At 41.6% G+C, this 248,175-nt stretch overlaps 6 protein-coding genes and 1 pseudogene across 8 annotated transcripts; 4 read left to right on the plus strand and 3 right to left on the minus strand.

Annotated features, from left to right (window-relative positions):
• Positions 1-22,369: 22,369 nt before the first annotated feature.
• LOC129852990 (butyrophilin subfamily 1 member A1-like) lies at positions 22,370-33,247 on the plus strand. The gene is made up of 3 exons (XM_055918598.1): positions 22,370-22,489; positions 29,649-29,675; positions 31,822-33,247. Exons 2-3 carry the CDS (start codon positions 29,654-29,656, stop codon positions 32,193-32,195), a joined length of 396 nt encoding a protein of 131 aa, XP_055774573.1. The 5' UTR covers positions 22,370-22,489; positions 29,649-29,653; the 3' UTR covers positions 32,196-33,247.
• Positions 33,248-34,795: 1,548 nt separating this feature from the next.
• Positions 34,796-38,504, plus strand: LOC129852742 (trichohyalin-like). Its single transcript, XM_055918403.1, has 6 exons — positions 34,796-35,584; positions 35,647-35,680; positions 35,866-35,934; positions 36,061-36,135; positions 36,705-36,782; positions 36,988-38,504. Exons 1-6 carry the CDS (start codon positions 34,796-34,798, stop codon positions 38,244-38,246), a joined length of 2,304 nt encoding a protein of 767 aa, XP_055774378.1. The 3' UTR covers positions 38,247-38,504.
• Positions 38,505-60,042: 21,538 nt separating this feature from the next.
• LOC129852992 (trichohyalin-like) lies at positions 60,043-99,078 on the minus strand. Of its 2 annotated transcripts, XM_055918602.1 has the most exons (7): positions 66,361-66,571; positions 64,907-64,981; positions 63,787-64,632; positions 63,533-63,601; positions 63,332-63,406; positions 62,884-62,961; positions 60,043-62,566 (listed from the first exon to the last, which is right to left on the minus strand). In XM_055918602.1, exons 3-7 carry the CDS (start codon positions 64,622-64,624, stop codon positions 61,287-61,289), a joined length of 2,340 nt encoding a protein of 779 aa, XP_055774577.1. In that variant the 5' UTR covers positions 64,625-64,632; positions 64,907-64,981; positions 66,361-66,571; the 3' UTR covers positions 60,043-61,286. The 2 variants fall into 2 exon arrangements, with proteins under 2 accessions (XP_055774577.1, XP_055774576.1); XM_055918601.1 differs by lacking the exons at positions 64,907-64,981; positions 66,361-66,571 and adding an exon at positions 98,490-99,078.
• LOC129852993 (myosin-11-like) lies at positions 94,138-143,301 on the minus strand. Its single transcript, XM_055918603.1, has 6 exons — positions 142,428-143,301; positions 97,472-98,215; positions 97,218-97,286; positions 97,017-97,091; positions 96,367-96,444; positions 94,138-95,769 (listed from the first exon to the last, which is right to left on the minus strand). Exons 1-6 carry the CDS (start codon positions 142,645-142,647, stop codon positions 94,829-94,831), a joined length of 2,127 nt encoding a protein of 708 aa, XP_055774578.1. The 5' UTR covers positions 142,648-143,301; the 3' UTR covers positions 94,138-94,828.
• LOC129852994 (trichohyalin-like) lies at positions 125,989-185,700 on the minus strand. Of its 2 annotated transcripts, XM_055918604.1 has the most exons (7): positions 130,194-130,389; positions 129,616-129,690; positions 128,652-129,341; positions 128,398-128,466; positions 128,200-128,271; positions 127,885-127,962; positions 125,989-127,623 (listed from the first exon to the last, which is right to left on the minus strand). In XM_055918604.1, the coding sequence occupies exons 3-7, from the start codon at positions 129,331-129,333 to the stop codon at positions 126,683-126,685; spliced, it is 1,842 nt and encodes a 613-aa protein (XP_055774579.1). In that variant the 5' UTR covers positions 129,334-129,341; positions 129,616-129,690; positions 130,194-130,389; the 3' UTR covers positions 125,989-126,682. The 2 variants fall into 2 exon arrangements, with proteins under 2 accessions (XP_055774579.1, XP_055774580.1); XM_055918605.1 differs by lacking the exons at positions 129,616-129,690; positions 130,194-130,389 and adding an exon at positions 185,581-185,700.
• On the plus strand, positions 157,899-163,087 carry LOC129852996 (C-X-C motif chemokine 13-like; annotated as a pseudogene).
• A 37,371-nt stretch (positions 185,701-223,071) lies between the features above and the next one.
• Positions 223,072-232,300, plus strand: LOC129852995 (C-X-C motif chemokine 13-like). Its single transcript, XM_055918606.1, has 4 exons — positions 223,072-223,251; positions 223,930-224,065; positions 230,551-230,631; positions 230,742-232,300. The coding sequence occupies exons 1-4, from the start codon at positions 223,188-223,190 to the stop codon at positions 230,794-230,796; spliced, it is 336 nt and encodes a 111-aa protein (XP_055774581.1). The 5' UTR covers positions 223,072-223,187; the 3' UTR covers positions 230,797-232,300.
• The last annotated feature ends 15,875 nt before the right edge of the window (positions 232,301-248,175 follow it).

Genomic DNA, 248,175 nt, shown 5'->3' on the forward strand with positions numbered 1-248,175 from the left:
GCCACCAGGATAGGCTCTATTACCTGGAACAGTACACCTCTGGTCAGCAGTCACCAGGATAGGCTCTATTACCTGGAACAGTACACCTCTGGTCAGCAGTCACCAGGATAGGCTCTATTACCTGGAACAGTACACCTCTGGTCAGCAGTCACCAGGATAGGCTCTGTTACCTGGAACAGTACACCTCTGGTCAGCAGTCACCAGGATAGGCTCTATTACCTGGAACAGTACACCTCTGGTCAGCAGCCACCAGGATAGGCTCTATTACCTGGAACAGTACACCTCTGGTCAGCAGTCACCAGGATAGGCTCTATTACCTGGAACAGTACACCTCTGGACAGCAGCCACCAGGATAGGCTCTATTACCTGGAACAGTACACCTCTGGTCAGCAGTCACCAGGATAGGCTCTATTACCTGGAACAGTACACCTTTGGTCAGCCCAAGGATCTGGTCCGTAGTTGTCTGCATATGGAAGCCAGAAGAGGCAACGCGGAGGCTAAGAGGTTGTTAAAGGAACACTTTGTCAATGAAATCAAAGTCACCACTGCATACATCAAACCGGATGATGGAAAGGGACTGGTGGCTATGCACTCTATCTTCGAGGTTGCTGTAACGCTATGCAAGACCTACAGAACATGGAAGAGCTAAATCTTCCCTCACATGCCAAAATATTGCAGGATCTGTTGTATGGAGATATTCAACATCCCCTGTCCAACAAAAGGCTTTTAAAATAAATAAAAAAACAGCAGCAGACTCTAAACAGCAGCTCAAGGCCGAGAGTAGGGGAAGCAGCTTTGCCACTGCAGTAGATGAAGTGTCAGATTGCGACTGTGAAAAACCTCTAAAAGAACAAACATTCAAAGTAAAGAGACCAGACGCCTGCCCTTCTGATGCTCCCAGTAGTAAAGAGACCAGACACCTGCCCTTCTGATGCTCCCAGTAGTAAAGAGACCAGACACCTGCCCTTCTGATGCTTCCAGTAGTAAATAGACCAGACACCTGCCCTTCTGATGCTCCCGCCCTTCTGATGCTCCCAGTATCATGTGTATTTTGTGTTGTTGAACATTTATTGGTCGACTGCCAACAGGTGAAGGTACAGCCACACAAATCCAAGGTTGAGTTTCTAAGATCAAGAGGTCTTTGTTTTGGCCTCTCTGTTGAGAGGAATGCAAAGAATGAAAAGAAAGATGACCTGTCAGAGCTGTCAAAGAAAGCACCCCACTATCCTGCACATTGAAGGAAGAGAGAGAAGTAGACCTCTGAAGGAGGATATGAGTGGTGTAGCAGTAAAGTGGGAGGAGACTGTCAGCAGTGCTCTTGTTTCACTGGAAACTGGTGAAGATACCGAGGTCGGTACAGATGGTGCAATTGTGCCAATTCAAGTAAAGCTAGTAAATAGAAGCCAGTCTGTGTTAATCTATGTGTTTCTTCATTCTTGAGAAGGTACCACAAGAACAGCTCCTCAGAGAGAAAGGCAAGGTATGGTACATACCACACCATGGCGTTCACCATAAGAACAGCTCTTCAGAGAGAAAGGCAAGGTACGGTACATACCACACCATGGCGTTCACCATAAGAACAGCTCCTCAGAGAGAAAGGCAAGGTATGGTACATACCACACCATGGCGTTCACCATAAGAACAGCTCCTCAGAGAGAAAGGCAAGGTATGGTACATACCACACCATGGCGTTCACCATAAGAACAAAGGAACAACACGAGTGGTGTTGGACTGTTCATCATATAAAGGCACATCTCTCAACAGGGAACTCCTTCAAGGCCCTGACCTGGCAAACACGCTCTTAGGAGTCTTGCTAAGATTTCTGCAAGAGCACATTGCCATGATGTCCGACATCGAAGGAATGTTCCATCAAGTACATGTCCATGAAGATGACTTAGACTTCCTGTGATTCCTACGGTGGCCAGAATGACGGTATCTTTTGGGTGCTATATCCTCTCCAAGTTATGCAAACTTTGCGCTGTGAAAGATTGCAGAAGACAACTGTGAGAAGTACGATGAAGATGTGAATCAAACAGTCAAGTCAAACTTCTATGTTGATGACTGCCTCAAATCAGTGGCCACAGAAGAACAAGCCACAGCTCTCACAGAAAACCCTCAGATGTGTGCTCTCCGGGTGGGTTCAAGTTGATCAAGTGAGTCAGCAACAGTCGCGCTGTGCTGGCTTCTATCCCTGATGAACACACAGCCAAGCAGATAAAACAACTGGACCTGGACAGAGAAAAGCTGCCTGTTGAAAAAGCACTTGGAATCCGATGGAACATTTGAAAGTGATGCGGTTACCTTCCGAGTCACTATCAAGAACAGACCCCTTACAAGAAGAGGTATTCTCTCAACTGTCAGCTCTGTTTATGATCCATTAGGTTTCCTCGCCCCATTCATATTAAAGGCAAAGCAAATTCTTCAAGAACTCTGCAGGCTAAAGTGTGGAAGGGCCGAAGTCATCCCCAAAGAACACTCTGTTTCATGGAATAAATGGCTCTGAGCTGGACCAGCTGTCCAGATTCCAGATTGACAGGTGTATGATGCCTGAGAACTTTGGTCAAGTCAAGACCGGACAGGTGCATCACTTCGGTGATGCAGGTGAACAAGGTTATGGCACGGCAAGGGTACCTTAGGTTCACAAACAGTATGGAAAAGGTCCACATCCCAATCATACTGGGGAAATCAAGAGTGACTCCACATCAAGCAGATGACGATCCCCAGACTGGAACTTGATGCAGCAACATTGGAGGTGCGAGTGGACAGGATGTTAAGGTTGGAGCTCCAGACTGAACTTGAGGAGTCAACTTTCTGGAAAGACAGCCAGTCTGTGCTAAAATACATCCGCAACGATACCAAGAGATTCCATACCTTTGTGGCTAATAGGGTTTCTGTGATCCGTGACCTGTCGAAAGCAAAACAGTGGAGGTATTTGAACTCCCAACACAGCCCAGCCGACGACGCCTCGATGGTTACATGCTGAAACTTTCCTGAACTCAAAGAGATGGCTCAAAGGTCCAGAATTCCTGAAGAAAGCAGAAACGCAATGGCGGAAAGACCCCGAGGAGCTTGGCTTCATCCCTCCGGATGATCCAGAGTTGAGAAAGGACATCATCGTTAACAGTACAAGTGTGGATGAAAAGAGTCCGACCAGCAAACTGAGTACTATTCAACATGGAACAGCTTGAAGAAAGCAGTTGCCTGGATGCTGAAACTGAAGAGACTTCTTCTACAGTTAACCTTTCCAGCCCAGGGGTTCCGCTAGCGGAACACCCACAACATTCCGTTGAAAAGGCAGCGCGCGAAATTCAAAAATATTATTTGGAAATATGTAACTTTCACACATTAACAAGTCCAATACAGCAAATGAAATATAAACATCTTGTTAATCTCCCCATCGTGTCCGATTTTTAAAATGTTTTACAGCGAAAACACAACATATATTTATGTTAGATCACCACCAAATCCAAAAAACATACAGCCATTTTTCCCAGCCAAAGATAGTCACACAAAAGCAGAAATAGAGATAAAATTAATCACTAAACTTTGATAATCTTCAACAGATGACACTCATAGGACATCATGTTACACAATACATTTGTTTTGTTCAATAATGTGCATATTTATATCCACAAATCTCGGTTTACATTGGCACCATGTTCAGAAATGCCTCCAAAATATCCGGTGTAATTATAGAGAGCCAAGTCAAATAACAGAAATACTCATCATAAACTTTGATGAAAGATACATGTTTTACATATAATTTAAGATACACTGGTTCTTAATGTAACCGCTGTGTCAGATTTAACAAAAACGTGTAATAATCTGAGACGTCGCTCAGAAATACACAACATTTCTCCGCCATGTTGGAGTCAACAGAAATATGAAATGACATCATAAATATCCCCTTACCTTTGATGATCTTTCATCAGAATGCAGTGCCAGGAATCCTAGTTCCACAATAAATCGTTGTTTTGTTCGATAATGTCCATTTGGTTTTGACCAATTAGCTACTTTTGCTAGCACTTTTAGTTCACATGTCCAAACTCTGGCGCCGGTCCAGGCGAACTCGGACGAAAACTTCAAAAAGCTATATTCCAGTCGATTAAACTGGTCAAATTAAGTAGAGAATCAATCTTCAGGATGTTGTCATCATATATATCCAATAACGTTCCAACCGGAGCATTTCTTCATGTCTGTATACATAATGGAACATATGGCCATTTCATGACTAGCGCGCGTGACCAGGAACTAGCATTCTGCCAGACCACTGACTCAAATAGCTGCCATCCGGCCCCACATCACACTAGAGGCTTCATTCCACGTTCTACATACTGTTGACATCTAGTGGAAGGCGTAGAAAGTGGAAACAGATCCATATATTACAGGGAATTGAATAGGCGATTACTTTAACATCGACCCTTCTCAGAATTCTCACTTCCTGTTTGGAAGTTTGCCTGCCATATGAGTTCTGTTATACTCACAGACATAATTCAAACAGTTTTAGAAACTTCAGAGTGTTATTAGCATCTGGGACAGAGTAGGAGGCAGTTCACTATGGGCACGCGATTCATCCAAAGTGAAAATGCTGCCCCCTATCCCAAACATGTTTTAAGCCAGAAAAGCCAGTTCTCACAAACTGATCCCGGATCAGATCAGAGATAAACAAACTCACTGAAGGAACAAATTGGCAAGTTCAAACTGACGTTTGGAAAAGCGTGAGTGTGGGAGGAAGGTTAAGCAAAGCTGCTATGTTTACAGAACTAAATAATCTTATGATCCTGCCCAAAGACTCCCACATCTCCAGACTGATCTTACTCCACATCCATGAGCAGGTTGGCTCCTCTGGGAGAGGTCACATGCTTTCCAGACTTCACCAGTGATATTGGATACCCTGTGCCAACCTCTTAGCAAGGAAGATCCTTAAGAGCTGTGTCTTCTGCAGGCGATGCAAGCTAGAGAACAGAAGATGGTCGACCTTCCACAAGATCGGGTGTCACCTGATTTGCTGCCTTTCACCCATGTGGGCATAGATTACTTCGGCCCCATAGAGGTGAAGCGAGGCCACGTTCATGTGAAGCGGTATGGTGTGATCTTTACTTGCCTTGTGAGTTGAGCTGTCCATCTAGAATTTGCTAGTTATCTAGATACTGATTCCTGCCTCAATGCCCTGCGCAGGTTCATCTGTTGAAGGGGCCCAGTAACAAGTGTCAGAACAGACAATGGCACCAACTTTGTTGGAACACACAGAGCGCTAGAAGAAGCTCTGAAAGAGCTGGAACACAAGATTCAAAATGAATTACTGAAGGAAGGAGTGACATGATCATTCATGGGGGGGTATGGTGTGGGAGAGGTTGATCCGACTGGTGGAAAAATATCCTCTATTCAGTCCCTAAAGAGCAAGTACTGGATGATGAGGCTTTGCAGAAGTCGAGGTGATCATGAACAACAGACCAATCACTGTAACTGTAACAAATGACCATAATGATCTAGAATCCCTGACTGCTAACCATCTGCTTCATCTGAAAACAAAGCCAGTCCTGCCACCAGGACTATTCCAGAGAGGAGATCTATACTCATGAAGGAGATGGAAGCAAGTACAATATATCACTGACCTCATCTGGAAGAGATGGATACAGGAGTATATTCCACATGCAGGAGAGGAAGAAGTGGAACAAAAACTAAGAGAAACCTCAGTACTGGTGACCGTGTGGTCATCGTCGATGACACCGCCCCAAGGAACTCTTGGCTAATGGGGCATGTGGTGGAGGCTTTTCCAGGGGTCAAAGGTCTTGTCCGGAGCGTCATGGTTAAAGACCAAGATCAACATCTTACAGGGACCTATCAATAAACTATGTCTGCTCCTGGAGGCAGCTGAGTGAGACGCACGCACGCACGCACGCACTCGCACACACACACACACACACACACACACACAGTGATCCATCTTTGAGTCAAGTGCACCTCTGATTCTTGGATGACAAACTCTTGACATTTTTGGATGTTGAACACTTGAACTCTGAGACTGAGATCAATGGACTCTTGTCCTATATGGGACCTTGTATATTTGTATATACACTACCGTTTAAAAGTTTGGGGTCACTTAGAAATGTCCTCAACCGGCAGCTTTATTTTTATGGCTGCAAGCCCTAAGTCGGGATCAATATGACAACAGCCAGTCCAAGTGCAGGGCGCCAAATTCAAAAACCATAAATCTTATAATTAAAATTCCTCAAACATACATGTGTCTTCTATAATTTTAAAGGTAATCATGTTGTTAATCCCACCAAAGTGTCCGATTTCAAATAGGCTTTTCAGCGAAAGCACTACAAACGATTATGTTAGTGTAACGGATGTGAAATGGCTAGCTAGTTAGCGGGTACGCGCTAGTAGCATTTCAATCAGTTACGTCACTTGCTCTGAGACATTAAGTAGGGTTGCCCCTTGCTCTGCAAGGGCCGCGGCTTTTGTGGAGCGATGGGTAACGCTGCTTCGTGGGTGACCGTTGTCGATGTGTGCAGAGGGTCCCTGGTTCGCGCCCGTGTCGGGGCGAGGGGATGGTTTAAAAGTTATACTGTTACATTAGGTCACCACAAAACTAAAAATAATCATAGCATTTTCCCCAGCTAATGATAGCATCACAAAAACCAGAATAGAGATAAAATGATTCACTAACCTTCGATTATTTTCATCAGATGACACTCATAGGACTTCATGTTACACAAAACATGCGTGTTTTGTTTGATTCAATTCATATTTATATAAAAAAATCTGAGTTTACATTGAGGCTACAAGAATCACTAAATGCAAAAACATCAAGTCACTTTGCATAGCCCGTCGTGTCAACATGAATACTCATCATAAATATAGATGATAATACAAGTTATACACATTGAGTTATAGATATACCTCTCCTTAATGCAACCGCAATGTCAGATTTTTAAAAAACTTTAAGGAAAAATAACTGCACGCTATAATCTGAGACGGCGCTCAAATTAGCATGTCACAGCTGCACAGATAGCGTCACTATAAACAACAAAATATATTATAAATATTTCATTACCTTTGTTGGTTTCGATCAGAAGGCTTAGCAGAAACTCCAGGTCCACAATAAATGTTTGTTTTGTTCGAAAAAATCTGTTATTTATGTCCAATTGTTAGCGCGTTTGGTAAACATATCCAAATGCTAATTCTGGTCAGCTTCATATCGGACAAAAACTTCAAAATGTGATATTACCAGTCGAAGAAACATTTCAAACTAAGTACTGAATCAATCATTAGGATGTTTTTAACATATAGCTTCAATAAAGTTCCAACCGGAGTATTCCTTCGTGTCTGCGTGAGCCATGGAACGCAAGTGACTTGCATGAAGAAAATGCATGATCAGGAAATGGGTGCTTGATGGACACCTGACTGATTCTGCTCTCATTCTCTCCCAGAACACCATAGAAGTCTCACTGGAATTTCTATTTATTGCTGACATCTAGTGGAACCCCTAGGCAGTGCAACCCCTGCCATACGTCCTTTGGAATTCTTTTGGGACTCTGTTGAATACAGACAATCTCAGATTTCTGACTTCCGGTTTGATTTCAACTCAGGATTTTGCCTGCCAATATGAGTTCTGTTAATCTCAGAGAAATAATTCAAACAGTTTTAGAAACTTTGGAGTGTTTTCTATCCAATATTAATAATACTATGCAAATATTAGGAACTATGACTAAGGAGCAGGCCGTTTGAAATGGGCACCTTTCATCCAAGCTACTCAATACTGCCCCTGCAGCCATAAGAAGTTTCATTTAACGCAATACCTTTTTTTTGTTCCCAAAACTAGAATATGTTATGAACAGAGTGGACAAAGTTTTGTAGACTTTACCCTTTGCAAAGGTTTTTTCAAAATCACGCTGATTAGAAGGAGTGCAAAGGAGAATTGAGTTAATACACATGCGCACTTCACAACGTAGGCTTTTCCTAACGGAAACATGCCGATAGATGCTAGAACGCGCCAACGTCTGCTGTTTGGATGCTGTTTGACTAGAGAGCAACTGGGGATGCAGCACGAAGGAATCCCTCAGCAGATGCCATAATGGAGGTCTGATCCTATTTGGAGGAGCCCCTCCAACGATCTGCAGATCCTCTGAGCTGGTGGAAGAACAAGGTCTCTGTCTAACCACGGCTTACTAAAGTCATGACAGGGAGACTCTGCATAGTGGCCACATCTGTTCCCTCCGAGAAGGTCTTCTCGAAAACAGGACAAATAATTACTGAGAGAAGAAACCGCATCAGCCCCTCGAAAGTGAGGTAGCTTGCATTTCTGAATGCAAATCTCTCATAAAAGCAAAATATGGTCAGCATTACTGTGTGCTGCTGGTTATAACATTGTAGTAAAGAAGAGAGAGAAAAGAGGGACCAGTTTAATGTTTTAAGTGGGATACTGGTTATAACATGGCAATAAGGAAGAGAGAGAAAAGAGGGACCAGTTTAATGTTTAAGTGGGATGCTGGTTATAACATGGCAATAAAGAAGAGAGAGAAAAGAGGGACCAGTTTAATGTTTTAAGTGGGATGCTGGTTATAACATGGCAATAAAGAAGAGAGAGAAAAGAGGGACTAGTTTAATGTTTTAAGTGGGATGCTGGTTATAACATGGCAATAAAGAAGAGAGAGAAAAGAGGGACCAGTTTAATGTTTTAAGTGGGATGCTGGTTATAACATGGCAATAAAGAAGAGAGAGAAAAGAGGGACCAGTTTAATGTTTTTAGTGGGATGCTGGTTATAACATGGCAATAAAGAAGAGAGAGAAAAGAGGGACCAGTTTAATGTTTTAGTGGGATGCTGGTTATAACATGGTAATAAAGAAGAGAGAGAAAAGAGGGACCAGTTTAATGTTTTAGTGGGATGCTGGTTATAACATGGTAATAAAGAAGAGAGAGAAAAGAGGGACCAGTTTAATGTTTTAGTGGGATGCTGGTTATAACATGGCAATAAAGAAGAGAGAGAAAAGAGGGACCAGTTTAATGTTAAAAGTGGGATGCTGGTTATAACATGGCAATAAAGAAGAGAGAGAAAAGTAGGACCAGTTTAATGTTTAAGTGGGATGCTGGTTATAACATGGTAATAAAGAAGAGAGAGAAAAGAGGGACCAGTTTAATGTTTTAGTGGGATGCTGGTTATAACATGGTAATAAAGAAGAGAGAGAAAAGAGGGACCAGTTTAATGTTTTAGTGGGATGCTGGTTATAACATGGTAATAAAGAAGAGAGAGAAAAGAGGGACCAGTTTAATGTTTTAGTGGGATGCTGGTTTTAACATGGTAATAAAGAAGAGAGAGAAAAGAGGGACCAGTTTAATGTTTTAGTGGGATGCTGGTTATAACATGGTAATAAAGAAGAGAGAGAAAAGAGGGACCAGTTTAATGTTTTAATGGGATGCTGCAGTTTTGCACATTGTTATTTATTTCTCTTTGATATGGTGCAATATTCTATTGTTATGTTGTTCAGATTGTATTCGTTTTGAATTGTTACATTTATATGCACTTTGTTTATATACATTAAAAAGTTATACTTTAAATGCACATGTTTAATAGCATTCTTTATCATAAAAATCCAATGCATTTTTAAATACATTGTGGTTAAGGTAGAGAATGATTTCATTTAATAATTTAATTAGAATTGTTTTCACACCAATCATAGTCAAACTATTGCAAACTGTTTGACTTGAAAAAATACAAAACATATTTTTATTAAAGAGCAGTTTGGGAGCCAAAAAGAGCCGGACTGCCCACAACAACAGCCCCCTAAGTCATATGTCTGACTTTCTGATTTGTAAATTCACCACAGTTCCCAACATTGACCAGCAGGTGGCAATGATACTCTCTTCTCAGACAGTCAATGACCACCAGTCAGCTACATTTATTTTGTTAGGAGGAGATGGAAAAGCATTGAGACTATTTGTCATGGAAGCAATTTCACTCATTTACTCATGTGAATGGGTCCAAAGAGATAAGAGAAGCTAATATTGATAGGCACTGTTAAATCTTTACAGCTCAGGATAATATGACTATAATTAAAGAACATCACTACCATCTGCTGGCTGGATCGGTCTTCTGATTTGAACCCTATTCTACACACTGCTAACCTTATGTCTAACCTTAAACCTAAATTAAGATCAGAAATATATATTTTTGTTTTCATGACATTTTACGATAGGCCTGTAGACAATTTAGACGTTATGACTGGGTTTTCTAATAACCAGAGAGGCTGGGGGGAGGAGTTTACTCCAAGTGCCTGTGTAAAGGTGAAAGTGAAAGTTGTGTCTCAGTATAGACCTGAGGTGTAGATTGTTCTGTAAAAACGTGTAGATAAGCACATATTGTGACTATTATAATGGTTGTGGATTTAAATCAACTATTTTGAATGTGAAGTGGAGGACGTGAAGCCCAGTAAAGGTAAGAGAAGATGTCAGTATATTTCACTTTCCAAACTAGACACAACGGCCTTGTCATTGTTTCGACGCCTGTTCAGCAATCTGGTGCTCATGAATGTGCTGCGTCAAAGGACACTTTGATAATGAATAAAGTTGACTTCATAGCTTTTATTGGTAAGGTTATCAATCCGACTCGGGTTTGTGGAAAGCAGAAATGCCAGGTTGAAGGTTATTGTGCCGTTACAGATGTTACTGTTGAAGTGGCACATTTTCTCATCGATTAAACTATTTATCGCAATACCGTTTTTTTGTTCCCAAAACTAGAATATGTTATGAACAGAGTGGACAAAGTTTTGTAGACTTTACCCTTTGCAAAGGTTTTTCAAAAACGCGCTGATTAGAAGGAGTGCACAGGAGAATTGAGTTAATACACATGCGCACTTCACAACGTAGGCTTTCCCTAACGGAAACATGCAGATAGATGCTAGAACGCGCCAACGTCTGCTGTTTGGATGCTGTTTGACGAGAGAGCATCTGGGGATGCAGCACGAAGGAATCCCTCAGCAGACGCCATAATGGAGGTCCGATTCTATTTGGAGGAGCCCCTCCTCCAACGATCTGCAGATCCTCTGAGTTGGTGGAAGAACAAGGTCTCTGTCTACCCACGGCTTACTAAAGTCATGACAGGGAGACACTGCATAGTGGCCACATCCCTTCCCTCTGAGAGGGTCTTCTCGAAAACAGAACAAATAATTACTGGGAGAAGAAACCGCATCAGCCACTCGAAAGTGAGGCAGCTTGCATTTATGAATGCAAATCTCTCATAAAAGTTAAATATAGTCAGCATTACTGTGTGCTGCTGGTTATAACATGGTAATAAAAAAGAGAGAGAAAAGAGGGACCAGTTTAATGTTTTAGTGGGATGCTGGTTATAACATGGTAATAAAGAAGAGAGAGAAAAGAGGGACCAGTTTAATGTTTTAAGTGGGATGCTGGTTATAACATGGTAATAAAGAAGAGAGAGAAAAGAGGGACCAGTTTAATGTTTTAAGTGGGATGCTGGTTATAACATGTCAATAAGGAAGAGAGAGAAAAGAGGGACCAGTTTAATGTTTTAGTGGGATGCTGGTTATAACATGGTAATAAAGAAGAGAGAGAAAAGAGGGACCAGTTTAATGTTTTAGTGGGATGCTGGTTATAACATGGTAATAAAGGAGAGAGAGAAAAGAGGGACCAGTTTAATGTTTTAGTGGGATGCTGGTTATAACATGGTAATAAAGAAGAGAGAGAAAAGAGGGACCAGTTTAATGTTTTAAGTGGGATGCTGGTTATAACATGGTAATAAAGGAGAGAGAGAAAAGAGGGACCAGTTTAATGTTTTAGTGGGATGCTGGTTATAACATGGTAATAAAGAAGAGAGAGAAAAGAGGGACCAGTTTAATGTTTTAGTGTGATGCTGGTTATAACATGGTAATAAAGAAGAGAGAGAAAAGAGGGACCAGTTTAATGTTTTAGTGGGATGCTGCAGTTTTGCACATTGTTATTTATTTCTCTTTGATATGGTGCAATATTCTATTATTATGTTGTTCAGATTGTATTCGTTTTGAATTGTTACATTTATATGCACGTTGTTTATATACATTAAAAAGTTATACTTTAAATGCACATGTTTAATAGCATTCTTTATCATAAAAATCCAATGCATTTTTAAATACATTGTGGTTAAGGTAGAGAATGATTTCATTTAATAATTTAATTAGAATTGATTTCATACCAATCATAGTCAAACTATTGCAAACTGTTTGACTTGAAAAAATACAAAACATATTTTTATTAAAGAGCAGTTTGGGAGCCAAAAAGAGCCGGACTGCCCACAACAACAGCCCCCTAAATCACGTCTGACTTTCTGATTTGTAAATTCACCGCAGTTCCCAACATTGACCAGCAGGTGGCAATGATACTCTCTTCTCAGACAGTAAATGACCACCAGTCAGCTACATTTATTTTGTTAGGAGGGGATGGAAAAGCAATGAGACTATTTGTCATGGAAGCAATTTCACTCATTTACTCATGTGAATGGGTCCAAAGAGATAAGAGAAGCTAATATTGATAGGCACTGTTAAATCTTTACAGCTCAGGATAATATGACTATAATTAAAGAACATCACTACCATCTGCTGGCTGGATCGGTCTTCTGATTTGAACCCTATTCTACACACTGCTAACCTTATGTCTAACCTTAAACCTAAATTAAGATCAGAAATATATATTTTTGTTTTCATGACATTTTACGATAGGCCTGTAGACAATTTAGACGTTATGACTGGGTTTTCTAATAACCAGAGAGGCTGGGGGGAGGAGTTTACTCCAAGTGCCTGTGTAAAGGTGAAAGTGAAAGTTGTGTCTCAGTATAGACCTGAGGTGTAGATTGTTCTGTAAAAACGTGTAGATAAGCACATATTGTGACTATTATAATGGTTATGGATTTAAATCAACTATTTTGAATGTGAAGTGGAGGACGTGAAGCCCAGTAAAGGTAAGAGAAGATGTCAGTATATTTCACTTTCCAAACTAGACACAACGGCCTTGTCATTGTTTCGACGCCTGTTCAGCAATCTGGTGCTCATGAATGTGCTGCGTCAAAGGACACTTTGATAATGAATAAAGTTGACTTCATAGCTTTTATTGGTAAGGTTATCAATCCGACTCGGGTTTGTGGAAAGCAGAAATGCCAGGTTGAAGGTTATTGTGCCGTTACAGATGTTACTGTTGAAGTGGCACATTTTCTCATCGATTAAACTATTTATCGCAATACCGTTTTTTTGTTCCCAAAACTAGAATATGTTATGAACAGAGTGGACAAAGTTTTGTAGACTTTACCCTTTGCAAAGGTTTTTCAAAAACGCGCTGATTAGAAGGAGTGCACAGGAGAATTGAGTTAATACACATGCGCACTTCACAACGTAGGCTTTTCCTAACGGAAACATGCAGATAGATACTAGAACGAGCCAACGTCTGCTGTTTGGATGCTGTTTGACGAGAGAGCATCTGGGGATGCAGCACGAAGGAATCCCTCAGCAGATGCCATAATGGAGGTCCGATCCTATTTGGAGGATCCCCTCCTCCAACGATCTGCAGATCCTCTGAGTTGGTGGAAGAACAAGGTCTCTGTCTACCCACCGCTTACTAAAGTCATGACAGGGAGACACTGCATAGTGGCCACATCCCTTCCCTCTGAGAGGGTCTTCTCGAAAACAGAACAAATAATTACTGGGAGAAGAAACCGCATCAGCCACTCGAAAGTGAGGCAGCTTGCATTTATGAATGCAAATCTCTAATACAAGTTAAATATAGTCAGCATTACTGTGTGCTGCTGGTTATAACATGGTAATAAAAAAGAGAGAGAAAAGAGGGACCAGTTTAATGTTTTAAGTGGGATGCTGGTTATAACATGGCAATAAAGAAGAGAGAGAAAAGAGGGACCAGTTTAAAGTTTTAAGTGTGATGCTGGTTATAACATGGTAATAAAGAAGAGAGAGAAAAGAGGGACCAGTTTAATGTTTTAAGGGGGATGCTGGTTATAACATGGTAATAAAGAAGAGAGAGAAAAGAGGGACCAGTTTAATGTTTTAAGTGGGATGCTGGTTATAACATGGTAATAAAGAAGAGAGAGAAAAGAGGGACCAGTTTAATGTTTTAGTGGGATGCTGGTTATAACATGACAATAAAGAAGAGAGAGAAAAGAGGGACCAGTTTAATGTTTTAGTGGGATGCTGGTTATAACATGGTAATAAAGAAGAGAGAGAAAAGAGGGACCAGTTTAATGTTTTAAGTGGGATGCTGGTTATAACATGGTAATAAAGAAGAGAGAGAAAAGAGGGACCAGTTTAATGTTTTAAGTGGGATGCTGGTTATAACATGGCAATAAAGAAGAGAGAGAAAAGAGGGACCAGTTTAAAGTTTTAAGTGTGATGCTGGTTATAACATGGTAATAAAGAAGAGAGAGAAAAGAGGGACCAGTTTAATGTTTTAAGGGGGATGCTGGTTATAACATGGTAATAAAGAAGAGAGAGAAAAGAGGGACCAGTTTAATGTTTTAAGTGGGATGCTGGTTATAACATGGTAATAAAGAAGAGAGAGAAAAGAGGGACCAGTTTAATGTTTTAAGTGGGATGCTGGTTATAACATGGTAATAAAGAAGAGAGAGAAAAGAGGGACCAGTTTAATGTTTTAGTGGGATGCTGGTTATAACATGACAATAAAGAAGAGAGAGAAAAGAGGGACCAGTTTAATGTTTTAGTGGGATGCTGGTTATAACATGGTAATAAAGAAGAGAGAGAAAAGAGGGACCAGTTTAATGTTTTAAGTGGGATGCTGGTTATAACATGGTAATAAAGAAGAGAGAGAAAAGAGGGACCAGTTTAATGTTTTAAGTGGGATGCTGGTTATAACATGGCAATAAAGAAGAGAGAGAAAAGAGGGACCAGTTTAAAGTTTTAAGTGTGATGCTGGTTATAACATGGTAATAAAGAAGAGAGAGAAAAGAGGGACCAGTTTAATGTTTTAAGGGGGATGCTGGTTATAACATGGTAATAAAGAAGAGAGAGAAAAGAGGGACCAGTTTAATGTTTTAAGTGGGATGCTGGTTATAACATGGTAATAAAGAAGAGAGAGAAAAGAGGGACCAGTTTAATGTTTTAGTGGGAAGCTGGTTATAACATGGTAATAAAGAAGAGAGAGAAAAGAGGGACCAGTTTAATGTTAAGTGGGATGCTGGTTATAACATGGTAATAAAGAAGAGAGAGAAAAGAGGGACCAGTTTAATGTTTTAAGTGGGATGCTGGTTATAACATGTCAATAAGGAAGAGAGAGAAAAGAGGGACCAGTTTAATGTTTTAGTGGGATGCTGGTTATAACATGGTAATAAAGAAGAGAGAGAAAAGAGGGACCAGTTTAATGTTTTAAGTGGGATGCTGGTTATAACATGGTAATAAAGGAGAGAGAGAAAAGAGGGACCAGTTTAATGTTTTAATGGGATGCTGCAGTTTTGCACATTGTTATTTATTTCTCTTTGATATGGTGCAATATTCTATTATTATGTTGTTCAGATTGTATTCGTTTTGAATTGTTACATTTATATGCACTTTGTTTATATACATTAAAAAGTTATACTTTAAATGCACATGTTTAATAGCATTCTTTATCATAAAAATCCAATGCATTTTTAAATACATTGTGGTTAAGGTAGAGAATGATTTCATTTAATAATTTAATTAGAATTGATTTCATACCAATCATAGTCAAACTATTGCAAACTGTTTGACTTGAAAAAATACAAAACATATTTTTATTAAAGAGCAGTTTGGGAGCCAAAAAGAGCCGGACTGCCCACAACAACAGCCCCCTAAATCACGTCTGACTTTCTGATTTGTAAATTCACCGCAGTTCCCAACATTGACCAGCAGGTGGCAATGATACTCTCTTCTCAGACAGTAAATGACCACCAGTCAGCTACATTCATTTTGTTAGGAGGGGATGGAAAAGCAATGAGACTATTTGTCATGGAAGCAATTTCACTCATTTACTCATGTGAATGGGTCCAAAGAGATAAGAGAAGCTAATATTGATAGGCACTGTTAAATCTTTACAGCTCAGGATAATATGACTATAATTAAAGAACATCACTACCATCTGCTGGCTGGATCGGTCTTCTGATTTGAACCCTATTCTACACACTGCTAACCTTATGTCTAACCTTAAACCTAAATTAAGATCAGAAATGTACATTTTTGTTTTCATGACATTTTACGATAGGCCTATAGACAATTTAGACTTTTTGACTGAGTTTTCTAATAACCAGAGAGACTGAAGGGAGGAGTTTACTCCAAGTGCCTCTGCAAAGGTGAAGGTGAAAGTTGTGTCTCAGTTTAGGCCTGAGGTGTAGATAGTTCTGTAAAAACGTGTAGAAATGCACATATAGTGACTATTAGAGTGGTTATGGATTTAAATAAACTATTTTAAATGTGAAGTGGAGGACGTGAAGACCAGTAAAGGTAAGAGGAGATGTCAGTATATTTCACTTTCCAAACTAGACACAACAGTCCTGTTTTAAAACAATGAGGACTGGAGAAAGAGGAAGTGATGTTTGTATCTGTGTGATTGAGCAACAGAGAGAATTTGATGAATGGTAATGATATAAATATGAATGTTTTCTCTTTTTATTGCAGTTAAAATGGCAGAGTCCAGAGTTCATAGTAAGTCACCATGCTATAATTAATGATGAACTTTTCTTTCATGTATCTGGGAGACCAGAACTAAACTAACTATTGAAAATGAAATGTGTTTGTGGTTTTATTTGTCTCTATGTGTAAATGTGTGTCTGGATGAAATGTGTTTGTAACATGAGGAGTGGCAGGTAGACTAGTGGTCAGAGCGTTGGGCCAGTAACCGAAAGGTTGCTAGATTGAATCTCCGAGCTGACAAGGTAAAAATCTGTCGTTCTGAACAAGCCAGTTAACTCACTGTTCCTAGACTGTCATTGTAAATAAGAATTTGTTCTGAACTGACTTGCCTCATAAATAAAATATGTATCCAGAGCAATTAGGATTAAGTGCCTTGCTCAAGGGCATATCAACAAATGTTTTCCTAGTTTCCTCAGGGATTCAAACCAGCGACGTTTCGGTTACTGGCCCAATGCTCTTAAGTGTTAGGCTACCTGCCAAACATGTCTGACTAATGGGAAAATACACTGCCTCTAATTTTATAATTTATTTTAGATATTCCTGTATCTGTACATGATAGTATACATTTGAGGGTATTGTTATGTGGGTGTTAGGGTTAAGGCATGGGGGTAACAGGGCTGGGGTGTGTGGGTCATTGAGTTTAGGTGTGTGGGTAAGTGGACTGAGGTATATAGATATTGAGGGTATTGTCATGTGGGTGTTGGGGTTAGGGCATGTGTAACGGATGTGAAATGGCTAGCTAGTTAGCGGGTACGCGCTAGTAGCATTTCAATCAGTTACGTCACTTGCTCTGAGACTTAAGTAGTGTTGCCCCTTGCTTTGCAAGGGCCGCGGCTTTTGTGGAGCGATGGGTAACGACCGTGCTTCGTGGGCAACCGTTGTTGATGTGTGCAGAGGGTCCCTGGTTCGCGCCCGTGTCCGGGCGAGGGGACGCCGTAAAGTTATACTGTTACATTGATGCTGTTGACCCGGATCACTGGTTGCTGCGGAAAAGGAGGAGGTTGAAAGGGGGGTGAGTGTAACGGATGTGAAATGGCTAGCTAGTTAGCGGGTACGCGCTAGTAGCATTTCAATCAGTTACGTCACTTGCTCTGAGACTTAAGTAGTGTTGCCCCTTGCTTTGCAAGGGCCGTGGCTTTTGTGGAGCAATGGGTAACGCTGCTTCGTGGGTGACTGTTGTCGATGTGTGCAGAGGGTCCCTGGTTCGCGCCCGTGTCGGGGCGAGGGGACGGTTTAAAGTTATACTGTTACACATGGGGGTAACAGGGCTGGGGTGTGTGGGTCATTGAGTTTAGGTGTGTGGGTAAGTGGACTGAGGTATATAGATATTGAGGTTGAGGAATAGGGATAAATATCTGTTCATGTTATTATAGGCAGAACACTCTGTCACAACTGTGACCAAGAATAAAACATACTTTTAAATAAATAAATAATCAAAATGGAAGACATGTTAGGCTTACTAGTGGCATAAGATTAGCATAGTGGCATGTCTGGGAAAGATGTGGGAACAAATGGGATAATATCATTCTAGATTGTAGCATCACATTCTTCTATGACATATATACTTTCCTTCAAATGAATATGTCTGTCTGGGATTGTGGGGGTTGTATTTTAGAATTGACATGGTCCTGTTTGTTGTATGTCTATTGTATTTTTTAATTCAGCTGTGTTTATAAATGTACTGAGAGGATTTGTGTTCCTGACACAGATGATGTCATTAAACATGAAATGTACTCTCTTTCTGAACAGATCAGTTTAAACTCACCTCAGAAGACTATGTGTTTTCTGATGTTGGTGAAGAGGTCACCCTTCCCTGTCACCTCTCACCTGATAACAGTGCTGTTGCATCGACGATCAGGTGGTTTAAAGAGACAGAGTGTATTTACCTGTATCAGAATGGCCAGGTGACAGAGAGGAGTGGCTATGAGGGCAGACTGAGTCTGATCACCCAGGAGCTGGAGAGAGGCAACGTGTCTCTGAGGCTGACAGACTTCAGGAGGCCAGATAGAGTAGTCTACATATGTCAGGTCATCCATGGAGAACAGAAGATGGAGGCTGCAGTGAGTTTATGGGAGAGAGAAGGTAAGTGTTCTAGAACTCCAGTAATGTTTCTAAACACCTAAACAACAACAATAACAACCAGTCTCTTTCCCTGTACAGAACACTTGTACTTTCTCATGTAGGTAGGAGTTCATAGTAGGAGTTACAGATGAATAGACTAGATTCATTCTGAATATCAACTAGTTACAATGCATATTACCATCACTGTGAGCTTTGAGCTGGTCCTAAAGCATTAGAACCATTCCAACATTACTGTCACGTTCCTTGATTGTCATTAGTAATGAATGTGATGAACACTCATACCCCTCTGATGTATATCACATCACTATGGGATTTGAGAGGATAATGTGACAGATGGTGATTTGAAGGTAATGATAATAACTAATCTATTCTGTTTTACATGATCATTATTCATGACTCTCCATCTTGGATAATGGATGATCAGTACGGGGTGAGTAATTACTCTTTTGTCTCTTTTCTTTACTGAAAACCAGTAACACAAGACAAAGAACAGACCAGAGTGTTAATCTGATACTATAAAAACTACAGGCCTTGTGAACAGCAGTGTGTCTTCTTCAAGGCTACAAATTAAATCAGTTTCTTTACATTTATCAATACTCTCCCCAAATGTTCTCAAGGTAAGTTGGATTAAGATGTATAGATATTCTTCAAATTATCCAGAATTTTCATATCATAGATCTCCCACAATATATCTGTCATAGAGGTCAACATTTCACATAGTCCTCCAACAATATACAGTTGAAGTCAGAAGTTTACATACACTTATGTTGGAGTCATTAAAACTTGTTTGTCAACCACTCTACAAATGTCTTGTTAACAAACTATATTTTTGGCAAGTCGGTTAGGACATCTACTTTGTGCATGATTCAAGTAATGTTTCCAACAATTGTTTAAAGACAGATTATTTCACTTGTAATTCATTGTATCACATTTCCAGTGGGTCAGAAGTTAACATACACTAAGTTGACTGTGCCTTTAAATAGCTTGGAAAATTCAAGAAACGGATGTCATGGCTTTAGAAGCTTCTGATAGGCTAATGGATATAATTTGAGTCAATTGGAGGTGTACCTGTGGATGGATTTCAAGGCCTACTGTCAAACTCAGTGCCTCTTTGCTTGACATCATGGGAAAATGAAAAGAAATCAGCCAAGACCTCAGAAAAAAAATTGTAGACCTCCACAAGTCTGGTTCATCCTTGGGAGCAATTTCTAAACTCCTGAAGGTACCACGTTCATCTGTACAAACAATAGTACGCAAGTATAAACACCATGGGACCACGCAGCCGTCATACCACTCAGGAAGGAGACGCTTTCTGTCTCCTAGAGATGAACGTACTTTGGTCTGAAAAGTGCAAATCAATCCCAGAGCAACAGCAAAGGACCTTGTGAAGATGCTGGAGGAAAGAGGTACAAAAGTATCTATATCCACAGTAAAACGAGTCCTATATCGACATAACCTGAAAGGCCACTTAGCAAGGAAGAAGCCAGTGCTCCAAAACCGCCATAAAAAAACAGACTACGGTTTGCAACTGCACATGGGGACAAAGATTGTACTTTTTGGAGAAATATCCTCTGGTCTGATTAAACAAAAATAGAACTGTTTAGCCTTGATGACCATCGTTATGTTTGGAGGAAAAAGGGGGAGGCTTGCAAGCCGAAGAACATCAACCCCAAACGTGAAGCATTGGGGGTGGCAGCATCATATTGTGGGGGTGCTTTGCTGCTGGAGGGACTGGTGCACTCACAAAATAGATGGCATCATGAGGTAGGTAAATTATGTGGATATATTGAACATCTCAAGACATCAGTCAGGAAGTTAAAGCTTGGTCGCAAACGGGTCTTCCAAATGGACAATGACCCCAAGCATACTTCCAAAGTTGTGGCAAAATGGCTTAAGGACAACAAAGTCAAGGTATTGGAGTGGCCATCAAAAAGCCCTGACCTCAATCCTACAGAATATGTGTGGGCAGAACTGAAAGGGTGTGCGAGCAAGGAGGCCTACAAACCTGACTCAGTTACACCAGCTCTGTCAGCAGGAATGGGCCAAAATTCACCCAACTTATTGTGGGAAGCTTGTGGAAGGCTACCCGAAATGTTTGACCCAACTTAAACAATTTAAAGGCAATGCACACAAATACTAATTGTGTGTATGTAAACTTCTGACACACTGACATCATAACTGACCTAAAACAGGGCATTTTTTACCAGGATTAAATGTCAGGGATTGTGAAAAACTGAGTTTAAATGTATTTGGCTAAGGTGAATGAAAATTTCCGACTTCAACTGTATCTGCCATAGAGGTCAACATTACACTCCAAAATGAAAATAGAATCAGCTTGAATTTATCTTGATGTCTTATTATGAAGCATTCAGTCATTCTCAGACTGCTCACATAGTAGTGCTGCTTACATCCCTTTCCCTAGATGTACATTAGTAATGAATGTGATGAACAGTCATTCCAATATGATGTATGGTATTTCATTAAATTATGACATGAGACAGAAATTCAATGAACAATATTAACTAATGTATTCTGTTTTACATGATCATTATTCATGACTCTCCATCTTGGATAATGGATGATCAGAAGAGGGTGAGTAATTACTTATTTGTCTGTTTTGTTTATTGACAATCAATAACACAAGACAAAGAACAGACCAGAGTGTTAATCTGATACTATAAAAACTACAGGCCTTGTGAACAGCAGTGTGTCTTCTTCAAGGCTACAAATTAAATCAGTTTCTTTACATTTATCAATTCTCTCCCCAAATGTTCTCAAGGTAAGTTGGATTAAGATGTATAGATGTTCTTCAAATTATCCAGAATTTTCACATCATAAACCTCCCACAATATATATGCCATATAGCTCAACATTTCACACACCAACATTTAAATAGAATCAGCTTGAATTTAGCTTGATGTCTTATTATGAAGCATTCAGTCATTCTCAGACTGCTCACATAGTAGTGCTGCTTACATCCCTTTCCCTAGATGTACATTAGTAATGAATGTGATGAACAGTCATTCCAATATGATGTATGGTATTTCATTAAATTGTGTAATGAGACAGAAATTCAATGAACAATAATAACTAATGTATTCTGTTTTACATGATCATTATTCATGACTCTCCATCTTGGATAATGGATGATCAGGAGCAAGACTGGGTGAGTAATTACTTATTTGTCTGTTTTGTTTATTGACAACCAATAACACAAGACAAAGAACAGACCAGTGTTAATCTGATACTATAAAAACTATAGGCCTTGTGAACAGCAGTGTGTCTTCTTCAAGGCTACAAATTAAATCAGTTTCTTTACATTTATCAATACTCTCCCCAAATGTTCTCAAGGTAGGTTGGATTATGATGTCAGATGTTCTTCAGATTCTACTGAATGTATATTCCATAGAACCCTGCCTCCTGACACAATATCCTGTATCTGCCATAGAGCCCAATGCTGGTTATCACTAACAATGAACATAATCATTTGATCAGAGATAGGACAATAACAAAACAACATTATTTATGAAGTTAACCAGATCTCATTGGTGCCCACAGTTCCTACATGAGGGAGGCTTGCGTGACAGGAGAAATCTGATTGGTCCTGTTTGCTCTGTATATAGTGATGTAGTCCACCACACAGAACTCACCTCTCTGTTTTACACCATAGCCTCAGGATCAGAGTACTTACAACATGAGACCCAGGAGGACAAGCTGAAGAGGGAGGCATCAGCTGGTGAGCTTGGTAAGTTTGAGAGAGTCTGGAGGAGAGAGGATTGAATCAGGGAACATGAGTGATGTCATTCAGTTTTTCAGACTAATTCATTTGTAATGTATCAAATAGTCAATAGACCAGTTGATGATTGGTTCAGCTCAGATAACTGTTGACTGGAGGAAATAATTACTAATAATTGTACCACCTCCATCAAATGATAATGTCTTTATAGGCATACTATTGAATGAATAAATAAATTACTTATTCAAACAATGCTAGAACGCGCCAATAGGATCTCACTAGCTCGTGCCTGGCCATGCCCACCTCCTTCCTTGTTCCGCCCACTATGACTCATTTGTTCACATTGGAAACGACACGCCGTGTTCTAAGGAACGCCGTTTGGGTCTTTGCGTGTCAAAAAGATACACTTCAATAAGCTTCTTGACCAATCAGGACCTGAGTATGACACCACGTCACACATAATAATTTAACACGTTCAAATAATGTTATTTGACGTGTATATTTTTGACACGCAACGACTCAAACGGCCTTCCATAGTGCACCTCAATACATGTCAGACATGCTTTTTGTCACACCCTGGCCTTAGTTATCTTTGTTTTCTACTGAGATATGGAAACATTATTTCAATCTAATGAAAAACATCCTAATCTAAAACAGGGAAACGGTCCATGATCTTTAAATCAGTAAAATAACCTTCAATAAGTCTATGTTAAATCACAAGATAGATTCACACCTAGCTTACTTACAAAACAAGCACTGTGGACCGCACTGTGTCCTCATGTACTGCAGGGATAAGGGGAAAATGTACCTCTCCTGTTCAGCTGCTGGATGTTAGACTCAGCGATCAGACAAACACTCATAGTTATCAGCCTGCTTCTCCCGGGTTGACGCCTTTAGATTCCAGCATTATTCCGTCTCCTGAACGACTGAAATCTGACATGTGTAAACGTTATAAAAGTTACAATAATGACACTCAGCCTAATCGACGGCGTCCAGACTCTCACACCCCACGGTAGCTGCTGCTATCGTTAGCTAGCTAACGTTAGTTTGTTCAGTCCAGTCCAACGACGCTTCATGTTCCAGCGATATTTTAAGAAAAGTCAACATCATAACACAACATAATAGCAATAGAAAGGCCTGATTTACTGGAACGGACAAACTGTAAAGTAACAAATGATAACATAGCTAGCTAGATAGACTAATAATAGACAGGTCTAGTTTACTGGAACGGACAAACTGTAAAATAACAAACGATAACATAGCTAGTTAGACAGACTAATAATAGACAGGTCTAGTTTACTGGAACGGACAAACTGTAAAGTAACAAATGATAACATAGCTAGCTAGACAGACTAATAATATACAGGCCTAGTTTACTGGAACGGACAAACTGTAAAATAACACACGATAACATAGCTAGCTAGATAGATTAATAACAGAAAGGCCTAGTTTACTGGAACAGACAAACTGTAAAATAACAAACGATAACATAGCTACCTAGATAGATAATAATAGACAGGCTGTTAGGGTTGCGTCAATTCAATCTGGTATAAGGACAAGTATGACAATGAGTCACTAATTGTATGCTATGTACTTTTTATTAACTAAGTAATAAATGGCAAATGCAATTTCCGTATATACGGGTTCAATGTTTCATCACGCAGGATAAGACAGAGAACTGATTTGTTCCTGACAAAGATAGTATATTATACTCATGACAGAGATAGTTCCCACTTCCGAGCCGGCCTGTCAGAGTAGAGACTGGGCATGGTTTAGACTTACCCAGCCTATCGTTGATGTTGGCGCCTTAAGCCAGTCCTGGCCCCTTAGCGCATGTGATGTCCCGACGCTGTTGCTGTGTAGATTACGCTCCTTCACCCCAAAGACTGAGGTCAGACAGCTCTGTAATATTGTCTGAGCTATTCGCACCTGTATACAATGGCCACTGTTCTCGCTCAAGGCTAACCACAGCTTCCCAGCACACTTATCTGGGGCTAACTGTTACTTTCAGCACACACACACACAGACACCCAGTCTCCCAGGCCAACAGTTGCTAATATTCAATCACATGTGTTATAGTATTGGGTTATAGTGCATAATTCAGAATTGGGTTATAGTGCATAATTCAGAACCTCACAGTAGCCACACTTTGTTGCACAATTATAACACACACACACTTCACACTGCTGTTCATATCTTATGCCCTTGTACATTGTTGCGTACACAACACATTCTTTCAGGCTGTGGCCCCATGGTTAGGCTGTGAGAACCTGTTACTCTTGAGAACAAAGACAAATTGTCAGGCCTACATGAGTCAGTAGCCTAAACTTTAATTAATGTAAAATCCATCTAGTTTATAGTTATTTTAGCACGCTAAGCCTAACAAAACCCCACAAGGCCTAGTTTACTGGAACGGACATACTGTAAAATAACACACGATAACATAGCTAGCTAGAAAGACTAATAATAGACAGGCCTAGTTTACTGGAACGGACATACTGTAAAATAACACACGATAACATAGCTAGCTAGATAGATAATAATAGACAGGCCTAGTTTACTGGAACGGACATACTGTAAAATAACACACGATAACATAGCTAGCTAGATAGACTAATAATAGAAAGGGGAGCGTTACGTGTTAAAGTTACTAGGTAGTTGTACCGTTTAATGTTGACTTTTGCCAGGTATTACCTAACCTACCAGAATGAATCTGACCTTTGACCCACCTGATCCTCCTGGGCTGGTTGTAAAGGTGGTTGCACTTGGCTGGTAAAACTTAAAAAGAGGTCTCATGTTTTTAAGGTTCGACATGATTTAGTCGTTTGTTGGTGATGATGAATGAGATGTTTTTCATATAGCTGTTTTCACATGCACCTTATTTGTGATCGGCCAACATTTGCATATAGTTTACATAGTGTTATTTGACGTGTATCTTTTTGACACGCAAAGACCCAAAAGGCGTTTCATAGTGCACCTCAATACATGTCAGACATGCTTTTAAGTTATGTACCCAGTATGTCCCTCAGGGCCTCTGGCACTGGCCTTTTAACTATCCTGAAGTCTAGGACCAAGAGGCATGGAGAGGCAGCCTTTAGTTATTATGCCCCCAGCCTCTGGAATAGCCTGCCAGAGAACCTGAGGAGGTCTGAAACTGTGGACATATTTAAAAGGGATCTTAAAACACACCTTTTCAGCTTTACTTTTCCTTAACGTGCTTTTTTAGTCTTTTAGTTTAAAATTGTTATTCTTTTGTTTTTGTTTAAATATTTCAGTTTTTATTTTCAGGCAATTGATATGTTATTAACTTAAGGTATGAAATAAGGTATAAGGTATGAAATTAAGTATAAAATAATTGAAATGTTAATGACATCTCCATGGGTCCACCTTGGTGGGTCAAAGGTCATACCTGTTTGCATTTTGGGGAATTTTGATGAGACAGAATGGGCAGCATTGGGATGTCCATAGGCTGTCCAACAAATCATTACTATTTCTCTCTATAGCTGGAACAGGGAGCTGGCTGGATGAAGTGGCGACCCCTGGTGGCCCTCATTGGGCCATCTCCCCTCTTCTCCTTGGGGCAGGGAGCTGGCTGAATGTAGTGGCGACCCCTGGGTTGCCCCAGCCAGTGCAGGGAGCTGGCTGAATGTAGTGGCTCCCCCTGGGTTGCCCCAGCCCGTGCAGAGAGCTGGCTGGATGTACTGTGCCCCCTGGTGGCCGTTGGCGGAAGTAGGCACCCCTCTCCGGGGGTCGGGCCCCCCTCCCTGGGTCAGCCTCAGCTCTCTCCGGCCCCTCCCCCCATATCCCTGGGGAAGTGAGCTGGCTGGATTGGCCCCCGTGCCCAGGGGCCGGTCCACCCAGTCTCTGGAGCGAGACTCTAGACAGAGTCTGAGTAGAGCATTAATATCCCCTGTAAAGGCACACTGGACAGGTGTAATGAAGGCATGTAAAAATGACCATAACAAGCATTCTAATCACCTGTAAATGCACACTGAACAGGTGTAACGGGGAATATACACGGCTGTGACTATAACCGAAGATAATTCTCTTGGGAGGTAATACGGTCGGCATTTCATTGTGAGGTATTTATTCTAAGTCGGGTGAACAAAAGGACTTGAGTTCCATTATGATATCACAATCACACCATGTGTAGTTAATCATGAAACATACACCCCGCCCTTCTTCTTCCCGGCTGTATGTAATAACACACTAAAATGTCTAGGCTAACAATGTAAGAAATAACACTGCAAAGTTGCCTCGGGGCTAGAAGCACTGCTGCCCTCTCTATCGGTGCCATTTTATATATTGACTTCGTCCGTCCTTGCTCGCTCATTAACGTCTTAATCGAAATTATGGATTGCCTCTTATCCGCTTGTCGTCCCATTATGCCATAGTTTGTACATCTCCATTGTCAGTAGAAACCACATTTGTTTAAGCAAGTCAGCCATATCAGCTATGTTTTTTAAAAGGCAGTAAATGAGGCTGAATGAACTGTTTCACTGAATGGGGCTCAATGAGAAATAGTTCATGACAAATCACCAGTAACCTTCTCAGACGACATGGTAATATTGTCTAGATAGAGAACTGTCACGGTCGTTGTAAGGAGGAGACCAAGGCGCAGCGTGGTAAGCGTACATTCTTCTTTATTGAAAGAACGAACACTGAACAAACAAACAAAATAAACGAACCGTGAAGCTAAAATGGCTAGTGCAGACAGGCAACTAAACATAGAATAAGAACCCACAAACTACCTAAATGGCTACCTAAATATGGTCCCCAATCAGAGACAACGATAAACAGCTGCCACTGATTGGGAACCATACCAGGCCACCATAGACATACATATACCTAGACTTACAAAAACCCCATGACATATAAACACCTAGACATACAAAAACTAAACAAACCACCCTCGTCACACCCTGACCTAACCAAAATAATTCAGACAATTAACTTAAAAACAAACCGTTGAAATCAAATGCAACTTTAAATATCTACTTGTAAAACATAAGATCTAGCATCACTTGTATATTTTGTACTCAAAATAAAAAACATGACAAAATAAATTGAATTCAGTTGCAGAAAAAGCCTCCTATTCTAGTGAATTGCTGCTATACTCCACATCTACAGCTGGGTCAGAACATACTGGTTTGGGTTTGAGGATGAACAGGGTAAACACTGTTGCCAGGGGCTACCACATGACACAGCATTGTGCAGAATGTCACAGTAGAAACTTGTTGAAAATTGTCATACTGAGACTAAATTTAAAGATAATTGACCAAAAAAAGTATATGGTTTCCGGTGTCTTTTTTGAAAATTAAAGTCTTGATTAACTTAAGGTGCTGACATGGATACTGTCTGTAAGTGCCCAGATTGTAATGGTTTTAACCCAAACTCAGCCTTTACCCCCAGCCCTGTCCCCTGCACACCCTAACCCAAACTCAGTCTTTACCCCCAGCCCTGTCCCCTGCACACCCTAACCCAAACTCAGCCCTTACCCCCAGCCCTGTCCCCTGCACACCCTAACCCAAACTCAGTCTATACCCCCAGCCCTGTCCCCTGTCCCCTGCATACCCTAAACCAAACTCAGTCTTTACCCCCAGCCCTGTCCCCTGCACACCCTAACCCAAACTCAGCCCTTACCCCCAGCCCTGTCCCCTGCACAGCCTAACCCAAACTCAGTCTATACCCCCAGCCCTGTCCCCTGTCCCCTGCACACCCTAACCCAAACTGAGCCCTTACCCCCAGCCCTGTCCCCTACACACCCTAACCCAAACTCAGCCTTTACCCCCAGCCCTGTCCCCTGCACACCCTAACCCAAACTCAGCCTTTACCCCAGCCCTGTCCCCAGCACACCCTAACCCAAACTCAGTATTTACCCCCAGCCCTGTCCCCTGTCCCCTGCACACCCTAACCCAAACTCAGTCTTTACCCCCAGCCCTGTCCCCTGCACACCCTAACCCAAACTCAGTATTTACCCCCAGCCCTGTCCCCTGTCCCCTGCACACCTAACCCAAACACAGTCTTTACCCCCAGCCCTGTCCCCTACACACCCTAACCCAAACTCAGCCTTTACTCCCAGTCCCATATATGGTATGTCTGACTTTCTGATTTGTAAATTCACTGCAGTTTCCAACATGTACCAGCAGGCGGCAATGATACTCTCTTCTCAGACAGTAAATGACCACCAGTCAGCTACATTTATTTTGTTAGGAGGGGATGGAAAAGCATTGAGACTATTTGTCATGGAAGCAATTTCACTCATTTACTCATGTGAATGGGTCCAAAGAGATAAGAGAAGCTAATATTGATATGCACTGTTAAATCTTTACAGCTCAGGATAATATGACTATAATTAAAGAACATCACTACAATCTGCTGGCTGGATCGGTCTTCTGAATTGAATTGAAACAGTTTTTAGAACTTTAGAGATGATTAACTAAAATATGATGATAGAAGACAGCACCATGCTGTATGATAGCATAAACCCTCTAATGTTGCTCACTAGTTAACAAAGTCACAAACCCTGACCATTTTTACATTTTACCAGACGCTCTGTAGTGAGTCATTCATTTTCATACTTTTTTAGTAATCGAAACCACAACTCTGGCATTGCAAGCACTATGCTCTACCAACTGAGCTACATTCTTAAAATCAGATTTAACCCTAAACCACACTTCTAACCTTATGCCTAACCTTAAACTTAAATTAAGATCAGAAATGTACATTTTTGTTTTCATGACATTTTACGATAGGCCTATAGACAATTTAGACTTTGTGACTGGGTTTTCTAATAACCAGAGAGGCTGGGGGGAGGAGATTACTCCAAGTACCTGTGTAAAGGTGAAGGTGAAAGTTGTGTCTCAGTTTAGGCCTGAGGTGTAGATTGTTCTGTAAAAACGTGTAGATATGCACATATAGTTACTATTTGAGTGGTTATGGATTTAAATCAACTATTTTGAATGTGAAGTGGAGGATGTGAAGTCCAGTAAAGGTAAGAGGAGATGTCAGTATATTTCACTTTCCAAACTAGACACAAAAGTCCTGTTTTAAAACAATGAGGACTGGAGAAAGAGGAAGTGATGTTTGTATCTGTGTGATTGAGCAAAAGAGAGAATTTGATGAATGGTAATGATGTAAATATGAATGTTTTCTCTTTTTATTGCAGTTAAAATGGCAGAGTCCAACGTTGATAGTAAGTCACCATGCTATAATTAATGATGAACATTTCTTTCATGTATTTGGGAGAACAGAACTGAACCAACTATTGAAAATGAAATGTGTTTGTGGTTTTATTTGTCTTTATGTGTAAATGTGTGTCTGGATGAAATGTGTTTGTAAAATGAGGAGTTGTAGCTGAGTTTGTGTCTGTGAGAAACAGCTCTACTGCTCCACAGTGACCTCTCCCTCCAAACATCTCTTTATTATAGAACCCATTTAATCCAGCCGGACACAATACGGAAGAAAATAAACCTTTTGTACTTTGCTGGATCTAGAGAAGTTAAAGTTGTACATATCAACAAGTAAGTTGGGCTCCTGAGTGGCGCAACGGTTTAAGGCACTGCATCTCAAGAAGTGTCTCTACAGACTCTGGTTCAATTCCAGGCTGTATCACAACCGCCCATGATTGGGAGTCCCGTAGGGCAGAGCACAATTGGTCCAGCATCGTCTGGGGTTGGCTGTCATTCTAAATTAGAAGTTGTTCTTAACTGACTTGCCTCGTTAAATAAATAAAATATGTATCCAGAGCAATTAGGATTAAGTGCCTTGCTCAAGGGCATATCAACAAATGTTTTCCTAGTTTCCTCAGGGATTCAAACCAGCGACGTTTCGGTTACTGGCCCAATGCTCTTAAGCGCTAGGCTACCTGCCAAACATGTCTGACTAATAGGAAAATACAGTGCCTCTAATTTATTCTATATATTTAGTCATAGCAGATCCCTTTTCTTTCTTCAGTAGATTTAAGTTGAGTTCGGTTCAGGATTTACTTGTTCTAAATGATGTTACAGATGATGTTACCATTCTCCATTACCTTTACTGATGTTTAAATCAGAGATTTTTACTGTAAAACATCATATGTTGTTATTTCAGGGGGAATTGGCCGTGTATAGACCCATAAAGTGAATTAGTATAATAATTGAAGTGATATTTAATGTTATTAGGTTTGTTTAGTGTCTCTTGCACAATGGTAGACCTTGTTAGTATGAATGTTGAGGCTTGGACACTGGGGTAGACCTGGTTAGTATGAATGTTGAGGCTTGGACACTGGGGTAGACCTGGTTAGTATGAATGTTGAGGCTTGGACACTGGGGTAGACCTGGTTAGTATGAATGTTGAGGCTTGGACACTGGGGTAGACCTGTTTTATATGAGTATGCCCATGGATTTCCCTGGTTTATAATGGGGTGTAGGGATACACAAGGTTCATACAGGTAATGGGGCTGGATGGACGTCTATTGTCCAATCAAATCCTTTCTGGCAACAACGTTTGTGGTAGAAACAAGAGATTGGGGCTGGATCACATGTGTTATACCAGTGTAATATTAGTTTATCTATGAAATGATTAGTGTATACAGGTCAGAGGTCACAGGACTAAAACATGCTGATAACAGGGTTGGGGTGTGCAGTGAATAGCTGGATATAGGTTACTGTTGGTGACTTGAGGAATACAGGCCTAAGGAAAGTGGGTAACAGGGCTGAGATATGAAAGTAACAGGGATGAGGTGTATTGGCAAATAAACTGGGGTCTTGAGTAACACACAGGTCATTTAGGGCCAGGATATGCCTGTATCTGTACTTGATTGTATAGATTTGAGGGTATTGGCATGTGGGTGTTAGGGTTAGGGCATGGGGGTAACAGGGCTGGGGTGTGTGGGTCATTGAGTTTAGGTGTGTGGGTAAGTGGACTGAGGTATATAGATATTGAGGTTGAGGAATAGGGGTAAATATCTGTTTATGTTATTATAAACAGAGCACTCTGTCACAATTGTGACCAAGAATAAAACATACTTTTAAATAAATAAATAATCAAAATGGATGACATGTTAGGCTTACTAGTGGCATAAGATTAGCATAGTGGCATGTCTGGGAAAGATGTGGGAACAAATGGGATAATATCATTCTAGATTGTAGCATCACATTCTTCTATGACATATATACTTTCCTTCAAATGAATCTGTCTGTCTGGGATTGTGGGGGTTGTATTTAGAATTGACATGGTCCTGGTTGTTGTATGTCGATTTTAGTTTTTAATTCAGCTGTGTTTATACATGTACTGAGAGGATTTGTGTTCCTGACACAGATGATGTCATTAAACATGAAATGTTCTCTCTTTCTGAACAGCTCAGTTTAAACTCACCTCAGAAGACAAGTGGTGGGCTGATGTTGGTGAAGAGGTCACCCTCCCCTGTCACCTCTCACCTGACACCAGTGCTGTTGCCATGACGATCAGGTGGTTTAAAGAGACAGAGTGTATTTACCTGTATCAGAATGGCCAGGTGACAGAGAGGAGTGGCTATGAGGGCAGAGTGAGTCTGATCACCCAGGAGCTGGAGAGAGGCAACGTGTCTCTGAGGTTGAGAGACTTCAGGGAGTCAGATACAGGAGACTACATATGTCAGGTCATCCATGGAGAACAGAAGGAGGAGGCTGGAGTGTTTTTATGGGTCAGAGAAGGTAAGTGTTCTAGAACTCCAGTAATGTTTCTAAACACATAAACAACAACAATAACAACCAGTCTCTTTCCCTGTACAGAACACTTGTACTTTCTCATGTAGGTAGGAGTTCATAGTAGGAGTTACAGATGAATAGACTAGATTCATTCTGAATATCAACTAGTTACAATGCATATTACCATCACTCTGAGCTTTGAGCTGGTCCTAAAGCATTAGAACCATTCCAACATTACTGTCACGTCCCTTGATTGTCATTAGTAATGAATGTGATGAACACTCATACCCCTCTGATGTATATCACATCACTATGGGATTTGAGAGGATCATGTGACAGATGGTGATTTGAAGGTAATGATAATAACTATTACATTCTGTTTTACATGATCATTATTCATGACTCTCCATCTTGGATAATGGATGATAAGCATTTGTTGAGTAATTACTGATGTCTTTTTCTCAATGAGATAAATAACATCTCAATAAGTCTTAAATCATCACGGTATACATCACTCTAAAACTAATGAAATACCGTATGCAAAATAGTTGTAGCAGTTAGTCAATCGGTCAGTCAGACCTTCCAATCCGCCAACAGATCTCCAGCAGAGAACAACTGAGATGTTTAGTCTAAAGGAAGCAGTGAGTGGATCCGATCCTGGTTAAACTTGCGACTAGGCTACAAAGCACACTTTTAAATACAACAAAACAAACGGAGTAAAGACGATTCAGAACTGAGGGTTGAACACATCCTCATTTGCGTCTCCATAACAACCCCACTTTTGAGCAGCTGATGCTATTTAATATGTAATTAAAGGGGAAGCGCCCTATTGGAAGGAGAATCACTGAGACGGTTCAGACAAATTCAGGGCGTCAAAAGACATTCTCAGACTGCTCACATAGTAGTGCTGCTTACATCCCTTTCCCTAGATGTACATTAGTAAGGAATGTGATGGACAGTCATATCAATATGATGTATGGTATTTCATTAAATTATGTAATGAGACAGAAATTCAATGAACAATAATAACTAATGTATTCTGTTTTACATGATCATTATTCATGACTCTCCTTCTTGGATAATGGATGATCAGCAAGAAGTGAGTAATTACTTATTTGTCTGTTTTGTTTATTGACAACCAATAATACAAGACAAAGAACAGACCAGAGTGTTAATCTGATACTATAAAAACTACAGGCCTTGTGAACAGCAGTCTGTCTTCCTCAAGGCTACAAATTAAATCAGTTTCTTTACATTTATCAAAACTCTCCCCAAATGTTGTCAAGGTAGGTTGGATTAAGATGTATAGATGTTCATTAAATTATCAAGAATTTTCACATCATAGATCTCACACAAAATATCTACCATAGAGGTCAACATTTTAGTGAGATTGAATGTAACTGTAATAACTCATACATTTTGTTATCCATTATCAATATTCATTCCTCTCCATCTTGGATAATGGATGATCAGGATCATTACCATAAACCTCCCACAATATATCTGCCATATAGCTCAACATTTCACACACCAAAATTAAAATAGAATCAGCTTGAATTTATCTTGATGTCTTATTATGAAGCATTCAGTCATTCTCAGACTGCTCACATAGTAGTGCTGCTTACATCCCTTTCCCTAGATGTACATTAGTAATGAATGTGATGAACAGTCATTCCAATATGATGTGTGGTATTTCTTTAAATTATGTAATGAGACAGAAATTCAATGAACAATAATAACTAATGCATTCTGTTTTACATGATCAATATTCATAACCCTCCATCTTGGATAATGGATGATCAGAAAATGGTGGGTAATTACTTATTTGTCTGTTTTATTTATTGACAACCAATAACACAAGACAAAGAACAGACCAGAGTGTTAATCTGATACTATAAAAACTACAGGCCTTGTGAACAGCAGTGTGTCTTCTTCAAGGCTACAAATTAAATCAGTTTCTTTACATTTATCAATACCCTCCCCAAATGTTCTCAAGTTAGGTTGGATTATGATGTCACATGTTCTTCAGATTCTACTGAATGTACATTCCATAGAACCCTGCCTCCTGACACAATATCCTGTATCTGCCATAGAGCCCAATGCTGGTTATCACTAACAATGAACATAATCATTTGATCAGAGATAGGACAATAACAAAACAACATTATTTATGAAGTTAACCAGATCTCATTGGTGCCCACAGTCCCTACATGAGGGAGCCTTGAGTGACAGGAGAAATCTGATTGGTCTGTTTGTTCTGTATATAGTGATTTAGTCTACCACACAGAACTCACCTCTCTGTTTTACACCATAGGATCAGGTTTGTGGTATTTACAAAATGAGACCCATGGGGACCAGCTGAAGAGGGAGAAATCAGCTGGTGAGCTTGGTAAGTATGAGAGAGTCTGGAGGAGAGAGGATTGAATCAGGGAACATGAGTGATGTCATTCAGTTTTTCAGACTAATTCATTTGTAATGTATCAAATAGTCAATAGACCAGTTGATGATTGGTTCAGCTCAGATAACTGTTGACTGGAGGAAATAATTACTAATAATTGTACCACCTCCATCAAATGATAATGTCTTAAAAGAGACATTAGGACAGATGATGAAACAACTAGAGGATAAATACACACAACTGGATGATATGACCCAGGAAGTGAGAGAGAAAGAGAGACTCCTGGAGGAGAAGAACCAGATAATGGGACAGAGGGAGAAACTATTAGAAGAGAAAGAAAACCAACTGGAAGAGAAAGACAAGCAACTAAAGGATAGAGACATTCAACTAGAGGCACTGAGAAAGAACCTGCAGGACAAGAACAGCCAAGTAGAGAACTTCAGAGTCCTACTGCAGGAAAAAGACCTTCAACTAGAGGACAGCAACCACAGACTGGAAGAGAAGGACAGACTACTGCGAGAGAGAGACAAACTACTGGAAGAGAAAGATAAACAGCTGGAAGAGAGAGACAAACTACTGGAGGGAAAAGAAAATGAGCTAAAAGAGAGGAAGCAGGAACTAGAAGAGAAAGATAACCTACTAGACGAGAGAGACATTCAACTAGAGGCACTGAGAAAGAACCTGCAGGACAAGAACAGCCAAGTAGAGAACTTCAGAGTCCTGCTGCAGGAAAAAGACCTTCAACTAGAGGACAGCAACCACAGACTGGGAGAGAAACCCAGACTACTGGAAGAGAAGGACAGACTACTGGAAGAGAGAGACAAACTACTGGAAGAGAAAGAGAACCAACTAAAGGAAAGAGAACTTCAACTAGAGGACAGAAAATATAGACTGGGAGAGCAGGACAGACTACTGGAAGAGAAAGACAAACTACTGGAAGAGAAAGACAAACTACTGGAAGAGAGAGACAAACAACTGGAAGAGAGAGACAAACTACTGGAGGGAAAAGAAAATGAACTAAAAGAGAGGAGACAGGAAGTAGAAGAGAAAGATAACCTACTAGAGGAGAGAGAGAAGCAGTTAAAGGAAAGAGACAACAGCTGGAGGATGTCAACAATGAAAATGCTGAACTGGGTAAGATTATTCACACCATTAATACATTTAGTCTTCTGTACTTTCCTCAATTCTCAGGTTATTGTCGACTCTCCACTGAGTTGTGAATATTGTTGTCCATCACTTCATACTTTCCCTCTGCATCATATTTCTGTCTAAAGTCTTTAACACAGAATTCAGATCCTAGTCCTCCTTTGTTATTTCAGCTCAACAGATATGTGATGTGAAGACTGAGGTAGAGAGACTGAGAAGAGAGATCTCAGCCCAGATGACTGGTGAGTGAGATATGTGATACTTAACATTTCAATAGAAACCCAGAACTCCCCTTCAGTAGGTCTATGTGCCTTCATGTGTCACTGAGGTAAATGTTCCCATTCTAAATGGTTGTTCTATTATTTTAGAACCTGGAGAGACGTCAGATACAGGTTCCATACTCCCAGTCAGGAGGAGACAGAGCAAGGATGATCCTCCAGACAGTGAGTTATCACTATTGTCCTGTTGTCTCCTACTGTTTCTAGTCTATAGTGGACCATCCTTCACTTAGTGAGTTATCACTATTGTCCTGTTGTCTCCTACTGTTTCTAGTCTATAGTGGACCATCCTTCACTTAGTGATTTATCACTATTGTCCTGTTGTCTCCTACTGTTTCTAGTCTATAGTGGACCATCCTTCACTTAGTGAGTTATCAATATTGTCCTGTTGTCTCCTACTGTTTCTAGTCTATAGTGGACCATCCTTCACTTAGTGAGTTATCAATATTGTCCTGTTGTCTCCTACTGTTTCTAGTCTATAGTGGACCATCCTTCACTTAGTGAGTTATCAATATTGTCCTGTTGTCTCCTACTGTTTCTAGTCTATAGTGGACCATCCTTCACTTAGTGATTTATACATGTTGTCTCAAACTGTCATTAATCTTGATATTCTCTATTTTCTCCAATAATCTATATTTCACTCTGATGTGTAATGTATTTGTAGTTTGTTTATACTATGTTTTAAATGTGTCTCTGAGTCAGTATGTTGACCAGTTCTCTATGTTGTGTTACAGTGGGAGGAGAGACCACAGATACAGACCCCACACTTCCACTGAGGAGGAGAAACAGCATGGAGTTAAATCCTCCATTTAGTGAGTTATGGATGTAGATTATATTATATTTGACTCTGTTGTACATCCTCCAGATAGTGAGTTATGGATGTAGATTATATTATATTTGACTCTGTTGTACATCCTCCAGATAGTGAGTTATGGATGTAGATTATATTATATTTGACTCTGTTGTACATCCTCCAGAGAGTCAGTGTGTTGATCAGTGCTGTGTGTTGTGTTGCAGTGGGAGGAGAGAGCAGCAGTCCAGACTCCCCAGTGTCTCCCAGTGTGTCTGAGCTGAGACTAGTGCTGCTGGGGAGGACTGGGGCTGGGAGGAGTGCAGCAGGAAACACCATCCTGGGCAGAGAGGAGTTTGGGGCCCAGACCAGCCCCTCTGCAGTGACCCAGAGGAGTAAGAGGAGAGAGGGGGACGTGTGTGGGAGACGGCTGGTGCTGGTGGACACTCCAGACTGGTTCTGTCCTGGACTCTCTCTGGAGGAGATGAGACAGGATGTGGGGATATGTGTCCGTCTGTCTGCCCCGGGACCCCACGCCTTCCTCCTGGTCATACCAGTGGAGCCCTCTAAGGGGGAGGAGAGAGGGGTGCTGGAGAGAATAGAGGAGATGTTTGGGGAGGGTTGTTGGGAACACACTGTGATTCTATTCACCCATGATGATGTCCTGAAAGAGCAGAGCATTGAGGAGTTTCTCCAAGCAGGAAGTCAGGACCTCCAGCAGCTTGTAGAGAAAAGTGGGAGCAGGTACCACGTCCTCAACATTAAGGACAGGGCCCATGGCACTCAGGTATCAGAGCTGCTGGATCAGGTAGAGGAGATGGTGGCAGGAAACAGAGAGAGATTCTACAGCAGTCAGACCTACCAGGAGGCAGAGGACCAGGTTAGAGAGATGGAGGGAAAGATCCAGAGAGAGAGAGGAGAGAGGAAACAGAGGGAGGAGAGAGACTTGAGAGAGAGGCTGGAGAAGGAGCTGCAGGATTCTCTGAAGGAGAAAGATGGAGAGATCCAGAAGCTCAAGAGAGATATCAGAATTCTCAGAGAACGAATAACAGAACTGGAGAGACAGGTGAAAGAAGAGAGGGATGAGGAGAAGAAAATAGAACTGGAGAGGGAGCTGAAGAGGGAGTCTGATAGGAAGGTGGAGATGGAGAGAAAGATGGAGAGATTGAAAGAGGAGAGAGAGAATGAGAGGAGGGAGATGGAGGAGAGACACAGACAGGAGATAGAGGACATGATGGAGAACTATGAAGGAGAGGCCAAAGTTGATGCAGAGAGAAACCTGATGAAGATAGTCCTACCTGAGTTACAGAGGAACATCATGATCTCACAGACAAAGATGCAGAGGGAGTTCAGCAGACAGATGGAGGAGAAGAATAGACAGATGAAGGAGAAGAATAGACTTATAGAGGAGAAGGATAGAGTGATTGTGGAAAGGGATGGAGACATAGAGGGACTGATAGATAGACTGTGGGAGATGTGCAAATGAGTTACTGTAACTAGCCTGAAGAAGTGCTGGGATACATGGAGAGGTAGAAGAAGGGAGAAGAAGAAGACAGGGAGAACTGATGGAGATCTGAGGAATGTTTGGGCAGATGTAACCTAGTTCACCATTTCACTGAATTAGCCTGACAACGAGGTTAGAGATGAGATGACTTGTTCATGGAGGGATTGGAGAAGTTAGAGATAATCACATGATATTTATCTGACAATGTAAGACCAACGTGATAGTCTGTCTTGTGATGAGTGTCATTGGTGGGAAAACAGGTCAGAATACTGTCTGATCCTGTCTAGAACAACGTGATAGTCTGTCCTGTGATGAGTGTCATGGTGGGAAAACAGGTCAGAATACTGTCTGATCCTGTCTAGAACAACGTGATAGTCTGTCCTGTGAGGAGTGTCATGGTGGGAAAACAGGTCAGAATACTGTCTGATCCTGTCTAGAACAACGTGATAGTCTGTCCTGTGATGAGTGTCATGGTGGGAAAACAGGTCAGAATACTGTCTGATCCTGTCTAGAACAACGTGATAGTCTGTCCTGTGATGAGTGTCATGGTGGGAAAACAGGTCAGAATACTGTCTGATCCTGTCTAGAACAACGTGATAGTCTGTCCTGTGATGAGTGTCATGGTGGGAAAACAGGTCAGAAGACTGGCTGATCCTGTCTAGAACAATGTGATAGTCTGTCTTGTGATGAGTGTCATTGGTGGGAAAACAGGTCAGAATACTGTCTGATCCTGTCTAGAACAACGTGATAGTCTGTCCTGTGATGAGTGTCATGGTGGGAAAACAGGTCAGAATACTGTCTGATCCTGTCTAGAACAACGTGATAGTCTGTCCTGTGAGGAGTGTCATGGTGGGAAAACAGGTCAGAATACTGTCTGATCCTGTCTAGGTCAAATTTTGTCCTTCTGCCCCTGAGCAAGGCAGTTAACCCACTGTTCCCCGGGCGCCGAAGACGTGGATGTCAATTATGGCAGCCCCCCCGCACTACTGTATATAGCCTCACGACTGTATATAGCCTCTCTACTGTATATAGCCTCTCTACTGTATATAGCCTCACGACTGTATATAGCCTCTCTACTGTATATAGCCTCGCAACTGTTATAGCCTCTCTACTGTTTATAGCCTCTCTACTGTATATAGCCTCGCTACTGTTATAGCCTCTCTACTGTATATAGCCTCTCTACTGTATATAGCCTCGCTACTGTTATAGCCTCTCTGCTGTTATAGCCTCACTACTGTTATAGCCTCTCTACTGTATATAGCCTCACTACTGATTATAGCCTCTCTACTCTATATAGCCTCACTACTGTATATAGCCTCACTACTGATTATAGCCTCTCTACTGTATATAGCCTCACTACTGTATATAGCCTCTCTACTGTATATAGCCTCACTACTGTATATAGCCTCACTACTGTATATAGCCTCTCTACTGTATATAGCCTCTCTACTGTATATAGCCTCACTACTGTATATAGCCTCACTACTGTATATAGCCTCTCTACTGTTATTTTCACTGTCTTTTTTACTGTTGTTTTTAATTTATTTACTTACCTATTGTTCACCAAATACCATTTCTTAACTTAGAAATTGCACTGTTGGTTAGAGCCTGTAAGTAAGCATTTCACTGTAAGGTCTGTTGTATTCGGCGCACGTGACAAATAAACTTTGATTTGATATATTCCCATTTCATGTCAACATTCTCTGATTTCTGAACCCCCAACCATCGTTGTGGTTCTATTTGAAAGTTGAAATGTCAATATTATTTACATTTTAGTACAATTATCAGACAAAACATGATACCCACCCTATATTCAAGACATCATTTATTTATTTATTTTTTATTGAAAAAAATCGGGAAATTATCAAATAGTTTGACAACCTTGTTTGTACGCTTGATATCAATCTCAACAATTTATATTTTCCAGTGAGGATGACATGAATGAGTCATGGTATGGTGGGGCAGGTAAAAGGGGTCAACTTTGAGCACTTTTCTCTAATGTTTTGGCGTTCAGCTCCAAAAAGTCCCTTTCTGAGCACTTCTACATTACAATGGGAAAGTATGTTTGGACTGTTCCATTCAAATCTAAAGGGGGGAGTTAAAAAGTGATTCAATTCAAATGGATTTGTCCTAAATCATGTTCTCTGGTGTTGAAATTTGAATGATTTTATTAACTCCTGTATAGACAGGAGTAGACTAATTACAGAATCTTTGCTCATTTAATTCAATTTACTCCTAGCCTATGGTGAGGGGAATTAACTTGTTTTTCATAGGTGAGTCTTTATAAAAGTTAGAATTATGGGAGTGTACATGAACAGTTAAGTTTGTTGAAAAGAAGGGATATCTATATTCTAAACCTATTTCTGAAACGCTCCTTCTAACCATATTGAATTCTAAAACGTTTTTTGAACCTTTATTTAACTAGGCAAGTCAGTTAAGAACAAATGATTATTTACAATGACGACCTACCCCGGCCAAACCTGAACGACGCTGGGTCAATTGTGCGCGGCCTTATGGGACTCCCGATCACAGCCGGATGTGATACAGCCTGGATAGACAGGAGTAGAGGACCACAAGGTAACGAGCATTAATTAGCATTAGGATGGTTGTCACATGGAATGTGGGATTGGTTGTTACTACCACCTCCATTATAACCACATTATTCAGGGACGTTGCCACTGCCAGTACACACTAAATCCACAGCTCTTTTGTTGCTATAAAGACCTTCCCAGGAAATACAAACACCTCTGTCTGACATATCAAAATGTAGTGTGGAGAGTTTGTCCATTGGAAAGACGTCTCCTTGACCACAGAATAGAATGTTGATTCCAGTTCAACATAGAAACCATGTAGAACTGTAGAATGTCGGCATTCTAAACACATCTGTGAGACAATTAGCCAATTAGAAAACAATGTTTAAAGTGCATCTTCCTGATCATGTACTGTATATGTAAGGGGCTAAATACAGTTGTATTCCAGCCACTAGGGGGCACTCTGGTGAAGCCCATGGGAAATAAAGAAATATATAGTTTAACGGAACTGGGATAAGGGAGAAAAATGAACAAAAAGTGCTGTAAACTGCTGTTACATGTGCTGACATGATTAAAGGTCAAGTAAACAGTACCTTTCGTGTTGTAGTTTATATTATAAGCTCATAGAAAGAGTAACATATACTGTACATCCGTTGGACAGAGGTCTCTGTGCTGTCTGGGTGTGTTGCCTCTCTCTCACACACACTGAGTAAAACATTAGGAACACCTCCCTCAGAACAGCCTCAATTCGTTGGGACATGGTCTCTACAAGGTGTTGAAAGCATTCCACAGGGATGCTGGGTGATGTTGACTCCAGTGCTTCCCACAAGTTGTGTCAAGTTGGCTGGATGTCCTTTGGTTGGTGGAACATTCTTGATACATACAGGAAACTGTTGAGCGTCATGGCGGAAGCCATGTTGAGCAGAGAGAAATGTAGGAGCAGGTATTACGTCCTCAACATTAAGGACAGGGCCCATGGCACTCAGGTATCAGAGCTGCTGGATCAGGTAGAGGAGATGGTGGCAGGAAACAGAGAGAGATTCTACAGCAGTCAGACCTACCAGGAGGCAGAGTCCCAGGTAAGAGAGATGGAGGGAAAGATCCAGAGAGAGAGAGGAGAGAGGAAACAGAGAGGGAGGAGCGAGACTTGAGAGAGAGGCTTGAGAAGGAGTTGCAGGACTCTCTGATAAAGATAGAGGGAGTGATCCAGGAACATGAGGGAGATATCAGAACACTCAGTGAAAGAACCAGTGAACTGGAGAGACAGGTGAAAGAAGAGAGGGATGAGGAGAAGAAAATAGAGCTGGAGAGGGAGCTGAAGAGGGAGTCTGATAGGAGGGAGGAGATGGAGAGAAAGATGGAGAGATTTAGAGAGAAGACAGAGAATGAGAGGAGGGAGATGGAGGAGAGACACAGACAGGAGATAGAGGAGATGATGGAGACTGCGAAGGAGAGGCCAGAGTTGACGCAGAGAGAAACCTGATGAAGATAGTCCTACCTGAGTTACAGAGGAACATCATGAACTCACAGACAAAGATGCAGAGGGAGCTCAGCAGACAGATGGAGGAGAAGAATAGACAGATGAAGGAGAAGAATGACTTATAGAGTAGAAGGATGGAGAAATGGAGAGACCAAAACAGAACTTGAAAGAGGTCAGTGAAGCTCACTCAGTGTTGCAGAAGAGACTGGAACGAGAGGGGAGAGGTCAGAGGGCACTGATAGGGTTGTTGGGCTGGGTCAGGAGAAACTCATCAAGTTGGCTTCTCCACAATTTGATATGATTCACCATCACCGTCTATGTGCAGAACCAGACCAGGTCTACTGTCCACTGTACCGTAGTGAGTGACAGAGAGAATACAGTAGACGGCACACGTCAAACGTGTGATTTATGACCCTATTTTATGGGTCACGTGTGTATGCCCATATATGGACATCCTGCAGGACATCCTGCCTTCCGTTCTCACGCTCTCTAGGGAGTGCCCAAATATGTACGTTCTGTCAGGAAGTTCTCACGCTATCGAGTGAGTGTTTATTCAACCAGATAGTGCATCTGTTCATTTGAAGTAAAGCTGTCATGATGATTGATATGTAGTGACCTCGTTGAACTGGGGACTGTGTTTGAACATTTGAAAGAGTATGGCATCCCCTGTTGTAGTGAACTTAGGGCTGTTGTATATGACAACAGTAATGCCCGGGGGTATTGGACAGCCGCACTATAAGTAAGCACTACAATCGACCTCGATAAACCCCAGAACGCTAAAGAAATGAAACATGGATTTTGTACTCAGTGACACACCCGTGAGGACCGTAACAACGGAAGCAGGACCTCGGTTAACCGTAGCAACGGAAGCAGGACCCCGGTTAAAACATCGAGAAAGGGACGAGTATAAAGCATTAATATACGATGCGCCAAAAAATACTTTTCTAAATATGTGTAGATCCCAAATACCGCCAGCAACTGTGTTGAAAGATCAAGTGTTGATGTCTAATGGACAGCAATGGGGTTCTCCGTTTGATTACCCGGCCTGTAGAGTGAAACTCTATTCCGTAGTCGAAGGAGAAGAATATACCGACCAGACTTTAGGAGTGGACTACGGGGTTGAAGACTGGACGTTGTTTCGCAAGGTGGTGTGTCCCGAACTGAGCCTTATCACCAAGGGGTATAGCTTGTTCACGGGGTACGAGACCCGTTGGGAAGGTGCCCCCAGACTCCTCAGGAAGAATATTTCACAGGGTGAAAATACAAAGAAAGAATGGACTTCCATGTGGAGTTCTATATCAGCAACGGTAACAGACGTGATGGTAACCTGACTGGGGATTTTAGGTTGGGCTTGCTTATTCCTTTTAAAATTTGGGATATAATGGAATTGAATAGAGTTATTGGACTCTCTTTTTGTACAGAGCCAACAGCTAAGGAAGTGCATAATATATATGAATCCTAAGGATTATGATTCAAAGGAACCCCAAGAAGGTTCATCCTCAGAAGGTTCATCCTCAGAAGGTTCATCCTCAGAAGGTTCATCCTCAGAAGGGTCATCCTCAGAAGGGTCATCCTCAGAAGGTTCATCCTCAGAAGGTTCATCCTCAGAAGGGTCATCCTCAGAAGGGTCATCCTCAGAAGGGTCATCCTCAGAAGGTTCATCCTCAGAAGGGTCATCCTCAGAAGGGTCAGCCCCTGAAGGGTCATCCTCAGAAGGGTCAGCCCCTGAAGGGTCATCCTCAGAAGGGTCAGCCCCTGAAGGGTCAGCCTCAGAAGGGTCAGCCTCAGAAGGGTCAGCCCCTGAAGGGTCATCCTCAGAAGGTTCATCCTCAGAAGGGTCAGCCCCTGAAGGGTCATCCTCAGAAGGTTCATCCTCAGAAGGGTCATCCTCAGAAGGTTCATCCTCAGAAGGTTCATCCTCAGAAGGTTCATCCTCAGAAGGTTCATCCTCAGAAGGGTCAGCCCCTGAAGGGTCATCCTCAGAAGGGTCAGCCCCTGAAGGGTCATCCTCAGAAGGTTCATCCTCAGAAGGTTCATCCTCAGAAGGGTCATCCTCAGAAGGTTCATCCTCAGAAGGGTCATCCTCAGAAGGTTCATCCTCAGAAGGGTCATCCTCAGAAGGTTCATCCTCAGAAGGGTCAGCCCCTGAAGGGTCATCCTCAGAAGGTTCATCCTCAGAAGGGTCAGCCCCTGAAGTACGCGGCTGTTACGATAACCACGCCCCTATACCATAGGAATGGTTCAACAATAAAAGGGGTGACCATAAAGCCTCCAGTTCTTTATTTCAGCATATACCATGGATATTAATATAGCATATCAGGACTCCGATACATCATGGGTACCAGACCCTAAGGACTCTATGCCTCATAGCCCTCCTTTCTACGCCCCCCCAGGCAAGCCCCCGACACCCCCTACATGTACACAGCCTGAGGATGTGTTTAATGGGGTGGTCAGTACTATTTTTGTGGACACCATCAAGGCCGCTGTAGCCGCACTTTTAGATGTGGTGACTGGAGAGTATATAAGAGATAAATGCATCGGTTGTGAGATCAATCACCCCAGCCAGCGACGACATCCGTGTTTATACAACCCACCCCAGTACTACTTCTTCAACCATTTTGAGGAGCTGGTGAAAAGCCATCGATGGTCAGAGCCATGGAGGCTATGGGTCTTGTGCCATCTATTCCCAGAGTTTACGGTGTAACGGAGGCTTTCCTACATGAACTGAAGGAGGTGATCTACATCCACGAGAAACTCAAAGAAATCCGACACACACTGGTGGACGACAACAAATACAAGGAAGCTTTGGTGGCTGATGTGGTGACTTTCTGGCTCAATAAACCCCAAGAGAACAAGAAACAATATATATTTTTTATTTAGATGTAAATCAATGGGTAACTATATGCATACGATGTTAGAGAGAATAAATACATTTTATCTTTTGAGAGAATTTACAAATGTTATCCAGCAAATGATTGAAAATAAAGTGAACAATGTATCGCTCTACACAACCCACAATACAGGGTTTAATGCAGAGTTCTACACAACCCCCAATACAGGGTTAATGCAGAGTTCTACACAGCCCACAATACAGGGTTAATGCAGAGTTCTACACAACCCCCAATACAGGGGTTAATGCAGAGTTCTACACAACCCCCAATACAGGGTTAATGCAGAGTTCTATACAACCCCCAATACAGGGTTAATGCAGAGTTCTACACAACCCCCAATACAGGGGTTAATGCAGAGTTCTACACAACCCCCAATACAGGGGTTAATGCAGAGTTCTACACAACCCCCAATACAGGGTTAATGCAGAGTTCTACACAACCCCCAATACAGGGTTAATGCAGAGTTCTATACAACCCCCAATACAGGGTTAATGCAGAGTTCTATACAACCCCCAATACAGGGGTTAATGCAGAGTTCTACACAACCCACAATACAGGGGTTAATGCAGAGTTCTACACAACCCCCAATACAGGGTTAATGCAGAGTTCTACACAACCCCCAATACAGGGTTAATGCAGAGTTCTACACAACCCCCAATACAGGGGTTAATGCAGAGTTCTACACAACCCCCAATACAGGGGTTAATGCAGAGTTCTACACAACCCACAATACAGGGGTTAATGCAGAGTTCTACACAACCCCCAATACAGGGTTAATGCAGAGTTCTACACAACTCCCAATACAGGGGGTTAATGCAGAGCGTGTGCTAAATATGGAGCAAATCATGAGTCATGTAAGACATATGGGCGAGACTGTACAATGGACACAACTGGTATCCCGTCTTGTGGATGATTCTGAAAAACTAGAAACATCCTTGTCTAAGATTTTAGTTTATTTGTTTGAAACACCGTTTAATTGTAACATGTATCATATTTGTTGTTTATATATTTATATAACGGATGTATGTGTCTTAAAAATTCAGCGATATAAGCCTGTAAATGTAAACTAAGTATAAAAGGTGTTGAATGCATGGGTCATTGAGAAAACGGGGACTAATATCCTGCTACGTATCCTGAAGTGTATGGATACGTAATACTTCATGTTTGCAAAAATAAAAGGCTAAATGAAAATGAAATGTTCTCGTTATACGAAAGGGGCTCATTATTGTTATTGTACATCAGAGAGGCAAGAAGGATGGCGGCGCATTTGTTGAAAAACATGTATTATTCCCCCTATACCCCCTCTACTATACCCCCTCTACTATACCCCCTCTAACCCAGGGTCTTTAATAATACCCCCTCTAACCCAGGGTCTTTAACTATACCCCCTCTAACCCAGGGTCTTATGGGGGAAGGAGAGGTTCCAGAGAGCTATAGCTGAAGAAACAGGTAGCAGGTTAGGCGCTGCTCAAGTGAATGAGTGGTTATCAGAGCAGGATGCTTACACTTACACACAATTTCCACAAAATACATTTTTTTTCTACTCGTCCCTTGTCCCAGTTTCAGGCGGATCTATGTGACATGCAGGCCCTTGCAGATAAAAATGATGGAAATCGATACATGCTAACGGTTATAGATATTTTCTCTAAAATATAATTTGTAAGGGTCTTAAAAAATAAGAGCGGGGCAGAGGTGACCCGGGCCTTTGACTCTATCTTGAAGGACGGAGGAGCCCCCAAGAAAGTGCAGATGGACGGCGGTAAAAATAATTTTTTAATAATACTTTTCAGAAACTCATGAAGAAGCACAATTTCATACATTTTGCTACAGGTTCGGATTTGAAAGTTTCAGTTGATGAACTTTACGGCTCACAACAGCCAGAGATATGTGGATATAGTTCAAGATTTAGTAAAGGGTTACAACTACAGCTACCATAAGAGTATACGGATGAAGCCCTACAAGGTGTCTTCTGAAAACTATTTTCAAATCTTTAAAAATCTGTATGGTTTGTTCCCCCTTCGCCGTAAGAATAAAATAGATTTTAAATACATAGTGGGGGACTTGGTACGTACATCCAAGTTGAGGGGTGTTTTCGACAAAAAATATGAGCAAGGTTACAGCGATGAGTTGTTCACAGTTACAGAGTGTCTGCCAAGTATATCCCCTGTCTACAAGTTAAAAGATTATGATGGGGAGCTTATAGAGGGATCTTTTTGTGAGAAGGAGCTACAGAAAGTAAAGATTATGACGGGGAGCTTATAGAGGGATCTTTTAGGAGAAGGAGCTACAGAAGGTACAGATTATGATGGGGAGTTTATAGAGGGATCCTTTATGAGAAGGAGCTACAGAAGGTACAGCTGGGTAAAGACAAAGTCTTTCACGTGGAGGAGATTCTGGATAAAAAGAGAGAAAAGGGTAAACCATGGGTGTTGGTCCTTTGGAAAAACTGGCCCCAAAAGTTCAACAGTTGGGTATTAGAGGATGAGGTGGAGGCAGTGAGGGTTAACTTAATCCCTCATGTATGATAAAAACACCATCATTAGAGTGTACACAGGAGTGCATCATGGAGCACAATGGATTCTACCTGACTCTCCCCAGTAATGCATCTGCACATATATATATATATATATATGAATAACCAAAGTTCGAATTATACAACCAATTTTCCAAAGCCTGTAGAGTTATCAGAGGCCTGGGAAGTATGTCTCAGCGAGATTACATACCCCCATAGTTGGTATAATATTTTTTATAGCAAAAGGATATCGGAACCCCCAAAAGTTATAAAACTTAAAAAAGGGTTCTATAGAACTGTAGAAAGGATCGTCTCAGAGTTGAATGAACTCCTAACCCTGAACAATATGGAAATATTCCTTATCTACAAACCTATTCATAGACGTGTACAAATCTCAGGGGCTGCAGATAGGGGTATAAAGACCAGCGGTAATTTAGCCTACATGTTGGGGATGAGTTCCAATAAATGGACGTATGTGAAAGATAAATGATTCCCATTCCCTGCGGATATACATGCAGAGTTTTACAACATATTTGTGTATACCGACATCATATCCTATCAAAGGGTAGGAGACAGTTTTGTGCCCCTCCTGAGAACAGTTCATAAAGAGGGAAAGGATGGTGATGTAGTCACTGTTACCTATGACAAGCCACACTATGTATCTGTAAACAAGAAATATATTGAAAACATTCTGGTTGAGCTTAAAACGGATCAGAACGAAAACATCGAATTTACTTATGGTAAAACGATTGTAAAACTCCACTTTAGACCCTCCAAAACCTCTCTACATATCTAATATATTATTAGTATTATATATTCTTTTTATAAACATAATACAAATAAATTAAAATGGTTATGGTACACAACCACCAGCTCGACCCTAACCGATATGTCTCATACTATGTTGATCAAGTGGGTAATGGATTACCCGGCTATCATGGATCCCCTACCATGTATGGTTCAGGGATAGGAGGTATATTTCATAACCTCTTTAGGATAGTTTTACCGTTTATGAAGAGAGGCCTCAGCGTAGCCAAACCACATTTAAAATCAGCGAGGTTGTAGCCAATGTTTTGACCAGACGGGCTTCATCAGATCCCGAGCATCAAGAAGGCTCGGGTCTTATGCTGTTGTCTCGAAGACCAAAAAAGAGACCTCCGGGTATAAGGCGCAGGCCGGCCCTTAAGATGTTAAGGATCGTTGAGCAAAAACATGAATACCCAAGAGCTAGAAGGTCTCCTGAGCCGCTTGATTGGAAAACAATCTTGTGGAGTATGGTCTTGTGATGAACTACCTATTGAGAAATGGAAGGAGCGAACGGCCATGTTTTTTTGTCAATACCCATCCTAAACACATGCCGAGTGAACATTGGCTAGCTGTGACATTAGAAGATGAAGAAGGAGGAAGAAAAATCTCAACTATTTTTGATTCCTACGGCTTTCCCCCTGGATTTTCACATTTCCCCCCATCTATTAAACAGTTTTTATCCAAAAATCGATCAAAGATCTACTACAGCATCAAACAAGTGCAAGATAATCTTTCCACTACATGTGGTCAACACTGTGTATTCTACCTGTGGTCAACACTGTGTATTCTACATGTGGTCAACACTGTGTATTCTACCTGTGGTCAACACTGTGTATTCTACCTGTGGTCAACACTGTGTATTCTACCTGTGGTCAACACTGTGTATTCTACCTGTGGTCAACACTGTGTATTCTACCTGTGGTCAACACTGTGTATTCTACCTGTGGTCAACACTGTGTATTCTACCTGTGGTCAACACTGTGTATTCTACATGTGGTCAACACTGTATTCTACCTGTGGTCAACACTGTGTATTCTACCTGTGGTCAACACTGTGTATTCTACCTGTGGTCAACACTGTGTATTCTACCTGTGGTCAACACTGTGTATTCTACCTGTGGTCAACACTGTGTATTCTACATGTGGTCAACACTGTATTCTACCTGTGGTCAACACTGTGTATTCTACCTGTGGTCAACACTGTGTATTCTACCTGTGGTCAACACTGTGTATTCTACCTGTGGTCAACACTGTGTATTCTACCTGTGGTCAACACTGTGTATTCTACCTGTGCCAAAGAGTCCATGGAGTTTCTATTGAAGATGTTATGTCTCTTTATAATAATGATTTAAAAAGTGATGATAGCACCGTAGATTGTTTTGTCAGAAAATATTAAAAGCGTTCAAGTAAGTGTTCTTTAAGACCCTGTAATCAAGGCGTATGCTCAGGTCAAATGTTGAAAGAATGTCACAAATGTTACATTGTTTCATTTTTTCAAATAAAATGTATTGAATTGAATCAAAAGTCATTCAGACGTCTAACCACCCTGAGAGATCAGGATTATGAAAAGGTCTGGAGACGTTCAGGGGTGAGTTATCATCAACCCTTTCAAAGGGGGGAGGGGTTGCTAGAACATCTTTAGGGATGCTGTAGCTCGTTGAAGGGTTTTGTTTTAATGTTTGAATCTGTTGACGAAGCTTATAGTTTGGTACACCCGAGAGTGGAATGTTGAGGATTGCCAGGGCCTTAAGAAACTGACGACACCCAGGAGGTCTTATGTCATCCGCAACCTTTGTGGGATGCCGTGGTACTTTTAAGCAAGTCCATCATATGAGAACCCCTGACAACGTCCCCCTGAACGATAAACTCTCCTGACAACGTCCCACTGAAAGATAAACTCTCCTGACAACGTCCCCCTGAACGATAAACTCTCCTGACAACGTCCCCCTGAAAGATAAACTCTCCTGACAACGTCCCCCTGAAGGATAAACTCTCCTGACAACGTCCCCCCTGAACGATAAACTCTCCTGACAACGTCCCCCTGAACGATAAACTCTCCTGACAACGTCCCCCTGAACGATAAACTCTCCTGACAACGTCCCCCTGAACGATAAACTCTCCTGACAACGTCCCCCTGAACGATAAACTCTCCTGACAACGTCCCCCTGAACGATAAACTCTCCTGACAACGTCCCCCTGAACGATAAACTCTCCTGACAACGTCCCCCTGAACGATAAACTCTCCTGACAACGTCCCCCTGAACGATAAACTCTCCTTTCTCATTCCAAGTAGCAGCCCCCTTTGAGTCTTTTATCTGGTTCATAATGTATCTAACATTTTTCCTGTTACGTGCCGGAACATGTGTCAACATGTCATGCATAACATTATCTTCAACATGCATGTGATCTTCAACCAGTAAGATCCCCGGTCCAGGCATTGCAGGGCCATGGCTCTCGCTATGCGAGCCATCTTTTAAGGGGTTCGGTAGAGAAAGCGATAAATGGTTGGTCTCTCTCACCTCGTTTTACCAAGGCCAAATACCTTTGCAAGAGCCATTATATTTTAAGGGTTAAGACACACGGGTGTCACGATCGTCTTGAGGTGAAAGAGTGGACCAAGGCGCAGCGTGATAGAAATACATCTTCTTTTTATTTATAAGACGAAAAACGAACACTATACAAACTACTACAAAAACAACAAACAATCGTGAAGCTATAACAAACAATAAGTGCAGACACTGGCAACTTACACATAGACAATTACCCACAAAACCCAATGCCTATAGCTGCCTTAAATATGGCTCTCAATCAGAGACAATGAACCACAGCTGCCTCTAATTGAGAACCAATCTAGGCAGCCATAGACATACAAACACCTAGACAAGCCACTGACCCATTTAACATACAAAACCCCTAGACAATCCAAAAACACATACATTCCCCATGTCACACCCTGACCTAACAAAAGTAATAAAGAAAACAAAGATAACTAAGGCCAGGGCGTGACAACGGGGGCTTGTAACCTAAGTCAGTAACCAAAGGGCAAGGTGGTCTATGACAAGAGATTGCTTTTAGTGACTGAGGCATTACGTAGATGAAACCCCTTTTTATCCCAATTCACTATTCCGGTCGTTTATGAACCCCTCTACCAAGCGTGTGATTGATTCCAAGTTTACTTTCATAGTTTTGAGTCACGCCTTTGATACGGTTGTGTTCTCTATCGCCCGCTCTGCTGATCATGCCCTATCTGAACTACAGTCTGCTGATCATGTCCTATCTGAACTACAGTCTGCTGATCATGTCCTATCTGAACTACAGTCTGCTGATCATGTCCTATCTGAACTACAGTCTGCTGATCATGTCCTATCTGAACTACAGTCTGCTGATCATGTCCTATCTGAACTACAGTATGCTGATCATGTCCTATCTGAACTACAGTATGCTGATCATGCTCTATCTGAACTACAGTCTGCTGATCATGTCCTATCTGAACTACAGTATGCTGATCATGCTCTATCTGAACTACAGTCTGCTGATCATGTCCTATCTGAACTACAGTATGCTGATCATGTCCTATCTGAACTACAGTCTGCTGATCATGCTCTATCTGAACTACAGTATGCTGATCATGCTCTATCTGAACTACAGTCTGCTGATCATGTCCTATCTGAACTACAGTATGCTGATCATGTCCTATCTGAACTACAGTCTGCTGATCATGCTCTATCTGAACTACAGTATGCTGATCATGTCCTATCTGAACTACAGTCTGCTGATCATGTCCTATCTGAACTACAGTCTGCTGATCATGTCCTATCTGAACTACAGTCTGCTGATCATGTCCTATCTGAACTACAGTATGCTGATCATGTCCTATCTGAACTACAGTCTGCTGATCATGCTCTATCTGAACTACAGTCTGCTGATCATGTCCTATCTGAACTACAGTATGCTGATCATGTCCTATCTGAACTACAGTATGCTTTCATTATTTTGTAGAAAACCTTTATTGACCTAAAATGTTTATTGAATACGTGTAAAACTAAGTATATTTTGTTTTCTAGAGTGTACAATAATAATTCTAATGATTGAAGTTGTATCCGCAGACGTTAATCTGACTTAAAAAACAGATGAATTAGTTCATTAAGATGATGAATATTAGAAAGGGGCTTCTTCTATAGAAGGTCAGGCCTTTGGCTTAATAGTATCAAGCAGTAATTCCACATCCGTTTGCGTTGCTTGGTAGTGTATTGGCAAGGTATGAGACAAGATAAATAATACAATTTAAGTAAAGTATAAAATAAACAGTATTATCCTAAATTGAGAGATGAATTAAAAAAAAAAGTGTTATCACATCAACATCAAAATGTTTCAGAATGTGAAACGATTGTCGTCTGGAGGAGAAGAAGAGGACCAAGGTGCAGCGTGGTAAGTGTTCATAGAACACCAGACATAGAATGCCCACCCAAACTCACGCCCTGACCAACCAAAATAGAGACATAAAAAGGATCTCTAAGGTCAGGGCGTGACAGAATGTACCTGTTTTCAGTATAAAATGACATGTACACAGATTATATTACAACTAGGAAACTCAACAGTGTGTTAGTACGAGAAACATTAATTAGATAGTTGGTTTATGTTTGTGAAACCTTGAAATGTACACATTGAGAAGTGATTTTGTAATACCGGTTTTGAATGGGTAATTGTATCAGATATATATCCTTGTACGTTTGAATTAGCGCTCATTTAAAATGTATTCATCACTGCCTGGTAAACACATTCCTGTAAGTTGGCGCTACTGTACGTGGTTATATGGAGCTGCTGTACAGATCTGAGCACATGACAAGACGTTAACATTTCTGGATATGTCTCACCTGTAACATAATAATAATAAAGATCATGATAATAATAATGTTATATTATTTTTTATAATAATACAAATCTGTCAATCAACCCAATGTATTTCTAAAAACCCTTTTTGCATCTTCAATAGTTATAACAGCTAATAGTTATAACAGCTAATAGTTATAACAGCTAATAGTTATAACAGCTAATAGTTATAACAGCTAATAGTTATAACAGCTAATAGTTATAACAGCTAATAGTTATAACAGCTAATAGTTACAACAGCTAATGATGACCCAAAGAAATTATTCCCGGTAGCAGCTGGCAATCCTATAGACATTTTGAATAATATTACAATATATTTATACAAAATATATACATTTTATCTTAAAAAATACAAAACAATTGACATAAAGACATGTTGGAAAATTTGGTGTCCTCCAGTTTTAGAATATCTTGACGGAATATTACCTCAGAATTGGCTGTATCAAGCTGTTTGGCCGCCTCATACATCAACAAAATGTCTACCTCATTAAAGCGTTGAAATGATCAGCTTTCAATGTTTTACTATGTATGTCCTGGGTGCCGAATTCCTCCTCGACCACGTCCTCTCAACGTATTGGGCCTTCTGTGTTGTTACACGTCTGGCAGGAGTCTGAAAGAATAATATATGCAAAATAGGGTATTAATAATAAAATATATATTTTATAAAAATCTCAAATATATTTCAGATATATCAATATATTAACAATATATAGTTAAATTACCTCTGTTTTTTTGTCTCCGGCTGTTCTGAGGAATCCTAGATAACGTGGGTCCTTTTTCCTCTGGATTTGTAGATTCTGCATTGTTTGTATAGCTATCGTTGGAGTCTGAAAAAAACAAACATTATTTGACATTGTTTTAACATATTCTATCAAAAAATGTATAACTAATACAAAAAAATGTATAATGGGGTCACACCGTATCCATAGAGAGCATGTTCTTGAATCCAATCGTTTTCAGACCAGGCGCCCTTCTCGGGCCTTGCTGATTCTGTGCGATGCACTTGTGCCAAAGTAGTGCGAATCGTCTTAGGGGCTAGATTATGTAGCGATTGGCTGGAGGTTCCTGGGGGTGTGTATCTGTGTGTTAAAGCTGCTCTTCTTGTGTTGTAGTGATTGGCTGGAGGTTCCTGGGGGTGTGTATCTGTGTGTTAAAGCTGCTCTTGTGTTGTAGTGATTGGCTGGAGGTTCCTGGGGGTGTGTATCTGTGTGTTAAAGCTGCTCTTCTTGTGTTGTAGTGATTGGCTGGAGGTTCCTGGGGGTGTGTATCTGCATGTTAAAGCTGCTCTTCTTGTGTTGTAGCGATTGGCTGGAGGTTCCTGGGGGTGTGTATCTGTGTGTTAAAGCTGCTCTTCTTGTGTTGTAGTGATTGGCTGGAGGTTCCTGGGGGTGTGTATCTGTGTGTTAAAGCTGCTCTTCTTGTGTTGTAGTGATTGGCTGGAGGTTCCTGGGGGTGTGTATCTGTGTGTTAAAGCTGCTCTTGTGTTGTAGTGATTGGCTGGAGGTTCCTGGGGGTGTGTATCTGCATGTTAAAGCTGCTCTTCTTGTGTTGTTTGGAGATATGATATAACCGTTTGTACAGAACGGCAGAATATCGTCTGTTTCTGTCACGATCTTTCAAGATCGAACCCAGAAGCAGACCAGGACAAGGAGCGTAGGAAGAAGGTGAGTATTTATTTACAATAAAATGTGAAAAGGTAGATCTATCCAGATGGCGTAGCGGGCAGCGGTGGTGAATAGATGAGAAGAAATAGGTGAGTCCAATGTAGTAGTAGAATCCTCTGTCAACCAGGGAGGGAATGGAGTGAATGATCCAGGTGAGTAACTGAAGGCAAAACAAACGGAGGTAAGTTCAAGGCAAACAATACATAAATGAAAACAACAAAACAAATTCTATCCAACTGGAGTCTGGTACTCAGGCACAACATACTGTTCATGGCTAACGATCCGGCAGGGAATGGAAGTCAGGTCAGAGCTTTTGAAGGGTAGAGATGATGATCAGGACAGGTGTGCAGATTACTGATGGGAAACAGGTGCGGGTGAACATCAATCTCCCAATGAGCTAATTCGCCCGGCAACCAGACAGGGTGCGTTCCAGGACACCTGAAACACACTCCAGGACAGACACACAGGCAAACCCAGACTCAGGAAGCGGGATTCGTGACAGTTTCATTACCCTCGTTCAGAGGTAGAGTCCATAATGCTTCAGGTATTCTTGTTGGGGGGCTGTCCGCTGTAAACACAAGGTTAGCTTTTTAAAATAATGTACACGCTTTTTGTTTAATGTATAAAAGATTATTACGCATTTTTATTTTGGGATTTAGGTCGAAAATAGCTTGATGGTGACGGGCTGCTTAAAGAACTGGGCGCTGCTGGTACCTCTGTTTCCTCATCTAATGTTGAATGATCCAAATCATTTATTCCCGGTAGCAGTTGTATATCCTATAGATGTTAAATACTATAAAAATATATATTTATACGAAATATATACATTTTAACTTATGAAAATACATAAAATTTACATAAAAAACATAGCTGAAAATTCGATTTCCACCCCTTTTAGAATACCTGTAAAAACCCATATGTAACAATGGTTTAATATTAGAGAGTTCCAAACGGTGCAGTAATTTCGTAATATCAAACAATTCCCACAAAACTACCTAACGCACACAAAATCTAATATATTATTTCCAAATCCTCACCTTCAAAACTCTCCATGTGTATAGGCTTCAGGAAAGACTTGAAAATACTTTTCAGATGAGCAACTGGGACCTGACTGAGACAATGGAATGAATTTACAGACCTGGGGGATTGTTTGTTGTTTGACTGGTTTTGTTGGAGACAGCCTGTGTGCAACTGACCCGATAGTGTTGATATTGTTTAGAAAATAACATTGTTTTTAAACCTTAGAGGTTGTCTAGACCGATTCTATGCTGGTTGGGGGGATTGACTTTTGAGCCCCCACATCCTCGGGAATTATCCCCCATGCTGTTTCCCGAGGATGTGGGGGTCAAAAGTCAATCCCCCCAACCAGCATAGAATCGGTCTAGACACCCTGTGTGCAAATGACCCCTAATTTTGAATTGTTTCAAGCACAATGGTCGAGACACACACACACACACACACATAGACACACACCTCCCGAAAACCCTATTGTTTTGAAACACACACGCCTGCACACACATACACACACACGCCCGCACACACACACACACACACACACACACACACACACACACACACACACACACACACACACACACACACACACACACACACACACACAGACACACACACAGAAGCCTTTCTCTGAGACACAAACACTGAGAAAAAAACTGATTCCATTTGTTAAAGGTGAGATACAATTTTAAAACCGTTTATTTAATTCTAAATCTTTAGTACAGACCTTTTAAACATGCTATAACAGTTTGACTATTCCTCTCTTACAGATAAAGGTGAGGCTATCTGGTCAACCCAGACACCGTCTCTAATTCGCCAACATCCAGACAGTGTCTCTTCCTCGCAAGATGTCCAGCTCCATCCTGGTTCCATATGTTTTCATTCCCTGGATAGATCAAACATCTTGCCTTTAGGCCCTGGGTCTGTCTTAAGGATAGATGCGCCCAGCGGCGTAATTGTTCACAATGTTGGAAAATATTGTCCAGCTGTTTCATCATGGCCAGGAATATATGATAATCGCCCCACTTAAAGCTAATGACAGGCACAAAATAGTTCACATCCTTGCAGGCTTTGGAAAATACATACGAACTAACTGATTTTGTAGCATTTGAACTATCGTATTGGGCACATGCTAAAATTGTCCCTTTGGAGTCGGGACTGTACGTCACTGAGGAGATTATTATGGCTTTCAAATCACACCACCCCTTCCAACCCCCACACCACGTCTTCCAACGCCACCACACCACGTCTTCCAACGCCACCACACCACGTCTTCCAACGCCCACACACCACCCCTTCCAACCCCCACACCACCTCTTCCAACCCCCACACCACGTCTTCCAACGCCACCACACCACGTCTTCCAACGCCCACACACCACCCCTTCCAACCCCCACACCACCTCTTCCAACCCCCACACCACGTCTTCCAACGCCACCACACCACGTCTTCCAACGCCACCACACCACGTCTTCCAACGCCACCACACCACGTCTTCCAACGCCCACACACCACCTCTACCAACGCGTAGCCGGGCAGGGTTGTACCACTCAGGGAGTGTTCGATCTAACAGAGCGCTAGCCGTATCTTAAGCCCTTCTCTCATACGCAGAGCAGGAGAAAAACTCCCGGCTTTTGTTTGATAAAGGGGGCTGTGGCCGCTGTCTGTGAAAAACTTCACAGTTGAATCCTCCGGTTGGAAAATGTAACCCATATGTCCCTCACTCGTATCCAACACTCCATTAAAACAATCAGGGGCATCACGCAGAATGTCTTCCATGTTTTTGTCATTGTGTTCTTGACACGAGGCACAAAGTACACCTACAATTAGCCTAGGAGACAAGTTTCATTTGTTTTTTAATGTTTTGTCGAGGTTGCTTGTAGTGTTCAGCTCTTATTTATAATGCGGCTGCCCCTAATAATCCCGGACATTCCTGTTTCATAGACAACAGCCCTATAACAGGTCACTATAACAGGGGGTGCCATACTCTTTGAAATGTTCAAACACATCCCCTAGTTCAACGAGGTCCCTACACATCAATCAGAAGCACAGGATGCCCATATATGGGCACTCCCTAGAGCACGTGACCCATGACATAGGGTCATAAATCACACGTTTGACGTGTGCCATCTACTGTATTCTCTCTATCACCCAGCATCCCTGTGGAATGCGTTCAACACCTTGTAGAGTCCATGTCCCAACGAATTGAGGCTGTTCTGAGGGAGGTGTTCCTAATGTTTTACTCAGTGTGTGTGAGAGAGAGGCAACACACCCAGACAGCACAGAGACCTCTGTCCAACGGATGTACAGTATATGTTACCCTTTCTATGAGCTTATAATATAAACTACAACACGAACGGTACTGTTTACTTGACCTTTATATATGTTACCCTTTCTATGAGCTTATGATATAAACTACAACACGAAAGGTACTGTTTACTTGACCTTTATATATGTTACCCTTTCTATGAGCTTATGATATAAACTACAACACGAACGGTACTGTTTACTTGACCTTTATATATGTTACCCTTTCTATGAGCTTATAATATAAACTACAACATGAAAGGTACTGTTTACTTGACCTTTAATCATGTCAGCACATGTAACAGCAGTTTACAGCACTTTTTGTTCATTTTTCTCCCTTATCCCAGTTCAGTTAAACTATATATTTCTTTATTTCCCATGGGCTTCACCAGAGTGCCCCCTAGTGGCTGGAATACAACTGTATTTAGCCCCTTACATATACAGTACATGATCAGGAAGATGCACTTTTAACATTGTTTTCTAATTGGCTAATTGTCTCACAGATGTGTTTAGAATGCCGACATTCTACAGTTCTACATCGTTTCTATGTTGAACTGGAATCAACATTCTATTCTGTGGTCAAGGAGACGTCTTTCCAATGGGCAAACTCTCTCCACACTACATTTTGATATGTCAGACAGAGGTGTTTGTATTTCCTGGGAAGGGAGGTCTTTATAGCAACAAAAGAGCTGTGGATTTAGTGTGTACTGGCAGTGGCAACGTCCCTGAATAATGTGGTTATAATGAAGGTGGTAGTAACAACCAACCCCACATTCCATGTGACAACCATCCTAATGCTAATTAATGCTCGTTACCTTGTGGTCCTCTACTCCTGTCTATCCAGGCTGTTTCACATCCGGCTGTGATCGGGAGTCCCATAAGGACGCGCACCATTGACCCAGCGTCGTCCAGGTTTGGCCGGGGTAGGCCGTCATTGTAAATAATCATTTGTTCTTAACTGACTTGCCTAGTTAAATAAAGGTTAAAAAACGTTTTATAATTCAATATGGTTAGAAGGAGCATTTCAGAAATAGGTTTAGAATATAGATATCCCTTCTTTTCAACAAACATAACTGTTCATGTACACTCCCATAATTCTAACTTTTATAAAGACTCATCTATGAAAAACAAGTTAATTCCCCTCACCATAGGCTAGGAGTAAATTGAATTAAATGAGCAAAGATTCTGTAATTAGTCTACTCCTGTCTATACAGAAGTTAATAAAATCATTCAAATTACAACACCAGAGAATATGATTTAGGACAAATCCATTTGAATTGAATCACTTTTTAACTCCCCCCTTTTGATTTGAATGGAACAGTCCAAACATACTTTCCCATTGTAATGTAGAAGTGCTCAGAAAGGGACTTTTTGGAGCTGAAAGCCAAAACATTAGAGAAAAGTACTCAAAGTTGACCCCTTTTACCTGCCCCACCATACCATGACTCATTCATGTCATCCTCACTGGAAAACATAAATGGTTGAGAATGATATCAAGCGTACAAACAAGGTTGTCAAACTATTTGAGAATTTCCCGATTTAATTGTTTTTGTTTTTTTAAAGAAATTATGTCTTGAATATAGGGTGGGTATCATGTTTTGTCTGATAATTGTACTAAAATGTGAATAATATTGACATTTCAACTTTCAAATGGAACCACAGCGATGGTTGGGGGTTCAGAAATCAGAGAATGTTGATTTGAAATGGGAATATATCAAATCAAAGTTTATTTGTCACGAGAGGATATATACAGTAGAGAGGCTATATACAGTAGAGAGGTTATATACAGTAGAGAGGCTATATACAGTAGTGAGGCTATATACAGTAGTGAGGCTATATACAGTAGAGAGGCTATAATCAGTAGAGAGGCTATATACAGTAGAGAGGCTATAACAGAAGAGAGGCTATATACAGTAGAGAGGCTATATACAGTAGAGAGGCTATATACAGTAGTGAGGCTATATACAGTAGAGAGGATATATACAGTAGTGAGGCTATATACAGTAGTGCGGGGGGGCTGCCATAATTGACATCCACGTCTTCGGCGCCCGGGGAACAGTGGGTTAACTGCCTTGCTCAAGGGCAGAAGGACAGAATTTGACCTAGACAGGATCAGACAGTATTCTGACCTGTTTTCCCACCATGACACTCATCACAGGACAGACTATCACGTTGTTCTAGACAGGATCAGACAGTATTCTGACCTGTTTTCCCACCATGACACTCATCACAGGACAGACTATCACGTTGTTCTAGACAGGATCAGACAGTATTCTGACCTGTTTTCCCACCATGACACTCCTCACAGGACAGACTATCACGTTGTTCTAGACAGGATCAGACAGTATTCTGACCTGTTTTCCCACCATGACACTCATCACAGGACAGACTATCACGTTGTTCTAGACAGGATCAGACAGTATTCTGACCTGTTTTCCCACCATGACACTCATCACAGCACAGACTATCACGTTGTTCTAGACAGGATCAGACAGTATTCTGACCTGTTTTCCCACCATGACACTCATCACAGGACAGACTATCACGTTGTTCTAGACAGGATCAGACAGTATTCTGACCTGTTTTCCCACCATGACACTCATCACAGGACAGACTATCACGTTGTTCTAGACAGGATCAGACAGTATTCTGACCTGTTTTCCCACCATGACACTCATCACAGGACAATCACGTTGTTCTTACATTGTCAGATAAATATCATGTGATTATCTCTAACTTCTCCAATCCCTCCATGAACAAGTCATCTCATCTCTAACCTCGTTGTCAGGCTAATTCAGTGAAATGGTGAACTAGGTTACATCTGCCCAAACATTCCTCAGATCTCCATTAGTTCTCCCTGTCTTCTTCTTCTCCCTTCTTCTACCTCTCCATGTATCCCAGCACTTCTTCAGGCTAGTTACAATAACTCATTTGCACATCTCCCACAGTCTATCTATCAGTCCCTGTATCTCTCCATCCCTTTCCACAATCGCTCTATCCTTCTCCTCCATCTGTCTATTCTTCTCCTTCATCTGTCTATTCTTCTCCTCCATCTGTCTATTCTTCTCCTCCATCTGTCTGCTGAACTCCCTCTGCATCTTTGTCTGTGAGATCATGATGTTCCTCTGTAACTCAGGTAGGACTATCTTCATCAGGTTTCTCTCTGCTTCAACTCTGGCCTCTCCTTCATAGTTCTCCATCATCTCCTCTATCTCCTGTCTGTGTCTCTCCTCCATCTCCCTCCTCTCATTCTCTGTCTCCTCTTTCAATCTCTCCATCTTTCTCTCCATCTCCACCTTCTTATCAGACTCCTTCTTCAGCTCCCTCTCCAGTTCTATTTTCTTCTCCTCATCCCTCTCTTCTTTCACCTGTCTCTCCAGTTCTGTTATTCGTTCTCTGAGAATTCTGATATCTCTCTTGAGGTTCTGGATTTCTCCATCTTTCTCCTTCAGAGAATCCTGAAACTCCTTCTGAAGCCTCTCTCTCAAGTCTCTCTCCTCTCTCTGTTTCCTCTCTCCTCTCTCTCTCTGGATCTTTCCCTCCATTTCTCTAACCTGGGTCTCTGCCTCCTGGTAGGTCTGACTGCTGTAGAATCTCTCTCTGTTTCCTGCCACCATCTCCTCTACCTGATCCAGCAGCTCTGATACCTGAGTACCATGGGCCTTGTCCTTAATGTTGAGGACGTGGTACCTGCTCCCACTTTTCTCTACAAGCTGCTGGAGGTCCTGACTTCCTGCTTGGAGAAACTCCTCAATGCTCTGCTCTTTCAGGACATCATCATGAGTGAAGAGAATCACAGTGTGTTCCCAACAACCCTCCCCAAACATCTCCTCTATTCTCTCCAGCACCCCTCTCTCCTCCCCCTTAGAGGGCTCCACTGGTATGACCAGGAGGAAGGCGTGGGGTCCCGGGGCAGACAGACGGACACAGAGCCCCACATCCTGTCTCATCTCCTCCAGAGAGAGTCCAGGACAGAACCAGTCTGGAGTATCCACCAGCACCAGCCGTCTCCCACACACGTCCCCCTCTCTCCTCTTACTCCCCTGGGTCACTGCAGAGGGGCTGGCCTGGGCCCCAAATTCCTCTCTGCCCAGGATGGTGTTTCCTGCTGCACTCCTCCCAGCCCCGGTCCTCCCCAGCAGCACCAGTCTCAGCTCAGACACACTGGGAGACACTGGGGAGTCTGGACTGCTGCTCTCTCCTCCCACTGCAACACAACAGACAGCACTGATCAACACACTGACTATCTGGAGGATGTACAACAGAGTCAAATATAATATAATCTACATCCATAACTCACTATCTGGAGGATGTACAACAGAGTCCAATATAATATAATCTACATCCATAACTCACTATCTGGAGGATGTACAACAGAGTCAAATATAATATAATCTACATCCATAACTCACTATCTGGAGGATGTACAACAGAGTCAAATATAATATAATCTACATCCATAATTCACTATCTGGAGGATGTACAACAGAGTCAAATATAATATAATCTACATCCATAACTCACTATCTGGAGGAATTAACTCCATGCTGTTTGTCCTCCTCTGTGGAAGTGTGGGGTCTGTATCTGAGGTCTCTCCTCCCACTGTAACACAACATAGAGAACTGGTCAACATACTGACTCATCAGAGACACATTTAAAACAAAGTATAAACAAACTACAAATACATTACGCATCATAGTGAAATATAGATTATTGGAGAAATAGAGAATATCAAGATTGATGACAGTTTGAGACAACATGTATAACTCACTAAGTGAAGGATGGTCCACTATAAACTAGAAACAGTAGGAGACAACAGGACAATATTGATAACTCACTAAGTGAAGGATCGTCCACTATAGACTAGAAACAGTAGGAGACAACAGGACAATATTGATAACTCACTAAGTGAAGGATGGTCCACCTTAGACTAGAAACAGTAGGAGACAACAGGACAATATTGATAACTCACTGAATGGAGGAAGCTCCTTGCTGTGTCTCCTCCTGACTGGGAGTTTGTAACCTGTATCTGACGTCTCTCCAGGTTCTAAAATAATAGAACAACCATTTAGAATGGGAACATTTACCTCAGTGACACATGAAGGCACATAGACCTACTGAAGGGGAGTTCTGGGTTTCTATTGAAATGTTAAGTATCACATATCTCACTCACCAGTCATCTGGGCTGAGATCTCTCTTCTCAGTCTCTCTACCTCAGTCTTCACATCACATATCTGTTGAGCTGAAATAACAAAGGAGGACTAGGATCTGAATTCTGTGTTAAAGACTTTAGACAGAAATATGATGCAGAGGGAAAGTATGAAGTGATGGACAACAATATTCACAACTCAGTGGAGAGTCGACAATAACCTGAGAATTGAGGAAAGTACAGAAGACTAAATGTATTAATGGTGTGAATAATCTTACCCAGTTCAGCATTTTCATTGTTGACATCCTCCACCTGTTTGTCTCTTTCCTTTAACTGCTTCTCTCTCTCCTCTAGTAGGTTGTCTTTCTCTTCTACTTCCTGCCTCCTGTCTTTTAGTTCATTTTCTTTTCCCTCCAGTTGTTTGTCTTTCTCTTCCAGTAGTTTGTCTCTCTCTTCCAGTAGTCTGTCCTTCTCTTCCAGTCTATAGTTGCTGTCCTCTAGTTGAAGGTCTCTTTCCTTTAGTTGGTTCTCTTTCTCTTCCAGTAGTTTCTCTTTCTCTTCCAGTAGTCTGTCCTTCTCTCCCAGTCTATAGTTTCTGTCCTCTAGTTGAAGGTCTTTATCCTTAATTTTTTTGTCTTTGTCTCCTAGTTCAATCTGCTTCTCCTTTATTTCACTATCTTTTCCCTTCAGTAGTCTGTCTCTCTCTTCCAGCTGTTTATCTCTCTCTTCCAGTAGTCTGTCTCTCTCTTCCAGTAGTCTGTCTTTCTCTTCCAGTAGTCTGTCCTTCTCTCCCAGTCTGTGGTTGCTGTTCTCTAGTTGAAGGTCTTTTTCCTGCAGTAGGACTCTGAAGTTCTCTACTTGGCTGTTCTTGTCCTGCAGGTTATTTCTCAGTGCCTCTAGTTGAATGTCTCTTTCCTTTAGTTGCTTGTCTTTCTCTTCCAGTTGGTTTTCTTTCTCTTGTAATAGTTTCTCCGTCTGTCCCATTATCTGGTTCTTCTCCTCCAGGAGTCTCTCTTTCTCTCTCACTTCCTGGGTCATATCATCCAGTTGTGTGTCTTTCTCCTCTAGTTGGTTCATCATCTCCTGTCTTAATATCTCTTTTAATTCTTTTTCCATCTTCAACTCTGAGAGAGAGTAATTAACATATTTAATTGGTTGTTTGAATAAGTCATTTATTAATTCATTCAATAGTATGCCTATAAAGACATTATCATTTGATGGAGGTGGTACAATTATTAGTAATTATTTCCTCCAGTCAACAGTTATCTGAGCTGAACCAATCATCAACTGGTCTATTGACTATTTGATACATTACAAATGAATTAGTCTGAAAAACTGAATGACATCACTCATGATCCCCGATTCAATCCTCTCTCCTCCAGACTCTCTCATACTTACCAAGCTCACCAGCTGATTCCGCTCTCTTTAGCTTCTCCTTCTGGGTCTCATGTTGTAAATACCCTAATCCTGATCCTATGGTGTAAAACAGAGAGGTGAGTTCTGTGTAGTAGACTACACTATATACAGAACAAACAGGACCAATCAGATTCCTCCTGTCACTTAAGCCCCCCTCATGTAGGGACCGTGGGCGCCAATGAGATCTGGTTAACTTCATAAATAATGTTGTTTAGTTGTTGTCCTATCTCTGATCAAATGATTATGTTCATTGTTAGTGATAACCAGCATTGGGCTCTATGGCAGATACAGGATATTGTGTCAGGAGGCAGGGTTCTATGGAATATACATTCAGTAGAATCTGAAGAACATCTGACATCATAATCCAACCTACCTTGAGAACATTTGGGGAGAGAATTGATAAATGTAAAGAAACTGATTTAATTTGTAGCCTTGAAGAAGACACACTGCTGTTCACAAGGCCAGTAGTTTTTATAGTATCAGATTAACACTCTGGTCTGTTCTTTGTCTTGTGTTATTGGTTGTCAATAAACAAAACAGACAAATAAGTAATTACTCACCCAGGAAATGTTCTGATCATCCATTATCCAAGATGGAGAGTCATGAATAATGATCATGTAAAACAGAATACATTAGTTATTATTGTTCATTGAACTTCTGTCTCATTACATAATTTAATGAAATACCATACATCATATTGGAATGACTGTTCATCACATTCATTACTAATGTACATCTAGGGAAAGGGATGTAAGCAGTGCTACTATTGGAACAGTCTAAACATCACAGAATGATTCATACTAGGACATCAAACTGAATTCATGTCACGTTTGTTGAAAGATGGATTGGAACAAGGTGCAGCGTGGTAGGCGTACATCATCAATTTATTAAATCAACACCAAAAACAAGAAAGAATAAACGACACGTAAAGTTTTGTAGCGCTAACACAGCAACTAACCAAAAACAAGAACCATACCCGGCCAACAAAGAAATAGAAAAACTAGAATGCCCACCCAAATCATACCCTGACCGAACCAAATAGAGAAATAAAAAGGCTCTCTAAGGTCAGGGCATGACAATTCAAGCTGATTCCATGTTCATTTTAGAGTGTGAAATGTTGAGCTCTATGGAAGAAATATTGTGGGAGGGCTATGTGAAATGTTGACCTCTATAGCAGATATATTGTGGGAGATCTATGATATGAAAATTCTGGATAATTTGAAGAACATCTGACATCTTAGTCCAACCTACCTTGAGAACATTTGGGGAGAGTATTGATAAATGTAAAGAAACTGATTTAATTTGTAGTCTTGAAGAAGACACACTGCTGTTCACAAGGCCTGTAGTTTTTATAGTATCAGATTAACACTCTGGTCTGTTCTTTGTATTGTGTTATTGGTTGTCAATAAACAAAACAGACATAAGTAATTACTCACCTAATGCTGATCATCCATTATCCAAGATGGAGAGTCATGAATAATGATCATGTAAAACAGAATGCATTAGTTATTATTGTTCATTGAATTTCTGTCTCATTACATAATTTAATGAAATACCATACATCATATTGTAATGACTGTTAATCACATTCATTACTAATGTACATCTAGGGAAAGGGATGTAAGCAGCACTACTATGTGAGCAGTCTGAGAATGACTGAATGATTCATAATAAGACATCAAGATAAATTCAAGCTGATTCTATTTTAATTTTGGTGTGTGAAATGTTGAGCTATATAGCAGATATATTGTGGGAGGTTTATGGTAATGCTCCTGATCATCCATTATCCAAGATGGAGAGTAATGAATATTGATAATGTATAACAAAATGTATGAGTTATTACAGTTACATTCAATCCAATTTCAGTCACATTACTCAATCAAATACCATACATCATATTGATATGACTGTTCATCACATTCATTACTAATGTACATCTAGGGAAAGGGATGTAAGCAGTGCTACTATTGGAACAGTCTAAACATCACAGAATGATTCATACTAGGACATCAAACTGAATTCATGTCACGTTCGTTGAAAGATGGATTGGACCAAGGTGCAGCGTGGTAGGCGTACATCATCAATTTATTAAATCAACACCAAAAACAAGAAAGAATAAACGACACGTAAAGTTTTGTAGCGCTAACACAGCAACTAACCAAAAACAAGAACCATACCCGGCCAACAAAGAAATAGAAAAACTAGAATGCCCACCCAAATCATACCCTGACCTAACCAAATAGAGAAATAAAAAGGCTCTCTAAGGTCAGGGCGTGACAATTCAAGCTGATTCCATGTTCATTTTGGAGTGTGATATGTTGAGCTCTATGTAAAAAAATATTGTGGGAGAACTATGTGAAATATTGACCTCTATAGCAGATATATTCTGGGAGGACTTTGATATGAAAATTCTGTATAATTGGAAGAACATCTATACATCTTAATCCAACCTACCTTGAGAACATTTGGGGAGAGTATTGATAAATGTAAAGAAACTGATTTAATTTGTAGCCTTGAAGAAGACACACTGCTGTTCACAAGGCCTGTAGTTTTTATAGTATCAGATTAACACTCTGGTCTGTTCTTTGTCTTGTGTTATTGGTTGTCAATAAACAAAACAGACAAATAAGAAATTACTCACCCCGTACTGATCATCCATTATCGAAGATGGAGAGTCATGAATAATGATCATGTAAAACAGAATACATTAGTTATTATCATTACCTTCATATCACCATCTGTCACATTATCCTCTCATATACCATAGTGATGTGATATACATCAGAGGGGTATGAGTGTTCATCACATTCATTACTAATGACAATCAAGGGACGTGACAGTAATGTTGGAATGGTTCTAATGCTTTAGGACCAGCTCAAAGCTCAGAGTGATGGTAATATGCATTGTAACTAGTTGATATTCAGAATGAATCTAGTCTATTCATCTGTAACTCCTACTATGGACTCCTACCTACATGAGAAAGTACAAGTGTTCTGTACAGGGAAAGAGACTGGTTGTTATTGTTGTTGTTTAGGTGTTTAGAAACATTACTGGAGTTCTAGAACACTTACCTTCTCTCTCCCATAAACCCACTGCAGCCTCCTCCTTCTGTTCTCCATGGATGACCTGACATACGTAGACTCCTCTATCTGACCTCCTGAAGTCTCTCAGCCTCAGAGACACGTTGCCTCTCTCCAGCTCCTGGGTGATCAGACTCAGTCTGCCCTCATAGTCACTCCTCTCTGTCACCTGGCCATTCTGATACAGGTAAATACACTTTGTCCTTTTAAACCACCTGATCGTCATGGCAACAGCACTGGTGTCAGGTGAGAGGTGACAGGGTAGGGTGACCTCTTCACCAACATCAGACCACACATTGTCTTCTGAGGTGAGTTTAAACTGATCTGTTCAGAAAGAGAGAACATTTCATGTTTAATGACATCATCTGTGTCAGGAACACAAATCCTCTCAGTACATTGATAAACACAGCTGAATTAAAAACTACAATAGACATACAACAACCAGGACCATGTCAATTCTAAAATACAACCCCCACAATCCCAGACAGACATATTCATTTGAAGGAAAGTATATATGTCATAGAAGAATGTGATGCTACAATCTAGAATGATATTATCCCATTTGTTCCCACATCTTTCCCAGACATGCCACTATGCTAATCTTATGTCACTAGTAAGCCTAACATGTCATCCATTTTGATTATTTATTTATTTAAAAGTATGTTTTATTATTGGTCACAATTGTGACAGAGTGCTCTGTTTATAATAACATAAACAGATATGTATCCCTATTCCTCAACCTCAATATCTATATACCTCAGTCCACTTACCCACACACCTAAACTCAATGACCCACACACCCCAGCCCTGTTACCCCCATGCCCTAACCCTAACACCCACATGACAATACCCTCAATATATACAATCAAGTACAGATACAGGCATATCCTGGCCCTAAATGACCTGTGTGTTACTCAAGACCCCAGTTCCTTTGCCAATACACCTCATCCCTGTTACTTTCCTATCTCAGCCCTGTTACCCACTTTCCTTAGGCCTGTATTCCCCAAGTCACCAACAGTAACCTATATCCAGCTATTCACTGCACACCCCAACCCTGTTATCAGCATGTTTTAGTCCTGTGACCTCTGACCTGTATACACTAATCATTTCATAGATAAACTAATATTACAGTGGTATAACACATGTGATCCAGCCCCAATCTCTTGTTTCTACCACAAACGTTGTTGCCAGAAAGGATTTGATTGGGCAATAGACGTCCATCCAGCCCCATTACCTGTATGAACCTTGTGTATCCCTACACCCCATTATAAACCAGGGAAATCCATGGGCATACTCATATAAAACAGGTCTACTCCAGTGTCCAAGCCTCAACATTCATACTAACCAGGTCTACCCCAGTGTCCAAGCCTCAACATTCATACTAACCAGGTCTACCCCAGTGTCCAAGCCTCAACATTCATACTAACCAGGTCTACCCTAGTGTCCAAGCCTCAACATTCATACTAACCAGGTCTACCCCAGTGCACAAGCCTCAACATTCATACTAACCAGGTCTACCCCAGTGTCCAATCCTCAACATTCATACTAACCAGGTCTACCCCAGTGTCCAAGCCTCAACATTCATACAAACCAGGTCTACCCCAGTGTCCAAGCCTCAACATTCATACTAACCAGGTCTACCCCAGTGTCCAAGCATCAACATTCATACTAACCAGGTCTACCCCAGTGTCCAAGCCTCAACATTCATACTAACCAGGTCTACCCCAGTGTCCAAGCCTCAACATTCATACTAACCAGGTCTACCCCAGTGTCCAAGCCTCAACATTCATACTAACCAGGTCTACCCCAGTGTCTAAGCCTCAACATTCATACTAACCAGGTCTACCCCAGTGTCCAAGCCTCAACATTCATACTAACCAGGTCTACCCCAGTGTCCAAGCCTCAACATTCATACTAACCAGGTCTACCCCAGTGTCCAAGCCTCAACATTCATACTAACCAGGTCTACCCCAGTGTCCAAGCCTCAACATTCATACTAACCAGGTCTACCATTGTGCAAGAGACACTAAACAAACCTAATAACATTAAATATCACTTCAATTATTATACTAATTCACTTTATGGGTCTATACATGGCCAATTCCCCCTGAAATAACAAACTGTGATGTTTTACAGTAAAAATCTCTGATTTAAACATCAGTAAAGGTTAATTGATAATGGTTAAATCATCTGTAACATCAGAACAAGTAAATCCTGAACTGAACTCAACTTAAATCTACTGAAGAAAGAAAAGGATCTGCTATGACTAAATATATAGAATAAATTAGAGGCTCTGTATTTTCCCATTAGTCAGACATGTTTGGCAGGTAGCCTAGCACTTAAGAGCATTGGGCAAGTAACAGAAACGTCGCTGGTTTGAATCCCTGAGGAAACTAGGAAAACATTTGTTGATATGCCCTTGAGCAAGGCACTTAATCCTAATTGCTCTTGATAAATATTTGATTTAATTAACCTTTATTAATTTATCTAGGCAAGTGAATTAAGAACAAATTCTTATTTACAATGACAGCCTGGATGACACAAACCAACTGCGCTCTGCCATTATGGGACTTCCAATCATGGCAGGTTGTGATACAGCCTGGATTTGAACCAGAGTCTGTACAGACACCTAACACACTGAGATTCAGTGCCTTAGACCGTTGCGCCACTCAGGAGCCCGAATTATTTGTTGATATCTACAACTTTAACTTCTCCAGAGCCAGTAAAGTACAAAAGGTTTATTTTCTTCCGTATTGTGTCCGACTGGATTAAATGGGTTCTATAATAAAATAGATGTTTGGAGGGAGAGGTCACTGTGGAGCAGTAGAGCTGTTTCTCACAGACACAAACTCAGCTACAACTCCTCATGTTACAAACACATTTCATCCAGACACACATTTACACATGAAGACAAATAAAATCACAAACACATTTCATTTTCAATAGTTAGTTTAGTTCTGGTCTCCCAGATACATGAAAGAAAAGTTAATCATTAATTATAGCATGGTGACTTACTATGAACTCTGGACTCTGCCATTTTAACTGCAATAAAAAGAGAAAACATTCATATTTACATCATTACCATTCATCAAATTCTCTCTTTTGCTCAATCACACAGATACAAACATCACTTCCTCTTTCTCCAGTCCTCATTATTTTAAAACAGGACTGTTGTGTCTAGTTTGGAAAGTTAAATATACTGAGATCTCCTCTTACCTTTACTGGTCTTCACGTCTTCCACTTCACATTCAAAATAGTTGATTTAAATCCACAACCATTCTAATAGTCACTATATGTGCATATCTACACGTTTTTACAGAACTATCTACACCTCAGGTCTATACTGAGACACAACTTTCACCTTCACCTTTGCACAGGCACTTGGAGTAAACTCCTCCCCCCAGCCTCTCTGGTTATTAGAAAACCCAGTCACAAAGTCCAAATTGTCTACAGGCCTATCGTAAAATGTCATGAAAACAGAAATATACATTTCTGATCTTAGTTTAATGTTAGGCATAAGGTTAGCAGTGTGGTTTAGGGTTAAAATCAGAATGTAAGAATGTAGCTCAGTTGGTAGAGCATAGTGCTTGCAATGCCAGAGTTGTGGTTTCAATTACTAAAAAAGTATGAAAATGAATGGACTCACTACAGAGCGTCTGGTAAAATGTAGAAATGGGCAGGGTTTGTGACTTTGTTAACTAGTGACCAACATTAGAGGGTTTATGCTATCATACAGCATGGTGCTGTCTTCTATCATCATATCTTAGTTAATCATCTCTAAAGTTCTAAAAACTGTTTCAATTCAAATCAGAAGACCGATCCAGCCAGCAGATGGTAGTGATGTTCTTTAATTATAGTCATATTATCCTGAGCTGTAAAGATTTAACAGTGCCTATCAATATTAGCTTCTCTTATCTCTTTGGACCCATTCACATGAGTAAATGAGTGAAATTGCTTCCATGACAAATAGTCTCAATGCTTTTCCATCCCCTCCTAACAAAATAAATGTAGCTGACTGGTGGTCATTTACTGTCTGAGAAGAGAGTATCATTGAAGATAAAGTACAGTAATGGCTGAGTTTGGGTTAGGGTGCGTAGGGGACAGGGCTGGGGGTAAAGACTGAGTTTGGGTTAGGGTGTGTAGGGGACAGGGCTGGGGGTAAAGACTGAGTTTAGGTTAGGGTATACAGGGGACAGGGCTGGGGGTAAAGACTGAGTTTGGGTTAGGGTGTGCAGGGGACAGGGGACAGGGCTGGGGGTAAAGGCTGAGTTTGGGTTAGGGTGTGCAGGGGACAGGGCTGGGGGTAAAGACTGAGTTAGGGCTAGGGTGTGTAGGGGACAGGGATGGGGGTAAAGGCTGAGTTTGGGCTAGGGTGTGTAGGGGACAGGGATGGGGGTAAAGGCTGAGTTTGGGTTAGGGTGTGCAGGGGACAGGGGACAGGGGACAGGGCTGGGGGTAAAGGCTGAGTTTGGGTTAGGGTGTGCAGGGGACAGGGCTGGGGGTAAAAGCTGAGTTTGGGTTAGGGTGTGCAGGGGACAGGGCTGGGGGTAAAGGCTGAGTTTGGGTTAGGGTGTATAGGGGACAGGGGACAGGGCTGTGGGTAAAGGCTGAGTTTGGGTTAGGGTGTGCAGGGGACAGGGCTGGGGGTAAAGGCTGAGTTTATGGGAGGCTGAGTTAAGGCGTCTGCATGCTTCCCAGCCAAAACAATCTGAAGAGTTCTTCCATATTTATGACGATTGTAGTGGCTTCCTTTCCTCTTGACCAGAACCACTCCCCAAGCCTGAAGCGGGGTTGTTTCAGACACATACAGTCCACATTTGAAGTTCCCACTCCCGAGTCTAGCTTGGACTCCCCCTCCCCCACTCCCGAGTCTAGCTTGGACTCCCCCTTCCCCAAAGGCCCAACTTCCTGCCTTTATCCTGTCACTAACACACCGACCACAGTACAATGAACGGTCAAGAGGGGAAGCTAAAAACTAAGGTACACTTATAACAAAGGAATATATCTCAATCAGGTCAATATAAATCATCAAGGTACCTGATATTTCATCATATACATTCATATTTCATATATTTACACGTACATGGAGCTCTGTATGTTCTGTCTTTTATACAAATATGTCCACATCGGCTCTAACATACAGGCCCCTAATTGTTAACTGCACTGAATAAATAACATTTACTTAATAGTCCAAAAATAGAGACAATTCACAAAACATTCTATACCAGAGCACTATTACGGTTCATAGCTACACCAGCGTTCAAAAGTTTGGGGTCACATAGAAATGTCCTTGTTTTTGAAAGAAAAGCCTTTTTTTTGTCCATTCAAATAACATAAAATTGATCAGAAATACAGTGTAGACATTGTTAATGTTGTAAATGACTATTGTAGCTGGAAATGGCTGATTTTTTAAAATTGAATATCTACATAGGCGTACAGAGACCCATTATCAGCAACCATCATTCCTGTGTTCCAATCGTACATTGTGTTAGCTAATCGAAGTTTATCATTTTAAAAATGCTAATTGATCATTAGAAAACCCTTTTGCAATTGTGTTAGCACAGCTGAAAAATGTTGCTCTGATTAAAGAAGCAGTAAAACTGGCCTTCTTTAGACTAGTTGAGCATCAGCATTTGTGGGTTCGATTACAGGCTCAAAATGGCCAGAAACAAAGTACTTTCTTCTGAAACTCGTCAGTCTGGATCTGAGAAATGAAGGCTATTCCATGTGAGAAATTGCAAAGAAACTGAAGATCTCGTACAACGCTGTGTACTTCACAGAATAGCGCAAACTGTCTCTAACCAGAATAGAAAGAGTGGGAGGCTCCGGTGCACAACTGAGCAAGAGGACAAGTACATCAGAGTGTCTAGTTTGAGAAACAAATGCCTCACAAGTCCTCAACTGGCAGCTTCACCCCGTGATGCTGGCCTTCTAGGCAGAGTTGCAAAGAAAAAGCCATATCGCTGTCCAGTATTTGTGTTCTTTTGCCCATCTTAATCTTTTCTTTTTATTGGCCAGTCTGAGATATGGATTTTTCTTTGCAACTCTACCTAGAAGGCCAGCATCCCGGAGTCGGCTCTTCACTGTTGACGTTGAGACTGGTGTTTTGCGGGTACTATTAACTTCTTATGGCTGCAGGGACAGTATTGAGTAGCTTGGATGAAAGGTGCCCATTTCAAACGGCCTGTTCCTTAGTCATAGTTCCAAATATTTGCATATTATTATTAATATTGGATAGAAAACACTCCAAAGTTTCTAAAACTGTTTGAATTATTTCTCTGAGATTAACAGAACTCATATTGGCAGGCAAAATCCTGAGTTGAAATCAAACCGGAAGTCAGAAATCTGAGATTGTCTGTATTCAACAGAGTCCCAAAAGAATTCCAAATGACCTATGGCAGGGGTTGCACTGCCTAGGGGTTCCACTAGATGTCAGCAATAAATAGAAATTCCAGTGAGACTTCTATGGTGTTCTGGGAGAGAATGAGAGCAGAATCAGTCAGGTGTCCATCAAGCACCCATTTCCTGATCATGCATTTTCTTCATGCAAGTCACTTGCGTTCCATGGCTCACGCAGACAAGAACACGAAGGAATACTCCGGTTGGATCTTTATTGAAGCTATATGTTAAAAACATCCTAATGATTGATTCAGTACTTAGTTTGAAATGTTTCTTCGACCGGTAATATCACATTTTGAAGTTTTTGTCCGATATGAAGCTGACCAGAATTAGCATTTGGATATGTTTACCAAACGCGCTAACAATTGGACATTTTTAGAACAAAACAAACATTTATTGTGGACCTGGAGTTTCTGCTAAGCCTTCTGATTGAAACCAACAAAGGTAATGAAATATTTATAATATATTTTGTTGTTTATAGTGACGCTATCTGTGCAGCTGTGACATGCTAATTTGAGCGCCGTCTCAGATTATAGCGTGCAGTTATTTTTCCTTAAAGTTTTTTAAAAATCTGACATTGCGGTTGCATTAAGGAGAGGTATATCTACAACTCAATGTGTATAACTTGTATTATCATCTATATTTATGATGAGTATTCATGTTGAAACGACGGGCTATGCAAAGTGACTTGATGTTTTTGCATTTAGTGATTCTTGTAGCCTCAATGTAAACTCAGATTTTTTTAAATGAATATGAATTGAATCAAACAAAACACGCATGTATTGTGTAACATGAAGTCCTATGAGTGTCATCTGATGAAAATAATCGAAGGTTAGTGAATCATTTTATCTCTATTCTGGTTTTTGTGATGCTATCATTAGCTGGGAAAAATGCTATGATTATTTTTAGTTTTGTGGTGACCTAACATAATCGTTTGTAGTGCTTTCGCTGAAAAGCCTATTTGAAATCGGACAGTTTGGTGGGATTAACAACATGATTACCTTTAAAATGATATAAGACACATGTATGTTTGAGGAATTTTAATTATGAGATTTATGGTTTTTGAATTTGGCGTCCTGCACTTGGACTGGCTGTTGTCATATTGATCCCGACTTAGGGCTTGCAGCCATAAAAATAAAGCTGCCGGTTGAGGACATTTCTAAGTGACCCCAAACTTTTAAACGGTAGTGTATATACAAATATACAAGGTCCCATATAGGACAAGAGTCCATTGATCTCAGTCTCAGAGTTCAAGTGTTCAACATCCAAAAATGTCAAGAGTTTGTCATCCAAGAATCAGAGGTGCACTTGACTCAAAGATGGATCACTGTGTGTGTGTGTGTGTGTGCGAGTGCGTGCGTGCGTGCGTCTCACTCAGCTGCCTCCAGGAGCAGACATAGTTTATTGATAGGTCCCTGTAAGATGTTGATCTTGGTCTTTAACCATGACGCTCCGGACAAGACCTTTGACCCCTGGAAAAGCCTCCACCACATGTCCCATTAGCCAAGAGTTCCTTGGGGCGGTGTCATCGACGATGACCACAAGGTCACCAGTACTGAGGTTTCTCTTAGTTTTTGTTCCACTTCTTCCTCTCCTACATGTGGAATATACGCCTGTATCCATCTCTTCCAGATGAGGTCAGTGATATATTGTACTTGCTTCCATCTCCTTCATGAGTATAGATCTCCTCTCTGGAATAGTCCTGGTGGCAGGACTGGCTTTGTTTTCAGATGAAGCAGATGGTTAGCAGTCAGGGATTCTAGATCATGATGGTCATTTGTTACAGTTGTGATTGGTCTGTTGTTCATGATCACCTCGACTTCTGCAAAGCCTCATCATCCAGTACTTGCTCTTTAGGGACTGAATAGAGGATATTTTTCCAACAGTCGGATCAACCTCTCCCACACCATACCCCCCCATGAATGATCATGTCACTCCTTCCTTCAGTAATTCCTTTTGAATCTTGTGTTCCAGCTCTTTCAGAGCTTCTTCTAGCTCTCTGTGTGTTCCAACAAAGTTGGTGCCATTGTCTGTTCTGACACTTGTTACTGGGCCCCTTCAACAGATGAACCTGTGCAGGGCATTGATGCAGGAATCAGTATCCAGATAACTAGCAATTTCTAGATGGACAGCTCAACTCACAAGGCAAGTAAAGATCACACCATACCGCTTCACATGAACGTGGCCTCGCTTCACCTCTATGGGGCCGAAGTAATCTATGCCCACATGGGTGAAAGGCAGCAAATCAGGTGACACCCGATCTTGTGGAAGGTCGACCATCTTCTGTTCTCTAGCTTGCATCGCCTGCAGAAGACACATCTCTTAAGGATCTTCCTTGCTAAGAGGTTGGCACAGGGTATCCAATATCTCTGGTGAAGTCTGGAAAGCATGTGACCTCTCCCAGAGGAGCCAACCTGCTCATGGATGTGGAGTAAGATCAGTCTGGAGATGTGGGAGTCTTTGGGCAGGATCATAAGATTCTTTAGTTCCGTAGGCATAGCAGCTTTGCTTAACCTTCCTCCCACTCTCACGCTTTTCCAAACGTCAGTTTGAACTTGTCAATTTGTTCCTTCAGTGAGTTTATTTATCTCTGATCCTGGATCAGTTTGTGAGAACTGGCTTTTCTGGCTTAACTGTAGAAGAAGCCTCATCAGTTTCAGCATCCAGGCAACTGCTTTCTTCAAACTGTTCCATGTTGAATAGTACTCAGTTTGCCGGCAGACTCTTTTCATCCACACTTGTACTGTTCACGATGATGTCCTTTCTCAACTCTGGATCATCCGGAGGGATGAAGCCAAGCTCCTCAGGGTCTTTCCGCCATTGTGTTTCTGCTTTCTTCAGGAATTCTGGTCCTTTGAGCCATCTCTTTGAGTTCAGGAAAGTTTCAGAATGTAACCCTCGAGGCATCGTCGACCGGATTGTGTTTGGAGTTCAAATACCTCCACTGTGTTGCTTTCGACAGGTCACGAATCACAGCAACCCTATTAGCCACAAAGTTATGGAATCTCTTGGTATCGTTGAGGATGTAATTTAGCACAGACGGGCTGTCTGTCCAGAAAGTTGCCTCAAGTTCCATCTGGAGCTCCAACCTTAACATCCTGTCCACTTGCACCTCCAATGTTGCTGCATCAAGTTCCAGTCTGGGGATTGTCATCTGCTTGAGTGGAGTCACTCTTGATTTCCCCAGTATGAATGGGATGTGGACCTTTTCCATACCTGTTTTGAACCTAAGGTAACTTGCCGTGCCATAACCTTGTTCACTTGCGTCAACTAAGTGATGCAGCTGTGCGGTCTTGACTTGACCAAAGTTCTCAGGCATCATACACCTGTCAATTTAGAATCTGGACAGCTGGTCCAGCTCAGAGCCATTTCTTCCATGAAATAGAGTGTTCTTTGGGGATGACTTCGTCCCTTCCACACTTTAGCTTGCAGAGTTCTTGAAGAATTTGCTTTGCCTTTAACATGAATGGGGAGAGGAAACCTAATGGATCATGAACAGAGCTGACAGTTGAGAGAATACCTCTTCTTGTAAGGGGTCTGTTCTTGATAGTGACTCAGAAGGTAAACGCATCACTTTCAAATGTTCAAATCGGACTCCAAGTGCTCTTTCAACAGGCAGCTTCTCTCTGTCCTGGTCCAGTTGTTTTATCTGCTTGGCTGTGTGTTCATCAGGGATAGAAACCAGCACAGTGCGGCTGTTGCTGACCCACTTGATCAACTTGAACCCACCCGGAGAGCACACATCTGAGTGTTATTTGTGAGAGCTGTGGCTTGTTCTTCTGTGGCCACTGATTTGATGCAGTCATCAACATAGAAGTTTGACTTGACTGTTTGATTCACCTCTTTGTCGTACTTCACACAGTTGTCTTCTGCCGTCTTTCGCAGTGCAAAGTTTGCGCAACTTGGAGAGGATATAGCACCCAAAAGATGTACCGTCATTCTGGCCTCCATAGGAATCGCAGGAAGTCTAAGTCATCTTCATGGACACGTACTTGATGGAACATTCCTTCGATGTCAGACATCATGGCAATGTGCTCTTGCAGAAATCTTAGCAAGACTCCTAAGAGCGTGTTTGCCAGGTCAGGGCCTTGAAGGAGTAACACTGTTGAGAGATGTACCTTTATATGATGAGCAGTCCAACACCCCTCGTGTTGTTCCATTGTTCTTATGGTGAACACCATGGTGTGGTATGTACCGTACCTTGCCTTTCTCTCTGAGGAGCTGTTCTTATGGTGAACACCATGGTGTGGTATGTACCATACCTTGCCTTTCTCTCTGAGGAGCTGTTCTTATGGTGAACACCATGGTGTGGTATGTACCATACCTTACCTTTCTCTCTGAGGAGCTGTTCTTATGGTGAACGCCATGGTGTGGTATGTACCATACCTTGCCTTTCTCTCTGAGGAGCTGTTCTTATGGTGAACGCCATGGTGTGGTATGTACCATACCTTGCCTTTCTCTCTGAGGAGCTGTTCTTGTGGTACCTTCTCAGCCTAACCTTTTGTTATTACCTCTTCCATTAAGCCTTTGTACTCTGCAGATTAACCTTCGTCCTTCTTGAACTTCCTGATAATATTTAGAGCCCACTGCTCTGCCATGTCACGGTTGTTTGGCAGGACTACATCTTTGTTGTGAAAGGGCAACGGTAAGTAGTAGTGACCTGTCTTTGAGGGTTACGGAGCTTGACACCATCTCCATAAACTTACAATCCTCAGCTGACATCTCACTTTTCTCTTCATACTCTCTCTCAGGGAAGTCACGGTTGTACTGATTTACAAGAAGAACACCCAGGTCGGCCATTGAGATACGATTGGCCATCACCTTAGGATGCCCAGATTCTTCTGCCATGGTACAAGTGTTAAGAGGACCGTTCATCACCCGTCCAAAGTGTGTTTTCACTGCATACGGTCCGTTGCCTTGGCTATTTATGATTTGCCAGGGTTCCATTGCCTTTGGAGCATTTATGCCAATCAGGAGTTCAACATCGGCATCAATCTCCTTCAACTGAACCCCTTTCAGGTATAGCCACCTTTTGAGATCTTTCTGAGTGGCAATGTTCTCTCGTCACAGGGATCTTATTCTGGGTGTAGACCTTTGAAAATGAAAGAAATGTCTCTTTCCATGTTGCCATTCTCTAATCCAGATATCTCAAAGCTCCTGGTAGGACTCTCCTGCTCCATTGTGTGTAGCAGAATATCAGTCTCACTGGCTTTAGCTTTCAGCTGCATCATGAGTCTCTCTGTACAAAATGTTGCTGAACTACCAGAATCAAGAAACACATAGCTTAACACAGACTGGCTTCTATTTACTAGCTTTACTTGAACTGGCACAAGTGCACCATCTGCACAGACCTCGGTATCTTCACCAGCTTCCAGTGACACAAGAGCACTGCTGACAGTCTCCTCCCACTTTACTGCTACACCCCTCATATCCTCCTTCAGAGGTCTACTTCTCTTTCTTCCTTCAATGTGCAGGATAGTGGGGTGCTTTCTTTGAAAGCTCTGACAGGTCAACTTTCTTTTACATTCTTTGCTTAAGTGTTCTCTCATCAAACAGCCAAAACAAACACCTCTTGATCTTAGAAACTCAACCTTGGATTTGTGTGGCTGTACCTTCACCTGTTGGTAGTCGACCAATAAATGCCCAACAGCACAAATACACAAGATCCTGGGAGCATCAGAAGGGCGGGAGCATCAGAAGGGCAGGTGTCTGGTCTCTTTACTACTGGGATCATCAGAAGGGCAGGTGTCTGGTCTCTTTACTACTGGGAGCATCAGAAGGGCAGGTGTCTGGTCTCTTTACTACTGGGAGCATCAGAAGGGCAGGTGTCTGGTTTCTTTACTACTGGGAGCATCAGAAGGGCAGGTGTCTGGTCTCTTTACTACTGGGAGCATCAGAAGGGCAGGTGTCTGGTCTCTTTACTACTGGGAGCATCAAAAGGGCAGGTGTCTGGTCTCTTTACTACTGGGAGCATCAGAAGGGCAGGTGTCTGGTCTCTTTACTACTGGGAGCATCAGAAGGGCAGGTGTCTGGTCTCTTTACTACTGGGAGCATCAGAAGGGCAGGTGTCTGGTCTCTTTACTACTGGGAGCATCAGAAGGGCAGGTGTCTGGTCTCTTTACTACTGGGAGCATCAGAAGGGCAGGTGTCTGGTCTCTTTACTACTGGGAGCATCAGAAGGGCAGGTGTCTGGTCTCTTTACTACTGGGAGCATCAGAAGGGCAGGTGACTGGTCTCTTTACTACTGGGAGCATCAGAAGGGCAGGTGTCTGGTCTCTTTACTACTGGGAGCATCAGAAGGGCAGGTGTCTGGTCTCTTTACTACTGGGAGCATCAGAAGGGCAGGTGTCTGGTCTCTTTACTACTGGGAGCATCAGAAGGGTAGGTGCCTGGTCTCTTTACTTTGAATGTTTGTCTTTTAAAGGTTTTTCAGAGTCGCAATCTGACACTACATCTACTGCAGTGTCAAAGCTGCTTCCCCTACTCTCGGCCTTGAGCTGCTGTTTAGAGTCTGCTGCTGTTTTTTTTTTTTTAAACCTTTTGTTGGACAGGGGATGTTGAATATCTCCATAAAACAGACCCTGCAATATTTTGGCCTGTTTTTCCATGAACGTCACCAGGTCACTGAACTGGGCTCTCAGGTGTCTTTTGTAGGGAAGTTTTGACATGATCAACTTTATGTTGGAGGGAAGATTAAGCTCTTCCATGTTCTGTAGGTCTTGCATAGCGTTACAGCAACCTCTAAGATAGAGTGCATAGCGTTACAGCAACCTCTAAGATAGAGTGCATAGCGTTACAGCAACCTCTAAGATAGAGTGCATAACCACCCAGTCCCTTTCCATCATCTGGTTTGATGTTTGTCCAGTTCCTTTTTCCATGTAAGCAGTGGTGACTTTGATTTCATTGCCAAAGTGTTCCTTTAACAACCTCTTAGCCTCTGCGTTGCCTCTTCTGGCTTCCATATGTAGACAACTACAGACCAGATCCTTGGGCTGACCAGAGGTGTACTGTTCCAGGTGATAGAGCCTATCCTGGTGACTGCTGACCAGAGGTGTACTGTTCCAGGTAATATAGCCTATCCTGGTGACTGCTGACCAGAGGTGTACTGTTCCAGGTAATAGAGCCTATCCTGGTGACTGCTGACCAGAGGTGTACTGTTCCAGGTAATAGAGCCTATCCTGGTGGCTGCTGGTCTTCTCTTCTATGCCATGCTCAAATGCACGCATGAATGACCTGAAGTTTAGAGGATCACCGTCAAACATAGATATCTCCATAACAGGGAGTACGGCCTGTTTGTGCTGTAGTACAAGGAGGTCAGTAATTTCATTCTGCCTTTGCATAACAGTAGAGAGGTTATCATGGCTGGTATTGTGGCTGATAGCCTCAGTGTTGATTCTGTGTTGATTGCTAGACCTTGCTGTTGACTGCTGAGGGGTGTGGTTTATGACTGTTTTCTGAATAGGTTTTCATGGCTTTGTTGTCAGTTGTTGTAAAACCCTTTGTAGTGGGGTCTTTGGAACTGCACCTAATGCAGCAAACTCAACAGGTGATGGTTCACATTCCTCATAGACCTCAGGTTCCTAGTTCTCAAAACAGGACTTCATTCCATCTTGTTGGTTTAGTAAGTGGGCTGCCACGGCATGGGATTGAGAAGTTGACTCAACACTCTCCAGGACCTTCAGTCTGGCATTATATGCTGCTATGTCCGTTTCCAGTTCCATTTTTTCCATTCTAACATTCAGTTGAGCTTTCTCCAGTTCCAATGCATGCTTGTCCTGTAATGATGCTTGGCGAGCGAGTAGAGCTGCTCATTCTGCCTCAGCTTTTAGGCATGCAGAGGACACTGAGGATGATGCAGCCTTAGAATACTTTGTTTTCTTGATATTTTTGACACATTAGAAATGCTGTGATGTGGTTGAATGAGCGTTTGTGGCTCAACTTCAGCATTTTTCCATATTTCCACCTCTTTCAGGAAATGTTCATAAGTCCTCATTCTTGGTTGATAATAGTTAATGCTCTTATTTTCCTGTTCCTCCTCTGTGACTAGCTCTAGTACAGATTCATGAGCATTCTGAAAGTCATTTTCCTGTTCCTCCTCTGTGACTAGCTCTAGTACAGATTCATGAGCATTCTGAAAGTCATTTCCCTGTTCCTCCTCTGTGACTAGCTCTAGTACAGATTCATGAGCATTCTGAAAGTCATTTCCCTGTTCCTCCTCTGTGACTAGCTCTAGGACAGATTCATGAACATTCTGAAAGTCATTTTCCTGTTCCTCCTCTGTGACTAGCTCTAGTACAGATTCATGAGCATTCTGAAAGTCATTTCCCTGTTCCTCCTCTGTGACCAGCTCTAGTACGGATTCATGAACATTCTGAAAGTCATTTCCCTGTTCCTCCTCTGTGACTAGCTCTAGTACAGATTCATGAGCATTCTGAAAGTCATGTTCCTGTTCCTCCTCTGTGACCGGCTCTAGTACAGATTCATGAGCATTCTGAAAGTCATGTTCCTGTTCCTCCTCTGTGACCAGCTCTAGGACAGATTCATGAGCATTCTGAAAGTCATGTTCCTGTTCCTCCTCTGTGACTAGCTCTAGTACGGATTCATGAACATTCTGAAATGTTCAGCATCAAAGCTTCAAGACCCTCATTCACAGCTTCAATAATTCCTCCATCAACTAGAAGGACTTTTATTTAATTAATTGTGTGTGTACACTCTCCAAGTTGGCCTTTCAGGGCTGGGTAGGGTGAATTTCAAATGCTCCTCTGTCCTCTCCAGTGGGGTCTTATTTGGGATTTCATCCTCCATCATTCACTTTTAATTTACGAGGACACAGTTGAAGATTTGATTGTTAAACGCAATGCCCCTTTAGACCTCCATTAATGCTTTAAAGACACAGTCATCCATTTCAGCATATTGATCCATTTAGCATTGAACATGTGGAAGTTCGGCATTTTAAACACACAGTATCTTTAGATCTTTTAGTTGTGTTACATTGTTGCATTGTATTTCCACATTATACCTAATAATAGACATGACTAGGCTTCATTTGTCACGGCTGTTGAAAGAACTGGACCAAGGTGCAGCGTGGAGAGCGTACATATTCCTTTTTATTTTGGATGACGCAGACAAAAACAATAAACAATACAAAAACAAGCTTAAGGCTATATTGCCAACAAACAAAGACAACTTCCCACACAGAAAGGAGGGAAAAGGGCTACCTAAGTATGGTTCCCTATCAGAGACAACGATAGACAGCTGTCCCCGATTGAGAACCATACCCGGCCAAAACATAGAAACACAAAATCATAGAAAACGAAACCTAGAATGCCCACCCCAAATCACACCCTGACCAAACCAAATAGAGACATTAAAAGGCTCTCTAAGGTCAGGGCGTGACAACATTGTTGCATTGTAATTCCACATTATAACTAATAATAGACATCTGACTTGGCTACATTGTTGCATTGTATTTCCACATTATAACTAATAATAGACATCTGACTAGGCTACATTGTTGCATTGTATTTCCACATTGTAACTAATAATATACATCTGACTAGGCTACATTGTTGCATTGTAATTCCACATTATAACTAATAATAGACATCTGACTAGGCTACATTGATGCAGAGGATCTCAGTGTTTCCCAAACTCAAACTTCATCATTGTTTTCACAGCGCTGTGTTTTGAATTCCATTCCCAAGTTTATCAAACATTCCAATTATAAGCACATTTGCGCTTCCATAATATACTTGATCAAACTATGGCATAAGGGGACGACAAGCGGATAAGAGGCAATCCGTAATTTCGATTAAGACATTAATGAGCGAGCTAGGACGGACGTAGTCAATATATAAAATGGCGCCGATACTGTTCCAGCTATAGAGAGAAATAGTAACGGCATATTTTTCTAGGTACTAACTCCGCCATGATTCGTTCGACAGCCTATGGGGTAATGAATGGCGTTTTTGTATTTTTTTTTTAAATTATCGCCGAAAATGAGTTATTTGGTAAATACAGGCTGAGGAAATGTTATCCACTTTGTTCTATGAGATAATCTTCATCAGCTAACGTCACATTTTGTGATTTCTTTAATCATTTCTGCACATAAAGCACATAAAGGCTTCATAATTGATAAAGGTCATGTTAAATGACTGATATTATCTCATAGAAGGAAACCTATCAGATCTCCTCAGTCCGTCTTAACTTCAGACATTATTTTTGGTGTTTTGTCATATTTCTACCATTATTACATTTACATTTTAGTAATTTAGCAGACGCTCTGGTAATATTTTACTAAATACATATACTGGGACATCTTTCCTCACAGTAACACACATGTTCAGTCTTTATTAGTCTTATTAAACCAATTATTTATTAATTTATGCCCTGAGAAATATATTCAGTTCCTCCACATTGAAATGAATGGCGGCCAATTTGAAAATAGGTTGTTGTGACTGATTTTACACTGAATCCATGATGACTCTATGAAACTTTTCCAATGTGTCTCCTTGTTCTGTGGGGAGTTTGTTGTAGTTATCATCTATGGTACGATGTGATAATAAAACACATCCCAATGCTGCCCATTCTGTCTCATCAATATACCCCAAAATGGCATACAGGTATGACCTCTGACCCCCCCGAAGATGGACGCATGGAGATGTCATTAACATTCCAATTATTTTATACATTATTTCATACCTTATACCTTATTTCATACTTCAAGTTAATAACATATCAGTTGCCTTATTTTGCAAAGATTGTTCCCTGATAATACATTAATTTCTATTTTCTGGATATCAATAGTTTTCTTCTGAAGTAATAAGTTATAAATCCATGTGAAAACAAATCCCCTCCATTGTGTCTTCATTACTTTATAGTAACAATATGTTCCTCCAGCCTTTGTCTTGAATATTGATTTCCTACTCATTTTAATGACACCATACATCCACTAGATGGGGGTGTTTTTACTAAAGTACCTACTTTTCCAAAACCCCGTCTTTTTGGTTATTAGATGAATGTATGAATAGTCACTACCCTTTCCAAGCCACAAAGCCTGGAGGAAAGGACCTGGCTGCAGTGGAGGAAAGGACCTGGCTGCAGTGGAGGAAAGGACCTGGCTGCAGTGGAGGAAAGGACCTGGCTGCAGTGGAGGAAAGGACCTGGCTGCAGTGGAGGAAAGGACCTGGCTGCAGTGGAGGAAAGGACCTGGCTGCAGTGGAGGAAAGGACCTGGCTGCAGTGGAGGAAAGGACCTGGCTGCAGTGGAGGAAAGGACCTGGCTGCAGTGGAGGGAAGGACCTGGCTGCAGTGGAGGAACGGACCTGGCTGCAGTGGAGGGAAGGACATGGCTGCAGTGGAGGAAAGGACCTGGCTGCAGTGGAGGAACGGACCTGGCTGCAGTGGAGGAAAGGACCTGGCTGCAGTGGAGGGAAGGACATGGCTGCAGTGGAGGAAAGGACCTGGCTGCAGTGGAGGAACAGACCTGGCTGCAGTGGAGGAAAGGACCTGGCTGCAGTGGAGGAAAGGACCTGGCTGCAGTGGAGGAAAGGACCTGGCTGCAGTGGAGGAAAGGACCTGGCTGCAGTGGAGGAAAGGACCTGGGTCATTCCAAAGGCCATTTATTCTGGAACAGAGTAATACATCAAGTCAAGCTTTATTTACACAGCACATTGACGACATGAATGCAACACAATGCACTTCACAGGAAAAAACTGAAAATAAAACCTGAAATATTTACACAAGAAACAAAAGAATAACAATATTAAACTAAAAGACTAAAAAAGCACAATAAGGAAAAGTAAAGCTGAAAAGGTGTGTTTTAAGATCACTTTTAAATATGTCCACAGTTTCAGGCCTCATCAGGTTCTCTGGCAGGCTATTCCAGAGGCTGGGGGCATAATAACTAAAGGCTGCCTCTCCATGCCTCTTGGTCCTCGGCTTCAGGATAGTTAAAACCTCTGCCGATTCACCCTCCCGGATCCGGGATCCTCCTCATCAAAAAAGCTGACTAGCATAGCCTAGCGCCACAGGGATATCATATAATATAATTTCATGAAATCACAAGTCCAATACAGCAAATGAAAGATAAACATCTTGTGAATCCAGCCATCATTTCCGAGTTTTAAAATGTTTTACAGCGAAAACACAATATATATTTATATTAGCTCACCACAATAGCCAAACACACAACGCCATTTTTTCACCGCCAACATAGCTTTCACAAAACCCACAAATAGAGATAAAATTAATCACTAACCTTTGAACAACTTCATCAGATGACAGTCTTATAACATCATGTTATACAATACATTTATGTTTTGTTCGAAAATGTGCATATTTAGAGCTACAAATCGTGGTTTTACATTGTGAATACGTAGCCATAATGCACCAAATTGTCCGGATAAATTTTGGACAGTCACGTAATCTAACCAAAAAACTCATCATAAACTTTACTAAAAAATACATGTTGTACAGCAAATGAAAGATACACTGGTTCTTAATGCAACCGCTGTGTTAGATTTAAAAAAAAATAACTTTAGTACAACGTACAGCATGCAATATTGTGAGACAGCGCCCACCAATTCTCCGCCTTGTTGGAGCCAACATAAACCACAAAAATACGAAATAACATCATCATCTCTTACCTTTGATGATCTTCCATCGGAATGTAGTGCAAGGAGTCCAAGTTCCAGAATAAATCGTTGTTTTGCTTTAGAATGTCCATTTCTTCTGTCAAATTAGCAACTTTGGCTAGCCATGTGGAGCGCACATGTCCAAGAACACTTGGCGCATGGAACGAAAAATTCAAAATTCACAATAAACGTCGAATAAACTGGTCAAACTCGGTTGAAAATCCATCTTTATGATGTTTTTCTCATATGTATCCAATAAAGTCCGAGCCGGAGCATTTCGTCGTGTATACCTAACGCATTTCAGAAGACAATGTGGGGTTCCCTGGTGCGCAGTTGAATACTGCCAATAGGGCGGACCTGTCACTCCAAAAGCTTTCATTCGGTCTCACATCAAGCTAGACACCCCATTCAACATTCTACTGCCTGTTGACATCTAGTGGAAGGCGTATGAAGTGCATACAGATCCATAAATATAAGGCAATTCAATAGGGAGGCCCTGACACAGAGCCCCATTTTCAGAATTTTCACTTCCTGTTTGGAAGTTTGCTGCCAAATGAGTTCGGTTTTACTCACAGATATAATTCAAACAGTTTTAGAAACTTCAGAGTGTTTTCTATCCAATAGTAATAATAATATGTATATTGTATGATCTAGAACAGAGTACGAGGCCGTTTAATTTGGGCACGATTTCTTTCCCAAAGTGAAAATAGCGCCCCCTATTAAGAAGAAGTTAAAAGGCCAGTTTGGGGCCTCCTCAGGTCCTCTGGCAGGCTATTCCAGAGGCTGGGGGCATAATAACTAAAGGCTCTATCCATGCCACTTGGTTCGAGGCTTCAGGATAGTTAAAAGGCCAGTGCCAGAGGACCTGAGGGACATACTGGGTACATAACTTAAAAGCATGTCTGACATGTATTGAGGTGCACTATGGAAGGCCGTTTGGGTCTTTGCGTTTCAAAAAGATACACGTCAAATAACACCATGTAAACTATATGCAAATGTTGGCCAATCACAAATAAGGCTGATGTGAAGCCAGCTATATGAGAAACATCTCATTCATCATCACCAACAAACAACTAAATCATGTCGAAACTTGAAAACACGAGACCGCTTTTTAAGTTTTACCAGCCAAGTGCAACCACCTTTACAACCAGCCCAGGAGGATCAGGTGGTTCAAAGGTAGGATTCATTCTGGTAGGTTAGGTAATACCTGGCAAAAGTCAACATTAACCGGTACAACTACCTAGTAACGTTAACACGTAACGCTCCCCTGTCTATTATTAGTCTATCTAGCTAGCTATGTTATCGTGTGTTATTTTACAGTATGTCTGTTCCAGTAAACTAGGTCTGTATATTGTTAGTCTATCTAGCTAGCTATGTTATCGTTTGTTATTTTACAGTATGTCCGTTCCAGTAAACTAGGCCTGTCTATTATTAGCCTATCTAGCTAGCTATGTTATCGTTTGTTATTTTACAGTTTGTCTGTCCCAGTAAACTAGGCCTGTCTATTATTAGAAACCTCCCGGGTGGCGCAGTGGTCTAGGGCACTGCATCACAGTGCTAGCTGCGCCACCAGAGTCTCTGGGTTCGCGCCCAGGCTGGGCTGGGTTCGCGCCCAGGCTCTGTCGCAGCCGGCCGCGGCCGGGAGGCGCACAATTGGCATAGCGTGGTTAGGGAGGGTTTGGCCGGTAGGGATATCCTTGTCTCAGTATGTAAAATGTAATAAAATGTATGCACTCTACTGTAAGTCGCTCTGGATGAGAGCGTCTGCTAAATGACTAAAATGTCAAATGTAATTAGCCTATCTAGCTAGCTATGTTATCGTGTGTTATTTTACAGTATGTCCGTTCCAGTAAACTAGGCCTGTCTATTATTAGTCTATCTAGCTAGCTATGTTATCGTTTGTTATTTTACAGTATGTCCGTTCCAGTAAACTAGGCCTGTCTATTATTAGTCTATCTAGCTAGCTATGTTATCGTTTGTTATTTTACAGTTTGTCCGTTCCAGTAAACGAGGCCTGTCTATTATTAGTCTATCTAGCTAGCTATGTTATCGTTTGTTATTTTACAGTTTGTCCGTTCCAGTAAACGAGGCCTTTCTATTGATATTATGTTGTGTTATGATGTTGTTTTCTTCAAATATCGCTTGAACATGAAGCGTTGTTGGACTGGACTGAACAAACTAACGTTAGCTAGCTAACGATAGCAACAGCTACCGTGGGGTGTGTGAGTCTGGGCGCCGTCGATTAGGCTGATTGTCATTATTGTAACTTTTATAACGTTTGCACATGTCAGATTTCAGTCGTTCAGGAGACGGAATAATGCTGGAATCCAAAGGCGGCAACCCAGGAGAAGCAGGCTGATAACTATGAGGGTTTGTCTGATCGCTGAGCCTAACATCCAGCAGCTGAACAGGAGAGGTACATTTTCCCTTTATCCCTGCAGTACACGAGGACACAGTGCGGTCCACAGTGCTTGTTTTGTAAGTAAGCTAGGTGTGAATCTATCTTGTGATTTAACATAGACTTATTGAAGGTTATTTTACTGATTTAAAGATCATGGACCGTTTCCCTGTTTTAGATTAGGATGATTTTCATTAGATTGAAATAATGTTTCCATATCTCAGTATCTTTAGAGTCTCCTGTGAGGCAGATCAAGTTGCACTATGGTCAGGAGGAGAGCAGCTTCTTGAAGGTTTTGGGGGAAACATTCCCTCAGATGAATCCAAATGTAGAGGCCTTTAAGACAGACAGAAGGAGGCTCGTTCTCCTACAGCTGGACAGCATGTGTCCAGCAGCAATCAAATCAGCTGGACTATGGAGGTCTGCCCTGTACTTAAGATTGAAGGTGTTTGATAGTTTATGTGTTAGGAATGGGGAGGTAGATTGAGATGGATTATGTCATGTGATGAATGTCAGAGGTAATGATTTAATTCTAAAAGAAACTGGAATGAATTAATTTGAAAATGAACTGAATTTCCCTCTGTATACAAACGTTATAAAGTAATTGATCAACTGGTGATTTCTTGTATTTTAATGTTAAAGGAAACTGTAAGGGAGGACAGAACCTCAGAGACAGAGACTCCACCTACGGAGACAGAGACTCCACCTACGGAGACAGAGACTCCACCTACGGAGACAGAGACTCCACCTACGGAGACAGACTCCACCTACGGAGACAGAGACTCCACCTCTGGAGACAGAGACTCCACCTCTGGAGACAGAGACTCCACCCATGGAGACAGAGACTCCACCCATGGAGACAGAGACTCCACCCCTGGAGACAGAGACTCCACCCCTGGAGACAGAGACTCCACCCCTGGAGACAGAGACTCCACCCCTGGAGACAGAGACTCCACCCCTGGAGACAGAGACTCCACCCCTGGAGACAGAGACTCCACCCCTGGAGACAGAGACTCCACCCCTGGAGACAGAGACTCCACCCCTGGAGACAGAGACTCCACCCCTGGAGACAGAGACTCCACCCCTGGAGACAGAGACTCCACCCCTGGAGACAGAGACTCCACCCCTGGAGACAGAGACTCCACCCCTGGAGACAGAGACTCCACCCCTGGAGACAGAGACTCCACCCCTGGAGACAGAGACTCCACCCCTGGAGACAGAGACTCCACCCCTGGAGACAGAGACTCCACCTCTGGAGACAGAGACTCCACCTCTGGAGACAGAGACTCCACCTCTGGAGACAGAGACTCCACCTACGGAGATAGAGACCCCACCTATGGAGACAGGCCTCCCTGTTGACTCACCACAAACTTCAATGACACTAGAGGTTTGGAACAATAAATGACCTTTTCCACTTTTATCATTACATTTTCATTTACATTTAAGTCATTTAGCAGACGCTCTTATCCAGAGCGACTTACAAATTTATCATCAAATTATAAAGTATATTATTAGTTCTAGGATTCTCATTGTACAATCAGAATGGCTTTATTTATTACTGTACCTGTATTGATTTCAGTCTCTAGTGGAAACGCAGGAGATACGACGTCTCCAAGACGAGGCTACCATCTCTCTCTGGCTGCAGACCAGGAGAAAGTATGTATATAATATAGCTGAGTAAATCTGTTCAGATCACACATCATCGGCATTCCAACAGGAAACACTTACTTTTTCATACACAAAACAGATGAATTCAATACTTATTATTTGCCACAGGAGATTAAACGTTGCCGTTTTGAGGAGTGGGAGAGCAGGCGGAGGAAGGTAAGGGATTTCACCAAGTTGATATCATCTGTATATTATGTAAGAGATAAACGCAGACGTTCCGTACATTACCTTGGAGATAATGGACGACGCAGCGGGACAAGGTGGAGCCGAGTCCCTTTGTGGAGTTCATTTTACCAAGGTAATGTACAGAAAGGAGGCGTTTATCCTGCTAATACTACAGTTACCAAAGACAATAATACTAAAGCACACATTTATCTGCAGAAACTCTGCTGCTGCTTGCTGCTACTGCTACTATGCACTGGCTTCTTGCTCCCAGAACCACCCCAGACTCCACCTGTTAGGTTCTGGGTTCCTGACGGGGGCTTTGGTATAGCTTCCCACACTCACTGCTGTAGGCTATTTTATATTGACGCTTTTGTTCATCAATTTCTTCAACAGATGATCAGGTCTATCTTATCAGCAATTAAAATCTCAGAAGTGGGGTTGACTGAAACTTGACCTTTCATCACCAGTATCGGGTCATAACAAGATGAACGAGTCCAAGCATCTTCTGACAGGTGTCTGTTTTCATCAGGCCTGCTGCAGCCTTGTGTTCTCAGACAACCAGTCGTATTGTCAGAACCTCAGATAGACAGGTGGGGTCCAGACAGGAGGAGTATGAACGTAGACTGGTTTCTACCTTCTGATAGTGTCTGAAGGGCACAACACTCAGAACAGGTGTTAATACACACACAGAGGTCTCCTAGAAGAGGAGACCTTACAGTTTATCATAACACCATTTATTAACCCTTTAAAAGGTATGAGACCTTGGTCCCCTTCACTTTGTTTGGGCAGTGAGCCTCCCTGAATGAGCAGAGCCTATATCACCAAGGCATTATTCATTACTAAATAAATGGTTAAATGTATTTCTACATGCTGTTTTCTTTCTGAACTGGTTTTAATGCCCATTCTAGAAATCAACAATGCTGTGGTATAAATATATTTATAACTCAACACTGACAGTAATGCATATTGTAGTCAATAGAGGAGAGAAGACAGAGGGGGGTCTCTCATCCAGAGCAGCCTGATGGAGGGCCCTTTAAGATCAAATACCAGGATGGAGCGGATTAGGAGATTCCTGCTCTCTGAATCCATTCAGGTAAATCATTACTTTACTTGTTGATAAACTCACTACTATTAATGTACATTTCAGGATGAATTACAATTGTTAATGTTGGTCTTTTGTTATATAGATGTTGTTTGAGTTTGTGGGGGAGGATGATGCCTGGAGTGAGGTTTTTACCCTCCAGGCAGCAGCGGGCTTCACAACCCTGAAGAGCACCATTAATGGGTCATTGGAGGACCATGACATTAGGGAGTCCACAACACTGTATGTATTGTGGTTGTCTGTGGAGGATGTACAGGTCACTAGCATGACAATACTTAATAATAATATATTTGATGTTTGTATCAGACTACATTTGAACTACTTGATAGTTATAACCTTTGTGTGTGGTTGTTTCTGTCCATTTACAGGCAATCCTATTGCCTCATCTCTCACCTGCCCCCTCTCCACACTTCTCACCTGTCCCCTCTCCTCACCTCTCACCTGTGCTCTCTCCTCACTTATCGCCTGTCCCCTCTCCTCACCTCTCACCTGTCCCCTCTCCTCTCCTCACCTCTCACCTGTGCCCTCTCCTCACCTCTCACCTGCCCCCTCTCCTCACCTCTCACCTGCCCCCTCTCCTCACCTCTCACCTGTGCCCTCTCCTCACCTCTCACCTGTGCCCTCTCCTCACCTCTCACCTGCCCCCGCTCAACACTTCTCACCTGCCCCCGCTCAACACTTCTCGCCTGTGCCCTCTCCTCACCTCTCACCTGTCCCCTCTCCTCACCTCTCACCTGTCCCCTCTCCTCACCTTTCGCGTGTCCCCTCTCCTCACCTCTCGCCAGCCTCCTCTCCTCTCCACTCACCTCCTTCATCCTTTCCTTCTCATCACCTCTCACCCTGAACGTCTTCACTCTTTTCTTCATTCCACACCTCACCTTCTAACTCATTTTCTCCCTCACCTTCACCTCCCTCATCTCCATCACTTACATTTAGTGGTGTGTGTGTTTGGAGTATTCAGGAGTTGTGTTTTAGCTGTGTTTGGAGTATTCAGGAGTTGTGTGTGTGTGTGTGTGTGTGTGTGTGTGTGTGTGTGCAGGGTAGGTTAGGGCAGGGCAGGGCAGGGCAGGGTAGGGTAGGGTAGGATATCGTACAGGTGTAGACAGATGTGGAAAGTGAAACTATTTAAATCATCATTATCCTGCCTTTTAAAATCATATAAAGAAAATGTGGCACAATCCGAATGTGGATCAGATCAAGACAAAGTACACATGTTAGCACCAGGTATAAACAAGGCTTTGGTGGCAGTGTGTCTGACAGTATCTGTGGTTGTCTTGGTGACAGGTGTTCCATGGTAACATTGACAACAACACCCACAGGAAGAACTTCATCCAGCCGCCCATATATGGACGTAAAGGTCACAGTAAGTGATTTGATTGGTTTACAGAGTGTTATTTATTTATTGGCTCGTACAGTGCTGTACTTCTGCTCTTTAATGTTTTCCTGTATTGTGCTTCTGTGAGATACCATTTCCAACAGCTGTAAAGTATTGTAATACCAAAACAATACAGGGTTAACTTTTCCATGGCCAACCTTCGACTGTTCCCTCCCCGATTACTAAGGGGCACAGATTCTGATGTAAAAATAGCCTCTCAAAGGACAAAGCTCCACTAAATAACCAGAACATTTAAAAGGGGACATCCTACATACATCGGAAATTAACAGTTACAACATTATTCACACTATATTGTGAGTATCAAGGTATTTTTGGGGGACAGAAAATGTAATCCAAAGTGTGCTTACTACTGTACAACATAACCACTGATATGGTATTTAGTGATACTGATTTAATACAATATTGTTGAAGTAACAAATACTATGTGTGATACAAAGCAACAAAACACTTTCTATATAGTAAAACAAGCAACATAATACTGATATTTCTCTGTGTGTCTGTTTGGATATCCAATAAAAAGAGTTGGAATCAAGTTTTGGAGTCAGGTTTTGAATGGACAACCGCTAGTGGTTAGAGCATTGGACTAGTAACCGAATGGTTGCAAGATCGAATCCCAGAGCTGACAAGGTAAAAATACGTTGTTCTGCCCCTGAACAAGGCAGTTAACCCACTGTTCCTCGGCCGTCACTGAAAATAAGAATTTATTCTTTACTGACTTCCCTAGTTAAATAAAGGTAAAAAATATATATAAGAATATAAAGGACTGTTTTCAGAAGGTTTCTGACTCTGGCCTCTCCGTCATAGTTCTCCATCATCTCGTCTATCTCCTGTCTGTGCCTCTCCTCCATCTGTCGATCCTTCTCCTTCATCTGTCTATTCTTCTCCTCCATCTGTCTGCTGAACTCCCTCTGCATCTTTGTCTGTGAGATCATGATGTTCCTCTGTAACTCAGGTAGGACTATTTTCATCAGGTTTCTCTCTGCTTCAACTCTGGCCTCTCCTTCATAGTTCTCCATCATCTCCTCTATCTCCTGTTTGTGTCTCTCCTCCATCTCCCTCCTCTCATTCTCGCTCTTCTCTCTCAATCTCCTCCCTCCTATCAGACTCCCTCTTCAGCTCCCTCTCCAGTTCTATTTTCTTCTCCTCATCCCTCTCTTCTTTCACCTGTCTCTCCAGTTCTGTTATTCGTTCTCTGAGAATTCTGATATCTCTCTTGAGCTTCTGGATCTCTCCATCTTTCTCCTTCATAGAATCCTGCAGCTCCTTCTCAAGCCTCTCTCTCAAGTCTCTCTCTTCCCTCTGTTTCCTCTCTCTTCTCTCTCTCTGGATCTTTCCCTCCATTTCTCTAACCTGGGTCTCTGCCTCCTGGTAGGTCTGACTGCTGTAGAATCTCTCTCTGTTTCCTGCCACCATCTCCTCTACCTGATCCAGCAGCTCTGATACCTGAGTTTCATGGGCCCTGTCCTTAATGTTGAGGACGTAGTACCTGCTCCCACATATCCCTACAAGCTGCTGGAGGTCCTGACTTCCTGCTTGGAGAAACTCCTCAATGCTCTGCTCTTTCAGGCCATCATCATGAGTGAATAGAATCACAGTGTGTTCCCAACAACCCTCCCCAAACATCTCCTCTATTCTCTCCAGCACCCCTCTCTCCTCCCCCTTAGAGGGCTCCACTGGTATGACCAGGAGGAAGGCGTGGGGTCCCGGGGCAGACAGACGGACACAGAGCCCCACATCCTGTCTTATCTCCTCCAGAGAGAGTCCAGGACAGAACCAGTCTGGAGTGTCCACCAGCACCAGCCGTCTGCCACACACGTCCCCCTCTCTCCTCTTACTCCTCTGGGTCACTGCAGAGGGGCTGGCCTGGGCCCCAAATTCCTCTCTGCCCAGGATGGTGTTTCCTGCTGCACTCCTCCCAGCCCCAGTCCTCCCCAGCAGCACCAGTCTCAGCTCAGACACACTGGGAGACACTGGGGAGTCTGGACTGCTGCTCTCTCCCCCCACTGCAACACAACACACAGCACTGATCAACACACTGACTCTCTGGAGGATGTACAACAGAGTCAAATATAATATAATCTACATCCATAACTCACTATCTGGAGGATGTACAACAGAGTCAAATATAATATAATCTACATCCATAACTCACTATCTGGAGGATGTACAACAGAGTCAAATATAATATAATCTACATCCATAACTCACTATCTGGAGGATGTACAACAGAGTCAAATATAATATAATCTACATCCATAACTCACTATCTGGAGGATGTACAACAGAGTCAAATATAATATAATCTACATCCATAACTCACTATCTGGAGGATGTACAACAGAGTCAAATATAATATAATCTACATCCATAACTCACTATCTGGAGGATGTACAACAGAGTCAAATATAATATAATCTACATCCATAACTCACTATCTGGAGGATGTACAACAGAGTCAAATATAATATAATCTACATCCATAACTCACTATCTGGAGGATGTACAACAGAGTCAAATATAATATAATCTACATCCATAACTCACTATCTGGAGGATGTACAACAGAGTCAAATATAATATCATCTACATCCATAACTCACTATCTGGAGGAATTAACTCCATGCTGTTTGTCCTCCTCTGTGGAAGTGTGGGGTCTGTATCTGAGGTCTCTCCTCCCACTGTAACACAACATAGAGAACTGGTCAACATACTGACTCATCAGAGACACATTTAAAACATAGTATCAACAAACTACAAATACATTACACATCATAGTGAAATATAGATTATTGGAGAAAATAGAGAATATCAAGATTGATGACAGTTTGAGACAACATGTATAACTCACTAAGTGAAGGATGGTCCACTATAGACTAGAAACAGTAGGAGACAACAGGACAATAGTGATAACTCACTATGTGAAGGATGGTCCACTATAGACTAGAAACAGTAGGAGACAACAGGACAATATTGATAACTCACTAAGTGAAGGATGGTCCACTATAGACTAGAAACAGTAGGAGACAACAGGACAATAGTGATAACTCACTAAGTGAAGGATGGTCCACTATAGACTAGAAACAGTAAGAGACAACAGGACAATAGTGATAACTCACTAAGTGAAGGATGGTCCACTATAGACTAGAAACAGTAGGAGACAACAGGACAATAGTGATAACTCACTAAGTGAAGGATGGTCCACTATAGACTAGAAACAGCAGGAGACAACAGGACAATAGTGATAACTCACTGTCTGGAGGATCATCCATGCTGTGTCTCCTCCTGACTGGGAGTATGGAACCTGTATCTGACGTCTCTCCAGGTTCTAAAATAATAGAACAACCATTTAGAATGGGAACATTTACCTCAGTGACACATGAAGGCACATAGACCTACTGAAGGGGAGTTCTGGGTTTCTATTGAAATGTTAAGTATCACATATCTCACTCACCAGTCATCTGGGCTGAGATCTCTCTTCTCAGTCTCTCTACCTCAGTCTTCACATCACATATCTGTTGAGCTGAAATAACAAAGGAGGACTAGGATCTGAATTCTGTGTTAAAGACTTTAGACAGAAATATGATGCAGAGGGAAAGTATGAAGTGATGGACAACAATATTCACAACTCAGTGGAGAGTCGACAATAACCTGAGAATTGAGGAAAGTACAGAAGACTAAATGTATTAATGGTGTGAATAATCTTACCCAGTTCAGCATTTTCATTGTTGACATCCTCCACCTGTTTGTCTCTTTCCTTTAACTGCTTCTCTCTCTCCTCTAGTAGGTTATCTTTCTCTTCTACTTCCTGCTTCCTCTCTTTTAGTTCATTCTCTTTTCCCTCCAGCACCTTGTCTCTTTCTTCCAGTCGTTTGTCTCTCTCTTCCAGGAGTTTGTCTCTCTCTTCCAGTAGTTTGTCTCTCTCTTCCAGTCGTTTGTCTCTCTCTTCTAGTCGTTTGTCTCTCTCTTCTAGTCGTTTGTCTCTCTCTTCTAGTCGTTTGTCTCTCTCTTCTAGTCGTTTGTCTCTCTCTTCTAGTCGTTTGTCTCTCTCTTCCAGTAGTTTGTCTCTCTCTTCCAGTAGTTTGTTTCTCTCTTCCAGTAGTCTGTCCTTCTCTCCCAGTCTGTGGTTGCTGTCCTCTAGTTGAAGGTCTTTTTCCTGCAGTAGGACTCTGAAGTTCTCTACTTGGCTGTTCTTGTCCTGCAGGTTCTTTCTCAGTGCCTCTAGTTGAATGTCTCTATCCTTTAGTTGCTTGTCTTTCTCTTCCAGTTGGTTTTCTTTCTCTTCTAATAGTTTCTCCCTCTGTCCCATTATCTGGTTCTTCTCCTCCAGGAGTCTCTCTTTCTCTCTCACTTCCTGGGTCATATCATCCAGTTGTGTGTCTTTCTCCTCTAGTTGTTTCATCATCTCCTGTCTTAATTTCTCTTTTAATTTATTTTCTTCCATCTTCAACTCTGAGAGAGAGCAATTAACATATTTAATTGGTTGTTTGAATAAGTAATGTATTAATTAATTCAATAGTATGCCTATAAAGACATTATTATTTGATGGAGGTGGTACAATAATTAGTAATTATTTCCTCCAGACAACAGTTATCTGAGCTGAACCAATCATCAACTGGTCTATTGACTATTTGATACATTACAAATGAATTAGTCTGAAAAACTGAATGACATCACTCATGTTCCCTGATTCAATCCTCTCTCCTCCAGACTCTCTCATACTTACCAAGCTCACCAGCTGATGCCTCCCTCTTCAGCTTGTCCCCATAGGTCTCATTTTGTAAATACCACAAACCTGATCCTATGGTGTAAAACAGAGAGGTGAGTTCTGTGTGGTAGACTACATCACTATATACAGAACAAACAGGACCAATCAGATTTCTCCTGTCACTCAAGCCTCCCTCATGTAGGGACTGTGGGCACCAATGAGATCTGTTTAACTTCATAAATAATGTTGTTTAGTTATTGTCCTTTCTCTGATCAAATGATTATGTTCATTGTTAGTGATAACCAGCATTGGGCTCTATGGCAGATACAGGATATTGTGTCAGGAGGCAGGGTTCTATGGAATATACATTCAGTAGAATCTGAAGAACATCTGACATCATAATCCAACCTACCTTGAGAACATTTGGGGAGAGTATTGATAAATGTAAAGAAACTGATTTAATTTGTAGCCTTGAAGAAGACACACTGCTGTTCACAAGGCCTGTAGTTTTTATAGTATCAGATTAACACTCTGGTCTGTTCTTTGTCTTGTGTTATTGGTTGTCAATAAACAAAACAGAAAAATAAGTCATTACTCACCTGGTTCTGATTATCCATTATCCAAGATGGAGAGTCATGAATAATGATCATGTAAAACAGAATACATTAGTTATCATTGTTCATTGAATATCTGTCTCATTACATAATTTAATGAAATACCATACATCATATTGGAATGACTGTTCATCACATTCATTACTAATGTACATCTAGGGAAAGGGATGTAAGCAGCACTACTATGTGAGCAGTCTGAGAATGACTGAATGCTTCATAATAAGACATCAAGATAAATTCAAGCTGATTCTATTTTAATTTTGTTGTGTGAAATATTGAGCTATATGGCAGATATATTGTGGGAGGTTTATGGTAATGCTCCTGATCATCCATTATCCAAGATGGAGAGGAATGAATATTGATAATGTATAACAAAATGTATGAGTTATTACAGTTACATTCAATCCAAATTCAGCCACATTACATTATTCAATCAAATACCATACATCATATTGATATGACTGTTCATCACATTCATTACTAATGTACATCTAGGGAAAGGGATGTAAGCAGTGCTACTATTGGAACAGTCTAACCATCACAGAATGATTCATACTAGGACATCAAACTGAATTCAAGCTGATTCCATGTTCATTTTGATGTGTGAAATGTTGACCTCTATGCCAGATATATTGTGGGAGGACTATGTGAAATATTGACCTCTATGGCAGATATATTGTGGGAGGACTATGTGAAATGTTGACCTCTATGGCAGATATATTGTGGGAGGACTATGTGAAATGTTGAGCTATATGGCAGATTTATTGTGGGAGGACTATGTGAAATGTTGAGCTCTATAGCAGATATATTGTGGGAGGACTATGTGAAATGTTGACCTCTATGGCAGATATATTGTGGGAGGACTATGTGAAATGTTGAGCTCTATAGCAGATATATTGTGGGAGGACTATGTGAAATGTTGACCTCTATGGCAGATATATTGTGGGGGGACTATGTGAAATGTTGAGCTCTATAGCAGATATATTGTGGGAGGACTATGTGAAATGTTGACCTCTATGGCAGATATATTGTGGCAGGACTATGTGAAATGTTGAGCTCTATAGCAGATATATTGTGGGAGGACTATGTGAAATGTTGACCTCTATGGCAGATATATTGTGGGAGGACTATGTGAAATGTTGACCTCTATGGCAGATATATTGTAGGAGGACTATGTGAAATGTTGACCTCTATGGCAGATATATTGTGGGAGGACTATGTGACATATTGACCTCTATGGCAGATATATTGTAGGAGGACTATGTAAAAGGGAAAGGAAATGAAAGGGGGATACGTAGTCAGTTGTGCAACTGAATGTACTCAACTGAAATGTGTCTTCCTCATTTAACTCAACCCCTCTGAAATGTTGAGCTCAATAGCAGATATAATGTGGGAGAGCTATGTAAAATGTTGACCTCTACGGCAGATGTATTGTGGGAGATCTATGATATGAATATTCAGGATAATTTGAAGAACATCTATACATCTTAATCCAACCTACCTTGAGAACATTTGGGGAGAGTATTGATACATGTAAAGAAACTGATTTAATTTGAAACCTTGAAGAAGACACACTGCTGTTCACAAGGCCTGTAGTTTTTATAGTATCAGATTAACACTCTGGTCTGTTCTTTGTCTTGTGTTATTGGTTGTCAATAAACAAAACAGACAAATAAGTAATTACTCACCCAGTCTTGCTCCTGATCATCCATTATCCAAGATGGAGAGTCATGAATAATGATCATGTAAAACAGAATGCATTAGTTATTATTGTTCATTGAATTTCTGTCTCATTACACAATTTAATGAAATACCATACATCATATTGGAATGACTGTTCATCACATTCATTACTAATGTACATCTAGGGAAAGGGATGTAAGCAGCACTACTATGTGAGCAGTCTGAGAATGACTGAATGCTTCATAATAAGACATCAAGCTAAATTCAAGCTGATTCCATGTTAATTTTGGAGTGTGAATTGTTGAGCTATATGGCAGATATATTGTGGGAGGACAATGTGAAATGTTGACCTCTATGGAAGATATATTGTGGGAGGACTATGTGAAATGTTGACCTCTATGGCAGATATATTGTGGGAGGACTATGGTATTGCTCCTGATCATCCATTATCCAAGATGGAGAGGAATGAATATTGATAATTCATAAAAAAATGTATGAATAATTACAGTTACATTCAATCCAATTTCAGTCACATTACATTATTCAATCAAATACCATACATCATATTGATATGACTGTTCATCACATTCATTACTAATGTACATCTAGGGAAAGGGATGTAAGCAGTGCTACTATTGGAACAGTCTAAACATCACAGAATGATTCATACTAGGACATCAAACTGAATTCAAGCTGATTCCATGTTCATTTTGATGTGTGAAATGTTGACCTCTATGCCAGATATATTGTGGGAGGACTATGTGAAATATTGACCTCTATGGCAGATATATTGTGGGAGAACTATGATATGAAAATTCTGGATAATTTGAGGAACATCTGACATCTTAATCCAACCTACCTTGAGAACATTTGGGGAGAGTATTGATAAATGTAAAGAAACTGATTTAATTTGTAGCCTTGAAGAAGACACACTGCTGTTCACAAGGCCTGTAGTTTTTATAGTATCAGATTAACACTCTGGTCTGTTCTTTGTCTTGTGTTATTGGTTGTCAATAAACAAAACAGACAAATAAGTAATTACTCACCCTGCATTTTTGCTGATTATCCATTATCCAAGATGGAGAGTCATGAATAATGATCATGTAAAACAGAATGCATTAGTTATTATTGTTCATTGAATTTCTGTCTCATTACATAATTTAATGAAATACCATACATCATATTGGAATGACTGTTCATCACATTCATTACTAATGTACATCTAGGGAAAGGGATGTAAGCAGCACTACTATGTGAGCATGTCACGATCGTCGTAACGTGAAAGAGAGGAGGACCAAGGCGCAGCGTGATAACTATACATCTTCTTTTTATTTAGAAGATGAAACGAACACACTTTACACACTAAACAAAAACAACAAACTGACAAACGTGAAGCTATACAAAATGATAAGTGCAGACACTGGCAACTTACACATAGACATAGACAATCACCCACAAACAAACAGCCTACCTTAATATGGTTCCCAATCAGAGACAACGTAAAACACCTGCATCTGATTGAGAACCACATCAGGCTAGTTAGACAACCCTAAACCAATGAAAACACATAACATGGAATATACCCACCCAGCTCACGTCCTGACCAATTAAACAAAGACTAAACAAAGGAAATAAGGTCAGGAACGTGACAGTACCCCCCCCCCCCCCCAAGGTGCGGCCACACTGGCCGCAAAACCTAAACCTATAGGGTATGGTCTGGGTGGGCATCTGTCCACGGTGGCGGCTCTGGCGCTGGACGTGGCCCCCACCCCACCATAGTCACTACCCGCTTTCGTGGCCTTCTTTTAACTGCAACCCTCCAAATTAACCCCACTGGACTGATGGGCGCCTCCGGACGGAGGGGCGGCTCCGGACTGAGGGGCGGCTCCGGACTGAGGGGCGGCTCCGGACTGAGGGGCGGCTCCGGACTGAGGGGCGGCTCCGGACTGGCGGGCGGCTCTGGCGACTCCTGACTGGCGGGCGGCTCTGGCGGCTCCTGACTGGCGAGCGGCTCTGGCGGCTCCTGACTGGCGAGCGGCTCTGGCGGCTCCTGACTGGCGGGCGGCTCTGGCGGCTCCTCACTGGCGGGCGGCTCTGGCGGCTCCTGACTGGCGGCCGGCTCTGGCGGCTCCTGACTGGCGGGCGGCTCTGGCGGCTCGGGACAGACGGGCGGCTCTGGCGGCTCGTGACAGACGGGCGGCTCTGACGGCTCGGGACAGACGGGCGGCTCTGACGGCTCGGGACAGACGGGCGGCTCTGGCGGCTCCTGACTGGCGGGCGGCTCTGGCGGCTCCTGACTGGCGAGTGGCTCTGGCGGCTCCTCACTGGCGGGCTGCTCTGGCGGCTCCTGACTGGCGGGCGGCTCTGGCGGCTCCTGACTGGCGGGCGGCTCTGGCGGCTCCTGACTGGCGGGCGGCTCTGGCGGCTCGGGACAGACGGGCGGCTCTGGCGGCTCGTGACAGAAGGGCGGCTCTGACGGCTCGGGACAGACGGGCGGCTCTGACGGCTCGGGACAGACGGGCGGCTCAGGCGGCGCTGGACAGACGGGCAGCTCAGGCTTGCCGAGGCGCACTGTAGGCCTGGTGCGTGGTGCCGGAACTGGTGGTACCGGGATGGGGACACGCACGTCAGGGCGAGTGCGAGGAGCAGTAACAGAGAGTACTGGACCCTGGAGACGCACAGGAAGCCTGGTGCGTGGTGCCGGAACTGGTGGTACCGGGCTGGGAACACGCACCTCAAGGGTAGTGTGGGGAGGAGGAACAGGGCGTACAGGGCTCTGGAGACGCACAGGAAGTCTGGTTCATGGCGCCGGCACCGGAGGACTGGTGCGAGGGGCTGCCACTGGAGAGCTAGTACGTGGGGCTGCTACAGGATGTGCAGGACTAGGGAGGCGCACAGGAAGCCTGGAGCGTGGGACTGGTACTGTCATTACCAGACGGTTAGCACGCTCCTCAGGATGAGTATGGAGAGCTGACTTAGGAAACATCAAATCCCGAACACGCTCCGTCGGGCGGATGTCGTGCCTCATGCACCAAACCAGCAAATCCCTCATTTCTCTCTCCTCCAATTTCCCCATTAAATCCTTCACAGTCTCACTCCAGTTGCTCACCTCCAATTCCACCCCGACTGGCTCGGGTTCCATCTTCAGCTCCTCACGGTAAGCACGGGAAGTTGGCGCAGGTCTCCTACTTGAACTCGCCACACTCCCCGTGTGCCCCCACCCAATAAATTTTTCCGGTTTCCTCCCGGGCTTCCTACCGCGCCGTCGTGCTCCTTTCTCCAAGTCCATAATCCTGTAACCCTCCTCGCACTGCTCCAGCGAATCCCAGGCGGGCTCCGGCACTTTCTCTGGATCAATCGCCCACCTGTCTATCTCTTCCCAGGTTGTTCTCCACTCATCCTTTTCCCGGGTCCATTCCTCCATAAAGCGCTGTTCCCTCCTTTCACGCTGCTTGGTCCGATTTTGGTGGGTGATTCTGTCACGATCGTCGTAACGTGAAAGAGAAGAGGACCAAGGCGCAGCGTGATAACTATACATCTTCTTTTTATTTAGAAGACGAAATGAAACGAACACACTTTACACACTAGTTAGACAACCCTAAACCAATGAAAACACATAACATGGAATATACCCACCCAGCTCACGTCCTGACCAACTAAACAAAGACTAAACAAAGGAAATAAGGTCAGGAACGTGAGAACACTGCTGTTCACAAGGCCTGTAGTTTTTATAGTATCAGATTAATACTCTGGTCTGTTCTTTGTCTTGTGTTATTGGTTGTCAATAAACAAAACAGACAAATAAGTAATTACTCACCACCTCCTGATCATCCATTATCCAAGATGGAGAGTCATGAATAATGATCATGTAAAACAGAATGTATTAGTCATTATCATTACCTTCAAATCACCATCTGTCACATTATCCTCTCAAATCCCATAGTGATGTGATGTACATCAGAGGGGTATGAGTGTTCATCACATTCATTACTAATGGCAATCAAGGGACGTGACAGTAATGTTGGAATGGTTCTAATGCTTTAGGACCAGCTCAAAGCTCAGAGTGATGGTAATATGCATTGTAACTAGTTGATATTCAGAATGAATCTAGTCTATTCATCTGTAACTCCTACTATGAACTCCTACCTACATGAGAAAGTACAAGTGTTCTGTACAGGGAAAGAGACTGGTTGTTATTGTTGTTGTTTAGGTGTTTAGAAACATTACTGGAGTTCTAGAACACTTACCTTCTCTGACCCATAAACCCACTGCAGCCTCCTTCTTCTGTTCTCCATGGATGACCTGACATACGTAGACTCCTCTATCTGACCACCTGAAGTCTCTCAGCCTCAGAGACACGTTGCCTCTCTCCAGCTCCTGGGTGATCAGACTCACTCTGCCCTCATAGCCACTCCTCTCTGTCACCTGGCCATTCTTATACAGGTAAATACACTCTGTCCTTTTAAACCACCTGATCGTCGTGGCAACAGCACTGGTGTCAGGTGAGAGGTGACAGGGGAGGGTGACCTCTTCACCAACATTAAACCTCACAGAGTGTCCCGAGGTGAGTTTAAACTGATCTGTTCAGAAAGAGAGAACATTTCATGTTTAATGACATCATCTGTGTCAGGAACACAAATCCTCTCAGTACATTTATAAACACAGCTGAATTAAAAACTACAATAGACATACAACAACCAGGACCATGTCAATTCTAAAATACAACCCCCACAATCCCAGACAGACATATTCATTTGAAGGAAAGTATATATGTCATAGAAGAATGTGATGCTACAATCTAGAATGATATTATCCCATTTGTTCCCACATCTTTCCCAGACATGCCACTATGCTAATCTTATGCCACTAGTAAGCCTAACATGTAATCCATTTTGATTATTTATTTATTTATTTAAAAGTTTTATTCTTGGTCACAACTGTGACAGAGTGCTCTGCCTATAATAACATGAACAGATATTTACCCCTATTCCTCAACCTCAATATCTATATACCTCAGTCCACTTACCCACACACCTAAACTCAATGACCCACACACCCCAGCCCTGTTACCCCCATGCCCTAACCCTAACACCCACATGCCAATACCCTCAAATCCATACAATCAAGTACAGATACAGGCATATCCTGGCCCTAAATGACCTGTGTGTTACTCAAGACCCCAGTTCCTTTGCCAATACACCTCATCCCTGTTACTTTCCTATCTCAGTCCTGTTACCCACTTTCCTTAGGCCTGTATTCCCCAAGTCACCAACAGTTACCTATATCCAGCTATTCACTGCACACCCCAACCCTGTTATCAGCATGTTTTAGTCCTGTGACCTCTGACCTGTATACACTAATCATTTCATAGATAAACTAATAGTACAGTGGTATAACACATGTGACCCAGCCCCAATCTCTTGTTTCTACCACAAACGTTGTTGCCAGAAAGGATTTGATTGGGCAATAGACGTCCATCCAGCCCCATTACCTGTATGAACCTTGTGTATCCCTACACCCCATTATAAACCAGGGAAATCCATGGGCATACTCATGTAAAACAGGTCTACCCCAGTGTCCAAGCCTCAACATTCATACTAACCAGGTCTACCCCAGTGTCCAAGCCTCAACATTCATACTAACCAGGTCTACCCCAGTGTCCAAGCCTCAACATTCATACTAACCAGGTCTACCCCCAGTGTCCAAGCCTCAACATTCATACTAACCAGGTCTACACCAGTGTCCAAGCCTCAACATTCATACAAACCAGGTCTACAATTGTGCAAGAGACACTTAACAAACCTAATTACATTAAATATCACTTCAATTATTATACTAATTCACTTTATGGGTCTATACACGGCCAATTCCCTCTGAAATAACAACATATGATGTTTTACAGTAAAAAAAAGGTAATGGATAATGATAAAATCATCTGTAACATAATTTAGAACAAGTAAATCCTGAACTGAACTCAACCTAAATCTACTGAAGAAAGAAAAGGATCTGCTATGACTAAATATATAGAATAAATTAGAGGCACTGTATTTTCCCATTAGTCAGACATGTTTGGCAGGTAGCCTAGCACTTAAGAGCATTGGGCAAGTAACCCAAACGTCGCTGGTTTGAATCCCTGAGGAAACTAGGAAAACATTTGTTGATATGCCCTTGAGCAAGGCACTTAATCCTAATTGCTCTGGATACATATTTTATATATTTAACGAGGCAAGTCAGTTAAGAACAAATTCAAATTTACAATGACAGCCAACCCCAGACGATGCTGGACCAATTGTGCTCTGCCCTATGGGACACCCAGTTATGGGCGGTTGTGATACAGCCTGGAATTGAACCAGAGTCTGTAGAGACACCTCTCTCACTGAGATGCAGTACTTTAGACCGCTGCTCCACTCAGGACCCCAACTTATTTGTTGATATCTACAACTTTAACTTCTCTAGAGCCAGTAAAGTACAAAAGGTTGATTTTCTTCCGTATTTTGTCCGACTGGATTAAATGGGTTCTATAATAAAATAGATGTTTGGAGGGAGAGGTCACTGTGGAGCAGTAGAGGTGTTTCTCACAGACACAAACTCAGCTACAACTCCTCATGTTACAAACACATTTCATCCAGACACACATTTACACATAAAGACAAATAAAACCACAAACACATTTCATTTTCAATAGTTGGTTTAGTTCTGGTCTCCCAGATACATGAAAGAAAAGTTCATCATTAATTATAGAATGGTGACTTACTATGAACTCTGGACTCTGCCATTTTAACTGCAATAAAAAGAGAAAACATTCATATTTACATCATTACCATTCATCAAATTCTCTCTTTTGCTCAATCACACAGATACAAACATCACTTCCTCTTTCTCCAGTCCTCATTGTTTTAAAACAGGACTGTTGTGTCTAGTTTGGAAGGTGAAATATACTGACATCTCCTCTTACCTTTACTGGTCTTCACGTCCTCCACTTCACATTCAAAACAGTTTATTTAAATCCATAACCACTCTAATAGTCACTATATGTGCATATCTACACGTTTTTACAGAACAATCTACACCTCAGGCCTATACTGAGACACAACTTTCACCTTCACCTTTGCACAGGTACTTGGAGTAAACTCCTCCTCCCAGCCTCTCTGGTTATTAGAAAACCCAGTCACAAAGTCTAAATTGTCTACAGGCCTATCGTAAAATGTCATGAAAACAAAAATGTATATTTCTGATCTTAATTTAAGTTTAAGGTTAGGCATAAGGTTAGCTGTGTGGTTTAGGGTTAAAATCTGATTTTAAGAATGTAGCTCAGTTGGTAGAGCATAGTGCTTGCAATGCCAGAGTTGTGGTTTCAATTACTAAAAAAGTATGAAAATGAATGACTCACTACAGAGCGTCTGGTAAAATGTAAAAATGGGCAGGGTTTGTGACTTTGTTAACTAGTGAGCAACATTAGAGGGTTTATGCTATCATACAGCATGGTGCCGTCTTCTATCATCATATTTTAGTTAATCATCTCTAAAGTTCTAAAAACTGTTTCAATTCAAATCAGAAGACCGATCCAGCCAGCAGATGGTAGTGATGTTCTTTAATTATAGTCATATTATCCTGAGCTGTAAAGATTTAACAGTGCCTATCAATATTAGCTTCTCTTATCTCTTTGGACCCATTCACATGAGTAAATGAGTGAAATTGCTTCCATGACAAATAGTCTCAATGCTTTTCCATCCCCTCCTAACAAAATAAATGTAGCTGACTGGTGGTCATTTACTGTCTGAGAAGAGAGTATCATTGCCACCGACTGGTAAATGTTGGAAACTGCAGTGAATTTACAAATCAGAAAGTCAGACATACCATATATGGGACTGGGAGTAAAGGCTGAGTTTGGGTTAGGGTGTGCAGGGGACAGGGCTGGGGGTAAAGACTGAGTTTGGGTTAGGGTGTGCAGGGGACAGGGCTGGGGGTTAAGACAGAGTTTGGGTTAGGGTGTGCAGGGGACAGGGCTGGGGGTAAAGACTGTGTTTGGGTTAGGGTGTGCAGGGGACAGGGCTGGGGGTTAAGGCTGAGTTTGGGTTAGGGTGTGTAGGGGACAGGGGACAGGGCTGGGGGTAAAGACTGTGTTTGGGTTAGGGTGTACAGGGGACAGGGCTGGGGGTAAAGACTGTGTTTGGGTTAGGTGTGCAGGGGACAGGGCTGGGGGTAAAGGCTGAGTTTGGGTTAGGGTGTGCAGGGGACAGGGCTGGGGGTAAAGACTGAGTTTGAGTTAGGGTGTGCTGGGGACAGGGCTGGGGGTAAAGGCTGAGTTTGGGTTAGGGTGTGCAGGGGACAGGGCTGGGGGTAAAGGCTGAGTTTGGGTTAGGGTGTGCAGGGGACAGGGCTGGGGGTAAAGACTGAGTTTGGGTTAGGGTGTGCTGGGGACAGGGCTGGGGGTAAAGGCTGAGTTTGGGTTAGGGTATGCAGGGGACAGGGCTGGGGGTAAGGGCTGAGTTTGGGTTAGGGTGTGCAGGGGACAGGGCTGGGGGTAAAGACTGAGTTTGGGTTAGGGTATGCAGGGGACAGGGCTGGGGGTAAGGGCTGAGTTTGGGTTAGGGTGTGCAGGGGACAGGGCTGGGGGTAAAGACTGAGTTTGGGTTAAAACCATTACAATCTGGGCACTTAGACAGTATCCATGTCAGCACCTTAAGTTAAAACCTCTTGACACTACAGGGGGTGCTGTTTCAACTTGGACATTTATCGTTACCAAATTAAACTGCCTCGTACTCAATTCTTTCTCGTACAATATGCATATTATTATTACTATTGGATAGAAAACAATCTCTAGTTTCTAAAACCGTTTGAATTATGTCTGTGGGTGAACCAGAACTCTTTCTGCAGCGAAATCCATGACAGGAACTGCGAAGGTCTGAATACGAGGCTCTGTTCTCAGATCAGTTTAAAGCTCTGTATGTATCCTATGGGTCGACATGAACTGCACCCGCCTTCCCCTGGATGTCAGTAACCAATGAGAAGTGGAATGGAGTGTCTACGTAGTTCTCAGAGTTTATAAAAGGCCAAGGAACGAAGTGAGCTCTCTTTTCGTCGTTCGTCATTGCGCAAAGCAAGACCTCAAGATGGCATTTTGAAACGCTCAGTTATCGGCCTTAGCTATATCCGTCTGTAATTTAATTCGATATACAGTGGGGAGAACAAGTATTTGATACACTGCCGATTTTGCAGGTTTTCCTACTTACAAAGCATGTAGAGGTCTGTAATTTTTATCATAGGTACACTTCAACTTTGAGAAACGGAATCTAAAACAAAAATCCAGAAAATCACATTGTATGATTTTTAAGTAAATAATTATTATTATTTTTATTTTTTTTAACCTTTATTTAACCAGGTAGGCAAATTGAGAACACGTTCTCATTTACAATTGCGACCTGGCCAAGATAAAGCAAAGCAGTTCGACACATACAACAACACATAGTTACACATGGAGTAAAAACAAACATATAGTCAATAATACAGTGAAAAAAATAAAATAAAAAAAATAAGTCTATATACAATGTGAGCAAGTGAGGTGAGATAAGGGAGGTGAAGGCAAACAGATATATGTATAAATAAATAAAAATATAAAAAGGCCATGGAGGCGAAGTGAGTACAACACAGCAAGTAAAATAAAAACTAAAAAAAACACTGGAATGGTTGGTTTGCATTGGAAGAAAGTGCAAAGTAGAGACAGAAATAATGGGGTGCAAAGGAGCAAAATAAATTAATAAATAAATACAGTAGGTAAAGAGGTAGTTGTTTGGGCTAAATTGTAGATGGGTTATGTACAGGTGCAGTAATCTATGAGCTGCTCTGACAGCTGGTGCTTAAAGCTAGTGAGGGAGATAGGTGATTCCAATTTCAGAGATTTTTGTAGTTCGTTCCAGTCATTGGCAGCAGAGAACTGGAAGGAGAGGCGTCCAAAGGAAGAATTGGTTTTGGGGGTGACTAGAGAGATATACCTGCTGGAGCGCGTGCTACAGATAGGTGCTGCTATGGTGACCAGCGAGCAGAGATAAGGGGGGACTTTACCTAGCAGGGTCTTGTAGATGACCTGGAACCAGTGGGTTTGGCGACGAGTATGAAGCGAGGGCCAGCCAACGAGAGTGTACAGGTCGCAGTGGTGGGTAGTATATGGGGCTTTGGTGACAAAACGGATGGCACTGTGATAGACTGCATTCAATTTATTGAGTAGGGTTTTGGAGGCTATTTTGTAAATGACATCACCAAAGTCGAGGATTGGTAGGATGGTCAGTTTTACAAGGGTATGTTTGGCAGCATGAGTAAAGGATGCTTTGTTGCGGAATAGGAAGCCAATTCTAGATTTGACTTTGGATTGGAGATGTTTGATGTGAGTCTGGAAGGAGAGTTTACAGTCTAACCAGACACCTAGGTATTTGTAGTTGTCCACATATTCTAAGTCAGAACCGTCCAAAGTAGTGATGTTGGACAGGCGGGCAGGGGCAGGCAGCGAACGGTTGAAGAGCATGCATTTGGTTTTACTTGTATTTAAGAGCAGTTGGAGGCCACGGAAGGAGAGTTGTATGGCATTGAAGCTCGCCTGGAGAGTTGTTAACACAGTGTCAAAAGAAGGGCCAGAAGTATACAGAATAGTGTCGTCTGCGTAGAGGTGGATCAGAGAATCACCAGCAGCAAGAGCGACATCATTGATGTATACAGAGAAGAGAGTCGGTCCAAGAATTGAACCCTGTGGCACCCCCATAGAGACTGCCAGAGGCCCGGACAACAGACCCTCCGATTTGACACACTGAACTCGATCAGAGAAGTAGTTGGTGAACCAGGCGAGGCAATCATTAGAGAAACCAAGGCTGTCGAGTCTGCCAATGAGGATGTGGTGATTGACAGAGTCAAAAGCCTTGGCCAGGTCAATGAATACGGCTGCACAGTATTGTTTCCTATCGATGGCGGTTACGATGTCGTTTATGACCTTGAGCGTGGCTGAGGTGCACCCATGACCAGCTCTGAAACCAGATTGCATAGCGGAGAAGGTGTGGTGGGATTCGAAATGGTCGGTAATCTGTTTGTTGACTTGGCTTTCGAAGACCTTAGAAAGGCAGGGTAGGATAGATATAGGTCTGTAGCAGTTAGGGTCAAGGGTGTCCCCCCCTTTGAAGAGGGGGATAACCGCAGCTGCTTTCCAATCTTTGGGGATCTCAGACGACACGAAAGAGAGGTTGAAGAGGCTAGTAATAGGGGTGGCAACAATTTCAGCAGATAGTTTTAGAAAGAAAGGGTCCAGATTATCTAGCCCGGCTGATTTGTAAGGGTCCAGATTTTGCAGCTCATTTAGGACATCAGCTGACTGTATTTGGGAGAAAGAGAAATGGGGGAGGCTTGGGCGAGTAGCAGAGGGGAGGGCAGTGCTGTTGTCCGGGGTAGGGGCAGCCAGATGGAAAGCATGGCCAGCCGTGGAAAAATGCTTATTGAAATTCTCAATTATAGTGGATTTGTCGGTGGTGACAGTGTTTCCTATCTTCAGAGCGGTTGGAAGCTGGGAGGAGGTGTTCTTATTCTCCATGGACTTTACGGTGTCCCAGAACTTTTTTGAATTTGTGTTGCAGGAAGCAAATTTCTGCTTGAAAAAGCTAGCCTTGGCTGTTCTAACTGCCTGTGTATATTGGTTTCTGGCTTCCCTGAAAAGTTGCATATCACGGGGGCTGTTCGATGCTAATGCAGAACGCCATAGGATGTTTTTCTGTTGGTTAAGGGCAGTCAGGTCAGGAGAGAACCAAGGGCTATATCTGTTCCTGGTTCTAAATTTCTTGAATGGGGCGTGCTTATTCAAGATGGTGAGGAAGGCATTTAAAAAAAATGACCAGGCATCCTCTACTGACGGGATGAGATCGATATCCTTCCAGGATACCCCGGCCAGGTCGATTAGAAAGGCCTGCTCGCTGAAGTGTTTCAGGGAGCGTTTGACAGTGATGAGTGGAGGTCGTTTGACCGCTGACCCATTACGGATACAGGCAATGAGGCAGTGATCGCTGAGATCTTGGTTGAAAACAGCAGAGGTGTATTTGGAGGGCAAGTTTGTTAGGATGATATCTATGAGGGTACCCGAGTTTACGGAATTGGGGTGGTACCTGGTAGGTTCATTGATAATTTGTGTGAGATTGAGGGCATCAAGCTTAGATTGTAGGGTGGCTGGGGTTTTGAGCATGTTCAAATTTAGGTCGCCTAGCAGCACGAGCTCTGAAGATAGATGGGGGGCAATCAGTTCACATATAGTGTCCAGAGCACAGCTGGGGGCAGAGGGTGGTCTATAGCAGGCGGCAACGGTGAGAGACTTGTTTTTAGAGAGGTGGATTTTTTAAAAGTAGAAGTTCAAATTGTTTGGGAACAGACCTGGATAGTAAGACAGAACTCTGCAGGCAGTCTTTGCAGTAGATTGCAACACCGCCCCCTTTGGCCGGTCTATCTTGTCTGAAAATCTTGTAATTGGGGATGAAAATGTCTGAGTTTTTGGTGGTCTTTCTAAGCCAGGATTCAGACACGGCTAAAACATCCGGGTTGGCAGAGTGTGCTAAAGCAGTGAACAAAACAAACTTAGGGAGGAGGCTTCTAATGTTAACATGCATGAAGCCAAGGCTATTACGGTTACAGAAGTCATCAAAAGAGAGCGCCTGGGGAATAGGAGTGGAGCCAGGTACTGCAGGGCCTGGATTCACCTCTACATCACCAGAGGAACAGAGGAGGAGTAGGATAAGGGTACGGCTAAAAGCTATGAGAATTGGTCGCCTAGAGCTACTAGAGCAGAGAGTAAGAGGAGGTTTCTGGGGGCGATAAAATAGTTTAAAGGAATAATGTACAGACAAAGGTATGGTAGGATGTGAATACAGTGGAGGTAGACCTAGGTATTGAGTGATGATGAGAGAGATATTGTCTCTAGAAACATCATTGAAACCAGGTGATGTCATCGCATATGTGGGTGGTGGAACTGAGAGGTTGGATATGGTATAGTGAACAGGGCTAGAATCTCTACAGTGAAATAAGCCAATAAACATTAACCAGAACAGCAATGGACAAGGCATATTTACATTAAGGAGAGGCATGCTTAATCGAGTGATCAAATAAGGGTCCAGTGAGTAGAGGTTGGTTGGGGTCGTGGCGATCCAGACAGCTGGCCGGGTATGTGGCTATCGGTAGCAGCATAGGATGGAGGTCTGTTTGTAGATACCTCGTGCGTTTCCGTCGGTAAGTTAGTGGGGTTCCGTGTAGTGGGGTTCCGTGTGGAAGAGGGGATCAATCCAAATTGGCAGAATAGATATAGTGACCCAAGGAGAAAAAAATAAAAAAATAATAATAATAATAGTTGTCCGGTATGCTTATTCAGGTAGCAGCCGATAAGACAGCTAACGATTAGCGGGCCTCAGGTGAGCGTTCAGGTAACGTCGGGACGGCGGTGCCAGTTGGATAAATCCCTCGGGCAGATAACGTCGGCAGTCAGACGTGAAGGCCCGGTGGGGTTCCGTATCTGCAGCAGCAACAAAAGAAACGGGTCCGGATGGTGATGGAACTCCTCAGCTGGCTAGCTCCAGGCTGATTTGAGTTTGCTCCGGGGTCGACGTAAGCCAATCGTCACACGGTTTGCAGCTAGCTAGCTGCGAAGTCAAGGTGCAAGTGACCAGAGCCTGCGGCTGGAATCCGGGGAAACTGAGAGAGAAGAAAAGTCCCGGAATGCTCCGGTCCGAGTCGCGTTGCACAAAAGTGCCGGTAGATTATCGAGCTAGAGGAATAGCTGATGACCACAACACGAGGGCAGCTGAAAACCAACGCTAGCCAGCAAACCGGCTAATTTCGGGGCAGCTACAGATTAGCTTCTGGCTAGCTATCGGAGTAGCTACTGGTTAGCTTTCAGGCTAGCTTCTGAATTAGCCCCTGGCTGGCTTCCACGATGGATTTTCAGTTTGAGGTAAGTAATACTTTTTAGTAATTGGTGAAGCGGGTTGCAGGAAAGCTTTTGCAGGAAAGCTTTTGTAGTTGAGTTCTTGGATAATAAAATAAATAAAAGATAAACGAAGAGAGGTGTAAATATATATATACAGGACACAACAATACGGAACGGAAAAGACGTCTGAACTGCTAAGCAACCTTGGAGAGAATAAAATTTGCATTTTATTGCATGACATAAGTATTTGATCACCTACCAACCAGTAAGAATTCCGGCTCTCACAGACCTGTTAGTTTTTCTTTAACAAGCCCTCCTGTTCTCCACTCATTACCTGTATTAACTGCACCTGTTTGAACTCGTTACCTGTATAAAAGACACCTGTCCACACACTCAATCAAACAGACTCCAACCTCTCCACAATGGCCAAGACCAGAGAGCTGTGTAAGGACATCAGGGATAAATTGTAGACCTGCACAAGGCTGGGATGGGCTACAAGACAATAGGCAAGCAGCTTGGTGAGAAGGCAACAACTGTTGGCGCAATTATTAGAAAATGGAAGAAGTTCAAGATGACGGTCAATCACCCTCTGTCTGGGGCTCCATGCAAGATCTCACCTCATGGGGCATCAATGATCATGAGGAAGGTGAGGGATCAGTCCAGAACTACACGGCAGGACCTGGTCAATGACCTGAAGAGAGCTGGGACCACAGTCTCAAAGAAAACCATTAGTAACACACTACGCCGTCATGGATTAAAATCCCGCAGCGCACGCAAGGTCCCCCTGCTCAAGCCAGCGCATGTCCAGGCCCGTCTGAAGTTTGCCAATGACCATCTGGATGATCCAGAGGAGGAATGGCAGAAGGTCATGTGGTCTGATGAGACAAAAATAGAGCTTTTTGGTCTAAACTCCACTCGCCGTGTTTGGAGGAAGAAGAAGGGTGAGTACAACCCCAAGAACACCATCCCAACCGTGAAGCATGGAGGTGGAAACATCATTCTTTGGGAATGCTTTTCTGCAAAGGGGACAGGACGACTGCACCGTATTGAGGGGAGGATGGATGGGGCCATATATCGCGAGATCTTGGCCAACAACCTCCTTCCCTCAGTAAGAGCATTGAAGATGGGTCGTGGCTGGGTCTTCCAGCATGACAACGACCCGAAACACACAGCCAGGGCAACTAAGGAGTTGCTCCGTAAGAAGCATCTCAAGGTCCTGGTGTGGCCTAGCCAGTCTCCAGACCTGAACCCAATAGAAAATCTTTGGAGGGAGCTGAAAGTCCGTATTGCCCAGCGACAGCCCCGAAACCTGAAGGATCTGGAGAAGGTCTGTGTGGAGGAGTGAGCCAAAATCCTTGCTGCAGTGTGTGCAAACCTGGTCAAGAACTACAGGAAACGTATGATCTCTGTAATTGCAAACAAAGGTTTCTGTACCAAAAATTAAGTTCTGCTTTTCTGATGTATCAAATACTTATGTCATGCAATAAAATGCAAATTATTTACTTAAAAATCATACAATGTGATTTTCTGGATTTTTGTTTTAGATTCCGTCTCTCACAGTTGAAATGTACCTTTGATAAAAATTACAGACCTCTACATGCTTTGTAGGTAGGAAAACCTGCAAAATCGGCAGTGTATCAAATACTTGTTCTCCCCACTGTAGGTGTTAGAAACATCATAACGAAGTTATTTTAAACCGAGTTATATCAGTTTATGCGAGTATATTGCTATTTTCGGAATTTCCTTAGTATTGCGTTTTGGGGATTTGGGCATGTTGTGGCCACAGAGCTATTGTTAGCTGCTAATTCCGAAGTTGAAGACGACGTTTTACAACCAAGCAACGATTCTTTTGGACAAAGGACACCTTGCCCAAGATTCTGATGGAAGCTCGTCCAAAAGTAAGAGCTATTTATGATGTTATTCCGTATTTATGTGGAAAATGTAAACGCATTTGTCCGCCATTATTGCGGCACTAGTCTGGCTGTAACGCACACTGTATGTCTAGTAACGTTAATTTTAAAAATCTAACTCAGCGGTTGCATTAATAACTAATGCATCTTTCATTTGCTGTCCAACCTGTATTTTTTTGTCAATCTAATCGATAAATAATCGTAAACTTAGGTGCCTTTCCAAGATGGCGCCGGACAGAATGCATGACCTGTTGCCACTGATCACATTGTGTAACCACGATTTGTGCTGCTAAATATGCACATTTTCGAACAAAACCTATATGCATTGTGTAATATGATGTTACAGGACTGTCATCTGATGAAGTATATCAAGGTTAGTCCAAAATTATATATCTTTTTCTGTATTGTTACGATCGCTAACCTGTGCTGCTGGTAAATTGCTTGTGTTTCTGGCTATTGTGCTAAGCTAATATAATGCTATATTGTGTTTTCGCTGTAAAACACTTAAAGAATCTGACATATTGGCTGGATTCACAAGATGTTGGGCTTTCATTTGCTGTACGCTGTGTATTTTTCAGAAATGTTTTAAGATGAGTAATTAGGTATTTGACGTTGGTCTCTGTAATTATTCTGGCAGCTTCGGCACTATTTCAGATTGCAGCTGCAATGTAGAACTGTGATTTATACCTGAAATATGCAAATTTTTCTAAAAAAACATATGCTATACAATAAATATGTTATCAGACTGTCATCTTATGAAGTTGTTTCTTGGTTAGTGGCTATATATATCTTTATTTGGTCGAATTTGTGATAGCTACTGATGGAGTAAAAAACTGGTGGAGTAAAAAAAGTGGTGTCTTTTGCTAACGTGGTTAGCTAATAGATTTACATATTGTGTCTTCCCTGTAAAACATTTTAAAAATCAGAAATGATGGCTGGATTCACAAGATGTGTATCTTTCATCTGGTGTCTTGGACTTGTGATTTAATGATATTTAGATGCTAGTATTTACTTGTGACGCTATGCTAGGCTATGCTAGTCAGCTTTTTTACTGTGGGGGGTGCTCCCGGATCCGGGTTTGGGAGGAATTAGAGGTTAATCAAGACTTTAATTTTCAAAAAAGACACCGGAAACCATATACTTTTTTTGGTCAATTATCTTTAAATTTAGTCTCAGTATAACAATTTAACAAGTTTCTACTGTGACATTCTGCACAATGCTGTGTCATGTGGTAGCCCCTGGCAACAGTGTTTACCCTGTTCATCCTCAAACCCAAACCAGTATGTTCTGACCCAGCTGTAGATGTGCAGTATAGCAGCAATTCACTAGAATAGGAGGCATTTTCTGCAACTGAATTCAATTTATTTTGTCATGCTTTTTATTTTGAGTACAAAATATACAAGTGATGCTAGATCTTATGTTTTACAAGTAGATATTTAAAGTTGCATTTGATTTCAACGGTTTGTTTTTAAGTTAATTGTCTGAATTATTTTGGTTAGGTCAGGGTGTGACGAGGGTGGTTTGTTTAGTTTTTGTATGTCTCAGGGTTTTTGTATGTCATGGGGTTTTTGTAAGTCTAGGTATATGTATGTCTATCTATAGTGGCCTGGTATGGTTCCCAATCAGTGGCAGCTGTTTATCGTTGTCTCTGATTGGGGACCATATTTAGGTAGCCATTTAGGTCGTTTGTGGGTTCTTATTCTATGTTTAGTTGCCTGTCTGCACTAGCCATTTTAGCTTCACGGTTCGTTTATTTTGTTTGTTTGTTCAGTGTTCGTTCTTTCAATAAAGAAGAATGTACGCTTACCACGCTGCGCCTTGGTCTCCTCCTTAAAACGACCATGACAGTTCTCTATCTAGACAATATTACCATGTCGTCTGAGAAGGTTACTGGTGATTTGTCATGAACTATTTCTCATTGAGCCCCATTCAGTGAAACAGTTCATTCAGCCTCATTTACTGCCTTTTAAAAAGACATTTTTATTTTTATTTATTTTATTTTACCGTTATTTTACCAGGTAAGTTGACTGAGAACACGTTCTCATTTGCAGCAACGACCTGGGGAATAGTTACAGGGGAGAGGAGGGGGATGAATGAGCCAATTGTAAACTGGGGATTATTAGGTGACCGTGATGGTTGAGGGCCAGATTGGGAATTTAGCCAGGACACCGGGGTTAACACCCCTACTCTTACGATAAGTGCCATGGGATCTTTAATGACCTCAGAGAGTCAGGACACCCGTTTAACGTCCCATCCGAAAGACGGCACCCTACACAGAGCAGTGTCCCAAATCACTGCCCTGGGGCATTGGGATCTTTGTTTAGACCAGAGGAAAGAGTGCCTCCTACTGGCCCTCCAACACCACTTCCAGCAGCACCTGGTCTCCCATCCAGGGACTGACCAGGACCAACCCTGCTTAGCTTCAGAAGCAAACCAGCAGTGGTATGCAGGGTGGTATTTTTTTTTTTTTTTTTTTTTCACCTTTATTTTACTAGGCAAGTCAGTTAAGAACAAATTCTTATTTTCAATGACGGCCTAGGAACAGTGGGTTAACTGCCTGTTCAGGGGCAGAACGACAGATTTGTACCTTGTCAGCTCAGGGATTTGATCTTGCAACCTTTCGGTTACTAGTCCAATGCTCTAACCACTAGGCTACGCTGCCGTATGCTGCTGGCTCCAATAGCTGATATGGCTGACTTGCTTAAACAAATGTGGTTTCTACTGACAATGGAGATGTACAAACTATGGCATAAGGGGACGACGAGGCAATCTATAATTTCGATTAAGACATTAATGAGCGAGCTAGGACGGACGTAGTCAATATATAAAATGGAGCCGATAGAGAGGGCAGCCGTGCTTCTAGCCCCGAGGCAACTTTGCAGTGTTATTTCTTACATTGTTAGCCCAGACATGTTAGTGTGTTATTACATACAGCCGGGAGGAAGAAGTGTATGTTTCATGATTAACTACACATGGTGTGATAACATAATGGAACTCAAGTCCTTTTGTTCACCCGACTTAGAATAAATACCTCACAATGAAATGCCGACCGTATTACCTCCCAAGAGAATTATCTTCGGTTATAGTCACAGCCGTGTATATTCCCCGTTACACCTGTCCAGTGTGCATTTACAGGTGATTAGAATGCTTGTTATGGTCAGAGGGGTGCCTACTTCCGCCGACGGCCACCAGGGGGCATAGTACATCCAGCCAGCTCCCTGCACGGGCTGGGGCAACCCAGGGGTCGCCACTACATCCAGCCAGCTCCCTGCCCCAAGGAGAAGAGGGGAGATGGCCCAATGAGGGCCACCAGGGGTCGCCACTACATTCAGCCAGCTCCCTGCACGGGCTGGGGCAACCCAGGGGTCGCCACTACATTCAGCCAGCTCCCTGCACAGGCTGGGGCAACCCAGGGGGCGCCACTTCATCCAGCCAGCTCCCTGTTCCAGCTATAGAGAGAAATAGTAATGATTTGTTGGACAGCCTATGGACATCCCAATGCTGCCCATTCTGTCTCATCAAAATTCCCCAAAATGCAAACAGGTATGACCTTTGACCCCCCAAGGTGGACCCATGGAGATGTCATTAACATTCCAATTATTTTATACTTAATTTCATACCTTATACCTTATTTCATACCTTAAGTTAATAACATATCAATTGCCTGAAAATAAAAATGAATAACAATTTTAAACTAAAAGACTAAAAAAGCACGCTAAGGAAAAGTAAAGGTGAAAAGGTGTGTTTTAAGATCCCTTTTAAATATGTCCACAGTTTCGGGCCTCCTCAGGTTCTCTAGCAGGCTATTCCAGAGGCTGGGGGCATAATAACTAAAGGCTGCCTCTCCATGCCTCTTAGTCCTAGACTTCAGGATAGTTAAAAGGCCAGTGCCAGAGGACCTGAGGGACATACTGTGTACATAACTTAAAAGCATGTCTGACATGTATTGAGGTGCACTATGGAACGCCGTTTGGGTCTTTGCGTGTCAAAAAGATACACGTCAAATAACACTATGTAAACTATATGTAAATGTTGGCCAATCACAAATAAGGTGCATGTGAAGCCAGCTATATGAAAAACATCTCATTCATCATCACCAACAAACGACTAAATCATGTCGAACCTTGAAAACATGAGAGACCTCTTTTTAAGTTTTACCAGCCAAGTGCAACCACCTTTACAACCAGCCCAGGAGGATCAGGTGGGTCAAAGGTAGGATTCATTCTGGTAGGTTAGGTAATACCTGACAAAAGTCAACATTAACCGATACAACTACCTAGTAACGTTAACAAGTAACGCTACCGTCTATTATTAGCCTATCTAGCTAGCTATGTTATCGTTTGTTATTTTACAGTTTGTCCGTTCCAGTAAACTAGGCCTGTATATTATTAGCCTATCTAGCTAGCTATGTTATCGTGTGTTATTTTACAGTATGTCCGTTCCAGTAAACTAGGCCTGTCTATTATTAGCCTATCTAGCTAGCTATGTTATCGTTTGTTATTTTACAGTATGTCCGTTCCAGTAAACTAGGCCTGTCTATTATTAGCCTATCTAGCTAGCTATGTTATCGTTTGTTATTTTACAGTATGTCCGTTCCAGTAAACTAGGCCTTTCTATTGCTATTATGTTGTGTTATGATGTTGTCTTTTTCTTCAAATATCACTTGAACATGAAGCGTTGTTGGACTGGACTGAACAAACTAACGTTAGCTTGCTAACGATAGCAGCAGCTACCGTGGGGTGTGTCAGTCTGGGCGCCGTCGATTAGGCTGAGTGTCATTATTGTAACTTTAATAACGTTTACACATGTCAGATTTCAGTCGTTCAGGAGACGGAATAATGCTGGAATCCAAAGGCGTCAACCCGGGAGAAGCAGGCTGATAACTATGAGGGTTTGTCTGATCACTGAGCCTAACATCCAGCAGCTGAACAGGAGAGGTACATTTTCCCTTTATCCCTGCAGTACATGAGGACACAGTGCGGTCCACAGTGCTTGCTTTGTAAGTAACCTAGGTGTGAATCTATCTTGTGATTTAACATAGACTTAATGAAGGTTATTTTACTGATTTAAAGATCATGAACCGTTTCCCTGTTTTAGATTAGGATGTTTTTCATTAGATTTAAATAATGTTTCCATATCTCAGTATCTTTAGAGTCTCCTGTGAGGCAGATCAAGTTGCACTATGGTCAGGAGGAGAGCAGCTTCTTGAAGGTTTTGGGGGAAACATTCCCCCAGATGAATCCAAATGTAGAGGCCTTTAAGACAGACAGGAGGAGGAGGCTCGTTCTCCTACAGCTGGACAGCATGTGTCCAGCAGCAATCAAATCAGCTGGACTATGGAGGTCTGCCCTGTACTTAAGATTGAAGGTGTTTGATAGTTTATGTGTTAGGAATGGGGAGGTAGATTGAGATGGATTATGTCATGTGATGAATGTCAGAGGTAATGATTTAATTCTAAAAGAAACTGGAATGAATTAATTTGAAAATGAACTGAATTTCCCTCTGTATACAAACGTTATAAAGTAATTGATCAACTGGTGATTTCTTGTATTTTAATGTTAAAGGAAACTGTAAGGGAGGACAGAACCTCAGAGACAGAGACTCCACCTACGGAGACAGAGACTCCACCTACGGAGACAGAGACTCCACCCATGGAGACAGAGACTCCACCCATGGAGACAGAGACTCCACCCATGGAGACAGAGACTCCACCCCTGGAGACAGAGACTCCACCCCTGGAGACAGAGACTCCACCCCTGGAGACAGAGACTCCACCCCTGGAGACAGAGACTCCACCCCTGGAGACAGAGACTCCACCCCTGGAGACAGAGACTCCACCCCTGGAGACAGAGACTCCACCTCTGGAGACAGAGACTCCACCTCTGGAGACAGAGACTCCACCTCTGGAGATAGAGACCCCACCTATGGAGACAGGCCTCCCTGTTGACTCACCACAAACTTCAATGACACTAGAGGTTTGGAACAATAAATGACCTTTTCCACTTTTATCATTACATTTTCATTTACATTTAAGTCATTTAGCAGACGCTCTTATCCAGAGCGACTTACAAATTTATCATCAAATGATAAAGTATATTATTAGTTCTAGGATTCTCATTGTAACTTAACAATCAGAATGGCTTTATTTATTACTGTACCTGTATTGATTTCAGTCTCTAGTGGAAATGCAGGAGATACGACGTCTCCAAGACGAGGCTACCATCTCTCTCTGGCTGCAGACCAGGAGAAAGTATGTATATAATATAGCTGAGTAAATCTGTTCAGATCACACATCATCGGCATTCCAACAGGAAACACTTACTTTTTCATACACAAAACAGATGAATTCAATACTTATTATTTGCCACAGGAGATTAAACGTCGTCGTTTTGAGGAGTAGGAGAGCAGGCGGAGGAAGGTAAGGGATTTCACCAAGTTGATATCATCTGTATATTATGTAAGAGATAAACGCAGACGTTCCGTACATTACCTTGGAGATAATGGACGACGCAGCGGGACAAGGTGGAGCCGAGTCCCTTTGTGGAGTTCATTTTACCAAGGTAATGTACAGAAAGGAGGCGTTTATCCTGCTAATACTACAGTTACCAAAGACAATAATACTAAAGCACACATTTATCTGCAGAAACTCTGCTGCTGCTGCTGCTACTGCTACTATGCACTGGCTTCTTGCTCCCAGAACCACCCCAGACTCCACCTGTTAGGTTCTGGGTTCCTGACGGGGGCTTTGGTATAGCTTCCCACACTCACTGCTGTAGGCTATTTTATATTGACGCTTTTGTTCATCAATTTCTTCAACAGATGATCAGGTCTATCTTATCAGCAATTAAAATCTCAGAAGTGGGTTTGACTGAAACTTGACCTTTCATCACCAGTATCGGGTCATAACAAGGTGAACGAGTCCAAGCATCTTCTGACAGGTGTCTGTTTTCATCAGGCCTGCTGCAGCCTTGTGTTCTCAGACAACCAGTCGTATTGTCAGAACCTCAGATAGACAGGTGGGGTCCAGACAGGAGGAGTATGAACGTAGACTGGTTTCTACCTTCTGATAGTGTCTGAAGGGCACAACACTCAGAACAGGTGTTAATACACACACAGAGGTCTCCTAGAAGAGGAGACCTTACAGTTTATCATAACACCATTTATTAACCCTTTAAAAGGTATGAGACCTTGGTCCCCTTCACTTTGTTTGGGCAGTGAGCCTCCCTGAATGAGCAGAGCCTATATCACCAAGGCATTATTCATTACTAAATAAATGGTTAAATGTATTTCTACATGCTGTTTTCTTTCTGAACTGGTTTTAATGCCCATTCTAGAATTCAACAATGCTGTGGTATAAATATATTTATAACTCAACACTGACAGTAATGCATATTGTAGTCAATAGAGGAGAGAAGACAGAGGGGGGTCTCTCATCCAGAGCAGCCTGATGGAGGGCCCTTTAAGATCAAATACCAGGATGGAGCGGATTAGGAGATTCCTGCTCTCTGAATCCATTCAGGTAAATCATTACTTTACTTGTTGATAAACTCACTACTATTAATGTACATTTCAGGATGAATTACAATTGTTAATGTTGGTCTTTTGTTATATAGATGTTGTTTGAGTTTGTGGGGGAGGATGATGCCTGGAGTGAGGTTTTTACCCTCCAGGCAGCAGCGGGCTTCACAACCCTGAAGAGCACCATTAATGTTTCATTGGAGGATCATGACATTAGGGAGTCCACAACACTGTATGTATTGTGGTTGTCTGTGGAGGATGTACAGGTCACTAGCATGACAATACTTAATAATAATATATTTGATGTTTGTATCAGACTACATTTGAACTACTTGATAGTTATAACCTTTGTGTGTGGTTGTTTCTGTCCATTTACAGGCAATCCTATTGCCTCATCTCTCACCTGCCCCCTCTCCACACTTCTCACCTGTCCCCTCTCCTCACCTCTCACCTGTGCTCTCTCCTCACTTATCGCCTGTCCCCTCTCCTCACCTCTCACCTGTCCCCTCTCCTCACCTCTCACCTGTGCCCTCTCCTCACCTCTCACCTGCCCCCTCTCCTCACCTCTCACCTGCCCCCTCTCCTCACCTCTCACCTGTGCCCTCTCCTCACCTCTCACCTGTGCCCTCTCCTCACCTCTCACCTGCCCCCGCTCAACACTTCTCACCTGCCCCCGCTCAACACTTCTCGCCTGTGCCCTCTCCTCACCTCTCACCTGTCCCCTCTCCTCACCTCTCACCTGTCCCCTCTCCTCACCTTTCGCGTGTCCCCTCTCCTCACCTCTCGCCAGCCTCCTCTCCTCTCCACTCACCTCCTTCATCCTTTCCTTCTCATCACCCCTCACCCTGAACGTCTTCACTCTTTTCTTCATTCCACACCTCACCTTCTAACTCATTTTCTCCCTCACCTTCACCTCCCTCATCTCCATCACTTACATTTAGTGGTGTGTGTGTTTGGAGTATTCAGGAGTTGTGTTTTAGCTGTGTTTGGAGTATTCAGGAGTTGTGTGTGTGTGTGTGAGTGTGTGTGTGTGTGTGTGTGTGTGTGTGTGTGTGTGTGTGTGTGTGTGTGTGTGTGTGTGTGTGTGTGTGTGTGTGTGTGTGTGTGTGTGTGTGTGTGTGCAGGGTAGGTTAGGGCAGGGCAGGGCAGGGCAGGGTAGGGTAGGGTAGGATATCGTACAGGTGTAGACAGATGTGGAAAGTGAAACTATTTAAATCATCATTATCCTGCCTTTTAAAATCATATAAAGAAAATGTGGCACAATCAGAATGTGGATCAGATCAAGACAAAGTACACATGTTAGCACCAGGTATAAACAAGGCTTTGGTGGCAGTGTGTCTGACAGTATCTGTGGTTGTCTTGGTGACAGGTGTTCCATGGTAACATTGACAACAACACCCACAGGAAGAACTTCATCCAGCCGCCCATATATGGACGTAAAGGTCACAGTAAGTGATTTGATTGGTTTACAGAGTGTTATTTATTTATTGGCTCGTACAGTGCTGTACTTCTGCTCTTTAATGTTTTCCTTTATTGTGCTTCTGTGAGATACCATTTCCAACAGCTGTAAAGTATTGTAATACCAAAACAATACAGGGTTAACTTTTCCATGGCCAACCTTCGACTGTTCCCTCCCCGATTACTAAGGGCCACAGTTTCTGATGTAAAAACAGCCCTCTCAAAGGACAAAGATCCACTAAATAACCAGAACATTTAAAAGGGGTCATCTTACATACATCGTAAATTAACAGTTACAACATTATTCACACTATATTGTGAGTATCAAGGTATTTTTGGGGGACAGAAAATGTAATCCAAAGTGTGCTTACTACTGTACAACATAACCACTGATATGGTATTTAGTGATACTGATTTAATACAATATTGTTGAAGTAACAAATACTATGTGTGATACAAAGCAACAAAACACTTTCTATATAGTAAAACAAGCAACATAATACTGATATTTCTCTGTGTGTCTGTTTGGATATCCAATAAAAAGAGTTGGAATCAAGTTTTGGAGTCAGGTTTTGAATGGACAACCGCTAGTGGTTAGAGCATTGGACTAGTAACCGAATGGTTGCAAGATCGAATCCCAGAGCTGACAAGGTAAAAATACGTTGTTCTGCCCCTGAACAAGGCAGTTATTAACCCACTGTTCCCTGGCCGTCACTGAAAATAAGAATTTATTCTTTACTGACTTCCCTAGTTAAATAAAGGTAAAAAATATATATAAGAAAATAAAGGACTGTTTTCAGAAGGTTTCTGACTCTGGCCTCTCCGTCATAGTTCTCCATCATCTCCTCTATCTCCTGTCTGTGCCTCTCTTCCATCTGTCGATCCTTCTCCTCCATCTGTCTATCCTTCTATTCCATATGTCTGCTGAACTCCCTCTGCATCTTTGTCTGTGAGTTCATGATGTTCCTCTGTAACTCAGGTAGGACTATCTTCATCAGGTTTCTCTCTGCTTCAACTCTGGCCTCTCCTTCATAGTTCTCCATCATCTCCTCTATCTCCTGTTTGTGTCTCTCCTCCATCTCCCTCCTCTCATTCTCGCTCTTCTCTCTCAATCTCCTCCCTCCTATCAGACTCCCTCTTCAGCTCCCTCTCCAGTTCTATTTTCTTCTCCTCATCCCTCTCTTCTTTCACCTGTCTCTCCAGTTCTGTTATTCGTTCTCTGAGAATTCTGATATCTCTCTTGAGCTTCTGGATCTCTCCATCTTTCTCCTTCATAGAATCCTGCAGCTCCTTCTCAAGCCTCTCTCTCAAGTCTCTCTCTTCCCTCTGTTTCCTCTCTCTTCTCTCTCTCTGGATCTTTCCCTCCATTTCTCTAACCTGGGTCTCTGCCTCCTGGTAGGTCTGACTGCTGTAGAATCTCTCTCTGTTTCCTGCCACCATCTCCTCTACCTGATCCAGCAGCTCTGATACCTGAGTTTCATGGGCCCTGTCCTTAATGTTGAGGACGTAGTACCTGCTCCCACATATCCCTACAAGCTGCTGGAGGTCCTGACTTCCTGCTTGGAGAAACTCCTCAATGCTCTGCTCTTTCAGGCCATCATCATGAGTGAATAGAATCTCAGTGTGTTCCCAACAACCCTCCCCAAACATCTCCTCTATTCTCTCCAGCACCCCTCTCTCCTCCCCCTTAGAGGGCTCCACTGGTATGACCAGGAGGAAGGCGTGGGGTCCCGGGGCAGACAGACGGACACAGAGCCCCACATCCTGTCTTATCTCCTCCAGAGAGAGTCCAGGACAGAACCAGTCTGGAGTGTCCACCAGCACCAGCCGTCTGCCACACACGTCCCCCTCTCTCCTCCTACTCCTCTGGGTCACTGCAGAGGGGCTGGCCTGGGCCCCAAACTCCTCTCTGCCCAGGATGGTGTTTCCTGCTGCACTCCTCCCAGCCCCAGTCCTCCCCAGCAGCACCAGTCTCAGCTCAGACACACTGGGAGACACTGGGGAGTCTGGACTGCTGCTCTCTCCTCCCACTGCAACACAACACACAGCACTTATCAACACACTGACTCTCTGGAGGATGTACAACAGAGTCAAATATAATATAATCTACATCCATAACTCACTATCTGGAGGATGTACAACAGAGTCAAATATAATATAATCTACATCCATAACTCACTATCTGGAGGATGTACAACAGAGTCAAATATAATATAATCTACATCCATAACTCACTATCTGGAGGATGTACAACAGAGTCAAATATAATATAATCTACATCCATAACTCACTATCTGGAGGAATAAACTCCATGCTTTGTCTCCTCCTCAGTGGAAGTGTGGGGTCTGTATCTGAGGTCTCTCCTCCCACTGTAACACAACATAGAGAACTGGTCAACATACTGACTCATCAGAGACACATTTAAAACATAGTATAAACAAACTACAAATACATTACACATCATAGTGAAATATAGATTATTGGAGAAAATAGAGAATATCAAGATTAATGACAGTTTGAGACACCATGTATAACTCACTAAGTGAAGGATGGTCCACTATAGACTAGAAACAGTAGGAGACAACAGGACAATATTGATAACTCACTAAGTGAAGGATCCTCGCTGTGTCTCCTCCTGACTGGGAGTATGGAACCTGTATCTGACGTCTCTCCAGGTTCTAAAATAATAGAACAACCATTTAGAATGGGAACATTTACCTCAGTGACACATGAAGGCACATAGACCTACTGAAGGGGAGTTCTGGGTTTCTATTGAAATGTTAAGTATCACATATCTCACTCACCAGTCATCTGGGCTGAGATCTCTCTTCTCAGTCTCTCTACCTCAGTCTTCACATCACATATCTGTTGAGCTGAAATAACAAAGGAGGACTAGGATCTGAATTCTGTGTTAAAGACTTTAGACAGAAATATGATGCAGAGGGAAAGTATGAAGTGATGGACAACAATATTCACAACTCAGTGGAGAGTCGACAATAACCTGAGAATTGAGGAAAGTACAGAAGACTAAATGTATTAATGGTGTGAATAATCTTACCCAGTTCAGCATTTTCATTGTTGACATCCTCCACCTGTTTGTCTCTTTCCTTTAACTGCTTCTCTCTCTCCTCTAGTAGGTTATCTTTCTCTTCTACTTCCTGCCTCCTCTCTTTTAGTTCATTTGCTTTTCCCTCCAGTAGTTTGTCTCTCTCTTCCAGTTGTTTGTCTCTCTCTTCCAGTAGTTTGTCTTTCTCTTCCAGTAGTTTGTCTTTCTCTTCCAGTAGTCTGTCCTGCTCTCCCAGTCTATAGTTTCTGTCCTCTAGTTGAAGTTCTCTTTCCTTTAGTTGGTTCTCTTTCTCTTCCAGTAGTTTGTCTCTCTCTTCCAGTAGTCTGTCCTTCTCTTCCAGTAGTCTGTCCTTCTCTCCCAGTCTGTGGTTGCTGTCCTCTAGTTGAAGGTCTTTTTCCTGCAGTAGGACTCTGAAGTTCTCTACTTGGCTGTTCTTGTCCTGCAGGTTCTTTCTCAGTGCCTCTAGTTGAATGTCTCTATCCTTTAGTTGCTTGTCTTTCTCTTCCAGTTGGTTTTCTTTCTCTTCTAATAGTTTCTCCCTCTGTCCCATTATCTGGTTCTTCTCCTCCAGGAGTCTCTCTTTCTCTCTCACTTCCTGGGTCATATCATCCAGTTGTGTGTCCTTCTCCTCTAGTTGTTTCATCATCTCCTGTCTTAATATCTCTTTTTCCATCTTCAACTCTGAGAGAGAGCAATTAACATATTTAATTGGTTGTTTGAATAAGTAGTGTATTAATTAATTCAATAGTATGCCTATAAAGACATTATCATTTGATGGAGGTGGTACAATTATTAGTAATTATTTCCTCCAGTCAACAGTTATCTGAGCTGAACCAATCATCAACTGGTCTATTGACTATTTGATACATTACAAATGAATTAGTCTGAAAAACTGAATGACATCACTCATGTTCCCTGATTCAATCCTCTCTCCTCCAGACTCTCTCATACTTACCAAGCTCACCAGCTGATTTCTCCCTCTTCAGCTGGTCCCCATAGGTCTCATTTTGTAAATACCACAAACCTGATCCTATGGTGTAAAACAGAGAGGTGAGTTCTGTGTGGTAGACTAAATCACTATATACAGAACAAACAGACCAATCAGATTTCTCCTGTCACTCAAGGCTCCCTCATGTAGGGACTGTGGGCACCAATGAGATCTGGTTAACTTCATAAATAATGTTGTTTTGTTATTGTCCTATCTCTGATCAAATGATTATGTTCATTGTTAGTGATAACCAGCATTGGGCTCTATGGCAGATACAGGATATTGTGTCAGGAGGCAGGGTTCTATGGAATGTACATTCAGTAGAATCTGAAGAACATGTGACATCATAATCCAACCTACCTTGAGAACATTTGGGGAGAGTATTGATAAATGTAAAGAAACTGATTTAATTTGTAGCCTTGAAGAAGACACACTGCTGTTCACAAGGCCTGTAGTTTTTATAGTATCAGATTAACACTGGTCTGTTCTTTGTCTTGTGTTATTGGTTGTCAATAAATAAAACAGACAAATAAGTAATTACCCACCATTTTCTGATCATCCATTATCCAAGATGGAGGGTTATGAATATTGATCATGTAAAACAGAATGCATTAGTTATTATTGTTCATTGAATTTCTGTCTCATTACATAATTTAAAGAAATACCATACATCATATTGGAATGACTGTTCATCACATTCATTACTAATGTACATCTAGGGAAAGGGATGTAAGCAGCACTACTATGTGAGCAGTCTGAAAATGACTGAATGCTTCATAATAAGACATCAAGATAAATTCAAGCTGATTCTATTTTAATTTTGGTGTGTGAAATGTTGAGCTATATGGCAGATATATTGTGGGAGGTTTATGGTAATGATCCTGATCATCCATTATCCAAGATGGAGAGGAATGAATATTGATAATGGATAACAAAATGTATGAGTTATTACAGTTACATTCAATCTCACTAAAATGTTGACCTCTATGGTAGATATTTTGTGTGAGATCTATGATGTGAAAATTCTTGATAATTTAATGAACATCTATACATCTTAATCCAACCTACCTTGACAACATTTGGGGAGAGTTTTGATAAATGTAAAGAAACTGATTTAATTTGTAGCCTTGAAGAAGACACACTGCTGTTCACAAGGCCTATAGTTTTTATAGTATCAGATTAACACTCTGGTCTGTTCTTTGTCTTGTATTATTGGTTGTCAATAAACAAAACAGACAAATAAGTAATTACTCACTTCTTGCTGATCATCCATTATCCAAGAAGGAGAGTCATGAATAATGATCATGTAAAACAGAATACATTAGTTATTATTGTTCATTGAATTTCTGTCTCATTACATAATTTAATGAAATACCATACATCATATTGGAATGACTGTTCATCACATTCATTACTAATGTACATCTAGGGAAAGGGATGTAAGCAGCACTACTATGTGAGCAGTCTGAGAATGTCTTTTGACGCCCTGAATTTGTCTGAACCGTCTCAGTGATTCTCCTTCCAATAGGGCGCTTCCCCTTTAATTACATATTAAATAGCATCAGCTGCTCAAAAGTGGGGTTGTTATGGAGACGCAAATGAGGATGTGTTCAACCCTCAGTTCTGAATCGTCTTTACTCCGTTTGTTTTGTTGTATTTAAAAGTGTGCTTTGTAGCCTAGTCGCAAGTTTAACCAGGATCGGATCCACTCACTGCTTCCTTTAGACTAAACATCTCAGTTGTTCTCTGCTGGAGATCTGTTGGCGGATTGGAAGGTCTGACTGACCGATTGACTAACTGCTACAACTATTTTGCATACGGTATTTCATTAGTTTTAGAGTGATGCATACCGTGATGATTTAAGACTTATTGAGATGTTATTTATCTCATTGAGAAAAAGACATCAGTAATTACTCAACAAATGCTTATCATCCATTATCCAAGATGGAGAGTCATGAATAATGATCATGTAAAACAGAATGTAATAGTTATTATCATTACCTTCAAATCACCATCTGTCACATGATCCTCTCAAATACCATAGTGATGTGATATACATCAGAGGGGTATGAGTGTTCATCACATTCATTACTAATGACAATCAAGGGACGTGACAGTAATGTTGGAATGGTTCTAATGCTTTAGGACCAGCTCAGAGCTCAGAGTGATGGTAATATGCATTGTAACTAGTTGATATTCAGAATGAATCTAGTCTATTCATCTGTAACTCCTACTATGAGCTCCTACCTACATGAGAAAGTACAAGTGTTCTGTACAGGGAAAGAGACTGGTTGTTATTGTTGTTGTTTAGGTGTTTAGAAACATTACTGGAGTTCTAGAACACTTACCTCCTCTGACCCATAAAAACACTCCAGCCTCCTCCGTCTGTTCTCCATGGATGACCTGACATATGTAGACTCCTGTATCTGATTCCCTGAAGTCTCTCATCCTCAGAGACACGTTGCCTCTCTCCAGCTCCTGGGTGATCAGACTCACTCTGCCCTCATAGCCACTCCTCTCTGTCACCTGTCCATTCTTATACAGGTAAATACACTCGGTCTCTTTAAACCACCTGATCGTCATGGCAACAGCACTGGTGTCAGGTGGGAGGTGACAGGGGAGGGTGACCTCTTCACCAACATCAGACCACACCTTGTCTTTTGAGGTGAGTTTAAACTGATCTGTTCAGAAAGAGAGAACATTTCATGTTTAATGACATCATCTGTGTCAGGAACACAAATCCTCTCAGTACATTTATAAACACAGCTGAATTAAAAACTACAATAGACATACAACAACCAGGACCATGTCAATTCTAAAATACAACCCCCACAATCCCAGACAGACATATTCATTTGAAGGAAAGTATATATGTCATAGAAGAATGTGATGCTACAATCTAGAATGATATTATCCCATTTGTTCCCACATCTTTCCCAGACATGCCACTATGCTAATCTTATGCCACTAGTAAGCCTAACATGTCATCCATTTTGATTATTTATTTATTTAAAAGTATGTTTTATTCTTGGTCACAATTGTGACAGAGTGCTCTGCCTATAATAACATGAACAGATATTTACCCCTATTCCTCAACCTCAATATCTATATACCTCAGTCCACTTACCCACACACCTAAACTCAATGACCCACACACCCCAGCCCTGTTACCCCCATGCCCTAACCCTAACACCCACATGCCAATACCCTCAAATCTATACAATCAAGTACAGATACAGGCATATCCTGGCCCTAAATGACCTGTGTGTTACTCAAGACCCCAGTTTATTTGCCAATACACCTCATCCCTGTTACTTTCATATCTCAGCCCTGTTACCCACTTTCCTTAGGCCTGTATTCCTCAAGTCACCAACAATAACCTATATCCAGCTATTCACTGCACACCCCAACCCTGTTATCAGCATGTTTTAGTCCTGTGACCTCTGACCTGTACACACTAATCATTTCATAGATAAACTAATATTACACTGGTATAACACATGTGATCCAGCCCCAATCTCTTGTTTCTACCACAAACGTTGTTGCCAGAAAGGATTTGATTGGACAATAGACGTCCATCCAGCCCCATTACCTGTATGAACCTTGTGTATCCCTACACCCCATTATAAACCAGGGAAATCCATGGGCATACTCATATAAAACAGGTCTACCCCCAGTGTCCAAGCCTCAACATTCATACTAACCAGGTCTACCCCAGTGTCCAAGCCTCAACATTCATACTAACAAGGTCTACCATTGTGCAAGAGACACTAAACAAACCTAATAACTTTAAATATCACTTCAATTATTATACTAATTCACTTTATGGGTCTATACACGGCCAATTCCCCCTGAAATAACAACATATGATGTTTTACAGTAAAAATCTCTGATTTAAACATCAGTAAAGGTAATGGATAATGGTAAAATCATCTGTAACATCATTTAGAACAAGTAAATCCTGAACCGAACTCAACTTAAATCTACTGAAGAAAGAAAAGGGATCTGCTATGACTAAATATATAGAATAAATTAGAGGCACTGTATTTTCCTATTAGTCAGACATGTTTGGCAGGTAGCCTAGCGCTTAAGAGCATTGGGCCAGTAACGTCGCTGGTTTGAATCCCTGAGGAAACTAGGAAAACATTTGTTGATATGCCCTTGAGCAAGGCACTTAATCCTAATTGCTCTGGATACATATTTTATTTATTTAACCAGGCAAGTCAGTTCAGAACAAGTTCTAATTTAGAATGACAGCCAACCCCAGACGATGCTGGACCAATTGTGCTCCCCCCTTTGGGACTCCCAATCATGGGCGGTTGTGATACAGCCTGGAATTGAACCAGAGTCTGTAGAGACACTTCTTGAGATGCAGTGCCTTAAACAGTTGCGCCACTCAGGAGCCCAACTTACTTGTTGATATGTACAACTTTAACTTCTCTAGATCCAGCAAAGTACAAAAGGTTTATTTTCTTCCGTATTGTGTCCGGCTGGATTAAATGGGTTCTATAATAAAGAGATGTTTGGAGGGAGAGGTCACTGTGGAGCAGTAGAGCTGTTTCTCACAGACACAAACTCAGCTACAACTCCTCATTTTACAAACACATTTCATCCAGACACACATTTACACATAAAGACAAATAAAACCACAAACACATTTCATTTTCAATAGTTGGTTCAGTTCTGTTCTCCCAAATACATGAAAGAAATGTTCATCATTAATTATAGCATGGTGACTTACTATGAACTCTGGACTCTGCCATTTTAACTGCAATAAAAAGAGAAAACATTCATATTTACATCATTACCATTCATCAAATTCTCTCTTTTGCTCAATCACACAGATACAAACATCACTTCCTCTTTCTCCAGTCCTCATTGTTTTAAAACAGGACTTTTGTGTCTAGTTTGGAAAGTGAAATATACTGACATCTCCTCTTACCTTTACTGGACTTCACATCCTCCACTTCACATTCAAAATAGTTGATTTAAATCCATAACCACTCAAATAGTAACTATATGTGCATATCTACACGTTTTTACAGAACAATCTACACCTCAGGCCTAAACTGAGACACAACTTTCACCTTCACCTTTACACAGGTACTTGGAGTAAACTCCTCCCCCCAGCCTCTCTGGTTATTAGAAAACCCAGTCACAAAGTCTAAATTGTCTACGGGCCTATCGTAACATGTCATGAAAACAAAAATGTATATTTCTGATCTTAATTTAAGTTTAAGGTTAGGCATAAGGTTAGAAGTGTGGTTTAGGGTTAAATCTGATTTTAAGAATGTAGCTCAGTTGGTAGAGCATAGTGCTTGCAATGCCAGAGTTGTGGTTTCGATTACTAAAAAAGTATGAAAATGAATGACTCACTACAGAGCGTCTGGTAAAATGTAAAAATGGTCAGGGTTTGTGACTTTGTTAACTAGTGACCAACATTAGAGGGTTTATGCTATCGTACAGCATGGTGCTGTCTTCTATCATCATATTTTAGTTAATCATCTCTAAAGTTCTAAAAACTGTTTCAATTCAATTCAGAAGACCGATCCAGCCAGCAGATTGTAGTGATGTTCTTTAATTATAGTCATATTATCCTGAGCTGTAAAGATTTAACAGTGCATATCAATATTAGCTTCTCTTATCTCTTTGGACCCATTCACATGAGTAAATGAGTGAAATTGCTTCCATGACAAATAGTCTCAATGCTTTTCCATCCCCTCCTAATAAAATTAATGTAGCTGACTGGTGGTCATTTACTGTCTGAGAAGAGAGTATCATTGCCACCTGCTGGTACATGTTGGAAACTGCAGTGAATTTACAAATCAGAAAGTCAGACATACCATATATGGGACTGGGAGTAAAGGCTGAGTTTGGGTTAGGGTGTGTAGGGGACAGGGCTGGGGGTAAAGGCTGAGTTTGGGTTAGGGTGTGTAGGGGACAGGGCTGGGGGTAAAGGCTGAGTTTGGGTTAGGGTGTGTAGGGGACAGGGCTGGGGGTAAATACTGAGTTTGGGTTAGGGTGTGTAGGGGACAGGGCTGGGGGTAAATACTGAGTTTGGGTTAGGGTGTGCAGGGGACAGTGCTGGGGGTAAGGGCTGAGTTTGGGTTAGGGTGTGCAGGGGACAGGGCTGGAGGTAAATACTGAGTTTGGGTTAGGGTGTGCAGGGGACAGGGCTGGGGGTAAAGGCTGAGTTTGGGTTAGGGTGTGCAGGGGACAGGGCTGGGGGTAAAGACTGAGTTTGGGTTAGGGTGTGCAGGGGACAGGGCTGGGGGTAAAGACTGAGTTTGGGTTAGGGTGTGTAGGGGACAGGGCTGGGGGTAAAGGCTGAGTTTGGGTTAGGGTGTGCAGGGGACAGGGCTGGGGGTAAAGGCTGAGTTTGGGTTAGGGTGTGCTGGGGACAGGGCTGGGGGTAAAGGCTGAGTTTGGGTTAGGGTGTGCAGGGGACAGGGCTGGGGGTAAAGGCTGAGTTTGGGTTAGGGTGTGTAGGGGACAGAGCTGGGGGTAAGGGCTCAGTTTGGGTTAGGGTGTGCAGGGGACAGGGGACAGGGCTGGGGGTATAGACTGAGTTTGGGTTAGGGTGTGCAGGGGACAGGGCTGGGGGTAAGGGCTGAGTTTGGGTTAGGGTGTGCAGGGGACAGGGCTGGGGGTAAAGACTGAGTTTGGGTTAGGGTATGCAGGGGACAGGGGACAGGGCTGGGGGTATAGACTGAGTTTGGGTTAGGGTGTGCAGGGGACAGGGCTGGGGGTAAGGGCTGAGTTTGGGTTAGGGTGTGCAGGGGACAGGGCTGGGGGTAAAGACTGAGTTTGGGTTAGGGTTTGCAGGGGACAGGGCTGGGGGTAAGGGCTGAGTTTGGGTTAGGGTGTGCAGGGGACAGGGCTGGGGGTAAAGGCTGAGTTTGGGTTAGGGTGTACAGGGGACAGGGCTGGGAGTAAAGGCTGAGTTTGGGTTAGGGTGTGCAGGGGACAGGGCTGTGGGTAAAGACTGAGTTTGGGTTAGGGTGTGCAGGGGACAGGGCTGGGGGTAAAGGCTGAGTTTGGGTTAAAACCATTACAATCTGGGCACTTACAGACAGTATCCATGTCAGCACCTTAAGTTAATCAAGACTTTAATTTTCAAAAAAGACACCGGAAACCATATACTTTTTTTGGTCAATTATCTTTAAATTTAGTCTCAGTATGACAATTTTCAACAAGTTTCTACTGTGACATTCTGCACAATGCTGTGTCATGTGGTAGCCCCTGGCAACAGTGTTTACCCTGTTCATCCTCAAACCCAAGCCAGTATGTTCTGACCCAGCTGTAGATGTGGAGTATAGCAGCAATTCACTAGAATAGGAGGCATTTTCTGCAACTGAATTCAATTTATTTTGTCATGTTTTTTATTTTGAGTACAAAATATACAAGCGATGCTAGATCTTATGTTTTACAAGTAGATATTTAAAGTTGCATTTGATTTCAACGGTTTGTTTTTAAGTTAATTGTCTGAATTATTTTGGTTAGGTCAGGGTGTGACGAGGGTGGTTTGTTTAGTTTTTGTATGTCTAGGTGTTTATATGTCTAGGGGGTTTTGTAAGTCTAGGTATATGTATGTCTATGGTGGCCTGGTATGGTTCCCAATTGGTGGCAGCTGTTTATCGTTGTCTCTGATTGGGGACCATATTTAGGTAGCCATTTAGGTAGTTTGTGGGTTCTTATTCTATGTTTAGTTGCCTGTCTGCACTAGCCATTTTAGCTTCACGGTTCGTTTATTTTGTTTGTTTGTTCAGTGTTCGTTCTTTCAATAAAGAAGAATGTACGCTTACCACGCTGCGCCTTGGTCTCCTCCATACAACGACCGTGACAGTTCTCTATCTAGACAATATTACCATGTCGTCTTAGAAGGTTACTGGTGATTTGTCATTAACTATTTCTCATTGAGCCCCATTCAGTGAAACAGTTCATTCAGCCTCATTTACTGCCTTTTAAAAAACATAGCTGATATGGCTGACTTGCTTAAACAAATGTGGTTTCTACTGACAATGGAGATGTACAAACTATGGCATAATGGGACGACAAGCGGATAAGAGGCAATCCATAATTTCGATTAAGACGTTAATGAGCGAGCAAGGACGGACGAAGTCAATATATAAAATGGCACCGATATAGAGGGCAGCCGTGCTTCTAGCCCCGAGGAAACTTTGCAGTGTTATTTCTTACATTGTTAGCCCAGACATTTTAGTGTGTTATTACATACAGCCGGGAAGAAGAAGGGCGGGGTGTATGTTTCATGATTAACTACACATGGTGTGATTGTGATATCATAATGGAACTCAAGTCCTTTTGTTCACCCGACTTAGAATAAATACCTCACAATGAAATGCCGACCGTATTACCTCCCAAGAGAATTATCTTCGGTTATAGTCACAGCCGTGTATATTCCCCGTTACACCTGTTCAGTGTGCATTTACAGGTGATTAGAATGCTTGTTATGGTCATTTTTACATGCCTTCATTACACCTGTCCAGTGTGCCTTTACAGGGGATATTAATGCTCTACTCAGACTCTGTCTAGAGTCTCGCTCCAGAGACTGGGTGGACCGGCCCCTGGGCACGGGGGCCAATCCAGCCAGCTCACTTCCCCAGGGATATGGGGGGAGGGGCCGGAGAGAGCTGAGGCTGACCCAGGGAGGGGGGCCCGACCCCCGGAGAGGGGTGCCTACTTCCGCCAACGGCCACCAGGGGGCACAGTACATCCAGCCAGCTCCCTGCACGGGCTGGGGCAACCCAGGGGGAGCCACTACATTCAGCCAGCTCCCTGCACTGGCTGGGGCAACCCAGGGGTCGCCACTACATTCAGCCAGCTCCCTGCCCCAAGGAGAAGAGGGGAGATGGCCCAATGAGGGCCACCAGGGGTCGCCACTTCATCCAGCCAGCTCCCTGTTCCAGCTATAGAGAGAAATAGTAATGATTTGTTGGACAGCCTATGGACATCCCAATGCTGCCCATTCTGTCTCATCAAAATTCCCCAAAATGCAAACAGGTATGACCTTTGACCCACCAAGGTGGACCCATGGAGATGTCATTAACATTTCAATTATTTTATACTTAATTTCATACCTTATACCTTATTTCATACCTTAAGTTAATAACATATCAATTGCCTGAAAATAAAAACTGAAATATTTAAACAAAAACAAAAGAATAACAATTTTAAACTAAAAGACTAAAAAAGCACGTTAAGGAAAAGTAAAGCTAATAAGGTGTGTTTTAAGATCCCGTTTAAATATGTCCACAGTTTCAGACCTCCTCAGGTTCTCTGGCAGGCTATTCCAGAGGCTGATGGGCATAATAACTAAAGGCTGCCTCTCCATGCCTCTTGGTCCTAGACTTCAGGATAGTTAAAAGGCCAGTGCCAGAGGCCCTGAGGGACATACTGGGTACATAACTTAAAAGCATGTCTGACATGTATTGAGGTGCACTATGAAACGCCTTTTGGGTCTTTGCGTGTCAAAAAGATACACGTCAAATAACACTATGTAAACTATATGCAAATGTTGGCCGATCACAAATAAGGTGCATGTGAAAACAGCTATATGAAAAACATCTCATTCATCATCACCAACAAACGACTAAATCATGTCGAACCTTAAAAACATGAGACCTCTTTTTAAGTTTTACCAGCCAAGTGCAACCACCTTTACAACCAGCCCAGGAGGATCAGGTGGTTCAAAGGTAGGATTCATTCTGGTAGGTTAGGTAATACCTGGCAAAAGTCAACATTAACCGGTACAACTACCTAGTAACTTTAACACGTAACGCTCCCCTGTCTATTATTATCTATCTAGCTAGCTATGTTATCGTGTGTTATTTTACAGTATGTCCGTTCCAGTAAACTAGGCCTTGTGGGGTTTTGTTAGGCTTAGCGTGCTAAAATAACTATAAACTAGATGGATTTTACATTAATTAAAGTTTAGGCTACTGACTCATGTAGGCCTGACAATTTGTCTTTGTTCTCAAGAGTAACAGGTTCTCACAGCCTAACCATGGGGCCACAGCCTGAAAGAATGTGTTGTGTATGCAACAATGTACAAGGGCATAAGATATGAACAGCAGTGTGAAGTGTGTGTGTGTTATAATTGTGCAACAAAGTGTGGCTACTGTGAGGTTCTGAATTATGCACTATAACCCAATTCTGAATTATGCACTATAACCCAATACTATAACACATGTGATTGAATATTAGCAACTGTTGGCCTGGGAGACTGGGTGTCTGTGTGTGTGTGTGCTGAAAGTAACAGTTAGCCCCAGATAAGTGTGCTGGGAAGCTGTGGTTAGCCTTGAGCGAGAACAGTGGCCATTGTATAACAGGTGTGAATAGCTCAGACAATATTGCAGAGCTGTCTGACCTCAGTCTCTGGGGTGAGGGAGCGTAATCTACACAGCAACAGCGTCGGGACAGAGCTGTCTGACCTCAGTCTCTGGGGTGAAGGAGCGTAATCTACACAGCAACAGCATCGGGACAGAGCTGTCTGACCTCAGTCTCTGGGGTGAAGGAGCGTAATCTACACAGCAACAGCGTCGGGACAGAGCTGTCTGACCTCAGTCTCTGGGGTGAAGGAGCGTAATCTACACAGCAACAGCATCGGGACAGAGCTGTCTGACCTCAGTCTCTGGGGTGAAGGAGCGTAATCTACACAGCAACAGCATCGGGACAGAGCTGTCTGACCTCAGTCTCTGGGGTGAAGGAGCGTAATCTACACAGCAACAGCATCGGGACAGAGCTGTCTGACCTCAGTCTCTGGGGTGAAGGAGCGTAATCTACACAGCAACAGCATCGGGACAGAGCTGTCTGACCTCAGTCTCTGGGGTGAAGGAGCGTAATCTACACAGCAACAGCGTCGGGACAGAGCTGTCTGACCTCAGTCTCTGGGGTGAAGGAGCGTAATCTACACAGCAACAGCGTCGGGACATCACATGCGTTAAGGGGCCAGGACTGGCTTAAGGCGCCAACACCAACGATAGGCTGGGTGAGTCTAAACCACGCCCAGTCTCTACTCTGACAGGCCGGCTCGGAAGTGGGAACTATCTCTGTCATGAGTATAATATACTATCTTTGTCAGGAACAAATCAGTTCTCTGTCTTATCCTGCGTGATGAAACATTGAACCCGTATATACGGAAATTGCATTTGCCATTTATTACTTAGTTAATAAAAAGTACATAGCATACAATTAGTGACTCATTGTCATACTTGTCCTTATACCAGATTGAATTGACGCAACCCTAACAGCCTGTCTATTATTATCTATCTAGGTAGCTATGTTATCGTTTGTTATTTTACAGTTTGTCTGTTCCAGTAAACTAGGCCTGTATATTATTAGTCTGTCTAACTAGCTATGTTATCGTTTGTTATTTTACAGTTTGTCCGTTCCAGTAAACTAGGCCTTTCTGTTATTAATCTATCTAGCTAGCTATGTTATCGTGTGTTATTTTACAGTTTGTCCGTTCCAGTAAACTAGGCCTGTATATTATTAGTCTGTCTAACTAGCTATGTTATCGTTTGTTATTTTACAGTTTGTCCGTTCCAGTAAACTAGACCTGTCTATTATTAGTCTATCTAGCTAGCTATGTTATCGTTTGTTACTTTACAGTTTGTCCGTTCCAGTAAATGAGGCCTTTCTATTGCTATTATGTTGTGTTATGATGTTGACTTTTCTTCAAATATCGCTGGAACATGAAGCGTCGTTGGACTGGACTGAACAAACTAACGTTAGCTAGCTAACGATAGCAGCAGCTACCGTGGGGTGTGTGAGTCTGGGCGCCGTCGATTAGGCTGAGTGTCATTATTGTAACTTTTATAACGTTTACACATGTCAGATTTCAGTTGTTCAGGAGACGGAATAATGCTGGAATCTAAAGGCGTCAACCCGGGAGAAGCAGGCTGATAACTATGAGTGTTTGTCTGATCGCTGAGTCTAACATCCAGCAGCTGAACAGGAGAGGTACATTTTCCCCTTATCCCTGCAGTACATGAGGACACAGTGCGGTCCACAGTGCTTGTTTTGTAAGTAAGCTAGGTGTGAATCTATCTTGTGATTTAACATAGACTTATTGAAGGTTATTTTACTGATTTAAAGATCATGGACCGTTTCCCTGTTTTAGATTAGGATGTTTTTCATTAGATTGAAATAATGTTTCCATATCTCAGTAGAAAACAAAGATAACTAAGGCCAGGGCGTGACAAAAAGCATGTCTGACATGTATTGAGGTGCACTATGGAAGGCCGTTTGTGTCGTTGCGTGTCAAAAATATACACGTCAAATAACATTATTTGAACGTGTTAAATTATTATGTGACGTGGAGTCATATTCAGGTCCTGATTGGTCAAGAAGCTTATTGAAGTGTATCTTTTTGACACGCAAAGACCCAAACGGCGTTCCTTAGAACACGGCGTGTCGTTTCCAATGTGAACAAATGAGTCATAGTGGGCGGAACAAGGAAGGAGGTGGGCATGGCCAGGCACGAGCTAGTGAGATCCTATTGGCACGTTCTAGCATTGTTTGAATAAGTAATTTATTTATTCATTCAATAGTATGCCTATAAAGACATTATCATTTGATGGAGGTGGTACAATTATTAGTAATTATTTCCTCCAGTCAACAGTTATCTGAGCTGAACCAATCATCAACTGGTCTATTGACTATTTGATACATTACAAATGAATTAGTCTGAAAAACTGAATGACATCACTCATGTTCCCTGATTCAATCCTCTCTCCTCCAGACTCTCTCAAACTTACCAAGCTCACCAGCTGATGCCTCCCTCTTCAGCTTGTCCTCCTGGGTCTCATGTTGTAAGTACTCTGATCCTGAGGCTATGGTGTAAAACAGAGAGGTGAGTTCTGTGTGGTGGACTACATCACTATATACAGAGCAAACAGGACCAATCAGATTTCTCCTGTCACGCAAGCCTCCCTCATGTAGGAACTGTGGGCACCAATGAGATCTGGTTAACTTCATAAATAATGTTGTTTTGTTATTGTCCTATCTCTGATCAAATGATTATGTTCATTGTTAGTGATAACCAGCATTGGGCTCTATGGCAGATACAGGATATTGTGTCAGGAGGCAGGGTTCTATGGAATATACATTCAGTAGAATCTGAAGAACATCTGACATCATAATCCAACCTACCTTGAGAACATTTGGGGAGAGTATTGATAAATGTAAAGAAACTGATTTAATTTGTAGCCTTGAAGAAGACACACTGCTGTTCACAAGGCCTGTAGTTTTTATAGTATCAGATTAACACTCTGGTCTGTTCTTTGTCTTGTGTTATTGGTTGTCAATAAACAAAACAGACAAATAATTACTCACCTAATGCTGATCATCCATTATCCAAGATGGAGAGTCATGAATAATGATCATGTAAAACAGAAAACATTAGTTATTATTGTTCATTGAATTTCTGTCTCATTACATCATTTAATGAAATACCATACATCATATTGGAATGACTGTTCATCACATTCATTACTAATGTACATCTAGGGAAAGGGATGTAAGCAGCACTACTATGTGAGCAGTCTGAGAATGACTGAATGCTTCATAATAAGACATCAAGATAAATTCAAGCTGATTCTATTTAAATGTTGGTGTGTGAAATGTTGAGCTATATGGCAGATATATTGTGGGAGATCTATGATATGAAAATTCTGGATAATTTGAAGAACATCTATACATCTTAATCCAATTTACCTTGAGAACATTTGGGGAGAGAATTGATAAATGTAAAGAAACTGATTTAATTTGTAGCCTTGAAGAAGACACACTGCTGTTCACAAGGCCTATAGTTTTTATAGTATCAGATTAACACTGGTCTGTTCTTTGTCTTGTGTTATTGGTTGTCAATAAACAAAACAGACAAATAAGTAATTACTCACCCAGTCTTGCTCCTGATCATCCATTATCCAAGATGGAGAGTCATGAATAATTATCATGTAAAACAGAATACATTAGTTATTATTGTTCATTGAATTTCTGTCTCATGTCATAATTTAATGAAATACCATACATCATATTGGAATGACTGTTCATCACATTCATTACTAATGTACATCTAGGGAAAGGGATGTAAGCAGCACTACTATGTGAGCAGTCTGAGAATGACTGAATGCTTCATAATAAGACATCAAGATAAATTCAAGCTGATTCTATTTTCATTTTGGAGTGTAATGTTGACCTCTATGGCAGATACAGTTGAAGTCGGAAATTTTCATTCACCTTAGCCAAATACATTTAAACTCAGTTTTTCACAATCCCTGACATTTAATCCTGGTAAAAAATGCCCTGTTTTAGGTCAGTTATGATGTCAGTGTGTCAGAAGTTTACATACACACAATTAGTATTTGTGTGCATTGCCTTTAAATTGTTTAAGTTGGGTCAAACATTTCGGGTAGCCTTCCACAAGCTTCCCACAATAAGTTGGGTGAATTTTGGCCCATTCCTGCTGACAGAGCTGGTGTAACTGAGTCAGGTTTGTAGGCCTCCTTGCTCGCACACCCTTTCAGTTCTGCCCACACATATTCTGTAGGATTGAGGTCAGGGCTTTTTGATGGCCACTCCAATACCTTGACTTTGTTGTCCTTAAGCCATTTTGCCACAACTTTGGAAGTATGCTTGGGGTCATTGTCCATTTGGAAGACCCGTTTGCGACCAAGCTTTAACTTCCTGACTGATGTCTTGAGATGTTCAATATATCCACCTAATTTACCTACCTCATGATGCCATCTATTTTGTGAGTGCACCAGTCCCTCCAGCAGCAAAGCACCCCCACAATATGATGCTGCCACCCCCAATGCTTCACGTTTGGGGTTGATGTTCTTCGGCTTGCAAGCCTCCCCCTTTTTCCTCCAAACATAACGATGGTCATCAAGGCTAAACAGTTCTATTTTTGTTTAATCAGACCAGAGGATATTTCTCCAAAAAGTACAATCTTTGTCCCCATGTGCAGTTGCAAACCGTAGTCTGTTTTTTTATGGCGGTTTTGGAGCACTGGCTTCTTCCTTGCTAAGTGGCCTTTCAGGTTATGTCGATATAGGACTCGTTTTACTGTGGATATAGATACTTTTGTACCTCTTTCCTCCAGCATCTTCACAAGGTCCTTTGCTGTTGTTCTGGGATTGATTTGCACTTTTCACACCAAAGTACGTTCATCTCTAGGAGACAGAAAGCGTCTCCTTCCTGAGTGGTATGACGGCTGCGTGGTCCCATGGTGTTTATACTTGCGTACTATTGTTTGTACAGATGAACGTGGTACCTTCAGGAGTTTGGAAATTGCTCCCAAGGATGAACCAGACTTGTGGAGGTCTACAATTTTTTCTTTGAGGTCTTGGCTGATTTCTTTTCATTTTCCCATGATGTCAAGCAAAGAGGCACTGAGTTTGACAGTAGGCCTTGAAATCCATCCACAGGTACACCTCCAATTGACTCAAATGATGTCAATTAGCCTATCAGAAGCTTCTAAAGCCATGACATCCGTTTCTTGAATTTTCCAAGCTATTTAAGGGCACAGTCAACTTAGTGTATGTTAACTTCTGACCCACTGGAATTGTGATACAGTGAATTACAAGTTAAATAATCTGTCTGTAAACAATTGTTGGAAACATTACTTGAATCATGCACAAAGTAGATGTCCTAACCGACTTGCCAAAAATATAGTTTGTTAACAAGAAATGTGTGGAGTGGTTGACAAACAAGTTTTAATGACTCCAACATAAGTGTATGTAAACTTCTGACTTCAACTGTATATTGTTGGAGGACTATGTGAAATGTTGACCTCTATGGCAGATATATTGTGGGAGATCTATGATATGAAAATTCTGGATAATTTGAAGAACATCTATACATCTTAATCCAACCTACCTTGAGAACATTTGGGGAGAGTTTTGATAAATGTAAAGAAACTGATTTAATTTGTAGCCTTGAAGAAGACACACTGCTGTTCACAAGGCCTGTAGTTTTTATAGTATCAGATTAACACTCTGGTCTGTTCTTTCAATAAACAAAACAGACAAATAAGTAATTACTCACCCCGTACTGATCATCCATTATCCAAGATGGAGAGTCATGAATAATGATCATGTAAAACAGAATACATTAGTCATTATCATTACCTTCAAATCACCATCTGTCACATGATCCTCTCAAATACCATAGTGATGTGATATACATCAGAGGGGTATGAGTGTTCATCACATTCATTACTAACGACAATCAAGGAACGTGACAGTAATGTTGGAATGGTTCTAATGCTTTAGGACCAGCTCAGAGCTCACAGTGATGGTAATATGCATTGTAACTAGTTGATATTCAGAATGAATCTAGTCTATTCATCTGTAACTCCTACTATGAACTCCTACCTACATGAGAAAGTACAAGTGTTCTGTACAGGGAAAGAGACTGGTTGTTATTGTTGTTGTTTAGGTGTTTAGAAACATTACTGGAGTTCTAGAACACTTACCTTCTCTCTCCCATAAACCCACTGCAGCCTCCTCCTTCTGTTCTCCATGGATGACCTGACATATGTAGACTACTCTATCTGGCCTCCTGAAGTCTCTCAGCCTCAGAGACACGTTGCCTCTATCCAGCTCCTGGGTGATCAGACTCAGTCTGCCCTCATAGCCACTCCTCTCTGTCACCTGGCCATTCTGATACAGGTAAATACACTCTGTCTCTTTAAACCACCTGATCGTCATGGCAACTGCACTGGTGTCATGTGTGAGGTGACAGGGAAGGGTGACCTCTTCACCAACATCAGAAAACACATAGTCTTCTGAGGTGAGTTTAAACTGATCTGTTCAGAAAGAGAGAACATTTCATGTTTAATGACATCATCTGTGTCAGGAACACAAATCCTCTCAGTACATTGATAAACACAGCTGAATTAAAAAATACAATAGACATACAACAAACAGGACCATGTCAATTCTAAAATACAACCCCCACAATCCCAGACAGACATATTCATTTGAAGGAAAGTATATATGTCATAGAAGAATGTGATGCTACAATCTAGAATGATATTATCCCATTTGTTCCCACATCTTTCCCAGACATGCCACTATGCTAATCTTATGTCACTAGTAAGCCTAACATGTCATCCATTTTGATTATTTATTTATTTATTTAAAAGTATGTTTTATTCTTGGTCACAGTTGTGACAGAGTGTTCTGCCTATAATAACATGAACAGATATTTATCCCTATTCCTCAACCTCAATATCTATATACCTCAGTCCACTTACCCACACACCTAAACTCAATGACCCACACACCCCAGCCCTGTTACCCCCATGTGTAACAGTATAACTTTAAACCGTCCCCTCGCCCCGACACGGGCGCGAACCAGGGACCCTCTGCACACATCGACAACAGTCACCCACGAAGCAGCGTTACCCATCGCTCCACAAAAGCCACGGCCCTTGCAAAGCAAGGGGCAACACTACTTAAGTCTCAGAGCAAGTGACGTAACTGATTGAAATGCTACTAGCGCGTACCCGCTAACTAGCTAGCCATTTCACATCCGTTACACTCACCCCCCTTTCAACCTCCTCCTTTTCCGCAGCAACCAGTGATCCGGGTCAACAGCATCAATGTAACAGTATAACTTTACGGCGTCCCCTCGCCCGGACACGGGCGCGAACCAGGGACCCTCTGCACACATCAACAACGGTTGCCCACGAAGCACGGTCGTTACCCATCGCTCCACAAAAACCGCGGCCCTTGCAAAGCAAGGGGCAACACTACTTAAGTCTCAGAGCAAGTGACGTAACTGATTGAAATGCTACTAGCGCGTACCCGCTAACTAGCTAGCCATTTCACATCCGTTACACATGCCCTAACCCCAACACCCACATGACAATACCCTCAATATCTATATACCTCAGTCCACTTACCCACACACCTAAACTCAATGACCCACACACCCCAGCCCTGTTACCCCCATGCCCTAACCCTAACACCCACATAACAATACCCTCAAATGTATACTATCATGTACAGATACAGGAATATCTAAAATAAATTATAAAATTAGAGGCAGTGTATTTTCCCATTAGTCAGACATGTTTGGCAGGTAGCCTAACACTTAAGAGCATTGGGCCAGTAACCGAAACGTCGCTGGTTTGAATCCCTGAGGAAACTAGGAAAACATTTGTTGATATGCCCTTGAGCAAGGCACTTAATCCTAATTGCTCTGGATACATATTTTATTTATGAGGCAAGTCAGTTCAGAACAAATTCTTATTTACAATGACAGTCTAGGAACAGTGAGTTAACTGGCTTGTTCAGAACGACAGATTTTTACCTTGTCAGCTCGGAGATTCAATCTAGCAACCTTTCGGTTACTGGCCCAACGCTCTGACCACTAGTCTACCTGCCACTCCTCATGTTACAAACACATTTCATCCAGACACACATTTACACATAGAGACAAATAAAACCACAAACACATTTCATTTTCAATAGTTAGTTTAGTTCTGGTCTCCCAGATACATGAAAGAAAAGTTCATCATTAATTATAGCATGGTGACTTACTATGAACTCTGGACTCTGCCATTTTAACTGCAATAAAAAGAGAAAACATTCATATTTACATCATTACCATTCATCAAATTCTCTCTGTTGCTCAATCACACAGATACAAACATCACTTCCTCTTTCTCCAGTCCTCATTGTTTTAAAACAGGACTGTTGTGTCTAGTTTGGAAAGTGAAATATACTGACATCTCCTCTTACCTTTACTGGTCTTCACGTCCTCCACTTCACATTTAAAATAGTTTATTTAAATCCATAACCACTCTAATAGTCACTATATGTGCATTTCTACACGTTTTTACAGAACTATCTACACCTCAGGCCTAAACTGAGACACAACTTTCACCTTCACCTTTGCAGAGGCACTTGGAGTAAACTCCTCCCTTCAGTCTCTCTGGTTATTAGAAAACCCAGTCAAAAAGTCTAAATTGTCTATAGGCCTATCGTAAAATGTCATGAAAACAAAAATGTACATTTCTGATCTTAATTTAGGTTTAAGGTTAGGCATAAGGTTAGCAGTGTGTAGAATAGGGTTCAAATCAGAAGACCGATCCAGCCAGCAGATGGTAGTGATGTTCTTTAATTATAGTCATATTATCCTGAGCTGTAAAGATTTAACAGTGCCTATCAATATTATCTTCTCTTATCTCTTTGGACCCATTCACATGAGTAAATGAGTGAAATTGCTTCCATGACAAATAGTCTCAATGCTTTTCCATCTCCTCCTAACAAAATAAATGTAGCTGACTGGTGGTCATTTACTGTCTGAGAAGAGAGTATCATTGCCACCTGCTGGTCAATGTTGGGAACTGCAGTGAATTTACAAATCAGAAAGTCAGACGTGATTTAGGGGGCTGTTGTTGTGGGCAGTCCGGCTCTTTTTGGCCCCCAAACTGCTCTTTAATAAAAATATGTTTTGTATTTTTTCCAAGTCAAACAGTTTGCAATAGTTTGACTATGATTGGTATGAAATCAATTCTAATTAAATTATTAAATGAAATCATTCTCTACCTTAACCACAATGTATTTAAAAATGCATTGGATTTTTATGATAAAGAATGCTATTAAACATGTGCATTTAAAGTATAACTTTTTAATGTATATAAACAAAGTGCATATAAATGTAACAATTCAAAACGAATACAATCTGAACAACATAATAATAGAATATTGCACCATATCAAAGAGAAATAAATAACAATGTGCAAAACTGTAGCATCCCACTAAAACATTAAACTGGTCCCTCTTTTCTCTCTCTTCTTTATTACCATGTTATAACCAGCATCGCACTTAAAACATTAAACTGGTCCCTCTTTTCTCTTTCTTCTTTATTACCATGTTATAACCAGCATCCCACTAAAACATTAAACTGGTCCCTCTTTTCTCTCTCTTCTTTATTACCATGTTATAACCAGCATCCCACTAAAACATTAAACTGGTCCCTCTTTTCTCTCTCTTCTTTATTACCATGTTATAACCAGCATCCCACTAAAACATTAAACTGGTCCCTCTTTTCTCTCTCTTCTTTATTACCATGTTATAACCAGCATCCCACTTAAAACATTAAACTGGTCCCTCTTTTCTCTCTCTTCTTTATTACCATGTTATAACCAGCATCCCACTAAAACATTAAACTGGTCCCTCTTTTCTCTCTCTTCTTTATTACCATGTTATAACCAGCATCCCCCTTAAAACATTAAACTGGTCCCTCTTTTCTCTCTCTCCTTTATTACCATGTTATAACCAGCATCCCCCTTAAAACATTAAACTGGTCCCTCTTTTCTCTCTCTTCTTTATTACCATGTTATAACCAGCAGCACACAGTAATGCTGACCATATTTTGCTTTTGAGAGATTTGCATTCATAAATGCAAGCTGCCTCACTTTCGAGTGGCTGATGCGGTTTCTTCTCCCAGTAATTATTTGTTCTGTTTTCGAGAAGACCCTCTCAGAGGGAAGGGATGTGGCCACTATGCAGTGTCTCCCTGTCATGACTTTAGTAAGCGGTGGGTAGACAGAGACCTTGTTCTTCCACCAACTCAGAGGATCTGCAGATCGTTGGAGGGGCTCCTCCAAATAGAATCGGACCTCCATTATGGCATCTGCTGAGGGATTCCTTCGTGCTGCATCCCCAGATGCTCTCTCGTCAAACAGCATCCAAACAGCAGACGTTGGCTCGTTCTAGCATCTATCGGCATGTTTCCGTTAGGAAAAGCCTACGTTGTGAAGTGCGCATGTGTATTAACTCAATTCTCCTGTGCACTCCTTCTAATCAGCGCGTTTTTGAAAAACCTTTGCAAAGGGTAAAGTCTACAAAACTTTGTCCACTCTGTTCATAACATATTCTAGTTTTGGGAACAAAAAAACGGTATTGCGATAAATAGTTTAATCGATGAGAAAATGTGCCACTTCAACAGTAACATCTGTAACGGCACAATAACCTTCAACCTGGCATTTCTGCTTTCCACAAACCCGAGTCGGATTGATAACCTTACCAATAAAAGCTATGAAGTCAACTTTATTCATTATCAAAGTGTCCTTTGACGCAGCACATTCATGAGCACCAGATTGCTGAACAGGCGTCGAAACAATGACAAGGCCGTTGTGTCTAGTTTGGAAAGTGAAATATACTGAGATCTTCTCTTACCTTTACTGGGCTTCACGTCCTCCACTTCACATTCAAAATAGTTGATTTAAATCCATAACCATTATAATAGTCACAATATGTGCTTATCTACACGTTTTTACAGAACAATCTACACCTCAGGTCTATACTGAGACACAACTTTCACTTTCACCTTTACACAGGCACTTGGAGTAAACTCCTCCCCCCAGCCTCTCTGGTTATTAGAAAACCCAGTCATAACGTCTAAATTGTCTACAGGCCTATCGTAAAATGTCATGAAAACAAAAATATATATTTCTGATCTTAATTTAGTTTTAAGGTTAGACATAAGGTTAGCAGTGTGTAGAACAGGGTTCAAATCAGAAGACCGATCCAGCCAGCAGATGGTAGTGATGTTCTTTAATTATAGTCATATTATCCTGAGCTGTAAAGATTTAACAGTTCCTATCAATATTAGCTTCTCTTATCTCTTTGGACCCATTCACATGAGTAAATGAGTGAAATTGCTTCCATGACAAATAGTCTCAATGCTTTTCCATCTCCTCCTAACAAAATAAATGTAGCTGACTGGTGGTCATTTACTGTCTGAGAAGAGAGTATCATTGCCACCTGCTGGTCAATGTTGGGAACTGTGGTGAATTTACAAATCAGAAAGTCAGACATATGACTTAGGGGGCTGTTGTTGTGGGCAGTCCCGCTCTTTTTGGCTCCCAAACTGCTCTTTAATAAAAATATGTTTTGTATTTTTTCAAGTCAAACAGTTTGCAATAGTTTGACTATGATTGGTGTGAAAACAATTCTAATTAAATTATTAAATGAAATCATTCTCTACCTTAACCACAATGTATTTAAAAATGCATTGGATTTTTATGATAAAGAATGCTATTAATCATGTGCATTTAAAGTATAACTTTTTAATGTATATAAACAAAGTGCATATAAATGTAACAATTCAAAACGAATACAATCTGAACCACATAACAATAGAATATTGCACCATATCAAAGGTGTTTCCTCCGACACATGGTGCGGCTGGCTTCCGGGTTAAGTGGGCATTATGTCAAGAAGCAGTGCGGCGTGGATGGGTTGTGTTTCCGAGGATGCACGGCTCTCGACCTTCACCTCTCCCGAGTCCGTACGGGAGTTGCAGCGATGAGACAAGACTGTAACTACCAATTGGACACCACGAAATTGGGGAGATTTTTTTTTTTTAAAGTAACACCAGCCCGACTGTAGGTTCTCTTACTACAGGAGCAGCCATGGAAGCTCCATCAGTCTGACGGTAGGTTCTCTTACTACAGGAGCAGCCATGGAAGCTCCATCAGTCTGACGGTAGGTTCACATACTACAGGAGCAGCCATGGAAGCTCCATCAGTCTGACAGTAGGTTCTCTTACTACAGGAGCAGCCATGGAAGCTCCATCAGTCTGACAGTAGGTTCACATACTACAGGAGCAGCCATGGAAGCTCCATCAGTCTGACTGTAACGGCTGTCTAATTCCTCCTCCTCGGATGAGGAGAAGGAGTAAGGGTCGGACCAAAACGCAGCGTTGAATGAAGACATAATGAATATTTATTAACGGCAAGACGAACACGAAAAAACACTTGGAAAATACAAAACAACAAAACGACGTAGACAGACCTGCACTTGAGAACTTACATATACACGAAGAACGCACGAACAGGTACAGACTACACAAACGAACGAAAACACGAAACAGTCCCGTGGCTTGGTGCGTGGTGCCGGCACTGGTGGTAATGGGCTGGAGACACTCACCACAGGGCTAGTGCGTGGAGGAGGAACAGGGCTCTGGAGACGCACAGGAAGCCTGGTGCGTGGTGTAAGCACTGGTGGTACTGGGCTGGGGCAGGGACGTGGCGCCGGATATACCGGACCATTGTATGCTCTACATAGCCCGACCAGTGCGGGGAGGTGTAATAACCAGTGATGACTCCCCTCAACCTAGCATAAACAACAGGGACATGGCTTTTAATTCTTTAATCCATTAAGCTTTTCCATTTTCACAATCTTCTCTTGCTGAGCCTGGCTACCACAAAATATGAACATTCGCTAAAAGTCACACTCAAAATCTCTCAAGTTTTATTTGCGTGCACCACGCTGGCCTGCCCTCGCGGCACCATCCTCTGCTCGATTTACCACAGTTCTTCTCTCTCCACTCAAGTGTTTGCTAGTGCAATGATGTTTCATCTTGCTCGCGGGGGCCATTTTGCACCCGGTCGCCTCTTGAACCGGGAATTGACACCACAGATGAGCCTCACCATCACTAATACCACACCACAAAATGCACTTCAGTTTGGTTTCAAAGTCATACTGATGGTCACAAAAAAAAAAAGCGTTTTGCTCAACTCATCAAACAGAGGCAGTGCCCAGGATAGTGATATTAGTAGGTTAACTGAAAAGGCCTGCTGCCTCTGGTCTGCAGCCATTCAACACACACATCATTTCTACTCTGAACTTCCTCTTGCCACTATGGGCGGCCTAGCGGTTAAGAGTGTTGGGCCAGTGAGTGTTAAAGGTCTCTGGTTCAAATCCCCGAGCAGACTAGCTGAAAAATCTTTCGATGTGCCATTGAGCAAAGCACTTAACCCTAATCTGCTCCTGTAAGTCCCTCTGGATAAAAATGTCTGCTAAATGACTAAGCTGTAACTATATAGGCAGAACAAACCAGGCAGAAGCATGCCAACCTATAAATGTCAAAGTGCGGTGAACGTGTTGGTTCCGGTATGTCTAACTTGTCCCACCAAGCTATCTTCAGATGAACACACTAAACTGTAAGTCTCTCTGGATAAGAGCGTCTGCTAACAGTCCTTTAGTGTGGGAGCCGGCAGCAGGCAACCGTATGAAACAGATGAGGTTAGGTACACACTCATCATTTCCAATGGAAACTACTGGGACCAACATGCCTGATAGTTACAGTATGAGCTGCAATAGTTTCCACTGAATGAAACAGTGTGATTCTCACAGTTAGTGTTATAATGTCTATATAACAGTGTTATAATGTCTATATAACAGTGTTATAATGTCTATATAACAGTGTTATAATGTCTATATAACAGTGTTATAATGTCTATATAACAGTTAGTGTTATAATGTCTATATAAGTGTCATAATGTCTATATAACAGTTAGTGTTATAATGTCTATATAACAGTGTTATAATGTCTATATAACAGTGTCAATGTCTATATAACAGTGTCAATGTCTATATAACAGTGTTATAATGTCTATATAACAGTGTTATAATGTCTATATAACAGTGTTATAATGTCTATATAACAGTGTTATAATGTCTATATAACAGTGTTATGATGTCTATATAACAGTGTTATAATGTCTATATAACAGTGTTATAATGTCTATATAACAGTGTTATGATGTCTATATAACAGTGTTATAATGTCTATATAACAGTGTTATAATGTCTATATAACAGTGTTATGAGGTCTATATAACAGTGTTATAATGTCTATATAACAGTTAGTGTTATAATGTCTATATAACAGTGTTATAATGTCTCTATAACAGTGTTATAATGTCTTTATAACAGTTAGTGCTGAACACTCAGACTTGATTCAACTAATCAAGTCATCATCAAACCTTTGATTTGAATCAGGTTTGTGAGTGCTCCCCTTTGGGTCTCCAGAACCAGGATTGGGAGACACTGGTCTTAACACCCAGAGGTCTATTCATTCAGAACAAAACCGTAGCAAACAGTTTGTAACGGAAACCATTAACTTTGAACAAAAACATGCTTTTCAATAAAAATTCAAGTTTCTTTTGGACAAATTCAGCTTGGTCCCCTCCCCTTTTCCTTCTGTTTGCTTCTGCTGGTTTCCGTGTGGGTTTGAGTGGTAGTGAAAACACCCCAGGTTTCCACTGACCCACCATGCTCATCATACTCAGATCATAGAAGGTGACACAGACATGGGCTGGCTGCATGTTGTCTACACACAGTGTTCAGGTTCATTATATTGCCTAACTTTCTATTCTGGTTCAGAGGGGAAAGTGAAATCCAGAAAGTGAAATGCTGTGCTTTCTTCCTCCTTTGGTCGATTTGGAGTTTTTTGGTTCTGCAAAGCCATAAAACCCTGTATTATAATGATGGTACTGATATAATAGGCCTCCTATCTACTAGACTCACTGTCAGTCTGGGACTATTAAACTATGGTAATATAGTAATACTAACACAGCTAATATTACATTATTACTTTGTTATAAACTTGTATTAGCCTTCATCTAATCCTATTTTATCTGACCATAATAGCCTTTATTATAAGACATATGTTATTCAACCCATGTTACAATGTAAAATTAGTGTCACGACTTCTGCCGAAGTCGTTGCCTCTCCTTGTTCGGGCGGTGTTCGGCGGTCGACGTCACCGGCCTTCTAGCCATCATCGATCCATTTTTCATTTTCCATTGGTTTTGTCTTGTCTTCCCACACACCTGTTTTCAATCCCATTCATTACCTATTGTGTATTTAACCCTCTGTTTCCCCTCATGTGTTTGTCAGAGATTGTTTTATGTCAAGTATTGTTTTCTTGTTGTATAGGTGCGTGACGGGTCCTCGTACCCATGTTTATTTGATATATGTATATTTTCGTGCTTGGAGCATATCGAGTGGACATTTAGTAAAAGTCTACATTTACACTCCGTCTAACTCTCCTGCGTCTGACTTCCATGCCACCTATACACACTACTATGACAATTAGATGTGGTCTTCACCGAGCACTGCCAATAGAGAGCTCTTTCCATCAGTCTGCTAATAGAAAAAACATTGTCTGGCTTCCTAATGCTTGTTGGAAATTTCAGTTCCTTATTCTGGGTTCTTTGTGTCCGATCAAGTGAAATGAATCTAAATTAAACACAAGTGATATGAAGCTATCAGCCTTGATAAATGTGTGGCAGAGTGATTCTGATAGGGAAAAGAACACAAGTGATATGAAGCTATCAGCCTTGATAAATGTGTGGCAGAATGATTCTGACAGGGAAAAGATATGACAGGGTAATAATAGTACTGTATTAATTCCCTAGGAGATGTTGTTGCATATGCAGTGTATAAAGTCAGGTCCACAATTATTGACACCCTTGATAAAGATGAGAAGAAACATAGGAGCTTTATTTTCATGTCATCTGAACATAGTACAGGTTCCGATCGCGCCCGTTTCCATTTTACAACCTGCAGGTGTTTACATTTGTTGGACGACATTAAAAAAGAGCCTCATACCAACTGTAAAATATGGTGGTGGATCTTTGATGTTATGGGACTATTTTGCTTGTTCTTTTTGTTGTTGTCCACAAAGTCATAAACTCTGCCTATTTCTACCATTTATCTTCTGAAAAATTTGATTTTTAAACCTAACCTTAAATGAAGACCAAAAAGCTCATTTTTGTTTTGTCCTGGGGTCCTTGTTACGGTCAACGGCAACATCAAATTTTCCAAGTACCAGGCCATTTTAGCCGAAAACCTGGTTGCCTTCTCCAGGAGTCTGAAACTTGGCCACGAGTGGATCTTCCAGTAAGACAAGCGATATCAAGGATCTGGAAAGTCTCTGTTATAGAGGAATGGTCTAAGATCCCTCCCGATGTGTTCTTCATTCTCATAACCTAACGTAGCAGGTCTAAGATCCCTCCCGGTTTGTTCTTCATTCTCATAACCTAACGTAGCAGGTCTAAGATCCCTCCCGATGTGTTCTTCATTCTCATAACCTAACGTAGCAGGTCTAAGATCCCTCCTGATGTGTTCTTCATTCTCATAACCTAACGTAGCAGGTCTAAGATCCCTCCCGATGTGTTCTTCATTCTCATAACCTAACGTAGCAGGTCTAAGATCCCTCCCGATGTGTTCTTCATTCTCATAACCTAACGTAGCAGGTCTAAGATCCCTCCCGATGTGTTCTTCATTCTCATAACCTAACGTAGCAGGTCTAAGATCCCTCCCGATGTGTTCTTCATTCTCATAACCTAACGTAGCAGGTCTAAGATCCCTCCCGGTTTGTTCTTCATTCTCATAACCTAACGTAGCAGGTCTAAGATCCCTCCCGATGTGTTCTTCATTCTCATAACCTAACGTAGCAGGTCTAAGATCCCTCCTGATGTGTTCTTCATTCTCATAACCTAACGTAGCAGGTCTAAGATCCCTCCCGATGTGTTCTTCATTCTCATAACCTAACGTAGCAGGTCTAAGATCCCTCCCGATGTGTTCTTCATTCTCATAACCTAACGTAGCAGGTCTAAGATCCCTCCCGATGTGTTCTTCATTCTCATAACCTAACGTAGCAGGTCTAAGATCCCTCCCGATGTGTTCTTCATTCTCATAACCTAACGTAGCAGGTCTAAGATCCCTCCCGATGTGTTCTTCATTCTCATAACCTAACGTAGCAGGTCTAAGATCCCTCCCGATGTGTTCTTCATTCTCATAACCTAACGTAGCAGGTCTAAGATCCCTCCCGATATGTTCTTCATTCTCATAACCTAACGTAGCAGGTCTAAGATCCCTCCCGATGTGTTCTTCATTCTCATAACCTAACGTAGCAGGTCTAAGATCCCTCTCGATGTGTTCTTCACTCTCATAACCTAATGTAACAGGCATAAAAGAAGATCCTATAAAACATTGTAGAAAAAGGCTCAGTGGCCATTATTTTTTTGCATACAATATATATTTGCATACAATATAGCTCAGTGTTTGTATTATTGATTTCATACATTTTATTGTTAAGAAATTCTGTTTTTAAACGCTATCCAATCTTAACCACTGAATTTCTACTTGTTCTACTCAGCATTTACCATGTTTTGACTAGATTGCTGAAGTATTATTTGATTATATTATCATTAAAATCCTCTTTACAATTGTAACAAGACAGATTCTCAATATGGCATGTTTAATTTCAATAGAATGAATCACAAGGCTATAAATTAAGGATAAAGTTAAAATAGTGAATATATATAGACATTTTTATAAACTCCAAAAGTCTGATCATCATTTTGCGTGAAGACGAGGGATTCCCCCACACTTCCTTTTTTGCAGCAATATAAACCCAGAGACAACATCATTCAGTTTCAGTAGACACCAGCCGACCACAGCCAACACAGACTCAAGATGCCTTTCAAGCCACACTACCTGTTGGTCTCCCTGACTTTCTGCTGGTTCGTGGCTCTTCAAGGTGAGATATTGAATCTTTATCTACATATATATGAATCTGTTCAACTTGACTCTTGAACAATCAACAAACCAAACCTATTATCATTTTTTTAAACAATTAATTCCAATTATCACAATCAATCCATAGCAGTTTTAAGTGTCTCAGAGTAGGGTCGGTATTCAATCCGTATGGCAGAAGTTCTGCGTTGCAGCGTGAGTGAAATTTAAAGGTAATGTTCCTTAGCGGAAACTGCATTCACGGTAAACGCTGCATGTCGGCTCAATCAGATATTACCGTTACATTGCTATCACGCAATCACTGTCTTTTTACTGGTGTTTTTAGTTCTTTACTTACCTATTGTTCACCTAATACCTTTTTTGCACTATTGGTTAGAGCCTGTAATCATTTCACTGTAAGGTCTACTACACCTGTTGTATTCGGCGCACGAGACAAATAAACTTTGATTTGATTTGATCTGTAACACTTCAGCGATGATACAGACTGAATAGAGCCCTAAGAGTGCTGATCTGGAATCAGTTTTGTTTTTGTAACGTTCACATGTTTCAAAGAGCAACTTTTAGTGATGATAAAAAGGTGTTAACTCTATCCCGTAAACCTTAACCTTTAACCCCAAATGTGAACAATACTATATTGTTATTGTATGTAATTTTCACGGTCTCCATCCCAGCAGCATTCCCCATGAACGGCTGTGCTGCATGTCAGAAGTGTCTCTGCATCCGGACGTCCTCTGCTTTCATCTCTCCTAGGCTGTTCCACAGGATAGAGATCCTACCTCCAGGTGCCCACTGTCGTCAAACAGAGATCATGTGAGTCAACTAACACCACCTAACAACCAGTCAAGAACACTTTCACAGTCAACAAGCAAACCAACATCTAGTTCTGAAATATATATATTTTTAAACATGACTAATACATTATCACAGTCTGCATAATACATTATCGCAGTATGCCTAATACACTATCACAATTTAGAGTCGGATGACCGTTCAAATCGATTTTTCCTATTCGGATCTCGTTTTTTTCTGTTTCCAGTTGTCTTGAACACACTGAAGTCGGAAGTCTGAGATTTCAGAGTTCCCAGTAGTTTTGAACACCGCATTAGTCTCAGCGGAGGGAGGGAGAGAACAGCAGAGGGTCCACCTCACACCGTCCTGCTCTCTCCTTCCTTTCCTCCGGTGAGACTGACCAGAGAGAGGGGACAACGTCTTCCACCTGATGGCTAAAGTCGAGTCACACCGCATCTGCCTCATGCACAAATTCATGTTGTTCCTATGACCAGAGAAAGTTAAATATCCCTCCCTATTAAAATAGACAGGACGAGCTGCTAATAATAATAAACACAGCGCTATCGATACACTTGGCTACTCATTCATTACAGTGTGAGTGGAAGTAGAGAGAAACATGTTTTATATTATGTAATAGTGTTGAATTAAAAAACAGTGACAGAGCAGAATGAAAACTTAAACATGAACTCACTTATAAAAACAGCAGCTGTATTCTTTGATAATTTCTCTCTGGTCATGGTTTTAAAAGTTATGAAATCGTACATAGGCTGGTGTCAAACTTTGCTGTGGCAAGAGTCGTGGAAGTCGTAGGCACAGTGATTTGAGCTATCCGATTGGCCAGCGCAGTAGGATCACTCGATTTATCCACAGATCTTCCTGTCCGCCGGTCAGGCGGAGTTTGTCTTTTCAGACAAATTAAATTGTTTATAATGGGAACACTTTGCCTACCCGGTGCGCAAGGCTTCTGAATAAAGTGCACCTACCGGTAACAGCGCAACACGATTTTAAAAAAAGAGGCGCAAAACATTTATCGTCGGCTTTTCTACATAAATGTTTGGTGATCGACTAGGAATGCCTTGAAGTCGATCGCAATCGATTGGTTGGTAACCACAGGCCCAGTGGAATCTCCATGCTTTTTTGTTGTTGTTGTCCAGGCTTCATCTGTGTCTTGGAAACCGTCCTAAAACCCATGGTGGCTGTCATTGTCTCCACACATAGATCATGTGAGTCAGTCTGCGAGGTCTTGAACGAAGCGCTAAACTGTGGTTTTCTAATGCATAGGGGGAAGACGCGTGGGGGATAAGTCGTGGTGGAGGGGAAATTAATTAGTCTGTATAGTCGCATTACTGCATGCCATGCAAACCAATCATTAGTCACTGATGATGAGTTCAATGTTCCTATTCGTAACCAAGGCTAAGACATTGTAATAATTGTGGGCATTTGCAGTGGTAGCCTATAGCAATTCCCCCCGAAACTCAGTATGTGGCAGGGTCTCCAGACAATCACAGATTACACATATGTTTCTAGTCAAGGCTATCCTATTCAACTATTGCTGTACATATACTATTATATCCTACCTATTCTACAGATATACTATATATTCTATCCACGTACTCTCCACAATGACTATACATTCAATCACACATGTACACATATATATATATATACAGTGTATTCAGAAAGTATTCAGACCCCTTGACTTTTTCCACATGTTATGTTTACAGCCTTTTTCTAAAATGGATTAAATAAGAAATTGTCCTCATCAATTTACACACACTACTCCATAATAACAAAGCAAAAACAGGTTTAGACATTTTAGCAAATGTATTAAAAATAAAAAACAGAAACACCTTATTTACATAAGTATTCCGACGCTTCGCTATGAGACTCTAAATTGAGTTTAGATGCATCCTGTTTCCATTGATCATCCTTGAGATGTTTCTACAACTTGATTGGAGTCCGCCTGTGGTAAATTCAATTGATTAGACATGATTTGGAACATCTCACACCTGTCTATATAAAGGTCCTACAGTTGTCAGTGCCTGTCAGAGCAAAAACCAGCCATGAGGTGGAAGGAATGCCAAGAGTGTGTAAAGCTATCATCAAGGCAAAGGGTGGCTACTTTGAACAATCTCAAATATAAATATATATTTTGATTTGTTTAACGCTTTTTTGGATTACAACATGATTCCATATGTGTTATTTCATAGTTTTGATGTGTTCACTATTATTCTACAATGTAGAAAATAGTAAAAATAAATAAAAACCCTGAAATGAGTAGGTGTCCAAACTTTTGACTGGTACTGTATCTATAAATACATTTACATATACAGTACTCAGACTTTGCTCGTCCTAATATTTATACATTTCTTCATTCCATTCTTTGACTCAGATGTGTGTGTATTGTTAGATATTACTGCACTGTTGGAGCTGGGAACACAACCATTTCACTACAGCCGTAATAATATCTGCTAAATATGTGTACGTTCATATTGACATTTTCTGATAGGTTTTATTCTGCAGTGTATGATATGTAACCATGGTGACGATGTAATATATATCCCTCCCTTCATTCATCAGCGTTACCAAGAAGGACAAAGCCACCGTCTGTGTGACTCCAGATGCACGATGGATCAACAAAGTAATTGCCAAGTTACAAAGGTAAATACAACACACACACACACACACACACACACACACACACACACACACACACACACACACACACACACTTCTGTTGACTTTAACACAGACCATCTCTTTCTACAGAACCAACAAGAAGAAGAGAAGTGCAGAACTTCCCATCTCAACCACCATTGAGTGAATTGGAACAGGAATGTATCAAGTTGGAGCTAAATGGAAATCTGATACCAATGGAATACCAATGTGATACCAATGTGATGCCAATGTGATGCCAATGTGATGCCAATGTGATACCAATGTGATGCCAATGTGATACCAATGTGATGCCAATGTGATGCCAATGTGATGCCAATGTGATGCCAATGGATTCTGTTCAAATATGATTCCAATATCAAGTTAATTAGTTTATCTTAAATGATCTCAGTATGTATTGTTAGGTTGTTATGTTTCAGAGTAAATAACCGACGGACACTAGAGAAGCTTTAACCAAGTTTAATTCTTCTCAGAGGTTCTGTACAGCTGTAATTCAGACAACCCAACATTTGTCCCATCCAGATATTTATATCCCAATTAAGACACTCCTCCTCTTCAATCCTTTAATTTTAATGGTCTGACTGCCATTAGGTACCGAGATGAGATCCTCAGACCCCTTGTGAGGCCATATGCTGACACATGCACATTTGTGGCCTGCTGGAGGTCATTTTGCAGGGCTCTGGCAGTGCACCTCCTTGCACAAAGGCGGAGGTAGCGGTCCTGCTGCTGGGTTGTTGCCCTCCTACGGCCTCCTCCACGTCTCCTGATGTACTGGCCTGTCTCCTGGTAGCGCCTCCATGCTCTGGACACTCCGCTGACAGACACAGCAAACCTTTTTGCCACAGCTCGCATTGATGTGCCATCCTGGATGAACTGCACTACCTGAGCCACTTGTGTGGGTTGTAGACTCCGTCTCATGCTACCACTAGAGTGAAAGCACCGCCAGCATTCAAAAGTGACCAAAACATCAGCCAGGAAGCATAGGAACTGAGAAGTGGTCTGTGGTCACCACCTGCAGAACCATTCCTTTATTGGGGGTGTCTTGCTAATTGACTATAATTTCCACCTTTTGTCTATTCCACTTGCACAACAGCATGTGAAATTTATTGTCAATCAGTGTTGCTTCCTAAATGAACAGTTTGATTTCAGAGAAGTGTGATTGACTTGGAGTTACATTGTGTTGTTTAAGTAATCCCTTTATTTTTTTGAGCAGTGTACATCATTCCCTCTGGAACAATGACCACCCTCATGTTCCACGAAACCTGAAAACATATTGACTTGAAAAGAAAAGAGAAACAAAGTACATGTTTAATAACTTAGCACCACTCATTGATGAGATCTACCATAAAAACTATGAATACAGGGTCAAATAGAAAAACTTTCATGGTTGTCCCAAGCCATCATCCAGTGATTCCCCCAAACAAACTACCTCCCCTCACGATGACACTGAGAGAAAAGTGTCTGGAGACTCTCTGGGCCCCACCCCTCATCGTGCTTCATCAATTCTCTCTCGCTGTATCCCAATCACAACTAAAACATTTGATAAATTTTCCAACCCGAATGTAGAATGACTGAACTCAATGCTAACTCTGAGACTAAGGCTCAAATTCCAGCTTATCAACTTCACACATCATCCCTGTTAGAACATACATTTATCAACAACTTTTCATTGCCGGTATTCCTGTCATGAGTGGCCTGGTAAAGAGAGATCAGTATCTCAATGCATTTTCAGTTTAAATAGTTACCAGGGCGTATACCACCCCCCCCCCCCCCCTTTCCTTCACCCAGTTTAAATAGTTACCAGGGCGTATACCACCCCAACCCCCCCCCCCTTTCCTTCACCCAGTTTAAATAGTTACCAGGGCGTATACCACCCCCCCCCCCTTTCCTTCACCCAGTTTAAATAGTTACCAGGGCGTATACCACCACCCCCCCTTTCCTTCACCCAGTTTAAATAGTTACCAGGGCGTATACCACCACCCCCCCCCTTTCCTTCACCCAGTTTAAATAGTTACCAGGGCGTATACCCCCCCCCCCCCCTTTCCTTCACCCAGTTTAAATAGTTACCAGGATGTATACCACCACCCCCCCTTTCCTTCACCCAGTTTAAATAGTTACCAGGGTGTATACCACCACCCCCCCCCTTTCCTTCACCCAATTTAAATAGTTACCAGGGCGTATACCACCACCCCCCTTTCCTTCACCCAGTTTAAATAGTTACCAGGGCGTATACCACCCCCCCCCCTTTCCTTCACCCAGTTTAAATAGTTACCAGGGTGTATACCACCACCCCCCCTTTCCTTCACCCAGTTTAAATAGTTACCAGGGCGTATACCACCCCCCCCCCCCCTTTCCTTCACCCAGTTTAAATAGTTACCAGGGTGTATACCCCCCCCCCCCCCCCCCTTTCCTTCACCCAGTTTAAATAGTTACCAGGGTGTATACCACCACCCCCCTTTCCTTCACCCAGTTTAAATAGTTACCAGGGCGTATACCACCCCCCCCCCTTTCCTTCACCCAGTTTAAATAGTTACCAGGGTGTATACCCCCCCCCCCCCCCCCTTTCCTTCACCCAGTTTAAATAGTTACCAGGGCGTATACCACCACCCCCCCTTTCCTTCACCCAGTTTAAATAGTTACCAGGGCGTATACCACCACCCCCCCTTTCCTTCACCCAGTTTAAATAGTTACCAGGGCGTATACCACCCCCCCCCCTTTCCTTCACCCAGTTTAAATAGTTACCAGGGTGTATACCCCCCCCCCCCCCCCTTTCCTTCACCCAGTTTAAATAGTTACCAGGGCGTATACCACCCCCCCCCCCCTTTCCTTCACCCAGTTTAAATAGTTACCAGGGCGTATACCACCACCCCCCCTTTCATTCACCCAGTTTAAATAGTTACCAGGGCGTATACCACCACCCCCCCTTTCCTTCACCCAGTTTAAATAGTTACCAGGGCGTATACCACCCCCCCCTTTCCTTCACCCAGTTTAAATAGTTACCAGGGCGTATACCACCACCCCCCCTTTCCTTCACCCAGTTTAAATAGTTACCAGGGCGTATACCACCCCCCCCTTTCCTTCACCCAGTTTAAATAGTTACCAGGGCGTATACCACCACCCCCCCTTTCCTTCACCCAGTTTAAATAGTTACCAGGGCGTATACCACCACCCCCCCTTTCCTTCACCCAGTTTAAATAGTTACCAGGGCGTATACCACCACCCCCCCTTTCCTTCACCCAGTTTAAATAGTTACCAGGGCGTATACCACCACCCCCCCCCCCCCCCCCCCCCCCCTTTCCTTCACCCAGTTTAAATAGTTACCAGGGCGTATACCACCACCCCCCCTTTCCTTCACCCAGTTTAAATAGTTACCAGGGCGTATACCACCACCCCCCCCCCCTTTCCTTCACCCAGTTTAAATAGTTACCAGGGCGTATACCACCACCCCCCCCCCCCCCCCCCCCCCCCTTTCCTTCACCCAGTTTAAATAGTTACCAGGGCGTATACCACCACCCCCCCTTTCCTTCACCCAGTTTAAATAGTTACCAGGGCGTATACCACCACCCCCCCCCCTTTCCTTCACCCAGTTTAAATAGTTACCAGGGCGTATACCACCACCCCCCCTTTCCTTCACCCAGTTTAAATAGTTACCAGGGCGTATACCACCACCCCCCCCTTTCCTTCACCCAGTTTAAATAGTTACCAGGGCGTATACCACCACCCCCCCCCTTTCCTTCACCCAGTTTAAATAGTTACCAGGGCGTATACCACCACCCCCCCTTTCCTTCACCCAGTTTAAATAGTTACCAGGGCGTATACCACCACCCCCCCCCTTTCCTTCACCCAGTTTAAATAGTTACCAGGGCGTATACCACCCCCCCCCCCCTTTCCTTCACCCAGTTTAAATAGTTACCAGGGAGTATACCACCACCCCCCCTTTCCTTCACCCAGTTTAAATAGTAACCAGGGCGTATACCACCACCCCCCCTTTCCTTCACCCAGTTTAAATAGTTACCAGGACGTATACCACCACCCCCCTTTCCTTCACCCAGTTTAAATAGTTACCAGGGCGTATACCACCCCCCCTTTCCTTCACCCAGTTTAAATAGTTCACCAGGGCGTATACCACCACCCCCCTTTCCTTCACCCAGTTTAAATAGTTACCAGGGCGTATACCACCACCCCCCCTTTCCTTCACCCAGTTTAAATAGTTACCAGGGCGTATACCACCACCCCCCTTTCCTTCACCCAGTTGAAATAGTTACCAGGGCGTATACCACCCCCCCTTTCCTTCACCCAGTTTAAATAGTTACCAGGGCGTATACCACCACCCCCCTTTCCTTCACCCAGTTTAAATAGTTACCAGGGCGTATACCACCACCCCCCCTTTCCTTCACCCAGTTTAAATAGTTACCATGGCGTATACCACCCCCCCCCCCCTCTTTCCTTCACCCAGTTTAAATAGTTACCAGGGCGTATACCACCACCCCCCTTTCCTTCACCCAGTTTAAATAGTTACCAGGGCGTATACCACCACCCCCCTTTCCTTCACCCAGTTTAAATAGTTACCAGGGCGTATACCACCCCCCCCCCCCCTTTCCTTCACCCAGTTTAAATAGTTACCAGGGCATATACCACCTCCCCCCCCCTTTCCTTCACCCAGTTTAAATAGTTACCAGGGCGTATACCATCAACCCCCCCTTTCCTTCACCCGGCACTTATCATTCTAGCGTGTCTTCTTCAGGTATCGTTTACAATTAATTTCCCCAACGGCACATGTAACTTTTACCTGTCATATTTCATGGCCCTTGATAATGTCCCGATTTTAATATCCAAGGAGATACTTCCGTTTCTCCCAGGTACACAAGTCTCTCACCTGAACTTGTTCTCTCTCTCCACACTCCCTCCACAGGCGCTCTCAGCACTCCGGACCTGGTTTATGGCTCGGACTCAGATAGAAGTGGTAAAAGTCACCGTCTCTCATTGCGCGCCTTTGTCACTATTTCTTCAGCCGGTGAGGGAGGGTTTTGAGGTTTACACACACTGTCTGTGGTCAAATTATTCCTACCATGCATTAAGACACGATCTGACGTCACCTTCCATGATAACCTCAACAAAGCACAGATCACAACAACAGTTAAACATTGTCTATATGACGAATTATGACATTAACCTTTTCTTAAAACTTCTTATGTCTGGGGGCAGTATTGAGTAGTTTGGATGAATAAGGTGCCCAGAGTAAACTGCCTGCTCCTCAGTCCCAGCTGCTAATATGCATATTATTAGTACATTTGGATAGAAAACACTGAAGTTTCTAAAACTGTTTGAATGGTGTCTTAGATTTAGATACTTGTCATTAGATTGAAAAAATGTTTCCATATCTCAGTATCTTTAGAGTCTCCTGTGAGGCAGATCAAGTTGCACTATGGTCAGGAGGAGAGCAGCTTCTTGAAGGTTTTGGGGGAAACATTCCCCCAGATGAATCCAAATGTAGAGGCCTTTAAGACAGACAGGAGGAGGCTCGTTCTCCTACAGCTGGACAGCATGTGTCCAGCAGCAATCAAATCAGCTGGACTATGGAGGTCTGCCCTGTACTTAAGATTGAAGGTGTTTGATTTGTTAGTTTATGTGTTAGGAAGGGGGAGGAAGATTGAGATGTATTATGTCACGTGATAAATGCCAGAGGTAATGAATTAATTTGAAAAGAAACTGGAATTAATTCATTTGAAAATAAACTGGATTTCCCTCTGTATACAAACGTTATAAAGTAATTGAGCAACTGGTGATTTCTTGTATTTTAATGTTAAAGGAAACTGTAAGGGAGGACAGAACCTCAGAGACAGAGACTCCACCTATGGAGACAGAGACTCCACCTATGGAGACAGAGACTCCACCTATGGAGACAGACACTCCACCTATGGAGACAGAGGCTCCACCTATGGAGACAGAGGCTCCACCTATGGAGACAGAGACTCCACCTCTGGAGACAGAGACTCCACCTCTGGAGACAGAGACTCCACCTCTGGAGACAGAGACTCCACCTCTGGAGACAGAGACTCCACCTCTGGAGACAGAGACTCCACCTATGGAGTCAGAGACTCCACCTATGGAGACAGAGACTCCACCTATGGAGACAGAGACTCCACCCATGGAGACAGAGACTCCACCTCTGGAGACAGAGACTCCACCCCTGGAGACAGAGACTCCACCCCTGGAGACAGAGACTCCACCTCTGGAGACAGAGACTCCACCTATGGAGACAGAGACTCCACCTATGGAGACAGAGACTCCACCCATGGAGACAGAGACTCCACCCATGGAGACAGAGACTCCACCCATGGAGACAGGCCTCCCTGTTGACTCACCACAAGCTTCAATGACGCTAGAGGTTTGGAACGTTAAATTACCTTTTCCACTTTTAGCATCAAATGATAAAGTATAATATTAGTTCTAGGATTCTCATTGTAACTTAACAATCAGAATGGCTTTATTTATTACTGTACCTGTATTGATTACAGTCTCTAGTGGAAATGCAGGAGACACGACGTCTCCAAGACGAGGCTACCATCTCTCTCTGGCTGCAGATCAGGAGAAAGTATGTATATAATATATCTGAGTAAATCTGTTCAGATCACATCAACGGCATTCCAACAGGAAACACTTACTTTTTCATACACAAAACAGATGAATTCAATACTTATTATTTACCACAGGAGATGAAACGTCGTCGTTTTGAGGAGTAGGAGAGCAGGTGGAGGAAGGTATGGGATTTCACCAAGTTGATATCATCTGTATATTATGGAAGAGATAAACGCAGACGTTCTGTACATTACCTTGGAGATAATGAACGACGCAGCAGGACAAGGTGGAGCCGAGTCCCTTCGCTGAGTTCATTTTACCAAGGTAATGTACAGAAAGGAGGCGTTTATCCTGCTAATACTCCAGTTACCAAAGACAATAATACTAAAGCACACATTTATCTGCAGAAACTCTGCTGCTGCTACTGCTACTGCTACTATGCACTGTCTTCTTGCTCCCAGCACCACCCCAGACTCCACCTGTTAGGTTCTGTCTTCTTGCTCCCAGCACCACCCCAGACTCCACCTGTTAGGTTCTGTCTTCTTGCTCCCAGCACCACCCCAGACTCCACCTGTTAGGTTCTGTGTTCCTGCTGGGGGCTTTGGTATAGCTTACCACCCCCCCTTTCCTTCACCCAGTTTAAATAGTTACCAGGGCGTATACCACCACCCCCCTTTCCTTCACCCAGTTTAAATAGTTACCAGGGCGTATACCACCACCCCCCCTTTCCTTCACCCAGTTTAAATAGTTACCATGGCGTATACCACCCCCCCCCCCTCTTTCCTTCACCCAGTTTAAATAGTTACCAGGGCGTATACCACCACCCCCCTTTCCTTCACCCAGTTTAAATAGTTACCAGGGCGTATACCACCACCCCCCTTTCCTTCACCCAGTTTAAATAGTTACCAGGGCGTATACCACCCCCCCCCCCCCCTTTCCTTCACCCAGTTTAAATAGTTACCAGGGCATATACCACCTCCCCCCCCCTTTCCTTCACCCAGTTTAAATAGTTACCAGGGCGTATACCATCAACCCCCCCTTTCCTTCACCCGGCACTTATCATTCTAGCGTGTCTTCTTCAGGTATCGTTTACAATTAATTTCCCCAACGGCACATGTAACTTTTACCTGTCATATTTCATGGCCCTTGATAATGTCCCGATTTTAATATCCAAGGAGATACTTCCGTTTCTCCCAGGTACACAAGTCTCTCACCTGAACTTGTTCTCTCTCTCCACACTCCCTCCACAGGCGCTCTCAGCACTCCGGACCTGGTTTATGGCTCGGACTCAGATAGAAGTGGTAAAAGTCACCGTCTCTCATTGCGCGCCTTTGTCACTATTTCTTCAGCCGGTGAGGGAGGGTTTTGAGGTTTACACACACTGTCTGTGGTCAAATTATTCCTACCATGCATTAAGACACGATCTGACGTCACCTTCCATGATAACCTCAACAAAGCACAGATCACAACAACAGTTAAACATTGTCTATATGACGAATTATGACATTAACCTTTTCTTAAAACTTCTTATGTCTGGGGGCAGTATTGAGTAGTTTGGATGAATAAGGTGCCCAGAGTAAACTGCCTGCTCCTCAGTCCCAGCTGCTAATATGCATATTATTAGTACATTTGGATAGAAAACACTGAAGTTTCTAAAACTGTTTGAATGGTGTCTTAGATTTAGATACTTGTCATTAGATTGAAAAAATGTTTCCATATCTCAGTATCTTTAGAGTCTCCTGTGAGGCAGATCAAGTTGCACTATGGTCAGGAGGAGAGCAGCTTCTTGAAGGTTTTGGGGGAAACATTCCCCCAGATGAATCCAAATGTAGAGGCCTTTAAGACAGACAGGAGGAGGCTCGTTCTCCTACAGCTGGACAGCATGTGTCCAGCAGCAATCAAATCAGCTGGACTATGGAGGTCTGCCCTGTACTTAAGATTGAAGGTGTTTGATTTGTTAGTTTATGTGTTAGGAAGGGGGAGGAAGATTGAGATGTATTATGTCACGTGATAAATGCCAGAGGTAATGAATTAATTTGAAAAGAAACTGGAATTAATTCATTTGAAAATAAACTGGATTTCCCTCTGTATACAAACGTTATAAAGTAATTGAGCAACTGGTGATTTCTTGTATTTTAATGTTAAAGGAAACTGTAAGGGAGGACAGAACCTCAGAGACAGAGACTCCACCTATGGAGACAGAGACTCCACCTATGGAGACAGAGACTCCACCTATGGAGACAGACACTCCACCTATGGAGACAGAGGCTCCACCTATGGAGACAGAGGCTCCACCTATGGAGACAGAGACTCCACCTCTGGAGACAGAGACTCCACCTCTGGAGACAGAGACTCCACCTCTGGAGACAGAGACTCCACCTCTGGAGACAGAGACTCCACCTCTGGAGACAGAGACTCCACCTATGGAGTCAGAGACTCCACCTATGGAGACAGAGACTCCACCTATGGAGACAGAGACTCCACCCATGGAGACAGAGACTCCACCTCTGGAGACAGAGACTCCACCCCTGGAGACAGAGACTCCACCCCTGGAGACAGAGACTCCACCTCTGGAGACAGAGACTCCACCTATGGAGACAGAGACTCCACCTATGGAGACAGAGACTCCACCCATGGAGACAGAGACTCCACCCATGGAGACAGGCCTCCCTGTTGACTCACCACAAGCTTCAATGACGCTAGAGGTTTGGAACGTTAAATTACCTTTTCCACTTTTAGCATCAAATGATAAAGTATAATATTAGTTCTAGGATTCTCATTGTAACTTAACAATCAGAATGGCTTTATTTATTACTGTACCTGTATTGATTACAGTCTCTAGTGGAAATGCAGGAGACACGACGTCTCCAAGACGAGGCTACCATCTCTCTCTGGCTGCAGATCAGGAGAAAGTATGTATATAATATATCTGAGTAAATCTGTTCAGATCACATCAACGGCATTCCAACAGGAAACACTTACTTTTTCATACACAAAACAGATGAATTCAATACTTATTATTTACCACAGGAGATGAAACGTCGTCGTTTTGAGGAGTAGGAGAGCAGGTGGAGGAAGGTATGGGATTTCACCAAGTTGATATCATCTGTATATTATGGAAGAGATAAACGCAGACGTTCTGTACATTACCTTGGAGATAATGAACGACGCAGCAGGACAAGGTGGAGCCGAGTCCCTTCGCTGAGTTCATTTTACCAAGGTAATGTACAGAAAGGAGGCGTTTATCCTGCTAATACTCCAGTTACCAAAGACAATAATACTAAAGCACACATTTATCTGCAGAAACTCTGCTGCTGCTACTGCTACTGCTACTATGCACTGTCTTCTTGCTCCCAGCACCACCCCAGACTCCACCTGTTAGGTTCTGTCTTCTTGCTCCCAGCACCACCCCAGACTCCACCTGTTAGGTTCTGTCTTCTTGCTCCCAGCACCACCCCAGACTCCACCTGTTAGGTTCTGTGTTCCTGCTGGGGGCTTTGGTATAGCTTACCACCCCCCCTTTCCTTCACCCAGTTTAAATAGTTACCAGGGCGTATACCACCACCCCCCTTTCCTTCACCCAGTTTAAATAGTTACCAGGGCGTATACCACCACCCCCCCTTTCCTTCACCCAGTTTAAATAGTTACCATGGCGTATACCACCCCCCCCCCCTCTTTCCTTCACCCAGTTTAAATAGTTACCAGGGCGTATACCACCACCCCCCTTTCCTTCACCCAGTTTAAATAGTTACCAGGGCGTATACCACCACCCCCCTTTCCTTCACCCAGTTTAAATAGTTACCAGGGCGTATACCACCCCCCCCCCCCCCCTTTCCTTCACCCAGTTTAAATAGTTACCAGGGCATATACCACCTCCCCCCCCCTTTCCTTCACCCAGTTTAAATAGTTACCAGGGCGTATACCATCAACCCCCCCTTTCCTTCACCCGGCACTTATCATTCTAGCGTGTCTTCTTCAGGTATCGTTTACAATTAATTTCCCCAACGGCACATGTAACTTTTACCTGTCATATTTCATGGCCCTTGATAATGTCCCGATTTTAATATCCAAGGAGATACTTCCGTTTCTCCCAGGTACACAAGTCTCTCACCTGAACTTGTTCTCTCTCTCCACACTCCCTCCACAGGCGCTCTCAGCACTCCGGACCTGGTTTATGGCTCGGACTCAGATAGAAGTGGTAAAAGTCACCGTCTCTCATTGCGCGCCTTTGTCACTATTTCTTCAGCCGGTGAGGGAGGGTTTTGAGGTTTACACACACTGTCTGTGGTCAAATTATTCCTACCATGCATTAAGACACGATCTGACGTCACCTTCCATGATAACCTCAACAAAGCACAGATCACAACAACAGTTAAACATTGTCTATATGACGAATTATGACATTAACCTTTTCTTAAAACTTCTTATGTCTGGGGGCAGTATTGAGTAGTTTGGATGAATAAGGTGCCCAGAGTAAACTGCCTGCTCCTCAGTCCCAGCTGCTAATATGCATATTATTAGTACATTTGGATAGAAAACACTGAAGTTTCTAAAACTGTTTGAATGGTGTCTTAGATTTAGATACTTGTCATTAGATTGAAAAAATGTTTCCATATCTCAGTATCTTTAGAGTCTCCTGTGAGGCAGATCAAGTTGCACTATGGTCAGGAGGAGAGCAGCTTCTTGAAGGTTTTGGGGGAAACATTCCCCCAGATGAATCCAAATGTAGAGGCCTTTAAGACAGACAGGAGGAGGCTCGTTCTCCTACAGCTGGACAGCATGTGTCCAGCAGCAATCAAATCAGCTGGACTATGGAGGTCTGCCCTGTACTTAAGATTGAAGGTGTTTGATTTGTTAGTTTATGTGTTAGGAAGGGGGAGGAAGATTGAGATGTATTATGTCACGTGATAAATGCCAGAGGTAATGAATTAATTTGAAAAGAAACTGGAATTAATTCATTTGAAAATAAACTGGATTTCCCTCTGTATACAAACGTTATAAAGTAATTGAGCAACTGGTGATTTCTTGTATTTTAATGTTAAAGGAAACTGTAAGGGAGGACAGAACCTCAGAGACAGAGACTCCACCTATGGAGACAGAGACTCCACCTATGGAGACAGAGACTCCACCTATGGAGACAGAGACTCCACCTATGGAGACAGACGCTCCACCTATGGAGACAGAGGCTCCACCTATGGAGACAGAGGCTCCACCTATGGAGACAGAGACTCCACCTCTGGAGACAGAGACTCCACCTCTGGAGACAGAGACTCCACCTCTGGAGACAGAGACTCCACCTCTGGAGACAGAGACTCCACCTCTGGAGACAGAGACTCCACCTATGGAGTCAGAGACTCCACCTATGGAGACAGAGACTCCACCTATGGAGACAGAGACTCCACCCATGGAGACAGAGACTCCACCTCTGGAGACAGAGACTCCACCCCTGGAGACAGAGACTCCACCCCTGGAGACAGAGACTCCACCTCTGGAGACAGAGACTCCACCTATGGAGACAGAGACTCCACCTATGGAGACAGAGACTCCACCCATGGAGACAGAGACTCCACCCATGGAGACAGGCCTCCCTGTTGACTCACCACAAGCTTCAATGACGCTAGAGGTTTGGAACGTTAAATTACCTTTTCCACTTTTAGCATCAAATGATAAAGTATAATATTAGTTCTAGGATTCTCATTGTAACTTAACAATCAGAATGGCTTTATTTATTACTGTACCTGTATTGATTACAGTCTCTAGTGGAAATGCAGGAGACACGACGTCTCCAAGACGAGGCTACCATCTCTCTCTGGCTGCAGATCAGGAGAAAGTATGTATATAATATATCTGAGTAAATCTGTTCAGATCACATCAACGGCATTCCAACGGGAAACACTTACTTTTTCATACACAAAACAGATGAATTCAATACTTATTATTTACCACAGGAGATGAAACGTCGTCGTTTTGAGGAGTAGGAGAGCAGGTGGAGGAAGGTATGGGATTTCACCAAGTTGATATCATCTGTATATTATGGAAGAGATAAACGCAGACGTTCTGTACATTACCTTGGAGATAATGAACGACGCAGCAGGACAAGGTGGAGCCGAGTCCCTTCGCTGAGTTCATTTTACCAAGGTAATGTACAGAAAGGAGGCGTTTATCCTGCTAATACTCCAGTTACCAAAGACAATAATACTAAAGCACACATTTATCTGCAGAAACTCTGCTGCTGCTACTGCTACTGCTACTATGCACTGTCTTCTTGCTCCCAGCACCACCCCAGACTCCACCTGTTAGGTTCTGTCTTCTTGCTCCCAGCACCACCCCAGACTCCACCTGTTAGGTTCTGTCTTCTTGCTCCCAGCACCACCCCAGACTCCACCTGTTAGGTTCTGTGTTCCTGCTGGGGGCTTTGGTATAGCTTACCACACTCACTGCTGTAGGCTATTTTATATTGATGCTTTTGTTCATCAATTTCTTCAACAGATGATCAGGTCTATCTTATCAGCAATTAAGATCTCAGAAGTGGGTTTGACTGAAACTTGACCTTTCATCACAAGTATCGGGTCATAACAAGGTGAACGAGTCCAAGCATCTTCTGACAGGTGTCTGTTTATCATCAGGCCTGCGGCAGCCTTGTGTTCTCAGAAAACCAGTCGTATTGTCAGAACCTCAGATAGCCAGGTGGGGCCCAGACAGGAGGAGTATGAACGTAGACTGGTTTCTACCTTCTGATAGTGTCTGAAGGGCACAACACTCAGAACAGGTGTTAATACACACACAGAGGTCTCCTAGAAGAGGAGACCTTACAGTTTATCATAACACCATTTATTAACCCTTTAAAAGGTATGAGACCTTGGTTTAACCCCTTCACTTTGCTTGGGCAGTGAGCTACCCTGAATGAGCAGAGCCTATATCACCAAGGCATTATTCATTACTAAATAAATGGTTAACCGTATTTCTACGTGACGTTTTCTTTCTGAACTGGTTTTAATGCCCATTCTAGAATTCAACAATGCTGTGGTATAAATATATTTATAACTTAACACTGACAGTAATGCATATTGTAGTGGTCTCCTCACCTCTCACCTGTCCCCTCTCCTCACCTCTCGCCTGTCCACTCTCCTCACCTCTCACCTGTCCCCTCTCCTCACCTCTCACCTGTCCCCTCTCCTCACCTCTCACCAGCCTCCTCTCCTCTTCACTCACCTCCTCCATCAGCAACCTTTCCTTCTCATCACCCCTCACCCTGAACGTCCTCACTCTTTTCTTCTTTCCACCCCTCACCTTCTAACTCATTTTCTCCTTCTCCCTCACCTTCACCTCCCTCATCTCCATCACTTATGCTTTAGTGGTGTGTGTGTTTGTAGTATTCAGGACTTGTGTGTTAGTGGTGTGTGTGTTTGGAGTATTCAGGAGTTGTGTTTAGTGGTGTGTGTGTTTGGAGTATTCAGGAGTTGTGTTTTAGTGGTGTGTGTGTGTTTGGAGTATTGGCAGGCACTATGAACTCTGCTCCCTCTCGTGTGTGAGTGTGTGTGTGTGTGTGTGTGTGTGTAGGGTAGGGGGCATGGTGTAGTAGAGAGCATAGCAGAGCAGACCCCAGGTCTCAGACAGCTCTCTGTGTTTCCTCTGTAACGTCTGATTGGTTAAAATAAACACATTACAGGAACTTTACAAGATGCTCCGCTTAGTGGCTGAATTAAAGCTGAAACTTTGCTTTGCAAAAACTCTGCTTGATAGATCAGAACGTTACAGAGCGCTGAAAACATGACTGTCTGAACCAAACCTGTGAGCCAGAAGATGGGCTTTTAGCCAGATTGTTGTTGAAAAACTACATCTATAAAGTATTACTGAAAGCAGAAAGTCAAGTACCCAAGCTAACATTCAACTACAGTACATAGAAACATCATTCTGGCACTATGGGGACACTATTGAAATCCAATGCCGTCAGTACAGAATGTCTCTTCAGAGTCCTGGTGGAGATGGAGAGAGCTCTCAGGGCCAGAGAGAGTGGTTAGTTGATGTTGAATGTAGTAGGTTACCATTCCATGTAAAGTGCATTGAGCCTCAGTGAAAAGCTCTGTATAAAAAGCATGTATTATTGTTAAGGTGTGGCTGCCACTTCCTGTCTGAGAGCCAGTGTTAGACTTAGACATGCCTGTGTATAATGTCATCACACAAACCCCAGCATTCAACACACAACCCCCCCCCCCCCCCCCTGTCCTGAATAGACTGTGTGTGTATGACAGGGAGTCAGACAGGAAATCAAGAATATGATTCATTGATGTTCTGAAGTCAACTGACTTTAAATGAACATTTATAACTTTCATCAGAAGTAACTTCACAAACCATTATTATATGTTATTTATGGTTTCAGGAATTCCAGTGTCTTGACCCATGCTAATCCTGGTCAACAACACAACAGACAAATATCCCAACCACTCCAAGTAATAACATCACCAAAAGTAGTGGCCATGTTTTCTTTTAGTCGCTGTCTCAATGACCTCATTTATATTCCACATGTCTGTACAATCACTTCAGAGTCTGGGGTCAGAAACCATGTGGAGTCTGGTCTGTAGACTCTCTCACTCTCCTCAACATTAAACAACTCTTACGGACAGATTGGGTTGGAACCAAAGGCTCATGTGGACCACAAGACTGTGTTAGCTTACACAAGTCTTCAGGTCTGAGATATGGTGACTTATTACACCAGCTTGGTTCACCGGACCACAAGACTGTGTTAGCTTACACAAGTCTTCAGGTCTCAGATATGGTGACTTATTACACCAGCTTGGTTCACCGGACCACAAGACTGTGTTAGCTTACACAAGTCTTCAGGTCTGAGATATGGTGACTTATTACACCAGCTTGGTTCACCGGACCACAAGGAGCCATTTAAAGCTCTTAGGGAATCAGCCGAGTCCTTGACTACAAATCACTTTCAATGGAGATTCTTCATCTGTGTCCGGGAAACCAGCCCTTGGAGTTTTCTTGTAACCCGTTAAATAAATCCACCCAATCCTGAAGATCAGACAGTTGGTAACCTTTCACAAGACAGTGAATGACAGTTAGTGAATGTCTGGACAAAGGTCAGAGACTGTGACTTGTCCATTAAACACTAATGGTGTGAATGGGAGACACTGGATGTGTGTGTTCTGGTAACAGTCACTTCAAAGGTCCATGAACTTTAACAGAACCAGTGTCTCCATCCATTAAGTTCTCAGCTCCTCTCACATCTGTTTCTCCCAGGACCCTTCTTATCTGACTGACAGGTCAGAGGTCAGGGGTCGTACCTGATACTGCTACTGTCACGGTTGTCGTAAGGACGGGACCAAGGTGCAGCGGATGTTGAGTTCCACATATTTATTTCAAAGTGAAACTTATGCAAAAAACAATAAATCAGAAAACGATCAACGAAACGTGACTACGTGGTGCACAAACACAAAACAATATCCCACAAACACAGGTGGGAAAAACAGTTAATTAAATATGATCCCCAATTAGAGACAACGATTACCAGCTGCCTGTAATTGGGAACCATACAAAACACCAACATAGAAAATATAAACTAGAACACAACATAGACATTTTAAACTAGAATACCCCCTAGTCGCGCCCTCACCTACTACACCATAGAGAAACAAGGGCTCTCTATGGTCAGGACGTGACAGTACCCCCCCCCCCCCCCCCACCCAAATCCGGAAACCAAATGTGGAGGGTAAGGGGGTGATGAGTGTCGGTGGCGGCTCCGGTGTAGGTCGTAGCCCCCCGCCCAGACCCCGGATCCGGCCATCGCGGAGGCTACATAAAGTTTCAACATGAAACAATTTGATTGATTAAGAACAGGAAGTACTGTATGGTAAATACAACATGGTTCTCTCTGTTCAATAGTAGACCTCCTCAAACACTGAGTAAAAGTCTCACTCAGATACAGCATGGTTCTCTCTGTTCAATAGTAGACCTCCTCAAACACTGAGTAAAAGTCTCACTCAGATACAGCATGGTTCTCTCTGTTCAATAGTAGACCTCCTCAAACACTGAGTAAAAGTCTCACTCAGATACAGCATGGTTCTCTCTGTTCAATAGTAGACCTCCTCAAACACTGAGTAAAAGTCTCACTCAGATACAGCATGGTTCTCTCTGTTCAATAGTAGACCTCCTCAAACACTGAGTAAAAGTCTCACTCAGATACAGCATGGTTCTCTCTGTTCAATAGTAGACCTCCTCAAACACTGAGTAAAAGTCTCACTCAGATCTTTAGAGTTCTCAGTCTCTGACTCCGCCCACTGACCTCCTGACCCCCCACAACCCTCTCCATTCTAAAAGGCTGCAGTGCAAAGGTCAATAATCTACGTTGGTTTGGAATTCTGTTTTACGTCTCATCAAGATCTTTACAGACCTCCCTCCCCTCCTTCTCTAGACACTGTAGACTGGACCAGACATTATTCTGACCTGTTTTCCCCATGATCACCATGATCCATGGTCACTCACCACGGTACAGTGGACAGTAGACCTGGTCTGGTTCTACACATAGACGGTGATGGTGAATCATGTCAGATTGTGGAGAAGCCAACTTGATGAGTTTCTCCCGACCCAGCCCATCAACCCTATCAGTGCCCTCTGACCTCTCCCCTCTCCTTCCAGTCTCTTCTGCAACACTGAGTGAGCTTCACTGACCTCTTTCAAGTTCTGTCTCAGTCTCTCCACCTCTCTCCTCCATCTGTCTATTCTTCTGCTCCATCTGTCTGCTGAACTCCCTCTGCATCTTTGTCTGTGAGATCATCATGTTCCTCTGTAACTCAGGTAGGACTATCTTCATCAGGTTTCTCTCTGCTTCAACTCTGGCCTCTCCTTCATAGTTCTCCATCATCTCCTCTATCTCCTGTCTGTGTCTCTCCTCCATCTCCCTCCTCTCATTCTCTGTCTTCTCTCTAAATCTCTCCATCTTTCTCTCCATCTTCTCCCTCCTATCAGACTCCCTCTTCAGCTCCTTCTCCAGCTCTATTTTCTTCTCCTCATCCCTCTTCTTTCACCCGTCTCTCCAGTTCTGTTATTTGGGAGACACTGGGGAGTCTGGACTGCTGCTCTCTCCTCCCACTGCAACACAACACACAGCACTGATCAACACACTGACTCTCTGGAGGATGAACAACAGAGTCAAATATAATATAATCTACATCCATAACTCACTATCTGGAGGATGTACAACAGAGTCAAATATAATATAATCTACATCCATAACTCACTAAGTGGAGGAGTTAAATTCATGCTGTTTCTCCTCCTCAGTGGAAGTGTGGGGTCTGTATCTGAGGTCTCTCCTCCCACTGTAACACAACATAGAGAACTGGTCAACATACTGACTCATCAGAGACACATTAAAAACATACTATAAACAAACTACAAATACATCACACATCAGAGTGAAATATAGATTATTGGAGAAAATAGAGAATATCAAGATTGATGACAGTTTGAGACAACATATATAACTCACTAAGTGAAGGATGGTCCACTATAGACTAGAAACAGTAGGAGACAACAGGACAATATTGATAACTCACTAAGTGAAGGATGGTCCACTATAGACTAGAAACAGTAGGAGACAACAGGACAATATTGATAACTCACAAAGTGAAGGATGGTCCACTATAGACTAGAAACAGTAGGAGACAACAGGACAATAGTGATAACTCACTAAGTGAAGGATGGTCCACTATAGACTAGAAACAGTAGGAGACAACAGGACAATAGTGATAACTCACTAAGTGAAGGATGGTCCACTATAGACAAGAAACAGTAGGAGACAACAGGACAATAGTGATAACTTACTTAGTGAAGGTTGGTCCACTATAGACTAGAAACAGTAGGAGACAACAGGACAATAGTGATAACTCACTAAGTGAAGGATGGTCCACTATAGACTAGAAACAGTAAGAGACAACAGGACAATATTGATAACTCACTAAGTGAAGGATGGTCCACTATAGACTAGAAACAGAAGGAGACAACAGGACAATAGTGATAACTCACTAAGTGAAGGATGGTCCACTATAGACTAGAAACAGTAGGAGACAACAGGACAATAGTGATAACAACTTCCGGCGCCGAAAAGAGATGGCCGCCTCGCTTCGTGTTCCTTGGAAAATATGCAGTATTTTGTTTTTTTGCGTGTTATTTCTTACATCGGTTCCCCGGGTAATCTTAGGTTTCATTACATACAGTCGGGAGGAACTACTGAATATACGATTAACGTCAACTCATCATCGTTCCTACCAGGAATATGACTTTCCCGAAACGGATCCAGTGTTTTGCCTTCCACACAATACAATGGATCTGATCCCAGCCGGCGACCCTGTGCGACGCCGAAAAAGGGGAAAACGTGGCGGTCTCGTGGTCAGGCTTCGGAGACGGGCACATCGCGCTCCACTCCCTAGCATACTACTCGCCAATGTCCAGTCTCTTGACAATAAGGTTGATGAAATCCGAGCACGGGTAGCATTCCAGAGAGACATCAGGGATTGCAACGTGCTCTGCTTCACGGAAACATGGCTAACTCAAGGGACGCTAACGGAGTCGGTGCAGCCAGCTGGTTTCTTCATGCATCGCGCCGACAGAAACAAACATCTTTCCGGTAAGAAGAGGGGCGGGGGGGTATGCCTTATGATTAACGAGAAGTGGTGTGATCATCATAACAACACACAAGAACTCAAGTCGTTCTGTTCACCTGATCTAGAACTCCTCACAATCAAATGTCGACCGCATTATCTACCAAGGGAATTCTCGTCAATCATAATCACAGCCGTATACATTCCCCCCCAAGCAGACACATCGATGGCCCTGAACGAACTTTATCTGACTCTTTGTAAACTGGAAACCACACACCCTGAGGCTGCATTCATCGTAGCTGGGCATTTTAACAAGGCTAATCTAAAAACAAAACTCCCTAAATTCTATCAGCATATCGATTGCGCTACCAGGGCTGGAAAAACACTAGACCATTGTTATACTAATTTCCGCGACGCTTATAAGGCCCTCCCCCGCCCCCCTTTCGGAAAAGCTGACCACGACTCCATTTTGTTGATTCCTGCCTACAAACAGAAACTCAAACAACAAGCTCCCGCGCTCAGGTCTGTTCAACGCTGGTCCGACCAATCTGAATCCACGCTTCAAGACTGCTTCGATCACGCGGATTGGAATATGTTCCGCATCGCGTCCAACAACAATATTGACGAATATGCTGATTCGGTGAGCGAGTTCATTAGGAAGTGCATTGACGATGTCGTACCCACAGCAACGATAAAAACATTCCCAAACCAGAAACCGTGGATTGACGGCAGCATTCGCGTGAAACTGAAAGCGCGAACCACTGCTTTTAACCAGGGCAAGGTGACCGGAAGCATGACCGAATACAAACAGTGTAGCTATTCTCTCCGCAAGGCAATCAAACAGGCTAAGTCTCAGTACAGAGACAAAATCGAGTCGAAATTCAACAGCTCAGACACAAGAGGTATGTGGCAGGGTCTACAGTCAATCACGGATTACAAAAAGAAAACCAGCCCCGTCGAGGACCAGGATGTCTTGCTCCCAGACAGGCTAAACAACTTTTTTGCCCGCTTTGAGGACAATACAGTGCCACTGACACGGCCCCCTACCAAAACCTGCGGGCTCTCCTTCACTGCAGCCGAGGTGAGTAAAACATTTAAACGTGTTAACCCTCGCAAGGCTGCAGGCCCAGACGGCATTCCCAGCCGCGTCCTCAGAGCATGCGCAGACCAGCTGGCTGGTGTGTTTACGGACATATTCAATCAATCCTTATCCCAGTCTGCTGTTCCCACATGCTTCAAGAGGGCCACCATTGTTCCTGTTCCCAAGAAAGCTAAGGTAACTGAGCTAAACGACTACCGCCCCGTAGCACTCACTTCCGTCATCATGAAGTGCTTTGAGAGACTAGTCAAGGACCATATCACCTCCACCCTACCGGACACCCTAGACCCACTCCAATTTGCTTACCGACCCAATAGGTCCACAGACGACGCAATCGCAACCACACTGCACACTGCCCTAACCCATCTGGACAAGAGGAATACCCATGTGAGAATGCTGTTCATCGATTACAGCTCAGCATTTAACACCATAGTACCCTCCAAACTCGTCATCAAGCTCGAGACCCTGGGTCTCGACCCCGCCCTGTGCAACTGGGTCCTGGACTTCCTGACGGGCCGCCCCCAGGTGGTGAGGGTAGGTAACAACATCTCCACCCCGCTGATCCTCAACACTGGGGCCCCACAAGGGTGCGTTCTGAGCCCTCTCCTGTACTCCCTGTTCACCCACGACTGCGTGGCCATGCACGCCTCCAACTCAATCATCAAGTTTGCGGATGACACTACAGTGGTAGGCTTGATCACCAACAACGACGAGACGGCCTACAGGGAGGAGGTGAGGGCCCTCGGAGTGTGGTGTCAGGAAAATAACCTCATACTCAACGTCAACAAAACAAAGGAGATGATTGTGGACTTCAGGAAACAGCAGAGGGAGCACCCCCCTATCCACATCGACGGGTCAGTAGTGGAGAAGGTGGAAAGTTTAAGTTCCTCGGTGTACACATCACGGACAAAGTGAATTGGTCCACCCACACAGACAGCGTTGTGAAGAAGGCGCAGCAGCGCCTCTTCAACCTCAGGAGGCTGAAGAAATTCGGCTTGTCACCAAAAGCACTCACAAACTTCTACAGATGCACAATCGAGAGCATCCTGTCGGGCTGTATCACCGCCTGGTACGGCAACTGCTCCGCCCACAACCGTAAGGCTCTCCAGAGGGTAGTGAGGTCTGCAGAACGCATCACCAGGGGCAAACTACCTGCCCTCCAGGACACCTACACCACCCGATGTCACAGGAAGGCCATAAAGATCATCAAGGACAACAACCACCCAAGCCACTGCCTGTTCACCCCGCTATCATCCAGAAGGCGAGGTCAGTACAGGTGCATCAAAGCAGGGACCGAGAGACTGAAAAACAGCTTCTATCTCAAGGCCATCAGACTGTTAAACAGCCACCACTAACATTTAGCGGCCGCTGCCAACATACTGACTCAACTCCAGCCACTTTAAAAATGGGAATTGATGGAAATTATGTAAAAATGTACCACTAGCCACTTTAAGCAATGCCACTTAATACAATGTTTACATACCCTACATTACCCATCTCATATGTATATACTGTACTCTATATCATCTACTGCATCTTGCCATCTTTATGCAATACATGTACCACTAGCCACTTTAAACTATGCCACTTTATGTTTACATACCCTACAGTACTCATCTCATACGTATATACCGTACTCTATACCATCTACTGCATCTGCCATGCCGTTCTGTACCACCACTCATTCATATATCTTTATGTACATATTCTTTATCCCTTCACACTTGTGTGTGTGTGTAAGGTAGTAGTGTGGAATTGTTAGGTTAGATTACTGTTGGTTATTACTGCATTGTCGGAACTAGAAGCACAAGCATTTCGCTACACTCGCATTAACATCTGCTAACCATGTGTATGTGACTAATAAAATTTGATTTGATTTTGATTTGATTTGATTTGAACTCACTAAGTGAAGGATGGTCCACTATAGACTAGAAACAGTAGGAGACAACAGGACAATACTGATAACTCACTGGATGGAGGAAGCTCCTTGCTGTGTCTCCTCCTGACTGGGAGTATGGAACCTGTATCTGATGTCTCTCCAGGTTCTAAAATAATAGAACAACCATTTAGAATGGGAACAATTACCTCAGTGACACATGAAGGCACATAGACCTACTGAAGGGGAGTTCTGGGTTTCTATTGAAATGTTAAGTATCACATATCTCACTCACCAGTCATCTGGGCTGAGATCTCTCTTCTCAGTCTCTCTACCTCAGTCTTCACATCACATATCTGTTGAGCTGAAATAACAAAGGAGGACTAGGATCTGAATTCTGTGTTAAAGACTTTAGACAGAAATATGATGCAGAGGGAAAGTATGAAGTGATGGACAACAATATTCACAACTCAGTGGAGAGTCGACAATAACCTGAGAATTGAGGAAAGTACAGAAGACTAAATGTATTAATGGTGTGAATAATCTTACCCAGTTCAGCATTTTCATTGTTGACATCCTCCACCTGTTTGTCTCTTTCCTTTAACTGCTTCTCTCTCTCCTCTAGTAGGTTATCTTTCTCTTCTACTTCCTGTCTCCTCTCTTTTAGTTTGTTCTCTTTTCCCTCCAGTACTTTGTCTCTCTCTTCCAGTAGTTTGTCTTTCTCTTCCAGTAGTTTGTCTTTCTCTTCCAGTAGTCTGTCCTTCTCCCCCAGTCTATAGTTTCTGTCCTCTAGTTGAAGGTCTCTTTCCTTTAGTTGGTCCTCTTTCTCTTCCAGTAGTCTGTCTCTCTCTTCCAGTAGTCTGTCCTTCTCCCCCAGTCTATAGTTTCTGTCCTCTAGTTGAAGGTCTCTTTCCTTTAGTTGGTCCTCTTTCTCTTCCAGTAGTCTGTCTCTCTCTTCCAGTAGTCTGTCCTTCTCCCCCAGTCTATAGTTTCTGTCCTCTAGTTGAAGGTCTCTTTCCTTTAGTTGGTTCTCTTTCTCTTCCAGTAGTCTGTCCTTCTCTCCCAGTCTGTGGTTGCTGTCCTCTAGTTGAAGGTCTCTTTCCTTTAGTTGGTTCTCTTTCTCTTCCAGTAGTTTGTCCTTCTCCCCCAGTCTATAGTTTCTGTCCTCTAGTTGAAGGTCTTTATCCTTAATTTTTTTGTCTTTGTCTCCTAGTTCAATCTGCTTCTCCTTTATTTCACTATCTTTTCCCTTCAGTTGTTTGTCTCTCTCTGCCAGTAGTTTGTCTCTCTCTTCTAGTAGTCTGTACTTCTCTCCCAGTCTATAGTTTCTGTCCTCTAGTTGAAGGTCTTTTTCCTGCAGCAGGACTCTGAAGTTCTCTACTTGGCTGTTCTTGTCCTGCAGGTTCTTTCTCAGTGCCTCTAGTTGAATGTCTCTATCCTTTAGTTGCTTGTCTTTCTCTTCCAGTTGGTTTTCTTTCTCTTCTAATAGTTTCTCCCTCTGTCCCATTATCTGGTTCTTCTTCTCCAGGAGTCTCTCTTTCTCTCTCACTTCCGGGTTCATATCATCCAGTTGTGTGTCTTTCTCCTCTAGTCGTTTCATCCTCTGTCTTAATTTCTCTCTTAATTCTTTTAACATCTTCAACTCTGAGAGAGAGCAATTAACATATTTAATAGGTTGTTTGAATAAGTATTTATTAATTCATTCAATAGTATGCCTATAAAGACATTATCATTTGATGGAGGTGGTACAATTATTAGTAATTATTTCCTCCAGTCAACAGTTATCTGAGCTGAACCAATCATCAACTGGTCTATTGACTATTTGATACATTACAAATGAATTAGTCTGAAACACTGAATGACATCACTCATGTTCCCTGATTCAATCCTCTCTCCTCCAGACTCTCTCATACTTACCAAGCTCACCAGCTGATGCCTCCCTCTTCAGCTTGTCCTCCTGGGTCTCATGTTGTAAATACTCTGATCCTGAGGCTATGGTGTAAAACAGAGAGGTGAGTTCTGTGTGGGAGACTACATCACTATATACAGAACCAACAGAACCAACCAATCATATTTCTCCTGTTACTAAAGCCTCTCTCATGTAGTGACTGTGGGCACCAATGATATCTGGTTAACTTCATAAATAATGTTGTTTTGTTATCCTATCTCTGATCAAATGATTATGTTCATTGTTAGTGATAAGCAGCATTGGGCTCTATGGCAGATACAGGATATTGTGTCAGGAGGCAGGGTTCTATGGAATATACATTCAGTAGAATTTGAGGAACATCTGACATCATAATCCAATCTACCTTGAGAACATTTGGGGAGAGTATTGATAAATGTAAAGAAACTGATTTAATTTGTAGCCTTGAAGAAGACACACTGCTGTTCACAAGGCCTGTAGTTTTTATAGTATCAGATTAACACTCTGGTCTGTTCTTTGTCTTGTGTTATTGGTTGTCAATAAACAAAACAGAAAAAAAAGTAATTACTCACCCATTACTGATCATCCATTATCCAAGATGGAGAGTCATGAATAATGATCATGTAAAACAGAATGCATTAGTCATTATTGTTCATTGAATTTCTGTCTCATTACATAATTTAATGAAATACCATACATCATATTGGAATGACTGTCCATCACATTCATTACTAATGTACATCTAGGGAAAGGGATGTAAGCAGCACTACTATGTGAGCAGTCTGAGAATGACTGAATGCTTCATAATAAGACATCAAGCTGAATTCAAGCTGATTCTATTTTAATGTTGGTGTGTGAAATGTTGAGCTATATGGCAGATATATTGTGGGAGGTTTATGGTAATGCTCCTGATCATCCATTATCCAAGATGGAGAGGAATGAATATTGATCATGTATAACAAAATGTATGAGTTATTACAGTAACGTTCAATCCAATTTCAGTCACATTACATTATTCAATCAAATATCATACATCATATTGATATGACTGTTCATCACATTCATTACTAATGTACATCTAGGGAAAGGGATGTAAGCAGTGCTACTATTGGAACAGTCTAAACATCACAGAATGATTCATACTAGGACATCAAACTGAATTCAAGCTGATTTCATGTTCATTTTGGAATGTGAAATATTGACATCTATGGCAGATATATTGTGGGAGATCTATGATATGAAAATTCTGGATAATTTGAAGAACATCTATACATCTTAATCCAACCTACCTTGAGAACATTTGGGGAGAGTATTGATAAATGTAAAGAAACTGATTTAATTTGTAGCCTTGAAAAAGACACACTGCTGTTCACAAGGCCTGTAGTTTTTATAGTATCAGATTAACACTCTGGTCTGTTCTTTGTCTTGTGTTTTTGGTTGTCAGTAAACAAAACAGACTAATAAGTAATTACTCACCTAATGCTGATCATCCATTATCCAAGATGGAGAGTCATGAATAATGATCATGTAAAACAGAATGCATTAGTTATTATTGTTCATTGAATTTCTGTCTCATTACATAATTTAATGAAATACCATACATCATATTGGAATGACTGTTCATCACATTCATTACTAATGTACATCTAGGGAAAGGGATGTAAGCAGTGCTACTATTGGAACAGTCTAAAAATCACAGAATGATTCATACTAGGACATCAAACTGAATTCAAGCTGATTTCATGTTCATTTTGGAATGTGAAATGTTGACCTCTATGCCAGAGATATTGTGGGAGATCTATGATATGAAAATTCTGGATAATTTGAAAAACAGCTAAACATCAAAATCCAACCTACCTTGAGAACATTTGGGGAGAGAATTGATAAAAGTAAAGAAACGGATTTAATTTGTAGCCTTGAAGAAGACAAACTGCTGTTCACACAACACAGTCTCACATTCAATTCGCGCATATATGTACAAAATGTATTTCAGCAGATTTCGTGCGTTTTTGTGCATTTTTGGGGTGGTTCAATTCGTTTGAAAATACACAAATTTCTGTGCTACTTAATTCGTGCGAAAAGACACGAATTTAACCAGTAGGCTACACAAGCCGTTTCAACAACCATGTAGACGCGATAATTTGTATTTCATTTTTGTTCTTCTTAATGGCTAATTCAACGTCATGAATATACAGAAATGTTGTCTTTGTTTAACCATGTTTTAAAATGTGTCATTGTATGCCTATATGTACTGTTTTAGACTTGCTGAACAGAATTTTTGAGAAAAGACGCACATTTACGTGCGACTTAATTCGTGGGAAATATTGTTTTATTAATGCCAATGCTGTTTTCTGTGCTTAATTTCGCTTAATACTTTGGATACTGGTGCACTTGTAATCAGAACGCCTTTTTGTCATGTAGGCAACCATACACGATTTTCTTCATAACCCATTTCATATTTCGTGGAGCCTAAATTACACCATTTTCTTCATAATGCATGTATTACATGTTAATGTAAAATAATGAATTATGTTGGCTTACACTTATGGCCTTTCTAAGGCCTTTCCATACCTTAAGGGAACATTTTAGCACTCACCATATGGTTAGTGAGAAACGCCACATTGCAAATGTACGGTCCCTTACTAGACGTCCTGCAACGTTTCTAAAATTCGCTGACGCGTCGGGCCGTGCGCGGGGGAGAGATCTTTCAGGAAGTCATCAAACTAAATCTCTCGGACGTTCGGTTTCCGTTTTATAAAAATAACACATTTTGGTCATTTTTCCGCAGTCTCGGAAATTCCCACCAGAGGGAAAATAAATAATATTGCAAATGCACAAGCACATTGCAAATGCATGTGGCCTTTTCTCCTAAACTGAAAATATTTCGAAGACGTAATGGACAGTTGGCCCCGAACAAGATGGCGTCGAGGCCTCAACGCTTTTTGAGTTATGGCCATTTTTCTGGGATTAAAGGTCAAAAACGCAAAGTAGGGTGCTAATTTGACCGCTTCACGTCAAAGTACATAAGCATACGGTGTCAGGAAAAAAAGAACCAGCCATTTATCTATCGTAATTTAAGAGAAATCGTACATTGACAAATTGGTAATGTTCACAAAAAGGAGTTAAAAAAAAATTAAATACAGATCCAGTTGCAGTGTGTTCAGACGAACATTTTTTGAGTGGGTCTCGAAGCTCTGCCAGAATTCTGTGATTTTATGTGATTTGATGAAATAACACACACTCATTTAACCCTCTGTAAATAAGTAAGTTCTTAACATAAAGACTTAAAACTCAATATTATATAAGAGCCTACCCCAAGGAGGATATGTGTTCACTTTCAGCTTCCTATGTCAACCGGAAGTACCTTCAAATGGTGCCATAGGGTCAGTTTCGAAGGGTTAAAAAGGTCAGATCTGCCTCCCGGGTGGCACAGTGGTCTAGGGCACTGCATCGCAGTGCTAGCTGTGCCACCAGAGTCTCTGGGTTCGCGCCCAGGCTCTGCCGCAGCCGGCCGCGACCGGGAGGTCCGTTGGCCTAGCGTCGTCCGGGTTAGGGAGGGTTTGGCCGGTAGGGATATCCTTGTCTCATCGCGCTCCAGCGACTCCTGTGGCGGGCCGGGGGCAGTGCGCGCTAGCCAAGGGGGCCATGTGCACGGTGTTTCCTCCGACACATTGGTGCGGCTGGCTTCCGGGTTGGAGGCGCCGCTGTGTTAAGAAGCAGTGCGGCTTGGTTGGGTTGTGCTTCGGAGGACGCGTGGCTTTCGACCTTCGTCTCTCCTGAGCCCATACGGGAGTTGTAGTGATGAGACAAGATAGTAATTACTAGCGATTGGATACCACGAAGAAAAGGGGATAAAAGGATGGAGTGAAAAAGTACGGCGCTTAAAGACACACAAAGCCTGCAATGGCATTGCCATTATCTCCAGGCCGTGCCGATTTCAACGAGATGCCCCGCTTGACCGTAGCTAGCTCGGTCTGAGTGCAGCGACAGGGACAAGAAGAAGGACCCAAATGACCCTTTGACCTCAATTTCATATTTTTTTGCTTTTGGGAGACAGAGAGAGAACCGTTAAGGTTAGAAGCACAATTTGACCTCAGGAACGTTCCTAAGGTCCTCCCGATCTGTGCAAGCCTAACATTGACCGTGTGGCATTAACCCTTAACAGTTAAAAGAAGGTGTTTACATCAAACAGTTTACAATGACATGTCTCCCCATAGGAATACATTGCCTGCTCCCCTAAATTCAACCTGAAGCCTATGTGGGTTAATAATGCCTTATGAACCTGTCTTCGATGACAATCCATCAGGCCACTATGAGGTCTACCTGTGTCGATTCTAAGCTTCCTGGAGCAACCGGAAGTGGTTAAATCACCCTAAAAGTGTTTGCCATACCCAACCAGCAGTTTGAGAGAAATAGTGCATTCAACCCTATGTAAATCAGTGAGTTCTTAACGTATAAACTTAAAACTCAGGATTCTGTAAAAGCCCACTCCAATGAGGATATGTGTTTACTTTCAGCTTCCTGTGCCAACCGGAAGTGCCATAATTCACCGTGCTTTATGTGAATAGGCAACCCTCATGAACTGTAAATCAGTCATTCATCCCATCAGAGTTCAAGGAAAAATTTACACACCCACACAGAAAGGATGGAGTGACACACTGAGGGGCTTAGAGGCAGACAGTGCCTGCAATAGTTACTTTTGTTCCAACTTTTAAAGAACTGTCAGACCTAGAGTTCTGAAACTTTACAAACCTGTTCTAGAGCTCAGGTCGATTAACTTTTAGTTGCTATGAATCCCGGATCCGGGAGCACCCCCCACAGTAAAAAAGCTGACTAGCATAGCCTAGCATAGCGTCACAAGTAAATACTAGCATCTAAATATCATTAAATCACAAGTCCAAGACACCAGATGAAAGATACAGATCTTGTGAATAAAGCCACCATTTCAGATTTTTAAAATGTTTTACAGGGAAGACACAATATGTAAATCTATTAGCTGTCGTGTCTTTGCTATCGTTAAATTGAAGACTTACTAGTTTTTATCATAGATTCCTATAATTAGGGATTACGCGACCACTTGAGTAATAGCGTAACTAATTAACTATGAATTCGAGGGCACCAGGGAAAGTTATTAGATTACAAGGTTATTATTTCCCAATATAACCTTTCCGATATTTTACTATCTGATCAATGGTCTTCTAATTCAATTTGTATTTATTCTACCTTTCGTCAGTCTCATTCCAAACGTCGTAAATCGCTGATCTGCACGAACCCAGTCTTCACTATGAGTCATCCATACATCAATTGTCTTAAATCATTTATTTATTACTAACTAATTAATTCACAGAAATGCATAAACAAACAAACTTAAAATAGTTACATGAAATGGTGGAAGGAATATGCCCTAGTGGGCTAAACCGGCATGGCGGCTGTTAGACAAAGGGAAAGTTGCGTTCGACTAAGAATTCACTACAGAGTCCATAATTATAACAATTTACATGCTAATCCTTACACATGAACGCTCACTCATTCGGGAACAATTGCAATCAATATATATATAGTTACGTCCAGTGTGTGTGTCGTTGGAGAGAAGTTCGTTTTGGTTGGAGTGAAGTTCTGTCTCGGTTGTGTATTGTTCAGATGGACATTCGTTAAAGAATGATTGTTTCGGCGGTTGTCTTTCTTCGCGTTCAATGATACCGAATTCCTAGCTGCAGACTAGAAGTCAATATCAAAGACTTGTTATGATTCGTATAAGAGTTTTAACCACGTGGGATGGTTAAAAGATTCAGCAGTCTGTTCTCAAACCTTTGTCCTCTCGTGATTGAGAGAAACATGGCCTTAATGGTAATTTCTTAGGAGTTGGGTTTTATTCAGATAGCAGAGAGGGGTGGTCCCATGGTCTCTGACCCATACTGGGCTCAGGGCGGTCCTTGGATTTAGTTCAAATCAAAAAGGTATTTGTATTTTTCTTAATTAAACAGTCCAAAATCATATTACACAATTATACAAACAGTATCATACTCACTCATTCATTTTATACAACAAACAGATGTAAACCTCATATCTGAGGTTATTATATAAACAGCGGTATGGTAATGTGGTCCCACAGTCTCTCCTGAGATTCCCACATGGGGACAAATGGACATGTTAATAGCTAGGATCTTCACCAATCTTTCCTACTTTGGCAGGAACATGAAATATGTTCGTACCTCAAGTTCTGTGAGGTGGAAGAGAATTCCTTTGTCCTGAAAGTTTACCCTCTGTCTTAATACTGTTTGTGGTGGGGAGATTCTCAGGAATTTACGACATCTCTCTGTGATCACCGCATGGGTTGTGGTGGAGAGGCAGGGAGAGGGGGATGGGGTTTGCTATACCCACGCAGGCAACGTCATGACATACCCCCCCTGGTGGTTTGGATCTTGTTTGTCCTGCAAGTTACAAATCAACATAAAATCATGAACACGTGGTGTCCTGCTTGTAGATCATCGTTGCAGTCCCCTCTGGTGGTTGAACTTGGTAGGCTTCTCTGAAAGCGGAGCAGTCCACCACAAGGATGGCAGTTGATGTCCGGTTGGTGATCGCCGTTGAGGTCCCTTCTAGTGATGTACCTTGGTAGGTTCCCTGGAAGCTGCAAAGTACCCCAGGGAGGGCCAGGGGATGTCCTGGTTGGTGATCGCCGTTGCGGTCCCCCCCTTGGTGGTTTACCTTGGTAGGCTCTCTGACAGCGGGCATGCCGCCACAAGGATGGGCCGTGGGTGTCCGGATTTGGGGTCGCCGTTCCGGACCCGTCGTCTGGTTGTCGTCCAGACTGGAAGATCTGAGCAGTAACTTAGGCAGATGTTAACAACGCACACACACTCATGAAATATATATATAATTACATTCATTCCCCAATGAGCGGCGTTGTGGCACTAAGTGAATGTTGTATGGGGAAGTTGTTTATGGCTCTATCACTTCCTAAATGTCAAAGGAACTGAACCGAAAAGGAATGAAAGCATAAACAAAAAAAAGATACAAAATATAGTTCTCACACAAAAATCATCTAATTGGACTGTATTCTATATACGTCCAATGTTCTGGCAAAATGACTATCATGGCATTGTCTCTAATGCCATATCTAGGGTTTTCCTACTTGGTGTGTTGCTTAGGCACTATCCTAAGTTGATAACTATATGATAACTTTACAGCTGTAAGGCACTAGTTTTGGGCAGTCTACAGGGATGACCTATGGACTTCTGGGATGGAAACTGGTGAGTGCTGTAGAGACAAAGGCCTAGAAGTAAATGTTCAACTTTACTAAGGCTGGTATTTTGCTTGGACCCTTAAGTGATCCTAGCATAAATCCTAATTGGATGTTCCGTTGTGCATGTGCGTTTATGCTTAAACAAGCGCGCATGTCAAGGGAAGAAAACCAAGTATCTTGGCAGATTACAACTTGTTCAGAAAGAGTCTGACGTAGTCAGGAAATTTTCAGGTCGATGCCTGGAGGTCAGTCAGAATTGGTGTCGAGGGAGTCTGTAGTAGTTTTTACTAATTCACTGTGTCTTCCACTATTGTAGTGGTGATAGGTATGAAGTCTATTTCATAGCTATGTTATCCACGGAGGAGCTGACCTCACGACGGAAGTACTCTTTAAGTATTAGACCCGTCGTACGTGGTGTGATCATGGTTGTTGATTCTAATAGTTTTCCTCCTGAACGAAGGATTCTATTTATTAGTGGCATGTGTGTTAACCATTGGAAGAGTGCACTGGAGATTCCCTTCCCTGTGTTGCACTCTGAGTGACTCCTATGTCGCTATTGTCAAGGGTAATTTGATTGGTTAGGTCTCTAACCTCCTTACTTATTGTAGCTAGACTGACTGTTGCTGGTGTTGGTACTGGTGCTCAAAGGGACCAGTTATCCTACCGATTTATTTTGAAATATTATAATACCGGAACACATGATTGGAGCATTTTACTAGTTGTATTGTAGTTGAACCTACGCATGGCAAGGAATGATTATTATTGCCATTTGTTTTGGAGGTGGACAAGTCCACTGGACTTCCTTTACGACCAGTGCGGTACACCTCAGTACTATTTTTTAGATGTGCTCTAAGATAATCGCCGTCTAGGGGCCTGTCTGCTCCTCAATGTTCTCATAGAGGAGTTTACAACTAGATTTGATTTATGCTCTGGCGGCCTCGTACGGTGTTGTCCATAGTCTTGACCCCCCCACCGGCCTCGATGAGGCTCATCATGGGTCTGGGCTACTATTCCCCCCCTTTGTGTCTCGGGACCCCCCCACCAGCGGGTGGTGTTGGTGTCCGAGGCGCAAATGAAAAGATCGGACCCGATGTACGAGTTGTCAGCGGCCGCGTTGTTATGAGAATGGCTGTAACCTTTCAACCAAATCTCCTGGTGTTTGTGCTTCAAAACGCTCAGTGGCTGTCGAGGCATGTCAGTCCCCACCGCGTGTGGCAACCTCTTCAGTACCTGCGAACTGAGACGAGGATATCGGTCTGTGATATCGCAAAGTGTTTCACCAGTGGGAATCATCGGGTCAGTTGCTGGACTGACGCCATTAGTGTCATTGTAAGGGTTGACAGTCCCCAACAAAGCGGAAGGTGTATCATCGGAAGCAGAGTATACTCTGCGCATCAATGTTTTTCTTGCTGAGACGGCCGCAGTACTTGCGGAAATGTCTGAAGGGCAAGAGGAGTTCATCTCAACTACCGTATTGCACGACTGCACGGAGGAGGGAAGTTGCTTATTAACAGAGACAGCTGGCTCGAAATCATGAAAAGAATGGTCAATCAGGTTGGCTGATGGAATGTGTCGAGATATAGTAATATCTCCTTGGATCGGATTCTGCCCCAAGAGGTTTTTAAACGTCTTTTTCCCAAGGGGTGCTTTTGACAGATATCCCTCGTGACTGACTGCGTTGCAGCTAGCGTTAGGGGAAGACAGTGTGGTCAGTGGAGAAGGCAGGGTGGCCTGTGACCATACCTGGTTGGTTTTCCAATCCATCAATGGGAGTAACCGATCCATCAAGTCTGCTCCAAGTAGCAGGGGTATGGTTTCGAGGCTGGTAACGTACACAGGGTGAATGAGCGATACGTCCTTGAAGTGTAGTTTCAGCATGACTCTCAATGTGAGAGGCGAGGTAGTCTGAGTGACCCCTCGAAGTGTAGTGTCGCATCGTTCTACTTTTAACCAACGTTTAGTTGGCTTCAAAGCCCTTTTTAGATCATCAAACAATGTTTGAGAGATGAGTGATATTGTCGCACCCGAATCAATTAGCGCATGACACGTTAAGCAGTCCTCCAGGACTGTTTCCAGGTATGGCCGTTTAGATTCGTGGTTAGTGGACATATTCCCCACAAAGTGGAGTGGTCTTTCGCAACGACGTGTTGTGCCATTTCTGTTCAAGGTGGAAACAGATTGACTTTTACGATTTTGAGTGGGCTTGGCTTTAACGAAGCGTTTGACCTTTTTCTTCGCAACCTGTGTATCAGAGTCTATAGACAAAGCCCGGGGGCTTGTTTCTTGATCAAGCGGGCCCTGGATAGGGTCTTGAATGAGAGCGGGAGAAATTTGAACTTTAACGTCCTTGCTAAGGGTGTTAATTCCTGCGGACCTGGTGTCCGGTAATTCCCCGTCTAGTCCTTGTGACTTATCTTTTACCCTTTTCTCAAATTGTTCTCGCTTTAGTTCTTCCCGTAGTGGAACTTCTGGGGAACATTGGTCTACGTTTTGATTGTCCTTCAACCCTTTGTTACCCTTGTGCTCTGACACTTTGTGTGGGTTGGGTGCAGGAACGTAGCGAACAGGTCGATTGTAGCGGTAGTCATGTTGATTGCGACGTACTTTACAGTTATTTCGACCGCGGAGGTTATTGGAATCATGGTTTCGTGGTAGAAACTGTTGTTCTGCGTCATCTCTCAACGCTCCAATACCTGGTAATGCACCCTCTAGCTGGAGTGAGTGCTCCTGGTCAAACTTCAAAACCGAGTGGTCAGGGCTCTTAGCGTTGTGAACTTTTGATGCCTCAAAAGCTGTGCTTGCAAGCTCTCTGAGTTGTAAGATAGGCAAGCCAACGTGGGCGGCAGGGCCCAAGTAGGTAATGAAGGTAGGATACATGTTCGACAGGAACATTTGTTTAAAAGGTAACAGGTCTTCCATGCCTGTTTCAGTGAATAGGCCAAAGTAAGCTGAACGAAGCCTATGATAGTAAGCTTGTGGGTGTTCGTTCCGAGCTTGTTTAACAGTGTTAGCCAGTGAGCTATTGTGTTTGCGAGTCGCAGAACCACTGAATTCTACTTTCAAAGCTGTGGCAAGTTTAGCGTAGTCATTTAGCACGTGTTGCTGTTGTAGACGAATGAACCTTGTCACGTGTCTATTTGACGTTCGCTTCAACAGGTAAACCCTGTCAGAAGCTGTAGCGTTCGGGTAGCCATCCAACGCGTCCTCTATGTCAGTTAGGAACGTCTCAGTATCGTTTGGCTGACCTGGAACGGGGTCAAAGGTGGGGAAATACTTGACGAGTTTGTCAAGGTATTCCGCGCCAAGCGGGCGGAGAGGGTTGGCTTCATCCTGTGGAGAGATTGGGGCCGAAAGGCCAAGAGAAGAAGCCAAGCCTTGTTGTTGTTGGCCAAGAGGTGCAATATTACTCAGTGCCGAATGGCCAAGAGGAGAAGACTGAGGGACACATGAGGGAGGCAAGGTCTGAAACCTATCGTCTTTACTCCTGTGAGTACAGGGCTCCGGTTGCTTGGATTGGTAGTCGCGCTGTAGAGCGTGACCATTCTGGACTTCATCCAGATGGTACCTAAGGGTGGTATTCTGCTGCATTGCAGAGTCCACTTGAGCGCTTAGAGTACTGATTTTGGACACGTGAGTGTCACACTTGCTCCTTTCGGTCTCAAACTTATCTGTCATGGTTTGCAAATAGAGGTCTCGAGTACGGAGCGAGAGATTCAGTGATGAGATTTCCGCTGCTTGCTTAGAAATCAATATTTCCATCTTCATCACCTGAGTTCTCTCATCATTCATTTGGTCAGCGACTTCAATGAGTTCTGCTGATTTGTCATCCAACTTTGACATTATGTTCATTAACTGATCGTCTTTGGTCTGCAGCGTTTTGATTAGAACCGTGTTATTTTGAGTAACGTTCAACATAACTGCATGCATGTTATCAAGTTGAGCGCTCCTGTTTGTAGATAACTCTTCAGATTTATCTAGTTTGGCGTGGACATCATCGTATTTAGTTTTGGCTAAATCGAGTTGTTCCTGTAGCATTTGATTTTGTTCCTGTAGAAAACGATTTTGTTGAAGAGCTTGTGCTTGTTCATCGTCATACGTTTTTGCAATTTTATTTAATTGTTCAGTTTTCAAGCGCAGCTCCATAGCTAGCAGAATTTTTCCATTTTCTGCATTTGTCATTAGTTTCCTGGTTCTCTCCACCTGTCCCTCCATGTCTGCCATCACCTGCTCGTGCTTCAGCTGTGCACTGCGGTGTTGGACAGATGCCAATCTCGGGTGGCAAGACATCAGGGCTAGACTGGAGAGAACATTTACGAGGCTTGCGCCTGATGGTTGATTTTCGAAAGTGCTGTCTGCTTTTCCACTAAGGGCATAATTAGTGTTGGTATCGCTGCTGAGGTCAGAGATCAATACATTTGCGGGTGGAGGTTCACTAATTAGCGGGCGGGTGGGGATTACCCCCTCTGATGGCTTGCACATTATTAGAACATTTTGAAAGGAAAAATGTTTTTCCTAATTTTCCTAAATTTGGTTTTGGAATATATTGGAAGCTGCAAAGACAAGTTTAATCTATTTATAGACGTTAATGAGCTATCAGTACTGGACAGTACTGTGGAAGTTGGACGTGAATGAATTTGCAAAAGCAAATTGAATTAATTAATCAATGCCAATGATTAATCCTACCCGTGTAGGCTATCTGGGTATTAAACTTGAATTAACATGAGATGTGGCTTCATCTAGGTTATGATAAGTTTAAAAGTGTCTCATTTGATTGGAAGAACATTAAATTATGTTCAACAATTTAATTTATTAAATTGAATGAGACGATAATCCATACAATCTCTGTTGATTGGATATCATAAGTGTAACAGTAGACCAAATGTTTGGAACATTCAACACTGTGGTACACTTCCCCCTAAGGCCGAAACCACATGGGATTCCCGCTGGGGCGGGGCTTCTGTCAATAGTGGATTACTGACTGGCTTTTGAAAAACCCAAATTTTACTGATTGATCAATTTAATGATAAATCAAACCTGTATAGGCAATTTGTGAATTAAACTTTAATTAACCTGAGAAGTGCTTAATCTAGGTTAATATGAGAAGTTTAAGATGTCTCATTTAATTGGAAGAACCTAGAAAGGTATGTCCGACAATTTAAATAAATAAATTGAATGAGACCCAAACAATTGATTGCTGGATTATTTAACGTGATCCACGTTTGGGTTTCGCCACCTCTTTTAAGGGATGTACTTGCGGTTCTTTACCACCAGGATGCGAAATGCTGAAATCAAACGGAAGTACAAAGGGCGGGACTTCCGTCGCGCGAGGCGGAGGATTTTAAACAGCACAGAACGTGAAAAACAAATCCCTCTATTTTAGCTTGCACCTCGTGGATTTCCCACCTCGTGCTTACCCTATGTTGTTCAGAAATATCACGCTTTAAGCACAAAATAGGTTTAGGTTTCCCTCTCAAAATGGAGAGAGTAGGTTTACTTGTGACGTCTCACGTTAAACCATTCGGCCTACTTTGCTAGCGTTATGTTGACCGGAGCGACACGGTACATAAATATAGCTATGCCTGTAGTCATTCCACAGTGTGGTAGGCAGACAAATACTTCGGCTCGGTCACCGAACGAATATCTTCTAATTTCTAACCTTATTGGCTCTAGAAGTTAATATTGACCGACAGAAATAGTACCGTTTGGCCTAACGTACTAAATCTGGAATTTACCACTCACTGCTCTGACGCTAAAAGACCGCTACCGGAGGCGCAATGTAATGCGCAACACATGTGTATAGAAAGTAGTCTGTTTTGTACGATTTCTGTTTGCACAATTGATATTTGGAATTACACAGCAGAAACTAATTCTATCTTAGATCCTCACAGGGGGCACCATATATGTCGTGTCTTTGCTATCGTTAAATTGAAGACTTACTAGTTTTTATCATAGATTCCTATAATTAGGGATTACGCGACCACTTGAGTAATAGCGTAACTAATTAACTATGAATTCGAGGGCACCAGGGAAAGTTATTAGATTACAAGGTTATTATTTCCCAATATAACCTTTCCGATATTTTACTATCTGATCAATGGTCTTCTAATTCAATTTGTATTTATTCTACCTTTCGTCAGTCTCATTCCAAACGTCGTAAATCGCTGATCTGCACGAACCCAGTCTTCACTATGAGTCATCCATACATCAATTGTCTTAAATCATTTATTTATTACTAACTAATTAATTCACAGAAATGCATAAACAAACAAACTTAAAATAGTTACATGAAATGGTGGAAGGAATATGCCCTAGTGGGCTAAACCGGCATGGCGGCTGTTAGACAAAGGGAAAGTTGCGTTCGACTAAGAATTCACTACAGAGTCCATAATTATAACAATTGACATGCTAATCCTTACACATGAACGCTCACTCATTCGGGAACAATTGCAATCAATATATATATAGTTACGTCCAGTGTGTGTGTCGTTGGAGAGAAGTTCGTTTTGGTTGGAGTGAAGTTCTGTCTCGGTTGTGTATTGTTCAGATGGACATTCGTTAAAGAATGATTGTTTCGGCGGTTGTCTTTCTTCGCGTTCAATGATACCGAATTCCTAGCTGCAGACTAGAAGTCAATATCAAAGACTTGTTATGATTCGTATAAGAGTTTTAACCACGTGGGATGGTTAAAAGATTCAGCAGTCTGTTCTCAAACCTTTGTCCTCTCGTGATTGAGAGAAACATGGCCTTAATGGTAATTTCTTAGGAGTTGGGTTTTATTCAGATAGCAGAGAGGGGTGGTCCCATGGTCTCTGACCCATACTGGGCTCAGGGCGGTCCTTGGATTTAGTTCAAATCAAAAAGGTATTTGTATTTTTCTTAATTAAACAGTCCAAAATCATATTACACAATTATACAAACAGTATCATACTCACTCATTCATTTTATACAACAAACAGATGTAAACCTCATATCTGAGGTTATTATATAAACAGCGGTATGGTAATGTGGTCCCACAGTCTCTCCTGAGATTCCCACATGGGGACAAATGGACATGTTAATAGCTAGGATCTTCACCAATCTTTCCTACTTTGGCAGGAACATGAAATATGTTCGTACCTCAAGTTCTGTGAGGTGGAAGAGAATTCCTTTGTCCTGAAAGTTTACCCTCTGTCTTAATACTGTTTGTGGTGGGGAGATTCTCAGGAATTTACGACATCTCTCTGTGATCACCGCATGGGTTGTGGTGGAGAGGCAGGGAGAGGGGGATGGGGTTTGCTATACCCACGCAGGCAACGTCATGACATAGCTAACCACGTTAGCAAAAGACACCACTTTTCTAACTCCATCAGTTTCTTACTCCATCAGGTGCTATCACCAATTCGGCCAAATAAAGATATTGATAGCCACTAACCAAGAAAAAACCTCATCAGATGACAGTCTGATAACATATTTATTGTATAGGATAGGTTTTGTTAGAAAAATTTGCATATTTCAGGTAGAAATCATAGTTTACAATTGCACCCACCATCACAACTCGACTAGAATAAATACAGAGAGCAACGTGTATTACCTAATTACTAATCATAAAACATTTCTTAAAAATACACAGCTCACAGCAATGGAAACACACAGATCTTGTGAATTCAGACAATATTTCAGATGTTCTAAGTGTTTTACAGCGAAAACACAATAAATCGTTATATTAGCATACCACATGTGCAAACGTTACCCGAGCATTGATACGAGCCAAAGAGAGCTATAACGTAATCATCGCCAAAATGTATTAATTTTTTCACTAACCTTCTCAGAATTCTTCCGATGACACTCCTGTAACATCATTTTACAACATACATATACAGTTTGTTCGAAAATGTGCATATTTAGCCACAAAAAAACGTGGTTATAACATGACAATACTAGCAAAACTAGCCTGAAAATGTCGGGGGCCATTTTGGACAGTGATCTGGCGTAATGAATAACTAATCGTAAACTTGACTAAAAAATATAGGGTGGACAGCAATCGAAAGACAAATTAATTCTTAATGCAATCGCTGAATAACATTTCTAAAATTATCCTTACTGTGCAATACAGGGTTCGCCAAGCGAAGCTATACCAAACAAAATGGCGGAATATGCGTATAACATTTTTCGACAGAACAACGATTTATCATCATAAATAGTTCTTACTGTGAGCTGTTCTTCCATCAGTATCTTGGGCAATGTATCCTTTCTTGGGTCTAATCTTCTTTTGGTCGAAAGCTGTCCTCTTGTCCGTCGAAATGACCACTAACGTTCGACCGGGACCCCGAAACGTGCCCGGTGCTTCAATGTGCATCACAAAGCAATGCCTCAAAATCGCACTAAACGGATATAAATTGCTATAAAACGGTTTAAATTAACTACCTTATGATGTTTTTAACACCTATAACGAGTAAAAACATGACCGGCGATATATAAGTGGCTAAACCAACGCTTGGAAAGAGAGCAAGTCCGACGTCCATCGCGCGCAAGGCGCAGCAGGAAAAGACCGGTACATCCGGTCTTTTCTGTTTTATACTGGCCCTGATTGCGCAATCGACTCCATTCAAATTGTCACCTCTTACTGACATCTAGAGGAAGGCATGGGCAGTGTTTGTATCCTCATAGGATTTACAGGGACTTTAAAACTGACCTGGGACCAGAGGCCAATATTTCTGAAATCTCACTCCATATCAGGAAAAGTGCTGTAGAATGAGTTCTGTTTCACTCAGAGACATAATTCAAACGGCTATAGAAACTAGAGAGTGTTTTCTATCCAATAATAACTATAATATGCATATTGTACGAGCAAGAATTGAGTATGAGGCAGTTTAATTTGGAGACGATAAATGCTAATGTTGAAACAGCACCCCCTATATTGAGAAAAGGTTTTAAGCACGGTGAGTTATGTGGCTCTAGAAGGTTCTCGGACCGATAAAAAGCCTTGTGCATTTGCATTGACTTCAATTCATTTTGAGCATTATGAAAATGGTGACATTTAGAAAAGTCCCAGAGTTGCAAGACTAGGTGCATTGAAACCGGCTCGGTCCATAGAGACGGACCCCGACATTTCTGTCCGATAGCTCATTCAAGGACCCCGTAGCAAGGCATGGAAAAAAGTGGAATTTCAGCACTAATTAAGGTTTTGCTCAGGCACCGAATGACCTATCGAGCCGAAACTTGGGATTCGAGGTCGCCTCACATAGGGCTAAACATAATGTGAGAACTGGACCCGCAGCTAGAACATAACTACGTATTATTTGTTTTATTATGGTTTAAATCGAAGGCGCTGTGAATTTTGGGCCTGCTCTGAAATATGTGATAGTTGGCTTCTAAACGAGTTGGAAAAAGTGAGTTTGGAGTCAGATGGTATCAGTTTGGTGTCTGAAAATATCTAATTGGCTGATGGACAATGACTTGCTAGTTGACTTTTGTGCATTTGCAATATGTTTCAACAGTGAAAAACCACCAAAATAGCGTTCTGAAAACACCACTAAAAATGACATCACCATAGTCTCCAGGCCGTGCCGAGTTCAACGAGATGCCCCGCTTGACCGTAGCTTGCTCGGTCTGAGCGCAGCGACAGTGACAAGAAGATGACCCTTGAACTACATTTCAAGTCTTTTGCTTTTGGGAGACAGAGAGAGAACTGTTAAGGTTTAGAAGCACAATTTGACCTCAGGAACGTTCCTAAGGTCTCTGTGCAAGCCTAACCTTGACCGTGTGGCATTAACCCTTAACAGTTAAAAGAAGGTGTTTACATCAAACAGTTTACAATGACATCTCACCACATAGGAACACATTGCCTGCACCCCTAAATTCAACCTGAAGCCTATGTGGGTTATGAATGTCTTATGAACCTGTCTTCAATGACAATCCATCAAGCCACTATGAGGTCTACCTGTGTTGATTCTAAGCTTCCTGGAGCAACCGGAAGTGATAAAATCACCCTAAAAGTGTTTTGCCATACCCAACCAACAGTTTGTGATATATAGTGCATTCAACCCTGTGTAAATCAGTCAGTTCTTAACGTATAGACTTAAAACTCAGGATTCTGTAAAAGCATACCCCGATCAGGATATATTTACTTATAGCTTCCTGTGCCAACCGGAAGTGCCTTAAAATGGGGTCATAGGTGCTGTTTCGAAGGTTTAAAAAAGTCAGATCTTTCCAAAACTTTAAATGTGTGAATCGGTCAACCCTCATGAACTGTAAATCAGTAATTTCTCTAAACAGATGTCAAAGAAAAGCTCTCTCTCTCTCTCACACACACACACACACACACACACACACACACACACACACACACACACACACACACACACACACACACACACACACACACACACACACACACACCCACACACACACACACACAGCAAGGATGGAGTGAAAAAGTATGGTGCTTAAAGACACACAGAGCCTTAAATGCTTTTAGGGGGGATCCAGACTTCCATACCCACTCTGGGAGCGCTATACTACCGCCCCAAATCAATGGGCGCTGGCCTGAGTGATTTATGGAGGTTTTCAAAAAATATTCTAAGTCCAAACTTTTAGTGCACCTGGTATTTTTTTGGTGTTACCAGGCGTCATTTTTCAAAACGGTTGAAATTGCTTTTAGGGGGCATCCAGAGTGTCACATGACCGGATGAGGTAACTATTCTTGTTCTTCTTGTAACTTTCCGGTAGGCTAGAAGCTTTCCGGTGTTTTGCAGCTCGACACAGGTCGACGCAGGTATTGCACTTGATTTATCGTTATCGTAACCGTAGGTGCAGCCAAGTGGAAATACGAAAGCTTTCTAGCTATTTCGCACTGACGGTAATTTGAACACAAGAACGTTTCTAGTGAAAAGGTGCTTACACTCAGAGCCATGTATTTACACTCAGCCACCCTAGCCTTATTACGGGTTAACGTTTTGGTAATTTTGGTTGGCCAACAAAATGTAAGACTACAATGACTGCATACGTTTCCCCAAAAGTTATACATTTAACATTTACGTCATTTAGCAGACGCTCTTATCCAGAGCGACTTACAAATTGGACAGTTCATACATATTCATCCTGGTCCCCCCGTGGGGAATGAACCCACAACCCTGGCGTTGCAAGCGCCATGCTCTACCAACTGAGCCACACGGGACCACACGAAAAAAAATGTTTACACGTTTATTTTTTAAGAAATACATGGAACTACAACCGAATAAAACACCATTAACCATCATGCATTGCTTACATTCATTCTATACTGAAAAGTCTGTTCAGAAAAATCGAAAACAGTACATATAGGCATAAAACCACAATGTTTTAAAAGGGATTAAAAAAAGACTATATATATATATATATATATATATATATATAACCTCTTATGGTTAAAAAAAGACAAAATATCTATATATTCATAACGTAAAATAAATAAATACAGGCGATCGCGTCTATGGTTGTTGCAACGGCTTGTGTGTCGCCTACTGGTTAAATTCGTGTCTTTTCGCACGAATTAAGTAGCACAGAAATTCGTGTATTTTCAAACTAATTGAACCACCCCAAAAATGCACAAAAACGCACGAAATCTGCTGAAATACATTTTGTACATATATGCGCGAATTGAATGTGAGGCTGGGCTGGTTCACAAGGCCTGTAGTTTTTATAGTATCAGATTAACACTCTGGTCTGTTCTTTGTCTCGTGTTATTGGTTGTCAATAAACAAAACAGACAAATAAGTAATTACTCACCACCTCCTGATCATCCATTATCCAAGATGGAGAGTCATGAATAATGATCGTGTAAAACAGAATACATTAGTTATTATTGTTGATTGAATTTCTGTCACATTACATAATTTAATGAAATACCATACATCATATTGGAATGACTGTTCATCACATTCATTACTAATGTACATCTAGGGAAAGGGATGTAAGCAGCACTACTATGTGAACAGTCTGAGAATGACTGAATGCTTCGAAATAAGACATCAAGATAAATTCAAGATGATTCAATTTTAATTTTGGTGTGTGAAATGTTGAGCTCTATGGCAGATATATTGTGGGAGGTTTATGGTAATGCTCCTGATCATCCATTATCCAAGATGGAGAGGAATGAATATTGATAATGTATAACAAAATGTATGAGTTATTACAGTTACATTCAATCCAATTTAAGTCACATTACATTATTCAATCAAATACCATACATCATATTGATATGACTGTTCATCACATTCATTACTAATGTACATCTAGGGAAAGGGATGTAAGCAGTGCTACTATTGGAACAGTCTAAACATCATAGAATGATTCATACTAGGACGTCAAACTGAATTCATGTCACGTTCGTTGAAAGATGGATTGGACCAAGGTGCAGCGTGGTAGGCGTACATCATCAATTTATTAAATCAACACCAAAAACAAGAAAGAATAAACGACACGTAAAGTTTTGTAGCGCTAACACAGCAACTAACCAAAAAACAAGAACCATACCCGGCCAACAAAGAAATAGAAAAACTAGAATGCCCACCCAAATCATACCCTGACCTAACCAAATAGAGAAATAAAAAGGCTCTCTAAGGTCAGGGCGTGACAATTCAAGATGATTCCATGTTCATTTTGGAGTGTGATATGTTGAGCTCTTTGGAAGAAATATTGTGGGAGAACTACGTGAAATGTTGACCTCTATTGCAGATATATTGTGGGAGACAATTCTGGATAATTTGAAGAACATCTATACATCTTAATCCAACCTACCTTGAGAATATTTGGGGAGAGTATTGATAAATGTAAAGAAACTGATTTAATGTGTAGCCTTGAAGAAGACACACTGCTGTTCACAAGGCCTGTAGTTTTTATAGAATCAGATTAACACTCTGGTCTGTTCTTTGTCTTGTGTTATTGGTTGTCAATAAACAAAACAGACAAATAAGTAATTACTCACGTTGTTCTGATCATCCATTATCCAAGATGGAGAGTCAGGAATAATGATCATGTAAAACAGAATACATTAGTTATTATCATTACCTTCAAATCACCATCTGTCACATTATCCTCTCATATACCATAGTGATGTGATATACATCAGAGGGGTGTGAGTGTTCATCACATTCATTACTAATGACAATCAAGGGACGTGACAGTAATGTTGGAATGGTTCTAATGCTTTAGGACCAGCTCAAAGCTCAGAGTGATGGTAATATGCATTGTAACTAGTTGATATTCAGAATGAATCTAGTCTATTCATCTGTAACTCCTACTATGAACTCCTACCTACATGAGAAAGTACAAGTGTTCTGTACAGGGAAAGAGACTGGTTGTTATTGTTGTTGTTTAGGTGTTTAGAAACATTACTGGAGTTCTAGAACACTTACCTCCTCTGACCAATAAACCCACTGCAGCCTCCAACTTCTGTTCTCCATGGATGACCTGACATATGTAGACTACTCTATCTGACCTCCTGTAGTCTCTCAGCCTCAGAGACACGTTGCCTCTCTCCAGCTCCTGGGTGATCAGACTCACTCTGCCCTCATAGCCACTCCTCTCTGTCACCTGACCTCTCTTATACAGGTAAATACACTGTGTCTCTTTAAACCACCTGATCGTCGTGGCAACAGCACTGGTGTTAGGTGAGAGGTGACAGGGGAGGGTGATCTCTTCACCAACATCAGCCCACCACTTGTCTTCTGAGGTGAGTTTAAACTGATCTGTTCAGAAAGAGAGAACATCTCATGTTTAATGACATCATCTGTGTCAGGAACACAAATCCTCTCAGTACATTGATAAACACAGCTGAATTAAAAACTACAATAGACATACAACAACCAGGACCATGTCAATTCTAAAATACAACCCCCATAATCCCAGACAGACAGATTCATTTGAAGGAAAGTATATATGTCATAGAAGAATGTGATGCTACAATCTAGAATGATATTATCCCATTTGTTCCCACATCTTTCCCAGACATGCCACTATGCAAATCTTATGCCACTAGTAAGCCTAACGTGTCATCCATTTTGATTATTTATTTATTTATTTAAAAGTATGTTTTATTCTTGGTCACAATTGTGACAGAGTGCTCTGTCTATAATAACATGAACAGATATTTACCCCTATTCCTCAACCTCAATATCTATATACCTCAGCCCACTTACCCACACACCTAAACTCAATGACCCACACACCCCAGCCCTGTTACCCCCATGCCCTAACCCTAACACCCACATGACAATACCCTCAAATCTATACAATCAAGTACAGATACAGGCATATCCTGGCCCTAAATGACCTGTGTGTTACTCAAGACCCCAGTTCCTTTGCCAATACACCTCATCCCTGTTACTTTCCTATCTCAGTCCTGTTACCCACTTTCCTTAGGCCTGTATTCCCCAAGTCACCAACAGTAACCTATATCCAGCTATTCGCTGCACACCCCAACCCTGTTATCGGCATGTTTTAGTCCTGTGACCTCTGACCTGTATACACTAATCATTTCATAGATAAACTAATATTACAGTGGTATAACACATGTGACCCAGCCCCAATCTCTTGTTTCTACCACAAACGTTGTTGCCAGAAAGGATTTGATTGGGCAATAAATGTCCATCCAGCCCCATTACCTGTATGAACCTTGTGTATCCCTACACCCCATTATAAACCATTATAAGACACTTTTATGTTTACATACCCTACATTACTCATCTCATATGTATATACTGTACTCGATACCATCTACTGCATCTTGCCTATGCCGTTCTGTACCATCACTTATTCATATATCTTTATGTACATATTCTTTATCCCTTTACACTTGTGTGTATAAGGTAGTAGTTGTGGAACTGCTAGGTTAGATTACTCGTTGGTTATTACTGAATTGTCAGAACTAGAAGCACAAGCATTTCGCTACACTCGCATTAACATCTGCTAACCATGTGTATGTGACAAATAAAATTTGATTTGATTTGAAATCCATGGGCATACTCGTATAAAACAGGTCTACCCCAGTGTCCAAGCCTCAACATTCATACTAACCAGGTCTACCATTGTGCAAGAGACACTAAATAAACCTAAAAACATTAAATATAACTTCAATTATTATACTAATTCAGTTTATGGGTCTATACATGGCCAATTCCCCCTGAAATAACAAAATATGATGTTTTACAGTAAAATCTCTGATTTAAACATCAGTAAAGGTAATCGATAATGGTAAAATCATCTGTAACATCATTTAGAACAAGTAAATCCTGAACCGAACTCAACTTAAATCTACTGAAGAAAGAAAAGGATCTGCTATGACTAAATATATAGAATAAATTAGAGGCACTGTATTTTCCCATTAGTCAGACATGTTTGGCAGGTAGCCTAACACTTAAGAGCATTGGGCCAGTAACCAAAACGTCGCTGGTTTGAATCCCTGAGGAAACTAGGAAAACATTTGTTGATATGCCCTTGAGCAAGGCACTTAATCCTAATTGCTCTGGATACATATGTAACGAGGCAAGTCAGTTCAGAACAAATTCTTATTTAGAATGACAGCCAACCCCGGACGACGCTGGACCAATTGTGCTCCCCCCTTTGGGACTCCCAATCATGGGCAGTTGTGATACAGCCTGGAATTGAACCAGAGTCTGTAGAGATTCTTCTTGCTCTGAGATGCAGTGCCTTAAACCGCTGCGCCACTCAGGAGCCCAACTCATTTGTTGATATGTACAACTTTAACTTCTCTAGAGCCAGTAAAGTACAAAAGGTTGATTTTCTTCCATATTGTGTCCGACTGGATTAAATGGGTTCTATAATAAAATATATGCTTGGAGGGAGAGGTCACTGTGGAGCAGTAGAGCTGTTTCTCACAGACACAAACTCAGCTACATCTCCTCATGTTACAAACACATTTCATCCAGACACACATTTACACATAAAGACAAATAAAACCACAAACACACTTCATTTTCAATAGTTGGTTTAGTTCCGGTCTCCCAGATACATGAAGGAAAAGTTAATCATTAATTATAGAATGGTGACTTACTATGAACTCTGGACTCTGCCATTTTAACTGTAATAAAAAGAGAAAACATTCATATTTACATCATTATCATTCATCAAATTCTCTCTTTTGCTCAATCACACAGATACAAACATCACTTCCTCTTTCTCCAGTCCTCATTGTTTTAAAACAGGACTTTTCTGTCTAGTTTGGAAAGTGAAATATACTGAGATCTCCTCTTACCTTTACTGGTCTTCACGTCCTCCACTTCACATTCAAAATAGTTGATTTAAATCCATAACCACTCTAATAGTAACTATATGTGCATATCTACACGTCTTCACAGAACAATCTACACCTCAGGCCTATACTGAGACACAACTTTCACCTTCACCTTTGCACAGGCACTTGGAGTAAACTCCTCCCCCCAGCCTCTCTGGTTATTAGAAAACCCAGTCACAAAGTCCAAATTGTCTATAGGCCTATCGTAAAATGTCATGAAAACAAAACTGTACATTTCTGATCTTAATTTAAGGTTAGGCATAAGGTTAGCAGTGTGGTTTAGGGTTAAAATCAGATTGTAATAATGTAGCTCAGTTGGTAGAACATAGTGCTTGCAATGCCAGAGTTGTGGTTTCAATGACTAAAAAAGTATGAAAATGAATGGACTCACTACAGAGCGTCTGGTAAAAAAGGTCAGGGTTTGTGACTTTGTTAACTAGTGACCAACATTAGAGGGTTTATGCTATCATACAGCATGGTGCTGTCTTCTATCATCAGCTTTTAGTTAATCATCTCTAATGTTCTGAAAACTGTTTCAATTCAAATCAGAAGACCGATCCAGCCAGCAGATGGTAGTGATGTTCTTTAATTATAGTCATATTATCCTGAGCTGTACAGATTTAACTGTGCCTATGTAACAGTATAACTTTAAACCGTCCCCTCGCCCCGACACGGGCGCGAACCAGGGAACTTCTGCACACATCAACAACAGTCGCCCACGAAGGATCTTTACCCATCGCTCCACAAAGGCCACGGCCCTTGCAGAGCAAGGGGAAACCCTACTTCAAGTCTCAGAGCAAGTGACGTAACTGATTGAAACGCTAGTAGCGCGTACCCTCTAACTAGCTAGCCATTTCACATCCGTTACACCTATCAATATTAGCTTCTCTTATCTCTTTGGACCCATTCACATGAGTAAATGAGTGAAATTGCTTCCATGACAAATAGTCTCAATGCTTTTCCATCCCCTCCTAACAAAATAAATGTAGCTGACTGGTGGTCATTTACTGTCTGAGAAGAGAGTATCATTTTCACCTGCTGGTCAATGTTGGGAACTGCGGTGAATTTACAAATCAGAAAGTCAGACATATGATTTCGGGGGCTGTTGTTGTGGGCAGTCCGGCTCTTTTTGGCTCCCAAACTGCTCTTTAATAAAAATATGTTTTGTATTTTTTCAAGTCAAACAGTTTGCGATATTTTGACTATGATTGGTGTGAAAACAATTCTAATTAAATTATTAAATGAAATCATTCTCTACCTTAACCACAATGTATTTAAAAATGCATAGTTTTTTTATGATAAAGAATGCTATTAAACATGTGCATTTAAAGTATAACTTTTTAATGTATATAAACAAAGTGCATTTAAATGTAACAATTCAAAACGAATACAATCTGAAAAACATAATAATAGAATATTGCACCATATCAAAGAAAAATAAATAATGTGCAAAACTGCAGCATCCCACTAAAACATTAAACTGGTCCCTCTTTTCTCTCTCTTCTTTATTGACATGTTATAACCAGCAGCACACAGTAATGCTGACTATATTTAGCTTTTATGAGAGGTTTGCATTCAGAAATGCAAGCTGCTGGGGCTGATGAGGTTTCTTCTCTCACTTCTTCTTCTTCTTCTGCTTCTTCTTCTATGATGTCATGGCGGTCCGCAAACAATCGTTTAAGCTTCTCCCTTTTCAGAATCTTCTCTTGCTGAGCCTGGCTACCACAAAATACGAACAATCGCTAAAAGTCACACTGTTTGCTCGTGCAATGATGTTTCATCTTGCTCGCGGGGGCCTTCTTGCACCCGGTCGCCTCTTGAACCGGGAATTGACACCACAGATCAGCCTCACCATCACTAATACCACACCACAAAATGTACTTCAGTTTGGTTTCAAAGTCATACTGATGGTCACAACAACAAAAAAAATGCATTTTGCTCAACTCATCAAACAGAGGCAGTGCCCAGGATAGTGATATTAGTAGGTTAACTGAAAAGGCCTGCTGCCTCTGCTCTGCAGCCATTCAACACACATCATTTCTACTATGAACTTCCTCTTGTCACTATGGGCGACCTAGCGGGTAAGAGTGTTGGGCCAGTGAGTGTTAAAGGTCTCTGGTTCGAATCCCCGAGCAGACTAGGTGAACAATCTTTCGATGTGCCATTGAGCAAAGCACTTCACCCTAATCTGCTCCTGTAAGTCCCTCTGGATAAAAATGTCTGCTAAATGACTAAGCTGTAACTATATAGGCCTAACAAACCAGGCAGAAGCACGCCAACGTATAAATGTCAAAGTGCGGTGAACTTGTTGGTTCTGGTATGTCTAACTTGTCCCACCGAGCTATATTCAGATGAACACACTAAACTGTAAGTCTCTCTGGATAAGAGCGTCTGCTAACAGTCCTTTATTGTGGGAGCCGGCAGCAGCCAACCGTATGAAACAGATGAGGTTAGGTTCACACTCATCATTTCCAATGGAAACTACTGGGACCAACATGCCTGATAGTTACAGTATGAGCTGCAATAGTTTCCACTGAATGAAACAGTGTGATTCTCACAGTTAGTGTTATAATGTCTATATAACAGTGTTATAATCTCTATATAACAGTGTTATAATGTCTATATAACAGTGTTATAATGTCTATATAACAGTTATAATGTCTATATAACAGTGTTATAATGTCTATATAACAGTGTTATAATGTCTATATAACAGTGTTATAATGTCTATATAAAAGTGTTATAATGTCTATATAACAGTGTTATAATGTCTAAATAACAGTGTTATAATGGCTATATAACAGTTAGTGTTATAATGGCTATATAACAGTGTTATAATGTCTATATAACAGTGTTATAATGTCTATATAACAGTGTTATAATGTCTATATAACAGTGTTATAATGGCTATATAACAGTCAGTGTTATAATGTCTATATAACAGTGTTATAATGTCTATATAACAGTGTTATAATGTCTATATAACAGTTAGTGTTATAATGTCGATATAACAGTGTTATAATGTCTATATAACAGTTAGTGTTATAATGTCTATATAACAGTGTTATAATGTATATATAACAGTGTTATAATGTCTATATAACAGTGTTATAATGTCTATATAACAGTGTTATAATGTCTATATAACAGTGTTATAATGGCTATATAACAGTTAGTGTTATGTCTATATAACAGTTCGTGTTATAATGTCTATATAACAGTGTTATAATGTCTATATAACAGTGTTATAATGTCTATATAACAGTTAGTGTTATAATGTATATATAACAGTGTTATAATGGCTATATAACAGTTAGTGATATAATGTCTATATAACAGTTAGTGTTATAATGTCTATATAACAGTTAGTGATATAATATCTATATAACAGTTAGTGTTATAATATCTATATAACAGTTAGTGTTATAATGTCTATATAACAGTTAGTGTTATAATGTCTATATAACAGTTAGTGTTATAATGTCTATATAACAGTGTTATAATATCTATATAACAGTGTTATAATATCTATATAACAGTTAGTGTTATAATGTCTATATAACAGTTAGTGTTATAATGTCTATATAACAGTGTTATAATGTCTATATAACAGTGTTATAATGTCTATAAAACAGTGTTATAATGTCTATATAACAGTGTTATAATGTCTATATAACAGTGTTATAATCTCTATATAACAGTTCGTGTTATGTCTCTATAACAGTGTTATAATGTCTATATAACAGTGCTATAATGTCTATATAACAATGTTATAATGTCTATATAACAGTGTTATAATGTCAATATAACAGTGTGTTAATCTCTATATAACAGTTCGTGTTATGTCTATAACAGTGTTATAATGTCTATATAACAGTGTTATAATGTCTCTAAAACAGTGTTATAATGTCTATATAACAGTGTTATAATGTCTATATAACAGTTAGTGTTATAATGTCTATATAACAGTGTTATGATGTCTATATAACAGTGTTATAATGTCTATATAACAGTTAGTGTTATAATGTCTATATAACAGTGTTATGATGTCTATATAACAGTTAGTGTTATAATGTCTATATAACAGTGTTATGATGTCTATATAACAGTGTTATAATTTCTATATAACAGTTAGTGTTATAATGTCTATATAACAGTGTTATGATGTCTATATAACAGTTAGTGTTATAATGTCTATATAACAGTGTTATAATGTCTATATAACAGTTAGTGTTATAATGTCTATATAACAGTGTTATGATGTCTATATAACAGTGTTATAATGTCTATATAACAGTTAGTGTTATAATGTCTATATAACAGTGTTATAATGTCTATAAAACAGTTAGTGTTATAATGTCTATATAACAGTGTTATAATGTCTATATAACAGTTAGTGTTATAATGTCTATATAACAGTGTTATGATGTCTATATAACAGTGTTATGAGGTCTATATAACAGTTAGTGTTATAATGTCTATATAACAGTGTTATAATGTCTATATAACAGTGTTATGAGGTCTATATAACAGTGTTATAATGTCTATATAACAGTTAGTGTTATAATGTCTATATAACAGTTATAATGTCTATATAACAGTGTTATGATGTCTATATAACAGTGTTATAATGTCTATATAACAGTGTTATAATGTCTATATAACAGTCAGTGTTATAATGTATATATACAGTGTTATAATGTCTATATAACAGTTAGTGTTATAATGTCTATATAACAGTGTTATAATGTCTATATAACAGTGTTATAATATCTATATAACAGTTAGTGTTATAATGTCTATATAACAGTTAGTGTTATAATGTCTATATAACAGTGTTAAAATGTCTATATAACAGTGTTATAATATCTATATAACAGTTAGTGTTATAATGTCTATATAACAGTTAGTGTTATAATGTCTATATAACAGTGTTATAATGTCTATATAACAGTGTTATAATGTCTATATAACAGTGTTATAATGTCTATATAACAGTTCGTGTTATGTCTCTATAACAGTGTAATGTCTATATAACAGTGCTATAATGTCTATATAACAATGTTATAATGTCTATATAACAGTGTTATAATGTCAATATAACAGTGTTATAATCTCTATATAACAGTTCGTGTTATGTCTATAACAGTGTTATAATGTCTATATAACAGTGTTATAATGTCTCTAAAACAATGTTATAATGTCTATATAACAGTGTTATAATGTCTATATAACAGTTAGTGTTATAATGTCTATATAACAGTGTTATGATGTCTATATAACAGTGTTATAATGTCTATATAACAGTGTTATGTCTATATAACAGTGTTATAATGGCTATATAACAGTGTTATAATGTCTATATAACAGTGTTATAATGTCTATATAACAGTTAGTGTTATAATGTCTATATAACAGTGTCTGATGTCTATATAACAGTTAGTGTTATAATGTCTATATAACAGTGTTATGATGTCTATATAACAGTGTTATAATTTCTATATAACAGTTAGTGTTATAATGTCTATATAACAGTGTTATGATGTCTATATAACAGTTAGTGTTATAATGTCTATATAACAGTGTTATAATGTCTATATAACAGTTAGTGTTATAATGTCTATATAACAGTGTTATGATGTCTATATAACAGTGTTATAATGTCTATATAACAGTTAGTGTTATAATGTCTATATAACAGTGTTATAATGTCTATATAACAGTTAGTGTTATAATGTCTATATAACAGTGTTATAATGTCTATATAACAGTGTTATAATGTCTATAAAACAGTTAGTGTTATAATGTCTATATAACAGTGTTATAATGTCTATATAACAGTTAGTGTTATAATGTCTATATAACAGTGTTATGATGTCTATATAACAGTGTTATGAGGTCTATATAACAGTTAGTGTTATAATGTCTATATAACAGTGTTATAATGTCTATATAACAGTGTTATGAGGTCTATATAACAGTGTTATAATGTCTATAAAACAGTTAGTGTTATAATGTCTATATAACAGTGTTATAATGTCTATATAACAGTTAGTGTTATAATGTCTATATAACAGTGTTATGATGTCTATATAACAGTGTTATGAGGTCTATATAACAGTTAGTGTTATAATGTCTATATAACAGTGTTATAATGTCTATATAACAGTGTTATGAGGTCTATATAACAGTGTTATAATGTCTATATAACAGTTAGTGTTATAATGTCTATATAACAGTTATAATGTCTATATAACAGTGTTATGATGTCTATATAACAGTGTTATAATGTCTATATAACAGTGTTATAATGTCTATATAACAGTCAGTGTTATAATGTATATATACAGTGTTATAATGTCTATATAACAGTTAGTGTTATAATGTCTATATAACAGTGTTATAATGTCTATATAACAGTGTTATAATATCTATATAACAGTTAGTGTTATAATGTCTATATAACAGTTAGTGTTATAATGTCTATATAACAGTGTTAAAATGTCTATATAACAGTGTTATAATATCTATATAACAGTTAGTGTTATAATGTCTATATAACAGTTAGTGTTATAATGTCTATATAACAGTGTTATAATGTCTATATAACAGTGTTATAATGTCTATATAACAGTGTTATAATGTCTATATAACAGTGTTATAATGTCTATATAACAGTTCGTGTTATGTCTCTATAACAGTGTAATGTCTATATAACAGTGCTATAATGTCTATATAACAATGTTATAATGTCTATATAACAGTGTTATAATGTCAATATAACAGTGTTATAATCTCTATATAACAGTTCGTGTTATGTCTATAACAGTGTTATAATGTCTATATAACAGTGTTATAATGTCTCTAAAACAATGTTATAATGTCTATATAACAGTGTTATAATGTCTATATAACAGTTAGTGTTATAATGTCTATATAACAGTGTTATGATGTCTATATAACAGTGTTATAATGTCTATATAACAGTGTTATGTCTATATAACAGTGTTATAATGGCTATATAACAGTGTTATAATGTCTATATAACAGTGTTATAATGTCTATATAACAGTTAGTGTTATAATGTCTATATAACAGTGTCTGATGTCTATATAACAGTTAGTGTTATAATGTCTATATAACAGTGTTATGATGTCTATATAACAGTGTTATAATTTCTATATAACAGTTAGTGTTATAATGTCTATATAACAGTGTTATGATGTCTATATAACAGTTAGTGTTATAATGTCTATATAACAGTGTTATAATGTCTATATAACAGTTAGTGTTATAATGTCTATATAACAGTGTTATGATGTCTATATAACAGTGTTATAATGTCTATATAACAGTTAGTGTTATAATGTCTATATAACAGTGTTATAATGTCTATATAACAGTTAGTGTTATAATGTCTATATAACAGTGTTATAATGTCTATATAACAGTGTTATAATGTCTATAAAACAGTTAGTGTTATAATGTCTATATAACAGTGTTATAATGTCTATATAACAGTTAGTGTTATAATGTCTATATAACAGTGTTATGATGTCTATATAACAGTGTTATGAGGTCTATATAACAGTTAGTGTTATAATGTCTATATAACAGTGTTATAATGTCTATATAACAGTGTTATGAGGTCTATATAACAGTGTTATAATGTCTATATAACAGTTAGTGTTATAATGTCTATATAACAGTTATAATGTCTATATAACAGTGTTATGATGTCTATATAACAGTGTTATAATGTCTATATAACAGTGTTATAATGTCTATATAACAGTGTTATGAGGTCTATATAACAGTTAGTGTTATAATGTCTATATAACAGTGTTATAATGTCTATATAACAGTGTTATGAGGTCTATATAACAGTGTTATGAGGTCTATATAACAGTGTTATAATGTCTATATAACAGTGTTATAATGTCTATATAACAGTGTTATGAGGTCTATATAACAGTGTTATGAGGTCTATATAACAGTGTTATGAGGTCTATATAACAGTGTTATGAGGTCTATATAACAGTGTTATAATGTCTATATAACAGTGTTATAATGTCTATATAACAGTGTTATAATGTCTATATAACAGTGTTATAGTGTCTATATAACAGTGTTATGAGGTCTATATAACAGTGTTATGAGGTCTATATAACAGTGTTATGAGGTCTATATAACAGTGTTATAATGTCTATATAACAGTGTTATAATGTCTATTTAACAGTGTTATAATGTCTATATAACAGTGTTATAATGTCTATATAACAGTGTTATGAGGTCTATGTAACAGTGTTATAATGTCTATATAACAGTTAGTGTTATAATGTCTATATAACAGTGTTATAATGGCTATATAACAGTGTTATAATGTCTCTATAACAGTGTTATAATGTCTATATAACAGTTAGTGCTGTTTGCACGAGCACTCAGACTTGATTCAACTAATCAAGTCATCATCAAACCTTTGATTTGAATCAGGTTTGTGAGTGCTCCCCTTTGGGTCTCCAGAACCAGGATTGGGAGACACTGGTCTGAACACCCAGAGGTCTATTCATTCAGAACAAAACCGTAGCAAACAGTTTGTAACGGAAACCATTAACTTTGAACAAAAACATGCTTTTCAATAAAAATTCTACTTTCTTTTGGACAAATCCAGGTTGGTCCCCTCCCCTTTTCCTTCTGTTTGCTTCTGCTGGTTTCCGTGTGGGTTTGAGTGGTAGTGAAAACACCCCAGGTTTCCACTGACCCACCATGCTCATCATACTCAGATCATAGAAGGTGGCACAGACATGGGCTGGCTGCATGTTGTCTACACACGGTGTTCAGTTTCATTATATTGCCTAACTTTCTATTCTGGTTCAGAGGTTTGGGAAAGTGAAATCCAGAAAGTGAAATGCTGTGCTTTCTTCCTCCTTTGGTCGATTTGGAGTTTTTTGGTTCTGCAAAGCCATAAAAACCTGTATTATAATGATGGTACTGATATAATAGGCCTCCTATCTACTAGACTCACTGTCAGTCTGGGACCATTAAAGTATGGTAATATAGTAATACTAACACAGCTAATGTTACATTATTACTTTGTTATAAACTTGTATTAGCCTTCATCTCATCCTTTTTTATCTGACCATAATAGCCTTTATTATAAGACATATGTTATTCAACCCATGTTATTCTACCCATGTTATTCAACCCATGTTATTCTACCCATGTTATTCAACCAATGATATTCAACTCATGTTGTTCTACCCATGTTATTCAACCCCATGTTATTCTACCCATGTTATTCTACCCATGTTATTCAACCCCATGTTTTTAAACCCATGTTATTCAACCCATGTTATTCAAACCCATGTTATTCTACCCATGTTATTCTACCCATTGTATTCTACCCATGACTGTACTATTGTGTTATTGACTGTATGTTTGTTTATTGTGTAACTGTGTTGTTGTTTTTGTCGAACTGCTTTGCTTTATCTTGGCCAGGTCGCAGTTGTAAATGAGAACTTGTTCTCAACTGGTCTACCTGGTTAAATAAAGGTTAAAGTAAATCAAAATATAAAAGGATTGTTATTAGATGATAATAAGAAGAGATACATGCTTACCACAAACAAGTCTGACGAAATTTGAAACATCTTGCTATTTTTGATGAATGGGAATTCCAAGGAGACTAATTAATTCAGTGTTTTTTTCTTCCTGCCACTAATTCTGCTTTTTTGAAAATGGACTACTGGAAGTCGTTGTTCTCCCTGCTAAATTTAGGCCTAGTTGAATGCCCTAAAACCTTGCTCACACTGCAGGCCTTAATGCGCAAATCAGTTATGTTTTTCAAATCCGTTTTGGAATTTCTCACTGTCCAAACAGCAAGTTACAAGTGACCACATCGGATTTGTATGTGTTCAGACAGCATTCATTTGCTGACATGGCTAGTTGTCATAGTAACGATGGGTTTGTATTCAGACAGCATTCGTTTGATGACATGGCTAGTTGTCATAGTAACGATGGGTGTGTGTTCAGACAGCATTCATTTGATGACATGGCTAGTTGTCATAGTCATTGTCATAGTCCCGGGTGGCGCAGTGGTCTAGGGCACTGCATCGCAGTGCTAGCTGCGCCACCAGAGTCTCTGGGTTCGCGCCCAGGCTCTGTCGCAGCCGGCCGCAACCGGGAGGTCCGTGGGGCGACGCACAATTGGCATAGCGTCGTCCGGGTTAGGGAGGGTTTGGCCGGTAGGGGTAGGGGTAGGGATCCTTGTCTCAGTATGTAAAAATGTAATAAAATGTAAAAATGTAATAAAATGTATGCACTCTACTGTAAGTCGCTCTGGATAAGAGCGTCTGCTAAATGACTAAAATGTAAATGTAAAATGTAAATAGTAACGATGGGTTTGTATTCAGACAGCATTCATTTGATGACATGGCTAGTTGTCATAGTAACGATGGGTATGTGTTCAGACAGCATTCATTTGGTGACATGGCTAGTTGTCATAGTAACGATGGGTGTGTGTTCAGACAGCAGTCATTTGATGAAATGGCTAGTTGTCACACTAACAATGGGTGTATGTGCGGTGGTGTAGGCTGACTGGTGCTCCTGCTTCCTCTCACTCAGAAGTTATGTAGCAAGCTAAGATGAAAACAATGCCTGCCAGGGATGTTTCCCACATACTTTGAATGTTCAAAATCATAGTGTCAGAACACCTTTAAAGCCTCAAAGGATAAGTTGATCCAACTTTCAAAACAAGTTATTTTTTGGCCACAGCAGTCAACTAGCTAGCCACAGCAGTCAACTAGCTAGCCACAGAGGTCAACTAGCTAGCCACAGCAGTCAACTAGCTAGTCACAGCAGTCAACTAGCTAGCCACAGCAGTCAACTAGCTAGTCACAACAGTCAACTAGCTAGCCACAACAGTCAACTAGCTAGCCACAGCAGTCAGCTAGCTAGCCACAGCAGTCAACTAGCTAGTCACAGCAGTCAACTAGCTAGCCACAACAGTCAACTAGCTAGTCACAGCAGTCAACTAGCTAGCCACAACAGTCAACTAGCTAGCCACAGCAGTCAACTAGCTAGCCACAGAGGTCAACTAGCTAGCCACAGCAGTCAGCTAGCTAGCCACAGCAGTCAGCTAGCTAGCCACAGCAGTCAACTAGCTAGTCACAGCAGTCAACTAGCTAGCCACAACAGTCAACTAGCTAGCCACAGCAGTCAGCTAGCTAGCCACAGCAGTCAACTAGCTAGCCACAACAGTCAACTAGCTAGCTGTTTACCTTTCTACCACATTCACTCATTTGTTTGTAAACAACTAACAAGCTAGTTAGCTCTCATGTTCTTGTCAAACTGTCAACAGACTAGCTAGGAAGCAACAAGATATCCCAAACAACAGCCTGAAAACCACTTGAAGGCAAATAAATCAGATTTGACTGTTCAGACACAAGTCGCATGGCCAGGAATCAGATTTGTATCTGACTTAAAACCACCTATGAAGGCGGTTTGAAATGTGACTTGAAATGTCCAATTCCATGTGCTTTTTGCTGTTCAGACTGCAGGAAAAATAACAGAATAGAGTCGGATATGCAAAAAAAATTGGATTTGAGTAATTTCAAACTGCCAATGGGAACAAGCCTTATATGTAAGTCACTCTGGAGAAGAGCGTCTGATAAATGACCACAATGTAAAATTAGATGTGATCTTCACCGGGCAGTCCACTGCCAATAGAGAACTCTTTCCATCAGTCTGCTAATAGAAAAAACATTGTCTGGCTTCTTAATGCTTGTTGGAATTTTCAGTTCCTTATTCTGGGTTCCTTGCACCCGATCAAGTGAAATGAATCTAAATTAAACACAAGGGATATGAAGCTATCAGCCTCGATAAATGTGTGGCAGAATGATTCTGATAGGGAAAAGAACACAAGTGATATGAAGCTATCAGCCTTGATAAATGTGTGGCAGAATGATTCTGACAGGGAAAAGATATGACAGGGTAATAATAGTACTGTATTAACTCCCTAGGAGATGTTGTTGCATATGCAGTGTATAAAGTCAGGTCCACAATTATTGACACCCTTGATAAAGGTCCACAATTATTGACACCCTTGATAAAGGTCCACAATTATTGACACCCTTGATAAAGATGAGAAGAAACATAGTAGCTTTATTTTCATGTCATCTGAACATAGTACAGGTTCCGATCGCGCCCGTTTCCGTTTATCAAACTGCAGGTGTTTACATTTGTTGGATGCCATTATCTGGAAATTCTCTGTTATAGAGGAATGGTCTAAGATCCCTCCTGATGTGTTCTTCATTCTCATAACCTAATGTAGCAGGTCTAAGATCCCTCCTGATGTGTTCTTCATTCTCATAACCTAACGTAGCAAGTCTAAGATCCCTCCTGATGTGTTCTTCATTCTCATAACCTAACGTAGCAGGTCTGAGATCCCTCCTGATGTGTTCTTCATTCTCATAACCTAACGTAGCAGGTCTAAGATCCCTCCTGATGTGTTCTTCATTCTCATAATCTAACGTAGCAGGTCTAAGATCCCTCCTGATGTGTTCTTCATTCTCATAACCTAATGTAGCAGGTCTAAGATCCCTCCTGATGTGTTCTTCATTCTCATAACCTAACGTAGCAGGTCTAAGATCCCTCCTGATGTGTTCTTCATTCTCATAACCTAACGTAGCAGGTCTAAGATCCCTCCCGATGTGTTCTTCATTCTCATAACCTAACGTAGCAGGTCTGAGATCCCTCCCGATGTGTTCTTCATTCTCATAACCTAACGTAGCAGGTCTGAGATCCCTCCTGATGTGTTCTTCATTCTCATAACCTAATGTAGCAGGTCTAAGATCCCTCCCGATGTGTTCTTCATTCTCATAACCTAACGTAGCAGGTCTAAGATCCCTCCTGATGTGTTCTTCATTCTCATAACCTAACGTAGCAGGTCTAAGATCCCTCCCGATGTGTTCTTCATTCTCATAACCTAACGTATGTCACGAACTGGCTCAAAGCCCGTAACAAAAAGGGAGACAACGTGGAGATAAGAAGTAACAAAATATATTTATTTAACTAAGGTAACCTAAATACAATTAACAATGGGGTGTGTAATCAGTAATCAGTAGTGTAAGTGAGTGTTTTGCATGCATGAATGTGATAATGCAGGGTGTTGAAAGATGCTAAAGTAAACAACCAAAAAGTAACAAAAAGCCACAACAAAATCTATGACGGTGTCTGCATGGAGAGAGTCCCCTCCATGAATGGGGAAGTGGTGTATTTATCCTGGGAGACACCGGGCCCAGGTGTTTCCCATGTAGCTGACGACCCTCCCAACTCCGCCCACCGACATCCTAATAAGGAAACAAGAACAAAGAGAGAATACGGCAGACAGAGTGGGAGGGTCGTCACACGTAGCAGGCATAAAAGAAGATCGAAAAAACATTGTAGAAAAATGCTCAGTGGCCATTATCCTCTCAAGGTGAGGTATTCAAAACAGCAGTGCCATTTTAACCCCTATCTTTTTGAGAGAGAAAAAAAGATGACTTGTGAAACAAAATCACTTTCTCTGAGCAATTGTATTAGTATAAAATAATATAATTTCCCTTTTTTTTGCAATCAATATAGCTCAGTGTTTGTATTATTGATTTCATACAGTCTTTTATTGTTAATCTTTATCAAGACCAATAATTATGGACCTGTCTGTATGTCTACGAGAAATTCAGTTTTTAAACGCTATCCAATCTTAACCACTGAATTTCTACTTGTTCTACTCAGCATTTACCATGTTTGGACTAGATTGCTGAAGTATTATTTGATTATATTATCATTAAAATCCTCTTTACAATTGTAACAAGACAGATTCTCAATATGGCATGTTTCATTTCAATAGAATTAATCACTAGGCTATAAATAAAGGATAAAGTTAAAATAGTGAATATATAGAGACATTTTTATAAACTCCAAAAGTCTGATCATCATTTTGCGTGAAGACGAGGGATTCCCCCACACTTCCTTTTTTGCAGCAATATAAACCCAGAGACAACATCATTCAGTTTCAGTAGACACCAGCCGACCACAGCCAACACAGACTCAAGATGCCTTTCAAGCCACACTACCTGTTGGTCTCCCTGACTCTCTGCTGGTTCGTGGCTCTTCAAGGTGAGATATTGCATCTTTATCTATATATATATGAATCTGTTCAACTTGACTCTTGAATAATCAACAAACCAAACCTATTATCATAATTTTTTTAAACAATTTAATTCCTATTATCACAATCAATCCATTGCAGTTTTAAGTGTCTCAGAGTAGGGTCTGTATTCAACCCGTATGGCAGAAGTTCTGCGTTGCAGCGTGAGTGAAATTTAAAGGTAATGTTCCTTAGCGGAAACTGCATTCACGGTAAACGCTGCATGTCGGCTCAATCAGATATTACCGTTACATTGCTGTCACGCAATCACTGTCTTTTTACTGTTGTTTTTAGTTCTTTACTTACCTATTGTTCACCTAATACCTTTTTTGCACTATTGGTTAGAGCCTGTAAGTAAGCATTTCACTTTAAGGTCTACTACAACTGCTGTATTCGGCGCACAAGACAAATAAACTTTGATTTGATTTGATCTGTAACACTTCAGCGATGATACAGACTGAATAGAGCCCTAAGAGTGCTGATCTAGAATCAGTTTTGTCTTTGTAACATTCACATGTTTCAAAGTGCAACTTTTAGTGATGATAAAAAGGTGTTAACTCTATCCCGTAAACCTTAACCTTTAACCCCAAATTCAAACAATACTATATTGTTATTGTATGTAATATTCACAGTCTTCATCCCAGCAGCATTCCCCATGAACGGCTGTGCTGCATGTCAGAAGTGTCTCTGCATCAGGACGTCCTCTGCTTTCATCTCTCCTAGGCTGTTCCACAGGATAGAGATCCTACCTGCAGGTGCCCACTGTCGTCAAACAGAGATCATGTGAGTCAACTAACACCACCTAACAACAGTCAAGAACACTTTCACAGTCAACAAGCAAACCAAGATCTAGTTCTAAAATATATATATTTTTAAACATGACTTTAAAAAAAAATACATTAAAACCTCTTGGCAATAGGGGGTGCTATTTGCACCTTGTAATAATTTCGTTCCCAAATTAAACTGCCTCGTACTCAATTCTTGCTCGTACAATATGCATATTATTATTACTATTGGATAGAAAACACTCTGTAGTTTCTAAAACCGTTTGAATTATGTCTGTGAGTGAAACAGAACTCGAGTCATTTTTCCTATGAGGATGTGAGAATGCAGAAATCTTCTTGCTGTTCTGAGATCTGTTTATAAATCTGCCTGTCTTCTATTGGTTGAGATGCACTGCATACGTCTTCCCCTGGTTGTCAGCGAATAGTGAGAGTTGAAATGGGGTTGCTAGGCAGAACTGAGAGCTTATAAAACACCTCGGAACAAAGTGTCCGGCCATTTTTCACTTCGCTCTGACGCAGGGAGGACATTTGGCTGTTTCTCTAGAACGCTCCGGTTATAGGCCTTAGATATTTCCGGTCATGTTTTTATTCGTTATAGGTGTTAAAGACATCATAAGGTAGTTAATTTAAACCGACTTATAGCAGTTTATATCAGTTTATTGCGATTTTCTGGTATTACTGTGTCACGCGCTACCACGAGTTGGACACCTCTCCGGTACATAGCTGCTAAATCTACAGGAGAAGAGGACATCTTTCAACCAAAAGACGATTGTTCTGGAGAAAGGACACCTTGCCCAAGATTCTGATGGAAGCTCGTCAAATAGTAAGAAGTCTTTATGCTGTTAATTCGTATTTATGTTGAGAAATGTTAAACAATAATTCCGCCATGAATTTCGGTGCGGTCTCGCTTTAGCGCACGCTGTATGTAGCAGTAACGTTAATTTAAAAAATCTAACACAGCGATTGCATTAAGAACTAATTTATCTTTCATTTGCTGTCCAATCTGTATTTTTTAGTCAAGTTTATGATTACTTATCGATTAGAATAGGTGCCTTTCCCAAGATTTCTCCTGACATTTTCTTTGCAGCTTGGCTACTTTTCTCATTGTATAACAACGATTTGTGCCGCTAAATATGCACATTTTTGAACAAACTCTATATGCATTGTGTAATATGATGTTATAGGACTGTCATCTGAAGAATTATGAGCAGGTTAGTGAAAAAATTAATATATTTTGCTGGGTTATACGTTATCGCTATTTTTGGCTTGAATCAATGCTGTTGTGTGGTTTGCTATTGGGGTAAGCTAATATAATGCTATATTGTGTTTTCGCTGTAAAACACTTAAAAAATCTGAAATATTGGCTGGATTCACAAGATCTGTGTCTTTCATTTGCTGTACGCTGTGTATTTTTCAGAAATGTTTTATGATGAGTATTTAGGTAATTCACGTTGCTCTCTGTAGTTATTCTAGTCGCTTTGGTGAGAGTTGTGATGGTGGCTGCAATGGTAAACTATGATTTATACCTGAATTATGCACATTTTTCTAACAAAACATATGCTATACAATAAATATGTTATCAGACTGTCATCTGATGAAGTTGTTTCTTGGTTAGTGGCTATTTATATCTTTATTTGGTCGAATTTGTGATAGCTACTGATGCAGTAAAAAAATGGTGGAGTAAAAAAAGTGGTGTCTTTTGCTAACGTGGTTAGCTAATAGATTTACATATTGTGTCTTCCCTGTAAAACATTTTAAAAATCAGAAATGATGGCTGGATTCACAAGATGTGTATCTTTCATCTGGTGTCTTGGACTTGTGATTTAATGATATTTAGATGCTAGTATTTACTTGTGACGCTATGCTAGGCTATGCTAGTCAGCCTTTTTACTGGTGGGGGTGCTCCCGGATCCGGGTTTGGGAGGAATTAGAGGTTAACCTAATAAACACTATTTTGTATGAATGAGGTTTGTACAGTAGCCCTGATACATTACCTGGTGTGCCTAATACATTATCACAGCATTCCTAATACATTACCTGGTCTGCCTAATAAATTATCACAGTATTCCTAATACATTATTACAGTAGCCCTAAAACATTACCTGGTCTGCCTAATACATTATCAGAGCATTCATAATACATTACCTGGTCTGCCTAATACATTATCACAGCATTCCTAATACATTATCACAGTATGCCTAATACATTATCGCAGTATGCCCAACCCATTATCACAGTATGCCTTATACATTATCACAGCATTCCTAATACATTATCACAGCATGCGTAATACATGATCACAGTATGCCTAATACATTATCGCAGTATGCCCAACCCATTATCACAGTATGCCTAATACATTATCGCAGTATGCCTAATACATTATCACAGTATGACCAACATATGATCACAGCATGCCCAACACATGATCGCAGTATGCCTAATACATGACCACAGTATGCCTAATACATTATCACAGTATGCCTAATACATTATCACAGTATGCCTAATACATTATCACAGTATGCCCAACACATTACATTTACATTTAAGTCATTTAGCAGACGCTCTTATCCAGAGCGACTTACAAATTGGTGCATTCACCTTATGATATCCAGTGGAACAACCACTTTACAATAGTGCATCTAACTCTTTTAAGGGGGGGGGGTTAGAAGGATTACTTTATCCTATCCTAGGTATTCCTTAAAGAGGTGGGGTTTCAGGTGTCTCCGGAAGGTGGTGATTGACTCCGCTGACCTGGCGTCGTGAGGGAGTTTGTTCCACCATTGGGGTGCCAGATGACAGCATGCCCAACACATGATCACAGCATGCCCAACACATGATCACAGTATGCCTAATACATGACCACAGTATGCCTAATACATTTTCACAGTATGCCCAACACATTATCACAGTATGCCTAATACATTATCACAGTATGCATAATACATTGTCACAGTATGCCTAATACATTATCACAGTATACCTAATACATTATCACATCATATTGACTAAACTCTTAGAAAAAAGGTGCTATCTAAAACCCCAAAGGGTTCTTCGGCTGTCCCCATAGTAGAACCCTTTTAATAAATCCCTTCCTGCTTCCAGGTAGAACCCTTTTGAGTTCCATGTAGAACCCTCTGTGGAAAGGGTTCTACATGGAACTCAAAAGGGTTCCACCTGGAACTAATAAGAGTTCTACCTGGAACCAAAAAGGGTTCTCCTATGGGGACAGCTGAAGGACCCTTTTGGAACCCTTTTTCTACATGTGTATATGCCTGTCCTGCCAATATTGTTATTCTGAGATAATATTATATTTCAAAACTCGAGCTTTGATTACAGAACAGATCAGTTGGTGTACCACTTGCGAGGCACAGCTGAGCATAAATTGAAACAATTGGCTTTTATTTTACTGGACTGATGGTATCTGCATCTGTCATGGTGCTTTCAAGACAACTGGGAACTCGGGGAAAAAACTAGGTCAAATCATGAAGTCAATGAACTTCAGGTCGGAAAGTTGGAGTTCTAGAAGGATGCCCCAGTTACCGAATGTGTCTTGAACACACTGAAGTCGGAAGTCGGAGATTTCAGAGTTCCCAGTAGTTTTGAACACCGCATTAGTCTCAGCGGAGGAAGGGAGAGAACAGCAGAGGGTCCACCTCACACCGTCCTGCTCTCTCCTTCCTTTCCTCCGGTGAGACTGACCAGAGAGAGGGGACAACGTCTTCCACCTGATGGCTAAAGTCGAGTCACACCGCATCTGCCTCATGCTCAAATTCACGTTGTTCCTATGACCAGAGACAGTTAAATATCCCTCCCTATTAAAATAGACAGGACGAGCTGCTAATAATAATAACAACAGCGCTATCGATACACTTGGCTACTCATTCATTACAGTGTGAGTGGAAGTAGAGAGAAACATGTTTTATGTTTTGTAATAGTGTTGAATCAAAACAGTGGCAGAGCAGAATGAAAACTTAAACATGAACTCACTCATAAAAACAGCAGCTGTATTCTTTGATAATTTCTCTCTGGTCATGGTTTTAAAAGTTATGAAATCTTACATAGGCTGGTATCAAACTTTGCTGTGGCAAGAGTCGTGGAAGTCGAAGGCACAGTGATTTGAGCTATCTGATTGGCCAGCGCAGTAGGATCACTAGATTTATCCACAGATCTTCCTGTCCGACGATCAGGCAGAGTTAGTCTTTTCAGACAAATTAAATTGTTTATAATGGGAACACTTTGCCAACCTGGTGCGCAAGGCTTCTGAATAAAGTGCACCTGCCGGTAACAGCGCAACACGAATAAAAAAAGAGTCGCAAAACTTTTATCGTCGGCTTTTCTACAGAAATGTTTGGTGATCGACTAGGAATGCCTTGAAGTCGATCGCGATCGATTGGTTGGTAACCACTGGCCCAGTGGAATCTCCATGCTTTGTTGTTGTTGTTGTCCAGGCTTCATCTGTGTCTTGGAAACCGCCCCTAAAACCCATGGTGGCTGTCATTGTCTTCACACATAGATCATGTGAGTCAGTCAGCGAGGTCTTGAACGAAGCGCTAAACTGTGGTTTTCTAATGCATAGGGGGAAGAAGCGTGGGGGATAGGTCGTGGTGGAGGGGAAATTAATTAGTCTGTATAGTCGCTTTACTGCATGCCATGCAAACCAATCATTAGTCACTGATGATGAGTTCAATGTTCCTATTCGTAACCAAGGCTAAGACATTGTAATAAATGTGGGCATTTGCAGTGGTAGCCTATAGCAATTCCCCCCGAAACTCAGTATGTGGCAGGGACTCCAGACAATCACAGATTACAAATAGGTTTTTCTAGTCAAGGCTATCCTATTCAACTATTGCTGTACATATACTATTATATCCTACCTATTCTACAGATATACTATATATTCTATCCACATACTGTCCACAATGACTATACATTCAATCACACATGTACACATATACATACAGTTTATTCAGAAAGTATTCAGACCCCTTGACTTTTTCCACATTTTATTATGTTTACAGCCTTTTTCTAAAATTGATGAAATAAGAAATTGTCCTCATCAATTTACACACACTACTCCATAATAACAAAGCAAAAACAGGTTTAGACATTTTAGCAAATGTATTAAAAATAAAAAACAGAAACACCTTATTTACATAAGTATTCAGACGCTTTGCTATGAGACTCTAAATTGAGCTCAGGTACATCCTGTTTCCATTGACCATCCTTGAGATGTTTCTACAACTTGATTGGAGTCCGCCTGTGGTAAATTCAATTGATTAGACATGATTTGGAATATCTCACACCTGTCTATATAAAGGTCCTACAGTTGTCAGTGCCTGTCAGAGCAAAAACCAGCCATGAGGTGGAAGGAATGCCAAGAGTGTGTAAAGCTATCATCAAGGCAAAGGGTGGCTACTTTGAACAATCTCAAAAATAAAATATATTTTGATTTGTTTAACACTTTTTTGGATTACAACATGATTCCATTTCATAGTTTTGATGTGTTCACTATTATTCTACAATGTAGAAAATAGTAAAAATAAATAAAAACCCTGAAATGAGTAGGTGTCCAAACTTTTGACTGGTACTGTATCTATACATACATTTACATATACAGTACTCAGACTTTGCTCGTCCTAATATTTATACATTTCTTCATTCCATTCTTTGACTCAGATGTGTGTGTATTGTTAGATATTACTGCACTGTTGGAGCTGGGAACACAACCATTTCACTACAGCCGTAATAACATCTGTAGTGGCTTTCCTCTTTACCATAGCCACTGCCCAAGCCTGAAGCGGGGTTGTTTCGGACGCATACAGTCCACACTCAACGTTTCCAAACGGCCAAACATTCAATGAGATCCAGGGATATGGTGCAACAAAAAATGTTTATTCTTCTTATATCTAACAAAAAACTATTCTCCAATCAACTTTAAGCAGAGATTACTTGAAATGCAAATACATAATATAATATGACCTGTCTGTCTGTCTGTCTGTCTGTATGTATGTATGTATGTATGTATGTATGTATGGTCAAAAAACTATACCGCTCCCGCATCTAGCAAGGACTCCTCCCCCCGAAGGCCCAACTTCCTGCCTTTATACTAACTCAATTAACACAGTACAATGAATGGGCAAGAGGGGGGGCCAAAAACTGAGTTACACTAACAACAAATGAATATATCTCAATCAGGTAAATATAAATCATAAAGGTACGTACCTAATATTTCATCATATACATTAATATTTAATATATTTACACAAATGTACATGGAGCTCAGTATGTTCAGTCTTTTATACAAATAGGTCCAAATCGGCTCTAACAACACGAACACAACCATTTCACTACAGCCATAATAACATCTGCTAAATATGTGTACGTTCATATTGACATTTTCTGATAGGTTTTATTCTGCAGTGTATGATATGTAACCATGGTGACGCTGTAATATATATCCCTCCCTTCATTCATCAGCGTTACCAAGAAGGACAAAGCCACCGTCTGTGTGACTCCAGATGCACGATGGATCAACAAAGTCATTGCCAAGTTACAAAGGTAAATACAACACACACACACACACACACACACACACACACACATACACACACACACACACACACACACACACTTCTGTTGACTTTAACACAGACCATCTCTTTCTACAGAACCAACAAGAAGAAGAGAAGTGCAGAACTTCCCATCTCAACCACCATTGAGTGAATTGGAACAGGAATGTATCAAGTTGGAGCTAAATGGAAATGTGATGCCAATGTAATACCAATGTAATACCAATGTAATACCAATGTGATACCAATGTGATACCAATGTAATACCAATGTAATACCAATGTAATACCAATGTGATACCAATGTGATACCAATGTAATACCAATGTAATACCAATGTGATACCAATGTAATACCAATGTGATACCAATGTAATACCAATGTAATACCAATGTAATACCAATGTAATACCAATGTAATACCAATGTAATGCCAATGTGATACCAATGTAATACCAATGTAATACCAATGTAATACCAATGTAATACCAATGTAATACCAATGTGATACCAATGTGATGCCAATGTGATGCCGATGTGATACCAATGTGATGCCAATGTGATGCCAATGGATTCTGTTCAAATATGATTCCAATACCAAGTTAATTAGTTTATCTTAAATGATCTCAGTATGTATTGTTAGGTTCTTATTTTTCAGAGTAAATAACCCACGGACACTAGAGAAGCTTTATCCAAGTTTAATTATTCCCAGAGGTTCTGTACAGCTGTAATTCAGACAACCCAACATTTGTCACATCCAGATATTTATATCCCACTTAAGACCCTCCTCCTTCTCTTCAATCCTTTCATCTTATGGTCCTACAGGAAGAGAGTAAAAAGGGTAACAGGATACCAAACCTTTATTACTCCCTTCAGGTGACCTGTCCACACCTCCTGACCTCAACCCCTCCTTCATCTAATCCACAGATGTCCATCTGTCTCCCCTGTTTCACACTTTGCTCTCCTCTCGTCCCCCAACACATTCCACAGCTATCTGTCTTTCTACAGAGACCCAGTCTCTATACTCCTTAATATACTATGTGTCTAATCGATCATGTCTTTAATATCTCAATGTTCAAACTGTCGAATCCAACAGTCCCTCGTCTTGAACAATAGCATCCTAATGTTCAATTCATATAAACTTGGAAATTACTAATAAATGTATAAACAATGATAATAATACATGAATTAAAAAACTAACACATGATTATAATACAATAATTAAACAAACAAACAACTGAACAAACAATGGACAGACAGTCACTGTGAGGTTTACAAATTCAGAGACTTATGTCCTCTGAATTATGATCACACAACAAAATGCCATTCCAGCTGAATCTGCTGTCTCCTTCAATGGCAGATGGAGCAGCTTTTAGTTTCTCCACTTTCCCCTTCTGGTTCCTAGGAGAGTGATAGCACAAGACTTGGAAAGCAACAAAAATACATAAAACATAACAGTATTAACAATGTGATAAGCTATGCATAATTATATATGCATGAAAACCAAAGTCTGAGACCATGACAATTCCCACTCTCTCTTCACCTGACTCTATGCCTCCAGGATACTTTCCTGCTGGGTTCCACAGAAATGAAAGCTCTAAAAAGCTTCCTCATGCTTTCACCCAGTCTTCCCCTTTAGGCCCCAGGTTCCGAGAGGTGTTCCCAAGTCATTTCCCTTTGTTCCCCATCTCCTCCATTTCACCTGATAGGCACGTCACCTGATATGCAAGTGCGTATCCCTAATCCACGTTACATCCTCTTGAGGGAACTCAGCACTGTATCTGCTTTCACATCAAATCCTTCAACATGTTGTTCACAGTACAATTACCCCTCTATCCTCTATCATATGATGCATTAACCCATAAAGCTGCTAAACCCCAAACCAGCTAGGATGTTTATAGTAGTTCCCAGACCCAACCCATCTGTATGTCTTACAGTGGAATCTAGTCTCTCTCTCTCTCCGCTTCCTGTGTCATGGTGTCTTCACTCACCCATTATGCAGCTGGACTTCACTTCACGTGAGAACTGTGCCCCCCCCCCCCAAGGAGAGACATGACGATCCTAACCACTGCAGGTACTGTACGGAGTAGTGTGTCTCTCAAACCAATGCTGTCCCAACACCCCCTCCGCCTGCTACAGAGACACTACGATCTTAACCACTGCAGGTACTGTACGGAGTAGTGTGTCTCTCAAACCAACGCATCCTACGCTACTAGTACAGCTCCTTCAGTTACTGTCCCTACAGCTCCTTCAGTTACTGTCCCTACAGCTCCTTCAGCTACTGTCCCTACAGCTCCTTCAGTTACTGTCCCTACTGCTCCTTCAGTTACTGTCCCTACAGCTCCTTCAGTTACTGTCCCTACAGCTCCTTCAGTTACTGTCCCTACTGCACCTTCAGTTACTGTCCCTACAGCTCCTTCAGTTACTGTCCCTTCTGCACCTTCAGTTACTGTCCCTACAGCTCCTTCAGTTACTGTCCCTACTGCTCCTTCAGTTACTGTCCCTACAGCTCCTTCAGTTACTGTCCCTACTGCTCCTTCAGTTACTGTCCCTACAGCTCCTTCAGTTACTGTCCCTACAGCTCCTTCAGTTACTGTCCCTACAGCTCCTTCAGTTACTGTCTCTACAGCTCCTTCAGTTACTGTCCCTACAGCTTCTTCAGTTACTGTCCCTACAGCTCCTTCAGTTACTGTCCCTACAGCTCCTTCAGTTACTGTCCCTACTGCTCCTTCAGTTACTGTCCCTACTGCTCCTTCAGTTACTGTCCCTACAGCTCCTTCAGTTACTGTCCCTACAGCTCCTTCAGTTACTGTCCCTACGGCTCCTTCAGTTACTGTCCCTACTGCTCCTTCAGTTACTGTCCCTACTGCTCCTTCAGTTACTGTCCCTACTGCTCCTTCAGTTACTGTCCCTACAGCTCCTTCAGTTACTGTCCCTACTGCACCTTCAGTTACTGTCCCTACAGCTCCTTCAGTTACTGTCCCTACTGCACCTTCAGTTACTGTCCCTACAGCTCCTTCAGTTACTGTCCCTACTGCTCCTTCAGTTACTGTCCCTACAGCTCCTTCAGTTACTGTCCCTACAGCTCCTTCAGTTACTGTCCCTATTGCTCCTTCAGTTACTGTCCCTACAGCTCCTTCAGTTACTGTCCCTACAGCTCCTTCAGTTACTGTCTCTACAGCTCCTTCAGTTACTGTCCCTACAGCTTCTTCAGTTACTGTCCCTACAGCTCCTTCAGTTACTGTCCCTACGGCTCCTTCAGTTACTGTCCCTACTGCTCCTTCAGTTACTGTCCCTACTGCTCCTTCAGTTACTGTCCCTACAGCTCCTTCAGTTACTGTCCCTACTGCACCTTCAGTTACTGTCCCTACAGCTCCTTCAGTTACTGTCCCTACTGCACCTTCAGTTACTGTCCCTACAGCTCCTTCAGTTACTGTCCCTACTGCTCCTTCAGTTACTGTCCCTACAGCTCCTTCAGTTACTGTCCCTACTGCTCCTTCAGTTACTGTCCCTACAGCTCCTTCAGTTACTGTCCCTACAGCTCCTTCAGTTACTGTCCCTATTGCTCCTTCAGTTACTGTCCCTGTTCTGTTAATATCAATTGAGGTTGATCATTCCTCATTAGACATGTTTATTACACCATTAAACCATTCAAATGTTTCCTCACCCTTTCTTTCCCTGTCCTTCGGAAACCATTTAACTACCTCTTCAAAACATTTCCATCCTCCTGCAGACCCAATTTAACTGCACTGAAAAGACCCCATCCAGTAAACTCCACAACACAAGGACAGTGTCTCTCCACCGGGTCTAACGATTCACTGGTCTCCTTTTCCCCATGATTCTCCATAACCACCACACCACATAAAAATAATTAAGTTCATTTTAGGTTAGGTAACACCTATACTAATTCCTCGTGACCCCAGTTCATTTTAGGTTAGGTAACACCTATACTAATTCCTCGTGACCCCAGTTCATTTTAGGTTAGGTAACACCTATACTAATTCCTCGTGACCCTAGTTCATTTTAGGTGAGGTAACACCTATACTAATTCCTCGTGACCCCAGTTCATTTTAGGTTAGGTAACACCTATACTAATTCCTCGTGACCCCAGTTCATTTTAGGTTAGGTAACACCTATACTAATTCCTCGTGACCCCAGTTCATTTTAGGTTAGGTAACACCTATACTAATTCCTCGTGACCCCAGTTCATTTTAGGTTAGGTAACACCTATACTAATTCCTCGTGACCCCAGTTCATTTTAGGTGAGGTAACACCTATACTAATTCCTCGTGACCCCAGTTCATTTTAGGTGAGGTAACACCTATACTAATTCCTCGTGACCCCAGTTCATTTTAGGTTAGGTAACACCTATACTAATTCCTCGTGACCCCTCCACCCTTCCATTCAAGAATCCTATTCCAGAATAAGATGACATAAAACGTACATTTATTTCAAAATAAAACCACATAAAATGTCTCATGATTAAATAAATAAAAACAAGGCCTTCTGAGAGTGTTGTGTCATATAATTTAAATGTGTTACCTTTAGAATCCATTCCCCTGGCATTTCGCCTAGAATCTTGAACCCCAAATACGTTTTCCTGTGGCAAATTTAGTCAATTTCTCCTCGTAAGGAATCCGCAATATTTACATGTGGTTCTCTAATACTTTCTCTCACCAAGGCAGCCGCCTTAGCCATTCCGTCTGCTTTACGATTACCTATGGCGATTTTATCTGTACGACTAGTATGAGGTTCACATTTCACCTCTGTTAATTTACTGGGTAACTGACATGCTTCTAATAATGCCTCTTCCTCCAGACCATTTTTTATTGGTGTTCCTGTCGCTGTTTACATGCCCCGTTGTGACCACAATGTACCGAAATCATGAACTACTCCAAATGCATACCACACACAGCTTACCCCGTTACTCTCTTCCCTTCTGTGGTCATGTAACTAGAGCCATCTGTATACAATATTTTTCCCGATTCCAATGCCGTCTCTTGCAAATCAGGCCTAGGTTTTGGAGTAATCTGATCTGGGTGACATGTATGTGATTCACCCTCCCCATGCAACAATATTAACGACGCAAGATTCAAAACACCAATCTATTGAAGTTGTAGATTTTCCCCATTTAACGTTAACTCACAGTTTGTCCATCTTGCACTAGTAACATGTGCATTCACATACAATGCTACATGACCCTGTTTTGCCAAATAGTCTACCAATGTGTAAAGTTCGTCTTCGGGAGAAAGAGAGGAGGACCAAAGCGCAGCAAGTGTTCATGATGACGTTTAATTCAAACTCAGAACACTAAACAAAACGATGAACAAACGAAACAGTACCGTGTTGCGACAAACACTGACACGGAAGACAAACCCCCACAAACCAAAAGACAAAACAAACAAACAACCGAAACAGTCCCATATGGTACTAACACAGGAAACAACCACCCACAAAACACAATAGAAAACATGCTACCTAAATATGGTTCCCAATCAGAGACAATGACAAACACCTGCCTGATTGAGAACCATATCAGGCCAAACGACAAACCCAACATAGAAACACAAAACATAGATAACCCACCCAAGTCATGCCCAGACCATACTAAAACAAAGAAAATACAAAAGAACTATGGTCAGAACGTGACACAATGTGGTTAGGTCTCACATATACATTTCTTCGTCTTTCGACGCTAATAACAAATCATCCACGTATTGTACCAACACAGAACCTACAAATTGACACCCTTTTAACGATTGTTTTAATGCAAAATGATACCAAGTGGCACTATTTGTAAATCCCATCGGTACTCTACAAAAAGTTAGGTAAAACGTGATCTAATACGTCTTCCATCACATAGAAACTGTAATCTACTTTCCAGAGGATTTGTTGTTGTGCTTTTGAAAATGATGCAAATGCCTGTCTGGCAACATTTTCCAAGAAGACAGCTCCATACCCACTTCACACTCCCTTTTCCAATGACCAGTAGCCCCACACCTAAAACAGGACTCGGTCTCCTTACGCTTTGATGTTTTTTCGCTACGTTTCTTAGTCTTATCCTGGGTTGAAACGATAGTTAGTGATTTCCTCTATGGCCCTATTAACCCCTCGCACGTCTGCGAGGTGAGCGGAGTCATATTCCACTCTAAAAACATCATCTTGAATTAAATCTACTACTGTACCCCGCAATTACCGTTTTGATCACAGGGTTCAAACCTGCCATCAAAGCAGAAGCGCAAATTTAATCAATACACTCCCGTTCCCAGTCCTTCTGTAGTAAAGTACTGGTGTTACTCTTTCTGGGTTTATCGTTATGCATTTTCTGTTGATACAATGCTGACATCAAAACTCTGGTATATTGAGCTTTTGATTCTGGTTTCATGTCCTTGTGCCAAGTCATAATGACTCCCTGAATTCTTCATTTGATTTAAATTCACCGTCAGCAGGAAAATGTTGTCCTATTTTTTCTAATCTGCTCAATTCTTCCCATATTCCAGCTGAATTGGTAGAATGTCTGTGTGCTTCTTTAAACGCCTCCATGGCTTTATTAAATTCCGCTATCTCTATATTACAGGGAGAAACAGGTCCGTTTGTCGCCATACCAATAGTTATTATTCCCTAAACACTCCCATCGGTGTTCAGGGTGTTTTAGATTTCTTCACTCCCGTCTATAATACACAGCTTCTATGAACTATTTTCTAAGATAGCACTACACACTTCCCCGGATAATAATTAATTGGTCACGTCACCTAATAGCTTGTATTAGAACCGATACCACAGCGTCTGCGTATTCATTACTGGATAATACTGATTTCTTAATGGCTTTGTGCCGTATCTCCTCCAATATCCCTATTATTGATAACACACATCACCAAAATGATTCACACTTGTCTTCCTATTTCCACCTAATCTGCCATGGTTCACGACCCCAACAGGGAACACAACTAACCTCCCATTCACACACACACTTGTATGGCTACTACAACTAGGCTCTCACCCTGTTATAGTTTATGCAGGGAACCAACCCCGCCGGAGTTACCCCCTAGGACTCATCCTTCGCAGGTTTGTCACTACTATAATTTGCAGGAGTTATGTTACGGGTCTCGTTACCATCCCCCCTAGACTGTCGGGCCAAAGGGATTCGTAACAGTTGCAGAGTTATGTGTGTCGTGTCTTTGCTATCGTTAAATTGAAGACTTACTAGTTTTTATCATAGATTCCTATAATTAGGGATTACGCGACCACTTGAGTAATAACGTAACTAATTAACTATGAATTCGAGGGCACCAGGGAAAGTTATTAGATTACAAGGTTATAATTTCCCAATCTAACCTTTCAGATATTTTCCTATCTGATCAATGGTCTTCTAATTCAATTTGTATTTACTCTACCTTACGTCAGTCTCATTCCAAAAGTCGTAAATCGCTGATCTGCACGAACCCAGTCTTCACTATGAGTCATCCATACATCAATTGTCTTAAATCATTTATTTATTACTAACTAATTAATTCACAGAAATGCATAAACAAACAAACTTAAAATAGTTACATGAAATGGTGGAAGGAATATGCCCTAGTGGGCTAAACCGGCATGGCGGCTGTTAGACAAAAGGGAAAGTTGCGTTCGACTAAGAATTCACTACAGAGTCCATAATTATAACAATTGACATGCTAATCCTTACACATGAACGCTCACTCATTCGGGAACAATTGCAATCAATATATATATAGTTACGTCCAGTGTGTGTGTCCTTGGTCGTTGGAGAGAAGTTCGTTTTGGTTGGAGTGAAGTTCTGTCTCGGTTGTGTATTGTTCAGATGGACATTCGTTAAAGAATGATTGTTTCGGCGGTTGTCTTTCTTCGCGTTCAATGATACAGAATTCCTAGCTGCAGACTAGTAATCAATATCAAAACTTGTTCTTATTGGTATAAGAGTTTAACCACGTGGGATGGTTAAAAGATTCAGCAGTCTGTTCTCAAACCTTTGTCCTCTCGTGATTGAGAGAAACATGGCCTAATGGTAATTTCCTAAAGAGTTGGCTTTTATTCAGATAGCAGAGAGGGGTGGTCCCATGGTCTCTGACCCAACTGGCTCAGGGGCGGTCCTTGGATTTAGTTCAAATACAACCAAATAGTTCAAATACAAATACAATTGTATTTTCCTTCATTAAACAGTTCAAAATCATATTACACAATTATACAAACAGTATCATACTCACTCATTCATTTTATACAACAAACAGATGTTAACCTCGTATCTGAGGTTATTATATAAACAGCGGTATGGTAATGTGGTCCCACAGTCTCTCCTGAGTTTCTCACATGGTGACCAATGGACATGTTAATAGCTGGACTCCCCACCGGCCTTTAATACTTTTTCCGGAACATGAAATCTGTTCGTACCTCAAGTTCTGTGAGGTGGAAGAGAATTCCTTTGTCCTGAAAGTTTACTCTCTCTCTTAATACTGTTTAGCCATGAGGAGATCCTCAGGAATTTACAACGTCTCTCTGTGATCACAGCATGGGTTGAAGGAGTGGAGGCAGGGAGAGGGGGATGGGGTTTGCTATACCCACGCAGGCAACATCATGACATACCCCCCCTGGTGGTTTGGATCTTGTTTGTCCTGCAAGTTACAAATCAACATAAAATCATGAACACGTGGTGTCCTGCTTGTAGATCATCGTTGCAGTCCCCTCTGGTGGTTGAACTTGGTAGGATTCTCTGAAAGCGGAGCAGTCCATCACAAGGATGGCAGTTGATGTCCGGTTGGTGATCGCCGTTGCGGTCCCTTCTAGTGATGTACCTTGGTAGGTTCCCTGGAAGCTGCAAAGTACCCCAGGGAGGGCCAGGGGATGTCCTGGTTGGTGATCGCCGTTGCGGTCCCCCCCTTGGTGGTTTACCTTGGTAGGCTCTCTGACAGCGGGCATGCCGCCACAAGGATGGGCCGTGGGTGTCCGGATTTGGGGTCGCCATTCCGGACCCGTCGTCTGGTTGTCGTCCAGACTGGAAGATCTGAGCAGTAACTTAGGCAGATGTTAACAACGCACACACACTCATGAAATATATATATATAATTACATTCATTCCCCAATGAGCGGCGTTGTGGCACTAAGTGAATGTTGTATGGGGAAGTTGTTTATGGCTCTATCACTTCCTAAATGTCAAAGGAACTGAACCGAAAAGGAATGAAAGCATAAACAAAACAAAAATATACAAAATATAGTTCTCACACAAAAATCATCTAATTGGACTGTATTCTATATACGTCCAATGTTCTGGCAAAATGACTATCATGGCATTGTCTCTAACGCCATATCTAGGGTTTTCCTACTTGGTGTGTTGCTTAGGCACTATCCTAAGTTGATAACTATATGATAACTTTACAGCTGTAAGGCACTAGTTTTGGGCAGTCTACAGGGATGACCTATGGACTTCTGGGAAGAAAACTGGTGAGTGCTGTAGAGACAAAGGCCTAGAAGTAAATGTTCAACTTTACTAAGGCTGGTATTTTGCTTGGACCCTTAAGTGATCCTAGCATAAATCCTAATTGGATGTTCCGTTGTGCATGTGCGTTTATGCTTAAACAAGCGCGCATGTCAAGGGAAGAAAACCAAGTATCCTGGCAGATTACAACTTGTTCAGAAATGAGTCTGACGTAGTCAGGTAATTTTCAGGTCAATGCCTGAGGGTCAGTCAGAATTGGTGTCGAGGGAGTCTGTAGTAGTTTTTACTAAGTCACTGTGTCTTCCACTATTGTAGTGGTGATAGGTATGAAGTCTATTTCATAGCTATGTTATCCACGGAGGAGCTGACCTCACGACGGAAGTACTATAAGTCTTGGACCCGTCGTACGTGGTGTGATCATGGTTAGTGATTCTAATAATTTTCCTCCTGAATGAAGGATTCTATTTATTAGTGGCATGTGTGTTAACCATTGGAAGAGTGCACTGGAGATTCCCTTCCCTGTGTTGCACTCTGAGTGACTCCTATGTCGCTATTGTCAAGGGTAATTTGATTGGTTAGGTCTCTAACCTCCTTACTGATTGTAGCTAGACTGACTGTTGCTGGTGTTGGTACTGGTGCTCAAAGGGACCAGTTATCCTACCGATTTATTTTGAAATATTATAATACCGGAACACATGATTGGAGCATTTTACTAGTTGTATTGTAGTTGAACCTACGCATGGCAAGGAATGATTATTATTGCCATTTGTTTTGGAGGTGGACAAGTCCACTGGACTTCCTTTACGACCAGTGCGGTACACCTCAGTACTATTTTTAGATGTGCTCTAAGATAATCCCTGTCTAGGGGCCTGTCTGCTCCTCAATGTTCTCATAGAGGAGTTTACAACTAGATTTGATTTATGCTCTGGCGGCCTCGTACGGTGTTGTCCATAGTCTTGACCCCCCCACCGGCCTCGATGAGGCTCATCATGGGTCTGGGCTACTATTCCCCCCCTTTGTGTCTCGGGACCCCCCCACCAGCGGGTGGTGTTGGTGTCCGAGGCGCAAATGAAAAGATCGGACCCGATGTACGAGTTGTCAGCGGCCGCGTTATGAGAATGGCTGTAACCTTTCAACCAAATCTCCTGGTGTTTGTGCTTCAAAACGCTCAGTGGCTGTCGAGGCATGTCAGTCACCACCACTTCCGCGTGTGGTAATCTCTTCAGTACCTGCGAACTGAGACAAGGATATCGGTCTGTGATATCGCCAAGTGTTTCACCAGTGGGAATCATCGGGTCAGTTGCTGGACTGACGCCATTAGTGTCATTGTAAGGGTTGACAGTCCCCAACAAAGCGAAAGGTGTATCATCGGAAGCAGAGTACAGTAATCCCTCGTTTATCGCGGGGGTTACGTTCCGAAAATGACCCGCGATAAGTGAAATCCGCGAAATAGAAAACTTTTTTTTTTTTTTACAATTAGCAACTATTACATGTATACAAATACAGTGACTCACGTGTAGGCCGTTTCACTGCTCTTCAGAGCGTTTCGTCGACATTATGGGTTTAGGAGATGTTCGAAATTACAAGATAATTTGGCCAACTTAATGTAAATTTGCCAAGCTGTTTTATGTACGTACACATAACTGCACGAGACGACAAAATGATAGCACAATTCGTAGCATGTTTTGATACAAGAAGCGGGAGTGAGTTTTTAGCGAATCAGAATGCAGAGCACAATGCACCAAAAAAAAAAAAATAATGCATTATGAAAATCCGCGAAATAGCGAATCCGCGATAAGTGAACCGCGAAGTGGCGAGGGATCACTGTATACTCTGCGCATCGATGTTTTTCTTGCTGAGACGGCCGCAGTGCTTGCGGAAATGTCTGAAGGGCAAGAGGAGTTCATCTCAACTACCGTATTGCACGACTGCACGGAGGAGGGAAGTTGCTTATTAACAGAGACAGCTGGCTCGAAATCATGAAAATAATGGTCAATCAGGTTGGCTGATGGAATGTGTCGAGATATTGTAATATCTCTTTGGATCGGATTCTGCCCCAAGAGGTTTTTAAACGTCTTTTTCCCAAGGGGTGCTTTTGACAGATATCCCTCGTGACTGACTGCGTTGCAGCTAGCGTTAGGGGAAGACAGTGTGGTCAGTGGAGAAGGCAGGGTGGCCTGTGACCATACCTGGTTGGTTTTCCAATCCATCAATGGGAGTAACCGATCCATCAAGTCTGCTCCAAGTAGCAGAGGTACGGTTTCGAGGCTGGTGACATACACAGGGTGAACGAGCGATACGTCCTTGAAGTGTAGTTTCAGCATGACTCTCAATGTGAGAGGCGAGGTAGTCTGAGTGACCCCTCGAAGTGTAGTGTCGCATCGTTCCACTTTTAACCAACGTTTAGTTGGCTTCAAAGCCTTTTTGAGATCATCAAACAATGTTTGAGAGATGAGTGATATTGTCGCACCCGAATCAATTAGCGCATGACACGTTAAGCAGTCCTCCAGGACTGTTTCCAGGTACGGCCGTTTAGATTCGTGTTTAGTGGACATATTCCCCACAAAGTGGAGTGGTCTTTCGCAACGACGTGATGTGCCATTTCTGTTCAAGGTGGAAACAGATTGACTTTTACGATTTTGAGTGGGCTTGGCTTTAACGAAGCGTTTGACCTTTTTCTTCGCAACCTGTGTATCAGAGTCTATAGACAAAGCCCGGGGGCTTGTTTCTTGATCAAGCGGGCCCTGGATAGGGTCTTGAATGAGAGCGGGAGAAATTTGAACTTTAACGTCCTTGCTAAGGGTGTTAATTCCTGCGGACCTGGTGTCCGGTAATTCCCCGTCTAGTCCTTGTGACTTATCTTTTACCCTTTTCTCAAATTGTTCTCGCTTTAGTTCTTCCCGTAGTGGAACTTCTGGGGAACATTGGTCTACGTTTTGATTGTCCTTCAACCCTTTGTTACCCTTGTGCTCTGACACTTTGTGTGGGTTGGGTGCAGGAACGTAGCGAACAGGTCGATTGTAGCGGTAGTCATGTTGATTGCGACGTACTTTACAGTTATTTCGACCGCGGAGGTTATTGGAATCATGGTTTCGTGGTAGAAACTGTTGTTCTGCGTCATCTCTCAACGCTCCAATACCTGGTAATGCACCCTCTAGCTGGAGTGAGTGCTCCTGGTCAAACTTCAAAACCGAGTGGTCAGGGCTCTTAGCGTTGTGAACTTTTGATGCCTCAAAAGCTGTGCTTGCAAGCTCTCTGAGTTGTAAGATAGGCAAGCCAACGTGGGCGGCAGGGCCCAAGTAGGTAATGAAGGTAGGATACATGTTCGACAGGAACATTTGTTTAAAAGGTAACAGGTCTTCCATGCCTGTTTCAGTGAATAGGCCAAAGTAAGCTGAACGAAGCCTATGATAGTAAGCTTGTGGGTGTTCGTTCCGAGCTTGTTTAACGGTGTTAGCCAGTGAGCTATTGTGTTTGCGAGTCGCAGAACCACTGAATTCTACTTTCAAAGCTGTGGCAAGTTTAGCGTAGTCATTTAGCACGTGTTGCTGTTGTAGACGAATGAACCTTGTCACGTGTCTATTTGATGTTCGCTTCAACAGGTAAACCCTGTCAGAAGCTGTAGCGTCCGGGTAGCCATCCAACGCGTCCTCTATGTCAGTTAGGAACGTCTCAGTATCGTTTGGCTGACCTGGAACGGGGTCAAAGGTGGGGAAATACTTGACGAGTTTGTCAAGGTATTCCGCGCCAAGCGGGCTGGCTTCATCCTGTGGAGAGATTGGGGCCGAAAGGCCAAGAGAAGAAGCCAAGCCTTGTTGTTGTTGGCCAAGAGGTGCAATATTACTCAGTGCCGAATGGCCAAGAGGAGAAGACTGAGGGACACATGAGGGAGGCAAGGTCTGAAACCTATCGTCTTTACTCCTGTGAGTACAGGGCTCCGGTTGCTTGGATTGGTAGTCGCGCTGTAGAGCGTGACCATTCTGGACTTCATCCAGATGGTACCTAAGGGTGGTATTCTGCTGCATTGCAGAGTCCACTTGAGCGCTTAGAGTACTGATTTTGGACACGTGAGTGTCACACTTGCTCCTTTCGGTCTCAAACTTATCTGCCATGGTTTGCAAATAGAGGTCTCGAGTACGGAGCGAGAGATTCAGTGATGAGATTTCCGCTGCTTGCTTAGAAATCAATATTTCCATCTTCATCACCTGAGTTCTCTCATCATTCATTTGGTCAGCGACTTCAATGAGTTCTGCTGATTTGTCATCCAACTTTGACATTATGTTCATTAACTGATCGTCTTTGGTCTGCAGCGTTTTGAGTAGAACCGTGTTATTTTGAGTAACGTTCAACATAACTGCATGCATGTTATCAAGTTGAGCGCTCCTGTTTGTAGATAACTCTTCAGATTTATCTAGTTTGGCGTGGGCATCATCGTATTTAGTTTTGTATAAATCGAGTTGTTCCAGTAGCCTTTGATTTTGTTCCTGTAGAAAACGATTTTGTTGAAGAGCTTGTGCTTGTTCATCGTCATACGTTTTTGCAATTTTATTTAATTGTTCAGTTTTCAAGCGCAGCTCCATAGCTAGCAGAATTTTTCCATTTTCTGCATTTGTCATTAGTTTCCTGGTTCTCTCCACCTGTCCCTCCATGTCTACCATCACCTGCTCGTGCTTCAGCTGTGCACTGCGGTATTGGACAGATGCCAATCTCGGGTGGCAAGACATCAGGGCTAGACTGGAGAGAACCTTTACGAGGCCTGCGCCTGATGGTTGATTTTGGAAAGCGCTGTCTGCTTTTCCACTAAGGGCATAATTAGTGTTGGTATCGCTGCTGAGGTCAGAGATCAATACATTTGCGGGTGGAGGTTCACTAATTAGCGGGCGGGTGGGGATTACCCCTTCTGATTGCTTGCACATTATTAGAACATTTTGAAAGGAAAAATGTTTTTCCTAATTTTCCTAAATTTGGTTTTGGAATATATTGGAAGCTGCAAAGACAAGTTTAATCTATTTATAGACGTTAATGAGCTATCAGTACTGGACAGTACTGTGGAAGTTGGACGTGAATGAATTTGCAAAAGCAAATTGAATTAATTAATCAATGCCAATGATTAATCCTACCTTTGTAGGCTATCTGGGTATTCAACTTTAATTAACATGAGATGTGGCTTCATCTAGGTTAATATGATAAGTTTAAAAGTGTCTCATTTGATTGGAAGAACATTAAATTATGTTCAACAATTTAACTTATTAAATTGAATGAGACGATAATCCATACAATCTCTGTTGATTGGATATCATAAGTGTGAACAGTAGACCAAATGTTTGGAACATTCAACACTGTGGCACTTCTCCCTAAGGCCGAAACCACATGGGATTTCCGCTGGGGCGGGGCTTCTGTCAGTAGTGGATTACTGACTGGGTTTTGAAAAACCCAAATTTTACTGATTGATCAATTTAATGATAAATCAAACCTGTATAGGCAATTTGTGAATTAAACTTTAATTAACCTGAGAAGTGCTTAATCTAGGTTAATATGAGAAGTTTAAGATGTCTCATTTAATTGGAAGAACCTAGAAAGGTATGTCCGACAATTTAAATAAATAAATTGAATGAGACCCACACAATTGAGATTGCTGGATTATTTAACCGTGATCCACGTTTGGATATTCGCCACTTCTTTTAAGGGATGTACTTGCGGTTCTTTACCACCAGGATGCGAAATGCTGAAATCAAACGGAAGTACAAAGGGCGGGACTTCCGTCGCGCGAGGCTGAGGAATATAAACAGCACAGAACGTGAAAAAAAATTCCCTCTATTTTAGCTTGCACCTCGTGGATTTCCCACCTCGTGCTTACCCTATGTTGTTCAGAAATATCACGTTCTAAGCACGAAAGGGTAGGATAGGGTTCCCTCTCAAAATGGAGAGAGTAGGTTTACTTGTGACGTCTCACGTTAAACCATTCGGCCTACTTTGCTAGCGTTATGTTGACCGGAGCGACACGGTACATAAATATAGCTATGCCTTTAGTCAGTCCACAGTGTGGTAGGCAGACAAATACTTCGGCTCGGTCACCGAACGAATATCTTCTAATTTCTAACCTTATTGGCTCTAGAAGTTAATATTGACCGACAGAAATAGTACCGTTTGGCCTAACGTACTAAATCTGGAATTTACCACTCACTGCTCTGACGCTAAAAGACCGCTACCGGAGGCGCAATGTAATGCGCAACACATGTGTATAGAAAGTAGTCTGTTTTGTACGATTTCTGTTTGCACAATTGATATTTGGAATTACACAGCAGAAACTAATTCTATCTTAGATCCTTCACAGGGGGCGTCATATATGTCGTGTCTTTGCTATCGTTAAATTGAAGACTTACTAGTTTTTATCATAGATTCCTATAATTAGGGATTACGCGACCACTTGAGTAATAACGTAACTAATTAACTATGAATTCGAGGGCACCAGGGAAAGTTATTAGATTACAAGGTTATAATTTCCCAATCTAACCTTTCAGATATTTTCCTATCTGATCAATGGTCTTCTAATTCAATTTGTATTTACTCTACCTTACGTCAGTCTCATTCCAAAAGTCGTAAATCGCTGATCTGCACGAACCCAGTCTTCACTATGAGTCATCCATACATCAATTGTCTTAAATCATTTATTTATTACTAACTAATTAATTCACAGAAATGCATAAACAAACAAACTTAAAATAGTTACATGAAATGGTGGAAGGAATATGCCCTAGTGGGCTAAACCGGCATGGCGGCTGTTAGACAAAAGGGAAAGTTGCGTTCGACTAAGAATTCACTACAGAGTCCATAATTATAACAATTGACATGCTAATCCTTACACATGAACGCTCACTCATTCGGGAACAATTGCAATCAATATATATATAGTTACGTCCAGTGTGTGTGTCCTTGGTCGTTGGAGAGAAGTTCGTTTTGGTTGGAGTGAAGTTCTGTCTCGGTTGTGTATTGTTCAGATGGACATTCGTTAAAGAATGATTGTTTCGGCGGTTGTCTTTCTTCGCGTTCAATGATACAGAATTCCTAGCTGCAGACTAGTAATCAATATCAAAACTTGTTCTTATTGGTATAAGAGTTTAACCACGTGGGATGGTTAAAAGATTCAGCAGTCTGTTCTCAAACCTTTGTCCTCTCGTGATTGAGAGAAACATGGCCTAATGGTAATTTCCTAAAGAGTTGGCTTTTATTCAGATAGCAGAGAGGGGTGGTCCCATGGTCTCTGACCCAACTGGCTCAGGGGCGGTCCTTGGATTTAGTTCAAATACAACCAAATAGTTCAAATACAAATACAATTGTATTTTCCTTCATTAAACAGTTCAAAATCATATTACACAATTATACAAACAGTATCATACTCACTCATTCATTTTATACAACAAACAGATGTTAACCTCGTATCTGAGGTTATTATATAAACAGCGGTATGGTAATGTGGTCCCAGTCTCTCCTGAGTTTCTCACATGGTGACCAATGGACATGTTAATAGCTGGACTCCCCACCGGCCTTTAATACTTTTTCCGGAACATGAAATCTGTTCGTACCTCAAGTTCTGTGAGGTGGAAGAGAATTCCTTTGTCCTGAAAGTTTACTCTCTCTCTTAATACTGTTTAGCCATGAGGAGATCCTCAGGAATTTACAACGTCTCTCTGTGATCACAGCATGGGTTGAAGGAGTGGAGGCAGGGAGAGGGGGATGGGGTTTGCTATACCCACGCAGGCAACATCATGACATGTGCATCCTTTCAAGCACACCCTTCTCATTAACCTGTGATGAGTTATTCACAATTTTTGATGAACAAACACGTTTTTATATGTAAGATGGCTGAATAAAGAGCACAAATATTAAATTATTGATTTGTTCCCTGGTCCTATAAGAGCTCTTTGTCACTTCCCACGAGCCGGGCTGAGACAACTCACACTCATTCTTATGTTTAATACATTTATCAGACAGTGTGTGGGGCAGGCTTACAATGATGGCAAAAAGCAATATTTGACCCTGGTGCTAGAGGTGGTACACAGCTGGAGGTTGAATGTTTGAAGGGGTAG

Source organism: Salvelinus fontinalis, chromosome 4 (genome assembly GCF_029448725.1).
Source record: "Salvelinus fontinalis isolate EN_2023a chromosome 4, ASM2944872v1, whole genome shotgun sequence".
In the NCBI taxonomy this organism is placed as follows: domain Eukaryota; kingdom Metazoa; phylum Chordata; class Actinopteri; order Salmoniformes; family Salmonidae; genus Salvelinus; species Salvelinus fontinalis.

What these genes read in the sequence shown, in the direction of transcription:
- LOC129852990 (XM_055918598.1), top strand. Translation starts at nt 29,654, where the DNA reads ATGGCAGAGTCCAACGTTGATA. An exon ending in GGCAGAGTCCAACGTTGATA is followed by an intron (nt 29,676 to 31,821) that starts GTAAGTCACCAT and finishes CTTTCTGAACAG; the next exon opens with CTCAGTTTAAACTCACCTCA.
- LOC129852742 (XM_055918403.1), top strand. Translation starts at nt 34,796, where the DNA reads ATGACCCAGGAAGTGAGAGAGAAAGAGAGACTCCTGGAGGAGAAGAAC. An exon ending in TAAAAGAGAGGAGACAGGAA is followed by an intron (nt 35,585 to 35,646) that starts GTAGAAGAGAAA and finishes AAGAGACAACAG; the next exon opens with CTGGAGGATGTCAACAATGA. An exon ending in GGAGTTAAATCCTCCATTTA is followed by an intron (nt 36,783 to 36,987) that starts GTGAGTTATGGA and finishes GTTGTGTTGCAG; the next exon opens with TGGGAGGAGAGAGCAGCAGT.
- LOC129852992 (XM_055918601.1), bottom strand. Translation starts at nt 98,709, where the DNA reads ATGAAGTTAAACAGATCTCATTGGTGCCCACAGTCCCTACATGAGGGA. An exon ending in CAATGAAAATGCTGAACTGG is followed by an intron (nt 63,602 to 63,786) that starts GTAAGATTATTC and finishes TTGTTATTTCAG; the next exon opens with CTCAACAGATATGTGATGTG. An exon ending in CAAGGAGCTTCCTCCATTCA is followed by an intron (nt 62,962 to 63,331) that starts GTGAGTTATCAA and finishes GTTGTGTTACAG; the next exon opens with TGGGAGGAGAGACCTCAGAT.
- LOC129852994 (XM_055918605.1), bottom strand. Translation starts at nt 129,333, where the DNA reads ATGGAAAAAGAGATATTAAGACAGGAGATGATGAAACAACTAGAGGAG. An exon ending in CAGCGAGGATCCTTCACTTA is followed by an intron (nt 127,963 to 128,199) that starts GTGAGTTATCAA and finishes GTTGTGTTACAG; the next exon opens with TGGGAGGAGAGACCTCAGAT. An exon ending in GGAGTTTATTCCTCCAGATA is followed by an intron (nt 127,624 to 127,884) that starts GTGAGTTATGGA and finishes GTTGTGTTGCAG; the next exon opens with TGGGAGGAGAGAGCAGCAGT.
- LOC129852993 (XM_055918603.1), bottom strand. Translation starts at nt 142,647, where the DNA reads ATGAAGTTAACCAGATCTCATTGGTGCCCACAGTTCCTACATGAGGGA. An exon ending in GGCATCAGCTGGTGAGCTTG is followed by an intron (nt 98,216 to 142,427) that starts GTAAGTTTGAGA and finishes GCTCTCTCTCAG; the next exon opens with AGTTGAAGATGGAAGAAAAT. An exon ending in CAATGAAAATGCTGAACTGG is followed by an intron (nt 97,287 to 97,471) that starts GTAAGATTATTC and finishes TTGTTATTTCAG; the next exon opens with CTCAACAGATATGTGATGTG.
- LOC129852995 (XM_055918606.1), top strand. Translation starts at nt 223,188, where the DNA reads ATGCCTTTCAAGCCACACTACCTGTTGGTCTCCCTGACTCTCTGCTGG. An exon ending in CTGGTTCGTGGCTCTTCAAG is followed by an intron (nt 223,252 to 223,929) that starts GTGAGATATTGC and finishes TCATCCCAGCAG; the next exon opens with CATTCCCCATGAACGGCTGT. An exon ending in TGTCGTCAAACAGAGATCAT is followed by an intron (nt 224,066 to 230,550) that starts GTGAGTCAACTA and finishes TTCATTCATCAG; the next exon opens with CGTTACCAAGAAGGACAAAG.